This window comes from Metarhizium acridum (genome assembly GCF_019434415.1).
Source record: "Metarhizium acridum strain ARSEF 324 chromosome Unknown scaffold_574, whole genome shotgun sequence".
NCBI lineage: Eukaryota > Fungi > Ascomycota > Sordariomycetes > Hypocreales > Clavicipitaceae > Metarhizium > Metarhizium acridum.
This window is the reverse complement of record NW_027094044.1, coordinates 1,245,910-1,500,546: the sequence shown is the minus strand read 5'-3', so window position 1 is coordinate 1,500,546 and position 254,637 is coordinate 1,245,910. Positions and strand designations below refer to the sequence as shown.

General features: G+C 43.9%; 64 protein-coding genes and 1 non-coding gene across 74 annotated transcripts; 31 read left to right on the top strand and 34 right to left on the bottom strand.

The window, feature by feature from the left end:
* Positions 1 to 1,109: 1,109 nt before the first annotated feature.
* J3458_020850 (uncharacterized protein) lies at positions 1,110 to 2,465 on the bottom strand. Its single transcript, XM_007814824.2, has 2 exons — positions 2,016 to 2,465; positions 1,110 to 1,916 (listed from the first exon to the last, which is right to left on the bottom strand). Exons 1-2 carry the CDS (start codon positions 2,225 to 2,227, stop codon positions 1,466 to 1,468), a joined length of 663 nt encoding a protein of 220 aa, XP_007813015.2. The 5' UTR covers positions 2,228 to 2,465; the 3' UTR covers positions 1,110 to 1,465.
* Positions 2,466 to 41,090: 38,625 nt separating this feature from the next.
* On the top strand, positions 41,091 to 43,035 carry J3458_020849 (uncharacterized protein). Its single transcript, XM_066122276.1, has 2 exons — positions 41,091 to 41,692; positions 41,746 to 43,035. The coding sequence occupies exons 1-2, from the start codon at positions 41,360 to 41,362 to the stop codon at positions 42,958 to 42,960; spliced, it is 1,548 nt and encodes a 515-aa protein (XP_065972905.1). The 5' UTR covers positions 41,091 to 41,359; the 3' UTR covers positions 42,961 to 43,035.
* Positions 43,036 to 56,076: 13,041 nt separating this feature from the next.
* J3458_020848 (uncharacterized protein) lies at positions 56,077 to 56,409 on the top strand (the record flags this gene model as incomplete). The annotated part of the gene is made up of 1 exon (XM_066122275.1): positions 56,077 to 56,409. The coding sequence occupies one exon, from the start codon at positions 56,077 to 56,079 to the stop codon at positions 56,407 to 56,409; it is 333 nt and encodes a 110-aa protein (XP_065972904.1).
* Positions 56,410 to 56,568: 159 nt separating this feature from the next.
* Positions 56,569 to 57,578, bottom strand: J3458_020847 (uncharacterized protein; the record flags this gene model as incomplete). Its single annotated transcript, XM_066122274.1, has 2 exons — positions 56,569 to 56,729; positions 56,783 to 57,578. The coding sequence occupies 2 exons, from the start codon at positions 57,576 to 57,578 to the stop codon at positions 56,569 to 56,571; spliced, it is 957 nt and encodes a 318-aa protein (XP_065972903.1).
* A 364-nt stretch (positions 57,579 to 57,942) lies between these two features.
* J3458_020846 (uncharacterized protein) lies at positions 57,943 to 58,660 on the bottom strand (the record flags this gene model as incomplete). The annotated part of the gene is made up of 2 exons (XM_007817106.2): positions 57,943 to 58,434; positions 58,496 to 58,660. The coding sequence occupies 2 exons, from the start codon at positions 58,658 to 58,660 to the stop codon at positions 57,943 to 57,945; spliced, it is 657 nt and encodes a 218-aa protein (XP_007815297.2).
* Positions 58,661 to 60,403: 1,743 nt separating this feature from the next.
* On the bottom strand, positions 60,404 to 64,533 carry J3458_020845 (uncharacterized protein). 2 transcript variants are annotated; one of them, XM_066122272.1, is made up of 3 exons: positions 63,273 to 64,533; positions 61,527 to 63,213; positions 60,404 to 61,440 (listed from the first exon to the last, which is right to left on the bottom strand). In XM_066122272.1, exons 1-3 carry the CDS (start codon positions 63,634 to 63,636, stop codon positions 60,771 to 60,773), a joined length of 2,721 nt encoding a protein of 906 aa, XP_065972901.1. In that variant the 5' UTR covers positions 63,637 to 64,533; the 3' UTR covers positions 60,404 to 60,770. The 2 variants fall into 2 exon arrangements, with proteins under 2 accessions (XP_065972901.1, XP_065972902.1); XM_066122273.1 differs by having other exon boundaries at positions 61,527 to 64,533.
* A 1,239-nt stretch (positions 64,534 to 65,772) lies between these two features.
* Positions 65,773 to 69,308, top strand: J3458_020844 (uncharacterized protein). The gene is made up of 2 exons (XM_007817104.2): positions 65,773 to 65,852; positions 65,977 to 69,308. The coding sequence occupies exon 2, from the start codon at positions 67,334 to 67,336 to the stop codon at positions 69,053 to 69,055; it is 1,722 nt and encodes a 573-aa protein (XP_007815295.2). The 5' UTR covers positions 65,773 to 65,852; positions 65,977 to 67,333; the 3' UTR covers positions 69,056 to 69,308.
* Positions 69,309 to 69,615: 307 nt separating this feature from the next.
* CNA1_3 (3',5'-cyclic-nucleotide phosphodiesterase (PDEase) (3':5'-CNP)) lies at positions 69,616 to 73,349 on the bottom strand. 2 transcript variants are annotated; one of them, XM_066122271.1, is made up of 4 exons: positions 72,617 to 73,349; positions 71,908 to 72,497; positions 70,934 to 71,841; positions 69,616 to 70,834 (listed from the first exon to the last, which is right to left on the bottom strand). In XM_066122271.1, the coding sequence occupies exons 1-4, from the start codon at positions 72,780 to 72,782 to the stop codon at positions 70,810 to 70,812; spliced, it is 1,689 nt and encodes a 562-aa protein (XP_065972900.1). In that variant the 5' UTR covers positions 72,783 to 73,349; the 3' UTR covers positions 69,616 to 70,809. The 2 variants fall into 2 exon arrangements, with proteins under 2 accessions (XP_065972900.1, XP_007815293.1); XM_007817102.2 differs by having other exon boundaries at positions 69,616 to 71,841.
* Positions 69,959 to 70,306, top strand: J3458_020843 (uncharacterized protein; the record flags this gene model as incomplete). The annotated part of the gene is made up of 1 exon (XM_007817103.1): positions 69,959 to 70,306. One exon carries the CDS (start codon positions 69,959 to 69,961, stop codon positions 70,304 to 70,306), a length of 348 nt encoding a protein of 115 aa, XP_007815294.1.
* Positions 73,350 to 73,900: 551 nt separating the features above from the next.
* Positions 73,901 to 75,769, bottom strand: SOU1_2 (Sorbose reductase sou1). The gene is made up of 3 exons (XM_007817101.2): positions 75,106 to 75,769; positions 74,526 to 75,042; positions 73,901 to 74,462 (listed from the first exon to the last, which is right to left on the bottom strand). Exons 1-3 carry the CDS (start codon positions 75,350 to 75,352, stop codon positions 74,348 to 74,350), a joined length of 879 nt encoding a protein of 292 aa, XP_007815292.2. The 5' UTR covers positions 75,353 to 75,769; the 3' UTR covers positions 73,901 to 74,347.
* J3458_020840 (uncharacterized protein) lies at positions 75,762 to 78,055 on the bottom strand. The gene is made up of 10 exons (XM_066122270.1): positions 77,918 to 78,055; positions 77,714 to 77,860; positions 77,640 to 77,657; positions 77,517 to 77,583; positions 77,397 to 77,457; positions 77,254 to 77,341; positions 77,054 to 77,165; positions 76,404 to 77,007; positions 76,275 to 76,346; positions 75,762 to 76,222 (listed from the first exon to the last, which is right to left on the bottom strand). The coding sequence occupies exons 1-10, from the start codon at positions 77,953 to 77,955 to the stop codon at positions 76,137 to 76,139; spliced, it is 1,293 nt and encodes a 430-aa protein (XP_065972899.1). The 5' UTR covers positions 77,956 to 78,055; the 3' UTR covers positions 75,762 to 76,136.
* A 352-nt stretch (positions 78,056 to 78,407) lies between these two features.
* Positions 78,408 to 81,574, top strand: UBP1_2 (ubiquitin-specific protease ubp1). Its single transcript, XM_007817099.2, has one exon. It carries the CDS (start codon positions 78,604 to 78,606, stop codon positions 80,803 to 80,805), a length of 2,202 nt encoding a protein of 733 aa, XP_007815290.2. The 5' UTR covers positions 78,408 to 78,603; the 3' UTR covers positions 80,806 to 81,574.
* Positions 81,575 to 82,003: 429 nt separating this feature from the next.
* On the top strand, positions 82,004 to 84,256 carry J3458_020838 (uncharacterized protein). The gene is made up of 5 exons (XM_066122269.1): positions 82,004 to 82,717; positions 82,852 to 82,919; positions 82,982 to 82,987; positions 83,106 to 83,731; positions 83,803 to 84,256. The coding sequence occupies exons 1-5, from the start codon at positions 82,491 to 82,493 to the stop codon at positions 84,184 to 84,186; spliced, it is 1,311 nt and encodes a 436-aa protein (XP_065972898.1). The 5' UTR covers positions 82,004 to 82,490; the 3' UTR covers positions 84,187 to 84,256.
* Positions 84,257 to 84,420: 164 nt separating this feature from the next.
* Positions 84,421 to 87,280, bottom strand: J3458_020837 (uncharacterized protein; the record flags this gene model as incomplete). The annotated part of the gene is made up of 3 exons (XM_066122268.1): positions 86,816 to 87,280; positions 84,939 to 86,757; positions 84,421 to 84,881 (listed from the first exon to the last, which is right to left on the bottom strand). Exons 1-3 carry the CDS (start codon positions 87,011 to 87,013, stop codon positions 84,421 to 84,423), a joined length of 2,478 nt encoding a protein of 825 aa, XP_065972897.1. The 5' UTR covers positions 87,014 to 87,280.
* Positions 87,281 to 87,390: 110 nt separating this feature from the next.
* On the bottom strand, positions 87,391 to 89,843 carry J3458_020836 (uncharacterized protein). The gene is made up of 3 exons (XM_007817096.2): positions 89,367 to 89,843; positions 88,848 to 89,314; positions 87,391 to 88,797 (listed from the first exon to the last, which is right to left on the bottom strand). The coding sequence occupies exons 1-3, from the start codon at positions 89,763 to 89,765 to the stop codon at positions 88,197 to 88,199; spliced, it is 1,467 nt and encodes a 488-aa protein (XP_007815287.2). The 5' UTR covers positions 89,766 to 89,843; the 3' UTR covers positions 87,391 to 88,196.
* Positions 89,844 to 90,260: 417 nt separating this feature from the next.
* YAH1_3 (mitochondrial matrix iron-sulfur protein) lies at positions 90,261 to 90,906 on the top strand (the record flags this gene model as incomplete). Its single annotated transcript, XM_007817095.2, has 2 exons — positions 90,261 to 90,493; positions 90,564 to 90,906. 2 exons carry the CDS (start codon positions 90,261 to 90,263, stop codon positions 90,904 to 90,906), a joined length of 576 nt encoding a protein of 191 aa, XP_007815286.2.
* A 270-nt stretch (positions 90,907 to 91,176) lies between these two features.
* On the bottom strand, positions 91,177 to 92,088 carry RRP15_3 (pre-60S ribosomal particles component; the record flags this gene model as incomplete). Its single annotated transcript, XM_007817094.2, has 1 exon — positions 91,177 to 92,088. The coding sequence occupies one exon, from the start codon at positions 92,086 to 92,088 to the stop codon at positions 91,177 to 91,179; it is 912 nt and encodes a 303-aa protein (XP_007815285.2).
* Positions 92,089 to 92,798: 710 nt separating this feature from the next.
* Positions 92,799 to 94,811, bottom strand: J3458_020833 (uncharacterized protein; the record flags this gene model as incomplete). Its single annotated transcript, XM_066122267.1, has 4 exons — positions 92,799 to 92,985; positions 93,034 to 94,628; positions 94,679 to 94,684; positions 94,737 to 94,811. The coding sequence occupies 4 exons, from the start codon at positions 94,809 to 94,811 to the stop codon at positions 92,799 to 92,801; spliced, it is 1,863 nt and encodes a 620-aa protein (XP_065972896.1).
* A 447-nt stretch (positions 94,812 to 95,258) lies between these two features.
* Positions 95,259 to 96,547, top strand: J3458_020832 (uncharacterized protein). The gene is made up of 3 exons (XM_007817092.2): positions 95,259 to 95,523; positions 95,592 to 95,780; positions 95,842 to 96,547. Exons 1-3 carry the CDS (start codon positions 95,371 to 95,373, stop codon positions 96,133 to 96,135), a joined length of 636 nt encoding a protein of 211 aa, XP_007815283.1. The 5' UTR covers positions 95,259 to 95,370; the 3' UTR covers positions 96,136 to 96,547.
* A 692-nt stretch (positions 96,548 to 97,239) lies between these two features.
* On the top strand, positions 97,240 to 98,736 carry PRP45_3 (mRNA splicing protein; the record flags this gene model as incomplete). Its single annotated transcript, XM_066122266.1, has 2 exons — positions 97,240 to 98,508; positions 98,572 to 98,736. 2 exons carry the CDS (start codon positions 97,240 to 97,242, stop codon positions 98,734 to 98,736), a joined length of 1,434 nt encoding a protein of 477 aa, XP_065972895.1.
* Positions 98,737 to 99,233: 497 nt separating this feature from the next.
* Positions 99,234 to 99,773, top strand: J3458_020830 (uncharacterized protein; the record flags this gene model as incomplete). Its single annotated transcript, XM_007817090.2, has 1 exon — positions 99,234 to 99,773. The coding sequence occupies one exon, from the start codon at positions 99,234 to 99,236 to the stop codon at positions 99,771 to 99,773; it is 540 nt and encodes a 179-aa protein (XP_007815281.2).
* Positions 99,774 to 103,176: 3,403 nt separating this feature from the next.
* J3458_020829 (uncharacterized protein) lies at positions 103,177 to 105,303 on the top strand. 2 transcript variants are annotated; one of them, XM_007817089.2, is made up of 5 exons: positions 103,177 to 104,071; positions 104,134 to 104,187; positions 104,251 to 104,297; positions 104,356 to 105,025; positions 105,094 to 105,303. In XM_007817089.2, the coding sequence occupies exons 1-5, from the start codon at positions 103,774 to 103,776 to the stop codon at positions 105,189 to 105,191; spliced, it is 1,167 nt and encodes a 388-aa protein (XP_007815280.2). In that variant the 5' UTR covers positions 103,177 to 103,773; the 3' UTR covers positions 105,192 to 105,303. The 2 variants fall into 2 exon arrangements, with proteins under 2 accessions (XP_007815280.2, XP_065972894.1); XM_066122265.1 differs by having other exon boundaries at positions 103,514 to 104,071; positions 104,356 to 105,294.
* A 16-nt stretch (positions 105,304 to 105,319) lies between these two features.
* Positions 105,320 to 106,239, bottom strand: TIM22_2 (Mitochondrial import inner membrane translocase subunit tim22). The gene is made up of 3 exons (XM_007817088.2): positions 106,139 to 106,239; positions 105,990 to 106,085; positions 105,320 to 105,918 (listed from the first exon to the last, which is right to left on the bottom strand). The coding sequence occupies exons 1-3, from the start codon at positions 106,214 to 106,216 to the stop codon at positions 105,568 to 105,570; spliced, it is 525 nt and encodes a 174-aa protein (XP_007815279.2). The 5' UTR covers positions 106,217 to 106,239; the 3' UTR covers positions 105,320 to 105,567.
* A 369-nt stretch (positions 106,240 to 106,608) lies between these two features.
* On the bottom strand, positions 106,609 to 108,566 carry J3458_020827 (uncharacterized protein). The gene is made up of 3 exons (XM_007817087.2): positions 108,247 to 108,566; positions 107,856 to 108,194; positions 106,609 to 107,797 (listed from the first exon to the last, which is right to left on the bottom strand). The coding sequence occupies exons 1-3, from the start codon at positions 108,466 to 108,468 to the stop codon at positions 107,705 to 107,707; spliced, it is 654 nt and encodes a 217-aa protein (XP_007815278.2). The 5' UTR covers positions 108,469 to 108,566; the 3' UTR covers positions 106,609 to 107,704.
* Positions 108,567 to 108,800: 234 nt separating this feature from the next.
* ORC2_2 (Origin recognition complex subunit 2) lies at positions 108,801 to 110,570 on the top strand (the record flags this gene model as incomplete). Its single annotated transcript, XM_066122264.1, has 2 exons — positions 108,801 to 110,398; positions 110,456 to 110,570. 2 exons carry the CDS (start codon positions 108,801 to 108,803, stop codon positions 110,568 to 110,570), a joined length of 1,713 nt encoding a protein of 570 aa, XP_065972893.1.
* Positions 110,571 to 110,756: 186 nt separating this feature from the next.
* Positions 110,757 to 113,852, bottom strand: SEC59_2 (dolichol kinase; the record flags this gene model as incomplete). Its single annotated transcript, XM_066122263.1, has 2 exons — positions 112,876 to 113,852; positions 110,757 to 112,313 (listed from the first exon to the last, which is right to left on the bottom strand). The coding sequence occupies exons 1-2, from the start codon at positions 113,446 to 113,448 to the stop codon at positions 110,757 to 110,759; spliced, it is 2,130 nt and encodes a 709-aa protein (XP_065972892.1). The 5' UTR covers positions 113,449 to 113,852.
* A 3,836-nt stretch (positions 113,853 to 117,688) lies between these two features.
* On the top strand, positions 117,689 to 119,214 carry J3458_020824 (uncharacterized protein; the record flags this gene model as incomplete). The annotated part of the gene is made up of 4 exons (XM_066122262.1): positions 117,689 to 118,133; positions 118,198 to 118,461; positions 118,740 to 118,784; positions 118,928 to 119,214. The coding sequence occupies 4 exons, from the start codon at positions 117,689 to 117,691 to the stop codon at positions 119,212 to 119,214; spliced, it is 1,041 nt and encodes a 346-aa protein (XP_065972891.1).
* A 461-nt stretch (positions 119,215 to 119,675) lies between these two features.
* On the bottom strand, positions 119,676 to 120,133 carry J3458_020823 (uncharacterized protein; the record flags this gene model as incomplete). Its single annotated transcript, XM_007817083.2, has 2 exons — positions 119,676 to 119,810; positions 119,864 to 120,133. The coding sequence occupies 2 exons, from the start codon at positions 120,131 to 120,133 to the stop codon at positions 119,676 to 119,678; spliced, it is 405 nt and encodes a 134-aa protein (XP_007815274.2).
* Positions 120,134 to 120,755: 622 nt separating this feature from the next.
* J3458_020822 (uncharacterized protein) lies at positions 120,756 to 122,640 on the top strand (the record flags this gene model as incomplete). Its single annotated transcript, XM_007817082.2, has 2 exons — positions 120,756 to 121,760; positions 121,822 to 122,640. 2 exons carry the CDS (start codon positions 120,756 to 120,758, stop codon positions 122,638 to 122,640), a joined length of 1,824 nt encoding a protein of 607 aa, XP_007815273.2.
* A 594-nt stretch (positions 122,641 to 123,234) lies between these two features.
* Positions 123,235 to 124,509, top strand: J3458_020821 (uncharacterized protein; the record flags this gene model as incomplete). The annotated part of the gene is made up of 3 exons (XM_066122261.1): positions 123,235 to 123,462; positions 123,500 to 123,991; positions 124,048 to 124,509. 3 exons carry the CDS (start codon positions 123,235 to 123,237, stop codon positions 124,507 to 124,509), a joined length of 1,182 nt encoding a protein of 393 aa, XP_065972890.1.
* A 256-nt stretch (positions 124,510 to 124,765) lies between these two features.
* J3458_020820 (uncharacterized protein) lies at positions 124,766 to 126,101 on the top strand (the record flags this gene model as incomplete). Its single annotated transcript, XM_066122260.1, has 2 exons — positions 124,766 to 125,479; positions 125,547 to 126,101. 2 exons carry the CDS (start codon positions 124,766 to 124,768, stop codon positions 126,099 to 126,101), a joined length of 1,269 nt encoding a protein of 422 aa, XP_065972889.1.
* Positions 126,102 to 126,754: 653 nt separating this feature from the next.
* On the bottom strand, positions 126,755 to 129,265 carry FDH1_6 (formate dehydrogenase (NAD+)). Of its 3 annotated transcripts, XM_066122257.1 has the most exons (5): positions 128,555 to 129,265; positions 128,306 to 128,353; positions 127,880 to 128,034; positions 127,292 to 127,830; positions 126,755 to 127,233 (listed from the first exon to the last, which is right to left on the bottom strand). In XM_066122257.1, exons 1-5 carry the CDS (start codon positions 128,555 to 128,557, stop codon positions 126,884 to 126,886), a joined length of 1,095 nt encoding a protein of 364 aa, XP_065972886.1. In that variant the 5' UTR covers positions 128,558 to 129,265; the 3' UTR covers positions 126,755 to 126,883. The 3 variants fall into 3 exon arrangements, with proteins under 3 accessions (XP_065972886.1, XP_065972887.1, XP_065972888.1); XM_066122258.1 differs by having other exon boundaries at positions 128,306 to 129,265; XM_066122259.1 differs by having other exon boundaries at positions 126,755 to 127,830.
* Positions 129,266 to 131,298: 2,033 nt separating this feature from the next.
* On the top strand, positions 131,299 to 132,069 carry J3458_020818 (uncharacterized protein; the record flags this gene model as incomplete). The annotated part of the gene is made up of 1 exon (XM_007817080.2): positions 131,299 to 132,069. One exon carries the CDS (start codon positions 131,299 to 131,301, stop codon positions 132,067 to 132,069), a length of 771 nt encoding a protein of 256 aa, XP_007815271.2.
* Positions 132,070 to 132,683: 614 nt separating this feature from the next.
* AQY1_3 (Aquaporin-1) lies at positions 132,684 to 133,322 on the bottom strand (the record flags this gene model as incomplete). Its single annotated transcript, XM_007817079.2, has 1 exon — positions 132,684 to 133,322. The coding sequence occupies one exon, from the start codon at positions 133,320 to 133,322 to the stop codon at positions 132,684 to 132,686; it is 639 nt and encodes a 212-aa protein (XP_007815270.2).
* Positions 133,323 to 138,239: 4,917 nt separating this feature from the next.
* J3458_020816 (uncharacterized protein) lies at positions 138,240 to 138,851 on the top strand (the record flags this gene model as incomplete). Its single annotated transcript, XM_066122256.1, has 1 exon — positions 138,240 to 138,851. One exon carries the CDS (start codon positions 138,240 to 138,242, stop codon positions 138,849 to 138,851), a length of 612 nt encoding a protein of 203 aa, XP_065972885.1.
* A 300-nt stretch (positions 138,852 to 139,151) lies between these two features.
* J3458_020815 (uncharacterized protein) lies at positions 139,152 to 139,409 on the top strand (the record flags this gene model as incomplete). The annotated part of the gene is made up of 1 exon (XM_007809602.2): positions 139,152 to 139,409. The coding sequence occupies one exon, from the start codon at positions 139,152 to 139,154 to the stop codon at positions 139,407 to 139,409; it is 258 nt and encodes an 85-aa protein (XP_007807793.2).
* Positions 139,410 to 140,373: 964 nt separating this feature from the next.
* J3458_020814 (uncharacterized protein) lies at positions 140,374 to 141,893 on the bottom strand (the record flags this gene model as incomplete). Its single annotated transcript, XM_066122255.1, has 2 exons — positions 140,374 to 141,115; positions 141,172 to 141,893. 2 exons carry the CDS (start codon positions 141,891 to 141,893, stop codon positions 140,374 to 140,376), a joined length of 1,464 nt encoding a protein of 487 aa, XP_065972884.1.
* A 1,429-nt stretch (positions 141,894 to 143,322) lies between these two features.
* Positions 143,323 to 144,545, bottom strand: J3458_020813 (uncharacterized protein). Its single transcript, XM_066122254.1, has 3 exons — positions 144,136 to 144,545; positions 143,903 to 144,080; positions 143,323 to 143,849 (listed from the first exon to the last, which is right to left on the bottom strand). The coding sequence occupies exons 1-3, from the start codon at positions 144,202 to 144,204 to the stop codon at positions 143,599 to 143,601; spliced, it is 498 nt and encodes a 165-aa protein (XP_065972883.1). The 5' UTR covers positions 144,205 to 144,545; the 3' UTR covers positions 143,323 to 143,598.
* A 644-nt stretch (positions 144,546 to 145,189) lies between these two features.
* J3458_020812 (uncharacterized protein) lies at positions 145,190 to 148,598 on the bottom strand. The gene is made up of 3 exons (XM_066122253.1): positions 147,070 to 148,598; positions 146,533 to 146,995; positions 145,190 to 146,445 (listed from the first exon to the last, which is right to left on the bottom strand). Exons 1-3 carry the CDS (start codon positions 147,750 to 147,752, stop codon positions 146,071 to 146,073), a joined length of 1,521 nt encoding a protein of 506 aa, XP_065972882.1. The 5' UTR covers positions 147,753 to 148,598; the 3' UTR covers positions 145,190 to 146,070.
* A 4,808-nt stretch (positions 148,599 to 153,406) lies between these two features.
* On the top strand, positions 153,407 to 156,000 carry J3458_022579 (uncharacterized protein). The gene has a single exon (XM_066123076.1). The coding sequence runs from the start codon at positions 153,523 to 153,525 to the stop codon at positions 155,506 to 155,508; it is 1,986 nt and encodes a 661-aa protein (XP_065972881.1). The 5' UTR covers positions 153,407 to 153,522; the 3' UTR covers positions 155,509 to 156,000.
* Positions 156,001 to 165,219: 9,219 nt separating this feature from the next.
* Positions 165,220 to 166,292, bottom strand: J3458_020811 (uncharacterized protein). The gene is made up of 2 exons (XM_066122252.1): positions 166,249 to 166,292; positions 165,220 to 166,196 (listed from the first exon to the last, which is right to left on the bottom strand). The coding sequence occupies exon 2, from the start codon at positions 166,097 to 166,099 to the stop codon at positions 165,554 to 165,556; it is 546 nt and encodes a 181-aa protein (XP_065972880.1). The 5' UTR covers positions 166,100 to 166,196; positions 166,249 to 166,292; the 3' UTR covers positions 165,220 to 165,553.
* Positions 166,293 to 181,105: 14,813 nt separating this feature from the next.
* On the bottom strand, positions 181,106 to 182,571 carry J3458_022578 (uncharacterized protein). Its single transcript, XM_066123075.1, has one exon. The coding sequence runs from the start codon at positions 182,312 to 182,314 to the stop codon at positions 181,616 to 181,618; it is 699 nt and encodes a 232-aa protein (XP_065972879.1). The 5' UTR covers positions 182,315 to 182,571; the 3' UTR covers positions 181,106 to 181,615.
* Positions 182,572 to 186,233: 3,662 nt separating this feature from the next.
* Positions 186,234 to 186,307, bottom strand: J3458_020810. The gene has a single exon. It is a non-coding gene; the product is annotated as a tRNA-Val (tRNA).
* A 1,149-nt stretch (positions 186,308 to 187,456) lies between these two features.
* Positions 187,457 to 188,156, top strand: J3458_020809 (uncharacterized protein; the record flags this gene model as incomplete). The annotated part of the gene is made up of 2 exons (XM_066122251.1): positions 187,457 to 187,525; positions 187,563 to 188,156. The coding sequence occupies 2 exons, from the start codon at positions 187,457 to 187,459 to the stop codon at positions 188,154 to 188,156; spliced, it is 663 nt and encodes a 220-aa protein (XP_065972878.1).
* A 128-nt stretch (positions 188,157 to 188,284) lies between these two features.
* J3458_020808 (uncharacterized protein) lies at positions 188,285 to 190,818 on the bottom strand. 2 transcript variants are annotated; one of them, XM_066122250.1, is made up of 3 exons: positions 189,677 to 190,818; positions 188,695 to 189,616; positions 188,285 to 188,638 (listed from the first exon to the last, which is right to left on the bottom strand). In XM_066122250.1, exons 1-3 carry the CDS (start codon positions 189,942 to 189,944, stop codon positions 188,401 to 188,403), a joined length of 1,428 nt encoding a protein of 475 aa, XP_065972877.1. In that variant the 5' UTR covers positions 189,945 to 190,818; the 3' UTR covers positions 188,285 to 188,400. The 2 variants fall into 2 exon arrangements, with proteins under 2 accessions (XP_065972877.1, XP_065972876.1); XM_066122249.1 differs by having other exon boundaries at positions 188,285 to 189,616.
* J3458_020807 (uncharacterized protein) lies at positions 190,800 to 192,709 on the top strand. Its single transcript, XM_007813238.2, has 4 exons — positions 190,800 to 191,164; positions 191,222 to 191,708; positions 191,788 to 192,096; positions 192,154 to 192,709. Exons 1-4 carry the CDS (start codon positions 190,900 to 190,902, stop codon positions 192,365 to 192,367), a joined length of 1,275 nt encoding a protein of 424 aa, XP_007811429.2. The 5' UTR covers positions 190,800 to 190,899; the 3' UTR covers positions 192,368 to 192,709.
* Positions 192,710 to 193,032: 323 nt separating this feature from the next.
* On the bottom strand, positions 193,033 to 194,573 carry J3458_020806 (uncharacterized protein). The gene has a single exon (XM_007813237.2). It carries the CDS (start codon positions 194,268 to 194,270, stop codon positions 193,452 to 193,454), a length of 819 nt encoding a protein of 272 aa, XP_007811428.2. The 5' UTR covers positions 194,271 to 194,573; the 3' UTR covers positions 193,033 to 193,451.
* Positions 194,574 to 195,098: 525 nt separating this feature from the next.
* On the bottom strand, positions 195,099 to 198,263 carry J3458_020805 (uncharacterized protein). Of its 3 annotated transcripts, XM_066122247.1 has the most exons (9): positions 198,076 to 198,263; positions 197,722 to 198,017; positions 197,383 to 197,657; positions 197,117 to 197,322; positions 196,791 to 197,047; positions 196,385 to 196,732; positions 196,141 to 196,323; positions 195,505 to 196,083; positions 195,099 to 195,450 (listed from the first exon to the last, which is right to left on the bottom strand). In XM_066122247.1, exons 1-9 carry the CDS (start codon positions 198,158 to 198,160, stop codon positions 195,388 to 195,390), a joined length of 2,292 nt encoding a protein of 763 aa, XP_065972874.1. In that variant the 5' UTR covers positions 198,161 to 198,263; the 3' UTR covers positions 195,099 to 195,387. The 3 variants fall into 3 exon arrangements, with proteins under 3 accessions (XP_065972874.1, XP_065972875.1, XP_007811427.2); XM_066122248.1 differs by having other exon boundaries at positions 197,722 to 198,215; XM_007813236.2 differs by having other exon boundaries at positions 195,223 to 196,323; positions 197,722 to 198,215.
* A 2,605-nt stretch (positions 198,264 to 200,868) lies between these two features.
* On the top strand, positions 200,869 to 202,269 carry J3458_020804 (uncharacterized protein; the record flags this gene model as incomplete). Its single annotated transcript, XM_007813235.2, has 1 exon — positions 200,869 to 202,269. One exon carries the CDS (start codon positions 200,869 to 200,871, stop codon positions 202,267 to 202,269), a length of 1,401 nt encoding a protein of 466 aa, XP_007811426.2.
* A 632-nt stretch (positions 202,270 to 202,901) lies between these two features.
* LAP4_3 (vacuolar aminopeptidase 1) lies at positions 202,902 to 204,629 on the top strand (the record flags this gene model as incomplete). Its single annotated transcript, XM_007813234.2, has 2 exons — positions 202,902 to 203,288; positions 203,355 to 204,629. The coding sequence occupies 2 exons, from the start codon at positions 202,902 to 202,904 to the stop codon at positions 204,627 to 204,629; spliced, it is 1,662 nt and encodes a 553-aa protein (XP_007811425.2).
* On the bottom strand, positions 203,384 to 208,430 carry SYG1_5 (Signal transduction protein). The gene is made up of 5 exons (XM_066122246.1): positions 208,056 to 208,430; positions 206,054 to 207,861; positions 205,913 to 206,002; positions 205,569 to 205,863; positions 203,384 to 205,484 (listed from the first exon to the last, which is right to left on the bottom strand). The coding sequence occupies exons 1-5, from the start codon at positions 208,093 to 208,095 to the stop codon at positions 204,847 to 204,849; spliced, it is 2,871 nt and encodes a 956-aa protein (XP_065972873.1). The 5' UTR covers positions 208,096 to 208,430; the 3' UTR covers positions 203,384 to 204,846.
* Positions 208,431 to 212,838: 4,408 nt separating this feature from the next.
* Positions 212,839 to 213,345, bottom strand: J3458_020801 (uncharacterized protein; the record flags this gene model as incomplete). Its single annotated transcript, XM_066122245.1, has 1 exon — positions 212,839 to 213,345. The coding sequence occupies one exon, from the start codon at positions 213,343 to 213,345 to the stop codon at positions 212,839 to 212,841; it is 507 nt and encodes a 168-aa protein (XP_065972872.1).
* Positions 213,346 to 214,759: 1,414 nt separating this feature from the next.
* On the top strand, positions 214,760 to 217,337 carry J3458_020799 (uncharacterized protein). The gene has a single exon (XM_007813231.2). It carries the CDS (start codon positions 215,478 to 215,480, stop codon positions 216,531 to 216,533), a length of 1,056 nt encoding a protein of 351 aa, XP_007811422.1. The 5' UTR covers positions 214,760 to 215,477; the 3' UTR covers positions 216,534 to 217,337.
* Positions 214,783 to 215,082, bottom strand: J3458_020800 (uncharacterized protein; the record flags this gene model as incomplete). The annotated part of the gene is made up of 1 exon (XM_066122244.1): positions 214,783 to 215,082. One exon carries the CDS (start codon positions 215,080 to 215,082, stop codon positions 214,783 to 214,785), a length of 300 nt encoding a protein of 99 aa, XP_065972871.1.
* A 297-nt stretch (positions 217,338 to 217,634) lies between the features above and the next one.
* J3458_020798 (uncharacterized protein) lies at positions 217,635 to 220,848 on the top strand. The gene is made up of 3 exons (XM_066122243.1): positions 217,635 to 218,087; positions 218,148 to 219,467; positions 219,525 to 220,848. Exons 1-3 carry the CDS (start codon positions 217,931 to 217,933, stop codon positions 219,929 to 219,931), a joined length of 1,884 nt encoding a protein of 627 aa, XP_065972870.1. The 5' UTR covers positions 217,635 to 217,930; the 3' UTR covers positions 219,932 to 220,848.
* On the bottom strand, positions 220,153 to 222,151 carry J3458_020797 (uncharacterized protein). The gene is made up of 2 exons (XM_066122242.1): positions 220,828 to 222,151; positions 220,153 to 220,751 (listed from the first exon to the last, which is right to left on the bottom strand). Exons 1-2 carry the CDS (start codon positions 221,287 to 221,289, stop codon positions 220,392 to 220,394), a joined length of 822 nt encoding a protein of 273 aa, XP_065972869.1. The 5' UTR covers positions 221,290 to 222,151; the 3' UTR covers positions 220,153 to 220,391.
* Positions 222,152 to 222,254: 103 nt separating this feature from the next.
* On the bottom strand, positions 222,255 to 225,910 carry J3458_020796 (uncharacterized protein). Of its 2 annotated transcripts, XM_066122241.1 has the most exons (2): positions 224,229 to 225,910; positions 222,255 to 224,169 (listed from the first exon to the last, which is right to left on the bottom strand). In XM_066122241.1, the coding sequence occupies exons 1-2, from the start codon at positions 224,334 to 224,336 to the stop codon at positions 222,640 to 222,642; spliced, it is 1,638 nt and encodes a 545-aa protein (XP_065972868.1). In that variant the 5' UTR covers positions 224,337 to 225,910; the 3' UTR covers positions 222,255 to 222,639. The 2 variants fall into 2 exon arrangements, with proteins under 2 accessions (XP_065972868.1, XP_065972867.1); XM_066122240.1 differs by having other exon boundaries at positions 222,319 to 225,910.
* A 699-nt stretch (positions 225,911 to 226,609) lies between these two features.
* J3458_020795 (uncharacterized protein) lies at positions 226,610 to 227,496 on the top strand (the record flags this gene model as incomplete). Its single annotated transcript, XM_007813227.2, has 1 exon — positions 226,610 to 227,496. One exon carries the CDS (start codon positions 226,610 to 226,612, stop codon positions 227,402 to 227,404), a length of 795 nt encoding a protein of 264 aa, XP_007811418.2. The 3' UTR covers positions 227,405 to 227,496.
* Positions 227,497 to 230,366: 2,870 nt separating this feature from the next.
* Positions 230,367 to 233,915, top strand: J3458_020794 (uncharacterized protein). The gene is made up of 5 exons (XM_066122239.1): positions 230,367 to 231,073; positions 231,126 to 231,234; positions 231,291 to 231,359; positions 231,418 to 232,023; positions 232,081 to 233,915. Exons 1-5 carry the CDS (start codon positions 230,702 to 230,704, stop codon positions 232,503 to 232,505), a joined length of 1,581 nt encoding a protein of 526 aa, XP_065972866.1. The 5' UTR covers positions 230,367 to 230,701; the 3' UTR covers positions 232,506 to 233,915.
* J3458_020793 (uncharacterized protein) lies at positions 232,751 to 233,713 on the bottom strand (the record flags this gene model as incomplete). Its single annotated transcript, XM_007813224.2, has 1 exon — positions 232,751 to 233,713. One exon carries the CDS (start codon positions 233,711 to 233,713, stop codon positions 232,751 to 232,753), a length of 963 nt encoding a protein of 320 aa, XP_007811415.2.
* A 977-nt stretch (positions 233,916 to 234,892) lies between the features above and the next one.
* On the top strand, positions 234,893 to 236,391 carry J3458_020792 (uncharacterized protein; the record flags this gene model as incomplete). The annotated part of the gene is made up of 2 exons (XM_066122238.1): positions 234,893 to 235,149; positions 235,239 to 236,391. 2 exons carry the CDS (start codon positions 234,893 to 234,895, stop codon positions 236,389 to 236,391), a joined length of 1,410 nt encoding a protein of 469 aa, XP_065972865.1.
* Positions 236,392 to 238,196: 1,805 nt separating this feature from the next.
* J3458_020791 (uncharacterized protein) lies at positions 238,197 to 238,478 on the top strand (the record flags this gene model as incomplete). Its single annotated transcript, XM_007813222.2, has 1 exon — positions 238,197 to 238,478. One exon carries the CDS (start codon positions 238,197 to 238,199, stop codon positions 238,476 to 238,478), a length of 282 nt encoding a protein of 93 aa, XP_007811413.2.
* A 3,187-nt stretch (positions 238,479 to 241,665) lies between these two features.
* J3458_020790 (uncharacterized protein) lies at positions 241,666 to 242,834 on the top strand. The gene has a single exon (XM_066122237.1). The coding sequence runs from the start codon at positions 241,820 to 241,822 to the stop codon at positions 242,762 to 242,764; it is 945 nt and encodes a 314-aa protein (XP_065972864.1). The 5' UTR covers positions 241,666 to 241,819; the 3' UTR covers positions 242,765 to 242,834.
* Positions 242,835 to 243,093: 259 nt separating this feature from the next.
* Positions 243,094 to 243,363, bottom strand: J3458_020789 (uncharacterized protein; the record flags this gene model as incomplete). Its single annotated transcript, XM_066122236.1, has 1 exon — positions 243,094 to 243,363. One exon carries the CDS (start codon positions 243,361 to 243,363, stop codon positions 243,094 to 243,096), a length of 270 nt encoding a protein of 89 aa, XP_065972863.1.
* A 491-nt stretch (positions 243,364 to 243,854) lies between these two features.
* On the bottom strand, positions 243,855 to 244,367 carry J3458_020788 (uncharacterized protein; the record flags this gene model as incomplete). The annotated part of the gene is made up of 1 exon (XM_007813221.2): positions 243,855 to 244,367. The coding sequence occupies one exon, from the start codon at positions 244,365 to 244,367 to the stop codon at positions 243,855 to 243,857; it is 513 nt and encodes a 170-aa protein (XP_007811412.2).
* Between the last annotated feature and the right edge of the window lie 10,270 nt (positions 244,368 to 254,637).

The window sequence follows — 254,637 nt, the reverse complement described above, 5'->3', positions numbered from 1 at the left end:
TTATCACATGGGTTATTTAGAAGGCTGCTGGTAGCGGTGTTTTACATTGCATAACACCGCTTTTTATAAGTTTTGATCTGCTGGCATCAATGTTCAACATCTTCCGTCTCGGGAGCATAATATAACTTATATCCCCAGCGCCGGACGACGATGAACGCAGCCGCGGTAGCCCGTACAAGTACATAGAGCCAGTTGAATCGGAAGAAGCAGTAAAGCTAGGATACCCGTCGCTGAGTTTTCGATTCCTTATACTGGCCGACTGGGTGCTTGTCGTGATACTCATCATCTGGCTACTTTTTCTCAGTGGAGTAATTACGTCAACAGTGCTTCAGATGACTGATCCTAGTAGGCTGCATATCCGAGTCGAGTCCAATCATTACGCCGTCTGGCAGCCTCTGGTAAGAATAGTCGTATAATTTCGAATCAAGACGTCTTATCTATTTCTTTTGGTATTACGCCTATAGAGACTACAAGGTCTGTTGTCAATTAATGGCTTGTTTTCGTACTTGGAAGCAAGGTCATTCCTAAATAGGACGTGTCAAGAATCATTCCACAGAGTACTTGAATGGAGACGGTGCTTATCCAATAAAAGTGCTGTTTGGAGCACGCCGGTTCGTGGAAGAAGCAGCCATGCCAAATCCAGGAAGGACACCAGACCCTAAAATCAATAAATGCAGCCCAGCTTCACTGTTCAGCCCCTTCAGCCGGCGAGGCCACACCACATATATGATAATACAAGGTACCGTAACCCTAACCCGCTTCTACTGGATCTACTTACGTGTCACACTTAGAGTGGCATTAATTATTATAATAATATATATTAAAGTCTATGTTCTAGCTAATACCGACACACCTAACGTCCCTCAGCGGTCCAGTGATGATACGGATTATGGATGCTCAAAGCCAAATAAAAGTCGGCGACCGTGGGGCAGCATATGAGACTAAGCATGACACGGCGAAGCCTCACAGCGACCTTTTAGGCAAGACGGCCACGTTGTTGGTCAACATGATGCGACCAAACTCGGCGTGTTCGGTGCCGCTGCCGCCGCTGCTGGCAAACAATTCCGCGTCCTGGGCAAGTGGGCATTGGAATCCTCGCTCTATTGGTCTTCTGTCAACCTACACTGCCTATGCCCTCCTGCTTTACTGGCGCAGGTACCCACACATCGACAACCTCCCAGATGCCCTCAAAGTCCTCGGCGGAAGGGCGCTCTCAGCCATCGGCGCAGTCTTACTAGTATTCAACCTTGGCCTTGCATGCTCTTCTGCTACGTTGGCTATTAGCATCGCGCTCAACACGCTCACCCCTGATTCAGGGATTTGTCAACCAACATTATTTTGTGAGATGCACCCGTCGTAATAAGAAGAATTTGGATTTTAGCCTGCAGCATCCGCGCAAAATAACCTTACCCTAACAAGTATTTCTCGGAGTTCGGTAAAGTGTTTGCTCCTCAGACAAGTTATTTTACTGTCTAGCTAGGTCGTACCAAAATGAATCAACGTCACAATTGACCAAAGATCCAAGCTGGTTAGTAATCCCCTCGTCTCCAATCGACAGAAACATGTTCAGGTTATCATCGATCGAGGGCATGTCCAGAGTCTCCAAAGCATCGCTATTGAGAGTAACGCTTTGCGCCGCATCTTGACACATTTCCGTACTTGAAAACTTGAGCAGATGGCCCACGTATCGCTGGTTTGTTTTACTCTGATTTTGCGCCGCGGTTGCATGAGAGCTTTTGATTATGGCAGCGATATCTTCCAGAATCTGGTGATACTGTGCTGAGTATAAACTCGAGCCGGATTGTAGGTAGAAAGACTCTTTCGCGAGGTTAAACGCTGGCTGCGCCTTGAAACTTACCGAGGGACCAACAATCATGGAAATTGCCAATACGAGAGCTGCCGAGAAGAGCCGGGTTCTGTTAGAAATTAGAATACGCGCCCCGGAATGTATGCCACATGTGCCGAAACCACACCGCCCAAGGGGTAAGTTGGGGATAAGTGCATGGCTCACTCACTTAATAAAACAGGCGTTAAAGAAAACAGTACTAATCTTAGCTGCATTGGAGATCGTTTCGCTCATATAAATGGCAGAGTCCAGGGCAATGCTCTCGAGCTGCTCGTCCGGGCGTGGATCTTCAGCATGGGTTGAGAAAGTGCCAGATGCATAGCTGGCATTGTTTTCGGCTGAAGTGAGCCGCGAGACCAGAAATGGCCGCGAGACTAACATGACGGTGTAGTAATAGAGGCATGCAATGGATATACTTGCAGCATCAAGGTCCCGCTCATTCTGGGATAGATTACTAGCAAGTTTGATGTCTCGTTGAAGCTCATGGGGAAGCGAGTCTTTCCAATCAGCAAGACGCTTGAGGAATCGATAAGCTTCCTCTTGCTCCAATAATGTTGAGGAATATATTTTTTCAGGATTTCGCCAATGAATTCGGATGCCCTGAATGCGGCCTCAAAAGCCTTGGAATACATGTCGAAAGGCAGCTCCCCTCTAGAACCGGCGATCTGACTGCCAGGTTCTGTGGCTTCCACGGCAGGGGGGCGTCCCAGAATAGAGCACATCATGAGGTCAAGGACGCAGACACTTTTCCACAGCTGCAAGCTGGACATATGGATATTGACCGAATTAGCGGGGACAAATTCGGGAACGCCATCTCCGGCGTGGGCTGAAGACTTACCGCTGCAGTGCTTCTGCATCATTTCTAGAGCTGCATGAAGATTGATGGTGAAGACCCGATGCGTGCGCTGCCCGAACTGCACATGTACTCCCACAACTGTGTAGAGTCTCGCAGATCGACGATGTCTCCAACATGCTGCGGCAACAAGTCTGCGTCCGCCAGAGCCGTAGTCTCACCGTCTCGCTCCGCATACAGCGTTCCGGAGTGGTGGAGTAGTCTGCTGCGCACGACTTGCAGAAATGAGAGGGCGGCTGATGGCCCAACATGTACTTCATGTACGAATAAGGTATCAGCAACACTATCTGGCTCAAGAGAACATCAAAAGGGACTTGGTGTCTTGGACATGCGTTTCTCGCCGTGTGCACCCTCCATCATCCTCGTCACTGAATTTCCCGGCAGCGGCAATTGTCCTTCTACACTACTAGTACAATAATTTCCACAGGTACAAGGGTCTATAAATAGCATCAGCTACATTCAGATTGTAGCATGTCGCAAAAGTATGTGTGACGGAATTTCGTGCTCCCTGGTTGACGAAATTAAACGCTTCTGTGGCGTGGCGAGTTCAGCTGTGACTGCTGCTGCAAATGCTGCTGTGGCTGGGTATTGGACTCCTGCTGCGGCTAGATGTTGACTGCTGCTGTGGCGAGTTCTGCGGACCAACTTACAGCGACTATGGGTGGGATTGCTACTGCTGTGGTAAGTTCTGCTCTGCTAACCCCCGCACTGATAGTGTGGCACTGTATGTAGGCTGGACACTGCAAGAGATGTGCACTCTTTCGCCAAAGGGAGAAAACATCGATCAATTTTTTTCACGGCTTAAATTGAAAAAGAGAGTTCATTATTGTTCATTTGGCTATCCAGTCAAGAGACAATCTAAATTTTACAGGTTCAAACATGCGCCAGTACCTCGTGTAAGTGAGGCGAACTTGGATCGGAAACACTGCTGTATCGCCTAAGCCCCGCCGACAAGCGCGGATAGCTTCGCGTGAGATGTATTCTAAGGAGCTGACAGCTACAGAAAAGTCTCTCCTAGGTAACAAAAGGTTAGAGGCGACTCTGCTTTTTTGTATAGTACTTACACCTTTGTCTCAGCCAGATCAGAATAGGCAAATAGCAGGAATAATGAACCTCCATAAAGTTTTTAAGTGGCGCCTAGCCCATCGCATTCAAAGACGAACATCGTTGCGGGAACCTCGTCCCCCTAGAGCGCTAAAGTACGCATCGTGGAGAACAGTGGATACCTTGGGGTTCTGCCAACCCTCGCGTTGTTCCGTGCGCCTACCAGACGCTTTGTGAAGATCTGTTCAGCGCATGCGAGAACTCTTGCCAGTTGCTGATAAGCTAATCGGCGCTGCCAGTAGAGAAAAGCTTTGTCTGTAATTATCAGCCAACTTTCGAAGCGCACTCTCGACTTCAGACAGTGTTGGTTCGCCTAGAAACGACGTGTCTGGTGTTGTAGTGGACCAGAACCCAAGTATTTGTTCAAAGTTGTGTTGAAAGCTCGTCCATGCGTTCTTCCGGATGAGTGGTTCTAACAGAGAAACCTGTTCTGAGGTCAACTCATCTGAGGGAGTTGAAGAATTCATCATGGGTACGGCTTGCTGGCTGTCCATATTGGCTGACGTGTATTTTCAGCATACCGCATCAAGCGGAGCGGCCATCAGTGGATTTATACAGCATATACCTCATCAACGAAAATTAGTTCTAGGTCAAGTTGAACTTACACTTTGGCGGCTTAATTTAAATGCCCTAGATATAGTCCTGGGTTGCTTCAGATCTCTAATCCCCACCCCACCCCCAACAGACTGCTTGATCTCACTATCGGATTAATCAGTCTGTAAGCTCGGCTGGGCTTGGCGCAAGGCTGTAATGTCTGGTGCGATTCCGCCAAATTGGATGGCTTACGACGGGGAGCGACACCAGTGACTCTTTAGCTATTGGCTGCCTTTCACTATGGGCGTCTTTCACTACGATGAAACCACTCGGATATGACTACCTGTTGGCTATAATCAGATGTGAGCTCTCTTGGACGAACTTTCATGACTTTATGCTGCTCGATTAAAGGTTGCCTGATTCTTTATAATGAATACTCGCCTGGGAGCCGAACGCCGTAGGAGAGCTGTAGCGCTTTGCTCTCCCTGCGCGACCCACTTGCGCTGAACCAGCAACGCCGTCGCTAGATGACCTCTACTGCTGGTCATAGGCGAGGACTGCAATGTCGACAACAGATCAACGCTTCACCAGATGGCTTTCCACACCGCATCGCCGTAGTTCAGAAGCCTCTATAGCCCATCATGTGATCGCATCGCTCTCCTGAGCATTAATGTGCAAGCGACACTGTTTATTGTTGCCTGGATGGGGCTTGCGACGTGGCATTAGCTGGTTGGATGGAGGGGCTGACTGTATTCGTTGGCTGGATTTGGCGGATGTGCTCCTTTGGTGGATGTGCTCCGGTTGATGCGGACGCGGTTGGGCTCGATGAACACTGATGGATGGTTGCTGATGGATGGGCGCTTACGGATGATTGCTGATTGATGGTCACTGATGAAGAACTACATCGGTGCTTGTTGCTGCAGGTCTGCCGCTGCAGTTCCTTCCACTGCAAGCCTTTCACTGTATCGCTCTGTCACTGCCTGCCAGCCTCTCACTGTAGAAGTTCGTTCACTGTTCCTGCGCTAATCACCCTAGCCGCCGACCTCTGGATGGTCCACCAGCACTGTTACATGTCACTCCCATTGGTAGTTTTACTCGTGAATGGCGAATGCATCCATTACTTTCATTGGTGGGTGATGCCAATTTACCTACCAAATGCACGAATCATATCTGCAGATGCTTTCCAGTGGCTCCCGCTCCCGGACTTTCCCCTTAGTGCTTTCTTGACCCATCATCCGAGGCGCTGACCTTCACTCACTGGAGCAAGATTCATGCGTGGATGGTCAACGCATCCATTACTTCCATTGGTGAATGATGCCAGTCACTGACACGACCACCGATTATGTTTGCGGACGCTCTCAGGCAGTCTCTTTAGACTACCGATGGACATAGTCCCTGGCGTAATTCTACAAGCGTACACAGGACCTTTATTCACCTTGGTTTTAAAGAAGCATCGAGTTTTGATGCAGCATTATGCCTTTGCTTGTTCCAGTAGGTGTCGATGCATCGGCGCCTTATCGATGCTGTGAACAGCGGAGGAAATTTTTGCGAACTAATTAATGACACTTACTTAAATGTATCATCGCTATAAACCCGCAAAATGATTCAGGACAATTGCTTGTGACCGAAGGTATAGTGCGTGACAGTGACAGAGCTGGATTGCAGCAATTTCGTTGCCATGTTGGTGTAAGAAAGACTGTAGATTTCCGTGGTTAGCCTCAACAAAGAGTAGCCCAGTCGGAAACTCGGTGTGTGAGCCTAGCAGTCTAGAACCATCCGGTTAATACAACAACACAAGCCCAAAGGACGTGGACAACGAACCTGACGATCCTCGGATGTAACCGAGTCTGCTGAGAATTTGCTTTTCGACGCTGAAGTAGTGATATACGTTGTCTCGCTGTCGCAAAACCTGATCTTCTCCAACCTTAACAGGAGCTTTCAAGATCATCCCTGGCCGCAGACGAAAAAAAAGGGCGGTCGAACCCGGGAAAGATGCGACCGGTAGCTTGACCAGCTCAGCCGAGTTCGCAGCCAAGTGCGAAGAATCGCGGCGGAAGATATAGAGAATCAGTTTATACAGTTTCAGGTACAAGCCAGTGAAAAGTCGCCGCCATGTATTCCAGATTGATAACTGTCCTAAATACAGTAAACGTAGCATCATGGTTAGTGCTGGGTTGGGGTGAATAGGTGGCAACGTGAAGTATGACTGGAAGGGGAGGACGGTAAAGTCACGTGATTTTATTCCATAGCTCTTCCTTTAGCTACTCGTGCCCGCCCTACTATTTTAGGCGTCTCGTTTCACTCACCACCTAAAGGTGGTGCTAGATAGCAAGACGAGCCACTTACTAAGACGGGCTACCTTATATAAAATATATATATAATAAATAAAATAAAAATAAATAAAATATTTATAATATAATAATAAATTATATTAATTATATAAAATTATATTATATTATAAAATATTAAAATTATAATTTTATATATTATTATAAATTAAATATTTTCTTTTTTAAAAAATATAAAAATTTTAATATTTTTATCATACTATTACTCTACATCTACCATACTCTCTTTTTACACTCTATACTTCTTCTCTTCTTATCCTCTTCTCTTTCTCTTCTTTTTCCTCTCCTCTTCCCTTTCACCTCTTCCTCTTCTCTCTTTTTCCTTCCTTTCTCCCTCTTCGCCTCTCCTCTCCCCCCCTTCTTCCCCTTCCCTCTCTTTTCCTCTCCTCCTTTCCCCTCCCTCCTCTCCCTCTCCCTCCCCTCTTTCTCCTCCTCCTCTTCTTCTTTCTCTTCCCTTTCCCTCCCCCCCTTCTCCTCTTCCTTCCTCCCTTCTTCTCCCCGCTCTCCCCCCTCTCCTCCTTTCTCTCCCCTTCTCCCTTTCTCTTCTCTTTTCCTCTCCTCTTCTCCTTTTTCCCTCTTCTCTCCTTCCCTTGTCTCCTTTTTTCTCTTCTCTCCTCTTTTTTTCTTCTCTCTTTTCCTCTCCCCCTCTTCCCCTCCCCTTCCTTTCTCTTTCCTCTCCCCTCTCCCCCCCTCCCTCCCCCTTCCTTCCGCCCTCCCCTTCTCTTCTCTCTCTCTTCTCTTCCCTTCCCTTTTTTCCTCTCCCCCTCTGCTCTCCTTTCCTCTTCTCTTTCTCTCTTTCTCTCTCTTTTCTTCCCGTCCTTCCCCCCTCTTTTTCCCTTTCTTCTTCCCCCTCTTCCCTTTTTTCCTTTTCCTTCTCTTCTCTTTCTTTCTTCTTTCCGTCCCTTCCCGCTCTTCTCCGCTCTTCTCGTCCTTTTCCCTGTCGTTTCCGTCCGCCCCCCCTTTCTCTCCCCCGCCCCCCCCTCTTCCTTTTCTTTTCCCTTCTTCTCGCTTTCTTCTCCCCTCTCCTTCTCTAACGCGTATTTTAAATTATATAAGTTAAAGGTACTTATTAAGCTAGCTATTTTAATAGTAGTTTATTAAAGCGTGTATAATAAAGGTTTAAGTTAAGTTTAAGTTAGCTTTAATACGCTAATTAAGTAGCTATTTTAATATTTAAGTACTTAAGGCTATCACGTAATTATCTTTAAGCGTTATATTATATTATATTATTTTAGGCCTAATATAATACTATGTCTTAAATATTTCTAGTGTAATTAATATATTATAATAAACTTTACTTTATTCTTACTTTTAAAGCTACTTAATTAAGCTTAGCTAGCTATTACTAGCTATTTAAGGCCTATTATAGCCTTTATAAGAGCTTTAAATTAAGCTATTAATTTTCCTTTCTTTCTTTCTTCTTTAAACCCTTAATTTTCATACGTATAATCTCTTTTTATAGCCTTTTATATTAAGCTAGCTTTATAATAGCTTTTAGCTCTCTTTATAAGCTTATTAAAGCTATACCTATATTAGCTTATTTTCTAGGCGTTTTTTAGGTAAATTTAGCTAATATACGTTATTTTTTAAGCTTTTTCTCGTTTTTTATAGCTTTTATAAGCTTTTTTTTAATTTAAGGTAAGTTTTTATTTAATACTAGCTTAACGTTAAGTGTCTCTCTCTCTTATCTTATTATTATTTTTAATTATATATTAGTTTATTTTACTTTATACGTTTACTTAACTTTAACTTAATTTTAATATCTTTTTATTAATATCTTATAAAAGCTTATTATTTTTAAAATAATTATACTTAATATTACTCTTAAGGTATATTTTAATTAATTAATTAACTTTAATTTAATAATAATATTAACTTAATTATAAAAGAATAGCTCTTTTAAGGGTAAGATACTTACACTTACTTAAGAGAAAAAGGCTATTAAGTAAAAGGTTACTATAAGTACTCTTATTTTACTTTAACTTAACGTTATATTAATATTTATATAAGTTAATACTTAACGTTAAATTCTATATTTACCTTATATAACTTAAGTTACTATTAATATAAAGAAAAGCTAAGCTTATTTTTATTATATTATCTTTAATAAGATTATTCTTATACTTTAGCTTTAACTTAACTTTATTAACTTTTATAAGATTTAATATTATTACTTATTTTAATTATTAGGTTTATAATTATTTTTACTTAAAGGTAAGTTAAGTTTAACTTAACTTTAACTTATAATTTTATTATTTTTATACGTTAACTAATACTTTATAGGTTTCTATTAACGTTAAAACTTATTTAATTTTACCTTAACTTTAAAATAAGCTTATTAAGCTTATTAATACTTTTAAGCCTTAAGTATATACCCCTATTATACCTTTAACTTTAGCTTTAATTTAGTTCTAGTTTTTAGCTTAATTAAAGGCTAATATAGCTATTCTTTAAAAACTACGTAATAAGCTTAAGAGTAAGGTTACTATCAGAGCATTGACAAAAAAACTACACTACATGTAGTTTTTTAGTGTAGTTTTTAGTGTAGTGTAGTTTTTGTAGTTTTAGTGTAGTTTAACTACACTACAACTACATTTGTAGTGTAATGTGTAATTATAGAGAGAAATTTTTAATTATAAATATAACGTTAATTATAAGACTTATAAGGTTATAATTATTATACCTTAATAGAGCTAATTTAGCTTTTTATAATGCACTAATTTTTATACGTATAGCTTATAAATTAAGCGAGTTATAATAGGTTAAATCTTAGCTAAAAATTAAGATCCACTTTTTTCAAATAAGAGACTAAAAGCTTAATATCTCGCTTAATATCCACATTTTAAGGTTAATTTTTAAAGATTTAAAATCACGTGATTTTTAGCTTTATTTTAATATATAATATGCTTATATAAGCTTTTTTTTAGTAAAACTTTTTTATAATAAAATTTAAAAATAAAAAAGTTAAGTAAGAAATATAAAATCTATTATAATATAAGAAATAATATATATAAAAAGAAAGTATAAAATATTATTTTATATGAAAAATTTTAAGGTATTTCAATATATTATTTATAACTTTAATATATTTCTTATAACTTTAATATTTAATATTTTATATTTAAGTTATAGGGTAATATTATAAATATTATTATTTTATAAGATATTTATATATAAATAATAGAAATTTTTAAATTTATTACATTAAATATATTTTACTTATAATAATAATATAAAATAATACTTGCTTACTTAATATAATTCCCTTATAATTCCCTTTTATTTTATTTTTATTTTATTTTTATTAGTTTTTTAATCCCTGTTTTTAGCTTATTTAAGCTAGCTAATCCCTGCTTACTAATATTAATATTAGTAAGCAAATGTAGCTCTATTTTAGCTTACTAATTATATTAGCTAATAATAGCTTATAAATTAATTAACACTACACATTACACTAATTTTTAAAATGTAATGTAGTATAGTAAAACTACACTACACTACACTACACTAAAATTCACTAAAAACTACAAAACTACACTACTTTCAATGCTCTGGTTACTATTAGCTTAGCTTTAATTACTTATAATAGTAATAATTAAAAGAAGTTACTAGCTATTATAAAGTATATTATTAAGTTAATATTAGCTTTAAGTATTATTTAAAAGGAGATAAATAATTTATTATAATAATTACTTATTATTATAAAGAAGGCTATTATATCTAATAATAGTATTAACTTATCTTTAATACGTTTTCTTTATTATTTTCCTATATTATTATTTATAGCCTTATTAAAGTTAATACTTACTTAAGAATTATAGTTTAAGCGTAAGTAGTTTAATAAAAGCGCTAAGTAATAAGTAAAGTATTATTTACTTACCTTTAAGCTTAAATTCGTTATTTAAGGGAGAGAAAGCTTTAAATAAAAATAATATAATAGATTAGTATTATTAACTAGATTCTTTTATTATTACGCTATTAAGCTAGGTTTAGCTTTAAGCTATAATTCACTTTTATAATAAATTAGGTTTCTTTTATTTAATTATTTTTTATATATTAAATTTTAATATTACTTTAGCTTAAGTTTAGCTTTAGCTTACTCTTAGTATTATCTTTAACTTATATAACTTATCTTTTTACTAGTAATATAATAAGATAATAATAAAGAAGCTTACCTATATTTAATAGCTATTAAGTTAAGGTCAGAGCATTAACAAGAAAACTACATTTTCAATTTTCAAAAAAGCTTAAATAATTAATAATAAATCTAATAAAATACTTGAATTTTAATAATAAATACATAAATTAGCTAATATTATAACTAATTAGCTTATATAAAAAAGTGGGTCCTTTTAGCTAATTATAAGCTTAAAAACTAGATTATGTAATTTTCTAAAAACACACTACACTACACTACACTACACTATAAAAACTACAAAATGTAGTTTTTATAGTTCTAGGCTTATAAGAGCTTATAAGGACCCACTTTTTTATGTTAGCTTATAGTAGAAGATTTATACTATTTATCCGTAAAACTTATAGTCTTATAAGTATTTTATTAGATTTAATATAATTTTTTATATTCGAAACTATAAAAACTACAAAACTACCAGACCTTTAAATGTATTGTATTTTTTGTATTTTTTACTATACTGTATTGTATTGTATTGTAATGTAATATATTACAATACATTACAAGATTAGAATACCTATAAATGTATTATAAGGCTATAAAATATTTAATATTATAAATAAATGCTTATATAAGCATATTATATATTAAAATAAAGCTAAAAATCACGTGATTTTGAATCTTTCAAAATTAACCTTAAAATGTGGATATTAAGCGAGATATTAAGCTTTAAAATTATGTCTTAAAATAAAAAGTAAGTAAAGCGGGGGCGAATTTTCAATTGCTTATAACTTCTGAATGTAGTAACTTATAATAGTAAGAAGTGAGGCATTTTAAAGAGCTGATTTAGCTCTTTTAAATGATATAAAATTTTTTCTTATAACCCTTACAATTAGCCTTATAATTTTAAGTTAAATAAACAAGGGTCTTTTTTCCTTAAAATACATTTATAGGTATTTTACTAATGTAATGTAATGTATTTAAATATAATACACGAAAATACAATACAATACAAAATACAATACACAATACACTTGTATTTACTATATTCGTAAGAGCTCTGAAAACTACAAAACTACATGTAACGGTGGCTTAAGTTCTAAGGCACAGTAGGTCTATTTCTTAGGAAGTAAGTCAGGTTAAATGCTATAAAGTAGCTTTTAAGTAGTATTATAATAAAGCCGTTAAGAGTATAACTCTTAATAGTAAAACTATTACTTAAATTAATTAATAAAGATCTAAACTATCTAACTATAGGAATACCTCCTTCTTAAGTACTCGTCTATCTCTCTATTATAGTCTTAGATTAAATAAATCCTATTTAATCCCCCGTGCTAGATTAGGTTAATCCCCTCTAATCTATTAAGTTAAATTAGACTAATCCTATCTAATCCCCTCACGTAACCTATGATCCTATTAGGCCCTATTCTTGTTTGCATGCTAGCGGCCTATAACGCTAGCTAACTACTTTAGGTACCCTTAGTTTATAATATAATACTCCTCCCCTATTAGTCTTATCCTTAAGGCTATTTCGTTTCGTCTAATAAGTATTCTCTTTCTTCCTCTCTTTTCCCTTTTTTCTTTCTTCGTTATTCTTTTTATAATGTCTATTAACCGTATTTTAAAATAGCGATCTCGCCTTAACTAGAAGATTAATTATAAACGTCTTTTTAAGTTTATATCTGCCTTTAGCTTCGTTATGCCTTCCTGCGATTCGTATTAAAAAAACAATTAAGAGTGCATTATCGCTAAAGGGAAAGACAGGTGTAGCGAATATGCTTTACGTGGTTACACTAGCTATAATCTAAGCGAAACGTCTTTAAATGCTTATAATCGTGTCCTTCGCGAAAAGGATCGTCTTAACCAGAGTATTGACAAAAAAACTACACTACATGTAGTTTTTTAGTGTAGTTTTTAGTGTAGTGTAGTTTTTGTAGTTTTAGTGTAGTTTAACTACACTACAACTACATTTGTAGTGTAATATGTAATTATAAGGGCTTTAAAAGTAGACTTATAAGCTTATAAAAATAACCAAAAAATACTATAATTTTAGCTCATTATAATGCTATAAAAATATCCTTTATAAGTTAATTAATAAGTAAGATATTAAAGTTTAAAGAATTCTAAAAATAAAGATATTAACTTGATTTATTTTAAGTATTTAATAAGAAATAAATGCTTTTTAAATGTTATTTATATATATATAATATATGTAATTAATATAAAAATTTAAAATATATATTTTTTTTACCTTAATTATATGTAAATAATATTTTAAAATATTTTTAGTTTTTATTTATATTTTATTTAATTAAAATAAATCTATAAAAATAAGTAATAAGTATTTTTATATTCTATATAAGTTATCCTAATAGCTTATTAATATAAAACGTATAACTTTATCTAATATATATTTAATAAAATTTATATAAATTATTTTATATATAATTATATATGTTTTTTAATTTAATTAATATATATTATTTATATTAAAGTAAAATTATATATATTATTAATTTATATATTATAAAGTATTTTATAAGCTTAAATATATATTTAATATAATTAATTCTATATATATAAAGATTAATATAAATATTAAAAACTTTATTCTTAAGTTTTTTTTATTCTATATATTAAAACTATTATAACTTTATGAAAAAAAAGAGTTTAAAAACAAGAGTAGTATCATTTTAAAGCTTATAATCTTAGCTATTTAAAAATATTAACCCCACTTAATTTCACCCATTAATTATAAAGATAATAGCCGCGGTATTTAGTGGGGCAAGTTAACTAGGGTAAAACGCTATAGCGTTTTACCCCACTTTAATAAAAAACGCCACAATTTCTATTTCCTAATATCTCTACGAATACTTAACTAAAATTTATAAGCTTATAACTAATTAATAGCCCTTAAAAAGCCCTTTAATTTAATACTAGTTGCATAATTATAAGTCTAGTATTCTAGGAGTTATATTCGGTTAAAGTTTTAAGATACAAAGATTTCCTGTAAGCTGCATATGCATGTTTTAAGTGATAAAACAGCATATTATTACACAATATAACGCCTTTAATGTATTGTAAGCACACCAGCTTTTTCAACTGTTTCACTACAGTTACATTTTCTCGTAAAACTATTCTATTATTTTCCGCACGAATATGCATGTTTAAGGGGTAAGTTAGGCATTAAAAAAATGCCTAAATTTTAAGGTTTCTAAAACCGTTTGTATTATAAATTTATTCTATATATTAACTGTATTCTCCCACTTTAAAGTTTAGAACCTTTCTTTTCTACATTAATCTTCTTACCCTTATAACTCTACGAATACTTAACTTTTATCTAAACTTTTTTTATTATTAGATAGCCTTAAATTTAGGCTATCTTATAAGAACTTTTTATTATTTAAAACCTACCTTTATAATAGATTAAAATCCTCTTGGAATTACACCTCTTATTATTACGGATAATTCAAGCTTTTCTTAGCAAACTTTAACTAAAAAAGACTATATAAATGATGAAAGCTATTAATTTCGCATAAAATCATATATTATTTAACATAACCTTTTTTCTTATAAGGTTTTAGCAGTTAATTTAGAAAAACCACGAGAAATCACCTTTTTTTGCAGCTAACTAAGCTGTAACTTTACTTTTACCTGCCTAGCTAGCCGTTTTCAGTCCTCTAATGATTTAGCATATTATAGGAAAAAACATCCTACTATTATAGTATTAAAAGCCGAAGAAAACGATAAAATAACTAGTAAGTTACTTCTTTTATTATTTTATATCTTATTATATTATTATTTTATATCCTATTATATTATTAATTTATATATTTATAATATTATAAATTTATAATTTACTAATTTACTTATAAATAGTACCTGCTATTATAGAGTCACCTTTAATATCCGACTTTTCAACTAAATCTAGCTTTTCTAGCTTTTTAAGAAGCAATAAAAGACCTAGAAATAATACTATTACTAGTAGTAGTAATGGATTTTCTAAGGATACTGCTCTTATATTAGCTCTTGAATTTATGCTTTAAAATAACCTATCTTTTGCTACTATAACTAGTGAAAGCTTTAAAAAGCTTTTAAGTTATTATTACAAGTAAGTTTATATTATATTATTATATTATTTATATATAAGTTATATCTTATACTAATATTAAGTTATTTTAGCCATGATATAAGCTTTTTTCATTATAGAGGCCTTACATCTCACATGAAAATATTACATTCCGATATGAAAAAGAATATAATAAATAAAATTCAAAATCAAGTTAATAAAATGGGTTTTATATCTATTTAACTTGATATTTGGACTTCAATTAATTCTAAATCATATTTAGGGGTTATAGCTAATTGGTTAAACCCCTAATTTGACTTAGAATATTATTTAATTGGTAAGTATATTTATATTTATATTTATATTATTATTATTATTATTATTATTATAATTTAAAAGCTAATTATATATTAGGATTTAAATATTTACCTACTAGCTATACCGGCCATTTAATTAATTCAATTTTTAATGAATTATTAACTGAATATAATATAAACCCTAAAAAAATTACAAGGTTAGTAGTTTATAATTAATGATTATATATATAATAATATTAATTTACTAACTTTTTAATTATTATAGCTTTACTAGAGATAACAGCTCTAATAATAACACCTTTTTATCTTCTTTTTTAAACTTATATTTTAAAAGGCATAAAAAGCCTTTAGATATTCGTTATACAGCCTATTGTAACGGTGGCTTAGGTTCTAAGGCATAGTAGGTCTGTTTCTTAGGAAGTAAGTCAGGTTAAATGCTATAGAGTAGCTTTTTAAGCAGTATTATAATAAGGCCGTTAAGAGTATAACTCTTAATAGTAAGACTATTGCTTAGATTGATTAATAGAGATCTAGACTATCTGATTATGGGAATACCTCCTCCTTAAGTATCCGTCTATCTCCTTATTATAGACCCGAATTATTTGGATCGCCTAATAATCCTAATAATCCCGTCTCGTTGGATCATTTATATAATCTAATGAGCTATTACGTGACTTAATGTCCTTATTAGTTAGCAGTTATACCTACCCTTACTAGTACGGCCTAGCTTCCCGCGTCTCGTGTAGTAACGTTCGTAATATAATACCCCTCCTTTATTAGTCTTATTCTTAAGGCCATTAAAATAGGCCGGCTAGGGGCTTAGGTAATTTTCCCTTCTTTATTCTTCTCGTGTATTATTATGTTAGCTAATTATGTCTTAAGACCTTCCGTTTAATCCCGTAAACCTTCTCGTAAGATAAACGAGCGAAACGCTCTTCTTAAGTTAATAATTAGGAATCTAGTTGATATGCCCGCTTATTTCCTTTACCGAGATTAAGGCCTTTAGAATTGTAAGGCGTTTAACGTGGACTTATCCCGTTATTATAAGTGTATTCGTTTAAATAGGTCTTACTATAATATAAATCCTCTTACCTCGTAGTAGTTACGTTGTATTAGTATCTAATACTAGAAAGCTAAGTCCGAGTTAAAAGCTGCTAAGGAAGAACTTAAAAAGGCGAGCGCTAAGGTGCGTTGCTTGCGAAAATAAAAGAAATTATGGTTTAAGAAAATAATACGTGTGGTTACGCGTGGTATTAATAACGTTAAAGAGTTAGAACGTGTGAAACGTAAGGAAGCGAAATAGCTTTAAAAGGCTATAGGGGTTCTTCCTACTTCTTCTAAGGATTTAGATCCTACTTTAGTTTGTTTCTTGGATACTAAATTTAGTATTAAGTCGTTAGATAGTGCTTAAGAGATTAATTGGGATGCGTTTCTTAGAAATGAAACTATTTAAGTAACGTTAAGTAGTTCGTGAGATTTTTAGCTAGTTCTTAGGTGTTTTTAGAGTTTAAATATCCCTTTTATTTAATGAGATAATAACGATTCTTTGTATCTCCCCGTGCTTTAAGTATTCGTTTAACTTCGTATTCGTTAGTATCTTCCGTTATAATATTTATAGCGATTATAGATTTATTTAATGCTTTCTCTAGTAGCGATATATGAAATATGGGATAGATTCTTATTCTATTTGGTAATAATAGTTCGTAGTTGGTATTTAAGATTTTCCGTTTAATAAGGAATAGTCCGATCTTCTTTTAGTTAAGTTTATTGCTAGGTCGTTTAGTTTTAATGTTTTTGCGAATAAGGTATACTTTATGTCTCTTCTCTAGGATTAATGCTAGTAATCTCTTTTTATTCGCGTAGTGTTTCATTTGGTTCTGTAAAAATATTTATTCCTATTATAAGTGTTTTTATATTTTTATTATTATTACTATATACGCTGTAGCTACTAGTGCGTTTACATTTCGTGCCACGTGTATCTTAATAATAGGGTTAAATCTATAGTTTACCCTAAACGGTAACATCTTTATATTGTTAATCTTAGAGCTATTATAAGCCTATTATGCTAGTAGTAGCTATTCTACTTAATTATTTTATTAGTAGTTAATATAGCTTCGCAGATATTATTCGAGTATTTAGTTTAAGATTTTTATTTATCTATCTAATTGTAGGTGGAATGCTATTAATAAGCTTTATTTAATCTTTATAGTTTTTATAAGGCATTTCTAAAAGTTTAAGGTGAATAATTTATCGCAATCTAATATAAGCTTTATTAGTAATCTATGTTATGTAACGACTATTTTAAAGAACATATACGCTAAGTCCTTAGTATTACTTAATTCCTTATATGGAATGTAGTAGGCGTATTTTATGAGTTTATTTATAATAACTAGGATGCTATTATAAGCTACTCCTATTATGGGTTCTTTTAACTTTAATAGTTTAATGATAAAGTTTATTATAATAGTTTACTATGCTCTTTTAGGTGGTGGTATTAGTTGTAATTCTCCGTATAGTGCGTGTCGCGCTAATTTTACTTTATTATACGTGTTACATTTCTTAATAACTTCTTATACTATTTTTCTGCTTTCTAGGAAGTTATATAATCTTCTTAGCCTGCTAATTGTTTTCCCTATACCCTAATATTCGTGTAATAGGTGCTCGTGTATTTCCTTAATAAGCTATTCTTAAAGTGTACTGGGAATATACTATCGTTTATTATATAAGAAGGTCTTACCTTTCTTGGATAAATGCGTTTTTATTTTCTAATTATTCAGGTAGCTATTATTCTTAATGCATAATACGATCCGTTATATCTATGTTTTATCTGGCTTAACTTACTAGGTTATATTAATTTCTTGGGTGCCTAGTATAAGGTTCCTATTCTTAGTAGCGCGTAGTAAGGGTGCATTACTCACTTGCTCATTCGATTTTAAGTTCTCTCTTTAGCTAAGCGCGTCTACTCTTCCGTTTTTAGATCCTTTACGGTATATAATTTTAAAGTTATAATCCGTAAGGGTTTCATACCATTTAATCTGTCGTTTATTTAGATCCTTTGTGGTTAAGAATAATATAAGATTCTTATGGTTAGTATAGACCTTAATTTAATGCTTTGCTCCTATAAGATAATGTCTTTATTCTTTAAAGCACTTAATAATAGCTATAAGTTCTTTATCGTGGATCCTATAATTAAGTTTAGGTTCGTGGAGTTTCTTTAAGAAGAATACAACTAGGTATAATCTTCCTTAATTATCTTGTTATTTAAGCTATTCGCCTAGTGTAAAGTCTAAGGCATTCGTTTTAAGCTTATAAGGTTTATCCTAATTAAGTGCTTTTAACACAAGTTCTAACGTAATTAAATCTTTTATCTTCTAGAATGCCGTAGCTTCTAGTTCGTTCTATTAGAAGCTAACTTCTTTCTTTATTAGGTTTATAAGAGGTCGTGAAATGTCTTTATATTCGCTTAAGAACTTACGATAAAAGTTTATAAATACTATAAATTCTTTAACTTCTTTTAAATTCTTTAGTGTAGGCTATTCCTTAATAGTTTTAATCTTATCTAGGCTTATTCGTATTTCTTCGTATATAAGCACGTACCCTAGAAAGTGTATAGTATTCTAGTGGAACTAGCATTTTAAGGCTTTAATTAAGAGTTTATTATCCTGTAGAGTTTATAGTATCTTATATACATATCGTTTATATTCCTTAAGGGTATTTAAATAAATAAGAATATCGTTAAGGTATATAACTATAAACACTTCTAGTTGTTTCCGTAAGATTATATTAATTATTCTTTAAAAGGTTACTAGTATGTTAGTAAGCCTAAAAGGTATTACTAAATATTTATAGTATTCTTTACTAGTTTAAAATGCTATTATTTACTCGTAGCCTTCTTTTATTCGTATAAGGTTATAGGCTTCTTTTAAGTTAAGTATAGTAAACCATTTAACTTTTCTAACTTTATCTTTAATTTCCGTTATAAGCGGTAATAGGTATTAATTTTTAATTGTAATCTTATTTAAGTATTAGTAATTAATGCATAATTATAGTTTCCCGTTCTTCTTTAGTACCTATAAGATTAGGTATCTTACTAGGGACTCTAATAGTCGTATATATCCCTTTTATAGCATGTTCTCTAAATACTCCTTAAGCGCCTTATCTTGCTTAGGGTTCTAAGAATAAATCTTATTAAACGTTAGTTTAGTACCGGGCTAGAGTTTAATCTCGTGGTCCTAGCGTGAATGCTCTAGTAGTTCTATTTCTAGCTCTCCGTTAAATAGCTTGCTATACTTTAAGTATTTCTTAGGAATCTCTATTGTCTTAGCTTTTAGCTCTTAAGCGATTACATATATTCCTAGAGGCTTATTATAGTCCAAATGAGGTGCCCTTTATAGGCCGCTCTTAGCTTTATAATCGCATCCTAGTAAATCCTATTAAAGTTAGCCGGTTCTCCAATTAACTCGTGGATTGCTCGCTTGTAACCAAGGTATCCTTAATATAACATCGTGTTTTAAGATTATTGTGATATTTAGTGTAACTTAGTATTTCGTGCCTTATATATTAACTAAAAGCTACGTAACTTCCATGTTAATTACTTCTTAGCTATACTTCACCGCAGTTTCTTCTATAGTCGTGAGTTGGTAGGGCTTGTCTTTAAGTGTCTAAGGTAATTGTAATCTATTAATAAGATTTGGCGAGATAAAATTTCCTTATACTCCGCTATTAATTATTACCTAGATCCTTTATCCCATTATAGTTATATCGATTATAAGGTATGCTATACTACCGATATTTGCAGTACATAGAGACCTATTAGATCTCCGTCGAGGAATCGGTCTTAATTGTAATGATAGCTATTATTTCCCGATTTATTAATCCTGTCCTTATATCGTTCTCTAGCGCGTTATTCTAGGCGCTATTATTAGCGGTTATCTTTTAACGTATTATTAGAGCTTCCTTGGTAATCGCTTAATCTACCATTTGTGTTAATTGAACTTGGGCTAAGCGAGTTGCTCGTAGTTACACAGTTCCCTTTCTCCTTATATTGTAGGGTTATAGCTTAGGTAGTATATGCGTTATTCTTAGTATAGTATAACTTTTCGTTTAATATCTTTAAATCGGTTCGTCGTAATTTCGGTTGTATTATAAGGGTTGTTCTCCTTCCCTTTCGTTCTCGTGGAAACTATCCGCTACCTTACTTACTACTAAGGTGCGTGTAGTAATTATTATCGTAATAAAAGGTTTAATTAAGGAGTTTATATTTAATTTTAGGTTCGTCTTTCTTAGTTGAATGATTCTCTTCTTCTTAGATCCGTTCTAGTAAAGGTTCACTTTTTAGTAAGGGTGTCTAGTGTTCCTAAAAGTTATTAGGTATTAGTTAGGTTCCAAATTCCTAATCTTTATTTAAACTAATATTATTTATTAACGTGGGGCTTCCTTTATTACTTACTATACTAAGATTTCGCGTAGGTAAGTTTTCTTAGTTTATAGCATAAAGCTTTCTGCCTTTAAAAATTAGCTTTTATAGCTTCTTTAGGGCTTTACATTTATTCGCAAAGTGTTTAGTCTTACCACAATTATAACAAGTCTTCCCCTTTTCCTTATTCGCGGCGTTAAGTTCTATAAGTCTAGCGTGGTACCCGTATACTATTAATATTTAGCGTGGCTTACTACTATTAGGTTTATTAAACCTAGCATATAATCCGAATTTCCTGTGACTTTTTTCGTAACGTCGCTCGTATAAATAGTTATTTGCCTTAATAACCATTTTGACGAAGTTGTTAAATAACTTAGGATGATCTTCTTAATAAATGTTATCCTTTCCTTCTTCTTTAAGTCCTTAATAGAAGACTTCCATTTTAGGTTTAGTATTCTAGTTGAGTTTTACTATAATACGTTTAAACTCCCTAGCGTAATAAGCTATAGATCCGGTCTACTTAAGTTAAGTAAGCTATCGTGTAGCTTCTTTATGCTTATTAGGGTTTTTAAATGCAGTAAGAAGTCGTTCTTTAAAGGTTTCGTAATTAGAGAAGATGTGAATAACTTCCACTCCAGCTTTAGCACTGTGCTTAAGATGTGCGCGAAGAGTTAGCTCCTACTATTCCATTGCTTTCCTAGTTAAGAGGTTACTAATATAAAGAATCTATAACTTAGGTATCGTGTAGATTTTTTCGTTGACTCGTAGGTAAGCTTAGGCTTATATAAGAAAGTTCCTCACATCACCCTTATAACTATCGTATAATTTAGGCTTAAGGAATTTTAGCATATTATTATTATTAATAGAGAATACAGGTATAAGATTTTAAACTGCTATAAGTTCCTCTTCTTATACCTTAAGTTTCTCGTAAAGATTATTCTATCGGTTAAGAAGCTATTAATTCTGCTTCTTAAGCTTAGTAATCTTATTATAAAGGTACTTTATTATCTCCTTAAGGTTAGTAGTCTTTCCGCTTGAAGTAGACATCTTAGAAGTCGTTACTACTTAAAGTTTTAAGGTAACTTACTAAATAGAATTAATTAAAATGTAACGGTGGCTTAGGTTCTAAGGTATAGTAGGTTTATTTCTTAGGAAGTAAGTCAGGTTAAATGCTATAGAGTAGCTTTTTAAGCAGTATTATAATAAGGCCGTTAAGAGTATAACTCTTAATAGTAAGACTATTGCTTAGATTAATTAATAAAGATCTAGATTATCTAACTATAGGAATACCTCCTCCTTAAGTATCCGTCTATCTCTCTATTATAGACTTAAATCATTTGGATCGCCTAATGATCCTAATAATCCCGTCTCGTTAGATCATCTATATAATCCAATAAGCTATCACGTGACTTGATGTCCTTGTTAGTTAGCAGCTATGCCTACCCTTGCTAGTGCGGCCCAGCTTCCCGCGTCTCGTGCAGTGACGTTCGTAACACCTATATTTTAAATATAGTAGCTAAAGATATAATATCTATATTTATTAACGAAATAACAAATACCGAAAATATCGAAGATTATATAAATAGCGAATTTTTACATTATTCTACCGAAGAATTCAACGATTTATCTGCTGAAAAAAGAACAAAATTTAATAATTTAATTCCAGGTATTTATTATAATTTATAATACTTATTTTAAGTTATTTTATATAATTTAAGCTAATTATAAAATAGGAATTATTGGAAAAGTTAAAAGAATAGCTATTCTTATTAAAAATAACTAACAACTTTATTTATAATGGTTAGAAGCTTTAAAAGAAGCTAAAGATAAAGGATTTATTACTAGAAATAGTAATCTTACAAAAATACCATCAGAGCTCTTACGGATATAGTAAATACAAGTGTATTGTGTATTGTATTTTGTATTGTATTGTATTTTCGTGTATTGTATTTAAATACAATACATTACATTCTTAAAATACCTATAAATGTATTATTAGGGAAAAACGCTAGTAAATTTTTTACTTGTATATATAAGGCTAATTATAAGGCTTATAAGAAATATTTTTATATTGTTAAATAGAGCTATTTTAGTCCTTTAAAATGCATTAATTTATATTATTATAAGTTATATAATAAGAGAGTTATTTATATTTTTATTATTTAAAATATATTATTAAAAATTTAAAATATAAAGTTTAAACTTTAAATATATAAATTTTATAAAATTAAATACTTTAAAGCTATTAACGCGTTAATTAATTATATTACTTAATTATTATTATTTTTAAGTCCTTTTTTCTTAATTTATATAGTATTAAACTTAAATTTTTAAGCTTTATTATTTAATATCTTAATAATTATTAAAAATATAATAGTAAATAATATATTATTATAAACCTTGAAGTTATATTAATATAATACTATTTTTTATATAATTAATTCTTAATAATATATCTAAAAATATACTATAAAAAGACTTAAGAGTAAATGTTAAATTTAAAAAAATATAAATGCAAGTAACTTTTTAAATATATAACTTATAATATTAATATAAATATCTTTATAAAGCTAAAGTTCTTCTTATTATTATAAAATTCAAAAAAAATATTAAAAGCTTTATTTTATACTAATATAAAGCTATTATGCATCATAAATATCACTATCTTTCTCTTCTTCCTTATTTTTAGTACTATTTACAAATTTAACTTTAGAAATAGCTTTATTACTACCAGAAAAAGCTGAATTTTCATCTGATTCAGATTTTTCTAAATCTAAGCTAGAATAAGAGAATAAATTATAATATTTCTTTGTTTTAACTCGTTTTTCCTTATTTTTAGCCCAGTTTTTTAATAATAAAATTTTTCGAATATTAGAATGCATTAAAGAGGTTCTTCGCTTACTAATCACGTTACCTCCTTAGTTAAAATTCCCTTCTATAGCTCCTAAAGTAGCTGGAATAGCTAAATATTTTCGTGCTATTATTGAAAGAATCGGAAAAGCTTTAATAGAATTAGCCCACCAAATAAATATATCTTTCTATTAAAAGTTAGTGTTTATTTTTATATAATTAAGCTTATAAATGTTAAAAATACCTTATCATCTTCTAAATTAAGCTTATAATAACTAGAAATCTCGTTTTTTCTAGTTTCTTTAATAGCTTTATTTTTTTGCTTAGGAAATAAGTCATCAAATAAACTAGGCTTTAATTTAGGCCTAGAATCTTTATAAGATGTTAATTTCTTAGCTGGTTGTTATAAATCGATTATTACTCGATTATTTAAATTAGAACTAGAAGAAGAATCTTCTTCTATTTCTATATTTGGAATAAGCTTATTTTTAGGGTCTTTTATATATAATTCATATGTTCTAAGATATAATTAGTTATAAAATATTAAAAAAAAGGTTATTTTTAATAATTATTTATACTTACTCTTAATATTCTGTTTTTAAATCATTTAATAATAAATGTAAAGTAGTTGAATTTATATTAAATCGAGTTTTAACCGTTTCAATATTAAATCTAGGGTCTAATATAGCAGCAAATAAATAAGGCTTCCAAAAACTATAATTACTATTAATATCTTTTGGAAAATAGTAATTTAGTTTCTTTAAACCTATATTTAAAGCTGAAATAAAAGCTCTAGCTAACGGATTATAAGCGGTTTTCTATAAATAAGTTAGAATAGTTATTATTTTAATATAAAAAGTTTAAAAATATAAAAAACTTACGTTTTTAAGCTAACTTTCTTAATCTTTTAATATATTTTTAAGAAGAAAGTATATTTTAAAGATATAAAAAGATACTAAGCTTATAGTATTATAAGCCTAGCTTTGTAATTTCTTTATAGGCTCATTAAAAACCTCTAAAATGCTTGATAAAGTCTCTAAATCAAGCCATTCTTGCGTTGTTAAATTAGCATCTTTAAAAGCTACTATATTTGTAACGTTTTGTAATAATATAATAGCTTTTTTAAGTATAATAGTCGTATTTATCATTCTAAAAGTTGAATTCCATCTTATTGCGTTTGCTAAGTTAAGTAAAAATAGTTAGTAATAATTATTAATAGTTTTAAATAGATTTTTAAGGTTTTAATAGAAATAAAAGCTATTAAATATATTATATAACTTACCTAATAGTATTTTTGTAATATTATTATTTTTAGCTATAAAGCCCTTAGATTTAGCTTCTTTTAAAGCTTTAATCCATTGAGAATAAAGTTGTTGGTTATTTTTAAGAAGAATTGCTACTTTTTTAACTTTTCTAATAATTCCTATATAATAATTAGCTTAAAATATATATAAAAATAATGAAAAAAAAACTTAAAATACCTGGAAGTAAATTAGAAAATTGTTTTTGTTTTTCAGAAGATAATGGGTTAAATTCTTCTGTTAAAAAGTATAAAAGCTCGCTATTTTTGTATTTTTCGATATTTTCGGATGTTATTGATTCGGTAATAAACGTAGATATAATATCTTTAGCAATAATATTTAAAATATAAGCTGTACAACGAATATCGAAAGGTTTTAGTTTTTTTTCCGTATAAAAGTTTAAAAAAGAGGTAAGAAAAGTGTTATTATTAGAGCTGTTATCTCTAGTAAAACTATAATTTAAAATAAGTTAATAAAATATCATAAAATATCATAAAATATCATAAAATAACCTTATAATTAACTTACCTTAATATTTTTTCTGGTTTTATATTATATTTTAATAATAATTGATTAAAACAAAGATTAATAGAACTTCCAGTGTGAGTATTAGGTAAATATTTAAATCCTAAATATAATTAGTTTAAAAAGTTAAATAATAATATAATATATAATAAAAATAATAAACTAACCAATTAAATAGTATTCTAAATTAAATTCAGAGTTTAGCCAATTAGCTATAACTCCTAAATAAGATTTAGAATTAATAGAAGTCTAAATATTAAGTTAAATAGATATATAACCTAATTTATTAACTTGATTTTGAATTATATTAATTATATTCTTCTTCATTTTTAGATATAAAATATCTATATGAGAAAGTATATTTTAATAGTGAAAAAAGCTCGTATCTTAACTAAAATAAGTTAATATTATTAAATATATATTATATTATTAAATATATAATATAATATTATAAACTTACTTATTATAATAGCTTATTAGCTTTTTAAAGCTTTTACTAGTAATAGTAGTAAAAGATAGGTTATTTTAAAGCATAAACTCAATAGCTAGCATAAGAGTAGTATCCTTAGAAAATTCACTAATAATAGTATTATTTCTAGGTCTTTTATTACCTCTTTTACTGCTAGATATACTAGATTAAGCTGATATTTCGGATAATAAAGGTGATTCCGTAATAATAGGCACTATATATTAATAAATTAGTAATTAATATCTTTAAAATATTATAATATTATATTAATATGTTAAAAGAATAGTTTAAAGATAATAACTTACACGTTAATTTAGAAGTTTCTTCGTTTTTTAAGGTTATAATAGAAGGATGTTTTTTTTTATAGTGTGTAACACTATTAGAAGACTAAAAACGCTTTACTTTACTATAAAAAGTAAATAAACAGTCTAGTTGAGTGTAAAAACAATGAATTAGTCTTTCTTTATTAAAATTAATCTCTGATAATCGAAAATTAAAGAGATTATATTGAAAGATATATGATTTTGAACTAAATTGATAGCCCTCATCATTTTCAGGGTCATTTTGATATCGATTTAGCGTTGGAAGACTCGTAGTAGAGTTATTATTCGTAGATAAATCGGGTTCAGAATCAAAGGGATTTTCAGCTATTTTTAATGATAAATAAGATAGGATTTTAAGGTAAAAAAAGTAGTTACTATATACCCTAAAAGTAGGGTTATTTAGTGAAAAAAAAAGTTTTATTAAAAGTAAGATATTGGTTAAGTTATAGGTGTTTAAGTGTTAGTGTAAAAAAAGAGAATTCTAAACTTTAAAGAGGGATAACACAGTCAATATATAGAGTTTAAATACAATGAAAGATGTCATGAAAACCTTAAATTTCAGGCATTTTTTTAATGCCTAACTTACCCCTAAAACGTGCATATTCGTATAGAAATCGGTGAAAAATTTACAAGACAAAATACAACTATTGTGAAATAGTAGAATATACCGGTGTAATTACAATGCATAGAGGGCTTTCTATTGTGTTACGTTAAGGCGTTTTTTCACCTGAAACATACATATGTATACTACAAGAAGTATTTACATTTTTAAACTTTAAGTTAATATAACTTTAGGAATATTAGACGTATAAAGATGCACCTAGTATGTAAAGATAGAGCTTTTTAAGAGCTATTAATTAGTTCTATTTTTATCTATTTTAGTCTATTATTGGTAGAGATATTCTAGTTTATAGAATGTGGCGTTTTTCCTAAAGCGGGGTAACTTAAATACTCCACTTTCTTAACACTACTAGATACCGCATATAATATCTCTATAATTATTAATTAAAAGTAAATAAAAATAATATTTTTAAATAGCTAAGATTATAAGCTTTTAAATGATACTAATTTTATATTAAAATTCGTTTTTTTCGTAGAGTTATAATAGATGAAATATATAGTATAATAAAAGTCATAGAATTTATTTTTAATGTATATATATATATATATTATAATATATATAAGTATATGTAAATATTTTATAATTATAAAATATATGAATAAATATAAAAAAAGCTAAAGAATTCTATAATATATAATTTATATATAATTTATATTATATTAATAAAAATATTTAAAATATAAAGTATAATAAATAATTTAAATTAGTAATAAATAAGAGAAAAATAAAAAAAATATATATTATTAAGAATATATTATTATATAATTATCTTATATTATATATATATTTTTATTTATTATTTAATATTATTTTTAAAATAATTAATATATATTATATATTTTTTTAGTTTTTTATATATAATATAAGTAAAAAAATTATTTAAAAAATATTTACTTAATTTATATAATATAACGTCTTTATAAAGCTTAAAAAAAACCTTATTTTTTTATTTATTTTATATAAAAAGTTATATAATATTTTATATTTATTCTATTTTTAAAGTAAAATATTTCATTAATACGTAGACTTTTAAGTATAATTTCTATATTATTATAACGAGAAAAAAATCTATTATTATTATATATTTTTTAAAATTTATTATTATATATCCTAATAATACATTTATAGGTATTTCATTTATGTATTGTATTGTATTATATTACAATATAATACAATACAATACAGCATAGTAAAAAATACAAAAAATACAATACATTTAGAGGTCTGAATACCATTAGGTAAGTTATTAATTCTATATTATAAATATTATTTAAAGCTTTAAAAGCTTATAAATATTATTATTAATATTAATAAGTTATAATAACTAACTTTACTTATATTAGCAAACGTAATAAGATGGAATTCGACCTATAAAATGCTTTACACAGCTATTTTATTAGCAGAACCTATTAAAATATTACAAAAAAAAACGAATTTAGCAGCTTTTAAAGATGCTAGCTTAACTACGCAAGAATGGGCTAATTTAAATACTTTAACAAGTATTTTAGAGATTTTTAATCAGCCTACAACACAATTACAAAGCTAATCTTATAATACTATAAGTTTAGTATGTTTTTTTCTAATAAGAATTCATACTTTACTTTAAGATATATTAAAAGATCAAAAAAGTTGGCTTAAAAATGTAAGTTTTATAATATTTATAATATTTATAATTTTATTTTAAATTACTAACTATTTTATAATTAAATACTTATAATCCATTAGCTAAGGTCTTTATTTTAGCTTTAGAAAAAGGCTTACATAAATTAAATTACTATTTTCCTAAGGATATTAATAGTAATTATAATTTTTGAAAGCCTTATTTATTTACTGCTATATTAGACCCTAGGCTTAATTTACAATCAATTAAAAATCAATTAAGTATTAATTCTAATACTATTAATCAACTATTAAAAGACTTAAAAGCCGAATATAAAGAGTAAGTTATAATTTATTATATATATATTTTAAATCCCTTAATAACTATTAACTAATTATATAATAGAACTTATTAAGAATATATAAAAGACCCTAAAAATAAAGCAATTCCTTATATAGAATTAGAAGAAATTTCTTCTAATTCTAAAAAATCGACTAAAAATATAAATAATACTTGAATTAAAGTTAATTTACAACAACCAGCTAATTTAACTTCTTATAATAATACTAAGCTTTAACCTAGCTTATTTAATAACTTATTTCCAAAGCAAAAAACTAAAGCTATTGAAAAAACTAGAAAAAATGAGATTTCTAGTTATTTAAAGCTTGATTTTAAAGAAGATACGGTATTTTTTATCTTTATAATATTATTTATACATTTATAATTATAAGCTAACTTTTAATAGCAAGATATATTTATTTGGTGGGCTAATTCCACTAAATCTTTCCCAATTCTTTCTATAATAGTGTAACGGTGGCTTAGGTTCTAAGGCACAGTAGGTCTGTTTCTTAGGAAGTAAGTCAGGTTGAATGCTACAGAGTAGCTTTTTGAGCAGTATCCCAATAAGGCCGTTAAGAGTATAACTCTCAATAGTAAGACTATTGCTTAGATTGATCAATAGAGATCTAGACTATCTGACTATGGGAATACCTCCTCCTTAAGTACTCGTCTATCTCTCTATTGTAGTCCTGGATCGATTTGCTCGACCATCGATCTCTTCGAACCTTGATCGACTGGCTCGAGGTTCGGTCGGTTCGATCCTCCCTGGTCGATGTGTTCGAACATCGACCTCTTCGATCGCCTCTTGGGTCACGTGGCTGGTCACGTGCCCCTGCCTTCTTCTTGTGCCCACGGGTCGTGCCTGTCCTAGCCGGTGCGGTCCCGTCCCGTGTCTTGTGCAGTGTCGTTCGTAACAAATAGCTCGAAAATATTTAGCTATTCCAGCTACTTTAAGAGCTATAGAAGGGAATTTTAACTAGGGAACTAATATTACTACTAAGCGAAGAACTACTTTATTACATGAAAATATTCGAATTATTTTATTATTAAAAAACTGGGTTAAAAATAAGAATAAAAGGGTAGAAAATAAGAGATATTATAATTTATTTTCATATTCTAGTGGAAATTCAGAAGAAAAAGAAGAGGAAGAGGAAGAGGAAGAAGAAGAAGATTAGAATAAAGTTTTAACTAATTCTGATAAAAATAAGGATATTTCTAAGTCTAATTATATAGATATTAGTGAGGATATGGAAGAAGAAGAAGAGGAGGAAAATATTTATGATTCTGATACTTAATTTAATATTAAAAGGGTTTTTTTATTATTATTTTTTATTTTATATAAAAGAGTAAAATTTTAGCGTTATAAAAGTCTAAAAAGTAATATTTAAAGTTAATTATATAAAGAGTTATTTAAATTTATATTTTATATAAATTTATATATATAATATAACTAAAAGAATATAATCTCTTATATTTATAATAATAATTATATTACTTATAAGGCTAAAACTAATATATTTAATTAAGAATATTATTTATTACCTTAATATATTACTTATAAGCTTTATATTTAATATTTTTATATTTAAGTTATAGGGTAATAAGTTAAATCTCTTTTTTTATAAAATATTTATATATAAATAATAGGATTTTTTTCCTTTATTAAATTAAGTAAATTTTAATTATAATTATAATATAAAATAATACTTACTTACCTAATATAAATCCCTTAAATTTCTCTTATACTTTCTCTTATTTTTATATTTTTATTACGTCTTTAATCCCTGTTTTTAGCTTATCTAAGCTAGCTAATCCCTGCTTACTAATACTAATATTAGTAAGTAAATTTAGCCCTATTTTAGCTTACTAATTATATTAGCTAATAATAGCTTATAAATTTATTAATACTACATATTACACTAATTTTTAAAATGTAATGTAGTGTAGTAAAACTACACTACACTACACTACACTAAATTTCACTAAAAACTACAAAACTACACTACTTTCAATGCTCTGGTCTTAATAGAGAACGTGCTTTAGCTAAGGAGAATTTAAAGCGAGCGATAGCTCGTTTATAAAGGATTTATTGTTAGGAGAAATTTTTACGATAAAAGGCTACGGAGATAATTGCTCGTGGTATAAAGAGTCTAAACGAGTTAAAGGCCTAGAAGCGTTTAGAGTTAAAGTCTAATATGCTTAATTAAACACCCGAGTTTCTAGTAGACTTAGGTTTCCCTATTCTTAATAAGTTTTTATTCTCTAGTAGAACTATTTAAGCGATGTTAAGCAGTTCGTAAGATTCTTAGCTGGTTTCTAGGTGTTTTTAGAGTTTAAATATCCCTTTTATTTAACGAGATAATAACGATTCTTTATATCTCCCCGTGCTTTAAGTATTCGTTTAACTTTATATTCGTTAGTATCTTTTATTATAATATTTATAGCGATTATAAATTTATCTGGTACTTTCTCTAGTAGTAATATATAAAATATAGGATAAATTCTTATTCTATTTAGTAATAATAGTTTATAGTTAGTATTTAAGATTTTCCGTTTAATAAGAAATAATTTAATCTTTTTCTAGTTAAGTTTATTATTAGGTCGTTTAGTTTTAATGTTTTTATAAATAAGGTATACTTTATGTCCCTTCTTTAGGATTAGCGCTAGTAATCTCTTTCTATTCGCGTAGTATTTCATTCGGTTTTATAAAAATATCTATTCCTATTATAAGTGTTTTTATATTTCTATTATAATTACTATATACGCTATAGCTGCTAGCACGTTTACATTTTATATTACATGTGTCTTAATAATAGGGTTAAATCCGTAATTTACCCTAAATAATAACATCTTTATATTATTAATCTTAGAGCTATTATAAGCCTATTATACTAGTAGTAGCTATTCTACCTAATTATTCTATTAGTAGTTAATATAGCTTCACAGATATTATTTAAGTATTTAGTTTAAGATTTCTATTTATTTATTTAATTATAGGTGGAATACCGTTAATAAGCTTTATTTAATCTTTATAGTTTCTATAAGGAATTTCTAAAAGTTTAAGGTAAATAATTTATCGTAATCTAATATAAGCTTTATTAGTAATTTATATTATATAATAACTGTTTTAGAGAATATATACGCTAAGTCCTTAGTATTACTTAATTCCTTATATAGAATATAATAGGCGTATTTTATAAGTTTATCTATAATAACTAGAATACTATTATAAGCTACTCCTATTATAGGTTCTTTTAACTTTAATAGTTTAATAATAAAGTCTATTATAATAGTTTACTATGCTCTTTTAAGTAGTAATATTAGTTGTAATTCTTCGTATAGTGCGTGTCGCGCTAATTTTACTTTATTATACGTGTTGTATTTCTTAATAACTTCTTATACTATTTTTTTGCTTTTTAAGAAGTTATACGATCTTCTTAGCCTATTAATCGTTTTCCTTACACCTTAATATTCGTATAATAGGTACTCGTGTATTTTCTTAATAAGCTATTCTTAAAGTATACTAGAAATATACTACCGTTTATTATATAAGAAGGTTTTACCTTCCTTAAATAAATGCGTTTTCGTTTCCTAATTATCTAAATAACTATTATTATTAATATATAATATAATTTAATACATTTATATTTCATTTAGCTTAACTTACTATATTATATTAATTTCTTAGGTGCCTAATATAAGGTTCTTATCCTTAATAGCGCGTAATAAGGGTGTATTACTTACTTACTTATTCGATTTTAAGTTCTCTTTTTAGCTAAGCGCGTTTACTCTTTCGTTTTTAGATCCTTTATAGTATATAATCTTAAAGTTATAATTCGTAAGAGTTTTATACCATTTAATCTATTATTTATTTAAATCCTTTATAGTTAAGAATAATATAAGATTCTTATAATTAATATAAACCTTAATTTAATGCTTTACTTTTATAAGATAATATCTTTATTCTTTAAAGCACTTAATAATAGCTATAAGTTCTTTATTATAAATTCTATAATTAAGTTTAGGTTTATAGAGTTTCTTTAAGAAGAATGTAATTAGGTGTAATCTTTCTTAATTATCTTATTATTTAAGCTATTCGCCTAGTATAAAGTTTAAGGCGTTTATTTTAAGCTTATAAGGTTTATCCTAATTAAGTGCTTTTAAGATAGGTTTTAACGTAACTAAATCTTTTATCTTCTAGAATACTATAGCTTTTAATTTATTCTATTAAAAGTTAACTTCTTTCTTTATTAAGTTTATAAGAGGTTATAAAATGTCTTTATATTCGCTTAAAAACTTATAGTAAAAGTTTACGAATACTATAAATTCTTTAACTTCCTTTAAATTCTTTAATGTAAGCTATTTCTTAATAGTTTTAATCTTATTTAAGCTTATTCGTATTTCTCCGTGTATAAGCACGTACCCTAAAAAGTGTATAGTATTCTAGTAGAACTAGTATTTTAAGGCTTTAACTAAGAGTTTATTATCTTATAGAGTTTATAGTATCTTATATGTATATCGCTTATATTCCTTAAGGGTATTTAAGTAAATAAGAATGTTATTAAGGTATATAACTATAAATACTTTTAGTTATTTCCGTAAGATTATATTAATTATTCTTTAAAAGGTTATTAATACGTTAATAAGCTTAAAAGGTATTACTAGATATTCGTAGTGTCCTTTACTAGTTCGGAATGCTATTATTTACTTATAGCCTTCTTTTATTCGTATAAGGTTATAGGCTTCTTTTAAGTTAAGTGTGGTAAACCATTTAGCTTTTTTAACTTTATCTTTAATTTCCATTATAAGTAGTAATAGGTATTAATTCTTAATTATAATCTTATTTAAGTGTTAGTAATTAATATATAATTATAGTTTCCCGTTCTTCTTTAATACTTATAGGATTAGGTATTCTACTAAGAACTCTATTAATCGTATATATCCCTTTTATAGTATATTCTTCAAATACTCCTTAAGCGCTTTATTTTACTTAGAGTTCTAAGAATAAATTTTATTAAACGTTAGTTTAATACTAGGTTAAAGTCTAATCTTATAATTCTAGCATAAATACTCTAGTAGTTCTATTTCTAGCTCTTCGTTAAATAGCTTACTATACTATAAGTATTTCTTGGGAATCTTTATTATCTTAGCTTTTAGCTCTCTAGCAATTACATATATTTCTAAAGGCCTATTATAGTTTAAATAAGGTGCTTTTCGTAGGCTACTCTTTACTTTATAATCGTATTCTAGTAAATCCTATTAAAGTTAGCTGGTTCTCTAATTAACTCGTGGATTACTCGCTTATAACTAGGGTATCTTTAATATAATATCGTGTTTTAAGATTACTATAATATCTAGTGTAACTTAGTGTTTTATGCCTTATATATTAACTAAAAGCTACGTAACTTTTATATTAATTACTTCTTAGCTATACTTTACCGCAGTTTCTTCTATAATTATAAGTTAGTAGAACTTATCTTTAGGTATTTAAGGTAATTATAATTTATTAACGAGATTTAACGAGATAAAATTTCCTTATACTCCGCTATTAATTATTACCTGAATCTTTTATTCTATTATAATTATATTAATTATAAGGTATACTATACTATTAATATTTATAGTATATAAAGACCTGTTAAATCTCCGTTAAGAAATTAGTTTTAATTGTAATAATAGCTGTTATTTCCCGATTTATTAATTTTATTCTTATATCGTTCTTTAACGCGTTATTCTAAGCGCTATTATTAACAGTTATCTTTTAATATATTATTAGAGCTTTCTTAGTAATTACTTAACCTATTATTTGTGTTAATTAAACTTAAGCTAAGCGAGTTACTTATAGTTATATAGTTCCCTTTCTTCTTATATTATAAGGTTATAGCTTAGATAGTATATACGTTATTCTTAGTATAATATAACTTCTCGTTTAATATCTTTAAATTAGTTTATTATAATTTTAGTTATATTATAAGAGTTATTCTCCTTCCCTTTTATTCTTATAGAAACTATCTATTACCTTACTTACTATTAAGGTGTATATAGCAATTATTATTATAATAAAAGGTTTAATTAAGGAGTCTATATTTAATTTTAGGTTTATCTTTCTTAATTAAATAATTCTTTTCTTCTTAAATTCGTTCTAGTAAAGGTTCACTTTTTAGTAAGGGTATCTAGTATTCCTAAAAGTTATTAGGTATTAATTAGGTTTTAAATTCCTAATCTTTATTTAAACTAATATTATTTACTAATATAAGGCTTTCTTTATTACTTATTACACTAAGATTTCACGTGGGTAAGTCTTCTTAGTTTACGGTATAGAGCTTCTTACCTTTAGGAATTAGCTTTTATAGCTTCTTTAAGGCTCTATATTTATTCGTAAAGTATTTAGTCTTACTATAATTATAATAAGTCTTCCCCCTTTCCTTATTTATAGCGTTAAGTTTTATAGGTCTAGCGTGGTACTCGTATACTATTAATATTTAACGTAGCTTACTATTATTAGGTTTATTAAACCTAGTATATAATTCGAATTTCCTGTGACTTTTTTCGTAATATCGCTTATATAAATAATTATTTACCTTAATAACTATTTTAATAAAGTTATTAAATAACTTAAAATAATCTTCTTAATAAATGTTATTCTTTACTTCTTCTTTAAGTTCTTAATAAAAGACTTCTATTTTAGGTTTAATATTTTAGTTAAGTTTTACTATAATACGTTTAAATTCCCTAGCATAGTAAGCTATAAATTCGGTCTACTTAAGTTAAGTAAGTTATTGTATAGCTTTCTTATACTTATTAGGATTTTTAAATGTAATAAGAAGTCGTTTCTTAAAGGTTTTATAATTAAAGAAGATATAAATAACTTCTACTCTAGCTTTAATACTATACTTAAAATATACGCGAAGGGTTAGCTCCTATTATTTCATTGCTTTCCTAGTTAAGAGATTACTAATATAAAGAATTTATAACTTAAGTATCGTGTAGATTTTTTCGTTAACTCGTAGGTAAGCTTAAGCTTATATAAGAAAGTTTCTTATATTACCTTTATAACTATTATATGATTTAGGCTTAGGGAATTTTAGCATATTATTATTATTAATAGAGAATGTAAGTGTAAGATTTTAAACTACTATAAGTTTCTCTTCTTATACCTTAAGTTTTTTATAAAAATTATTCTATTAATTAAAAAGCTATTAATTCTACTTCTTAAGCTTAATAATCTTATTATAAAGGTACTTTATTATCTTCCTAGAGTTAATAGTCTTTCCGCTTAAAGTAAATATCTTAAAAGTTATTATTACTTAAAGTTTTAAGGTAACTTATTAAATAGGATTAATTAAAATGTAATAGTAGCTTAGGTTTTAAGGTATAGTAGGTTTATTTCTTAAAAAGTAAGTTAGGTTAAATGCTATAAAGTAGCTTTTAAGTAGTATTATAATAAGGTTATTAAGAGTATAACTCTTAATAGTAAAACTATTACTTAAATTAATTAATAGAGATCTAGACTATTTAACTATAAGAATACCTTCTCCTTAAGTACTCGTTTATCTCTTTATTATAGTCTTAAATTAAATAGATTCTATTTAATTCCCCGTGCTAAATCAGGTTAATTCCCTTTAATCTATTAAGTTAGATTAGACTAATCCCATCTAATCCCCTCACGTGACCTGCGATCTCGTCGGGCCCTATTCTTGTCTGCATGCTGGCGGCCTATAACGCCGGCCAACTGCTTCAGGTACCCTTGGTTCGTAACACTACACTACAGTTAATGCTCTGGTTAAGGTTTATATTAGGTTAGTATTTCTTAAAGCCTAGTAGAATTCCTTATAATTCTTAAGTTAATTCTATAATTAGCTATTATTATATAATAAGTATTTAATAATAACGTAATATATATTCTTTACGTTTATTTTATATTAATATAAAGGGGACTTTACCTTAAAGACACGCTACTTATAAAGAAATTTATTAAGACTTATATAGCTAATACGTAATTATATTAAGGTTATAGTTTCGTATTTTAATAGGTTTAAGTATATTCTCTTACCTTACTTAATAAGTTTAAGTTAAGGTACGTTCTTTACCGCCTTAATATTTCTTTATAAGTAATAATTTCTAGCCTTATAATATTAATAGTAGAATTTATATTACTAGTTTACCTATAATATCCTTCACGTAATACTATCTTAACCTTAGGTTTATAGCTATTATATAATTTTTTTATTAGGTTTTCTTTATAAGCTATACTTTTATTTAAGTACTTTTATTATAAATACATATACTATATAAATTTAACTTAATATTTTTAAGTTTTTAAGCTATTATTTAAAGCGCCTTTTTATATAATTTAAATAAAGGTTTAACGGTAAAATAATTACTTTTACCTTAAGTTAAGAGATTAAAATAGCTTTAAACGCTTTAATAATAGCTTAAAGATATTTTAATTATTTATTAGTAAGTTATTATATAATACCTCTTAGCTTATTATATATCTTTATTAGCTTATAATATACGCTTACTTTATAAGTAATAGTAAATTAAATTACTTAATTATATAAGTATTTAACTTCTTTATAAAAGTATTCTTAAGCGAATATTATAAGAGAGATAAAAGTAAGTTATTATTAGGTTAATTTATTCTTAATCTTTATTTAATATTTATTTTAAGTAAGCTTTTAATTAAGCTATATACTTAAGAAGTATACTTTTATAATTATTAATAATATCTCTATATTATTAAGGTAAACGCGTGTTATTATTAGCATTTATATACGATTAAAGTATATAAGCTTACTCTTTATTAGATTAAAGTAAACTTTAACGTTTATTACTTAATTTACGCACGTATTTTAGGTAGCTTTAAGGTGTTATTACATTTAATTTAATATCTTATTAAAGGCTAAAATATTTATATTATTAATAAAACTTATAATAAGAATACCTAATACTTTTTAAAGTCGCTTATAAAGTAAGGTAATATAAAGTAAAAATAGTATTAATAAGAGTAATAAGTCTTATAAAATACTTACTAGTATTTAATAAACCTAAAATATTTATTTATTAAAGTATAAGTAGCTTATTCTTAACTTAATTATAGCTTAAATAAACGTAATTATTTAATAAAAGAGCTTTACTTTTAAAAGCGTTTAAATAAGTTTAAGGTAATTAATTATATTAAAGGCGCTATTAATATTTAACTATAAGAGTAAAGTAATATTACGCTAGCTTTAAGCTATTTTAATTACTTTTATTATAATCTTAAGCGCGATTTTAATAAACCTATCTCTTTTATTTCTTATTTATAGGTTTAAAAGTATTACCTTTACCTAAATAACTCACGTAATTCATCTTATAATTATAGCCTTTATAACTTTATTTATTACGTTTAAAAGTAATATTAGCTTTTAATTACTTATTTACTTATAATTCTTTAGCTTTTTTATTAGCTTTTATAATATAATTACTTTAATAATATAAAATTAAGCTAAAAAGTAAGCGTATTTAAGTAAGCTATTAAGAAGATAAGTAATTACTTTAATAAGGGGTCTCTTATAAACCTTTAAAAGGCTAGCTAATATCTTATTATCTTTAAGAGCCTTTTAGCTTACTATAAATATTAAGGCTATTTTTATTTTAATAGAGTTAATATAGTCTTCTTTTAGAATATAAATAATATTAAGCTAAGAGAAGATTAAATTTAAAATAGTATTAAGATTAGCTATAAACTTAAGAAAGAATTTCTTAGTAAGAATATTAGCCTTTTTAATATATTTTATAGCTAATTATCTTAGAGGGTTATTTAAGTTACCTTAATATAATAATAAGAGGTTAGTTTACTTTAAGAGAGTATAACTTTAAAGTCTTATCTATCTTTTTAGTTTTTAAAGGCTTTTTTTAGCTAATAATACCTTTCTTAAAGCGTTTTATTACGTGCTTCTTTTTTCTTTAATTATAATTTAAGTTTAAGCCTTTTTTACCTTATAGTAAAGTTATTAATTTAGCTTTATATATCTTTTAATTTAAGCTCTCTTTACTTTACGCGTAGCTACTATTATCTTAGTTATATAACTAGTTTATTAGAATTTCCCTTTAAGTTTACTCTTTCTTTTCTTTAAAGCTATTAATTAAGTGATTTTTTATAATTACTTAATAAGCTAATTTATATATTTATTAATCTCTTAATAGTTTTAAATTAATATTAGAGCTATCTTTAAGTTAAAGTAATATTATACCTTTATAACTATTAGATTATCTTTTATCTTCTTTTATATATACCTTAATAATAAGATATTTAATATAAGCTTTTTCTTTTTAAGGTTAATATTAATTAATTATAAGATATAATTAAATTTAATTATATTAAGCGCGCTTAAATATATTACTTTAAGGCTTTTTATAGCTTATATTAAGTTTATAATACTATTCTTATAGCTATAATATTATTAAGTAGATTTCTTATATAATATAATAAGTATAAGTTATTATTACTTTATTATTTATAAAAGTCTCTTTACTTTATTAAATATTTTATTATAAGTATTTTATAATAGGTGTTTTTAGTTAAAATTATTAATAAAGACGCTTTAATTTAAGAGCTTTATTATTTTTAATTTTACTAATAGTATTTATTAATTAAGGCCTAATAGCTTTAAATAAAGTGAAAAAATATTAATACCTTTAAGCGTTACGTAGCTTTAATTCTTTTCTTTTTAGGCCTTTTACGTGTTAAGATTATATCTTTTATTAATATATATAGCGTTTCTTTCTTTATAGTATATTAGGTAATATTTATTAAGCCTTAAGCTAAGAAGTTAATTATACCTTATTATTTCTTATTCTTATATTATTATTAGGTTAATATTAAAGCTATATTATAATATTATATATATAAGTATATTCTTCTTATTAATATTTTAATAAAGGATTTTTATTATTATTAAATAAAGGGTTAAATAATTATAATTAATACTTTTATTAAAAGGGTATTAGCTAAAAGGTAATTAATATATTATAATATTTTATTTAATTAAAAGTTAATAGTATTATAATAATTATAGCTTTCTAGTAAATACTCTCTCTTCTTTATAGAAGATTAGTCTTTTACTAAGAATAAGTTACTTTTAGCTTTTAGTTTTAAGCGGTATTTATTATTATAATATAACTTAATAAATCTTATTAGGCGTTTTATATATACTTCTTTAACTTTATTTTAATATTTCTTTAATATAAAGTAAAGATAAGATTAAGTTAAGTATACCTTAAAGTAAAGAATACACTTTTCTTTAATATTTAATATAATAATAAAATAGCTTTCTTCTTTATCTTTATATTAAGTAATAGTATATTAATTATACCTTAGTATTACCTTATAGTATTTAATAATATAGCTTATTTTATAGTAATTATAGTATTAATATAAGTTAAGGGTTTTATTATAGGGTTTAATATTAAATATCTTAGCCTTATATATAAGTTTAATTTAATATAGCTTATTTACTTACTTTATCCCTTTAACTCTTAAAATTAAAACCGTTTATATTATAATATTACTTTAAAGGTAACGCGTTATAACCAGAGCATTGACAAGAAAACTACATTTTCATTTTTTAAAAAAGCTTAAATAATTAATAATAAATCTAATAAAATACTTGAATTATAATAATAAATACATAAAATAGCTAATATTATAGCCAATCAGCTTATTTAAAAAAGTGGGTCCCTTTAGCTTTTTGTAAGCTTAAAAACTAGATTATATAGTTTTCTAAAAACTTACTACACTACACTACACTACAAAAACTACAAAATGTAGTTTTTGAAGTTTTAGGCTTATAATAGTATATAAGGACCCACTTTTTTTATTATAAGCTTATAATTTTAGACTTATGCTAGTTATTCGTAAAACTTATAATTCTATAAGTATTTTATTAGATTTAATATAATTTTTTATATTCGAAACTACAAAAACTACAAAACTACAAAACTACACTACTTCCAATGCTCTGACCACGCCCTAATTTTAGTCTAGCGCCTTTAATTTTAAACCCTATAGTATATTTTTAGTTTAAATATATAGTAGTAAATACTCTTAATTAAATAATAAGATACTTATATAATTTACATGATTTTTTTAAGCTATTATACACTTTTAAGCTAGATTTTTTCTTTATAATATTTAAGAAGAAAAAACGCTATTACCCGCTAAAAAATTTATACGGCTATAGCTCTATTAAAAAATCCATTAATTTTTAATAAAGCTTTTTAGTGTTAAGTAAAGCTGCCATGTATTTATACTAAGAATGTTCTATAGGGTCTAGCAGCGGGGTTAATCGCAGAAAAATTGGGGCGTGAGCGCCCCGAGTAAAATGGATGAGCGCCCCGAGCAATTGACGACTTTGGGCCGCATCTTTCAGTCTACGCGCGGGGCCTCTGTGGGTTGGGCAATTTGGAGCATGTGACCGGAAGGCTAGGCCCATTTAACAGGCCGCACCCGTTTCAGAAGGGCAGGTGACTACTCGTCTCACAGGTCAGAATACTTTGGTGTGAAGGGAAGGGTATCCAGGCGCTCTGGAACGAGAAGGCGCAGACCAATCAGAACATGGCGGTGCGTCGCCATCTTTCTTCGCAAGCTCCCTTGCCTCAACTTCACAAAAATCCATAAATGGAGCGTTCCCATATGTTTATATTTGATGTTGCAAGCGCCCAACAATGCAACCGCTACGAAGTCCGCACCGTCAAGGCATTAATACTCAAGGTCATAAGCGCCGCGTCGAATCATCTTTAAGCGAAGTCGAAGACAATCGGCAGAATCATTCGTCGAAGAAACGGAAACTCGATCATCCGGACATTCCACCTCCAAGATTTTGGGACGATTTATCAAGAATTCCCCTTACTCGGAACGCGATACGAGAGCTTAACAGACGAAATCGCTTCAGCAGAGACTCCCAAAGATACATATCACCACAGAATACATCTGTAGCTGTTTCAACCGTTCAGCGCTTTGCAAGACAAGGTGGACCCGATCTGTCGAATATCAGAGGGGTATGTATGCACGACCGCCTTGCGCATGCGATATCATACTAACGATAAAGTAGTGTCGACTTCCGATTCAGTCTTACGACAGAATGAGCTCCAGTCAATCAAGCCTCGGACGCCGAAAGAGGGGATCCCAGTCCCCAATAAAAAGGGCCAGCCAGTTTCCATTAAAGAGCAATGCGACACCGAATACTACGAGCACGAGAAGTACAGGCCCTTATGACCGCGCTTTCCAACAGCATCTGGTTGATCACAGAATATTCCCAGACGGGTATGAGTATCCAGATGGCACCTTACCTCCGGAGCCTGAGAACATGGATGAGATACTTCTAGCCATGGCCCAGCCTAGACCATCTTTATCTCCATCTCAATTCTCGAACGATGACTTTCGAAGATTTAAGAGAGCAGATACTCACGCCTTTAAGAAGCGTGAAATTACAATAACTGTCATACCAATAATTGAGGGAACTGTACCTGATATAAAGTGTATTGCTGGAGAAATTCCCTTCACAAATCTTGACCATTTAACCGATGGCACACTTGTACCAGGCAATCCTGACCTCTACTATGGTGCGCGTCCAGAGCAGCTCGATCGCAGAATTCGCAGAGAGCTAAGCGGCCAGATTGTCCCCTCAACGCAAAGTGACTTGCCAATAGCGCCTAACTTTTTCCTTGAAGCCAAAGGGCCGGACGGAACACTATCAGTTGCTTGCCGACAGTCATATTACGATGGTGCTTTAGGGGCTAGAGGAATACATAGTCTACAGTCGCACGGCATTCCAGATCCACAATACGACAATAAGGCGTATACTATTTCATCAGTATACCACGGAGGCCAACTAAAGATGTACAGCAGCCATCCAATACCACCATGCTCTCCGGAAGACAAACCTGGCTGCGTTACAACACATATCAAATCGTGGGCTCTCACTGGCGACGCAGACTCATTTCGACAAGGTGCTACTGCTTATCGTAACGCCAGAGATTGGACAAAGCAAGCGAGAGATGAAGCCATCAAGCTGGCAAACCAAAGACTAGTCGGGAAGCAACACGTTTCATCTCCCAGTGGCGATCTGCATTCAATCCCGGCGAGCGAAGCGTCTGGCGAAGGCACTACCATTACCAGCCAGGAAACGATCCTGAAACCTAGCTCAAATGTGTCGCTGCCCTGTGATTCCGACACATCCGCCGATGAACTCGCGTTAGATGGCAGTTTTTGGCAGCCAGCCAAGCGTGCTAAGTCAAAATCACGATCTCCACGGAAGAAGAAATAGATGTTCAAAAATATATGCCCCGCATTATTGGCGTTGGATGGGGTTGTGCGAGTTAGATGCAATAATACATACCTGCTGCTGGCAGTTTTAATGTGATTTATTCAAATCAGTTAGCGAGTTGAGTGATCGGTGCTGAATGGCCTCAGTCATGCTCTGGGGTATCCTACCAGCTAGTTACTCCAAAGCTCATCTTGAGTCCAGAATAACCTGTGGCGTCGGAGGGCGACCGAACGATTGGGTTTCCAGTTCCGTTTCAAAAGCGTGGCTTTTTCTATTGGCCAACCAGCAATTGGCACAAGAGCAACCCCAGATGGTCTCCTGTGCCTGTCTCGAACCGACGCTGCTGGTAGGACGTTTAAGCCAACCGTTAACCACCCGCAAACTTCACCCATGTCAGATATCAAAAGGAGCAAGTTGTACGACTCGGATGTTCCTCTTCTTGACGCTCGGGTGGAGATTAAGACAGATAGGGTCCTCAAAGCGCCATAACAAGGATTTAAGCGCCCGAAGAGGAGCGTGTACTAATAATAATCTAGCATAGAGTCGCACACTATCCATATAATTTTTGGTTCCAAAACGAGCGTCTGTTAAGCCTCGTGTCCATTAATAGAGCCTGGGGCGTTGAAGAGGGGCCAACAAGTCCGTTGGGTTCCCAGGAGGCGGTACCTTACAAAGCTAAGCCACACTAACGAGTTTCCTCGCACAGTCCATTACACATTTACTGACTAAACGTCTGAGTTTGGAATAATGCGCCAAGATTGATAGGACGACATAAACAGCTGGCTCCTACATGTGAGGCCAGATCCATGCCGCCACACCCACTGCGCCTTCTGCACTAGCTTGGCTGAGAGCCATTCCTCGCGGAGTCATTGGGCATGTGACAACTCAGGTGTGTCCCAATCTGATCCGTGATTTTTCTACCAGGGCGAGCTGCGCTTGGAGTTGCTGAAAATTGCGACACACGATATTCACAGACCCCGCGGCTCGACTACAAGCCTGCTAACTGGAGGCAAAGACTTTCTTGGACAAAGTCGAAAGAGATGGACAGTAGTGCACTCTCCAGGGGTACCCTATACTCAAAACCGTCAAGTGGTTGGTCTCGAAGGTCATGTTATTATCATCAATATTGGCCATGAAAACGCATCACGTTCGATTACGTGAGGACATACTGAACGTGGCGGAGAAGCGTTTGTGCGGATCCGGTTCCCATACGGCAAATATGGTGCGGGTGTGGTACTTTCTTTGCTGCAGTCGTGGCTGTTGGGCGGAAGGTGAGGGTGCATCCCAGATTCGTAGATCAGCCACCAGGGCCGTCGAGCGGTCCGGTCCTAGCGTAATTTTGGGCAGTTCACGCCAACTGAGATCGTGGAATTTTTCAGCAAGGCCCACATGAGTTGGTGCACAAGGAGTGGGCTAACCGTCTCTAACCAGTTAGGCTGGGTTACAGAAACTCAAAAAGAGGGTTAGGTCAAAACCTATCTCCTTAAGGGCGGCTTTGCACCCTTGGTTCGTGCATGACCCGCCTTTTTGCTTGGGAGTACAGTACTTCGCCAATAACGCGTCGCTAAGAAATGTCTGGTCTTGCCTACCTGCTGCTTTTCGTGCTTTTTTTTTTGGAGGCATATTGTAATTACATCCGTGCCGTGCTTGTACGATGCCTCAACCAAAATCTTCTCGTACCGATGTGACATTCCTTCTGAATTCTAGCCAACCTGAGGATCTCGATGTCGCCGTAACACTTGAGCAAAACTCCGACTGCGTTAAGGCTGCGGGCGGCATTCAAACGGCGGTATTTTTAGTGGAGAGAGAGCCAACTCGCGAGTCGCCATGTTAATGGCGGCGACTAGTCACAAGGTTGGGAATTTGGAGCTAGTAGTACACAAATAGTTGGCTTATGAACCAGAATGCGAGCTAGACAGTGAATCCGACGATGGCGATGATCTATACCTGCCGCATTTCTCGCCGTTGGAGCTGATTCAATCTAACAAAGAAACCAACCTGTCGTGGGACCCTAAGGCTGTGATTCCCGGAATTAGGGTCAATCTTTTAACCTTAATTTTAACGCATAATTTAGTATAATATAAGCTGTCAACCGAAATCTAGATAACAAGGCCAGCTATCAACTAGTTGGGCCACACAGCGGGCTTCCAACAAGCCCAGCACCAAAAACCCCTGTATGTATAGTGGGCTGGGGACCCTATAACCAGAGCATTAACAAGAAAACTACATTTTCAATTTTTAAAAAAGCTTAAATATTTAATAATAAATTAAATAAAATACTTGAATTATAATAATAAATACATAAATTAGCTAATATTATAACCAATTAGCTTACGTAAAAAGTGGGCCCTTTTAACTTCTAATAAGCTATAAAATTAGATTATATAATTTTATGAAAAATCACTATATTACACTATACTATAAAAACTATATTTATAGTTTTTTAAGTTCTAGGCTTATAAGAGCTTATAGGGACCCACTTTTTATATTAGCTTATAGTATAAAATTCATACTATTTATCCGTAAAACTTATAATCTTATAAGTATTTTATTAGATTTAATATTATTTATTATATGAAAAACTACAAAAACTATAAAACTACAAAACTATACTACTTCTAAGTTCTAATGCTCTGGACAGGACTGAATATATAAAAAATGAAAAAGTATTTCATAATTTCTTGTGTAAATACTTAGAGAATACTTTACCTAATAATTTTAAAGACGTAGGATTATGTTAGGATAAACTCAGGATATAGGACGATTAGGTAAGGAATTAGGAAAGAACTCTATTCTTAGGCCTCCTAATAATATAAGACTAAAACTTGTCTGAATTATCTAATATTTAAACTAATTCTTTTATACTTATTTATTAAGGGTTTTAGCCCTAATTCGTGCCTACTTCTCACGTAATAATACTTATAGGATTTAAACTAGAATTAGTGGGGATTTATACCCTGTTTTAGAATATAAGCGGACCCGATTTAGTCCCTCTTTATAGGTGACTTCGTGTACGCGTTATAATTATCCCCCCCTTTTAGTATAATCGTCCTTAATTATCGTTAATATAGGTAGGCTTTAAAGGTGTATTATTCTCGTTAAAACCTAGTGGGAAAAAGAGTAATAATATTATTCTCTTTAGGTTCTTATAGTTTTATTCCTATTCTTATATTTTAAGGCGCTATTTTAGGGTCTTATGCCTTTATCTCGTTAGGTTATAATCGTTACCCTTAATTAATTAACTGTAACGTTTACCCTATTAATACGTGTTACTCTTACTCGTTTTTATTCTTAGTAGAGCTCTTAGTTAAGATCTAGTATTTTTAGGGAAGAGCTTTACGGGTTCTTTTCTTTATCTTAGTAGGCGTAATTACCTTAAGAGCTAACTCGTAGATTTAAGGTAAGGGTAATTGCGAGTCTATTCTAGTATAAATTTTTAGTTTTATCCCCTATTTTTCCCTTTCTTATTTTAGCCTTATCTCTCTTCTCTTTCTTTTCTAGTAGCTTTATTTCTTATTATTTAAGTATAAATCCTTTTTTTAGCTCTCGTTTATTTTACATTTTTATTATACTTAACTACCGCTTAATATTTACGCTTATAATTCGTATACGTTCCCTAGCTTATAGACTATAGTAATGCTTATTAGGCTTAAATTTCAAATATACACTTAGTGTAATACTCTATTTACATTTTCTTCTAGTATAGTAAAGCGCTAACGTTATAAGTTATGTTTTTAACTTAAAGTTATATTAACGTTATAGTTAACTAGTTGTTTTATTACTAGGTTAGTAATAGTTTATTTAAGTGCGTTAAACTAGAATATGTTTTTATTATAATTAGTAAAACTTTAACGCGGGATATAGGTATATATTTATTAATTTTAACCGTTTTTAGCTTAAATCTCACTATTATTATTATTAGGTTCCCTATATTAACTCTTATTACTTCTAGTTACGTTTTATCTTACCCTTTTAATTATTATATTTAAATACGGCTATTTTAATTTATATAACGCGGTATATTATTAGGGGCCTTCTTATAGCACCTTAACTTAGCTTCCTTCGCGCTCTTCTTTACCTTCTCTAATACGTACTTTTACATTTAACTTTTACTTTAAATTATAGCTAATTTAGGTGTAGGTTGCGTCTTTATACCCTTATGCTTAGGAAAGCACGTTTAGTTTAGTAGTAATACGTATTAATATTTCCCGCTTATTTCGTGGGTATATGTTTTCTAATAAGGCGAATTTAACCTAGTATTAGATTACCTTTTTAAATAGTTCTATTAAATAGGGTAAGTAGTTTATTATTATTCTCTTAGGTTTTAATTTTAACGTGATTTTCTAGAGAACGTTATAATTATTATTAATATTATACTATTCTTTAAGCTATTAACTATTATACTTATAGTTTTATTAGCTTAAACTCTAGCTTATAACCCCTTTAAAACTCTAACTAAACGTAAGGCCTTAAAGGGGAATATTATTAAAGTATTTAATATTAAATTAAAATAGGTTTCCGCTTAAAAGACTTTACGCTAACTTAACTTTATACCTATTAACGTTATTACCTAAGCCTAAGCGGTTTAAATAGTAAGAGGTAAGTCTAGCTCGCCTTATAAGAGTAATAGCGCGATATTAGAGATTTAAGCTCGCGTTAAAGCTTAATAGGAAGATTCTAATATACGTGGTAATAATTAATAGTATTACTATTATATAACCTAATACTTAAATGAGTATTTACCTAAAATTAACTTTAATTCTAACTTTACTCCCTTAACTAAGATTAAACTACGTTATATTTGCTTTATTAAGGGGGTTAAGAATAATTATAATTATTATACCTTTTAGGGAGGTCTTTATATTCGCGTAAGTATTAGATTTAATTTCTTCTTAATTTTATTATTAATTAAAGATAAATATTACGCGGTCTTATAGCTAGGGATTTATTTAACCTAATTTAAGTCTTAGAGTTTATTTAAGCTACCTTCTTAGAGAAACGGCTTATAAGTAATTTTAATTATAATTATAATATACGTACGAAGATCTTTACCCTTTTACTCTAGCTTATATTTAAGTTCCTATTAACTTAAAAGGCTTATTAGAGTAATTATAGCTTATCTTTAAGTAATAAGTTACGTAATACTATAGGTAATTCTTAGGTTTATACTTTCTTAAAGTTATTTTTAACTTAAATTATAGGGTCTTCTTATTTATATAAAGAAGGCTAATAAAATTAGGTTTAAATTAGAAAAGTAGTTTCTACTTTTAGCTAATATTATACGTGTAAGATTTAGATTTAATTTCTCTAGGATTTCCTTATTAACCTTTCTTATTTTAAAGTGCTAAGCGTCGTTTTAAATATACCCTTAAGCGTATTTCTTATCTTCTTTTTAAGAACATTTATTACTAACCTTAACGTATTACTCTAGTGGATTTTTATAATAGCTTATTTTTATACTTAAAGGGGTTTAAAGGTGCTAAAAAGGCTTAGTAGGTTATAAAAACGTTCCTAATTAAGCTAGGATAAAATAGTATTACTAAGGGTTCTAAGAAGAGAAAGGCTTATAAGAGCGCTAGTTCTAATATTAAGGCCTAGTTATTTAGTACCTAGTTTCTCTATTTTAAGTCTAATATAACCTAAAATATTTAGCTTATTTTAGAGGGAGATAAGCTTTAATATTACACTTTTTACTTATATTATTTAGTTAATTTAATTAACATTTATTTCTTATGCTTTTTTAAGCTAACCTCTCTTTTAAGGTTCTTACGTGATTTCGTTTCTTTTTATAACTAGAAGTAACACGATATAATTACGTATAATATTAAGCGTATTTATAAGGTCTTTACTATTAAGCTATTAGTTATACTCGTATAGCTATCCCTTTTACTTTATAAGGTAATATAATTAGGCTCTCTTTTAAATATAGTTTTTAATGCTTTTTACCTTTTATTTATTTTTATTATCTTTTAGCTCTAGTATTAGGAGTGTTTTTAACTTATTTATAGTACCCTTACGTTAATACTACTATTCTAGTAGGCTTATATAAAAAACGTTATAGAGTTTCTCGTATTAAGTTAAGAGTGCTAGATAATATACTTACTATTTAACTTAATTAAGAATTTAAAAAGAGCTAATATACTTTAAGATTAGTTTATTCTTTTTATACTTAAATCTTATATTCTTAGTTTAAAGTAATACTAGACTTTCGTTTTAAAATTATATTAGTTTATATTTATTATTATAATATTTTACCTAAAATACTACCACTTACTTCTAATATTCTTCTATTTTTTATCTTACTTAAAGTATTTTTTTAACTTAATTTCTTGCTTTTAACACTCTCTCTCCTATAATATCGTCCCTAATATTATAGTATATATAAGGCTTAAACCCTATTAGAAGTTAATTTAGTAAGGTATTAGTTATTAAATTAATAGTATTATTATACGTGAATTATACCGTAGGTAATAAAAGTAGCTAATATAATTAGTTCTCTATTATAAAAGCTTAAAGATAATATTCTAGTATTTAGTTAGCGCGTTTCGTTTATTCGTTTATTTAAGGGTAATACGCGATAAAGAGTTATCTTTAAATCTTTGCTAGATAATATAAATCTAACTAAAAACAACTAGTAAATAAAGATCCTTTATTAGACACGATTTTAGTAAGGATACTATAGGTGTATTTAACCCGTTTATAGAATAGTATTACTAGTTTGCTAGCTATAATTATATCTAATATTAGGTAAAATAGTAAGTACTGTATATAACGGTCTACTATTACTAGAATAGTATTAACGTTTTATTTATAATATTAGGTCTCTAGTAATCCTATTATAAAGTCTATTAATAATTTAGCCTATAGGCCTTAAGAAATTAATAGTAATTCTAATTTATTATAAGGCTAGTGCTTTCGCGCTATAATTCTTTAGTATATTATATAAGACTTTACGTAGTCTTTTACATTTACATTTATATATATTTAATAGAACTTCCTTTTTAATAGCTTAGCTATTTTTTTTATACTAAAGTGCCTAATTAATAGGTTATTATAATATAGCCTAAGTAATTCTTAAATAATAGCCTTATTTAGTGGAACCTATACACGTTATTAATGCATTAAGATTCCCTAATTATTTAGGTATTATTTATTAGCTGAATTTTAATTAAAATAAATCCTTATATATTTAGCTTTTATTTAAGAATCTCTTTTTTACGTATTTAAGATTATATCTCTTAGAGGCGTATTTACGTTCATTTTATAAGGGTTTTCTCGTCTTATAGTATCCTAGATTTTCTCCTAAAGTAAGAGTAATTATAACCTATCTCTTAATTTTAGGTTAAATTAGCGGCTTAAGGGGAGTAAATCCCCTTATAAAGGTATCTTACTACGCCTACTAGATTTTATAAAGACTCACGGACTTTCTTTTAGTAAAGGCTTTTCGCTATATCTCTCTTAATTAGGTACTTTATTTAAAAATAATAAATTGTATTTTCGTACCTAAATAGATCTAATAAGCGCTTTATTTACCTGCGCTATCTTTACACGAATTTCTTTAAGAATTATAGGATCTTTATACGGTCTCTTCATGTAGTTTAGCTATCTTAATAGTATATTAATAGGGTTTCTTTTCCCTGCTTAATACTTAATTATAAAGTTAAAAGGGGTTAAGTATAAACACTATTAAGATTATCTCTTATTTAACTGCTTATTACTTATAAACGTTTATAGGTTATAATAGTCTATTAAGACCTTAATTAGCTCTATTACACCGTTTATATAATATCGCTAATATTTAAATGCGTCCTTAATTACTAGTATCTTCTAATTAAGCGTGCTATAACGGGTCTTTATATCTTATAATTTTCACGACTAGAAGGTAATAGAGTGCTATTTCTTATTATCTTTAAATTATAATAGAATCGCTGTAATTATAAAGATTAATACATTCGTTTTAATTTAGGTTTACTAATTAGAATTAAAATATTATAATAATAGGGCTTTTATAAAGGCGTTCTTTAAGGCGTAAAACGCTTTAATTTCCTTTTAATTAAGTTTTATACTCCCTGGTTTTCGCCTGTTTTTACTCCCTTTTAGTAAAGCTATTAGTAGGGCTATTACGTGAGAGTATACTTTAATAAAGCGTTAATAGAAGTTATAAAACCCTAAGAATACTTATATATTATAGTAACTTTTAGGTTTTAGCTAAGACGTAATAGTTTTAATTTAAGCGGGATTTATAGAGATCCCTTCTATTAATAAGATAAACCCTAGAAATTCCACTTAGGGTTAAAAGAATTCGCACTTAAATAATTTAGTGTATAACCTTACGTTTCTTATTTATTTTAATACTTATATTAGGTGTTTTTTATATTTCTCCTTTATCTTAGAGAATACTAAGATATTATTAAGGTATATAATATAAATAATATTATTTAAGCCTTATAGCGCTTAATTTATATAACTTTAAAATATAGTAGGTGCGTTAATTAACTTAAAAGGTATTACTAAGTATTTAAAATACCTATATTATATTTAAAAAGCGGTTTTTTATTTGTTCTCTTTCTTAATTTTAATCTAATAATAAGCTTCCTTAATATCTAGTTTTAAGAATATCTTAGCTCCTTATATTTAATCTAGTATCTTAGTAATTAAGGGAAGTAAATATTAGTTCTTAATATTAACTTTATTTAATCCCTAATAGTTTACGTAAAGGTAAAGTGTCCCGTTCTTTTTTAATATAAATAAAATTAATGCCTCTACTAGGCTTTTAAAGTGTTAAATTCAGCCTACCTTTAGGTTTTTATTTAAATAGTCTCGTAACGTTATTAGCTTCTTTAGTAAGAGTAAGTATATAGGTTTATATAAAGGTAATTCTTCTTTTACTAGGTTAATTATATAATTAATTAAGTAGTGTAATAGTAATTCTCTCGCCTTCTTATCTTTAAAAACGTTAGTATATTTCTATAATATTAGTAGTAAAGGCGTTACTTTTAGAAAGGGTTTAATGCTATTTCCTTATAGTAATACTACCTCTTTTACTTTAAATATAATAAAGACGTATACGCGATTCTATGCTTCCCTTTTAAACTTATATATTAAGATTACCTTATATTCGCTCTTCTTTATATTATACTATTATTATTATAACCTTACGTTTATAGTAATATTCTTATTCTTAAGAGCTAGTATTCTAAGTAAAAGAAGATTCTTACCTGTATTTAATACTATATAGTAGATTCGAGTGAACTTTCTTCGTTTCCCTTATAAATTTATAAGAGCTAGGGGTACCTTTTATACTCTTAGCTTTTATAAATAGATATTACTAGGTACCCTAAGGCTTAGTAGAATCTTATTTAAGTAATATAATTCTACACGCTATACTAGGGTAATACTAATTAAGTTTGCTTTAGCCCTAGTATTTAGGGTTACTTTAATAAGTATTAATTTTTATTCTTAAATTATAGCTTATATTATAAGGCTAGCTTTTACTTAAATATAATCTTTATTAGTTATAAACCGGGTATTATTTATAATTAGTTCTTTTTTTTTATAGTATTCTTCTTATTTTCCCCCTTTTTATCTTAAGTTTTTATATTATTAATCTTTCCCCTCTTAGAGCATTTATTTTAAAGATATTTATTACTATTATACTTCTAGTAGGTAAAATTCTTTTTCTCTTTACTATTAGCCTCCTTTTTATCTTTATTTTAGGATAAGTTTTAGCGTAAGAAACGCCTTTAATTAGGTTCTAAGAACCTTTCTTAGTTACTTTCTCTTTTAGGGGAAGAGTCCCTAGGGTTTCTTTAAGGTACCTTAAAGGGTCTTTTATTTAGGTTCTTATTTTAGGGCCGCTTATTATTTCGCTTGCCTTTTATACCGTTTTAGAAATAGGTGGTAAGAGCTACGATTTTCTTTTAAGTTTCTAGTATACTTAATACATGTATTTTAATATAGTTTTAAAGGTAAGAGTAGAGTTTTATAAAGAAGCTAAGTGCTTATTACGCCTTTAAGATATAAGGGAAGTGCTTTTTTAATAAGTTTAGGTATACGTGAAAGTCTTAAAGAGATTAGTCTTCCCTTTAGCGTATACCTTTTAACTATTATATTATAATTGCATTTTAATTAACGGAATCTTAGATAAGATTTAAGGTTTATACTTTAAATTTTTTCTAGTTAATATTTACGTTTAAATTACGTGCCTTTACTTCCTTAATATATTAATTCTATTAGAAATAACATTCGTTTTCTATTTACGTAATTATATATAAGATTTAAAAGTAATTCTTCTTAAACTTTCTTAAGGCACTCTTAAAAGTACGTTAAAGATTATTTAATTAATTATCTCTCTTTCTTTAGTTTATATTAAGGGATAACTTAAAGAGGTTTTTAATTTAAATCTTTAAACCCTAATCTTCTTTTAAGAAGAAGAAGTCTTATTATTTTAAGAATCTTCTCTTATTATTTAAGGATAAGTCTTAGAGTAACTCTTACTCTTAAGCTTTAAGTTCTTAAATTCGCTTAAGTTTACGTAAGTGCTCCTTTAGTTACGCCTCTCGTGTAATTATAGTAGAGTACTTAGTAAGAGTTAAGAGGGTAAATAATTTACGTATAGGGGATATAATAGGTGTCTCTTCTTCTAGTATATTATTATATAACGCACGGCTTTATTCTTAAGTTCTTACTATCTTTTTAAAGGTAATTATATAAAGAAGTTTTAGGAATTATTAGAATAAACCTAAGATATAAGACGATTAGGTAAGAAATTAGAAAAGAACTTTATTCTTAAGCCTTTTAATAATATAAGACTAAAACTTATTTAAATTATTTAATATTTAGACTAATTCTTTTATACTTATTTATTAAGGGTTTTAGCCTTAATTTATGCTCGCTTCTCACGTGATAATACTTATAGGATTCGAACTAGAATTGGTGGGGATTCGTACCCCGTTTTGGGATACAAGCGGACCCGATTCGGTCCCTCTTCACAGGTGACTCCGTGTGCGCGTTACAGATTAATTCTTAATGAATATAAAAAATTAAAAGTTAATATAGACTTAAATTCATTAAAAATTAATAAAAAAAAATAAACCTATAATAGTAAGAGGAGAAAATTTTAAGAAAGAATTTAAAAGTATTCTTAATATAATTAAATACTTTAATACTCTAAACATTAAGTTAGATAGAAAATTTTTATATCTTCGTTTAAAAGATAGTAAAATTTATAAAAATTCAGAGCGGGGTAAAGTGAATAAAGGTTCTTTTTATCTACTTACAAAAGACATCTTTTTATTTCCTCGTTCTAGTTAGTTATACGATTGCAATCTTGTGGTTGGTTCCACTTTCCAGCTGCTGTTGTGGTTTCTGAAGGTGCTAGTAGCTGACTACCCCTAGTTGCTAGTACAATTTAGCGGCTGAAGGCAGGCGGCAGGTTCAAGACCTGCAATGCCTCTTTGTGTCAATTGCTGGCTCGCCCCATAAACGGCCCGACATATGGTAATGGGTATCCTATCATTTGGCGCTCGGTGTTTTGTTTTTCCATAACCTGGTTTTCCCGCCAAACAGTCGGTTACGGTGATGCCACAGCGGCCAACACGATTTAGTTGGAACTTGGCGCTTGTTGCCTTGTCGAGGCGCTTAACAGCATCCAATTCCAATCTGAGCACGCCGGCAAGTACACGTTGCCAGGAACGTGGAATCCAGATGACCGGATGTGTCTGAGCAGCACCAAATTCGGGTGGCAGATTGTGAGGGTCGGCTGGAGGGATGCCGGTCATTTTCGAGGCTTTGCTGTGCCTCCGGACTAGAGTATGGGCCTCCAAGCCGGGCTTGATGAATTGGCTTAGACCTCTTGGCTAATTGAATGGCACGGGGACCTGGGAGACGGTAAAGTCGGCTTCTTTCGACGAAGTCGGAGGGGATCGTTCTAGTCTTCACCGCGCCTACGAATCTCGTCTTCTGCAACGTTGGTCAATGGACTGTCTGGAAAATCACAAAGGCTGTCGTCGAGGGACTGGTTTCCTCCCAACTCGCCTTGTTGATGTGGGAACAGAGGCTGAGCCAAGGCTTGTTTTGGTGCTGAGTGCTGGAATCAGGTCCGCAGACAAGCTGCCCCGTACCTTTCAGGATTTCGTCCAAAACACGCGACGTCTTGGTGTGCCGTATGTTTGGATCGATTCGCTCTGTATTATTCAAGATTCACGGGACGACTGGGAGAGAGAGGCGGCTTAGATGGCTGATGTTTACTCCAACGCACATCTCACCATGGCTGCGTCGGGCTCTGCAGATGGTCGGGGAGGATGCCAAGTCGTGGACCATGTGCGATCGTACGGCCCTGTCGACATTGAGTGTCCAGTCAATATCGACAGCACCTCCTCATAGGGATTGGCAGAAGATTCGACGACAACCCTCCGACTTTGGAGCCGGGATACGTATCCCGTCGGACAGATTCCGAGGATTGACCCATTGACACAGCGAGGATGGACTCTCCAGGAGCGTCGCTGCGGGTTTGCTCACTACTGTAGAGACACTATCCGGTGGGAATGTTGTGAATCCAGAGCAACGCTTGAGTACCCGTGGTGTAATGGAGCTCCTTTCGACGTCGGACGCCTGTTCGGCGGGGGATTGTTCACCGGACCGATACTTATTGGCGTACCGAATATTAGCTCGAAACCAATCGATTCTGACACAAAACAAAGGCTCTATCGGTTCGAGCTCGTCGACCGCTACACCAGGTCGTTCCCTGACTAACCAGACAAACATACTTCCCGCCTTCTCCGGCATTGCCAGATCGTTCGCCGCAACCACCTCTGACGAATACTATGCTGGGCTCTGTAGGTCCTACTTTGGGCATTGTCTTCTGTGGGTGAGTAATTGGCACGTTGGTCGTGGATTCAGACAGCACAGTCTTCCTGCCTACTATATCGCACCACATTGTTCGTTTGCCTCTGTCAAAGGCCCAATCCATTGCCTGTCCTGGATCAATGGCTACTGGCACAGCTTCAACGCCGATCCAGACCCGGCGTACGCACCGCAATTTGTCGACGTCTCGTTGCCAGCGTCTTCCGATCTGTACAGTGCTCTGAAAGCGGCGACGCTCAGAACCAAGAGCGTATGGCCATTTGCGAACGGGAGGCTTACGCGGCACCAAAGGATCATCTAAATGTTACTTTTACTGCCGGTCATCAAGATCGGCAAAATCTTCTGAAAATGAAGGGGGTGGTGCTTGACAAGGTCGGCGAGATTCGTTACCACGTCCCTCTCTGCCCCGATTGCTCGCCAATTGGAAAATTCACATTGCTGTGGCTGCTATGCTGCCTGAATAGTGAGAAGACTGCAGTGGGAAGACGACAACATTTGCAATCGCTCTCCGGGGTGGTGAGGACGTTGAAGGAGAGACGCGCATGTCTTCTATCGTTCCGAAGCGCTTTCGAAGAGTCGGGATAGCATTGGGAATTGACCCTTCATTCTGGGACAAGGCGGTAACTATCACTTTAACGATGGTGTAATGATTTGCAAAGGGACATGCGTTCAATTTGTCCCGTTAAAGTATACAATACAAAATCGCTCGAGTCCCAATCGGCGACAGGGGGAGGGTATCAAAAGTTAAGGCATTTTCTTGTCCTTCAACCCAGGTCTGTGAGGGACAGAACCAAGGTACTGAGTGTGCATTGAGATAATACAAGTTTCAACCGTTGCATACAGCCACACCAAAAGGTTTATCGGCCCAAAAATCGACATTGGTAAAATTGATACAGCAAGATGGCCTAGATTCCGTTCAGCGCTTGACCTTGTCAAAAGCAGTATATTCGGGACGTACCAAAGATAATCGGCCGACGTGTGATTGTCTGCCAGAATTCGTCAGATGTGAGCAATTCGCAAGCACCATCCCACTTCCACGGTCCTTTGAGGCGGAACTTGGTATTAAGATGGGCGCCCAAAATCCAAATAATCAGCAGTTTCCACCATGACATGGCCCGCCGCCATGAGAATAACCCCATGATGTCGATCATCCCGGGTGCCGAGTCCAGATCAAGCGCCAGCTGGTACGCGTAGCTTTCATGGTCGACCCCATACTTGATTCTAGCCCCAGGAAGGGATCGAAGTTTATAGTGATGCTCGTCTTCAGGGAGCAGGGTCCGCGGAATACATCGAGGGGACAAGAGATTCGTAATCCAGAGCTGAGTTTGCATCTCTGCTAGGGGCGGAATGGCACCGAGCGAAGGGCGTACGAAGCCTATGAATCCGACGGTTGGGTCGTCTCGCTTCCATACCTGACGGACATCAGCACAGTCAGGGGTCGGGTATGGGATGTCATTGGCTTTGTTTGACTTTTTGAGAAACGGGAAGCTCTGTTTGTATCCTGTACACATGACTACCATGTCTGGTTGGATTCGCTGTCCTTTCATACGCTCATACTCGGGACGTCCATTGTTGATGAACTCGACGGTTCCATTTCTGTCGAAACGCAGAGGGAACGGCGCAAGGTCTACGCATCTGCCGTGGGTGTCGGGGATTGGTGTTTGCACAAAGAACGAACGCAGGGAGTAGAGCCACAGAGCAGGTCCGGGGAATTTGGGCCTGTATGGCTCGCTTATATAAGGGCATACCTTCATGGATTTGTTGAAGAAGACTGCAACGTGGACATTAGTAAATTCCAGGCTGGGGGGGCAAAACGGACGGTCGTACTCCTTGATGGGTGGTCTCTCTCACGGCCAACACCACCGATCCATTGGTCCATGCCTAGTGTAGTGCCTGAGGATATGAAAAGGAGGGCCTTGATATAGATGTGGTAATACTCCCAAAGCAGCGTGTCGTTTCGCCGAAGCTTTTTGTGGACATATGTGGTGTCAAACATGTTTGCCCGACTGATATCAATGGGGATGCCTGGTTCTTTGGGGTTTGGCGTGCGAAGACACGGCAATATGACTGGGCCAGGGTTTCTCTGCTCCGCGAGTTAGCCCTGATTCGTTGCAGAACTCACATAAAACAGACCTTTGGGGCAAAGTGAAATCCATCCCTGTGACACAAGATGACCCTCTCGACGCTTGGGGTGGTCACGGCAAGATACGCAATATCGGCTCCCGTCTCGCCAGAGCCAACAATCATGACGGTCTTGCTAGAGCTAAACTGCTTTCGAGCCTTGAATTCCGACGAGTGTATCACTCGCGGCACGTTCTGGAGCCCCTTGATGTCGGGCACGTTAGGCTCGACGTGCAAGCCCGAACAGACGGCGACGGCATCACAATCCCACTCCACACGGTGACCATTTTTCGTCTCATATACGACGGTATGGCCCTTGCAGCGACGCTTGACAGCCAGGACGCGAGTATCAAGACGTATACAAGGCCACAGGTTGAAATGTGTGCAGTAGCCCTCCAGGTAGTCGACATAATCGGTGGCACTGAGGAAGTCGGGTCCGTCTGGCCGCCGAAAGTCAGAAAATGTGGTCAGTTGCTTCGAAGACACCAGCTGTTTGGCAAAGGTTAGGATATCATGGTTCCTCTCGGCGGTCCGTGGAAACCACTCTCACCTCGGCATCCTCGTAGACTCTCGCAGAAAACGTCCCCCCGACTCGAGGCTGGTACTCAAAGAGACGGGCCTCGACTGCCTCACAGCCAAGAAACTCGTGTGCTTGGGCGAGATACTTGAGAGTCACGAGTCCTGAAGGGCCCCCTCCAATGACAGCAACCTTCATGACAGCGTGTCGTTACTCCAGATCCGGTGATATTTTTTATTTTTATTTTATTTATTTCTTTTGCGGGCTGTCCGGCCTGGACGTCAAGCATATATAGAGAGGGATTCCCTGGACGGACCATTGGGTTTTGCCCAACTCGGTTTCCCACCTCTGCCTCTCTTTACATTTCGTCTCTGCAACAAGCGGTTTAGGTCAAATAATGGCCCTTTTGTTAGTCACCGAACTGACCACTCCTTGGCTTGGACAAAACACACCTTTCATTATCCCAATGTAGAAGGATGCGGGCGCCATGATCCAAACGCCCATCGGTACAAAACAACTTCACGCGTTGGATGTAGACCATGTCTCAGAGGACAAGTTCCCACCAGACTTGGGCCTCGTTGTAATACACGTCACACGCCTAGATCTTGTCATATATCCCCGATGCTGCAGCCCCCGCGGTCTTAATCCCGCTCCCCGGCAGGGTGAGTCTTTTGGGGGTAAGACATGGCAGCAGCACTATAAGAAGATGGTGCAGCATCTGTCAAATGTCGCGTTGTGCAACTGAATCACCCGAACTCCTTTGTCTGCAGCTCAGCCGCCTGCGTATGGGGTGGGTGAGAGTCCGTAAGACCGTGTGCCCCCTAGGCCAATAAATGCCTCAGACTGTCCTTTTCTTCTTCTTCTTCTTCTTCTTATTGTTCGAGTTCCCGGTGGTTTGGGTCACTATTGTTCGTGATATACTTGCCAAGCGGCGAACTACTAGGGACATGGAACACCTTGGAGCCATGACCACCAAAATGTGGGCTTGTAAGAGACCGGACCACATGATTAGCAGAGCACGGAAGTCGTAGTCGTATTTAAAGGCTAAAGAGGAACCCAGGGGTCAGGGGGCCGAGGGGGGTTGAAGAAACAGGCGCTGATCATTTGTTGAAAGGTGACTGTTCTGTCATCCATGTCATTTACATGTCGTCGAGGTGGCTGATGGGCGAACCGCGGCCTTCCAAGTCACAGGATTATATAATTCTTTTTATGAATTTTTTTTCTCTGGTTTAAAGCCCAAGACTGGAAGCACTCCCCAATTGATGAGACTTGATGGCTGTAGGATAAAAAAAGAAGAGAGAAAGAAAAGGAACAGTCGACGCTCTCTGGTCTCTGGCCGGTTCGTTGTCAATGCTCAATGTTCCCACGTAAGCCCGCTTGGCGTTGTAGTCCAAACATTCATTTGCTAGATGTGGACACTTATTGCTGCATGTACTGTGAAATTTTGCGCTTCCGAAAAAAAATCGGTGTAGATTTGTGTATACGGAGTACCAGAACTCTTCTTGGCTCATCAGCCTTGGGACCCCAACCCGGGCATCAACGAATATGAGCAGTCCAGGCCCTTTACACCAACCACGAATAGTAATGCTTGTTTTTTTTTCATAATCAGTGTTTTATCGAGCCTCGGCACGGCGAAGCAGACTGGAGTCGCACATTATTCAAGCTAAATCGAGTTGAGCCAAGGCACAAGGCGAAACACTTGAGCAACAATACTTGGCGCCGGTGTTGGCAAAAGCAACTACCAGACCGTCTTTGCTCCCAAGTCACGAGTTGGACCCGAGTTTGATAGTAGCGCGCTTGGCACAATGGCGCGCCAAGCAATGCCGGCAGGGCAGGATGGGATCCATGTCCCGCATTATGCGAACCTCGTAAAGCCCAAGACTCCACCGGAGCAAGACGACATCCGGACATCTGGACCCTGATGCTCCCATCCCACAACAAGTCGATCACCGCGAGAACCTGTGACATGGCTGCGTCCGGAGCAACACGCTCTATGCTGCGCCTGCTGTGCAACTCGCTGCCTGTGCGCGGTGCCATGGCACTGGGATTGCTCGCCCGCCCGAGCTGCGCAACCGCGCGTGCCAGGAATTTGGAATCCGGGCCCCTTGTCGCCCCCTCGAGCCCGTGTGCAACGAAACTCATTCACGTTCGAGATGGTGGCGAGCAAGCTCCTCTTGTGTGGCTGATGAGTGTGTACAATTACTATGAGAAGAAAGACGTACGGTCGTTACGTAAGAGTTTGCTAATTATTTACAAGAATATTCCCAAGATGAAAAAAAAAAAAAAGAGACAACAAGAAATTGGTCAATCATGGCTTCAGTGCCAAGGGATGGCACCTGGAGACCTCGCCTCCCGTCACCGAGTACATCACGTCCCTTCTCTGCAGCGTCTCGGGGCCGGCGGTTGGGTCGTTTACCACAAAGAGCTTGGACTCAGTCTCGCCGGCAAAGTCGCAGACGATGGGGAACAAGACCTGCTCCGTCTGGTCTACCACGACGTAAAAGTCGTCACCGTCGGGGTTTCGGAAGGGCAGCAGTGCCACCGTGACGGCGGTTCGTGGCACCTGAGCAGCGTCGCTGGCCCGGAGACGCGAGACGCCGAGCCTGGACATTGTCTCGCCGTAGTAGTGGAGGGATCGGTGGACGCCGTCGTAGACGACTTCTGATTGACTCGTCGTGTCCCATAGCCCGAAGCAGTACTCGCTGTCCTGGCCGTCGTTTTGGACCGCGTGGAGGTTGCCGTTGGCGCACGAGACGATCCTTGTTGAGCCAGTCGGGTTCACGAGCGGCAAGAGCCTGTGGTTGAGAGTCTTGTTGTACAGCTCGGTAGGGACGCTTTCCACGTTATACGTCAGGGATTTTGATCCGGTGCTGGGCCGCGCCGTCTTGTCCGTGGCCTGGACACCGGGCACATCCCGCATGATGCGCATGGGACGGCGTCCGTCGAGGAGCTCCCGTCGTGCTGGCCTGTTGTCCTTGCTGCAAAGGAGTCACTTTGTTAGTGAGGGTTGCTGCTGCGGAGGGGGGGAAGGGGGGGAAGAGACTAGATGAGGAACCAGACTCACCCAATGCATTTCCGGAAAAGGGCTCTGTCCTTGGTGTCCAACACGGGAGCATCGCCGCGTTCGACCAGTCCTGCCCAAAGCCTGTTGCGCCAGCTGATTTGCGTGAGGATCCCGTCGCAGCCGTCGCTGTCCCCAAAGGCGGCCACGATGTTGCCGGCGTCGGTCAGGTTGACAGACCCAGACACCTTGGCGGTGCCCTTGATGGAGGGCTCGTCGAGAACGCCGACAGCCTTCTCCCAGGACGAGATCTTCAGCCCGCACTTGAGTCCGACGGGCAGACCGAGCTCGGCAGAGAGCGCAACCTCGCCGGACGCCTCGAACACGGGCTTGAAGTACGGGTCCCAGCCGCTGTTCTTGTTGTCGCGCGGGTTGACGAGGTCTATGACAATCAACGAGTCCTGCATGCCCATCTCGGCGCCCACCAGGACCTTGCCCCGTGCCGCCGCCTCGAGGCCAACGCGGGCGCCAACAGAGACGTAGGGCCCGATGGTGACGACTCCAAACGACAGCGCCGGGAGCCCGTAGTTGAAGAGGTCGTAGTCAAAGTTTTGGCGGAGCGAAATCTCGGCGTCAATGCCGAGCTTGAGGACAAACTGCATGTTGGCTTGCAACTCAAGTCGGCCCTCCTGGAGCCCTGCGAGCGGCGACCATTGTGCCCGGCCGGCAACTCTCGCGTGGCCAGAGGCGCCACACCCGACGCAGTACACGTTCATGTATTCCAGAGTGCCGTCGTCGCCGACGGCGCCGGGAGATCCCAGCGACTTGAGGAGAATGGCCTCGCCCCATGGCGACTGCGTCTGCGTCAGGTCTCCGAGAAGCGTCTTTGCCCACGTGTTGGAGGACTCTGGATCGGGCACCTTGAAGGAGAAGTCGCGGTCAATGGACCCTCCAAGGCTGATGACACTCGCTACAGCATTGTAGACGGCCGTGAAGGCCCTTTTGAAGAAGTTCCAGACGCTTGACCAGAAGCCCCGTTGCGCAAGGGACCGGCGGCGCATGCGCTGGGCACGACCAGACAGAGTCGAGTTTGCCGGGCCAGTAACGTTGGATCCCGACGAAAGGCTGTCCAGGAACTGCTTGGCCTCTGGGCTCAGCTCCGTGTATCCCAGCTGCTTGTCCAGAAGCTGGTCGAAGTTGCTTCCCAGGCACGCGGTGGGCAGCCCGTGAGCATCGTCAGCCGGGGCGGTGCACTCGAGCTGTCCCAGGGGCTTTTTGGAGCCAGACGAGGCGCCAGTGGGAGACGAAGGGGAAGCAGACGCGGTCGATGTGCCCCATGCAAAGGCATCGCCAGACTCGGACGCAGAGCCATCATGGGCCTTGCCCTTGTTGGCATTCCACCAGCCCCATTCCGTCTCGCCCAAGTTGGTGACCTGGTCGGGGTGCATCGAGTCTCCCTTTGCCACAATGACCAACTGGGCGTGCTTGTACTCCATGGCAGTCACGTTGAAGTAGCATCGTTCTCCCTTGGCGTAGTCGCCGCATCCTGGGATATACGCAATCAAGAGCAGACCATTGGTCATGGTCCACGTGTCCAATGCGTGCTTGAAAGCCTCTTTGTTATTGAAGGACACCGTCATGCCGTTCTCCTCGTGGTACTCGGCCGCCAGATGGTCAGTATGGTCAATATTGACGGCTGGAGACTTGAAGAAGTAGGTGACAAAGGCATAGTAGCCCGACTTGGACGGGTCTGTGGGGTGTAAGTCGTGAGCCCAGTCCCTTTGGAGTGTGCGGGATGGGTAGTCTTACCGGAGACACCATAGTAAAGCTCACAACCCTTGTTTGGCTCAACCGGTATCACATTCTCCATGGCCTTTGTGTCGTACGACCAGTGCACATTCGGAGACAGCGTCGCTGCGGGTGCGCTGTTGACAAAGGTGGCCGTTGGCGATTCGGTTGGCGTTGGCTCGGGGCTCAGAGCATAGTTGGCCGGGCATCCTGCACCGGCGGTCTGCGTCACGATTTGCGTCACCGTCGTCCATACTACTACTGGCGCAGCTTGGGTTTCAGTGGCATTGGTAGTTGCGTTTCTCAAAGGGAAATGCGGCCTGTCTGCCGCGACTGGGTGTGCTGCTCCCAGAAAGAGAGCGGCTGCAAATGCTACCGGGAGCATCTTGCAAAGAGAAAGGGGAAAGCAGAAGGAAAAAAGGGGGGGGGGGCAAGTCTTTAACAAGGAAAAGGTGAATGGAAAGTGAACCGCGTCAAGGAGCGTGACTGATGATTTCAAGCATACTATCAAGGGAGGGAACGCGAGACATTTATCTCACTGCAAGACGCCCGCGTTTCTACAGAACTGACAGTGTTGACAATAGTCACGGCGAGATTCATCTCACGAATTATTTCCTGTACTCGACCATGGACGCCTCGCCTGTAACCGAAGTGGATTGTACTGCGTTGTAAAGAGGATTCACCGTAGTCATGTTGCGTTGTACTCCCGGTCTATATCGTACACCCCAGCAATACACCAGGCCGGAGGTCATCTCCAAACGGCAAATAGGCCCTCCTCCACTATTGACAGTAGGCAATAGTCCCCTGTTTTCAGTATACGGGAATGAGTATGCATGCATCACATGATTCCTGTTTGAGAAGGTGGCGAGGACGGTGTCCTGGCTGCAAGTGTCACAACTTGAAGGCCTCACATTGCTCTGCATCCTTTGGGCCGGTATGAAGTCGTCTCCATCGGCTGTCGCTCATGTCCAAACAGCCCAAACACACAACCCCTATCGAGAACCCAAGACAGGGTCGGGAGCCGGAGCCGGACCGGGGTTGGGGCCAATAAGTCCACAAAATCTACAGACAGTCGACATGGATACTACTCAATCTGGGCTGGTGCGGACGGTGACGGGACGAAAACGAGTCAGTCACGTTATCAGATGAACGGGTCGGCAGTGCTTGGACTCTTGGAGGAACCCCATGGACACCATGGTATCAAGGAATATCATCATGTAGATGCGCAAACCGTTGAGGACGGGAGGCGGCGCCGCGCCACTTTACTCGCCTGACGTCCCCGGGGCGCGATAGCCGAGTTCGGCAGACGACTATCCTGTTGCCCAATACGTAATGTTTTCAGGGCCCTTTTTCTTCTTGGGTTATGTGACGCTTGTGTCCGTGCCCAGTGCGGCCTAAGTCCGACGCTGCAGATTACAATGACACCAGACTCAACTCGCGGCGGCGCCCCCCTGGACACCACCAAGAGCTGCAGCAGCTCACGCGGGACAATAGTACTGCAAGGTACGGGATGCAAGATGCGACATGCAGGTTCCAAGGTACCAGTTGACACACATACGAGGACTCGCTCGTGATTCCGTATCCCCCACCCTCACAACGGGCCACGGCCACCACCAGTCGTTCTACCATGCGGTAGAGTCTGGTTGTGGTGTTGACAATTTGCGCCCTGAGCCCTTTTTGCCCGAGACTCACCACTCAATTGTCGGCCATTTCGCTTCCGGTGATTCAGCGGACTGAATGATGGAACGATACCGTCTCCGCCAGATACGATATCCATGCAGGCTGTGCGGCGAACACCAACATGGCACCCTACCAAAAGGCCCACGGCGGGTTTTGGATATACGACTGCTTTGCTTGCTCGCTCTTTTGCCCACCGCGCTCTCTCCACTGCCAATACAACCATCTTGTGGGGGTTTGCTCGGGTAAGTTGCATTTTGCGGGTATCGTCCGGTTTGGAGATGGGAGGCCGGGGTGCGATATGTTGTCATATAACTTAACAGGCCCGTGCCATCGGGAGACTGGACACATCGACACATCGCAGCTCAGGGGATCCGCCGAGGACCGCAATTCCTCGCCCAGGGCGGATTGCTTGATTCGCCGCCTCGCCTATATCAGCACGTCAGTATAATAAGGCTCAGCCCCTGGTGGCGACGGTGAGCAATAAATGCAACCCACGGCCACCCGGAAGTCGGAGGATAGGGAGGAGACATACATATGTACGTGACCATTGCCCATACCTCTTTTGTTCCCGCAATCGCCTTCTTGGCAATCCCTTCAACAAGTGAATCGACGTGTCTGCTGATCTCTTTCCCCGCGCGCCGGCAACACGGATGGCGAATAGAGTTGGCACGAAGGATTTCCCCAGGAATAGCAAACAGCTCTATTCCTGTTGAACGAGGCTATGATGCAAACGCACGCCCGGGTGACTCCATTCCTGCCCTCCCTCTGAGCAGTTGTGTTCGTATTATGTATTCGATACGACGTGTTTCGGCAATCGCAGCCAAGGGCTCGCAAGGGGAAAGAGCAGATAAGAACAAAAGGACATGACATCGCGGGCCTCACTTGGCCCCATTTTGATTAAGAAACTAGAGTCATAATAAGGTATTTTCGTCGGGGCTCAAAATGGAGCCCAAGCTGTGTCTGGCTCATCTTGTCCTCTTGCAGTAGACTCGGAGAACAGGGTGAAAGTCGCTCTCTCTATGCAAACTTCTGACACCGCAAGTAGACTCGAGACTCATGGTCCGCAAAATGGCTAGCCCCGACATCACCATTTTCCACCCACTCAACCCCGTGTGGCATTCGCCTGCCGTCTTCACTCGGCCCATGCATTTGACCAGATCAGTCTGGATGGAACTAGTAGTTATGTGGTCTGCGCCGGAATGACATGTCGGTTGAGCGTCGAGCCTGTGTCGGACAACAACACCGTCCCTCAACCCCTTGCCCGTTTTTAAAATTGCATCTCGGGAACGACACAGGTGATTGGCCTCGGCGCCCCCAGCGTCATGAGAGCAGCCCCTGCATTTTGACACCCGTCGGAAATGTCTCAGCAGAGCCTCGTCGTCGTTGGATGGGTGGATGGCTGCACAGGGCTGAGTCCTGACAGCGGCGGCCCATTCGTTTTGACTCTGGCATCCGGCAGCGTTGGAGCCAAGTCTCTCGCCATTGTCAACGCCTCACCCGTGGCTTTTCCGCATCGGGGCAATCTCCACATCATTTTCCAGCCGCTTGACGTCTGGTTCTGTTTGCCGGCTTGGGTCGGGGTTGCCCCGTTGTCTTGGAACGCGGGAAAGGCGCAGGCAGGCGCATGGATATGCCAGCCGATCGTGCGAATAGCCTCAACCACGTCCATCCGACAAACCAAGGAGATGGCTCCTACCGTATACAGGCCGGAATGGGAGTGCTACAGCGCATGAACTGCGTTTGGGGGCACAAAATATCACCATGCCTTGGGCGCAGCCACGCTGCTTCCCACACCGGACATATATAATGAATGACACCTAGCGAACACTTTAGCAAATATAGGGAACCGTAACTAACCAAGCGACACACCATGAGTACACGCACCGCGATGCGTCAGACACACTAGCCGAATTGGTGATTCATCACCTCGCGCCGGCAAACGCTACACCAGACATATATACGAGTAGTACGAGCAAGGCGGAAGAACATGCGGCCTACGCCATGTGGCATGGATGGCATCACGTCTGGTCGTTCAAGCCGGACAAGATGCTTACAGCGCCCCTTATACACGCAGGCATTTGACAGACCACAAAATCATCCCCTGTGAACACAGCGGCAAGGCATTCCTGACGACGCGTCGAGTGAGATGGCACTAATATTAGTTCCATTCGGCGCAAGGTTGTGAGGCCCTTGGTGATGATATATACCCAACATGATGATCCTGCTGATTCTCTCTCTTTTTTTTTTATTATCGTCGTTCTCTTTCGGTCGGAATCACGGTTAACAAAAGTTCTTCGTTCAGTTCCTAATAGTATACTTATATTTCCTTCGCATTCTTGGGCGTCTTCAGTCATTCTTTCACGCCAACTAGTTGAGGAGAGACAGCGAAACAAGCCTTCACTATGCGTTGCACTCTTTTCGCCCTCGGTGCCTTGCCACTTGCGGCGCGGGCCATGAACTCTGCTGTCAACCGTGCAGTTGAACCTGCAGGTGTTCTCAAATTCCCCATCAAGGGTGTTCAGGGCTCGTCCGGGCTCTCCAGGCGACAACACGGCCAAAGTCTCCCTTCCCAGCAGCATGGCCTGTTCTACACCATTGGGCTCGACATTGGCAGCCCCGGAAACACGGTTGATGTGCAGTTCGATACCGGTTCCAGTGCGCTTTGGGTCAACCCCGTCTGCTCCAAGGCCCATGTGCCGGCCAACTGTGCCAAGTTCGGACGCCTCCAACGCTCATTCACCTTGAAGCAGCTCGGCCAGTCGCACAACATCACGTATGGAAAGGGCTACGCCCACGTCGAGTACGTCTGCGACGTTGTGCAGGTCGGATCTGCCAAGCTGGCCAACCAGGTCTTTGGTGTCGCCAGGGACAGCGGCTTCGTGACCACGGGCATCCTGGGTCTTGGCCCTTCCCAGAAAGGCATCAACAACAAGGACGGTTTTGTCGTCAACTCCCTCCACAACCAAGGCTTCACCAAGAGCATTGCCTTTGGTGTCGATCTCCAGGGTGTCGACTCTGCCCGCGGCAGCGTCGTCTTTGGCGGTGCCGACTTGAAGAAGTTCCGCGGTGCCCTGCACGCCACTCCCGTTCTCGACGCTGCGGCTTCTCCCGACGGCGCTGCTCGCTACTGGATCAACCTCGATGGCATTTCGCAGACAGCCGGTGGCAAGTCGGTTACTCTTGTCGGCCGGCGTCTTCCCGTCTTCTTGGATACCGGCTCTACCTTGTCGTACTTGCCCCCTTCTGTTGTGCAGCAGCTCCTCAAGGGATTCCCTGGCGCCAAGCGTGATGGGTATGCCAATTACCTTGTCGACTGCTCTTTGAGGAGGCAGGACGCCTCTGTCGACTTCAAGTTTGGCGGCACTGTTATCCGCGCTGCGTACAAGGACTTCATCTACCCCTATGACGCAAACACCTGTTCCCTGGGCTTCACCGAGGCCAAGGACAAGTCCTATCTCCTGGGCGACAGTTTCCTCCGATCCGCCTACGTCGTCTTCGACCAGACCAACAGGCAGCTTGCCCTTGCTCAGGCCGATGACTGCGGTACTCATCTTGTCGCTATTGGTCCTGGCCCTGCCGGTCCTCTTGTGGGCGAATGTGGAGGGCCTCCTGTCACCGGCAGCACTACTTCTCGAACCTCTACCAAACCTACATCAACTAAGACGACCACGAGCACCGACACCACTGAAGCTGCCATCAAGGCTCACCCGAAGTCACATGCAAAGTCTCACTCCGTCACCAGCTCAACTGGGACTGCTAGCACGTCTACTGTCACTTCCAGCACCCACTGGGGCAACACCTCGACCTTCACCACCGAGATGGTCACCTGGCTCACCACCTGGTGCTCCGGGGGCGAGAAATGCCCTCCCGCAAACACCTCTGAGGCTGCTTCCGCACCAACAAGTGAGCCTTGCCCTGGCTGCAACCATTCTACCGGCGGTGTTGCCAGCCCAACTGGCGGTTTGACTACCGTTTCTGTTCCCACTGGGAGCGTCCTTGGTGGACTTCCCACAGCTCCCGTCACCGCTGGTGCTTCCCGCATGGGCGCCGGCGCTTTTGCCTTTATTATTGCCGCCGCTTTCCGTGCTGTAAGCCGGCCACTGGCCAATTTCAGGTCGGAATAGAGCTTTAAGTTTTGACGGATTCATGGGTAATGGCCTCTTCTCATTCCTGTCGGTGGGGGTTTGTTCCTGAATATTGTTATGTATGTACTTTACTTGGTATGTATACTATTTAGACTTGATAAAAAAAACGGGTGTTTCAAAGGGATTAGCTATGGAACAGCCCTCCGGCTAGGGTAGTTGTGACGGTGGTGGTCTCACGGACAAAGACGTTTAAACGACTCGCTTTATATAAGCCACGCGTTGGGCAAAGAGCCGACAGCATAATGCGTCCCTGAACGAAATCCCGTATCCCCTTTTTGTACATCTCGGCGCACCTGGGCGGTTTGATCATGACTCTGGCGCCGACACCATCCACCGACTCGGCGCCCATCGAGGGGAAGACGCCAAACTCGCCCACTTTCTGTGTTGCGGTCCAGAGTTACAATGCCAAGGAACGTGTGATGCTGTGGCTGTTGTCTTGCCGGCACGTCCCGCAGCCCGTCTTGGCGACGCAGCTCACCAGACTCCATCTTCCTGTCGTGGCTGGCGCTGGCAACGGGCATTGGCCTCGCCTCATGCTCTTGGGGGAACAGCGCACCACCAAAGCAGCATCACCTCTTCGGTGGCGTTCGCACAGCTAGTCCCCAAGTGCGACCCCAAGACGACAGAAAAAGCTCGGTGGCTTCAGATCCGTAAATAAACAAGGCCGTTGGACCCTGAAGCGCAAGCAGTCAAGACCGCCAGCGCCAAGGCAAGCAAGCTCCCGTGCAAGTCCCGAATCGAACAGGGCATCGAACACGGAAATACGACGCGATAGAGGGGAAAAAAATCAGACACGCATAGACCCCTGGACAGAGTTCCCTCGGAAACATACAACATGCCGTCAATACCCTGGTGGTTCATCCCCTCAACTACAGCTAGGCCATGACCAACGCCCAGGTTGTCCGTCTACAACACCGCCAACCACGTCACAATCACCACCATCTCCTCGTCGCCCTCCAAGGCCCTCCGCCCCCATCTGAGCCCGATTTCGGCCTCGACTCCCTTCCCGGCCTGCTGTTCACCTTGGCCGGCACCCCGCTGTACCTGTACGCGGCGCTCGGGGGCAAGTTCAAGGCATGGCACGACGTCCTCGACGACGTCCCCACGCCGCTCCTCCTCGGGGCCCACGGCGGCCGCGGCATAAAGGACGTTCGTGTTTCGCTTTTGGGCGTCGGCATCATGTACGGGATTCTGCCGTGTCAGTTGTTGACTGCCACGAAGCCTCACTGAACATGTTTGGCGTGTGCGTGTTGAGCAACGGTGGGTTTTTGGACTGGGAAACCTACTTCACGTGGTCTTTATGTTTGCTAATTTGAACATACCCAGAAAAGAATTTCCTCTTTTATAGCCGAATAACCCAGCATGTGACTCGGAGTTGCAGCGTTGCGAAGCATGGCAAATCGCACCTTCATCACCCATCCACCCATCAGTCCGACGACCACGAAACACCCGGATACAATCATTCATGTATTGAATACTCATTAGTGCTACCAACACCAGTCTAGACTCGTGTCCAACGTCCATCCCGTGTCTTCATCCTCTACACCACAATGCTATATGCTAACCGTTTTTGCATGGCTTTACCGGCCCTTGTAGTCACAAGCCCTATCCAGAAGAAAAAGTCACCCGCAAATTTCACATGCGGCCCGTGGAATCCATCACGCCGCTTGCGGTCCGTTCAATCATTTACCCGGTCTTGCCGGCGTCGTTCATTGTCCAGCATGACAATTTCTTTATGATGATCGGTTCTTACGGTCACTACAAAACAGTAAGTAAATTTATCACCCGAAAAAAAAAAATAATAAAAGAGAGAGAGAGAGAGAGAGAGAGAGAGAGAGACAGAACAAAGACACTTACGTGCTAAGTCTCCGAGAAAGCTGGTGCAGCTTCTTATCATTATCAGCCTCCTGGGCCGCCTTTTGCAGAGCAGTAGCCCGCTCCTCCTCCTGGTGCTTCACGACTTCTTCGTGACTGGGGGGCAGACGTTCATTTTGCAAATCCACTTTTCGCGCATCCTCAAACGAGCTTATCGCATTCTTAATACCTTCAGCGCCAAGCATGAGCGTGCCTGCAGGCAGCCTGCCTCCGGAGACAGTCTTGAGCTCGGTAACCTTCTCGGACTCCTCTCGAAGCACCTGGAAGACGCGTGACATGCGACCAATAGCCAGAATCTTGTTCTTGATCGCTCTCCGCTTAAACTCGATCGAATTGGGGTCGTCGCCTACTTGGGAAGTGGTTGGCGAGTGTGGGCTGGTCGAAGATGGCGTCTCCTCCTTGAGCTCCTCTTCAGAGCAGGTGCTGAGAATGGCAATCAACATATCCGTAATCTTCTCACCTACGAATGGCAGAGACCACGTGAAGACGTCCATAAAGTTGGGCAACCAGTATGGATGAGGCGTGCAGTTGAACTGCCGGATGTTCATGACGTTATTTTCGTATTTGAGCACCGCGGCCTTGTTGTTGTACACGTCAAGATAGTTGGGAGCAGAAAAGATGGTCATGACGCTGGGGAAACCGGTAGTACGCGTCTTTCGATACATGCGGTACCCAGCATCTTGAGCCTCGTGTGCCCGGATGATAGATAGGAGGTTATTTTTCTCGAGGAACGCGCAAGCGGCATGGTATGAAAAGAAGTACGAGCAGCCGCGCACGTGGTTGTGCAAGAAGAAGTCGGTCGTCTTTTCCTGGCCAAAGTCTTCTAGAGGGTCTGCCCAGAGAATATCGCACATGAGACCTTGTGTAGGAGGCTCTCGGAACCGGTCAATCTGTCAGAGGTTAGCTTTCCTTTTTTTTCCCCTCTCCCAAGAAGCCCTCATATGCAATATACGCACATTTCTCAAGTCGTCAAGTGTATGTAATTCAGGGCTGAGACCACCATGGATACACAAAAACTGTTTGTTCATCACAGCTGCCAATGGCAAGCTGCAGAAAGACTCCATGCAGGCATCGTAGACAGCCTCCGAGTACTTGTGCTTGCATTCAAGCTTGAAGGTGAAGTAGTCGGTCAAGTGACGGCACTCGTGGTTTCCTCGCAGCAACCATAGAGTGTTGGGGTAGTGAATCTTCAGCGACCACAGATACAAAACGCATTCGATACTGAAATATCCTCGGTCAACGTAATCGCCCAGGAACAGGTAGCGGGTCTCGGCTGGGTCGCCACCGACTTCAAATAGCTTCATCAAATCGTAGTACTGGCCGTGAACATCGCCACAAACGGTGATGGGGGCGTCCATCTCGAGGAGGTTGGGCTCGTTCTGCAAGATTTCGGTACCCTTGCGAAGAATCCAGAGTGCTTGTTCCTCCGTCAGACGACCCTCGCGATAGAAGTGCTGCTTGAGAAAGGCGATGTCAGGTTTGGAGTGAGTGTCGTCTTGGAAAAACTGTTCTTCGGTAGGCTTGGTCATGGCGGGCGCTTGAACATCTGCATCATGGCAAATAGTGATTAGTCTCGGTGTGGTGCTGTATTTTGGCCTCGGCATGTGCCTCGTGTGGCCGAAAGAAGGCGTGTCCAACGTGTCGCGGGGAAAGAGACCAACGAACCTTTGCACACTCTCTCCAACGTGCTCACTTGCGTGCCATCTTCCATGGTGTGGATGGTGAAGTCAATCTCGGGGACGGGCTTCTTCTCTCGAATGGCGCGAATGGCATTGTCGACTTGCTGGTTGCGACGCACGTCGGCGTGGGGAGGCTTGCTGTCCTGCTCCATAGCGAAAGAATACAGCAGGGAATGGCAAGAAATAAAAATGCAATTGTAGACAAGCAATCTCGGTATGCAAGGAGGCGTGGAGTATCTAGCCCGACAAGACACCCCAAGGTCCTCGAGGTCGAGACAGCGTCAATCAGGTCAAATGTGGTGGCGGTGAGGGGTCGGTCAGTGTCGCAGAACAGCTCGCGCGGAGAGAAGACGTAAGCGGCGCGACAGGAAGGAGCTCACGGCCAGCGAGAGGATCAGTCGGCGACTTGGAGGGAGTCTGTCTTGTGCGAGAAAGCGACAAGGACAAAGGCAGCCAGATGCTGGGGAGGACGTGACGATACAAAAAGTAGGGCTGACAAGGGCAAAGGAGGTTGCTGAGCGGTTGGGGACATGGAATGCGGTGCGGAAGAGGGATGCACCCACCTTGACGAAGCTGGCGGGCTCGTGGCGGGCTGCCGACGGCAGATGTTAATGGCCTACAATGCTCACATGCCCATGGGCCTAGCCGTGCTCTCTCAGCTATCAGACCAGACGGTCTACCAGGCGCCTCTAGTGTTTCAGCAGATCAGTTCAGATCGGTCCAGTCCGTCAATGCAACGGGGCAACATGCATGTCTTGGTGCATCTGGAGCTTTTCAACCACCAGCAGTCTGGTGTGCCAATAAATCTAATAATATCGACAAGAATAAAAACATCATCCACTGCCGTTTCAGGCGGCGCGAATAGGAATAATATGAGCAGGTGCGCAAACAGGGCGGTGCGGTTGCCCAGGCACCTAGGTACCTAGGTATTCACTCGGAACACGAGCTACGTACCAGTTGACTGACCACTGGGCTTGTGCAGGTAATCAGGGGTCAGCACCGCAAGCACCGCAGATGTTATTTGCTCCCTTCGGTCTTCCAATGTTTCTTGGCTCGGCGGCTGGGAGGGACACAATCTTACCCCGCCAGACCAAGTCTAATCTAATATTACCCCACTTTCTCCCACAGTCCTGGAGGCCGCTCGTTCGCCAGCCAGGCCGGTTGATGTCATCTGCTTCAAATGCCACTCACTAGTCGCTCACGTTTGTCTCAATTTGGCAACCGGTCGCCAACAAACCACTAAGCCAACCACACAATCTTTCAACGGCCAGTTCCGCTCCATGATGCATCCCTTTGATTGTGTTAAGGCTCCAGTGAGGTCACGAGCCCCATAATGCCTATGCTGATAGCGGATGACCGTAAGGCGACCCGTTAATCACGTTAAGGCGGTATTGAGTTAGATGTAGTGACTTGTAGAGCATTATCTTATGAATACTCTTATTATCACTTGATTTATTAGTAAATAAATGTACTACCTTTTTGAATTTAGCTTCCTATTCCCTGCAGATACCCGACTGGAGCCTTAACACAACCAAAGGGATACATACATGCAAGTGTTTTTTCTTCTTCTTTTGTCAATAGCGTAGTTGTGCAGATCGGTTTCAAATCAATCCTTCTAGAAGGTATCCAATATGCTCTAGAGAACATCCGTCTGTCATTATCACGACTCACAACATCAAGACTGTCATGCGCATTTTCGCCCGTCACCGCGAAAGATCTATAGCAGGGTGTATCCCCCATCCACAATCATATCCAAGCCGGTGGTATAAGACGCCGCATCACTCGCAAGGTACAAATACGAACCCTTGAGCTCGCTTACTTGCCCCTCGCGTCTACAAACACACAGTCAATCAGCAACAGCACAAGGCCAAAACACTTGGACCAGGCATACTTACCCCATGGGAGTCTTATTCTTCCACTGCTCCATCGTCTCGGCTTCAGCAAAGCTCAAAATCTCTGTCTTAATGTATCCCGGCGAAACAGTATTGACACGCGCAAACCCTGTCCACTCCACCGCAAGACTCCTGCAAAAGTGAATGACGGCAGCCTTGGACCCGTTGTACACAGCCTGCAGCTGTGGCACATTCACGATACTTCCGCTCATCGACGCCGTCGCTATGAAGCTACCGCAGATATAGTTCTCCAGGGGCTTGCCGTCAATCGTCTTGCCCTCTTTCTTCTGTCGTCGGAAGTGAGTGCCCGCGCTCTTGGCGCACCACATGACTCCGTCGACGTTGACGGCCATGACCTTTTTGGCAGTTTCAATGCTTCCGTCAAGGAATGGTCCGCCTTCCCAGGCGATGCCCGAGTTGGCCACGAATATGTCGAGGCGGCCATTGAATTCGCGGATGATTTCGCCGACGGCTTTGTCGACAGCGTCGGCCGAGATGACGTCTACTTGGTACGCTTTACCTACATGACCGCCATGTCAGTGGTCTTGCACATCCTGGACCGTCGTGTTTTGGGAACACGCACACTTGACGCCGTACGTTTTTTGGATCTTCTCTGCTTCCGTGACGGCCTGCTTGTTGCTGTTGTACCAGATGGCCACGTTGGCGCCGGCCTCAGCAAATGCCTGGGCCACTCCAAGGCCAATGCCTGCTCCCGCACCAGACACAATTGCTGTCCGGCCCTTGAGTGAAAACATGGGCAGGACACGGTCTCCCTTGGGGATATCCATGTTGTCGTGCTCGAAAGCACCGTGCTTCATATCCGTTGCCATCTTGTAGCGTCTGCGTTCGAAATGTTCCGTTGACCTGAGTGAGTATGGTTCAAGGACTCATGTCCGAGGTGGGAATCACAAATTACCCCGACACCCTCCACAGCTCGGGGCAGACGACTCGTCTTATTTGCGTTTCCTACCCGTCGTACTCATGTACATACATGAGACATTTACTGCGCGGCCCCGTACATGACCCATCACAGTGCCTCCCCAACTTGTCTGCCCAACTGTCTACAACTCTCCATCAAACAATGATGCGTGTTGACACAACCTGTGGGCCCTATAACTACTTGTTTGATAGTTCGCTAAATATTCCCTGGACGCTTCTGACTCGTGGGCCTATCAAAGATGCGCTGCAGGACTGCTGTCACCACGGACAAGCAGCCGGTGCAGCCAAGCGCTGCGGTTGCCCCTCCCCTCTACAAAAGTCGTTCAGCAGCGCCTCTGACCGCAAATTGCCGGACAGGGTCTGGGTTTGAATGTCGGCTTGCCTGAAATCTCTCGTTGGTGAATGTGTGGGGATGCAATGGCGGGGTATCCATATAGATGCTCCGAATTCGACTGGAAAGAACTCGACACACAAGAAAAAAACAGGAGGATGGCAAGTTGGAGGATAAATTCGGGAGGCGTGGGGTGCTAACGGGTAACACGTGAAGATGCGCGGATAAATACGTTGCTCATTGATGTCTAGAGGATGGTATCTAGCTACAAAACTCGTTGGTCTATATATCTGGGTATCAGTTGTCAATGTCCCGAGTAAGCAATTGCCGAACCTGGCTCAGAGCTATTTCAGCTGCATATTTGCCGCAATAACTTCACTTCTGGGGAAGTTGGAGGTTTTCCACCTAGAGATAAAGTCGTCGCGGTTGACTGGGGTATCATTAGCGATGGAAAAAACATTCGTGAGTCGGCCATCACTTACTATACCCGCCACATATCCGGCGCAGTCCCTCGAAAGCGCTCCGGCCGTGGAGAACCCGCCAGTTATCAAAGACTGTAGCGGTCAGCAAACGCACATTCGTAACATGCAAGGTAGTTGAGTTCAGCATACTCAGAACTCGACCCGGTTCGAGCTGGAACCGGTATTCGTTCCGTTTTCGCCTCAGAATGCTATCCCATCTCCGAGCTGCACTGTACCACTTGTCCACATCCACATTTAAGGGAACGACTCCTCTGTCGTCATTGTTCCAGCGCACTCGATGGAATTTATGAGGGGACGCTTCAATCACTGGGTAAGCTCTGTCGGGCACAATGGCTACGCGGTCGTTTCCGCTTGCATGCCAGGGGAGTCTGACCTCTCGGAGAGTCTCATATGCCTCGGGGAATTTTTTCTTCAACCTATAGGCAGCATAAAATCCGTCCACAAGAAGAGACTGACCGCCCAGACTGCCGTCGTCATTTGCCTTATTGGGTGGCGGTGTGTGGGACAGCATGTGGAAAGCTTGTAGGCCGGCCGGTTCAGTAAAGTACGTCGTGTCAGTATGCGCAGCAAGAGCCAAGTTGGTGTAAGCCGTATCAGCCTTGGCCAAATCTGGGACGAAGTCGTAGAAGCCTCCATAGTGGGTGTTTCGAATGGGGCCAATGGCCTCTAGAAGTTCATTCGTAGCCTCGGGTGTTTTGGGTGTGTTGGTGACAAAACACATACCATAGCCACGCTGTTTACGTTAGCATAAGACCATTTTGACAGAGGGTACGACTCACAATCTTTTCAGTTAAATCCGCCATCCCAGAGATGTCGCCCTTTGCCATGACACTGTCAAATGACACTTCTGGGGGGTTGGATGCTATGGAAGCGTTCCAGAGGGTCTGGTCACTACAAGAGGTGAGTACTTACTTGCGGAAATATTATTATTTTTCCCTTTTTTTTTTGGTAAACCTTGCAATGATGGAAAAGGACTCACCCCAAGGTTTTCAACTTTTTGTTTTCGACGCCGTATATTGCGGACCGCAACCACGACCATGAGTAGCTACTTTGGTGAGAGTCAGACCCTTTCGGCCAGTGGTCAGCGTGGAGGAAGCCAGAAATCCTATCGACAGATCCTACATGTAATTTCAACTCCATCTTCGTTTTGATGAATGGCTTTGGCGGCAATCTTGTCTGATATCTTTTTGTAGTCAGTATGACGAGGCGCACCTGGACAAGGGCTAGAAAAGAGCGGCATACCTCGAACGTGTTGAAACTTCTCTGCATAGTGTCTTGATTAACACATTTTGCACAACGACAGTTGTCGCTGTAGTAAGTCAGTTTGAGCTGTCCGCTTGTACGACGTTTCTTGCTCAAACATACCGGAGCCAAAATTGTGACCTTGACGGCGTGTTAGTGTTAGCTCAATACGCCACGACGAGATTGAATATGCTTACAATCGCTTCGGGCTCGATTTTGCACCCTCGCTGACCTTCAGGATCAAGCCCTGGCGGTTGGATTCCAAGGTCGTGGCGTAACTGCGGAAATCATGTCGTACTCGCGGAGCTAGTCTCGCCATTCTCAGGCCTCGGCTTCCAAAGAGCCTTCAGCACGTCAGTCAGAACAAACAATGCCCTCCTGGGAATGCGATGCATGCCTACCTCAAGGCTCCTATGACAGGACAAGATGGGAGAGCCATGTTCTGCTATTTACTCTACAGCCCGCCCGTTACACTGATATTTTGGACGTGATAATGTAAGTCGTTGGTGGGCGAAAACTCTATGGGTAATAAAAAGCCGGGGTCCGTACGGGGTAAGTTGGTAACTTCAATGTTGGTCAATTAATCAATGTCTTCTTATGTGATCCATCGCCCCAGCATGTCCCCACGCGGGTTGCAAAAAAGGCCGCACACCCCGCACCCACAACCACACACACAGGTGTGCGGCCTTTTTTGCAACCCGCGTGGTCCCATGGTCAAGTGCCAATGGCATGCAGGTAGACTGGCGGCACCTGCCTGCAGAGCACGTGAAATCCTCCGAAGAGAACAACAACACAGCACTGAGGGCCCACCACGGCCAGACGGCTGGAGCGGGCATGCATGACATAAGCGCATTGATTGCTTCTGAACAGACTCCAGACACACAAACTTGCGAGAGCTCCGTCCAGCCGTTGTCACCCACCTCTTAAAACGCAAAATTAGTGTCGCTTTGCTTCATATGATTCCGAATGGCCAATCTCTCAGACGACTCGCTTTAGCCGACGCACAATTATCATCTCCCTTCACATCCACTGGCCATGTCAACCCCTTGAATCGCTGCAGAATCTCCAATGAGCATTGCACCTTCCCATGGTCGGATTCCGACAGCTCTTACCACCAACTTCTAGCAGCATGAATTCACGGCAGCCTCATTTCAATAATTTTTATGACGATCGGGTGGGGGCTCATCGCCACGTTCAGTCTCAAGAGCGCATCTTGGATCGCTTCAACGAGCCAACCATTATCATAACTGCGGTTGTGCTCTTGGTCGCATGCGTGGCCAAGGCCTACAATTTAGAGCTGTCTCTAGACGTCATTTTTTACACTACAACAACATATTTGTGGGACTTTGTCGTTTTTATTGTACCAACTCCATTAATCGTTGTACTCGACAACTGGCTGAACCCGAGTTCAATGTCAGAATCGCCGCCAGGTACACATGCCGCCAAAAGTGAGGTCATGAGGAGGGTTATGGGTCTGGACCGCTCAGGCGGCATGATGGAATCAGTCTTTCAAGCTAGAAGCAGGGCCTTGTCTGTCACAGGTTGTGTTCTGGGCTTGAAGTTGGATTCTGAGCGGCCGGCTGGTTTGGGTAACCGCGATAATTCTTGTTATCAAAACAGCATCCTGCAGGGGCTCGCGTCGCTTCCCTCGTTCCCCGAGTATCTTTCAACGTGCGTACGAGCTATTGACACGCATCGACCGACCAACGACGTAGCCCATACGCTGCGGTCCCTTATTGCCGATTTAAACGACACATCAAATAATGGAAGAACGATATGGACTCCTAGTTTACTCAAATCTATGAGTACCTGGACTCAGCAAGATGCTCAGGAATACTTTTCGAAAGTCCTCGATGACATTGACAAAAGCGTGGCCAGAGCCGTCAAATCCATGCGCCGATATTCAGGGCTAGAAGCGGACTGCAACAAGGACGACTCTTCCACAAGCGGGCACAGTGATGACAGCGGATACCAAAGCCTTGCTTCGAGTTCGGATTTGGCGGCAAAGAAGACGTTGCGAAACCCACTAGAGGGGCTATTAGCACAGCGTGTGGCCTGCGTTCAATGCGGTCATTCCGAGGGCTTGTCCATGATTCCATTCAACTGTCTGACCCTCAGCCTGGGCGTGGATAAAAATCAACATGACCTCTATGAGAGACTTGATTCATATAGCAAAGTCGAGGCGATTGAGGGAGTCGAATGCCCCAAGTGTACCCTGCTTAAAGCGCAGAGGCTCCTTAGTAAACTGATTGAGAAACTGAAGGAAAATGGTTCCACTTCGGAGCAAATGGAGGAGCCTCTTCGCAGGCTCGAGGCAGTTGAGCTAGCTCTAGAGGAAGATGATTTCGACGATAAGACGGTTACCGAAAAGTGCAAAATTTCGGCCCAGGGAAAAGTCACCACGACCAAGACGAAGCAAATAGTCATTGCGCGTCCGCCGCAAAGCCTAGCAATTCATGTCAACCGATCCGTGTTTGATCCACGAACGTTTGACATGATCAAAAACTCAGCACCCGTTTCCTTTCCACTGACGCTGGATTTAGGACCGTGGTGCTTGGGTAGCGCAGAAGATGTCGAGGAAAAGCTAGCCAGTCATGACGAATCCAGCGAGGAACAGTGGTTGTTGGACCCCAAATCATCCATGATCGCTGGAGATTTGAGCCCGTCCAGGTTGACCGGACCCATATACGAATTGCGAGCTGCGGTGACGCATTACGGACGTCATGAGAACGGCCACTATATCTGTTATAGAAAGTATCCTGATTCGGAGCTCTCCCAAGACAAAGACTCGTCCTCCGCTGATGTTCACGACACTCATGACCGGGATAAAGCGGTTGGCGATGCTGATCAAAAGAAGGGCTCGACACCACCTCATCGACATAATTCGGGCTGGTGGCGGCTGAGCGACCATAATGTGAGCAAAGTCGACGAAGACGTCATCATGTCCCTGTCGCCGGGTGTCTTTATGTTATTTTATGAATGCGTGGATCCTAGTATGATTCTGCAAAGCGAAACGGACAAAATGGAGGACGCTCAGGGAGTCTCAACACCAATCTCGGAGTCTCTCGAGACGGCGAACAGAGCTGATATTGAGAATCATAAAAGCATCAGCGAAGCGCAAGTACTGCCTGTTATTGAAGAAAGTGTTGAAGAAAGAGCAGCTTCAGAACTGCGCTTTATCCCGAGCCCAGCAAGCGGTACATTAACGCCGGAGAGTATCAACACCAGCGCGGACACGATGGATGAACCGACGATGACTGAGTCTATAAGATCAGGCATGTCTAACTAGACGCTTGACGAGGACGAAGCTTACAGGAAGAACAGGGTCAAGGAGTGAGATTAGGGAATAGCGAGAGTTGGTTTCTGGTTCTACATCACTCATCAATGGAGGAAGCCGCTCATGTTAGGGAATTGCATAGCGATGGAGTTCAAATGGCATTCATTTCATTCACTCGAATTGCGCGGTGTTACTGTATATTATACTAGGCGACATGGAGGTGAGGTGTCTCGGGTGAGCGTCGTTTATTGTTTGACGTAGTGGTGAGGGGAGGTTGAGAAAGAAGGGATTGGCGCAGCATACCACTACTCCGTACATACCTAGGTATGTAGGTAAATTAGACAGAATGCAGCGGACCCAATCATGACTACTCATGACATGGCACTGTCAAGGTTTATCAAGCTTATCTCTTGGCACACGACTCGCGGACATTGTGATGAAGACGACACAGACTCGTAAGGCTAAACATGTGTATACCGCAGACAGGAGGGGGTTGGAGAGAGGTGTCGGGCCTGACTAGTCAAGACCAGACATGGAGCGGTTTCCCCCCTGACTAGGCTCTCCAACACGAGATTTCAGGTGACGGGCGAATGGTGCGGCCCTCGTAGCACAAAACACCCGATGGCCAGATGATTTCTGGGGCAGCGATCTCTCTTGGACTGACAGCCATTCACAACCACCACGTGGGCTGCGACTTGGGAGACGCGGCTCCATCGACCGGCAATGGCAGATTCCTGTGAATATGGCGGCTTCGCGGTATCAAATGCTTCATGGAGGCGAGGTGATGAGAATCGGAACGGACCCCAAGCCAACAAAAGTTTGTTGCTGGCGCTGGTGGTTGGCTGTGATGGCTGGTGCGAGATGCAGCCACGGACAGACGCTCGACGAAGCCGGAATGCGCCCCCAGGTATCTTGGGTGGTCACTGGTAACAGCCCACTGAGCCCAGGCCTACATCTAGGAACTTACCTAGCACGCGGGTTGCAAAAAAGGCCGCACACCTCGCACCCACAACCACACACACAGGTGTGCGGCCTTTTTTGCAACCCGCGTGCCTAGGTATGTAGTATGTAGGGCAGGGCGGGGCGGGCAGGCACGATTAAACCCAGTTCGTCTCGTCGGGGGATTGCCTGTCACTTGGTGGAGCCGAGTACCAACTTGGGAACTTATGACTCGGACTCGATTCAATCTCAAGTTCGTCGCGGTTCGTCTGTCGCTCCGGACAGCACAATTACGCCGTAGATGCTGAAAAGGGGCCCCGTCCAAGTTCAATGTTCCTTATCAAGGTGCGATAATAGCAGTCGGCGGTTTCAATAGTCGCGTCCAGCAAAGCTTGTGCAACATTGCATCTACTCTGACATTGAAGTGCGCCATCTTCTTCAGCCCGACGCCAGCGCCCTCGACGCTGTCGGTCGCAGCTGTCGGCGCCACGCTTTGACCCAAACTTTGCATTCAATCTTCTCCTGACACGGCGACAAGAAGCCCGCTTTCAATCATTGCCTTCAACACCATCCACGCCATCCACTGGTCGTCTCGTGTCTCGTGTCTCGTGTCTCGTCGGCAGCCGGCATCGTCGTCCTTCCTCTGCAGCTAGGCACTCTGGGCCGAATTTGCTGTCCGCCTACTCTCTGCTACCTACATGTGTGCGTCCCGCGCACGCACGGCAAACAACAATTCATAACGAGTTGAGCGTCCTCGCATGGCCGGCCAAGTTGCCATCGCTCGCTGCCGTTCCATGTCGCCCCGCCGACTGGCAATGTCCTCCTCTTCCTACTCTTCGAGCGCCAGCACCCCGACCACCACAATGTCGGCCTTGAGCCCGCCCAAGTCGTCCTTTGAGATGGACGACGACATTCCTCCTCGCCTCGCCGCCGAAAAGATAGAGCCACCTCTCAAGAAGACGCTACACACTGCCGTGTATATTTCGTACGTTTTTTTTTTTTATAAATTTGCGGCTTCAAACAAGCGGTGATCCCGGATCGACATGCCCGCGACCCTAGATGGCTATCATTGTCTGCTCTGTTTGGGGAAGGCCGCTAACCTGCAGCTCGCCAATGTAGATTATGGATTTTCATTTCCAACCTTACCATTTTGTTCAACAAGTGGTTAATAGACACGCAGGGATTTCGTGAGTACTCCTTGATGATAATCCTGCTACTCTTGGAACCAGACTGCTAACCAAAGTCCCAGGCTTCCGTAAGTTCGGTGCTCGAGCAGAGGCCCCGTGACACATCCAAAAAAAAAAAAAAAAAAAAAAAAGAAAAGAAAAAAAACCTATATACATGCCAGACAACAAAACTGACCGCGACGACAGCAATTCTTCTCACATGTTGGCATCTGGTTTTTGCTACCATTGCTACCCAAGTCCTCGCTCGAACCACGACGCTCCTCGACTCCCGCAAGAAGCTGCCCCTGACTCCTCGCCTCTATGCTCGAACAATCCTTCCCATTGGTATCTTTTACTCCGGCTCCCTCGTCTGCTCCAATGTCGTCTACCTCTACCTCTCTGTCCCCTTTATTCAGATGCTCAAGGCCGCTGCGCCCGTCGCAGTCCTCTTCACCTCGTGGGCATGGCGCGTTGCCGAACCCAACCTGGCATCCTTCCTAAACGTCCTATGGATTGTTGCCGGTGTGGCTCTGGCTTCCGTGGGAGAGATTCATTTCTCCTTGATCGGCTTCATGTACCAAATGGGCGGTATTGTCTTTGAGGCTATCCGTATCATCATGATCCAAGTCTTACTTAGTGGCGATGGCATGAAGATGGACCCCCTTGTCGGACTCTACTATTTTGCTCCAGTCTGCGCCGTCATGAACTTCCTCGTCGCGATGCCAAGCGAGCTCCCCACCTTCACTTGGGCTGCCGTATCCAAGGTCGGCGTGGGCATGTTGTTCCTCAACGCGTCCATTGCATTTTTGCTCAACGTCACCAGCGTCTTCCTGGTATGTTGCCTTCACACTCCACTTTACATAACATAAAGGGAGTAATATCTCAAATAAGCTAACGACTTCAGATTGGACGTACATCGGGTCTAGTCATGACCCTCACCGGCATCTTCAAAAACATCCTCCTCATCCTCGTGTCCATTGTCATCTGGCACACCAAGATCAGCTTCATGCAAACCATTGGCTATGCCATTGCCCTCGCCGGCTTGACGTACTACTCCCTCGGCTACGAACAGCTGTCGAAGCTGTTTCAATCCTCTGCAGCATGGGCATCCGGTGTGTGGGGGGCAACGGCTGCGGCGTCCCGAAGCTCGGGATCGTCCGCCTCGAGGAGGTGTGTCCTCGTCTCCTTCTTCATCTTTGGCGGCTTGTTTGTTTTTGTTGCCGCGCTGCAACACTACGACCCTTCGACCAAGGCGCTGAAGTTGCCGGCTTGGTTTGGCACTGAATAAAATCACGTATTTGTAATAAAGAACCCATTATATAATATAATAGAAGTGTAGCCATTTTTAGCGTTCCCCCAAAAAGCAATGAATACAAAACAAACTCGCCCTGGCTGTGTGGTGTCTTCCTAAAGTACTAAGTATGCGTAGTCTACAGAGCTGATTGGGCGCCGTCATGTGCAACTGAGCACACGGGGTCCCTCGTACATGCCCGGGTATCATGGTCATTAATACATCCTCCGATCAGCGGCTCCTGCTTCGTCGACGCCGACTAGTCGAGCGGCTGCGCCTCCGTTCTCGTCGAGGAGAGAGACTGCGATCTCGTCTGCGTCTATCGTCCCTGTCCCTATCCCTATCCCTATCCCTATCCCTATCCCTATCCCTATTCCTATCTCTGTCCCTGTCTCTGTCTCTGTCCCTGTCTCTGTCTCTGTCCCTGTCGCGGTCCCTGTCTCTATCTCTGTCTCTGTCTCTATCTCTGTCCCTGTCGCGGTCTCTGTCGCGCCGGTCCCGCTCCCGCTCACGACTCCTCTCTCTGTCTCTGTCCCTATCCCTTCCTCTATCCCTATCCCTATCCCTATCCCTATCGCGGCCACGATCACGGTCGTGGTCACGGTCGCGGTCGCGGTCACGGTCGCGGTCGCGGTATCTGGTCCTATCGCGACTGTGGCTCCTCGATCTGCTTCTGCGCCGGTCGTCACGGGCTGAAACGGGAAAAGAGTTAGAGTTGCGGTTGGTACATATGCATGCAGCGCACTCACCAGTCTTCTTGTCGTCTACACCGGGGATGGGGAGACCCTTGGCTTTGGCGTCCTTCTGAGCCGCCAGGTAAGCCTTGGCTTCCTTCTCCCGTTTCCGCACCTCTTCTAGTTTCCACTCTTCGTGTTCTTCGCGGGCGGCGGAGGCTGTGCGGACGACAGATGTGCCGGGGCGGGAGCGGGAGCGGCTCCTTCTGTCACGATCACGGTCTCGGGGTTTGTCCCGGTCCGCGTCTCTATCGCGGTCCCTGTCCCTGTCACGAGCTCGCTCCCCGCTGCGCCGTCGCGGAGAGCGGGCTGACGCCCGAGGATCATAGTGATCGTATCGATCTGCTACGCCGCGGCGACTGTCCCTTGACCGACTCCGCTCGCGTCTTCGAGACCGACTCCTGCGCCTTTCTGTGCGGACTGGCGTGCGGGATCGGTCTCGCTCACGGCTTCGGTCCCTACGGTCTGTCCTTGTGCGGGACCGACTCCGCTCACGTCGTTCAGATCGTGCGGGGGATCGGGTGCGTTCTCTTCGTCGCGACCGACTCCTACGCCGATCGGCACGGTCCCGTGAGCGACTTCGCTCACGACGCTCGTCTCTCCTCGGCCGAGACCGGGTCCTATCCCGTCGCAGTTTTGATCGACTTCTCTCGCGCCTGTCCCGGTCACGAGATCGGCTTCTTTCTCGCCTGGGGGATTGGGAACGTCTGTCCCGTCGGCGACTATCCTCACGCTGACGACTCTTCTCCCTGTGCTTCTCACGATCCCTGTCCCCAGCCCGAGACGCGCTGCGGCTTGATCTCTTTTCGTCACGTGAACTGGTCAACTTTGAATCTCCAGCTGTTCGAGAGTCTCGTCTCTCGCTTCTAGAACCATTTTCACTGGTCTTGCGAGCGTCGCGCTTTATGGGATTGATTGCGGATGCAGGGGCGCTCTTTCGAGGGGGCGGTGCTAGCGCGGCATCAACTTCAAGCTCAGGCTTTGCGTGGTCAGATCGGGAGCTTTCCCGTAAAAGGTCTGCTAGCGCCTCCTGTTCCAGCCTTTCGTTGTCTTCCTTGGACATCTTTTGATCTGGTGCTGTTTCTTTGGTCTTGGACCTATCGCGCCGGCGATCCCTCGACCGATCCCGTCCTCTGTCCTTGTCCCTATCTTGATCCCTGGAACGGTCTCTGGAACGGTCTCTGGATCGGTCTCTGGATCTGTCTCTGGATCGGTCTCTTGACCGGTTTCGGGATCGGTGCCGGGATCGATCCCCAGAGCGCTCGCGATCTCGTTGCTCTCTCTCCTTCTCACGAAGCTCACGCTCCTTGTGCCTCTTTTCTCGCTCCAAATCTCGAAGCCGTTCTCTCTCGGCTCGTTCCTCTTCTCGCTTTCTGCGGCGCTCGTCTCTTTCTGCCTGGCGCTTGAGTTCAGCTTGTGCCCGTTCCCGCTCCTCCTTCTTCTGTTCCTCCTGCTTAATGCGGCGCTTCTCTTCTTCAATGGCGGCCTCTTTGAGGCGCAATTCTTCACGCACTCGTTCACGTTCTGCCTGCCGTGCCACTGTATCCGCAGCGTACTCTTCGTCGGTTTTTGCGCCACGGATGCGCTCTGCCTCGGCAGCCTCTTCGCCAATCTCAGCTCGTCGAATCTCGCGAATGCGCTCCTCGATGGCGTCGACGTCGATCAGTTTAGCAATGATGCCTTCAGCCTTTTGGTAGACACCAGATCGTTCCAGCGCACCATCGATCAGGGCGCTCGCCTTTCGTGGATCAAGGGTTAGGAGTTGCTGCGGATTGCGGTCGACCTCCTTCTCCGCTACCTCGAGGATCGCCTGTTTGACTATGGCCTCGCAATCCTGTAAATTATGTGAGCATGTCTTCCAGCACTCTAGCTAGGCTCGTAGTAGGTCATACACTGGCTCCGAATTTATCCCAGACTTGCTTTCGGATGGAGTCGTAGGCACCGCCCTTCTTGAAACTGTGTTTCAGAGACTCTATTGCAGCTCGCGTTGCCGAAGACAGCGGAAGATCAGATGCTTTGAATTTTCGTGGCGCCAAATGACTTGCAATAGCATCCCCAGTTTTGGTAGGCTTCTCAGCAGAGGTTGCCATATTTTTTGTTCGGTCGCGGTAGATCAGGGTCTATATACGCGAATACGCATCTCGCTCACAGACCTTGGTCAGCGCTTTTTTCCGTGCATCTGCAATAAGCAGACACGCAGTTGCTGCCCTGTTGAAATTGCTGTGCAGCAAGATGAACTGATTCGCTCACGTCCTTTCGTTTCGATTAGCATCTGACTAAAGACAGAACGCCAGTCCACGTGACGGACGGGTCAACAGCGATGTGGCCCAGGGTCTGAGGACCTACCCGGGAACAACTCCAAAGTTTGACGTGGACCAAAACCACCACTAATAAATCATCCCATGGTTTTCATGGTGGAAAACTAGAAAATATGGCGTCCTCTTCGTTATCTCACGGCTTCTTTATTCTTAGTAGAAATTTTTAAAACCAAATGGTCATACTACTGCCTAAGTACAATAATACCTAGTAATACCTATCCTGGTTGTGTGCCTAGTAGGTTGAGAGTAGGTTGAGCAAGGCACACAGATCATCAACTTGAATAAGCGCCACGACCCTCACTCATACCACAGACCCAAAGGTATTCAATGTTGAGGGCAAGCTACAAGCCCCTCGCGTATAAGCCACAATCTTTGAAGAAATCATAAGCCTCTTTCTCTCAAGTGCTACCATTAACAAGCATATCGATGCGAAGCCCTTATCTTCATGTGCGCACAGTGAAAACGCACATGGACTCGACCTGATGCGCTGAAACTACCTAGGTACCTAGTAGGTAGCCACCTAAGTCACTCGAGGAAAAGCCGTGGCAGCACATGCAGTGACTAATTACACTCTCACCAAGTGGTGCTGGGATTGTAAGAGCCAGTACAACATCACTTCACCTGACTCTCACAAACCAACCAAAAGGATGCACACACCCCTTGTCGTTTCTACAATGCCAAGGTCTGCCGGTCCGATTTCTCGTATCACTAATTTCCTCATATAACAGGCATTGCTTTCTGACAAGGCAAGGTTCACAATTCTGTCGAGTCAGCCAGCCGAGCGAGTATTGGTAATACACATTATTGCTTTTGTACATTGAACTAAATGGATGTGGATATCATAGAGGCCCGTCAAAAAGTCGTAGAGGAGATTCATCGCCCGCAACACGCAACGCGCAACGCCATGCCTGAAAATGCTGCGCTTCTAGGCGCATAAAGATAATACATTGGAAGTCTAGAATTCGCCCTCGCCGCCGTTACCCACCACGTTTGCTGTCCAGAGACCAACAAGTCCCCACCAGTTCACTTTCCAGCCTCGCCAGAGACCTTCCAGGCCTTGTCCCTTGATGCGGGCAGGTTGGAAAGACTTGGTCTTGGCTTTTCCCTTCTTAGCGGCAGGGTTGGATATGGCCGGGTTCTCGCGAGTGCCCTCTTCTGAAGCGATGTGGTACATAGTACCAATGGTGCCGTTATATCGGCCAATAGGCACGATGGTGTCGAGCTTCTGTTCTGTACCTCCAAGAGCTTTGATATAATCTGGGCTAGAGAGAACGGCCATCTGGCCGCGCCGCAGTGTAGTTTCAATAGGCAATTTGATAAGAATAGCAGCTGAAGAAGCAAAGAATTTGGCCACAGAGAAAGTCATTGGTGATACCTGACTGTCAATCAGGAAGCGGGTTCGGAGCACCAGTGGCGTCGACAGTGTTAGGAGGGGGTGTATGAGAGAGTTCAGAACAGTCGGGATTGCAATTGCCGACGGGCAAAGGTAGGAAGGGAGAGCTCGAAGGTTAGCAAGTGTTCGGCGCTGTCCCTTGGAAATTGGGCTCATGATGAGTCTGTCATGGTAAGCGGCGTCTCGATATATAAAAATTTGTCGAAGACCAACCTTGTGCGGATGATATCCAGTGGAGACAAGAGCACGCCAGTCGCAACCGCAGCAGTAGCAGCTACAAACAGCGAGGCCCAAGGGTATGGTGACGCAATGTCAATCAGCCGATCGATATCTTCCTTGACACCCAGATCGGGAACGTTGAAAATGGCGCTGAGAAAGCTTCTCGACCAGTTTTCAAGCAAAGATTGAAGCACAGTATACAGAAAAGTGGCATTTGAGCCCTTCCAAACACCCCACGCGCCATCTTTTTGCCAAAGTTGCCCGATGACGTCAAGAATCGAGTCTGGTCTACGGATAGTAATGTAATGCTCGGGAATCATAGGCCGCTTGGGGCCCTGTGACTGCAGCGGCGATTGGGCACGACGACTGCCTAAGCTCCTGTTGTACGAAGGGGTGGGCGTGCCGGGCGTATTAGAGGTGAAAAACGCGGCCTCATCACCTTCGGAGTCGGAGTCATTATACTGTGCAGGTCAGCCATGCACTTGAGAGTCTGTGGGCGGAGTCCATTCTCACGTCGTATAATGAGCCCGCCTGGCTAGAACTTTGCCTCTTCAACCCCCCTGGCTCTGTAGTTGCCCAGACAGCATTCTCATCCTGATCACGAGCTTGCAAAATAGTCTTTGCCACCTCGAAAGGCTGGGCCATCAACACGGACGTGTACTTCCATATCAGCTCTTCTACCAGCTCCTTGGCATTCTGTATCACCGACGGCGACGAGTCGTTCAAATAGTCCTTGTAATCGATATCGGCAAGTACATCGCGCGCCTTGGACGCGTAGCGGGCAGTCCCCGTCGTATTGCCCACAGCGAAGGGGATTGCGCTTGATGGCGACGCGGGATCCGCCGTCTCGCCTATGACAGGCGCCCTATAGTAGGGCCGTAGCGGATTCACGCCGTCTCTCTGCGTGGTCATGGTTGGTGTTGAGGGAGAAGAATCATTTGGAATGCGCCCGTTGAAAGGTGCCGGATGTCCCGTGGCGTTGGAAGCTTGCTGTAGCTGCGACGAGGAATGAAATCATCATCTGGGAGCTCGGAGATAATAGGGACCGCGGCGGCTGACGGCGAATGGATTTCCCGGGTGCGAGTCGGCGCTGGATGGACCTGCGACTTCCCTGTCCAAATGGCCACAGCGCTTCGACAACGCGCCACTGATCGGAGCTGCATTTGCAAGCCGTTTTTCCTTGCTCGGAACTGCGAGCGCTTTTGATTTCGATCCTGCGTGGCCATCCTCCGACGACATCCGTATTTCGCGTCGCCCTGCACCATGCACTGAGGGTCAATTGGGACTACGAGAGTCGATTTATAGTGCACTGGCTTTTTGCGATCCAACAAGCGACGAGAGACGATACCTTGAGCAACTTGGGGACGCATCTCCGGGGCCCATACCAGTCACATCGCCAAGAAAAAAATGTCATCGGCTGCAAGGACGCTCGCATGTCGTCTTGTGACGGTGCCTGCCACGGCCTGTCGACGAGTGCGAAAAGCACGCGCGATTCGAATGGTATCCTTCACATCGAAATTCTCAACACAGAGTCGGAGTGCGCCCCGAGTAATCCCTTTGTCCGTGTCCGCGCATCGATCATTCTCAGCCACCACACCAACCCGCCACGGCCATATTGACCCCCCGAAGCCTGGTGAAGAGTGAGTGCAGCCATACCCACAAGCGATAACAATATCATGAAAAAATTGAACAAACTACTGATTATCCTAGACTTTACGTTACCTTTGTTGAAAAAGATGGCGAGGAACACAAGTTCGCAGTCTCCGAAGGCGACAACCTTCTAGATATCGCTCAAGCCAACGATCTCGAAATGGAGGGTGCATGCGGCGGCTCATGTGCCTGCTCAACGTGCCACGTCATTGTCACCAACGAGGAGTTTTACGATAAGATGCCCGAGCCGGAGGATGACGAAAACGACATGCTGGATCTGGCATTCGGCCTGACCGAAACGAGCCGACTGGGCTGTCAGGTGAAGATGACAAAGGAGCTGGACGGATTAGTTGTCAAGCTGCCGTCGATGACGCGGAATCTACAGGCCAGCGATTTCCAATGAGACCATGACAATGTAACAGTAGCTGCTGGGACATACCCCTTTTAAAACACCTTGTACAATATGTGTGGATAGAAGGACGATTTCCCACCGTCCAGAGTCGAAGAACGCGGGGGGACATACTGGAGGGTATCGTTGACTGCATTTTCAGGCGATTAAAAAAGTACTACATATACCTGCTTAACTCCTCTTACCAAACAAGAATCACGAACCAGCGCCTGTTTATTACTTCCTAAGGTTCGTCTGAACCCACGAGGAAACAAACCGACACACTTAAGCCTCCTCCAAAGCGCCCTTTTTCAAACCTCCGCCCCCGGAGCTAATAAGATCCAAAAATCCCTTCTTACTCATCTCGTTCACCTTTTCCTTGCGGTTATTAATACCTATGACGCCCTGCTTCCTCGCGTCCTTCTCCGCCTCTGCGGCCTTGACTTGCGCAGCTCTTACGGCATTAAATAGCTTAACCACACCTCTTTGTGCAACCTTGCGCAGCTTCCGCTCCGCCTCTAGAATCTCCGCTGTTGACGACTCAACCTCGCCGGTGGTGTCGTCCCGGCTGGCTACGAGGACATCCTTGACGCGGCCCTTTTCTAAAGCCTTCTTCTTTTGGTCACGCAGGTGTCGCTTTGCCCTAGCTTCTAAGGCGCTGTCGACGGCTGCTTTCGAGGCTTCGTGTGCGGCCGCGCTTCTCGAGAGGACAGGGTCGGAGCGTTTTGACGATGACAATTTTGTGGAAAGAATTTTGGAGATGGATGTGGCGAAGGCGCTGGGGTCATTGCGCTTTGATTTGCGGCGGCTTGTGGCATTGTCCGAGTCAAGGTCATATTCATCAACGCCTGATTCTTCGTCGTCATCGTTGTCGTCGTCTTCATTTTCCTCCTCGGCAGACTCGGCGCCGTCTTTGTGCGCCGTCTTGGCGGGTTTTGGGGACTTCTTCGCTTTCTTGACTTTGGGTTGCTCGTCTTCAGAACTTGACGAGTCGGCGTCATCTGACTTAGCCGCATCGTCAACGGTTGCATTGTGAATATCATCATCTGAGTCGAGCAAGTTCACTGCATCAAAATCCTGGTCCTCGTCGCCGTCGCCGCCCGAGCCGCTGTCATATTGTTGTGTTTGTTGTCGTTTTTGTTTCTTGGATGGACGCTGGTTCTTGGCGTCAAATGCGCGTTTCTTTGGACCTCCCATTGTGTAATCGTGTACAGTATTGCGTGTCGGGTTGGCGAGAACCGTGTATTAGATGAAGCAAGCTTGAAGAAAAGTTGGGATTCTGCCGGGTAATTTTTCTGGATGGGAGGGGCTCTGGGCAGGCGGTGTGGCGAGGGCCAGTTCAACGTGGGGCAGAGAGTCGTTCGCTAGACGAAAGCCAAGTTTAGCGGCTTTGGACGACTGTGGAAATGTGGCATGCATGGTTGTCGGCGACTATGACTAGAAAGTTTCATTTGGAACGGCATGATGGGTGTGGAATGCACATCGTAATTAATTCTTGCAAATAAGAATGTGGCAGCGGACGGAAAAAGGAATGCGATATTGAACTATGCAAGCTGCAGTGACGACTAGGTAGTTACTGAGCATTACGCCCAGTTACCAACTTAACCCAGTCGGCAGGTCCAAACTCTGCGGTAGTTTCGGACGTCCGAACATCAAATTGGCAGAGGCCATTGTTCATGTCTCTCGGCACTAGTTGCAATGGCACAATGCTAAATGTTGACCTGACTGCTGGGAGACTCTGGATGAATAAAGGCATCAGTACAAATTACACGTCAAACAGCCTGGAAATTTGCCATTCTATTGAACTAACAAGCGGCCAGCCGAGGGTATCAAGCAGCAATATAAGTCACACCACCTCTGTTAACGCTCCGTAACCAACGCCAGAAAAGTGGAATTAGACCGAGCCATTAAACGAACTTGAACCGGTCCCAGAACGAACCGCTCGTCTTTGCAGCTTCTTCAACTATGGGCGCGGAGAGCTGAGTGGTCCACCGCTCCTCACCATCAATATATAAGGTATATTGCAATACGCTCTGGCCATTGATATTTTCAATTGTAAACGAGCCAAATTTGGAACTTCCGGAAGGGATATAGCTACCTTCTATTAGCACGATGCGCACCAAGTAGAATCAGATAACTTACTGCAACTTGACATCCTCGCTATCAACTTGCTTATATGTTGGAAATGGTGACGCAAATTGATTCAGAGGACTCGTGGAGAATTCGTGCGCCGCAGCCGATTCGGGCCATTTCGACTCGGGAGGCGGTGGGAATTTGGTCGCGGCAAATTCATGACGGTCTCCAGAGAGAATTACGACAGATGTACCGCGAGCCCCAGCATCCCACATGGCTTCGAGAATCTTCCGCCGTTCAAACAGAAAGCCGCCCCAAGTGTCCTTGACATTCACTGGCCAATTCTTGGTGAACGGGACGGACGAAGCCACAAACTTCCACTTGACTCCCTCGGGTTCCGGACGGTCCAACCAGGCCAAAAAGTCCGCCAACTGATCTTGGCCGAGCATGGTTTTACTCTCTTCTTCGAATGGAGCGTTGTTGCTGGAGCGGTAGCTTCTGGTGTCTAGCATGAAGAAACTGACGGGCCCTTGGACGAACTCGTACCAAGTGGCATCCTGACGACGTGTGCTTTTAGTACCGGCCTGAACAGCTTTTGGAGGGTTAACGCTGGCTTGGTAGGTGTGCCACGGGCCAACGGCAGCGCTGTAAATTCCGGTAGTGTTGGAGGACCAGTCGTTGGAGATTTCGTGGTCATCAAGTACATGAATCCAGCTCAAGTTTTGCGCGACAGGTGCCCAGTCAGGGGATGCGTAGACTTGTCGGTATTGCATACGATATTCCTCGGCTGACTTGCCGAAGCGTTCCGGAACATCCACGTAGATGAAGTCACCTAAAAAGAGCATGAATTGGGCACCTAAGTCGGGAAGCTTCCTGGCTAGATGACGGAGTCCAGGAATAGCTAATGCATGGTCCATTGGGTTGTAAGGGAAACGGGGGAGAATGCAGGAAGTTGAGAGAAATGTGAACTTCCCATTATTGACCGTCGGCATGCTTCCGGGCTTAGGAGGGCTGAGGAATTCGCCGGAATGGTTGTTTGACGTTCTCCAATCATACCATCGTTGCTCAGAGTACGTCAAAGAGACAGTAATAGCCTGTGTGAAGTCGGTTTCATTGGTTGTGAGCTGTATGTCGGCGGCATTAGACCAGGCTGGCGCATCGACAGATGTCTCGGATGTCTTGGCTCGTATTTGCAAGGTGACAGGCAGCTTGGCTTGGTCTGGCTCGCGGATGAGGAAGTTGGCTTCACTGGGCGAAACGTATCCCAGACGAACGAACGAGAGGTCTTCAGAAGAGTAATACCAACGGGCGCGGAATAGTGCATCAGCAGTCAATAGCGCAAGAACAACGTTGATGAGAAGGGTGATAATAGACAATTTTGGTTGAGTAGCACTGGGGTGTCCGTAAAGCAGCACCTTCCAGGGCGGTTCTCTTTTCTCGCCGAGTACGATTGTCTCCTGAACCTCGACTTCCTGGGCTACCTCTGGTTCCGGCGGTTGGCCAGTTTCGGAGAGCAAGGGTGTTTCTGATGTAATCGTTGTCTGCTTCACAGTAACGTCGACTTCATCATCAACGATTTCAAGAGCCGGACCAGTTCTATAGCTAGCGAAATAAGCGGGAATGTAGATTACAAAAAGCGCAAAGGTAATGGAGGGAAAGTGGGCCTGGGAGCTGTCAGAGTTGTCACAAATGGGCTTCAAGCATCATTTCATACTGGGAACTATCCAATCTTGTTAGCCAAATGTCGATGATGACTTTAGGACGAGACGCACAAATCTGAAGAATAATATGGCGGATATTCTCAAGGCGACCGAAGTCACCTTGGCAATGGTCGTCTGAACAGGCATGATGTTGTTAAGCAGAAAGTGGGATGGAGTGATGCCTAGGTAAGTGGTCGGATGATTGAAAAAAATTTAGGTGAAGCTCATGGCTATTTGCCTGTTAATGAGAGAATGTAGAGGAAGTCAGCGTTGTGATGTGACGGAACACAGCACAGCATTGCGCAAAGAGAGTGAGAAGAGTGGCAAGGAGGGACTGATGATGCTAGTCATAGGTTCTGAGGCGCTGCGGGAGAAGAGCTTCATTAAAAGCTCCTGATTCGACGTCATCTAATTGGCAGACGCGCGGTGATTTGTGGCGCGTGGGGACGAAGTAAAGCGTCTACGGGTCGAGGTCGACTGGCAAGTGGGTCCAGATGTCCTGGCGGAGGTCGGGTACCTTCAGGGGTCGGTCCTTGTGAAAATCCGCGCCCGAAGCGACGTCGTGGCCCCTTTGCTCTACACGGTGCATTTCATCACCACAGCAGGGCTAGGAACGTGCTACAATTTACAAGACAAACCCTCGCCCCTTGTTGCGATTCGACTTGCCCTCTCGGTTGGACGCGACAATCCCGAATCCGACGCCATCATGAGATTGTCGACACTAGGAGCAGGCCTTATTGCCTGCCTGGCGACCAATGTTGCCGCCACGGCTCTGACCTACAAGCTCGACGCCAACGAAAAAGCATGCTTCTATACGGAGACCAAAAAGGATAACGAAAAAATTGCATTCTACTTTGCGGTATGACCCCTGTCACACCCGCCGTGCGACGCTGCCACAAGAGTGTGCGCTTACTGTATACCACGCAGGTCCAATCTGGCGGCTCATTCGATGTCGACTACATTGTCGAGGGTCCCAATGCCAAGATGATTTTGCAAGGCGAAAAGGAGCGACAGGGCGATTTCGTCTTCACCGCTCAACACGCTGGCGAATACTCTTTCTGCTTCAACAACGAGATGAGCACCTTTGCCGAGAAATACGTCGATTTCGAGATTTCGGTACGGACCCATATGAAGCCAAGCGCTGTCCAAGGTAGACTAACAACACAACACAACACAGGTTGAAAATGAAGCCCGAACTGCTCAGCTGCCTTCCAAGCAAGGCACATCCCCCGAACAGACCTCTGTCCTCGAGGACTCCATCTTCAAGATATCCAGCCAGCTGTCCACCATTTCACGAAACCAAAAATACTTCCGCACCCGTGAGAACCGCAACTTTTCTACTGTTAGCAGTACAGAGAAGCGAATTGTCAACTTTAGCGTCATTCAAATTGGCCTAATTGTTTGCATGGGCGCTTTGCAGGTGTTCGTCGTTAGGTTCTTCTTCCAGGGCGCGCGTAAGGGCTACGTTTAATTTGATTTTATTTATCTTGGTTAGCATGTCACGAGGGCGCACGTGGGCAAAAGGGAAAAGGGAACGGGTGGCCGACATTGGTACGATATGTATAGTAATGAGCATAGAACCTGGCGGTCATTGTGAAAACCAGCGGAGTAGAAATGGTCAAACATTTAAATTGACCGAATTGCGGCGAACATTGCATGACTGCATTATTCGACCTTTGGCTGGCATGTATCGTAAATGCATATTCTTCATTCCACCATAACACAAGGTCCTAGCTAACAAGCATCCTTTGTGGCTGGGGCTCATCACCTGTGTTACGAGCCGGCTTTGACGTGTGTCGGAACTGACGGGGTGAGCGGAACGGCAACTGCATGAGTGTGTTATAAACTGCATGACAAGTGCGAGAAATAGCAATCAATGTAAGCTGTGTAATAACAATAAATATTGAATCTATCCCCTTGTCTGCTAGTTTTCCCGTTTTATGAGCTGCTTGTTACCAAGTGAGTATGACCCAATCTGGGTTGTGATAAGCTATATCATCATACGAGTGAACGTTGGGATTCCGACCTGCAATCGAGGAAGGGGGCAAACAGGCAAGCAGATGTTTCGCGACTCGCACGTGTCATGAACTACGCAAATATATAGAAAGTAAGTGATATGAATTTTTTATATTCAATCAAAAATAAGTTCATTTACTTATTATATTTGCCATTTAATAAGCCCATTCTTATCATATGATTAATCCCGACCTAATTTACAGCAGCGGTAAAAGGGTACGGAGTATATGTGCTCGAATTGAACAGCGACTTCGTTCAAAAGAAGGTCGGGCTTCGGTCCAAACCATCGCATTATTGAAGAAAAATTTATTTAAAATAGGATAAGAATATACTGATAACTTTTTTCTTTCTTTCTTTTTTTTTGTAATAACTGAAACTATCTAGGTACCTCGGTAGACATTAAGAGATGGTAGGGAGCCATGCAAGACTGGAACAACGTTATTGCGACGCCACTGATTTCAGTACGGAGTACAAAACGACAAAACACCAACACCTCACCACACGGCCCACGCCGCAACAACCCAACAACAATCCACACATCGCACATGACAACACAACAATGGACGCCCTTGTAAAATACAAATCCAAATCCGATGCGATCGCCCGACGAGGACACAGCCATGATCGAATTATCCACACGTCGTTCAAGGACTTGATTCCTTTAAGACAGCGTGTTGATGCCGAGAAGATTGATCTGTCCCGCCCCGACAAGGAGTCTGTTGCAGCCACGACCGAGAGGACCAAGAATGCGCTCGCAGCCCTCATCAGTGGCGCTGTTGCGGCACAGAGACCCAAGAACATAAATGTTGGGAACAGAAACGACCCGACCTTTGTACGATATACACCTGCCAGTCAGATGGGAGACGACTCGCAGAAAGAAACCCGAATCATGAAGATTGTAGAGCGACAGCGAGACCCGATGGAACCTCCCAAGTTCAAGCATAAAAAGATTCCTCGTGGACCACCGTCACCACCCCCGCCCGTCATGCATTCACCACCTCGAAAACTCACAGCCCAGGACCAGGAAATGTGGAAGATTCCCCCCGCAGTCTCCAACTGGAAGAACCCAAAGGGCTTCACAGTGCCCCTAGATAAGCGCCTGGCTGCGGATGGCCGTGGCTTGCAGGACATTAGCATCAATGACAAACACGCTCAATTTGCGGAGGCAGTAAAGATGGCTGAAAGACATGCACGAGAAGAGGTTCAACAGCGTGCGCTGATGCAACAGAGGCTGGCGGAAAAGGAGAAGGCACAAAAGGACGAAAATCTGCGGGCGCTGGCCCAAAAGGCTCGAGAGGAGCGTGCGGGCGGTGCGGGCGGTCGCAGGCATTCACCCGATTCAAGAGACTCCAGGTCACGATCGGGAAGTTACAGCAGAACCGACTCGGCATCCGACAGCGAGGATTCTGAGATACGGGAGCGAGAGAAGGCTCGACGAGAGAAGCGGAAGGAAGAAGAGAGGAAGCTGCGACAGAACCGCATGGGTGCTGAACGGCGTATCCAGGTCATGGCAAGGGAACAAAACCGAGATATTTCAGAAAAGATTGCTCTGGGGTTGGCCAAGCCGACGCAGTCCAAGGAGACAATGTACGACTCGCGACTATTTAATCAGTCGAGCGGATTTGATAGCGGATTTAACGAGGATAATCACTACGACAAGCCACTGTTTGCAGCCCAGGATGCAATCAGCAGCATCTACCGACCGCGGGCAAACATGGACGATGACGATCCTGAAGCGGGCGATAAGGAGATGGCCAAGATTCAAAAGACTAGTCGATTTGGAGAGGCACTTGGCAAGGGCACCTTTAAGGGAGCGGCTGATGTAGAGGTAGGCAGGCTTTTGCCGTCAAGCTGGAGCTCTCGTGGTGACACCAGGCTAACAAATACGCAGGCCCGTGAAGGACCAGTGCAATTCGAAAAAGAAACTGCCGACCCATTCAACGTGGACAAGTTTCTGTCCGAGGTTGACCAGAATTCGTCGTCAAAGAGGGGATACGGGTTAAATGACGAAGAGCGGCAGTCAAAGCGGCCGAGGGTCGAGGACGAGGATGATTAAGCGCCATGCTGCGTTGGCGTTGACGGCGTTGTGGATGTATTGTACATTGTGGAATTGCATAATGGCCAGGCGGTCCAAGTGGGAATCAAGAGCGGTGCAAGGTTTTAAAGAGATATCAATAATAAGTCTGGTTGTTTTCTCGGGCAATAATGCGTTGTGCTTTGTTGCTGTTTTCATACGTACAAGAGATACGCATGCTGTTGACCTGGGTGACGGGAGTGGGGCGACGGTTATCCCTACAGAGAGCCCTTGTTTGGACCCTGATCCTGACTGTCGCTTTTGCTTCCGCTCCCCACTTCGGCCGCCGCCTCTTTGGCTCAAGCTCATGGCCTGATCATCTATCTGATGGCATTCTGTGCAAACTTGCAAACCTCAGGCGACGTTAGTCCTCGGCTCAGCTTCAACATCTCTTGACTATATCAAAAACAGCCAGGCCTCCTTTACTTCTCACACTCTCGGTGCTTCTCATCATCCTCATCCGGGTGCCATTAGCCAGCATGGCATCGGGAGCATTCTTCAACCCGCAAAAGGCGCTGCTCCTCGCCCCTTTCGTCTCATCCACATGCTCCCTCCTCTTCGCCTGGGACCAAAATGCCTTCTTGAGCATCTTCACCAGCCCGGAAGTCAGTGACCGCATCAACACCATTCTCCCCAGCTACTGGCGCGTGTTGTTCCCCCGGGGTCTCACACAAGTCGCTTCCCTCCTGGGCGTAACGACATGGACTTCCATCGGGGCCGTCGTCTATCACAAGACGCTGCTGCAGAAGAAGGGTGCGTGGCCCTGGTATGTGGCCACGGCAGCATTGGCCGTCGGCCACTTGGTCTATGTGCCGTTTGTGGCGCCGGCCATCAAGTACATACTCGACGATGAGGGAGGCAGGTCCAAGGAGAGAAAGTTCGCGGAGCCGGGGAACCGGAACGTGGATATGCAGAAGCAGTGGCTGTGGTACAACATGGTGAGACTGTTGACGACGGATCTGGGCGCCTGGGTTTGCTGCGCTGTGGGTGTAATGAAGACGTTTGATGTGGTTGAGTAGCATCTTGGTGCGGGGGATGGACGGCTTGTAAGATATTCGTGACTGTAATTTTATGGAAACCTTGCGTTCGGCGTTTCATTCCTTGTGGTAAGTAGTTCTGCTTCTCGCCTTTTGAGGTGCCGCCGTTTTCTTGATGTGCAATGCGGTAAATTCTCCTTGAGAGGGCTTCACGGTTGAGGTGTTTGCTATATCTGCCACGGCCACAACTAGACCTTCCGGTGAACAGGTGGAATGCTGCATGTAACTAAGTGCGGTGTTACACACGTAATGACGGATACACGATAGCCTCTGTTTCACCTTGGAACCATGCACGTAATGCGTGACTGCTTGCACTCTGCCCTGACGGGATGAAGCACCGGGGCCACGATGCTAAATTCTGACACGATCGGTGACGGTTCCATCAACCATGGGGTCTTTCTGCACTCCGCTTTGCCCAGGCATGCGATTGATGGATTTTATAGACAACCTGCTGGCTGGCCTGCAGCTAATTCTCATCCATTCAATGTTCCACGGTCCTTTCCGCTGCCGTCGCCAGGAGCCGACAGACGGTAGGTCCAGGACAAAAGTTCCGGCTAAATATATATAAAGAGTTTCATTTTCAAACGACGGAACAATTATTGCTACTGCTAAATTACTTGAGTATCCCAGTTAAATATAGTCCTAAACGTCATCCAGAACTATGAAGGTATGTAGACCAACAAGAAGACTACTCTTGACGCGCCAATAAAATATTATTTCCAGCTCCAAAATCTTGCCGTCTACGCCTTCTACGGAGTCGCAACAGCGAGCTCGGTCAGTTTTGAAGAGTGGCTGCGGCCAGGTTGTCCCGGGCGAGCATTCTTAACGGCCACGGCGACACGTGGCTACTGCGTCAACCTGGGGGAATACCCCGGAAAGAGCATCAGATTAAGCGAAAAGATTGCCTGCTCGCAGGGTCAGGCTGCCTTGGTTGAGGTTTCGAGCAAGGAATGCGCTGCTTTTCAAGTTGACGGGGAGTATCGTGCGGATGGGCGATGTCAGGACGTTGGGTTTGAACCGCTTGCTATTCGAACGTCTTGTCGTTAACATGTTGGGGCTTTTTGGATGAGTCCAGAAGATGATTTCGTGTAATTACGCTTTCATATGGTGCCAAAACCTGGCTAGGTTGAATAGTCTTTGCAACGTCAGCACAGCTGCATCGCTGTAACGCAGCTCGCAGGAGGACAAACACACTTCTGCAAGTACGCTATGTAACGGCTGCGAGGCCACTTACCAGCGTCGATCGTGCGCGCGCACAAGCATACCTTGACGCGATGAAAAAAAAAAGCCATGAGCGACATCAAGGAATTTGACCGTCAGAGAGGTTTGCGTTGCGGTCATGAAGGCCTATCCTATCGACGAGTCTCTTCTCGAGGGGTGTTCCGCCGAGCTGGAGAGCAAGATGTCTCTGCAGTTGAGTTCGATCAAGGATGCACAAAGTTGCGAGTTCCTTAAGTCTATTACGCCTTGGGGTCTGGCTGTGTACCGCGTTTCGTACGACGAGAATGCAGCATGGAGCGTATACTCTCCCTGATTAGCGAGGATGTAAAAGAATCCCTTGCTAGAACGGAAAACGAGGAGCATCTGCATATGCCACGCCGGCTGGTGGTGATGAATGGCCAGTCGCAGTTTGACAGCGCAATCCCTGATTAGGTCCACGACCTTTTAACATTTGGGCGGTGGAGAAGCTGCGGCGTGATTTACTCCAGGGACAACATGCTCCAGATAGGAGTTTATTGGATTTGATGCAGGAGGTGGAAATAATCACCTATACCACGGGGGCGCGCAATATCACTTTTGCTTCTTGGTGGATGATGTTTGTCTAGAGTCACTGGACAAGATGTCGGGTCCAGTGGTGAAAATCGTCAATAGACGCTGGGTCCCTAATATGAAAGATTTAGAAGCTGTAGAAAAAGGATTGAACAGAGCTTGGACGGGGGAATGACACAGTGAGTTTGAGGACGTTAGCTGGATGAACATGCCTGCCCACGAGTACTTGAATATTCAGAACAACTTGTATAAGGGAGATAATTGAGCCGATGAATATATGTGGCGCCTCTCATGCGTTTACAGAGTGAGTTTGTGAATGCACCGGGGGTTTTGGCTCAGAGTTGTCAAGTCTTTTACGTAGGTATAAGAAGTTGTTACCACGGGTCTTTCCGTCTCGCGGAACCTACCTGACATGTCCGGTAGCCTTTTCTTCTTGAACAGCCAGTGTCTCACAGTGGTCGTAGGAGCTTTACCATATTGACCAAATGTCGGCACGCGGAGAGTGTTGATGTTACGTACTGATGATGTTGGGTCGAATGAGCAATGAACTGGTGCTCATTGGGTCTTTCGGCGTACGCAAACTCCCCATAAAAATAAAAACCTCTTGTTGTAGACTACTCTTTAAAGTCTTCATCGTCGTCTGCGTTTTGTTTCGTAGTGCAAAGATGTGCCCCTTTTGGGATGTGCCGATGTGCCCAGATGATGAAAGCGCACAAACAAAAGCCCAGGGTTTGTACAGATTTCAACTGGTCCTATCATGGTATATTTGACTGGCCAGCTGGCAGCTTAGTTATTTGGCAGACGGCACTCGTAACTTCCAGGTGCCAACACTTCGCATTTGCTCCAGCTCATGGGACGTATTGCAAAGCATTTCCATGACTTCTCTCTAGAGCTTCGCTCTTCCTCTCAACTAATCCCAGAGCGTTTGCAAAACCAAGCCCAGCCATGATGCCAGTCAATAAGAGGCCATAACAACGAGAAGATGAGATTATGCACTTGCAAATCCGAGCCGAGGTCGCAGCAGACACGACAGACGGTGATTCTTGGTCATGTTCCCTGGTTTGATGGAAGCCTTTGTTGACCGGCCCATAGTTAGTTACCTATCCGCAGGGTAGACGGCCCATTTAATCAATGGGAGGGCAAAGGCAGTCGCCAGCTTGCATCTACCAGCATTGTCCACAAAGACGGCTTAGATGGAACCGACGGAATCAGGGGGGAATCAACATTCACACACACAAATACGAGACCCAAAGCCACAAGCCACTCTAGATTCCCCCTGGCCAATTGCACTCGTTCCCCCTCCCGCTCACCGTCAACGGTCCGACACAAACGCCACCAACAGCTCGATCCCACATGGTTTCGATCCGCCGACACATCCGCTCACAAGGGCATAACTGATAGATGCTAATTGAAACCAACAAGCTTCTGATCATCAGGGGGGCCCCAGTGGTCCGAACGAGGCGCAGGGCTCGAAATGGTGTGCCGCCATCCCGTGTTGTGCCCTTTCTCAGCCTTTTTTAGTTCCCTCGCTCCACCAACGATGGTGCTAATCCGGACACTCACACATGTTGTTGGTGAAAGAGTGGAAACATTGGGTTTGTCCAAATGCAGGGTGACAAGATTGACGTGCCTTTGTCGTTCGGGCTATGCGACGCGCGTTCCGTCCGGTACTTACCACTTGGGCACTGGCAATGTCTGAAGATCAATCCCTTTTCTTGCAAGTCTCGCACATCTTGTCCAAACTTGCCGTGTTGGAGATAGTGTCGACTAGTATCTACCATCACGCCTACACTGTGTCTGGAACCGGGCTGTATGTTTCGAGGGGGAAGCATTCTATTGTAATAACACCTGATGTATGTTTTCAAGGTGCTCGTAAATATGTGCCTGTCCCCAACACATGCTTGCATCCCATGATCCGCTCCCGGCTATTTCCTCGTTGGAACACAACCGCAAGACGTGTGGTCGACAGGTACCTCTAATTCGCCAGCAGGGATTCCTTTCTGTGACCCCCCCTCTTAATTTCACACCTGTTTTTGATAAAAAAAGAGAGGGAAAATAAGTCGGCTTTACTATTGCTGCGCCACTTCCAACCTTTGTTGTACACTTACACCCCCGTCTTGTGCCTGGGCCAAAACGAAAAAAAGAAGCCGTACATCTCACCGCCAGGTTCCAAAAAGATTGCAGTTTGAAGCCAAAGCAATTCGACCCGGCGATGAATTCTACAAAATACCACGAGAGGGTGACGTCTGGGGAAATCGCCCCACAGTACGAAGATATCCGCTTCACAAGGAACAACGGTCTTGGCCACCCCGTGGCAACGAGTCGGCCGTGGTGGAACCCGCGATACTGGACGCGAAAGATTTGGAGATACTGGACGCGAAAGATTTGGATAGCCGTCGTCGCGGTTGTGGTGATAATCGTGGTCGTTATTATTGCCGTTGCCGTTACCTTGACCAAGAAGAATGCCTACCCGGATTATTCACCGCTCACGTATAATTTGCAAGATACCTGTGAGTGGTATTTATTGTCCTGGAGGTGAAGTGGAGCGGGTGGTTGAGCTGACGGTATTCAGATGGCGGCCAGAGCTTCTTTGACCAGTTTAATTACTTTAGTGGCTATGACCCGGGTAAGTTTCTCTTCATCATACAGCTTGACTTACTATCAATCAGCCGGTGCTAAACTCCCACAGCCCACGGCTTGGTACACTACGTCCCGCGAGCAGATGCCGTCAACCGTGTAAGTCGCCCTCGGCTCCCGACACCAACCATCACCACCACTACTAACTATTCCTCAGAACCTCACCTATGCCACGCAGAACTCGGCCGTGCTCCGCGTCGACACCGCCGTAGGACCCGGCTCCAACCCCGACGCCTCAACCGGCCGCTTCTCCGTGCGCCTCGAGTCCAAGAAGACGTACAACAGCGGCCTCTTCATCTTCGACATCAAGCACACCCCCTACGCCTGCGGCGCCTGGCCGGCCCTCTGGCTCACCGACCCGTCAAACTGGCCCGACCACGGCGAAATCGACATCATGGAGGCCATCAACCAGGGGACCGCCGGAAACGCCATGACGCTCCACACCACGGGCGGCTGCTCCATGGGCGTGAAGCGCAAGCAGACGGGCGAGACGGACCAGGAAAACTGCGACCACAGCGCCAACAGTAACGCCGGCTGTGCTGTCAAGGAGAGCCCTTCTACCTTTGGGCCCAAGCTCAACGATGCCGGCGGCACCGTCATGGCCGTCGAATGGAGGAGCGCTGGCATTCGCATGTGGCAGTTTGCTAGGAGCGCCGTCCCGAGTGATATTTCGGGCAAGAAGCCCAATCCTTCGACTTGGGGGACTGCCGCTGCGGATTTTCCGAGCACGGATTGCGACATCGGGTCTCATTTTAAGAATAATTCCATTATTGTGAACATTGACCTATGTGGAGATTTGGTCTATGGAAGCTGGGACAAAGCTGGATGTTGGTGGTCACTGCTCCTTTTTTTAACCTTTAAAAGATACCGCAAGGCTAATGAATCGCATATCTAGGCCCTGGTACCTGCAAGGAGGTCGTTGCCAACAAGCCCGACTCATTCAAGACGGCGTTTTGGGAGTTTGGCTCGTTCGAAGTCTATCAGTCGACGTGAGTCTGTTCTTGGATGGAAGTTGTAAATGAGATGAAGGTGGGATAAAAGGACGGCGCTGTGGAGATCTGAGATTCGTATAAATGGTAATCAGTAATTAGCTGACATGTTGTCTACGTCCAAATATGACTGTGATTGTGACTGCGGTCTATGGCTGCCCTGGCAGCGGGTATTATACAAGTATATACAAAACCATCTGGCTAACTCCGAACAGCAACTAGAATGTTTGTCGAGTACCGGGGTACTCAAAAGCGGAGATGAGCCTCCAAAATCAACGCCGTGTATGCTCTAACCGGGATCCAAGCAATATTCCCACCCGTTCTCGTACACAAAGCACCATTCGATCATCTCTGCCCACGAGCCATTTTGCTCTGAGGGCTTACTCCTCCTTTGGCTGTCTCATCCAAGCATCAATGGCGGCGCTAAATGCCGCAAACGCAACGCACCCGCCAGCCATGGCCTGCGGACCAGCATTCTTGGCCAGAATACCGCCCGTCAAGCAGCCTGCCGCGACGCCATTCGCAAGATCGTTCTTAGCCCGCAGACCCTCGATGCCGCATTCTATTCCGGAAAAAAGCGCGCCGACCTTGCCGAAGTTCTTGGCCATCGAGAAGGAGCGGGTGCCCATGTCTTTGAAGCCGTGCTTGAGTTGTTGGCGGAGGGGCAGAGAAGAGATGTTTTGGCCGGCGCTGTTGGTGACGGGTGTGCCGAACGGCGTGTCGTAGGACATCTATCGAAGGTCAGGAGGAGGTTGGGGGGGGGGGGGATCGAGGGTACGGGGGGAAACAAAGAGCGACATACAGAGGCCATGAACATGCCGAAAAGACCACCCATGCCGAATCCCATGACTCCTGACATGATGGATTTGCCGTAGCATGATTCCATAGCGGATTGAACCTGTCGAGGTTAGCGGAGAGGTCGCAAGGAGTCTGGGGTGAGAGAATGCGTACGGCTTTGACGCCCGGGTCTTGAGGGCCAAAACCGGGCGTGGGTGCGCCGGCGCCAGATGAGCCTCCTGGGAAATTCATGGTGATGTATGACAAGTATTCACTCTGCCGCAAACAAGCCCGATGTGGTGGATTCGTAGCGGCTCCTAGTCGCAAGGATGCAGAAATATTTCTGCCTGTTCCTACCGCCTTCGGCGATGGATCGGCCCCGCCGACCGAGATGCGGCGCTACATATCGCCTGCGAAGCTATACAGAAACAGCAGGGCGGCAACACCACAGCTCATAGTAGCCCCCTTGACGAAATTTATTTGGCAGGTATAAATTGCTATACGACTGCGCCCAACCGCTGCTACTCCATTTTCCAAGTACGACCACCAGAAATGTAACCAAGGTAGGGTCTGACAAACGCAGCATTAGAATCAACGCTTTGCTAGCCAAGGTATTAATCGTTGCTGTCGAAATATAAAAATGAGTTTCAAATTCATTGAAGGATAGCTGATTTTGATCTGCGCTCTGGTAATAACATTATAATTTGTCGACCTTTTTTATGCCGTCACCTAGTAATATGACCTCGATCGTAACACCCAACTCACTCCACCCCTAACTGTTAGCCTAAATCCTGAATCCTGATCTGGCGGCCAAAATCGCCCATGACGTATAATCTCTTGAATGGCAAATAAATGCTCATGGTCACATCTGAAACCGTACTCCAATGTAAACCTGTTCTTGTATTGCCCGATATCAGATATCTAGGCTTCAAGCATCCGCATACAAGGAGCCCACTATCCTCGTCCCCGGGGCCGCGAATCCGGCAACGGTCTCCTTGCCCGGCGTCGTATCTCTTCTCGGCGTTCCTTTGCCTCGCGTTGTTGTTCGTCTGCTCAGCGTTGCATATTTTAGTCCTATACGTTTAATTTTTTTTTTTTTTGTCTTCCCCCCCCCCCCCAAAAACTTTTTCGGCTAATTCTTCCTCGCCGTATGACCCGTTATATTGCGCCTTCACATCATGCCAATGGCATGCTATATTCCACATTTGCAGGCATAACATAAAATAGGACCAGCAATACATACTTATGCAACGTTCAGTGTAAGTTCGGTATTCATTCCCAAACTCTTGTATCATTTCTTCCAAACATCGTTCCCAAGTCATTACCCTCTGAGGAGGGCCAGAGCCACGATACATCATCGGTATGAGCACCGCCCTGAAGAAGAATTCTTCTTCAAATGCCCAGGGTCTCTGGAGGCCCATGTTGTGGAGAAATTTGGATGAAGTAGCTAATAATCTCAGGGATCGGGAACATCAACGCCGGTCTTATGGTTGCGACAACAGAGACATGGGAAGGAAGATGGGCCGTCCACGAGGGTTATATACTCCTAGCCAAAAACGAACACGATGGCAAATTCGATCGCACAATGATTGAACAATCCAGGTCTCGCTTAGGTGTCATTGCATTAATTTGGGAGAGAACCTGTCTTGCGAAGACGATGCCCAAAAAGAACCCTGGAGCCAAGTTGAACATCCAACGTCCGAATCTTATTCACTTTGAACATGAGTTAAACGTTCAACTTTAGAGTCCACCGACCCCGCCGTGAGGTCGTGGAGGCTGAAGACCTCTATAATCAGCAAGGAACACGGCAAGGTTGCGTTCCATTCTGGAAAACTGTGCAGTGGAAACATTAGCAAGCTTTGTGAAAGCAGACACAAGTAGGGACACCTACAATGCTCTTTTGTTGCATAGGCACTACGCCATCCTTTATCCAGAAGCCCCAGCTACCCATCATATTCGCCAGCATCATGTCTGTTGTCAATCTATCTCCAACGACGGCAATATGCGAGGGGTCCGTCACCCCGGTTTCTGGGTGCTGCCTAAAGTATTCCAGGATCTCGGATCCGCATCCCGGCTTCTTCACAGCGTGGGGTAGTACGTGAACGCCGGTGCCCCTTTCAACCTCGGCAGCTTGCTTCAGGTCTTTGTCCCAACTGGTGGCGCCGGAGGTGTTGGATACCACCAAAAGCTGGCGGCCTGGATATGCCTCTTTGAGGGAGTCAAAGCGCTTCTGTGATGGTTTAAACAATGGCACGACAGCTTGGCAATGTTGGGTGAGTTACCTTGTATGGTTCATAGACCTCCTTGGCATCTGGATAAGCAAAGCAGTCATCTTTGTCGAGAACTACAGCTCTGATGTCGGACTTGTAGCCATTGCTTCTCAATCCCTTGTCTAGAGGGATCGGCAGATCGTTGAATGTTGAAACGGTGTGGTGTGGCAGGCATATGCTAGGCTTGAATAGCAGCCGTGTGGCGTTGAGTGAAGCTGAAAGATTCAGGTTCATCCCGGCGGCAACTTTGAGCAAATGACCGAGCCTGAGCAGGCTGTGAACGCGACACAGTCCCTGTTGGTATTTTTTGAGAGGTGGAAAGCTGCATCCAAGTGAGGCGGCTCACTCAGGACATTGAATGCAGGGGGGATTCCATGCATGTGGACCGATGTGGTGGCCCCACCACAGCAGAGTACATACTGAACGGCACATGCAGGGGAGCTTCACTGGGCCAAAGCTAATTAAGCTTGACGCGTTCTAGATCGGCTTTGCGACGATAGGTCCCGAGTCCCGAGCTATCGCATCTGCATCCATGTTCGCGCCTCGCTGGAGCAGACGTCGTCGTCATGCCTAGGAGTCAATCCGTGGCCGAGGATTCTCCTCTAGGAAGCGAGAAACATTCCATACGAAAGCGATCTGTCAGCACTATGGACCTCGACGGGAAGGCTACACCTTCGAAACGAGGACGAGTCTCGACCCAGGAAATTCTCAACGTCAAGTCATCATCTGTAGACGACAGCGAAACAGAAGATTTTGACGAGGAAACTCAAGTCGGCGCCACAGATAAAGCCTCCCCGTCAATAGATGTCGCCGAGGTTCCCAAGGCGACTCCGAAACGCAGAGGACGCCCCCCCAAGTCACAATCGCAAGCCAGCACACCGTCCAAGACACCCGCCAAGTCAATCTTTGCAACGCCCGTGAAGAATCGTGAAACTGAATCGGCAACACCTGGAAGACAAGCGGCTGATCGATCAGCACGAAAGAAGAGTGCCAGGGCCCTCATAGAGAACGTTTTTGGTGATGACGATGACGATGACGAAGAGGACGACGACGAAGTTCTCGTGCGAGAGATATATGAAGACAGCGACGCTGAGGACCCTGGTGACCACGCCGATTTTTTGACTGGTGGATTGAACGACGACAATTCAGGAAATGTCACGCCGTCAAAAACCCGAAGGACCAGACGCAAGAGAGTAAAGTCTCCCACACCACCACGAGATCTACCCCCCCACGAGCTCTACTTTGTACATAATAAACCCGGACGGCCAAAAACATCCGATAATACATTGGGATCACTCTCACTACTCTCACACGACGAATACTTCAACGTGCTGCACCAACACAAGGACCGTCACGCCGACGACATCAAGTATCTGGAAAACCTTCATGTCGAATCCTTCCCGCAGTGGGCATTCGAACTCTCCCAAGGCTATAGCATATGCCTATACGGATTCGGATCGAAAAGAGCACTGCTACAAAAACTCGCCAAATACTTGCACGCTAATCACCGCGGCAAAAAAGCTCGACAAATCGTCATCGTCAACGGCTACGCGCACACAACCACCATGCGAGAAGTCCTAACATGCATAGGCTCAGCCATCGACCCTTCACAAAAGATACCCACTTCTACACCAGCCGCCACAGTCCAAATCATTTCATCCCAGTTATCCAACACCAATCTCATACTCACCGTCTTGGTCAACTCCATCGACGCAGCGCCCCTCCGCAAACCAGGCACACAAGCCATCCTATCCCAGCTGGCCGCCCATCCCCAAATCAATCTCGTTTGTTCCGCAGACACGCCCGACTTCTCTCTTCTCTGGGACATTGGCGTCCGCTCCGCATTCAACTTTGTCTTCCACGACTGCACCACCTTTGCGCCATTCACGGTAGAACTAGACGTCATTGACGAGGTTCACGAACTCCTAGGTCGCAAGGCCCGTCGCGTCAACGGCAGAGAAGGCGTGGCATTCGTGTTGAAGAGCTTGCCGGAGAATGCGAAGAACCTGTTCCAACTACTCGTTGGCGAGGTGCTTATTGCGATGGAGGAGGAGGGGAATATGGTGGACGAAGCAGCGGGCGTGGAGTATAGAATGGTGTATAATAAGGCGGTGGAGGAGTTTATTTGCAGTTCGGAAATGGCATTCCGGACGTTGTTGAAAGAGTGGGTTGTTTCCTTGGTCCTCATCTGGATTTGTTTGTGGCTGCTAATGGGTTATAGATTCCATGACCATCAAATGATTACGAGTCGGAAGGATGCGCTGGGCACGGAACTGCTAAGTGTACCCTTTCAAAAGGATGAGCTTGAGGCAATCTTGGAGGATTTGATGTCATGATGGGACGTATTGCAGTTGCATGTCATGAAACCTACAACAGGCGATAAAATTCAAATTACATCAACTGGATGTCATTTACAATGTTGAACGTGAGTCGTGTCATCGTCAATTATATGTACTATCCCCATCACGAGGACATGGCCATCTAGCTAAGTCTATGATGTATTCTTTTCTTTTTCAATGCTTTCATATGCCAAGACTTTTTACGCATGTCCACAGAACAACCGGCACAATCACATTATCATTACCCCCCGTCAAAACCGCCTCAGTGAGACTCCCCATCGTCGCACAGATACCCGCATTCCTCACACTGACATACCACCCAACCGGTTCGTCTGTCATCGGCCATCCTCCAACACGTAGCCACACCCCTGCTGCCGCTAGACCTGCAAACACGGCAACGGCGAAAGCAAGGCTCCCTTCGAGACTCTTTCCCCCACCCCAGAGCCACTTACGGTGTCCATAACGACGACCAATAAGTGAAGCTGCGGCATCACCGAGACCAACGCATACAACACCGGATACCATGCTGACATCTCGGCTTGGTACTTCCCAGCCTGATAAGCAGCCTGATCCCGTGCGGGAGAGTGAAGCCAGCGCCAGCCAAAGGGGGATTGCGCAACCGATGAGGAGGAAGATATGAGAGATAACAACGGGACCACGGAAGTCTCTGCCGTCGACGTAAGGTGCCAGAAATGAAGCAATGGGTTTGGATAGCGGCGGAAGTTGACTAGCGCGGAGGAGATCGAGGATCAAGAATATGGCGAGGATAATGGATAATGCGAGACCAGCATATGCTGGGTCGACGTATACGGCTGGGAGAAACATCCCCACCATCATAAAATGAAACACCTTGCGCCTGGTATCGACTTCGTAGGTCTCCTTGAGTTTGAATACAATAACTAGGCCAAAGACGAGAATGGTAAGCCAATAGGCGCTCAGGATGAGGCGAGTATTGGCCTCGCCAAAAGCATCATGACGAAGATGTTGGACCCAACCGGAATGACATTCTTTGGCCCCGGAGATCGCTGGGAGGCAGACCCATCGCTCAAGATTAGCACTAACAACTTGGAATCTGAACCAGGGTAAATTTCCAAACATGTACCCCAGAGCCCAGCCTATTGGTTCGTACCCATTCAGCGCAAACTGCTCGACATAGGTTCGCACGCCGACTAATATGATTCCGATAATGGATGTGTACACATAGGCTGCATAAGCCCATTTACGTACGAGAGCTTGCCCTTGTGTCAGTTTGATATAGGGCCGAAGTGAAAGCGATATAGCCCGCTTTCGTCTCCCAGAAGGAGTATGTGCAGCGCTCTTCCGTAACTTATCAGGATGTGGCATGGTATGTCGTCGTGAGATGCCGCCGCTGATGTCGTTAGATGAGGTGACGCCAGAAGTGCCAACAGATTGTGCTGTGTTCCTGATATCGAGATTGGGTCCAAGGGTTTGGACTCGTAGTGGGCCTCGGAAAATTGGAATATCATCCTCCTCATCGGCCGATGATGTCGTCTCGGAGGGGCTATCTTCGCATACAGACCTTACCATATCATTTTTAATCCGGTGCCAAGACAAGAGCCTGCGAAACTCTTTCCAGAGCCGATGCTTTTGTGAACTTGACAGTCGTCTAAATCGCCATTCGGGCACTCGCGCCAGCGCAATGCCCCATCTAATGACAGGTCCGCAAAATACAAGCACAGCGAGACCGCCGCCCCATAAAAGTCCCTTGAGAATCTTCGCCTGAGGTGATGCAGACAAAATAAGCACATTGATTAATGCGATAGATAGTAGCTGAAGTTCGGCGGTCAAGAGGCTAGTTGTTGTTAGGTAGTGCAAGACAATGCACAGCGTCTGGTGAACAGGATATAATAAGACAAGTGCTTCTCCAGACAAGAATGCGTATGTTGGGTCAAATCTGGATGAATCCAATGCAGGTCCCCAGACCAGAGGCAGGCATGACAATGCCCAATGAAGGGTGTCGTATGATGTGTCAATGTCAAGCTTCGGTATCAGGGCCTGTGGTAAGGAGCTGATGCTTAAGATCATACTAGGTAAAATTGTCCCCGGATTGTTTCGAGCAACCAGTAAACAAACAAAGGTGGTTATTGCAGGAGGGTATAGTAAGGGGGCAGGATCAAAATTGGTTGGTATTCGGAGTGGGATCCATTTCGATTGTCGCCTTGTTCGAATGCCCCATGCCAGAACCCTTAAGGGATATAAACCCAACAAGGTGAGGTACAATAGACTCAATAATTCAAAATCTGTGGGTTGTTAATCAAAATCGCCAATATAGGAAGCGTACATGCGTACCTTTTCTCCAGACGCGAAATAATGGCGAGACGTGGCTACTCGTCATAACCATGAGTCCCAGCAATGCAACAATGCTCACCTCAGTAAGCCTTCGCACCAGAGCCCTATTTCGTCGCAAAACGTCGAGCCAGCGCTTCTTACGCTGTCCCACCTTCGGACGTAATTTCTGCGCTATGGCCTGGATATTGTCGTCATCCAGGGCAGCCGGGGACGGTGCAGGTGTCGCAAAACCTGATGTGGGCTCGTCATAGTCTCTTAGTCCTTTGTGCAGCTTGGACTTTGGTGCCGGAAGACCCTTGAGGAAGTGTTCGTCATCGGCTTCGGTGCCGCTGTCACTTCCAGGCGAAGATTCTTTCAAGAAGGCCAGAAGACTCGTCGGCGATGGGCGTGTCCCGTCGTTACCACCACCACGAGACACATCGTGCGTTGCAAAGCGCTCCGATGGATGCGGCAGCTCCGAGCTCTGGTGGTGATATGGATGGGGAGAGCGGTTCAGTGCGCGCAGCGCGTCATGCTGCTCTGGATCAAAAGGCGCCAGCGAAGCCGAGTTGAAGTTCTGTGACATTTGACAAGGTCGGCAAATCGAGTCGCTCGAGGGAAATCATTGATCGCGGCTGGAGAGCTGACCCAACAATTAGGGTTTCGAGCGACAGACGACCTGCCTATGCAGGTAGCTAGGGATGATACGAATCAAGGCCGAGGATGATGGGGCTCAACAAGAAACAGTCTCCTTCATCGGGGTCGCTTCAGATTGTCGAAGGCCAAACAACATGGGACGAGATTTAAATGTTGTTTTGGTGAAGCTGGGTTGGGGGAATAGAGCATTGCAGTCACATGCAATCTGCCAAGCTGTGCGCTTTCGTACCTGGGCACTCCATAAATGAGATGGCTCGACGTGGAAGTGTGGAACTTTGGGACTTGAGGAACTGCGGTCAGTCAGTCTTGACAGACCATGCCCCTCACTCGCTGAGCATCACGTGAGAGCGACCGACAAATAATACCGGAAGTAGTGCAGCAGATTATGTAAATATTTAAACAATCTCGGATTGCACCAACATTGGTTTATTTTTCTGTATTCATGCAAAGACATGATAGATACAGAGTAACCCTTGGCACCACCACATTGTGTCGAGGGTACAAGGTCTAGGGTAGCCTGGCTGTCTCGAGTTGGTCACACCAGATTCAGAGTCTGCGTGTCGTAGCAGTAATATGATCGCTGCCTTATTGTGGTAGGTACGTCAGTATGTGCCGCTTCGATAGAAATAACGCATGCACAAATTCCAAACCAGCGGAAGACTTACGAGGTCACTGTACAGAACAGCATCCACGAGCACCCGCCCAGGTGGTCAAGTGGGTTGGTATCTGCTATGTGCCTTGGTGGGTAGTTACATCACAACCAGGAAGGACCCGGGATCGCACCTTCCCAACTTCTTTTGAAGCCTGCTTTAAAGATACTTTACACTTCATTAAAAAAAGACCCAAAGTTTCTTCTCTTGTCTGTCATACCTACCTAGGTAGGTAGTTTGGAACCTCTCGCGCTATGAAGTAGGGTAAGATTTCCATCAAATTGCCTGGTTAAGGCTTCATATCACCAGACGCCCCCCGAGGGGGAGTTCCTTGAAAGCCACATCAGAAGCCACTTTTGCGCGGCAGTACTCCGTATCTAAAAATAAGATTCTGACGCAGAATCATGCTAACTAACCGTCCTGACTATAGACAGACTTCGCAGGAGGTCCCGGCTTCCGATGTTCTAGGCTGACGCGTTGCAGAAATTCTTTCTCCTCACGCGTGGGTACGAGCGGGAGGCGGCCAACCTCCACCTCGAAGAACCCGCCACTCCGGCTCCCGATTCAGCACATTTGTACGGAGTAGTACTAGTAATATGTACATAGATGCCGTTACTCAGCTTTAGGCCTGCAGGATGGATCGAGGCATACGGAGTTCACCCTCGTCAATTCCCCAGCCTCCCTATACGTACGGATTTTGCAGTGGAAACTATTACTCCGTACCTCGCTTAGGAGATATCGGGTTGGTGAGAAGTACGAGAAATACAATATGAACAAATACCCATCAGAACGAGAGGCTAAAAAGGGTAAATCGTATGCGAGACCTCAAGTCACTGATACTCGTATACTAGGGATATTCCACAAGTCGAAGCATCCGTTGCTAGGTGAACTCAGTCAATGGCACACATCAAACTCGAGGATAAATATGGAGGGCACGAGATCTGACCGCACACGGTCAGAATATGCCTCTGATGGGATATCAGCTTTGGTAGTTCTGTTTTACGAGCAAGTAAGCCCTCTCTTGTGGGAACCAACTTATTGACAGGTCTCACAATCAAGGCGGGCTCGGAAGGGAATCCGGTGGGGGAACCAGTCGTTTACTACACTCCAACACCATCGCTGGAGGCTGAATGCCGGTATTTGCCCTTTTTGACAAGGGAGTAGGCGCATATTACGGCAATACGAATACTATTATCGAGATGACCTTGGCAGCAGGAGACCTGGTGCGAGTACTCCCGGTAGTATGTGGACCAAAAGTCTTTTGTATGACCAGATATCATTGCGACTAGTTCAGCAGGGAGCGACTACAAGGAAAAAGAGACAAACGAGAGTAATCAAAAGTGTTGCATTCGTTGGTGCGAGTTTTCCCATAAACAGCAGATCAAGACCGCGTCTAATGTCGGCGACGCTCGGGGGTGAAACAAGACCAGACAATTGATGCATTTTGGTGCTCAGGGCCATTGGGTGAAGACGGAGGCGGCAGTGCAGCCAAACACTCAGACACCGACAAGCTGTTTTGGCTTTCTTAGCCGGTTCGTCATGGTTGACTGTTCGTATCTGCGTATCACCAGTGCGGGACACAATACGAGTTTCGGCCCCCGTTTGCAAGGCGAGAGGCCCAGCCTGGCCTGTTGCTGAGAAGTCTTCTCCGAAGCATGCATGGGTGCAAGCCCAGCCATATGCTTGGCGGTGATGTCACTGGGAAGCCTGGAGGACAGAAGTGGCCAATCTCGACATCAAGTTCAGTCCATTGCTGCGAAAGAACGACTTCAAATGTTGTCGATACCGCGATGGTTGTCTGCCGACTGCTGATGGATGACAAAACTACGTCTCGTCCGACATGGAAGAAGCTGTGGTGAAGCCAACATTACCACTGGATGCCAGCCAAGATTTCCAGCCCTCGCAATTTTGAGGCTTCCAAAAAGCAGCACCCATGCACGAGAGGGGACCTGAAGGACCACCCAGGGCAAGCTTCGTGTGCCCCGTCCAACGAGCCATGCGAACGGCGTCTGCACCAATTGGGTGGCGTCTTGCCCGAACGCTGCCCCTGTCCGTAGGACCTGTGGACCTGAATGTGCGATCCGCCAGCCAAGCCAATTGCTATCTCGAGTGGAGGCAAAGAAAGAACAAGGGCACAGCCGCTAGCGCATGAGCCGTGCCAGCACAATCCAAGCTACGTATCAATTGACATATCCCTGCTATGGGCTGCTGAGCCGCGCCAGCACGATGGACTAGACTCGAGAGGAGAGCCTGTCCCGAGTGCGTATCTGCACCGTCCACTCCGGGGTGGCGGGCGTGCAGGGGCGTGCAGCACTGTGACTGTGTGTCAGAGTTAGGCGCGGATGGCCGGCCAAGTCGTTGGGAAGACGACGATGCCGAACCATATTCAGCTGCCATGTGTAGTTTATTTATCCAGGATTTCCTGCTATAGTCCCTGACCACCAACCATCATCTCTCGTGCCTCGTGCTCTCAACTGCCCGCTGTGGGAAACTTCCGTTTTGGCTTAGGGCCTTTTACTCTATCGGCGCCGTGTTAGGCCGAGTATTCATCCGTTTTGTATGACTAGTCTGGACTATCACTGACTGGAACAAGTCCGAACGACAACACGCAACTTGCACACCCTCCCCTCCATCTCGGTCTGCCGTGGCGGGAGCCGGCTTCGACATCCCGTTGCCTCTTGATCATTCTTTCAATATTATCACGGCCGCACTGCCCCCAAAGGCCGAAAGGCTGATGTCGCTCTGATCTCCTGTGTGTCACCGGGAATTCATCACACGCCGTACAATAATACAACTCTCATACTGACAAGCTCCACTGGATGTGTTCTGCATGAAGCGCATGTAGGCCATTCTGCCTCCACTCTGCCAGATCACTATTTCGTCATTCTTACTTGCTGGTCTTGGACCACGGGAGACTGGAGACTGGAGCGGAAACGGATGCAAGATACTACAAACTCGACGCGGGTTTGGCTCGATATTTCTGCTCCGCTTGAGAAAAAGCCCAGATTGCATAATCATCACATCACATCGACACAAAATACTCTCCACTGCCTCTCTTGCTGTCTGGCGGCTGGATCGCACTGGCTTGCTTCCTTTTGAGTTCCTCTCTCTACCCGAGTAGCATTAGCTCTGCATACAGTGGCGAGGTCAGCCGAACTGCTTGTTTCATCGGTCCTCGTCGACAAGTATACACCGGATTCCTCAGCCTTCAAAGAATTTTCGGGGCGGTCCCAGTTTACGATTTCACACCCCATCAGATCTCCGCTTATATTTCTACCACCGGATACCAGGAGGGGTGTAAACATAGCTCCGTTGTTGTACATTGAACGCCGCCTCCCCCATCCAATCACTCTACTTGGCACTATTCTTTTTACTCTTGTTGGTTTCAAAGGAAGTGTGCGTTGCTTTTTACGGAAGCCGGGTGTACCTTGCTGTCTCTGGAACTCTATTTCTTCTCCAGATGGTACATGTAGTGCATCGACTACATAACATCCTTTAGTCCCAAATCTTTTTCTCCCAATGGCTCCTATGTGTTTGAAAGAATATGGCGACGCCCAACTAGAGACAGGACTACTGAGGACACACGAACAGGAGAAGATTCCATTCATCCCAACTGGACTCGAACAGTCTCGGACCGGACCAACATATTGTCAACCGGAACCCAACGAGTCCCGAAAGATGTCCTCACATAGGCGGATGGTTATCATCGTGATGCTGAGCGTGCTCCTTGGATTTGGGGTAGCTCTGGCTAAAGACCCCTCCTTTCCTTCATCTTGTATGGGATGGACCCGTGCCAACGAGAATATTCACACGAAAGCCGCTCGTTCCTTCCTGGAAAAGCGTGCTGATGCTTCTGTCACCAATGCGACTACACCTGGAGCACCGACGGAGAAGAGCGAATCTGGCACTGGACAAGAACAGCCGACGACACCCACCACATCTGCAACCCCAATTTCTTCTAGCCGTAAGTACAGTTCTTTCGACACATGAGTAAGGGGGATATTTCAGACTAATAACGGGAATTTTAGACGAATCTACGACACCCGCCCCTTCGTCGACCATTAGTCACTCCTCCATCCCGTCTCCTACCAGCACTCCCGATACATCAACTCCTTCTCCATCCATAACATCACCGGCCAGTCCGACAAGCTCTACTTTCCCGAGTCCAACTCCCGCAAGCACTTCAACTACCTCCCAAGCGCCTGAATCCACTCCCTCCGGTACGTCCTCCACGAGACATGAGACTGTCTCCGAATCTTCTTCCTCTAGTGCAACTCCAGTGTCCTCTTCCAGTAGGTTGCCGAAAGATGATCTCTCCTCTTTCTCTTCCTCTTTCTCTTCCTCTTTCTCTTCCACCAGCTCGTCCATAGCATTATCCACCGTGTCGTCCAGCAGGTTTACCGGTCATTCTTCCAGTGGGTTATGCTACCAGCACTGTCCTTTAGTCCCCAATCTCGTCCACCAGGTCAAATTTACAAAGCTCCCATTCCCCTAATCACGCCTCACATTTGTATATCAGTTACCGAAAATTGAGTGAATAGTTCCAGTGTCTAACTGTCGGTGCCTCCAGCTCCACGGGAGACTCCCAAGTCTTCAGTGCCTGCTATATCTACGGGTGGGTGTCCATGCAAATAGCCCATGATTTTTTTAGCCATCCACAAATCACCACATCTTTCAACGCTCGCAGACCAGGATACCTACTTTTTGATTTGATTCACTTGCGTTGAGTTGCTGTAAAGTTGCTGACCGTTTGATCAGAAGCATCATCTTCTTCGGAAGCTGCCTCTACTTCGAGCAAGATCCAGAAGACTATCACGACTGGCCGAGTCGCCACAACCAGCCCTGTACGACAAACCTATACTACTACCTTACCCGACGGTGGTGCTCTCACCGTAACATCTACTTCTTGGGTGGCCATTGTGCCTACGGATAAGTCTACTTCCAACGGCGGGCCCCAGTTGCAGAATCATGCGCCCAAAGCTCATGGTCATTTCACGCCCGTCATTGCTGCTGGGGCGCTCGCAGTTGGCATGTTACTGATTTAAACATTTGTTTTTTTCCACATCTGTTTACTGATCGTATTTTGAATTGTGCGAATGATTTATTAAAGCATGGCGATATGCATTGCGTCGGTGGATTAGGTCTTTATGATTTAACGACTCTCCTTAATTGTTTGATTGAAAAAAAATTAGACCATAGGCATGGCATTGCCTCGTTATATAGATTGCAAAAGGAGGAGTAGAATGGCCAATGAGATGAATTTCAAGGATGCGACTGATTGTGACAACTAATGGTACAAGGCATATTGGGTCATGGTGTCGCGAGTATACAGATTATTAGAAAAAGGGCATCTTTTGGAATCCTCTCACATGGACACATGAACGCCAGTATTATCAATATTGTGTTTATTTTGACAGTTCTAATCGTGGGTATATGCAAAGCGCCGCAACTCCATGACCCATTTTCGTAGCCCGTTCCTTTCCAAAATCACCCACCACACACGGCCTTAACCGGGTCCTATCTTGGGCATGTCGTGATGTTCACTAAGTTTTGATAGGTAAGTGTTGAGTTCCTCGACCCGTTCCTTGTGTGTTTTCAGTAATTCTGGTCGAGAACTCGACGACTCAGCCATCTTCTGCAGCTGTACCGAAGTTAGCGACTGCCTTTGTCGTTGTTTGGCCCTTATGTACATACCCTCTTCTTTCTGACCTCGTCATATTTCCTCTCGGATTCAGTCTTTCGTGCTACTGCGCCATCGTCGTCGCGCTGATGGCCCTTGCTGTCAGGGTGATCCGGTTGCTTGTCGGCTGCGGGAGCATCGTCACTCTTGGCTAATGCGCCATCGCCCGCGGACAAATTCCTTTCCAAATCGGTCTTGCCCTTCTTCTTCTTCTTTTTCTGAACCTTGGCGCCCTTGAGCTTGAGGGCGCCTCCCCCAACAGCGGTGTAGTCGCCAGAGGGCATGGTGATGTCGTTGCAATGTAGCACAGCCGCCTACGGATGTCTTGGACTGAAGTCCCTCGGATGGAGGGACAGACGGCTCGGTGCTTAGTCACCACAGACAAAGACAGGGGGCCAAGGCTTTTCAATGCCGAAACTCCATCTTGGCGGCAGCCAATGAAAGCATCATTTCTCCATCATGTTTCAATGCCTTTGCTCGAGCCGCTACTAGCTTCTGTGGGCTCTTTGTCTCCTATTGACAGAACCAAAGCGCCTCCCCTTACACTCCTTGCTATTCACGATAAGCGCATTAGACGAAGAGCATCCATACGATTTCAGTTCTGCTTTTAATCCCGCCGCTGTCGCGCAGACATTTCGAGGAAACATTGCTTGCATCGCTCCTACCATTTTCGCACATCCCTGCAGTGCCACAGGCCCAAAAGGCCCTCTGTTGTTGGTCCAACGCCATCCTACGTTCTTGGTTGACGGATGTGCCTTTTGCGTGCACTTTGCACTTTTTGAACATGAGCTATTCCTGCTAGCCTTTTTGTATTTTTCGCATACAGTATTGCTTTGCTTTACCGACGATCGAACGTACAGAATAGAAGCTCTCGAGGCCGGAGCTTGTTTCTCCAGGGAGCTCGCGATGTCCCCTTATGCGGTGCAATCGCAGTCGCGAGACTCCTTAGAACTTGCGTCTCTGGCGAGCTCGAGCATGATAGATGGCGGTGTAGTATCAGAAGTGTCCTCCAGACCAAGCGTTTCGTCATCACGGAGGCTGTCATTGGTGCAAGAAGAGGATCCCCTCGACGATAGCAACCCGGCCGGAAGGTTAGGACGGTCATATTCGGTATCTTCGACGTTTGATTTCGCCGCGAACCTGTTCCCTTTGAGCTCAACTACTGGGGTGGGAGGGTATGCGCCGATTGGAGCACCGACTTCTGGCGCGCGATCGGGCGGTGCGCTGGGAGGAGGATCGTTGGAGAAGCACAAGACGCTGACTTACCTGAACGGGCTGTCGCTTATCATTGGCTTAATCATTGGATCGGGAATATTTTCGTCACCAAGCCAAATCAGCTCCAAGGTCGGCTCACCTGGGGCGGCTATAGTAGTGTGGATGGTTGCCGGAATCCTGGCTTGGACTGGCGCGGCGTCATATGCTGAACTAGGAGGCGCAATACCTCTGAATGGCGGGTCGCAGGTTTATCTCTCCAAGACGTATGGTGAGCTCGCTGGATTCTTGTTCACTTGGACGGCCGTGTTGGTGTTGAAGCCTGGAAGCGCTGCCATCATTGCTATCATCATGGGGGAGTACTTCGCGCGAGCCATCATCGGGGCCGACGCAGAAGATGTAAACCCGTGGGTGAGCAAGTCGGTGGCATTGTTGGGAATTTTCACAGTCACGTGTTTCAACTGCATTTCTACGCGGATGGGTACGCGCATTAACGACATGCTTATGATTTTAAAGTTTGTGGCATTGCTATTCGTTACAGTGGTGGGTATCGTGGTTGCTGTGAAGGGATATACGTTCAACGGAGAGAAGGATAATGCCTGGAAGCCACAGGACTGGTTCAAGGATACTTCATTCGACCTGTCAGACTGGGCTATTGCATTGTATGGCGGCCTGTGGGCATACGACGGGTGGGACAACGTGAGTTTTGTTTCTTCATTTCGCCGTGCTGGTGGCTTCTTATCTACTAACCATCTTGCAGACGAACTATGTCGTTGGGGAGTTTCGAAATCCTAGCAGGGATCTTCCGCGGGTTATTCACTCAGGCATGCCGCTGGTTATTGTGAGCTACGTGCTTGCCAATGTAGCATACTTTCTCGTATTACCCGTCGAGCAGGTCAACGGTTCTAATACCGTGGCGGTCATGTTCGGCTCCAAGGTATTTGGCCCTATCGGCGCCGTCATCATTGCTCTGATGGTCAGCGCAAGTTGCCTTGGTGCTCTCAACTCTTCCACCTTTACGGCAGGCCGACTAGTCTACGTTGCCGGCAAGGAGGGCTACATCCCAAGCATATTTGGCAAAATTGGCGTGCACAGCCAGGACCACAGCCTGACGACTCAACGAACCCGAAATTGGTTCTCCAAGAAGATCCACGGCTTCGTTGGAGACGACGAAATGGGCCTCTTCTTCACGCCCATATACGCTTTAATCCTTAACGGCTTCATCACCGCTGGCTACTGCGTCATCGGCGAATTTCCCACGCTCCTTACCTTTTACGGCGTTGCTGGATACACGTTCTACTTTTGCACTGTCCTTGGTCTCATCATCCTCCGCGTCAGAGAACCCCAACTTGAGCGCCCATACAAGACATGGATCACAACCCCGATCATATTCTGCTGCGTCAGTCTCTTCCTTCTCAGCAGAGCTGTCTTTGCGCGACCAGTCCAAACCGTCGCCGTAGTAGGCTTCGTTGTGGCAGGAATCCCTGTGTACTTTTGGCGTATCCGGGGTAGGGACAGGCTTCGGAAACCAGGCGACGATGGGGAACATCAGCCATGGTGGCGTTTTTGGAAACATTGAAAACTGAACAAGCATCAGCCGGCGCAGTGTTTTTCTGAATACATTTCATTGGGGATGGATGCGTACAATTGGAAGCAGAACATACGAATCTTGTCTTTTTTTGCCCCCCTCAGGATGGAAGAGCCTTTTTTCTTATTTTATTTTGGCTAACACTAAGAGGTACATTTATGACCCCAGCACAGGATAAGCTGGTAATGATGAGACGGCGGGTTGGCTTATGCAGTTGATGTATCGTGAAACGGTACATACGCAGGTAAAACAATACATAATGCATGAAGATGGATTTAAACGCCCATATGCACTGTTCAGACCAGCTTGCATATGCGATCGTGGTGGTGATTGGCGGGTGGGTTGCGGTGGGCGGCTACGAATCGGCCCCCGGCTGGCCGTTTGGCAAGGCCGTTGCGTTGGGCGGAGTTTTTCAACTTTTCGCCTGTCGTGCGCCATTTCGTGTCGATCGGCTCGTGACGATGGTTGTGGACGTCGCGCTATGTAAGGAATCTTGGCATATATGTGTATCGCCGTGCCCTTTTGTATACCGCTGAGCTATCCAGACTTTGTGTGTGTTTTTTCTTTTTTGCATAGAAGGAAGCTATGAATGGCCTGCCTGTTCTCTTCCTACTCGCGGGTCGAGCTGTCGCGGCAGACGATGACTTGTTCGACTTCACGAACAATGTGGCGCAGGATCTCGGGCCGTTGCTGGCGCTGTTTGGCGAAGCCGTGACGAAGCAGTATCTTAGCGAGAGCACCGCCTTCCTCGACTACTTCACGTTTGCCATGAACCCGCTGGGCATCATCACGGCCGTGGTGTCGGTCATCCGGGTCTGCGGGCACCCGTCCCTCCGGGCTTCATCGGGAGGTCGCAGGAGGGCGAGGCGGCCGTCGAGGCGGAGCTGTGCGCCTCGACGAGCCGCGACGTGTGCGAGCTGTTCCACAGGGGCGGCATTGCCCGCGTCCTGGGGAGGCAGCCCGATGTCCTGGAGTTGGTGGCCATATCGTCGCCCGGCGGCCGGAGAACTTCCAGGAGCACATCCGCGACGCGGACGAGACCGCGTACTGGAGGCGCAGTCGGGGGTCCGTCTTCAGCCCCGACGACAAGTCTGGCCGCTACCAGATGTCGCCGACGCCCAACCTGTCGCTCAACATTGGCATCAAGAGGCCCAAGCCGTGGGTGGTTTCGCTGGCCGCGCTCAACGGGCTTGTGCTGCAGGCCGGCATCATCATCCCGGCCGGGTTCGGGGCGTGGCGGCTCGGCTGGAACAAGTACCATCCTGACAACGCCACGGCCCGCGACTACGCGTCGAGGAAGTTCATCGCCGGCAGCCTGCTCCTGTACTGGGGATGGGGGGGTGTGCCGCGCTCATCGGCCAGGCCACGCAGGAGGTGAGGCTCAGGCGCGACAAGCAGGCCTCTGGGCAAAAGACGCGGCTCATCTGGCTCCAGCCCGGGCTGCAGCTCGTTGGGAAGCAGAGCTTCGACCCGAGCTCCTTCTTTGAAAGCGAGAAGCAGCCGCTTGAGTACTGGGTTTCGTCGCGGAAGCGAAAGGGGTCCGAGAGGCTGTTCGAGGTCCTGACCTTCTTGGCGGTGCTTGCGTCTGTGGTTGGGTACGTACTTCAGTTTATTGGCCTGCGAGGCATGAATGCGTGGCTGTCGCTGGCGCAGCTGGGCGTCACGCTGTACATGAGCATGCTGCGAGGGGCGCTCTGGATACAACGGCTCCAAAACCATGGGAACAAATTATCGAAGATCCCGGACCTGGTGGCCGGCCACGAACTCGACTGGCTGGCGTGTGAGCTGGCCTTTAACGACCCCCCCCCCCCATGCAAGCGACGGGGCAGCCGCAAAAGGGAGCCAACTGGCATATTGTGAGTGGCAAAATGCCGAGCGATGATAAACCCATGACGGTTTGCAGCGGTGGCTCTTTCGGGACCAGTGGTGCTTCCGTGTCTAGTCGACGCAACTCTTGCGACAAGAAGTCGTCGCGGGACTTCATCGGCTCTCAGGGGTCCAGCGACTTGTATCATGAGTTGTTGACCTTCGCGTCCAGCTGTCTGGGTTAACGGGGAATCAGGGCGTGGCGAGTCTGGCAACAGGTTCTGGCGGTGGGAGGCCGTGGAAGTCGGACATGGTCGCCGTTCGCAAGTCTGCCGTCAAGCTTGCTGAAGCACTTGGCGACATAGCAACTGCGCTTTTTCCCGGGGAGAATCGTGCAAAGAGGAGCGATTTGACGATTCCTGTGGAGGCTCTTGCTCATACGGATTCTGAACCCTGTTCCAGCACGTTGACGCAAGTAGTTGGTGTTGAGATGAAGGCGCCTGAACCAACTCAGCCAAAATGGAGAGTCAACTCGGCTCATATAGAAGCCATTCTTGGCCTTTGGACTTGGTCGCTGGTGTCTTCCCAGGACGTAGTCGGAGACGGTGAATCTCCAAACACATCTGCCAGCTCAAAGGATAGAGCGAGCGTCTCGCACCAAATTCTGGCGGCTGGCTTGAATAATGATAATTGGAACAGCGAGGTCGATATCGGGGTCGATCTGAACTTTTGGTTCGGCCCAGATACACATCTCCTTTCCAGGGAAAGCCTCCGCCTAGATAAGGGCATGAAATGTGACAACTTCAGCACGCTGTGTCGTCAATTGACTGGTTCCGGCGGCTGGGAGAAGCTGCCGAAACCGACGGAGTCGTCGTCTTCCCTGCTGAGCTGCAGCAAAACCCCCATCTTCCAGCTGCGGCTGTTCGGATGGAATATTTTATGTGAGTCCTTGGCAATCAGTGGCACGGATGCCGTTGGGACCTCGGATATTGTCAAATTGCAGAGTTCCGAAGAAGACAGCTACGTACGTTTCTATTGGTGTGCAATACCTGCGGCCAGAGCGTAGTATTATTGATCTGTGTACCCAACAGCTCCTTATGACCCTGGTGAAGAACCTCATCAGTCTGGCGGCACTGCCGATTCCTGAATCCACCGTCTCGGAGAAGGAAGGCTTCATTCAGCTGCAGAATCCGTTGGTCGCGACGTTTGAAAAGGCATTCGTCGACGGCGAAATCGGCTCCCGAACGGACGCAATCACCACCATTATCCCCCAACCGAGACGGCAGCTCCTCCCCAGTGACGAGAACCTGATATCGAGTCTTGTCCAGTCAGCAAACACATTCAGGCAAAAGGGGGAATGGGCTCGTGCGTCCGTATTGTTGAAATGGGGGTGTCGGCACTTTTCTCCGGAGCATATGCGCAACCGACATGCCGATCGAGCACTGCGATGGCAGTTTTTCGAAAGGATCCTGATGGTGGCGGCTGGGTTTTACCGCTACTCAGCTACGTTGAAGAACGCCAAAATGGGCATCTCGTACGCGCGGGATGGGCTGAGAGAAATGAGGGACACGTGCCAGTTCGTGTCTCCTTCATCCGAGGAGGACAGCGTCGAGCGGCCGCGCCAGCAGAACATCACCTCCATTTGAAATTCTCAAAATGGGAGCTGTCGTCGACCAGGTTGACCAGTTTGGACATACTCCTTTATGCCTTGCGGCCGACAATGGACAAGCTGTCATTATTGAGGAGCTGTTGAGCCGAGGCGCAGATGTGAACCATGCTGATAAGTTCGGGAAACCCCCTTTATATACTTGCGGCCAGGAACGATGGGACTGCAATCGCGGAAAGACTGCTAGAAGCTGGGGCTGATGTACACCTGCTGCTCGAGCGCGGTGCGGTAGATGTTCCAAGGAAAGACGGGCAAACGGCCCTCTCGATAGCTTGATCCAGTCGTTTCTGGGCCACTGAAAAACTTTGCTGCAGTTTGGCAACTACCAAGATCTTGAAGGCCAAGATTCATAGTCTATGGTATAATACGTTTGCCTATTTATTAGAAAGTGCATTTGATATACTGCAGTATGTCATACCTTAGAGCGTGATAACTTGGTATTTAATTTGGTTGAAAGTTTTTGCCTCCCACTGTATTTTGGTATGGAAAAGAATCCGCATGTCAGGCATTAGAAGGTACACTTGCACAGAGATAGCTGTTTATCGTGGCCAAAATAGTACCCTGTGATTGATATGGAGCAATGTGTCTTCCGATACAAACAAGAGACTGTAGTTCTCACAAACGGGATAGCATGCTTATCAGCAAAAAAGGCTTTGTCATTGCATTAAATCAACTCTCCTAGATATCCTTCATGTACAAACACTGCATCACTCATCAGCCGTGAGGTGAGAACCCGGGATTAATAGCCTTCACATTGTTTCTTCAAGATGTTTTCTTGTCTTCACCATAGGCCCTGGTGGCGTAGCTGCCCTTGTGAACAATCAAGTCCTCTGGACGGTAGTCATGCTTGCCGCTCAAGTAGCTTTCAAGAATAGCCTTGGTACCTTCGGCATAGCGCTTCTGAGCATCAAGCGAAGTTCCAGACATGTGGGGGACCATGGCGTTGCCACCTCCGAATGGGTTCTTGGCGGTTCGCAGTGGGTGGTCTGGTTCAGCGGGCTGGGGGTACCAGACATCACCGCCGTAACCGGCTAGGTGGCCAGACTCCAGGGCCTCAGCGACGTGTTCTTTCACAACAATGGCGCCACGAGCAGTGTTGATGAGGTATGAGCCTATAATTATCAGGTTAGCATACGTAGATGGCCTCGGGCAAACATTTGGACGACTTGCCAGGCTTCATCAGGGCAATGTTGTCCTTGTGAAACAACCCTTCTGTCTCCGCATGCAAAGGGCAGTTGATGGTGATAATGTCGCACTGTTTTAGCAAATCCTCGAATGCCACACGCTCACAGCCGATTTCTTTCTGCGTCTCAGGACTCAGAGGCTGGTAGTCGGTGTACAGGAGCTTGCAGTTAAACGGCTTGAGTCGTCGCAAAACACGCTCACCGATACGACCGACACCAACTGTACCAACGACCTTGTTCTCAAGGTCATATTCCTGCTTGGCGACGGCCGCAACATTCCAGTCACCCCGCTCCACCTGCTCGTGGGCGGGAACAAAGTTCCGAATCAATACCAAGATGGTCATAACAACGTGCTCAGCAACGGAGACGACATTACTGCCAGTGACTTCGGCGACCGTAATACCACCATTAGTCTTGTTGGCAAGGTCGAGGTCAATGTGGTCTGAGCCGATACCCGCGGTGATAGCGAGCTTCAGCTTCTTAGCCTTGGAAAGGCGCTTCTCCTTCAGGTAGCCAGGGTGAAAGCTGTGCCATTGTCAGCGCATTGACTAGAACTGAGATTTAGGAACCTTACGGAGTGGTAATGATGACTTCGGCATCTACAAGTTCTTGGTCGAACTTGGAATTGTCACCCTCCTTGTCTGATGTGGTGACGAGAGTGTGGCCCTGGTCCTCCAGCCATTTCCTAAGGCCAAGTTCATTCTCAGTCGTACCGAGCAGTTCAGGAACCTAGAAATTGATATGCCTGCGTTAGCGTTGCACTAGAAGGGATAGGTAAGTACCAGCTCTGTGTTCCCCGCAGTTCCATACGACGTCCCCGCGTTTTGGGCTGAAAAGGGCTAAAACGGAAACAGTGGAAACTCGGGACAGAAGATGTGGACCGCTGCGACTATCAAGTACGCAACCATTGACCCGGCCAATTGCTTCACAACATGAAATGCTGTCCCATTTCAGGCGCGAGAGCCAAAGGATACACAAAACGCAAAAGAAATAAACTTACATCCTTGGCGTGCTGGCCACCGTCGTAGGTACAGAGGAGAACTTTGACCTTTTCACGCGCGGTTGTCAGCGCACGCATCGATGACGGCAGGAAGCGTGGCTTCGCAGAAGACAGAGGTGACGTAGACAGCTTGTTGGCGAAGCCGGCAGCTCGAAGCGAAGCAGGACGAGCTGAGGCAGCGGAACAAGTTGAAAAGAGGGCAGCTCGGGAAGCGAGAGGGAGAGAACGGGACAAGGGGCGTAAAGATACCATTTTGACGTGTTTCGTGTATTATCTGTTTCCTTGTGGTGTTTGAGACGCCCGACGTCAATTGATTCTAGAATCGCTCGTGAATCCTAGAGAACAGAGTCCTGGGACGGAGGGAGAGAGGAAAGTCAGAGGAGGTGGTGCGACAGCGCGAGGCTACCTTGTTATTATACGTGTGGTAGGTGAGAACGGACACTCCCCGTTCGTGTTAAGCTCAGACTGGCAGGATTGACAAAAGAATTCGTGTGTCATTGGTTTCCTCCAAGATGCCGAGATGGCGAGCGGCTGGTCCGTATTTATGTTAGGAAGCTGAGCTGTCCCTCATACAGATCGTCACCCCTGAAGCTCCCTTCATGATTTCATCCCGTGCATCCCGTCCCGCGCGTTGTCTAACCCCTCTCCGGCTTACGTCTCGGCGTGATCGTTTGCTACCGTCGTATGTACGAAGGACATGTACAAGCTCTCCGATTGCTCATCACGATTACTGCCCCGTCCGTCTGGTGATGTCTACTCCACAGTTGTCTGGACGTGTCTCGCAGAAAGCTCGGCATTGTGAGACCGGTTCAAAGTTCATATGACTTCATTGGTGACATGAAGCTTTGTTGTGGGGTAATAGAGCAACTCATTTGGCGTAGAGAACACGGCAGCAAAAGCTCCCGTGGTTACGTGGCCGGCCTGTTTCGCTGCCCAGCTAGCCCAACGGACGAAGTGCTGGTGGTGGGAGGTATCTCGGGGTTCGGGATTTGATGGCTTGATGGATGGAACGTGAGGAGAAAGACGCCCGCAAAGTGCATATAAGTGGGACTGTCAGGCTGGCATTGGCCCTGTTTGGATTGGACAACCGGTGTGAGAAGCGGGGTCAATGAAGCTTGGAGGGCAGAGGGGATCAGGAAGGTACGACTACGATACTCATCACACGACACTTGGCATGGCGTGTTCACAGAGACAATGGGTCAGTCACTGGCCGGAAGGGTACGGGCCATGACTTGGTGACTTGAGCAAATCAATTGACGGCCCTCGGCGTTGTCGCGAATGAGCTCAATTCTGGCTTGAAGTTTTTTTCTTGACGGGCTGTTTGCGGTTTCTTTATGGCTCTTCCTGTCACCACATGCAACCGCCCGGTTAGGCTGGTTGCTTCCTTGGATCTGGGCCGAAGCTAACAAAAGCCACTTGGCTCGGGGAGTCAATCGTCTGCTTCGCTGCCCCTGATGACTGCTGGAGGCGCTGCAAAGAGAGTCAAGTGAGAACCGGCATCAAATGGACCGGAGCATATGCCGCCGCGTTGTCCCATTCCTAATCATATATACGAGGCTGCTATCGTCGTCAATATCAGCGTCGAGAAAATCGCACCGCGAGGACAAACGTGGTGGTCTCTGGGGATTGAGTACTCAGAATGATTGCTGAGATCAGCGCAATCAACTGTCAAGCCCTTCTTTTCGGGTTCATTGGGCCCAAAGGGCATGGTTTTTCAAGACAAGGAACAGGCTGAATTGCATCAAAAAAAGTTTCCGCAACAACTTCTCCTTGCGGAATATTTTCTGCGGCCCGCCCTACGCTCCGACGGCCAATTTCACCATGTTGTCATGCTATGCGTGATACTACCAAGGGACTCACGACAAGATGGCCCGTTTATCCGACATGGCCATTCAGCTGCTTATAATCGTCTCGTTTGCCCCTCTTTGGGCGTTATCGACTCTCGCCGCCACCACGCCGCTCACCTTTGGAACGCCAATTGATTCCCATGTTTCCCTTGACAGGGCCTCTCATTGGGTGCTAAGCCTGATCGAGAATCTCGTGCAGCCCTGAGGGTCCTGGCTTGCATCAACGCATATGTCAGTTTTTGAGACGATCGACGCCCGTGACAGGTGATTAGTGTCGGACAGTCGACGCCTAGCGAATACCCGTGGCGTTGCTAACGATTTGACGCATTCCATGGTTTTTTTTCGTTAGGGATGGGTATAACAGGGACATGGTATGCATGCAAGACTGTTCGTCTTGTGCCTGGATAGATTCAAAAGATGCAGCCGAGGACACCAGGTGTTACACAGATCGACCAAGCTTCAACAAGGGTCCGAGTAATATACACTGAAAGTGGCAGCGGAAGCGGGCACGGCACGGATATCGTGATAAGCACAATGGCAGTTCCCCTGATTCTGGCCAATTGCAATTTGTTACGAGCCATGGATACATGGGATCCCGGTCCTGTCAATCCTCTGCCAGAAAGCCACGATGAGGGGTATCGAAGGCCATATTCCCTAAGCGGTTGAGACGTGGCTGGCCGTTTTGCGCACCATCTGCCAAACTAGAAGACTTTTCCTCTTCTCTGGATATCTGTGGAACGGGTTGCTGTTGGCTGCCATGGCATGAAGCGGGGTCATGCGAGAGGGGTTCTTTCGTGTCGAGAATTAGGCCGACGGGCAAAGACGATTTTATCCAAACTAGCAACGTCGCCATGATTTTCTGGCGCCATGTTGTCCCATTTCTCAGGAATCCTGGCTGGAGAGGAAACTACCGCCGTTATTTATGAAGATGGAGGTCCATGTTGCCTAGCAGGGCTGATTCTGTAGTTGTTCCAACCCTTCACCACCTTGCTATACACCGATAAGCGCTATATATCTACCCGTGAGAGAGCATATGTATACGGGGTCTCGTTGAAACAGCGTTTTGTGCCCAAGTTTACACTCATTTCCTTCTGCCATCCTTTATTCATTTTCCAGGCATTCCCCAGCGGGCGTTTTTTTTTCACCATGGAGTCTATTTGCACTGAGCATCAACCAAAGCACTTCTTTATGGGGGCTGTCCATTACCCGTTCTGGGAGCAAGGGGAACCGTGGGAGGGATATACTATTGAGCCACGCCAACCCGAATCTTCCAATCCTTTTGAAGACGCATCTCCTGGATCTTCCTTCGATGGCGCCATGGCCTGGGCCGATACCTGTGAGCAGCTGTGCTACATGCGAGGCTCCGTGTCGCCCACGGCTCCCTCGCCTCCTGTGACAGCAACCGAGTTGTTCAACCCGAAAACAACTGAAACGATTCAGACTCAACCACCAGAGACCCCAACCGTGGCTATAAACCCAAGCACAAGCACAAAGAGGAAGCGAAGAGAGCCTCGAAGCATTGCAAAATCAGCCCATGCTGGCGACTCAAGACCGAAGCGGCGTTGTCTCTCCCGCTCAACGTCCTTCTCCCCGTCCAACGTCAACCCCCCTTCCCAGGGTAAGGAAGACAAGGCTAAGGATAAAGAGGAAATCTACATAGAGCGCAGCCGTGTTGCATCCAACAAGTTTCGAGAACGCAGGCGCAACGAAATCGCCCAGCTTGAGTCAGAGGAATACACTATAGAAGACGCAAACCGTCAGCTGCGCAGCATTCTTGACGCACTGACGAGCGAGATCCTCTCCCTCAAGATGCAGCTGCTTCAGCATACAAACTGCAATTGCAAACTGATTCAAGCCTACATTAATAAGGAAGCACATCACTTTGTCAAGAGTATGCAGGGAGTTGCCAAGGGGTAGAGGAGCGTCGAGGGTGTGGCGAGACTAACGTTTTGTATTGTTGCTCGCCCATCTTTCCAGCACTCATAGCAGCTGACCAGCGCAACGGGGCGTACGATATAAAGTGTATATTGATGTATTTTACCGACAAATGTAAAACTCAAGAAACAAAACACACACAAAAAGGCAGAATTATGGCCAGATTTGCAAGAATCGTCAGAAAGGAGGTTTTAAAGAACACCAAGACAACCAGCCTCGCGGCAGGATAGCCTCACGGCAGAAGGACGCAACGAGAGCAGAGGCTAGGACGGGCCATGGATTCGCCGTATATTCAGCTACGAAGCGAAATTATCAGTCCTATCTGTATTCATGGTACAATTTACAAAAGCTGGTTCGATGCTATCATTTTGATTAAGCACTGTTCTCGTTCTTCCAACCCCTCCATGCTGGACATTACGAACGAGTTCCCCATGTGGCTCGTCCTCCCCATGTGATCCATGCGGGTTGTTCCGTATCAAGACCCCACAAGTATTACATTATTAATGGCAGCCATTAGTGAAGAGGCTCCCGACTGCGTCCCGGGCAAGATGCATATCGGACACGTCGGCTCCATCAGAAACCTACCGTCCCTTCACTCACGCGGAAACGGGTGGCATAGGATCGTGCCTGTGGTCCTTGGCTCCAGTAGCCGGCAGAGTACCGTCGCTCGCCTCACTGTTTGTGCTGCGGTGGCTGGGCTTTTGGTGCTGCTGCTGAGTAAACGTCGTGGCGCCAACGGGGGGGAGTCCCCTCTCCACGTCGTCGTCGTCCTGGCCCGGGTTGGCGCTCTGGTACTCGAGCCACTTCAAGACCCAGTAGACGGCAAACGCGAGGAGGGAGCCCATCAGCGGGCCGACCCAGTAGATGTAGTGGTAGCCGACGAAGCCCTGGATGCAGGCGGGGCCGAAGGACCGCGCCGGGTTGATGGAAGTGCCGGTGTAGTTGGTGCCGACGATGTGGGCGATGAAGACGGCGATGCCAATGCCAATGGGGGCAAGGTAGGTGGCCTTGTGCTTCTCCACGGCGAGGAAGTACACCGTCAACACCAGCTGCGCCGTGAGGAACATCTCCAGGAAGACACCCTGGACCTTGGAGGTTCCATTGCTGAGAGAGTTGGCCACGGTAAGCGGTCCCGGGAGCAGTCCGTCGACGACGGCGGCGGCAGCTATGGCCGCAACAAGCTGAGTAGGGATGATGAGCAGGCCCCGGAGCGGCTTGACGGAACCAACCAGCATCAAACCGAGAGTGACCTATGAAACAATGAGTACACACGATCGCGGCCGAGTACATTGTGGACAGGAAACACGAGTGTCCCAAAGGCGGGCAGGGTTGATGATGACTTACAGCAGGGTTAAACATGCCGCCGGTCACGCGGTAAAACACCCACACGTTGACGGCAATCGCCGCACCGAAAGCACAAGCAATGTAGAAGAGAGTAGCAGGGGCCAGGACACCGTGGGGCGTATCCAGCTGGTTGTTGTTGATGGCTGTCTGCGCCCCGGCAAACGACAACATGAGAAACATGAAGGTGCCGCAAAACTCTCCAAACACCACAATCAACAGGTTGCGGACCGAGTCTCCGAGCATGTGCCTGCGAGATCCCGGCTCATGGGAGCTGCTCCCTCGGTCTGTGAAGACGTTGCGCATCGGCATGGCGGGAGATCAAGAAGATGTTGTTGAGAGCGAAACGTCGGGGTTGAAACGGGTGCCGATGCCGATACTTACACAGCAGTCAAGGGCAAGGGAGACTTTGACAGAAAGCTTCGAGGGGCAAGTTTCTGACCTGTCTGCGTATTTATGTTTTCGAAGAGCCTTTGCGCGGCGACAGAGGGTGGGTATGATTCCCGTCCGGGTAGCACCAGGATGATCACGGATTCAGGAAGAGTCATGTAAATCGCCGTACGAGTTACATGTCGCTCCGCGTTCAGCAGCAATGAATTTTTTTCCTTGATATGCTCTCTAGTCCGTGGGTCAAACTTTCTTCCCGAGGGTGAGGAGAAGTGCGGCTAGTCAGCGGCAAGGGAAAAAGAGGCTTGTTGCAACTCGCCAATGATGAAGAGCGGAGTCCTGCAAAGAGAATCCCGTTCCTCTCCTCACTTGCAAGCAGTCTTGGAGGACACGACGGCACTAATGTGATTTACAGATGCAGATGTTGTGCGACTATCATGGCCCCCGATGTGCATAGCATCGTGGGGAAGCGAGAAAGATGTTGCTCGACAAACGATTCAGTTTGCCACACTCGCTTTTCTTTCAACGGATCATCGTCTTTATATGAATAAAATGTATATACACGCAGGGTCGACTCTCCCGCGGTTGTTTTGCACAAACCGTGGGAGATAACAACAGCCAACGTCGGAAAGTCCGGACAGGAGGGCTTGGTTGTAGGTCCATTTCTCTGCTAGTCAACGGAGAGGAAGAGCATCGAACCAAGAAGAAGAGATGAAAAATAAAAATAAAAGAGACATTTTCAGGCGTTTGTGGCAGCAAACTTTTCATGAGGCCGAGTGGCTTCCGCGGGAAAGACGAGGAGGCGTTGGATTGGTTTCGTTCCGCACACACGTATAGTAGGCGGCGAGAAAAACCCACCATCTTCAACATACATATCTAGGCACATATACCGCAACGTCTGTTCGTTTTCGGCCAAGCCCTTGTAAGTGCGGATTATGCCATGCGGCCCCGCAAAGGGTCCCCCCTATGCAAGAAACACATGCTGCCAAGGTCTCATGGGTGCCATGCTGTGCTGAAAAAGTTGTCAGATGGTTGTGGGAAACGCAGACGGGTCCAGACCGTTGAAAGTCCGTCTCGACCAATCAGCGAGTCAGCTTTTGCCTCGCCTTCAGCTCCCTACGTAAGTGGACTGAAACTAACAGACTCGTACAGCCACATGGGATGGGGTGAGCAGAGGGATGCTGGGCCAATCAGACGGTGGATGGTCTCAGAGTTGGCGAGGGAAGACGGCGAGGCCAATTGGATGACAAGCCGACGAGCTTTGCATCGTTTGATGGCGCGAGTTGAGCTCCATCGGATCGGACTTGTGGCTTGTTGTTTTTTCTTGCCTTTGCCTCATTCGGCGGCAAGTCGTCGGCGCCGGAACCCGTGGACCCTGCCATTCCAGCGGGCTCCAAGGAAGCAATTCAGTCGTTGCTGCGAGACTGCGGACTGTACTGCGACACCGTGGTTCGTTGGTGGTGAGCCTATTGCCATGTGCCTGTGGGTGTGCGGTGCCCGAGGCAATAGCCTCACGAGGCCGTCGGCTTATATTACACCACCAGCAGCCACCAAGCACTTAGTCACCACATTTCATCGAGATCACGACACGGAGTACTCCGTACCCAGGATTCGAACACAGAAACGGTCATGGTATGCAGATCGTCGCCGTGCTGATAACCACGCGTTACCCAAGGTTGGACGGTATGTATGCAAGCTTCAAGCCACAAACTCGGCAGCAAACGGAGCCGCCGCTGGAATTTAAAGCCGCTTCCAGTTGCCGGTAGAGGCGGGAAGCATTTGGTATTGTACTCGGTATTAAGGGGGCGAGTCAATCAAGTTTTGAGATGCCGCACGGAGCTGCTTGAAGAGAAAGGAAGGGGGAGGGGGGGTTGGTCTGGTGAAGCCAGTGAAGTCAAATCTTGAAAGATACGGGAAGAGAGGTCTGTGGTTCCAATCCAAGTCTATCAAGCACCGCCTTGTTTTGTGGCACAGAAACCACCAAAATGCCGGCCTCATTCATAGTCATGACCAGGGGCCCTGCAGCCGATATAATCTCCCCCCCCCCGGCCTGTAGCCTTGCGCGATGTGTTTCAGACACGAAATTTACTCCTTGTCAGCATGTAGTTTTATATGCAGGACTTTATCCCCCGTGCGTCCGCGCCTCTACGAGTCTTGCTGTGCGAAGCTATTCGCGCAGCAGAATGAGCATCACACTACATGTCTGGGCGCGACACATCGAGTATCAATTACGACTGGATGCAGACGCAGAAGAGGTGCATGTTCACTGCTTTGACACCGGTCGAGAGACCTCATATGCCAAGAGTTGCGGATGGGCCCTATATGCTGGCATAGCAGGATATATTGGGCCACGTTTCCATTGAAGCTGCGCAGCCGCCGTAATTTGCCATCCAAAATGTTGAGTTGCACGACAGCATCGAATTCGACCCGGTCAACTTGTTAATGCCTCAAAGTGAGACTGCGGCCAGGCTCCGATGCATGTCTTGTTGAGACGCACCTTGAACGTAGCCAGCAAACTTCATAACGGTGCACCGCGGGACTTGCAGAATGGGGTGTCACAAGGACCTCCATTCTCTGTTTCTTCAAGTAAGAAATTGGTATAATGGACCAATTTTTAAACGTCCTTGACTTTCCAACACGGCCACGCGGTCTTTATCCTGAAATATTAGGCTGGTGTTGGGGAGAGGATACTCTTAATCTACGGGGTAGGTCGCACCGAGTACAAACAATGAGAAAAGCTTAATGGCCTTTTTTGCAGCCCAAAAGGCTGCAATGGGAAGCACGAATACCGGCATTGGTATCCCGAGCCAGCAGCACCCTCGGAGGTTTTTCCTGCCGGCAGTTTTCGCCTAGTATGCCGTGCAACTACCCCATAACCAACTCACCTGCTGTAGCACATGATGGAGTACGAGGAGGGACATCTCTGAGACATTTTCGCAGTTTAAACCGGATTTCTCGTGTGAAATTTGTCTTGTCACACCCCCGCAAGCCGGGGGGCGGCTATGGCTGACGAGCTGACGAGCTCTACAAATTGAGGTATGCCGAGGTTAAGGGAAGGACTCCTTGTGTGGGGGCTGGATTTGACATGAATCAAATCGCACTTATTTGGCTTTTAGGGGTGGCCCTTGCTTTTACATAGTTTGAGTCCTGGGTGATTTGTCGGGCTGTCTGCGTGGCTGTTCTAAGACACCGGGCCCTCGTGCTGTTGGAGACGCTGAACGCGGAGGCATTGATGGGTGGTGAGTAAATGTATCGATTGTGAAGGCGAGCAGCCACGTTGCGCTGGAGACTCTGTATGACATGGTTGTCGATATAGTCGCGGACTATATACAACAAGGTCAAGTGGCCGACTGCCAATGGTTCCGTATTTGCCTAGTGGCGGCGATTTCTCGTAAAGCATCATGTCGAAAAGTCAAGCGACATTTTATAATACCGATTATTCGAGATGTTGGTCGTCGACTTCGGCTAGCACTATTTAAGCCACTCTGACTGCTAGAGAAAGGACCAGCTTGTTACTTGATCGTATTATATTATAGAAGATAAGTACCCCTCTCCATAAGCCTGTGGCTTGCGTGAGCGTAATGAGAAAAAAAAAAAAATCACCATCATCAGATGGGAGACTTGGGCTTTGCCGTCCAAACGTCTACCACTTACAGACACACAAATTTCATTTCGCGATCGAGCTGTGTATTAGATATGCGTACCTTAAGGAATACGGGCGCTTACTATAGGTTCTACCCTATCCGATTCGACTCATAAACTATTTTCGTCTCTAATGCTGCCGAATGAACGGGCCACAAACTGAACCCAGTAGACACACAAGGCAAACCGGGGTCTATGCGCTCATGTAAAGCGTGACCGCCGCAGATTTTTAGTTTTCTTCGACGCCATTTATGATATCTTTCCCATTGTGCTGACTTGGCTCTTACTAATAAGACGGTTTTGCAGACAAATCGCGCTCTTCAGACGTAATGTGGGAGGGCGCTGGGAAATGCCAAACTCAATGCCAACCAGAATTGCACCTCACCATGGTCGACTGAGGAATCACGGCCTACCCCCAAAGTGAAATACCGAGAGATTGTTGGCCTTGCTCTCCCGGCCCGCCAGCCCATACAGCATTAACTGCACATGAAAAAGCCAAGGGCTGTGAGATGAGTGAAGCCCGCCACAAATTTGGCTGGTTATTCAACGACGCCACCATCATCTCTTATTGCTCAGTCTCCAGGACAACTTCACACAAATGGCTTCGTGGCGTACTGGACTGCCATGATCAATAGAACAGCAATAAACATCGTGAACTAGACTGATGGCAACAGTTTATTGTGAGTCTCGCCAAGGCCTGTCACGTCGCCGTCTTTCATAATGAAGTCAAGATTGTTCCACGTCAGCCACAATGGTGCTGCATTTTTCTAGCAGAGATGTAGATGTGTGTTTATAAGCGACTAGGCCCCTCGGCCTTCGCCAGTATTTCCCAAGCTCTTGTGCTTGATGATATTGTGTCTTGCCGCCATCACCAGCACCACGACATACTGGGTATGAACAAAATCATCGGACGAAACATGTGGTCTGAGACGTCCGAGTATGAGCGTCTCAAATCGCTTGAAAGAGAAGATGATGACCTCGAAGAGTCTAGCGAGTTGATACACCGCTCCACCGTCAGGCTGCCGAGAAAGATGCTCATGACGCTCCTGGCCTGCAACATGCTTCTGTTCATCGCATCGGTATACATTCTTTGGGCTGGCACCCTGGGAAGATGCGCGCCTTCAGAGTGGGAGTGTGCGAAAACCGTCTCGCCTTGGTGTGAGTACATGTTCGCAGCGCGAGCATCTTCGCTGCACCTTTTGCTGACCAGGGGAGCAGCTCCGTTATGGGAGGCCGTAGAATTCTGGGAAGGCAATTTCGACAACGACTTTGCCCACCCTTCCAAGTATCGCGGTCCGCCAACGCTTGAGCTGCAACAAACCTGGAATGATCTTTGGGGCGGTGAGCACAACTCCATGTGCGCGCCAGAAAAGCGTATTTACGGGCACCACTAACACAATTCCAGTTCGCGGGGTCGGAGTGGGCAAAGACGATTTGCAAAAGCTTAACAAGAGTGACGTTGATCAATACATTCAGATCCAAGGAAGCGACCCCAACAATCCAACGTACGGCGCTGCGGTAGAGGCTTTGCACCAGCTCCATTGTCTTGTAGGTTACCTCACTTTCCTGGGGTTCGGTCAGAGAATGATCACCCTCAGATATGGCCGCCGGCTTCCAAGGCGCACAACCGGGGATGGGCTAACCGTGACTACTGCCGATAGAACGTGATACGCCAGTACACCTGGCCGCTCGAGATGTATGACAAGTCGTGGGGAAAACTGTACCCGTCAGACTTGGAAGACACGGCTACAGCGCGGGTACATGTCGACCACTGCATAGAAACCCTTCGACTGAGCTTGATGTGCTATGCCGACGTTACACCCGTGCTGCTGATGTACGACGAAGCAGCTGGTGGCCGACGAACCGACTTTAATACCCACCACAAGTGCCGAAATTTCCAAAAGATTATGGATTATATAGACGAACATGGAGTGCAGGTTGATCCTTCTTGAAAGCCGACCCCTCATGCCAGTGTTCTTTTGCTGTATACCAAGAAAACCAGAACGATGGATTAGCTGGTGAAGAGCTGCTTCACGCGATTTCAAGTTGGCGCAAGTATCTTGGGTTCTGTGTCGGGTATTGATACAACTGCCGCTTTGATTCAAGTGAAGGTCTTCGTTTACAATCCACGAGCCCTTGTAACGACAACATGGTCATGATGCGAGATACAAGCGGTCCTTCCGCGAGTGGTAGCTGCTAGGAGCGGTGTCATGGGCAGCCCATTAATCAGGCCATGTCATGATATGTAACGAAACACCGGTTGTCACGTGCTATTCAATACCAAGGCATCTTTGAGAAACTCTCTGCTCCAACTCAGACTAGTTGACTAATTGGCACAGAGTACGTCTCAAATGGAGTATTTTGCAGTGAGAAGTCCCTTTCGGCCTATTTTGCGGGAAGTCCAGGGGGTGAGAAGAAATGGCTGAGCCAGATGTAGTTATTCGCATGTTTCTCGACAAGAAGCCTTGGAACTGCGTTTTGAAGAACCCTACAGTCAGCTGTCAGTTCTAGCAGAACTCTAAATAATTGTGGCAGGTTGAACCTGACAGCCCATATGACACACCCGTTTGTAACGACGATACCCTGAATCCATATCGCTGGGCGGGCTTTGTTAAAGACATGAATACAGCTTCCCTCTGAGCACAAGGTTTTCTACAAATGGAAATCTTACGAACTGGGTCTAGTGAGGATTTCCTTGGCAATGAGACAATGCAGATAACCAACATTTGCTTGAATCAGTGCAACATCGCCGCCTACAGTCCGATGAAGCTCAAACATGACGTCTACGCAGACGCAGATTTCAACAAAAATAAGCTTTCCTTTTGAGGACCTAGTCTCGAGGGAAATCTATCGCCAGGGGCAACCAGATTTGTCCCTTCAAATACCCAACAATAGTTGAGTCGGTGCTGTAGCCATTCAACTAAGAATCTCTCTTCTCCTAATTCTGAATGGTATGGCGCCCTTGACAGCCATTGTGCCCAATCCAAACCCACGCATGTCCATTTTCAATGAGTCAACATCCACGAGGGGTTCAATGTCAAAGTACGTCACCATGACTGCGGCGGTGTAAATAATATCGCGCTTAGCGAAATGGCGACCAGGGCATTGTCTCTGTCCGCCGCCGTAGGGGATCCAAGCTCCGTCCACATCCTTGATTCCATACGAGACATTGCCCCTTGGTGCTGGGCAAGCCGGTGGTCCTCCACCCACGCTTCGTGCTGGACATGAACTGCCGGCATCGTTGCTGGCCGTCCTCCTTGGCCCGCTGCCCGGAACGCCGTCGTACTTTAGAAACCTCTCTGCCCAAAACGTATCGAGAGGGTGCTGGCCGTTTTCACCAGTGTTCCAGACAGCAGGGTCCATGTGCGCGACGGTCGTGCTCATGAGGAGGAGATCGCCGCGAGGGACCATCCAGTCCTTCACGTGTAGGTTGTCAAAGATGGGGACCCTTATTATGAGCATGTGTACTCGCAGACGAAGAACCTCGGCATAGATGGACTGCAGCAGCGGGCTCTCCAATAGCAGGGCAATGTTGAGCCCTGTCGGCGACGAGTCTCGACATTTCGCGACCTCGCGCCGTACATTACGCAGGATTTCACTGTCGCTAATGATTTCCAGCACTGCCCAAAGACTGGCGACGACCGAGTTGCGAGTTGACCTGCGCTTCAGTTATTGAGCCGCTCATGAAGGGTCTGCGTCGTGGCACCAACTTACGCCCAGATGACTCCAAAGTCTTCGGAGGCCATGGCATCGGAGTCCATGTGGTCCATCTCGGAGAACAGTCCGTGACGTTCTCGAAACACTCGGCTGCCCCAGAACGGATCATCGCCATTTTCGTCGACGGAATCCCCTCGGAAGTTGAGCTGGGCATGGCTCCGCCAGTCCTTGACGCAGGCCAGGAGCCGATCCCGGCGGGCATATACCCGGGGTGCGAATATGCGCGGGGTGCTCCGGAAGAAACAATCCAGATGGCAATCCAGCTTCCACAGCTCCTCGAGGAAATCCGGATGGCGCTGCAGCAAGTAGGGGCCACAAAGAGCATCCGTGTTGGCGGCAGAGACTTCAACCTCGAATACTCGGGTCAGGTCAGGCATCTCGGTCCACCCAGCGCCGACTGGGAGATGCTGGAGCTTCTGCGTCAGGTGCGTCTCGTATCGGTTCCAGAAGGCCTTCATTCCCGGGCCCGATAGAAATTTGATCATTGGCCCGTATGTGAGGTAGTCGATGCGATTGCGAGGCTCGATGGCCGTGCCCGCCATGGGCTTGTGTCGATAACCAGACTTGTCCAAGTCGTACAGCCGAAGTGCTTCTCCCGACATCCCAAAGACATTTCCAAGCACAAATCTGTGCAGTGCGGCCATTGTGCAGGTCCAAGAGTTCTTGAACACTGCCTTGACCATATCGGGGCCCTGTGTGAGACACATGTCGGTATTCATGACGCGAACACGTACTGGGTGCTCATGTTGGAACAAACTATATACAAGGTCAGATGGCGTTGAAACCAAGAATAAATCGGGAATCTAAATGCTTGCCTGGAAGACAGTATCCAGCTCACGGGGTCTCGAGACATGGCAAACGACAACGTTGTCACGACGGGCCCAATACTTGGAAACGTATAAGGCCAATAAGGGGGCACTTTGGGACCGCCATATTGCGTTTTTGCCGACTTGAATATCCAAAAGGTTTTCATCCAGCTCGTGAGCAAGCATAATGCGACAATGGCAGGGACCGAGTAGACCAAGTCACATTGGGCCAGCACTCCGACGAGCACATGCAGAGCCACAAGAGGGCTTTCAACGACAGATGTATGCGTCACGGCAGATGACATCTTGTTCAAGACTTGTTCCAAAGTGACACTTTTCTACTTGGCCTATACAGCAGCTTTGGCGCAGTGGGAGAGTCGGTCGTTTATCTAGGCCACTATTCGTTCCCAAAGCAGTCGAGTGCCGAGCCCATGGCCCAAATCTACAAAGCTGCGGTACGTTTCAGATCATCCCATGCATATCACCCTCCGGCACATGGAAGCCAGCCCATGCAGCTACCCTGGTCATTAGGCGGCATGTGATCCCTTGGTCGACCACGCCTCGTCACTTACAATGGGACTGGCTTCTGTTTGGAACTCTGGTTCGACAATATGCATTGTACCCCGGCCTACGAGTGGTATGTAACGATACGAGATGATACGGAGACACGAAATCGCGGCAAGGGAGGAAAGCCATCAACGCCCACGTCTAGAAATCCGTCTCGTGAGGCTGAACACGGCCTCGGATCCAGAAACTCTATCAAATTCCCAACTTTGAACTCGGAACCACTTTTTACCCCGCGCCGTCACCACTCTGAGAAGGCTAGCAAACGTGGACAATATGAGATCTGACGCTTGGAATGAACCAAGTGACACATCAGCACCCTCATACACCAATACCCCCGATTCGGGATGGCTCTGATAACCTATAAGAACCACCCGCACGTTTGATGGCGCTTCGTGGCGTGCGCTGAAGATGCTGCCAGGTCGACTGTCGCTCTTATATATATGCGGATATGCCGAAACGTCAGCAAACGACGTCCGCTGCCTCTGTTTGATGCGTGTCAACTTGTTGATGTATGTCTTCTTATCCAGAAAGAAGGGCATCGAACTTCCAAACATCTTTGGTTCGAACTTTTGTCTTTTGCTTATACCCGCTTGTGGTAAAAAAAAAGAAAAATCATCTATACATAGGCCGCAAGGGCACGGGGATACAAGGACATGCCCACAGTTGGGCTTGACCGTGGCGCCCAACATTTTCATCCAACCATTTTTGGTCATCAAATCGCGGGACTTGTCCAGATGTTGCGCCGAGAGAGGAACGGTACCGGACACAACCGCGCATCGAATGCCTTGTACGGCCCTCTGTGGTACGACATGGGGCGTTCTGACCGACTTCACGCAGCGGAAATACATGTTTAGCTTGCCCTCTGGGAACTTGATATGATGCGTAACGTAAACTGTACAGGACCGGTCAAGGAAACAATACATGTGTCGACCGCACCTTGTCCCCTTTCGAAACCACCACATGTCGCATGGCATATGTTATACATGTACAGAGGCAGCCCCAATCTGCTCTTGCTCTACTTCTCGCCCCCCAATCTCTCCATTCATGCGTTCTACCAGAAGCGGACAGCATCAGGGCAAATGCTCTCGCCACCAGACAAAGTCCAGATCTTCTGGTCTCGAACGGGAACGCCGGTGTGAGCGGCATTGACCATCCAGCCTGGCCTGGTAGAGATGCCGACATGGACGACGCCAGTCTTGCAGTTGCCCCCCCTGCCCCAGAAGAGCAGGTCGCCAGCTTTGGCCTGGGCACGAGGAATGTGCTTGCCCAGCTTGGAGGTGTACTGAGTCTGGGCAGTTCGGGCTGACCGTATCCGTTAGCTCAAGTTTGGCTTCACCGAGTACAATGCGACGTACGAATCTCCGTCTTCTGGGCCTGGTAGACGGAGTACTGTGTAAGACCAGAGCAGTCAAAGCCGCCGTTGGTGGGACCGTGGATGTCACCACCACCCCAGACGTAAGGCTTGCCCTTCATCTTCTCAGCTGCGGCGACGATACCGGGTCCAGTGCGCTTCTCGAGGCCAGCGTCCTCGGCCTGGAAGGGTGGTGGTTAGTGATTTCACCGATTAGAGGCTGCGTTGGGTATATACCTCGGCAGTTGTGGGCATGGCATAAGCGCCAGCGGCGAGGAAAACAGTGAAGAGGGAGGAAGACTTCATTTTGTGGATTTGGTGCTGTAGGCTGTGAATTTGTCTTGTCAAGTGTTTTTGTTTGTTATAAGATGCTGGGTTGAGCTATTCGAAACTTCCAATGCTGAGCGGGCAAGCGGTCCCATTTGTAGGTTCGTTGTGATCCCTGGACTCATGGTTTATGCATCTGTCTTTGAGTGTTGTTTTTAGCTAGATGGGAAATCTTGGGCCAAAGGATCCGTCATGTTGGGGAGAAACATGCAGCTGAAATGCACAGTTCGACGATCGATGCTACCTCAGCCGCACAGCAGCTCCATTAGCATCTGCCTCGCAAGTGCAGACCTAGGGCAAATATTCTATTTTTATTCACGGGCCAGCGTTGTGCTCAGGCAGGATTGCTCTTTGGTCCCTGACTAGAAGCTGGATTCGCCCAATGGCACCCGACTTATTCAAGATGCCGGGCTGGCCCAGCATCGTAATTATAGCTCAAATGATCCATGTATCCTTGGCGAAATGCTGGCCGCCAATCTGGTCACAGCCTCGGCCAAATTTTGACATTTGGCCTCTATTCGACAGCCAGGTACCTGTCAAGTCTTGGGTGACAGTCTCCACACGCGGCGGATCAAGTTTGAAAGGAGGACAGTCATCGGGCTATCGCGCTGTCTTGTGGCATCATCAGTTTATGCCACTCCCCGAGAGCTGCTGGTTCCCGTCCTAGGACAGACTCTGTACATGAGCAACTCTGCCCGATGGCCATGTACACGGATCGAGTCGTCCACCAAGCTCGGCAAGACTTCCGACCTTCGTACCACATCTTGTATTTATTCGCAATGTTCGATGCTGCTTCAACTGTTCTCTCATCCCCACACGACGCCCGTGGAGGCGGCCGAGGCGCTCGGCTTGTCGGGCCACTTCCGTGGCGGGGGAGTCTTGCAGTTGACATGTCTCCAAGGTCCGATAGGGACCAGAATAATTACCGTCTCGTCATTATACGGTGGCTAGAAACACAATGGCACTATTTTATGACAATATAATCATGTCATAGCTTCAATTATCAAAATGATCTCGAGTCGCTTGCGTATTGAACCACAACACAAACTATCAAGGGCAATTCCGCGGTTCTATTTATGGGAACATCCGACAACCGGAACCAGGGTTCTCTAGTAACGATGTGCCGAAATAGGGTAAAATTCCAGCCTTGGCCCTTTAGTAGCTAAAGTAAGCTACTTGTCAGACACAGTCAGTTGCAGGGCTTAGACAAGAGAGGCTTCAGCTGAACCCAACCCATGTTAGCCCTACGACAACAACTTGCCAAATGAACCTATCGATGTGGTGATTACTCCGTACATGGCGCTCATTTCGGACACCAGTGCGGGACTCGGGACAGCCTTGTGCCCCTTTCAAACAGGACAAGCGAAGCTAGTACTGACAAGAGATGGGCTTTATCCCGGGTAATCAGTTACGAAAGCAAGTAACCTTATTGTCCCGGCTTTATCATTACTTCATCTCTTCTTCTCGAAAGTACTATCTTGCTCTTGAAACTGCCGGTCTGAAAGGGCTTCTGTCCTGAAAGCAGGGCCTTTCGCGTGCCCAATCACATACGGTATATTCTGGCTTCAATCCACCTCATGTTGTGCGTTTAGACAAAACTCCAAGTATCATGATTGCGCCCCTACTATGCTCAATAGTTGGTTAATATGCAGCTCTATTACTGGGTATCAGGCGCCTCTTTAGCGCTTACCATCAGCCCAGATCATCCAACTTCTCCTGTAGACGGAGGATCAATGCCTCTAACCGAAGAGCCCTCTATTCTCGACCATGCCAATGTTCCCATTTTTCTTTTTTCTTTCACCCTCTTTCACCCCCAGTGCAAACCATCATGGCGGGCCGGGTCCCTCAAAATATCCGCTTCAGGCTGGGACCAACCCAACTGGCCGTTTCGCATTTCCTGCTCAAACGCCACTGATTGATTCTCTCCGTCTCCCAACCGGACTTGTAATCGGTCCACTTCCCTTCAACCTCGTGCGCTTCCTGCGGTCCCCCGTAGTGAATGGCGTGCATGAGGTGACAGGTGTTTTGGTCTCGTCCTTTCCAAACCCACTGCATACACTTCTCATCAGCGCGGCACAGTGTCTGACAAGCTTGGGACGAGTCTGCTTGGTGCTCCCCGGAGGGCTTGAAACTACCACGGGCTTCATTGTTCCAGTTGTCGCGGGTTGACTGCTGGCCCGGGCGGTAAAAGTGCCACAGGTCCGAGTACATGAGCGGTTGCTGTGCCCGGGGGATCAGTTTGTCAGTATCCAGCTACATTTTCTCGCGGCAGGTTATATTCCCCTGTATTTGGCGTGGGCGACTTACCCCGTGTTTTCTGTGTTCAAACTCCCACCTCCATAGCCTGACCATGTCTTGCGTCGCGACCTTGTGCATCGTCACCAGGGGATGGCACCAGTGGTCGTCGTCGAACGGGAGAGCCGTCAGCAGGTACGGCGTGAACAGCGGATAGAAGCCCTGCAAGACAATACCCAGCTCCCACGCCGCAAAGCCGAGAATACTGTCGCCGCAGCATTCGCCGTCGTGGGCAAGATATCTGAACCTCTCGCTGAATGGCGGGTCGATGTACGCGCCGTTGGGCCCGACGCGACGGTCAAGAAGCTTCTTCATGGCTCCCCGACTGAGGACGTATCCAGGGCCGCCGTTGGCAAACAACGTCCCTTGGAGGCGTCTCCCGTCCCGGCGTCCGGGAGACGCCGACCCCATGTACAAGGGCGTGTCGGGATCCAGTGTGTCGAGAAAGCGAAACATGTTGTCCCAAATAATATATCTGAGAATGAGTTGTCAAGTCAGTGTCATTGCAGTCGGGGCAAACTTGTCAACGCCCTACAGCGTCGCACTTACGTGTCCGTCTCGTAAAAGACGTAAAATTCCTTGTTCGGCTTCATCGTCCACGCTTGCTCGACCCCCGGCAAGAACTTGAACTTATCCAACGCCCAGCCATCAATCTTTTTCGCGGCCTCTTTATCCGTTTCCAATGTCCTGTTTGCCCTCATCTCCTTTTGCAGCAGATACTGCTGGAACTTGGAGGTATCCGGACCCTTTCGATATGTATCCGGCAGATGAGCCAAGATGTCGATGACTTTGTGGCCGCGCAGAGTCTCCTCCATGTCTGAAAAGATCAACAAGTCATCTGCGGAAAAGCAGGCGCTCACACTGTCCAACTGCGACTCAATCTTGTCCCGGTTTTCGCTGTATCCCATCTTCAGAACAGGCTGGATCCGCGACAGCTTGTGTTTGGGGAAACTGGCGCATAGTTCCTGGGTGGTTCTGTTGCCGGGGCTCAGTGACACGGGCTGGAAGTCGCTCGTGGATGGAAAGCTGTACGTCTTGTTGATTTCGTCGGGTTCCAGCCACAACTTGTTGGGAGCAAGTTCCGGCACCGATGCTGGTTTACGGCGGCTCCACAGAAAGAGGCCTGTTAGGAGGAACAAAGCTGCCGTCAGCAGGATGTTGCGATTGAGGCGCTTGTTGGTCAGAGGCGACAGGCGCGACTTGTCCGGCTGATTGAAGGGTTTCATGGCCATGACGTCTATTCAAGACGCCGCAGTGGCGACACGAAGCCGGCTTTGACGATTTGATGTTGTGGCTGCAGTAGATGAAGGTCAAGCCGCGTCATTTCGTGTGCTGTCACTAATAAACACCAGATTTTCGGGGGCTTGGAGGAGGGAAGAAGAGAGAAGGCTCCAGACCCAGACAGAGGGCTGGCTCCATGGTTGTGCAAACCGAACCCGAATCTGCTGAATAAAGGATACACACACAGAACGGTCCTCATTTCCCTTGGGCAACAAAGCTCACCCACTTTAGCCTTGTGGGTATCCGAGCTGACCTGGAGGCCAGGACTGACGTATGACACTCGTTTGCTTGCGGAGCAGATGGGCCGAAAGTCAGTAAAATCTCCGATCGTTGACAGCCACCCGGGGTACCACCAAAGGTCCGTGTCCTGTTGTCAAGATATTTAACCCGCCCGCGGCTCCACCTTGTACGTTTCTCAACACGTTGACCAAGACAGCCAGCCAGTTGCTTCGAGGCTAGACTCAGTCTATGACTCGGTCATTTCTTCCAGTTACATTGCGTCTTACGTTGTCATCTTGGCATCTTGGCATTCGCCCAATCCACCCACGAATTTCGAGACGAGTGACCAAGGGTTTGTCTGGCCAACGCCCCGCCGCTTCCGGCCACAGATTTGTGGCTGTCGCACATTAGCCAAACTCCGCAAAACACCAGTCTGCTGAATCAATTTTATAAAAATCGTAAATTTACTAAAAGAGATGAAAAGGTCTTAAAAATAAATAAATAATTTATAATTTCACAGCATTCGCTCAAGACCGTAAGTCGGGGCCGCTGCTCCAGTCTGTGAGCATGAGTTTTCTTCCACCGTTGACCCTTCAAATCCGCGCCAGTCTTCGTCAGTCATCTCACAAGCCCCATCGTTCAAAAGAAAGTTTTTGTGAGTGTAATCAGTCTGCCTATTCGAATTGCCCTTTGTTTCGCTGCAAGACTACATGGCGCAGGCTATTGAGAGTCCCAGACCTCTAAATGTATTGTATTTTTTGTAGTTTTTACTATACTGTATTGTATTGTATTGTATTGTAATATATTATAATACATTACAGGATACGAATACCTATAAATGTATTATAAGGCTATAAAATATCTAATATTATAAATAAATGCTTATATAAGCATATTATATATTAAAATAAAGCTAAAAATCACGTGATTTTAGATCTTTAAAAATTAACCTTAAAATGTGGACATTAAGCGAGATATTAAGCTTTAAAGTTATGTCTTAAAATAAAAAGTAAGTAAAGCGGGGCGAATTTTCAATTGCTTATAACTTTTTAAGATAATAACTTATAGTAATAAAAAGTGGGTCATTTTAAAGAGCTAATTTAGCTCTTTTTAATGATATAAAATTTTCCCTTATAACCCTTATAATTAGCCTTGTAATCTTTAGTTTAAGAAAACAGGGGTTTTTTTTACTTATAATACATTTATAGGTATTTTAGTTATGTAATGTAATGTATTTAAATACAATACACGAAAATACAATACAATATAAAATACAATACACAATACACTTGTATTTACTATATTTGTAAGAGCTCTGATTGAGATAGACTGTTGTCGGTATTAACACAAAGCGGAACTAAAGTGGCGCAAACAGCTGTCTTCCCAAAATGTCAATGTTGAAACACTGCATGGCTGGCCAGCATAGTTGCGGGGCGACGGAGGCGGAGCGACACTAAACTTTGATTAGCTGCCAAGTATAGAACATTGGCTAGATGTTCGCCCAGCATACGAGGACTTACCGTACCCAGCTCTCCTCAGTTTGCCTGTAGCATGTTTTTTGTTCGATTTCCACAACTAATTACAGTCACTTTAGCTGGATTGGTAGGTGGGGTATATATTAGGGCTCGTACCGCCTATAATGTGTACTAGTGTAACTTATACTTTTTATTTTATATAATAGAATAATATATATAATTATAATAGGTTATAAGCTTAATAGCTTTAAAGCTTTTATTATTACTTTAAACTCCTTTTAAGTTTATAAAAAGCTCTTTTAATAAGTATCTTAAAGATTAAACCTTTTTCTTTAAATATAATTCTCTTTCTTTTATATTAAATATATTTATTATATAATAAATATTACTTTATTAAATCTATTATTATTTATTATAAGTAAAGTGTTACGAACGACACTGCACAAGACACGGGACGGGACCGCACCGGCTAGGACAGGCACGACCCGTGGGCACAAGAAGAAGGCAGGGGCACGTGACCAGCCACGTGACCCAAGAGGCGATCGAAGAGGTCGATGTTCGAACACATCGACCAGGGAGGATCGAACCGACCGAACCTCGAGCCAGTCGATCAAGGTTCGAAGAGATCGATGGTCGAGCAAATCGATCCAGGACTACAATAGAGAGATAGACGAGTACTTAAGGAGGAGGTATTCCCATAGTCAGATAGTCTAGATCTCTATTGATCAATCTAAGCAATAGTCTTACTATTGAGAGTTATACTCTTAACGGCCTTATTGGGATACTGCTCAAAAAGCTACTCTGTAGCATTCAACCTGACTTACTTCCTAAGAAACAGACCTACTGTGCCTTAGAACCTAAGCCACCGTTACATTTTGATCAATCCTGTTCAGTAAGTTACCTTGAAACTTTGAGCAGTAACAACTTCCAAGATGTCTACTTCAAGCGGAAAGACCACCAACCCCGGGGAGATGATGAAGTACCTTCATGACAAGATCACCGAGCTCGAGAAGCAGAATCGACAGCTTCTCGACCGACAGAATGATCTCTACGAAAAACTTGAGGCACGAGAAGAGGAACTTGCAGCAGTTCAAAATCTCACACCTGCATCCTCTATCAACAATAACAACATGCCAAAATTCCCCAAGCCTGAATCATACGATGGTTACAAAGGTGATGTGAGGAACTTTCTCACACAAGCCCAAGCTTACCTACGAGTCAACGAAAAAATCTACACGACACCTGAGTCACAGATTCTTTGCATTGGCAACCTCTTGACTGGGAAAGCAATGGAATGGTGGGAGCCAACCCTCCGCGCACATCTTAAGCACGGTGCCGAAGCCGGAGCGGAAGTTGTCCACATCTTCTCTGATTACGAAACCTTCGAAGAACGACTTCTCGCTGCATTTGGAAATCCCGATGAGCATAAGGAAGCTACACGACAACTTACTCGACTCAAGCAGACCGGATCTGCAGCTCATTACGCTAGGGAATTCAAACGCATCGCAGCAAAACTCAACTGGAATACCGAACCCAAAATGGAAGTCTTCTATCAAGGACTCAAAGAAGAAGTGAAGGATGACATTTATCGAGAAGATCGTCCTGAGTTATTTGACGACTTCGTCGAAATGGTCATCAAGGCAGACAACCGTCTATACGAGCGACGTCACGAAAAAAGTCACAGGAAATTCGGAACATATGCTAGGTTCAATAAACCTAATAGTAGCAAGCCACGCCGAACATCGACAGCATACGGGTACCACGCCGGACCTATGGAACTTGACGCCGCAAATAAGGAAAGGGGGAAGACTTGTTACAATTGTGGCAAGACTGGACACTTTGCGAATAAATGCAGAGCCCCGAAAAAGCCATGGAAGCCAATTCCTGAAGGCAGGAAGCTCCATGCCGCAAACCGAGAAGACTTACCCACGCGAAATCTCAGTGTGGCAAGCAATGAAGGAAGCCCCACGTTAGCAAACAACATCAGTTCGGATGAAGATTGGGAATTCGGAACCCAACCAGTACCCGACGACTTTTGGGAACACTGGACACCCTCACCAAAAAGTGAACCTTCACTGGAACAGATCCAAGAAGAAGAGAATCATCCAACTGAGAAAGACGAACCTGAAATCGAACACAGACTCCTTAATTGGACCTTCTGTTACGATGACAATTGCTACACGCACCTTAGCAGCAAGCAAGGTAGCGGATGGTTTCCACGAGAACGAAAGGGAAGGAGAACAACCCTTACGATACAACCGAAATTACGACGAACCGATTCAAAGATATTGAACGGAAAGTTATACTGTGCTAAGGATAACGCACACACTACCCAAGCCATAACCCCACAATGCAAGGAGGAAGGGAACTGTGTGACTGTGAGCAACTCGCTTAGCCCGAGTTCGATTAACACAGATGGTAGATCAAGCGATCACCAAGGAAGCTCCAACAATGCGTCGGAAGACAACCGCCGACGACAGCGCCTAGAACAACGCGCTAGAGAACGACATGAGGACAGGACCAACAAATCGGGAAACGACAGCCGTCGTCGCAATTAAGACCGATTCCTCGACGGAGATCTGACAGGTCTCTATGTACTGCAAACATCGGCAGCACAGCACATCTCATGATCGACATGACTATAATGGGACAAAGGATCCAGGCAATGATTGATAGCGGAGCACAAGGAAATTTTATCTCGCCGAATCTCGTCAACAGATTACGATTGCCTTGGACACCCAAAGACGAGCCCTACCGACTCACGACTGTGGAAGGAACTGCGGTGAAGTATAGCCAAGGAGTAGTCGACATGGAAGTAGCGCAACTTCTCGTCGACATACAAGGCACGAAACACCGGGTTACATTGGATATCACAGTGATCTCAAAACACGATGTTATATTAGGGATACCCTGGTTGCGAGCGAGCAATCCTCGAGTCAATTGGAGAACCGGCCAACTTCAATGGGATTTACCAGGATGCGGTTACGAAGCAGAGAGCGGCCTACGAAGGGCACCTCATTCGGACTACGACAGGCCTCTAGGAATATATGTGATCGCCAGAGAGCCAAAAGCTGAGACAACGGAGATTCCCGAGGAATACTCACAGTACAGCAAGCTGTTCAGCGGAGAGCTAGAAACAGGACTACCGGAGCATTCACGCTGGGACCACGAGATCAGACTCCAGCCCGGTACTGAACCAACGTTCAACAAAATTTATCCTCAGAACCCTGAGCAAGACAAGGCGCTCAAGGAGTATCTGGAGGACATGCTACAAAAGGGATACATACGACCATCAGAGTCCCCAGCAGGATACCCAATCCTGTGGGTACCAAAGAAGAACGGGAAACTACGACCATGCATCGATTACCGACACTTGAATAAGATCACAATCAAGAATCGATACCCGTTACCGCTTATGACGGAAATCAGAGACAAAGTTGGAAAAGCCAAATGGTTCACCACACTCGACTTAAAAGGAGCATATAACCTCATACGGATGAAAGAAGGCCACGAGTGGATGACAGCATTCCGAACCAGCAGAGGACACTACGAATATCTAGTGATGCCTTTCGGGCTTACCAACGCACCAGCAACCTTTCAAAGAATGATCGATACGATCTTACGGAAACAACTAGGAGTGTTTGTGGTTGTATACCTCGACGATATCCTCATCTATTCAGATACCCTTGAGGAACACAAACGACATGTACATGAGGTACTACAAACTCTACAGGACAACAAACTCTTAGTCGAAGCCTCGAAATGCCAGTTCCACCAGAACACTGTGCACTTTCTAGGGTACGTGCTCACACACGGAGAAATACGAATGAGCCCGGATAAGATCAAAACCATCAAGGAATGGCCTACACCAAAGAATCTAAAAGAAGTCAGAGGATTCACAGCATTCGTGAACTTCTACCGCAAGTTCTTGAGCGGATATGGAGACATTTCACGACCTCTCACAAACCTAACAAAGAAAGAAGTCGGCTTCCAGTGGAACGAACCAGAAGCCACGGCATTCCAGAAGATGAAAGATTTAGTTACGTCAGAACCTGTGTTGAAAGCACCTGATCAGGACAAAACTTATGAGCTTGAAACGGACGCCTCAGACTTTGCACTAGGCGGACAGCTTGGACAACGAGATGATCAAGGAAGATTGCACCCAGTTGCATTCTTCTCGAAGAAACTCCACGGACCCGAACTCAATTATGGGATCCACGACAAAGAACTCATGGCTATCATTGAGTGCTTCAAAGAATGGAGACACTATCTCATAGGAGCAAAGCATCAAATCAAGGTCTATACTGACCACAAGAATCTCACATCGTTCTTGACCACAAAGGATCTGAACAAACGACAGATCAGATGGTATGAAACCCTCACGGATTATGACTTCGAGATCATATACCGTAAAGGATCCGAAAACGGAAGGGCCGACGCGCTCAGCCGAAGAGAGGATTTGAAATCGGATGAGCAAGTGAGTAATGCACCCTTGCTACGCGCCACCAAGGATGGGAACCTTGTGCTAGGCACCCGAGAAATCAACATGACCTGGCAAGTCAAGCCAGATGAAACATGGATGCATCGGATCGCATCATGCATTAATAATGACAGCTATCTGGACAATTGGGAAACGAAAACGCATCTGTCCAAGGAAGGCAAGACCTTCTTGTACAATGAACGGCAGTATGTTCCCAGTACACTTCAAGAACAGCTTGTCAAGGAAATACACGAGCACCCACTACACGGACATCAGGGTGTAGGGAAAACGATCAGCAGGCTAAGAAGATCGTACGACTTCCCAGAAAGCAGAAAAATGGTACAAGAAGTCATCAAGAAATGCGACACGTGCAACAAAGCAAAATCAGCGCGACACGCACCATACGGAGAATTACAACCGATATCACCACCTGAAAGAGCATGGCAAACTGTTACAATGGACTTCATCGTCAAACTACCGAAGTCAAAAGAACCCATGACAGGAGTAGCTTACGACAGCATCCTAGTTATTGTGGACAAACTCACAAAATACGCCTACTACATTCCATACAAGGAATCGAGCAACACCAAGGACTTGGCGTATATGTTCTTCAAAACAGTTATCGCACAGCACGGATTACCGACAAAACTTATATCGGATCGCGACAAATTGTTCACCTCAAACTTTTGGAAATGCCTCATGGAGACCATGAAGATCAAACAAAGCTTATCAACGGCATTCCACCCACAATCAGATGGGCAAACAGAAATCTTGAACCAAATACTCGAACAATATCTGCGAAGCTATGTCAACTACCAACAGAATGATTGGGTAGAATGGCTACCACTAGCACAATGGGCTTACAATAGCTCTGAGATTGACAACATGAAGATGTCACCATTCAGGGCAAATTACGGATTTGACCCTATCATCGAGACACATGCGACACAGAATGTGAACGCGCCAGCAGCTACAACGCATGCAGCAACCATGACAGAAATACAGAAACACTTGCAACAGGAATGGATATTTTTGCAGAACCGAATGAAACACTACGCGGACAGAAAGAGATTGCCAGCGCCAATCCTAGAGGAGGGACATAAAGTATACCTCATTCGCAAAAACATCAAAACTAAGCGACCCAGCGACAAACTCGACTGGAAGAAGATCGGACCATTCCTTATCAAACGGAAAATCTCGAATACCAACTACGAACTATCATTACCAGATGGAATGAGAATCCATCCCATATTTCATATATCGCTACTAGAGAAAGCACCAGATGAATCTACAATCGCTACCAACATCACAACGGAAGATACCAACGAATACGAAGTCGAACGAATACTCAAAGCACGAGGGAACATAAAGAATCGTCATTATCTCGTTAAATGGAAGGGATATCCAAACTCCGAAAACACCTGGGAACCAGCCGGAAACCTCACGAACTGCTCGACGTTGCTTGAACAGTTTCATTCCCAAGGAACGCATCCCAATCAATCTCCTGAGCACCGTCCAACGACTCGATACTGAATTCGGCATCCAAGGAACGAACCAAAACAGGATCCAGATCCTCGGAAGGAGTAGGAAGGACCCCTGTGGTCTTTTGAAGCTGTTCCGCTTCCTCACGTTCCACACGTTCCAACTCTTCGACGTTGTCGATACCACGCGCAACCGCACGCATCATTTTCTCAAACCACAATTTCTTTTGTTTCCGCAAACGCAAGACCTTTTGATTCTCGGCTAAGGCACGCTCCTCAGCTTCTTCAAGCTCCCTCTCGAGCTTGTAATGTTGATCCGCGATGCTGCGAAGCTGTTGAGGGGTCACCCCCGCAATATCACAATTCCCTTGCTTGTCCACCACACACTTCACACAACGACTCGAATCGGAAACGGAGGCTTCACATTGGGGAAGTCCCATACGGGCGCAGCGAGCGCAAGCCTTCATAAAGGACAAAGACGGATTGTTGATTATCGCAGAAAGAAGGTTATCCCGGCGAAGGGAAGAAGCAGACGAAGCTTTAGACCGCTGTTTTGAGACACGGTTAGTCGACATGATGGCACATGATGATGGAAGGAAGAAAACGCACGACACTCAAGCCGGCCTGTTTCGATGGCCTTGAGGACAAGACCAACAGAGGAGGGGCATAATGTTACGAACGACACTGCACAAGACACGGGACGGGACCGCACCGGCTAGGACAGGCACGACCCGTGGGCACAAGAAGAAGGCAGGGGCACGTGACCAGCCACGTGACCCAAGAGGCGATCGAAGAGGTCGATGTTCGAACACATCGACCAGGGAGGATCGAACCGACCGAACCTCGAGCCAGTCGATCAAGGTTCGAAGAGATCGATGGTCGAGCAAATCGATCCAGGACTACAATAGAGAGATAGACGAGTACTTAAGGAGGAGGTATTCCCATAGTCAGATAGTCTAGATCTCTATTGATCAATCTAAGCAATAGTCTTACTATTGAGAGTTATACTCTTAACGGCCTTATTGGGATACTGCTCAAAAAGCTACTCTGTAGCATTCAACCTGACTTACTTCCTAAGAAACAGACCTACTGTGCCTTAGAACCTAAGCCACCGTTACATAAAGGTAAGTTTAAGGTAAGGTAATTATAAATTTTAAATTAAAATAACGTTAAATTTATTATTATTAATACTATTATTATTATTATAAAAACTTAATATAACTTTAAGAATTTAAATTAATAGGTAAGTAACTTATTATTTATTTTAAATAAAAAGTATAATAAGCTTATTAATATTTTAATAATTAATATTAACTTTAAACTTAAGTAAGTTATACGTAAAGAAAGTATTAATATAAGTAATTATTAATACTAATAAACGCCTTTTAATATAATTAAGAGAAGTAATATTTTAAGCGCGAGTAATTTTTACTTAATAATACCTTTTAGGTAAAAGTTAAAGGTAAACTAATATATTTAAGCCTTTAAAGATATTTCTTTAATAAGTATTAATTTTAAATTAAAATTTTTACCTATAACTTATACGTAAGATTAATAAAATACCTTTATTAATAGGTATTTTATCTTTAAAAGTAAGCTTTAAGTAATATATTAAGGTATTCTCTCTTTTAATTTAAAAGAGATTAAAAGTAAAACTTATATCTTATAAGTATATATAATTACTTAAAATATTTAATATCTTTTAAATACTTAAATAAATTAAAAACCTAGCTATATTAAATAATTTAATAACTTTTAAGCTTTTAGGTTATTATTAGCTTTTATTCTCTTAAAATATTAATATATATTAAAACTATTAAGTTAATACTCTAGTAATATATTATATATAATAGCTTTTTAATAATATAATAATATTATACTCTTTAAACTAATATTAAATAAAGAACTTAAAGTTAATGTTAATAACTTTAACGTATAAAACTTAATAGTTAAAGCTATTAATAATAATAATAATTACTTAGCTATACTTAAACTTAAGAACTTTATTAATTAGGTTAAGTAAGATAAAGTATTAAAGAATATTATTATAATTAAATTTATTACGCTTATTCTTTAAGAACTCTTATAAGTTATAATTTACTTCTTTAATAAAGCTTTATTTAAATAAAATCTAAAATAAGTACGTATAATAACTTATATTTTAAAAATAACGTAATTATAATTTAATTATAGGTATTTATAAGTTATACTTTACTTATATAATAGAAAAGATTAAAGCTAAAATAAACGCGTATAAGGCTTACTTAATATTATAAAAACTTAATTAATAAGGTAAAGCTAATATTCTTAATAAAGTTATTATTAAACTTATTATTAATACCTTATAAAAATATAATAATATATAAGAATTTACTTAAGTATTTAAGAAAAGGCTATATAAACTTAAACGTATATAATTAAATTAAATAATATTTAAGAAGCTTTATTAGTTATAGTTTCTTATTAATTTAAGAGATACCTTTAGTATTTTTTATTTATAAGTCTATTAATAATATTAAGTAACTAGTATTAATAATAATATAAATATTACCTTAAACTTACTAATAAACCTTACTTAAAATAAGTATTAATACTTAAAGATAAAAAAGAAGCTTATTAATTAAAGTAATAAAGGCCTTATTAATCCCTTTACCTATTATACTAATAATAGTATTAATAATAAGTATAAGAGAGATATAATAGAGTTAAATTAGCTCTTATAAAAGCGAATAAAAGCCTTAAAGCTTAATAATTATTAAGAGCTCTTTTAAAAGGTTTATAGTATATATAAATAATTAAATACTTTAGGTAATTATAATAATAATAAGTGTATAATTTAAAATAAATAACGCGCTAATAAGAATACTATAAATAAACGCCTAACAATATATAATATAAACGCTAATATACCTTAAGATATAAAAGCATTTTTAGCGTAATTATAAGACTTAAGTAACTTTTTTATAGTAATAATTAATAAGAATAAGGTTACTACTATAATAATTAAAGGTTATAAAGTAAATATAAGAAGCTTTAATTAAATATTTAATAATACTATAAAGTATTACATTTATTATAATTAATATATATTTAATAATTATAAGGTATTTAATAAATTAATCCCTATAAATAAAGTAAGTAATAATACTTAAGCACTTAATAGTAGTATAATTTCCCTAATAATTTAAAGGGTTAATAATATTAAGCTTATTAAGCTTTAATAAGTATTATATATCTTAATATTACTAGTAAATTTATTAGCTTTAAAAGCGTTTATTAAAAAGTGTTACGAATGACACTGCACAAGATACGAGACGGGACCGCACTAGCTAGGACAGGCATAACTGTTACGACCCAGCCGCAGGCTGCGGTGTAGGTCACAAAAGTGGGCCGAACTGCATGAGCTGCCGCGCAGCACAGGCAGGAGGGACCACGGAACAATGGTCGGCACGAGCTACCAGTAAGAAGGTGCTCACCATGCACGAAGTGAGCAGTGTAAGTGATCACGACAAAAGCAACGTGAGCAACGCTGTTGCTCACGTCTAGGATGGGTGATTATCATAGTATATAGGGACCCCTAGGTTCGCTTCATAGATAGACTCTAGCTCCTTAGCTTTCAACACAGATCATTATATTGACCTAAGCTTCGCTTACAACTCTTTGACTCTGATCACTTGGTTACGGTCTACGACCTATTACCAACGTAACACCCAACTGCTCAGATTGACTGCCCTAGTGGCTCTGCCAACATAAACTACGACCTAGTTTATCCCTTGGGAACCTAGCGTTACACGTCGAAGACTCCTATTGGACCTTCCGTGCAACAGTCGTTACACGTTGAAAGCTCTTATTCAGACTACTACTGCGTCACTCTGAGCAATATCTGATAACTGTCAAACATGGCACCACGCGAAACTACTACCGCATCTGGATTGAATGAAACTCGGGAGGGACCACCAACCGTCTCTGCACACGAGATGCTTGCTGAGATTATACGCCTCCGCGAACGGGTTCAACAGATGGAAGAAGAACGACAGGAATAAGCCACGGCCGCTGCCACAAATGGAAAAGATCTAGGAGAGATCCTTAAACCCAGGACGCTAGGACCGTACGACGGATCCCTAGGTGCTCTCCAAGGCTTCCTCACTTAACTCAGGGCCTACCATAGACAATTCCTAAACAAAATGCAAGAATCCTCTGCTAAGGTACTTCATGCGGGAGGATGTATGACGGGAGTAGCACTAGCATGGTTTAAACCTATTATGAGGAACTACCTTAACAAAGAAAAAGACGACCGCGAAAACGAAACCAACACCATTTTCGAAAGTTACGATGAGTTCGAAAAAGCCATTAAGAAAGCCTTTGGTACTGTTGACGAAGCTAGAGCTGCTGAGTACCATATCGACGGACTCAAGCAGAAAGGATCGGCATCCGACTATGCCGCTCGCTTTAGACAACTCGCATCTCAGCTTGACTGGGAGGACGAACCTCTTATGTCAGCCTTTTATAAGGGACTTAAGGAAGAAGTTAAGGATGAACTCTACAGAGAAAACAGACCAGATAACTTATCGGACTACATCGCTATGGCGGTACGAATTGACGATAGATAGTATTAGCGACGCATATAGAAGAAACAGGGTAAAGGAACCTGGAACCCTACTAAAGGAAAGAGTTACCAAGCTAATCAACGCAGGAAGCGTGACGAACCTATTGCCTATGGTCACACTCTTAATCCTGGACGAATGGAGCTTGACGCTACCAAAAAAGATGACAAAAAGGAAAAGAAGTGTTATAATTGCGGAAAACCAGGACATTTCGCCAATAAATGCAAGAAACCCAAGAAAGAATGGAAGCTAGTACTAGAAGGAGGTAAGAAACAGCTTAATGCTACTAACCAATAGAAGCTCGAAATCTCCGAACCAAAGGTAGAGCACAAAAACCTAAGCTGGACCTTCTGCTACGATGACAACTGCTATATCCACCTCAGTAGTAAACAAGGAACCGGATGGTTTCCGAAAGAACCCAAGAAGCCGAAGAAAACATAAAGACAGATAAACCGGGCATTGGGAATCACGACACCACCCCCACGCAAACCAGGATACGAAAAGCTACAAAGGATACCAACGCCAGAGCTTGAGGAAATACGCGCAGGAATCCAAGCAGCGCGACAAGCGGCATAAGAGGACCTGGACGAACAATTAATGGAAAAGAAAACTCTTGCAATGATAGGACGAAAAGAACTCCATGAACCAAAATCGCCAGAATATTTGGACGAAGACTCGCACTAAGAAATCCTCGATTGGGTGCGACAACAAGCAGAAGCAAGGAAGATTCGAAGGGAACAACAATATAGGGAGGAACAAGACGCGCAAATCCTCACCACCCTCGATGAACCGGAAGACAGAGTAAAGGAAATGAGCGTCGACGACGACTGCGCAATCCTAGATACTCTAGAAGCGTCTGAAGACGAATAAAGCGAGGAAGAAACGCCTGCAAGGCTAACAGCCACACAAGAACAAGCTGTACAACGACATCTTCCCGCACTAATAGGAAAGCATTTCGCAATTCCTATTATTGCAGTGGACACTACCATAATGTTAAGAAGTCCGACACTATAGTACCTAGAGAGGGAAGAAGGGGACGACCCCAGACTCTCACCAAGACATAAGGACCATACACGATTAGCATGGGCATTATACATATTTATGATGTGCCAGGCACATTTTACAACCAAGGCACGACTGGATGCATTTCCGATCAGGATAAGAGGATATCCGATTAAAGCACTATACTTCAGATGGGAACTCCTAGAATGGAGAGTGAAGATAATCAACGACGATCAAACGATGATCTTGGAACCCAATTCAAACACACCTATCAAATGCCGAGCTCATACAGATCCTACGGATGTATGTGAATCAGACACATGCTAGTTGCACGTGTATACGAAGAACAGGTAATGGTATTAGTATGTGTATGAGGGAAAAATCCCAACACATAGAAGAGAGTTGTTACTTAAGTCACCTCGGTGTGAAACGAAAGACCACATGGTATGTCCACTACCCAATTGTTCGGAACATATGGTAGATAAGGCCAGGGAATGGCACAAGTGGCAATGTGGCACACCAGCAGCATATAAACGGGCATAACGAGCATTAGATATACTCGAACAAAAAGACCCTAGGGGAACCATAGAATTGACATACTATAACGAACGACAGCTGGATAAGTGGTACAATAAACAGAAGTTCAACCCCAGGTGCAACAAGAAATATGCGGTAAACTGCAACAATCCAAGATGCGAGAAGCATGGAGAAATGAAAGACCAGATTTACAACCGCCTATGTTAAATGTTTAACGATGGATTTTGCTTTAAACACCCACAGAATGAAACTGGACCTACGGAATGGTACCAGGAAATGAAGCGACAAATCGCAGAAGAATCTATTCCGGAAAACTTAAAAAACGAGGCACGCCATCTGTAAAAGGGCTACAGGCTAGCATGAAAAGAAAGACGCTAATGACCCTTAACGCAACCTAGAACGGACGAAGCGATAAGATGGTATTAGACGCTGAAGTCATGGGACATCGCGTTCGCATACTTGTGGATAGTGGCGCGATAGGCAACTATATCTCACCTAGAGTTGTGAATCGTTACCAACTACCGTGGAAACACAAAGAGGCACCATACAAGTTAACTGATATCGAAGGAAAACCTTTTAACTATAATGACGGGATCATTAACCGAGAGACTAATCATCTCGAAGTACAGATTCAAGATCATTCAGAAGTAATTCAACTCGATGTTATAGACGTATCGGAACACGACCTAGTGTTAGGGTACCCATGGTTATAGGAGAGTAACCCACTAATCAACTGGAGGACAGGCCAACTGAAGTGGAACGAGACTTCAGGCCAACAGATTCAGCAGATTTCGGAAGAAAGAACGAAATTTCGTCATAACTTAGCTCACGAACAGAGTTCTGAAGAAAAGGAACCTTCAAGCAAGTTATCCAAGGACCAACGACAATAAAAGAACAGTACAGAAACAACGAATACAGAGAAACGAACGATTGGATCCACCGTAACGACCCCGACGGCGCTACAAACCGGAATACGAACAACAATAAATAATAAAAAAACAAGAGCCAAGATCCGAAAGGTTATTACCGCCTTACGAAAAGACCTCGCAAACACAAATAAGAAGCTCGAAGGAGAAAAGAACAAAAACGATAAAGATGACAAAAGCCCAATAACGAAAGAAGAAAGACTCAAAAATATCCCCAAGGAATACCGGAAATACGAGAAATTATTTGCAGAAGAATTAGACACCGGATTACCAGAACACAGTCAATGGGATCATCAAATCGAATTGGTAAATGGAAAGTTAACAACATTCTATAAGATTTACAACCTGAACGCGAAAGAACTTGAAACGCTACGGGAATATATTAACGAGATGTTAGCGAAAGGCTACATTAGAGCATCCACATTAAAAGCTGGATACCTAGTTATGTTTGTTCCAAAGAAGAACGGGAAATTGCGGTTAGTAGTGGACTATCGGCGATTGAACGCGATTACCATGAAAGATCGAACACCGTTGCCGCTTATCTCCGAATTAAGAGATCGACTGCACGGTATGAATTGGTTCACCGCTTTGGACCTGAAGGGAGCATACAATTTAATTCGAATAAAGAAAGGCCATGAATGGAAGACAGCCTTTAGAACGAAATTCGGACTATTCGAATACTTGGTAATGCTATTTGGGCTTACCAATGCACCAGCGACATTCCAGAGAATAATTAACAGCGTACTACGAGAATATTTGGACAACTTTGTGGTGGTATATCTGAATGATATACTCATCTTCTCGAAAACCCTAGAAGACCACAAGACGCACGTACACAAGGTACTATAAGCGCTACAAAACGCAAAACTATTAGTTGAACCAGCAAAAAGCAAGTTCCATACACAGGAAGTAGACTTCCTAGGACACACAATACGACCAAACGAGATAAGAATGGAAAAAACAAAAATCGAGGCAGTAAGAAACTGGCTAACACCGAAGAATGTCAAGGACATACAAAGCTTTAGAGGCTTTGCGAACTACTACAGGAGATTCATCAAGAGCTACGGCGAAATCGCAGCACCCTTAGATGAACTCACCAAGAAGGATAAGCAGTGGAATTGGAACGATGAGGCGCAATGTGCCTTTGACAAGATCAAAGAACTCATCACATTCGAACCTGTTTTGAGAACCTTTGACCCAGAAAAGGAAACGGAATTAGAAACCGATTCATTAGACTTTGCTCTAGGAGCACAAGTTGGACAAAGAGACGATGACGGAAAACTACACCCTATTGCGTTCTACTCAAAGAAACTTCATGGAGTAGAACTCAACTACCCCATCTACGACAAAGAATTCCTAGCAATCATCAATGCTTTCAAGGAATTTAGACACTATCTTATAGGAAGCAAACACAAAGTTAAGGTGTACACTGATTATAAAAACATCTCTCACTTTGCGACGACACAACAATTGAATGGACGACAAATTCGATGGGCCGAATATCTTTCGGAATTCGACTATGAAATTATCCATCGAAAAGGATCCGAAAACGGGAGAGCAGACGCTCTAAGTCGAAGAAGCGACTACGACACAGGAGTACCTACAGCGACAGGACAACTCCTTGAGATCAATAAGAATGGCAATTATCAGCAAAGACAGCTCAACGCCATTATGAAAGTACAGCAAGAAGACCTAGTATACAACAAAGTACACCAATGGGCAAGAGACAACATACAACACATTGGAGACGTACCGATGGGATGCGTATGCTACCCAGGAGGAGTACCAATGTATGGAGAAAAGATCTGGATACCACCAGAGCTACGAGAAGAATGCATTAGGGAAATGCATGAACACCCAGTTTACGGACACCAAGGAATCCGCAAAACACTGGATAGGATACGACGACAATACGATTTCTTAGGAATCAAGAAAATGGTCGAAAAGGTTGTTAACGAATGCATATAATGCGGAAAGAGTAAGGCTTCTTGACATAAGCTATACGGAGAGTTACAACCATTACCAGTACCAACACGACCATGGGAATCGATAGCTTTCGATCATATTACGAAGCTACCAATGTCGAAAGAACCGATGACTAATGTGGAATATAACAGCATATTCGTGGTCACGGACAGACTCACAAAGTACGGATACTTTCTACCGTACAGAGAGGCAAGCAATGCAGAAGAACTTGCATATGTGTTCTTACGGACAATAGCAAGCAATCATGGGCTGCCAGAGGAAATCATATCGGATAGAGGAAGTACATTTACCTCAAAGTTTTGGCAAGCACTTATAGCACAACTTGGGACAAACCACAAGTTAAGCACTGCATACCATCCACAGACAGATGGACAGACAGAAAGGTTGAACCAGACGCTTGAACAGTATCTGCGATGCTACATTAATTATCAGCAGAATGATTGGGTAAAATGGTTATCTACAGCGCAATTGGCTTACAATAGCTCGATATCGGAATCGACAAAGCAAACACTAGCCTACGCCAATTACGGATTCAATCCCAAAGTATTCCAAACACAGCGCGAAGGACCACAAGCAGAACGAGCAATGCTGCAAGCAGAGGAATTAAAGAAATTGCATGAAGAAATGCGATACGAATTGGAATTCATACGAAACAGAATGGCACAATACCATAATCGGAAAAGATTGAAGGGACCAATCTTTGGGGAGGGAGACATGGTCTACCTACTCCGACGAAACATCAAAACAACGCGACCAAGCGACAAATTGGACTACAAGAAATTAGGACCATTCGCTATCAAAAAACGAATATCGACGAACAACTACGAACTTTCATTACCAAAAACTATGAGAAATCATCCTATAGTACATATTTCACTTCTTGAAAAAGCACCAGACAATGCACCAGCAGAAGAGGACATCGAAGTCATGAACGAAACGGAATATGAAGTAGAACGGATCTTAGACATGAGGACAAGAAACAAAACACGCCAATATCTCATTAAATGGAAAAACTATGGAGACGAGGAAAACACATGGGAACCTACGGAGCATTTGAAGAATTGCCAGCACCTACTACGGCAGTATCACCAGCAGCATTCAACAAGGCATCCCCAAACACAGCGTTCCAATCCAACACGTCAATAGCGCCTAACGATTGCGCATCGATAACAGCCTCGGATTCGCGACGCTCCTCCTCATCCAACTCATCCAACGACTGCAAACCCAAACGAGTCATCTCATTCCCTTTCGAGAGCAATTGACGCTTTTGCTTGCGCAATCGCTCCAAACGATTCAAGGATTCGTCCAAATCAGCTTGCGCCTGACGCAACGCTTCACGACGAGAGGCGAGGAGTTCTTCAGCAGACTCCTCTTCCCGGTTCAAACGTTTCGACTCAGAAATAATTCGACCAACTAAAAGACATTCATTAGCAAGAAGCAGTGACACACAGGGAAGATACCTACGCGAATTGATCGCGACGCCAGAGGCATCACAAGAACGCCCCCGCCGCACGCACTCTCCACATTTCAAAGAACGCTCAATCATCTTGCAGCGAAAACCACGGGCGGAACAAAACGAACACGGCATGATGTTAAAACCACAAGAATCTATGTATGCAGCTAGGGTATCTCGACGACGCGCGGAATCCGACCTCGGTTTCGATTTTTGGACTCTGGGAGGATAACTGGACATGGCGTCAGAAGGACATCACGGAAGATGGAAGAAGGAAAACTTACCAACGGAAGAAACAAGACACAAGGCTATTTATGAAACAAACTTGGGTCTTGAGGACAAGACCGTGGGAGAGGGGACATCGTGTTACGACCCAGCCGCAGGCTGCGGTGTAGGTCACAAAAGTGGGCCGAACTGCATGAGCTGCCGCGCAGCACAGGCAGGAGGGACCACGGAACAATGGTCAGCACGAGCTACCAGTAAGAAGGTGCTCACCATGCACGAAGTGAGCAGTGTAAGTGATCACGACAAAAGCAACGTGAGCAACGCTGTTGCTCACGTCTAGGATGGGTGATCATCATAGTATATAGGGACCCCCAGGTTCGCTTCATAGATAGACTCTAGCTCCTTAGCTTTCAACACAGATCATTACATTGACCTAAGCTTCGCTTACAACTCTTTGACTCTGATCACTTGGTTACGGTCTACGACCTATTACCAACGTAACACCCAACTGCTCAGATTGACTGCCCTAGTGGCTCTGCCAACATAAACTACGACCTAGTTTATCCCTTGGGAACCTAGCGTTACACGTCGAAGACTCCTATTGGACCTTCCGTGCAACAGTCGTTACAATAACCCGTAGGCATAAGAAGAAGGTAAGGGCACGTGACTAGCCACGTGACCCTAGAGGCGATTAAATAGGTTAATGTTTAAATATATTAATTAAAGAGGATTAAACTAACTAAACCTTAAGCTAATTAATTAAGGTTTAAAGGGATTAATAATTAAGCTAATTAATCTAGAATTATAATAGAGAGATAAACGAGTACTTAAAAAGAAGGTATTCTTATAGTTAAATAGTCTAGATCTTTATTAATTAATTTAAGTAATAGTTTTACTATTAAGAGTTATACTCTTAATAGCCTTATTATAATACTACTTAAAAGCTACTTTATAGCATTTAACCTAACTTACTTTTTAAGAAATAAACCTATTATACCTTAAAACCTAAGCTATTATTATATTTTGATTAAATTTTATTTAATAAGTTACCTTAAAACTTTAAGTAATAATAACTTCTAAGATATTTACTTTAAGTAAAAAGACTATTAATCTTAAGGAGATAATAAAGTATCTTTATAATAAGATTATTAAAATAGAGAAGTAAAATTAATAGCTTCTTAAATAATAAAATAACCTTTACGAAAAGATTAATAAGTAAGAAGAGAAACTTATAATAGTTTATAAAACTACACGTATAACCCTTATAAACACTTATAGTATATTAAAATTTCTTAAACTAGAACTATATAATAGTTATAAGGGGGATATAAGAAACTTTCTTATATAAGCTTAAGCTTACCTTTAAGTTAATAAGAAAATCTATAAGACACTTAAATCGTAGATTCTTTATATTAGTAATCTCTTAACTAAAAAGGTAATAGAATAATAGGAGCTAACCCTTCGCATATATTTTAAGTATAGCGTTAAAGCTAAAGTAAAAGTTATTTATATCTTCTTTAATTATAAAACCTTTAAAGAATAACTTCTTATTATATTTAAAAACTCTAATAAGTATAAAAAAGCTATATAATAGCTTACTTAACTTAAGTAAACTAGATTTATAGCTTATTATATTAGGGAGTTTAAACGTATTATAATAAAACTTAACTAAAATACTAAACTTAAAATAAAAGTCTTTTATTAAGGACTTAAAGAAGAAGTAAAGGATAATATTTATTAAGAAGATTATTTTAAGTTATTTAATAACTTTATTAAAATAATTATTAAGGTAAATAATTATTTATATAAGTAATATTACGAAAAAAGTTATAGGAAATTTAAATTATACGCTAGGTTTAATAAACCTAATAGTAATAAGCTACGCTAAATATTAATAGTATACGAGTACCACATTAAATCTATAGAACTTAACGCTATAAATAAGGAAAAGGGGAAGACTTATTATAATTATAGTAAGACTAGATACTTTATAAATAAATATAAAGCCCTAAAAAAGCTATAAAAGCTAATTCTTAAAGGTAAAAAGCTTTATACTATAAATTAAAAAGACTTACTTACGTGAAATCTTAGTGTAATAAGTAATAAAGAAAGCTTTATATTAATAAATAATATTAGTTTAAATAAAGATTAGGAATTTAAAACCTAATTAATACCTAATAACTTTTAAAAATATTAAATACCCTTATTAAAAAGTAAACCTTTACTAGAACTAATTTAAAAAGAAGAAAATTATTTAATTAAGAAAGATAAACTTAAAGTTAAATATAAACTCCTTAATTAAACCTTTTATTATAATAATAATTACTACACGTACCTTAATAATAAGTAAGGTAATAAATAGTTTCTACGAGAATAAAAGGGAAGGAGAATAACTCTTATAATATAACTAAAATTATAATAAACTAATTTTAAGATATTAAACGAAAAATTATATTATACTAAGAATAACGCATATATTACCTAAACTATAACCTTATAATATAAGAATAAAGGGAATTATATAACTATAAGTAACTCACTTAGCTTAAGTTTAATTAATATAAATAATAGATTAAGTAATTACTAAGAAAGCTCTAATAATACGTTAAAGAATAATCGCTAATAATAGCGCTTAAAGATACGCGCTAAATAATAAGAGAAGAGAATTAATAAATTAGAAAACGATAGCTATTATTATAATTAAGACCGATTTCTTAACGAAGATCTAATAGGTCTTTATATACTATAAATATTAGTAGTATAGTATACCTTATAATTAATATAATTATAATAGAACGAAAGATTTAAGTAATAATTAATAGCAGAGTATAAGGAAATTTTATCTCGTTAAATCTTATTAATAGATTATAATTACCTTAAATACTTAAAGATAAGCTCTATTAACTTATAATTATAAAAGAAACTACGGTAAAGTATAGCTAAAAAGTAATTAATATAAAAGTTATATAGCTTTTAGTTAATATATAAGGCACGAAACATTAAGTTACATTAAATATTATAGTAATCTTAAAATATAATATTATATTAGGGATACTCTAATTATAAGCGAGTAATTTACGAGTTAATTAAAGAACTAGTTAACTTTAATAGGATTTACTAGAATACAATTATAAAGCTAAGAGTAGCCTACGAAAAGCATCTTATTTAAACTATAATAAGCCTCTAGAAATATATATAATTACTAGAGAGCTAAAAGCTAAGATAATAAAGATTTCTAAGAAATACTTAAAGTATAATAAGCTATTTAATAGAGAGCTAAAAATAGAACTACTAGAGTATTTACGCTAAGATTATAAGATTAAACTTTAGCTTAATATTAAATTAACGTTTAATAAAATTTATTCTTAAAACCTTAAGTAAGATAAAGCACTTAAAAAGTATTTAAAGAATATATTATAAAAGGGATATATAAGACTATTAAAGTCTCTAATAAGATACCTAATCCTATAAGTATTAAAGAAGAATAAAAAACTATAATTATATATTAATTACTAATACTTAAATAAGATTATAATTAAGAATTAATACCTATTATTACTTATAATAGAAATTAAAGATAAAGTTAAAAAAGCTAAATAGTTTATTACACTTAACTTAAAAGAAGCCTATAACCTTATACGAATAAAAGAAAGCTACAAGTAAATAATAGTATTTTAAACTAATAAAGGATATTATAAATATCTAGTAATACCTTTTAAGCTTACTAACGTATTAGTAACCTTTTAAAGAATAATTAATATAATCTTATAAAAACAATTAAGAGTATTTATAATTATATACCTTAATAATATTCTTATTTACTTAAATACCCTTAAGGAATATAAATAACATATATATAAGGTACTATAAACTCTATAGAATAATAAACTCTTAATTAAAGCCTTAAAATACTAGTTCTATTAGAATACTATACACTTTTTAGAGTATATACTTATATATAAAGAAATATAAATAAGCCTAAATAAAATTAAAACTATTAAGAAATAGCCTATATTAAAGAATTTAAAGAAAGTTAAAGAATTTATAGTATTTGTAAACTTTTACCGTAAATTCTTAAGCGAATATAAAGATATCTTATAACCTCTTATAAACCTAATAAAGAAAGAAGTTAGCTTTTAATAAAATAAACTAAAAGCTATAGCATTTTAAAAGATAAAAGATTTAATTACGTTAGAATTTATGTTAAAAGCACTTAATTAAAATAAATCTTATAAGCTTAAAATAAACGCCTTAAACTTTATACTAGGCGAATAGCTTAAATAATAAGATAATTAAGAAAGATTATATTTAATTATATTCTTCTTAAAGAAACTCTATAAATTTAAACTTAATTATAGGATTTATAATAAAGAACTTATAACTATTATTAAGTGCTTTAAAGAATAAAGATATTATCTTATAAAAGTAAAGTATTAAATTAAGGTTTATATTAACTATAAGAATCTTATATTATTCTTAACTATAAAGGATTTAAATAAACGATAGATTAAATGGTATAAAACCCTTATAAATTATAACTTTAAGATTATATATTATAAAGAATTTAAAAATAAAAGGGCTAACGCGCTTAGCTAAAGAGAGAATTTAAAATTAAATAAGTAAGTAAGTAATATACCCTTATTACATGCTATTAAGAATAAAAACCTTATATTAGGTACCTAAGAAATTAATATAATATAGTAAGTTAAGCTAAATAAAACATAAATATATTAGATCGTATTATACATTAATAATAACAGCTATTTAAATAATTAAGAAACGAAAATGCATTTATTTAAGAAAGGTAAAACCTTCTTATATAATAAATAATAGTATATTCCTAGTATACTTTAAGAATAGCTTATTAAGGAAATATATAAGCATCTATTACACGAATATTAGGAAATAAGGAAAAAGATTAATAGGCTAAGAAAATTATATAACTTTCTAGAAAGTAAAAAAATAGTATAAGAAGTTATTAAGAAATATAACACGTATAATAAAGTAAAATTAGCGCGATACGTATTATACGAAGAATTATAACTAATATTACCACTTAAAAGAGTATAGTAAGCTATTATAATAAACTTTATTATTAAACTATTAAGGTTAAAAGAACTTATAATAAAAGTAGCTTATAATAGCATTTTAATTATTATAAATAAACTTATAAAATACGCCTATTATATTCTATATAAGAAATTAAGTAATACTAAGAACTTAACGTATATATTCTTTAAAATAATTATTATATAATATAAATTACTAATAAAGCTTATATTAAATTATAATAAATTATTTACCTTAAACTTTTAAAAATACCTTATAAAAACTATAAAGATTAAATAAAGCTTATTAATAGTATTTTACTTATAATTAGATAAATAAATAGAAATCTTAAACTAAATACTTAAATAATATCTGTAAAGCTATATTAACTACTAATAGAATAATTAGGTAGAATAGCTATTACTAGTATAATAGGCTTATAATAGCTTTAAGATTAATAATATAAAGATATTACTATTTAAGGTAAATTATAGATTTAACTCTATTATTAAGATATATATAATATAGAATATAAACGCGCTAGTAGCTATAGCGTATATAATAATTATAATAGAAATATAAAAATACTTATAATAGGAATAAATATTTTTATAAAACTAAATAAAATACTACGCGAATAAAAAAAGATTACTAGTACTAATTCTAAAGGAGAGATATAAAGTATACCTTATTCGTAAAAACATTAAAACTAAGTAACCTAATAATAAACTTAACTAAAAGAAGATTAAATTATTTCTTATTAAATAAAAAATCTTAAATACTAACTATAAACTATTATTATTAAATAAAATAAGAATTTATTCTATATTTTATATATTACTATTAAAGAAAGTATTAAATAAATTTATAATTACGATAAATATTATAATAGAAGATACTAATAAATATAAAGTTAAACGAATACTTAAAGTATAAAAAGATATAAAGAATTATTATTATCTCATTAAATAAAAGGGATATTTAAACTTTAAAAACACCTAAAAACCAGCTAAAAATCTTATGAATTACTTAATATTACTTAAATAGTTTTATTTTTAAGAAACGTATTTTAATTAATCTTTTAAGTATTATTTAATAACTTAATATTAAATTTAATATTTAAGAAATAAATTAAAATAGGATTTAAATTCTTAAAAGAAGTAAGAAAAACCCTTATAATCTTTTAAAGCTATTTTACTTTCTTACGTTTTATACGTTTTAACTCTTTAACGTTATTAATATTACGCGTAACTACACGTATTATTTTCTTAAACTATAATTTCTTTTATTTTTATAAATGTAAGACCTTTTAATTCTTAATTAAAGTACGCTTTTTAGCTTCTTTAAGCTCTCTCTTAAGCTTATAATATTAATTTATAATACTATAAAGCTATTAAGGGGTTACTCTTATAATATTATAATTCTTTTACTTATTTATTACACACTTTATATAATAACTTAAATTAAAAACGAAGGCTTTATATTAGGGAAGTCTTATACGAGTATAATAAGCGTAAGCCTTTATAAAGAATAAAAACGAATTATTAATTATTATAAAAAGAAGGTTATTCTAGTAAAGAAAAGAAGTAAATAAAGCTTTAAACCACTATTTTAAGATATAGTTAATTAATATAATAGTATATAATAATAAAAGAAAGAAAACGTATAACACTTAAGCCGGCCTATTTTAATAGCCTTAAGAATAAGACTAATAAAGAAGGGGTATAATATTATAAATAATACTATATAAGACATAAGACGAGACTATATTAGCTAAGATAAGTATAACTTATAGGTATAAGAAGAAGGTAAGAGCACGTAACTAGCCACGTAACCCTAAAGGCGATTAAATAGGTTAATATTTAAATACATTAATTAAAGAGAATTAAACTAACTAAACCTTAAGCTAGTTAATTAAGGTTTAAAGGGATTAATAGTTAAGTTAATTAATCTAAAACTATAATAGAGAGATAAACGAGTACTTAAAAAGAAGGTATTTCTATAATTAAATAGTTTAAATCTCTATTAATTAATTTAAGTAATAGTTTTACTATTAAGAGTTATACTCTTAATAGCCTTATTATAATACTACTTAAAAGCTACTCTATAGCATTTAACTTAACTTACTTCCTAAGAAACAAACCTACTATGCCTTAGAACCTAAGCCACCGTTACAAAAAGCCGCGCTTTAAGTATATATAAAATTATTATAAAGAGCGTATAATATATAATAAGAAATATCTTATTATTTAAAGTATAACGTATAAATAGTTTAATTACTTAAATTACTTATACACATAAATTATAAAGCATTAAAATACTCTTAAAGTTATTAATAATTTAATAGCTTTCTTTATAAATAATATCTTATAGTTTATCTCTTTATAGGTACTATAGCTTAAAATAAGCTATTTTAATTACGTAAACTATATTAAGTTAATAATAGATTTAGGTATTTAAGTAATAAATAAGGGTATAAGGCCTTATAAAGCTTATATTATAAGAAAAGGTAAGGCTAAGAACGCTTAAAGCGTAACTTATAAGACACTTAATTAAAGCTAAAGATAAATAGCTAATCTTAGAGGTTTTATTAGCCTATTAATAGAGCTCTTACGAATATAGTAAATACAAGTGTATTGTGTATTGTATTTTATATTGTATTGTATTTTCGTGTATTATATTTAAATACATTACATTACATTACGAAAATACTTATAAATGTATTTTAAGTAAAAAAGACCCTTGTTTTTTTAACTTAGGATTATAAGGCTAATTATAAGGGTTATAAGGGAAAATTTTATATCATTAAAAAGAGCTAAATTAGCTCTTTAAAATAACCCACTTTCTACTATTATAAGTTATCATATCAAAAAGTTATAAGCAATTGAAAATTCGCCCCACTTTACTTACTTTTTATCTTAAGACATAACTTTAAAGCTTAATATCTCGCTTAATATCCACATTTTAAAGTTAATTGTTAAAGATATAAAATCACGTGATTTTTAGCTTTATTTTAATATATAATATGCTTATGTAAGCATTTATTTCTATTATTAGATATTTTATAGCCTTATAATACATTTATAGGTATTCTTATCTTGTAATGTATTGTAATATATTATAATACAATACATTACAATACAGTATAGTAAAAAATACAAAAAATACAATACATTTAGAGGTCTAGATATTTCTAAGTCTAATTATATAGATATTAGTAAGGTTATAAAAGAAGAAGAAGAGAAGGAAAATATTTATGATTTTAATACTTAATTTAATATTAAAAGGGTTTTTTTATTATTATTTTTTATTTTATATAAAAGAGTGAAATTTTAGCTTTATAAAAGTTTAAAAAGTAATATTTAAAGTTAATTATATAAAGAGTTATTTAAATTTATATTTTATATAAATTTATATTTAATATTTTTATATTTAAGTTATAGGGTAATAAGTTAAATCTCTTTTTTTATAAAATATTTATATATAAATAATAGGATTTTTTTCCTTTATTAAATTAAATAAATTATAATTATAATTATAATATAAAATAATACCTACTTACCTAATATAAATCCCTTAAATTTCCCTTATACTTTCTCTTATTTTTATATTTTTATTAGTTTTTTAATCCCTGTTTTTAGCTTATTTAAGCTAGCTAATCCCTGCTTACTAATACTAATATTAGTAAGTAAATTTAGCTCTATTTTAGCTTATTAATTATATTAGCTAATAATAGCTTATAAATTAATTAATACTACATATTACACTAATTTTTAAAATGTAATATAGTATAGTAAAACTACACTATACTACACTACACTAAAATTCACTAAAAACTATAAAACTACACTACTTCTAATACTCTGCACGTATTAACTAATAAGTAGGTGTTTAAAGCTAAGCTAGGTTTAATTAATAAGATTAAATGCTATAAGGCCTAATACGTGGTTTAAGGCTTTAAATAAAAGTATAATATCAATTATAATAAAACCTTTATCTTAATAGTTTAATAAAAGACTTATTACTTATTATTCGCTTTAATTATACTTTTAAATTAAAAGATTAAATAAATAAACGTAAAGATAGCCTTTTTATATAATTACGTAAATAAAATAATTTACGTTAAACTTTTAAATAGCTTTAAGAAATCTAATAAGATCTAGTAATTAAAGAAAGTATTATATAGCTTAAAATAAGCCCTTAAAGTATAATTTAAGATACTCTTTATTAAATTAATTTCTTATAAATTTAAATAATTTAAATATAATAAAGCTATATTTATTAAGAATAATATTATTATTAATATTTACGTGAATAATTTATTATTCTTTAGCTTAAATAAAAAAGCTATTATAAAAGTAAAGGGTAAGTTATTAAATAAGTTTAAGATAATTAACTTAAGTATAATAATATTCTTTTTGAGTATAATTATAATAAGGGATTATAAGAAGAGAACTCTCTTATTATTATAATAATTTTACCTAAAAAGATTACTTAAGTAACTAAAAATAAATAATATAAAGCTTTAATATATATTTATAAACGTCTTTAAAGTATTAAAACCCTATAAAGAGAGTAAAAAATATAATAAGAATAATAAGTAACTTTTTTAATATATTTTTAAAACACTAATATTTATAATAATTAATACTTATATTAATTTAATTTACTTAATAATAAAGCTTAATAGGTTTATAATAAACTTATTAATAAAATACTTATTTATAATAAAGTAAGTATTATATTATATTAAATATACACTTAATCTATTATTATAATTTAATAATAATAATAATTAATAAATTATAAGCTACTTTAATATTAAGTAAGTATAAGATAAAAGTAACTTAAGATTTATAAACTATTATATCTTTTTATTAATTAATACTATTATTAATTAAAAGAGTAAGAAATAAATGTTACGAACCAAGGGTACCTGAAGCAGTTGGCCGGCGTCATGGGCCGCCAGCATGCAGACAAGAATGGGGCCCGACGGGATCGCAGGTCACGTGAGGGGATCAGATGGGATCAGTCTGATCCAACTCAATGGATCAGAGGGGATCAACCTGATCCAGCACGGGGGATCAGATGGGATCTATCTGATCCAGGACTACAATAGAGAGATAGACGAGTACTTAAGGAGGAGGTATTCCCATAGTCAGATAGTCTAGATCTCTATTGATCAATCTAAGCAATAGTTTTACTATTGAGAGTTATACTCTTAACGGCCTTATTGTGATACTGCTCAAAAGCTACTCTGTAGCATTCAACCTGACTTACTTCCTAAGAAACAGACCTACTGTGCCTTAGAACCTAAGCCACCGTTACATTTTGATCAATCCTGTTCAGTAAGTTACCTTGAAACTTTGAGCAGTAACGACTTCCAAGATGTCTACTTCAAGCGGAAAGACCACCAACCCCGGGGAGATGATGAAGTACCTTCATGACAAAATCACCGAGCTCGAGAAGCAGAATCGACAGCTTCTCGACCGACAGAATGATCTCTACGAAAAACTTGAGGCACGAGAAGAGGAACTTGCAGCAGTTCAAAATCTCACACCTGCATCCTCTATCAACAACAACAACATGCCAAAATTCCCCAAGCCTGAATCATACGATGGTTACAAAGGTGATGTGAGGAACTTTCTCACACAAGCCCAAGCTTACCTACGAGTCAACGAAAAAATCTACACGACACCTGAGTCACAGATTCTTTGCATTGGCAACCTCTTGACTGGGAAAGCAATGGAATGGTGGGAGCCAACCCTCCGCGCACATCTTAAGCACGGTGCCGAAGCCGGAGCGGAAGTTGTCCACATCTTCTCTGATTACGAAACCTTCGAAGAACGACTTCTCGCTGCATTTGGAAATCCCGATGAGCATAAGGAAGCTACACGACAACTTACTCGACTCAAGCAGACCGGATCTGCAGCTCATTACGCTAGGGAATTCAAACGCATCGCAGCAAAACTCAACTGGAATACCGAACCCAAAATGGAAGTCTTCTATCAAGGACTCAAAGAAGAAGTGAAGGATGACATTTATCGAGAAGATCGTCCTGAGTTATTTGACGACTTCGTCGAAATGGTCATCAAGGCAGACAACCGTCTATACGAGCGACGTCACGAAAAAAGTCACAGGAAATTCGGAACATATGCTAGGTTCAATAAACCTAATAGTAGCAAGCCACGCCGAACATCGACAGCATACGGGTACCACGCCGGACCTATGGAACTTGACGCCGCGAATAAGGAAAAGGGGAAGACTTGTTACAATTGTGGCAAGACTGGACACTTTGCGAATAAATGCAGAGCCCCGAAAAAGCCATGGAAGCCAATCCCTGAAGGCAAGAAGCTCCATGCCGCAAATCGAGAAGACTTGCCCACGCGAAATCTTAGTATGGCAAGCAATGAAGGAAACCACACGTCAGCAAACAACACCAGTTCGGATGAAGATTGGGAATTCGGAACCCAACCAGTACCCGACGACTTTTGGGAACACTGGACACCCTCACCAAAAAGTGAACCTTCACTGGAACAGATCCAAGAAGAAGAGAATCATCCAACTGAGAAAGACGAACCTGAAATCGAACACAGACTCCTTAATTGGACCTTCTGTTACGATGACAATTGCTACACGCACCTTAGCAGCAAGCAAGGTAGCGGATGGTTTCCACGAGAACGAAAGGGAAGGAGAACAACCCTTACGATACAACCGAAATTACGACGAACCGATTCAAAGATATTGAACGGAAAGTTATACTGTGCTAAGGATAACGCACACACTACCCAAGCCATAACCCCACAATGCAAGGAGGAAGGGAACTGTGTGACTGCGAGCAACTCGCTTAGCCCGAGTTCGATTAACACAGATGGTAGATCAAGCGATCACCAAGGAAGCTCCAACAATACGTCGGAAGACAACCGCCGACGACAGCGCCTAGAACAACGCGCTAGAGAACGACATGAGGACAGGATCAACAAATCGGGAAACGACAGCCGTCGTCGCAATTAAGACCGATTCCTCGACGGAGATCCGACAGGTCTCTATGTACTGCAAACATCGGCAGCACAGCACACCTCATGATCGACATGACTATAATGGGACGAAAGATCCAGGCAATGATTGATAGCGGAGCACAAGGAAATTTTATCTCGCCGAATCTCGTCAACAGATTACGATTGCCTTGGACACCCAAAGACGAGCCCTACCGACTCACGACTGTGGAAGGAACTGCGGTGAAGTATAGCCAAGGAGTAGTCGACATGGAAGTTGCGCAGCTTCTAGTCGACATACAAGGCACGAAACACCGAGTTACACTAGATATCACAGTGATCTCAAAACACGATGTTATATTAGGGATACCCTGGTTGCGAGCGAGCAATCCACGAGTCAATTGGAGAACCGGCCAACTTCAATGGGATTTACCAGGATGCGGTTACGAAGCAGAGAGCGGCCTACGAAGGGCACCTCATTCGAACTACGACAGGCCTCTAGGAATATATGTGATCGCCAGAGAGCCAAAAGCTGAGACAACGGAGATTCCCGAGGAATACTCACAGTACAGCAAGCTGTTCAGCGGAGAGCTAGAAACAGGACTACCGGAGCATTCACGCTGGGACCACGAGATCAGACTCCAGCCCGGTACTGAACCAACGTTCAACAAAATTTATCCTCAGAACCCTGAGCAGGACAAGGCACTCAAGGAGTATCTGGAGGACATGCTACAAAAAGGATACATACGACCATCAGAGTCCCCAGCAGGATACCCAATCCTGTGGGTACCAAAGAAGAACGGGAAACTACGACCATGCATCGATTACCGACACTTGAATAAGATCACAATCAAGAATCGATACCCGTTACCGCTTATGACGGAAATCAGAGACAAAGTTGGAAAAGCCAAATGGTTCACCACACTCGACTTAAAAGGAGCCTATAACCTTATACGGATGAAAGAAGGCCACGAGTGGATGACAGCATTTCGAACCAGCAGAGGACACTACGAATATCTAGTGATGCCTTTCGGGCTTACCAACGCACCAGCAACCTTTCAAAGAATGATCGATACAATCTTACGGAAACAACTAGGAGTGTTTGTGGTTGTATACCTCGACGATATCCTCATTTATTCAGATACCCTTGAGGAACACAAACGACATGTACATGAGGTACTACAAACTCTACAGGACAACAAACTCTTAGTCGAAGCCTCGAAATGCCAGTTCCACCAGAACACTGTGCACTTTCTAGGGTACGTGCTCACATACGGAGAAATACGAATGAGCCCGGATAAGATCAAAACCATCAAGGAATGGCCTACACCAAAGAATCTAAAGGAAGTTAGAGGATTCACAGCATTCGTGAACTTCTACCGCAAATTCTTGAGCGGATATGGAGACATCTCACGACCTCTTACAAACCTAACAAAGAAAGAAGTCGGCTTCCAATGGAACGAACCAGAAGTCACGGCATTCCAGAAAATGAAAGATTTAGTTACGTCAGAACCTGTGTTGAAAGCACCTGATCAGGACAAACCTTATGAGCTTGAAACGGACGCCTCAGACTTTGCACTAGGCGGACAGCTTGGACAACGAGATGATCAAGGAAGATTGCACCCAGTTGCATTCTTCTCGAAGAAACTCCACGGACCCGAACTCAACTATGGGATCCACGACAAAGAACTCATGGCTATCATTGAGTGCTTCAAAGAATGGAGACACTATCTCATAGGAGCAAAGCATCAAATCAAGGTCTATACCGATCACAAGAATCTCACATCGTTCTTGACCACAAAGGATCTGAACAAACGACAGATCAGATGGTATGAAACCCTCACGGATTATGACTTCGAAATCATATACCGTAAAGGATCCGAAAACGGAAGAGCAGACGCGCTCAGCCGAAGAGAGGATTTGAAATCGGATGAGCAAGTGAGTAATGCACCCTTGCTACGCGCCACCAAGGATGGGAACCTTGTGCTAGGCACCCGAGAAATCAACATGACATGGCAAGTCAAGCCAGATGAAACATGGATGCATCGGATCGCATCATGCATTAAGAATGACAGCTATCTGGACAATTGGGAAACGAAAACGCATCTGTCCAAGGAAGGCAAGACCTTCTTGTACAATGAACGGCAGTATGTTCCCAGTACACTTCAAGAACAGCTTGTCAAGGAAATACACGAGCACCCACTACACGGACATCAGGGTGTAGGGAAAACGATCAGCAGGCTAAGAAGATCGTACGACTTCCCAGAAAGCAGAAAAATGGTACAAGAAGTCATCAAGAAATGCGACACGTGCAACAAAGCAAAATCAGCGCGACACGCACCATACGGAGAATTACAACCGATATCGCCACCTGAAAGAGCATGGCAAACTGTTACAATGGACTTCATCGTCAAACTACCGAAGTCAAAAGAACCCATGACAGGAGTAGCTTACGACAGCATCCTAGTTATTGTGGACAAACTCACAAAATACGCCTACTACATTCCATACAAGGAATCGAGCAACACCAAGGACTTAGCGTATATGTTCTTCAAAACAGTCATTGCACAACATGGATTACCAACAAAGCTTATATCGGATCGCGACAAATTGTTCACCTCAAACTTTTGGAAATGCCTCATGGAAACCATGAAGATCAAACAAAGCTTATCAACGGCATTCCACCCACAATCAGATGGACAAACAGAAATCTTGAACCAAATACTCGAACAATATCTGCGAAGCTATGTCAACTACCAACAGAATGATTGGGTAGAATGGCTACCACTAGCACAATGGGCTTACAATAGCTCCGAAATTGACAACATGAAGATGTCACCGTTCAGGGCAAATTACGGATTTGACCCTATCATCGAGACACATGCGACACAGAATGTGAACGCGCCAGCAGCTACAACGCATGCAGCAACCATGACAGAAATACAGAAACACTTGCAACAGGAATGGATATTTTTGCAGAACCGAATGAAACACTACGCGGACAGAAAGAGATTGCCAGCGCCAATCCTAGAGGAGGGACATAAAGTATACCTCATTCGCAAAAACATCAAAACTAAGCGACCCAGCGACAAACTCGACTGGAAGAAGATCGGACCATTCCTTATCAAACGGAAAATCTCGAATACCAACTACGAACTATCATTACCAGATGGAATGAAAATCCATCCCATATTTCATATATCGCTACTAGAGAAAGCACCAGATGAATCTACAATCGCTACCAACATCACAACGGAAGATACCAACGAATACGAAGTCGAACGGATACTCAAAGCACGGGGAGATACAAAGAATCGTCATTATCTCGTTAAATGGAAGGGATATCCAAACTCCGAAAACACCTGGGAACCAGCCAAGAATCTCACGAACTGCTCGACGTCGCTTGAACAGTTCCACCAGAGAATAAAAACTCATCAGGAATAGGGAAACCCAAGTCTGCTAGAAACTCGGGTGTCTGATTGAGCATGTTGGACTCCAACTCCAGACGCTCCTGGGCCTCTAACTCGTCCAGACTCTCCACACCACGAGCAATCATCTCCGCAGCCTTTTGTCGCAAAAATTTCTCCTGACGACGAATCCTTTGCAAACGAGCCATCGCCCGCTCCAAATCCTCCTCGGCCGAAGCACGTTCTCTGTCGAGACGATCCTTTTCGCGAAGGACACGATTATAAGCATCCGAAGACGTTCCGCCCGGATTGCAGCTGGTGTAACCACGCAAAGCACATTCGCTGCACCTGTCTTTCCCTTCAGCGACAATGCACTCTCGATTGTTTTTTCGACACGAATCGCAGGAAGGCATGACGAAGCCAAAGGCAGATATGAACTCGGAAAGACGTTTGCGATCAATCTTCTGGTTAGGGCGAGATCGCTGTTTCGAAACACGGTCAGAAGACATTGTGAAAAGAATGACGAAGAAAGAAAAAAGGGAAAGAGGGGAAGGAAGAGAATACTTACCGGACGAAACGAAATGGCCTTGAGGACAAGACCAATGGGGGAGGAGTATTATGTTACGAACCAAGGGTACCTGAAGCAGTTGGCCGGCGTCATGGGCCGCCAGCATGCAGACAAGAATGGGGCCCGACGGGATCGCAGGTCACGTGAGGGGATCAGATGGGATCAGTCTGATCCAACTCAATGGATCAGAGGGGATCAACCTGATCCAGCACGGGGGATCAGATGGGATCTATCTGATCCAGGACTACAATAGAGAGATAGACGAGTACTTAAGGAGGAGGTATTCCCATAGTCAGATAGTCTAGATCTCTATTGATCAATCTAAGCAATAGTTTTACTATTGAGAGTTATACTCTTAACGGCCTTATTGTGATACTGCTCAAAAGCTACTCTGTAGCATTCAACCTGACTTACTTCCTAAGAAACAGACCTACTGTGCCTTAGAACCTAAGCCACCGTTACAATAAAGTATAGTAATTACGTTAAGCATTAAATTTAAGTATATTAAGCTCTTTAATATAAGATTAAAAGCTATATATTTAAAAGGCTTAATAAAGGAGATATATAAAGAGTAAATACTATTATAATTATTTATTAATAATAATAATATTATAATAATCTTTAATAATATTAAATTTTATAAATAAATTAAGTATATTTAAATTTAATATTATAAGATATAAGAGCTTATATAAAAAGATATAATAAAGGTTAATTAAACTTTTAAGAAGAAAAACCTAATAAATTTAAGAATAAAGGTACTATTATAATTAAAGTTAAAGAAGTAAGTTAAGTTTATTAACTTAAGGTAAAAGAAAGAGAAGAAGAAGACTATTACTTAAAAGAATAATATTAGTAAAGAATATTACGTTAATAGTTATTAATTATTACTCTTTTTCTTATAAGGTTTTAATAAGAGTAATAAAATATTTAAACTAACTTTTAATAAATAAGCCTTTATAATTATAATAAGGAGAGGTATTTAATTTCTATAATTAATTATAATTACTTTAATTAAATTAATAGGTAAGGTGTATATTAGAGCTCGTACCGCCTATAATGTGTACCGGTGTAACTTGTACTTTTCATCCCACATAACGGGACAATACATACAGTTGCAACATTTTTCATCATTACTAGTTTCTACCCCGGCCGCGTCTTTTCAAGGCTCAGAAATCCCTGATTGCAGAATTGTTGAATGACACAAGTCTCCTTTCTCACGGTCGGTTCGGAAGCCAAGATATCAAGAAAATCACCTCTTGTGAAAACCATGTTCGTTTGAAGTGGCGGGGCAGGGTCATACAGAGCTGGGGTATCCCGGGTGCGCACATTCCCCGATGGCAGCTGTGTGAGCTTTCTGGCACCAAATTTTCCGTCCAGAATGTTGTGTCATGTTGTGCAAGACGAGAAATACCTTTGACTTTCGGTTGGAGCTTGTAAAAAGAAGTCCCTGTTACGAGCGTCTGTTAGTCCACGATCCACGACAGCATGGTCTTGTGAGTCCCCCTCCTTGTTGGATGGAGCGAGTGCCGTGACTACGAGCCAACTCCAATGGTATTGGCCCATGGTCAAGTACATGTACAATGCATCTGATTCGTCGCAGCATGAGCTCAGTTACGCTCAATGTCCTGTGGACTCCTTTCACGCACTACGCGGTATTTATATCAAGTTGGTGACCTTTTCATGTTCACCACGAACTGGTGCTATTAACAATACCTCGAGTTTGTGATTTTCTGATTAGCTAGCAACCTGCAGGTCATGATAGACCAAGCAGCCCGCTCCAAGTTCCATTTGCTCTGCCTCTGTTGCAGGCCCCAGGCTCAACCACACGCGCTTCTCAGGGACTTGGCTACCAGAGGCCATCAAGTCACGGCTAACAGGGAGCAGGAGCTTTACATATATGCATGGCTTGGGCCGTACCGTCCTGTCTTCTTGAGAACAAGGTTGTGAGCCATCATCGACCACAGCCTTTGGACTTGCGTCTCATATGAGCGACAATGTGCTCCTAAAGCGCCCTGAGAATTCTGCCCGAGCCCCGAGCCTCGCTGGGATTCATGGCACCCGTCAGTAGTGTTGACACTACGCACAGTGCTAACAGCGGGAAGAATCACTCGAGAATTCGGGCCGTGAACTATTATTGCAACAGAATGATGGACGTGAGCATCATAACATGATGGTATGGCTCGACTGTAATAGTCCCCTTCATCGTGTGACGAGTCCAGACTGCTGCTCCGAGGTCTGGCTGTGTCGACACCACCAGATAACCACACCAGCCACGTCTGAAGCGTGTATGCCCTCTCTGTAAGCGAGAAACCGCCCCTGCCGACACAAGAGGTTCAGCGTTGTGATTGGCGACCAGACTAATTTATCCAGGCACCATTTGTAACGGGCTGCTGCGAGTAAGGACCGCCGCAGGTCACGCCGACGTTTGCTTTGAACCAACTATTTCCGTAGTATTGGTCCATAGCCTGCTGCCACTCCATGGCAGTATCCCAGACCACGTTGTGTTCAAGATCGAGTGCAGAGCAGGGGGCTCGCTCTACGCGTATGATTTTATGACGGTCGAGTGTAAGGAAGCGGGCGAGTCGTGGACCTCGGCATTTGAGCAGTGTATTAGACACTGCGAGAACACGCACAACGAGAGTGGACAGGTCTGCGTTATGATTCAGGTGCGCATGGACGTCCAATTTTATCATTGGGGAAACGCAACGTTGACTCCACGGAGCAATACCTTGCACCTGCGGAGTGATGTGCAAGAAGTCGTGGAGTGGGCAGACTATGTTAAGGCACACCCCTTCCCAGTCGTTAATTGATGTCCCATGCTGCATGAGTGGTCAACAAGTCCTCAAGTTCAGAGATGGTTCAGCGTCAGATTTGCACATCGTTTGGACATAATACACCTCCGCTCATACACTTCAAGCCACTCGGGTGCTCTACGTCAACCAAGAATAGAATATGGAGTTCGCATGTCATGTGTGCTTGGTACCCTCGCTCTGGCTTGTAGGACAAGCCGCTCATCACCCCATTAAAAACGATTTGAGATTCTATAGGGCAAGTTTCAAACCGGTGCCTTTTAACCTCTTCAATGCTCATCTTCACACCTCCATCTTTCCACGAGAAAAGTGACCCCAGGCCAAGTTCACAGCCTAATTTAGCCGACGCAACGAAATTGGCTGTTGCATAACAGAGAATTTTATCCTGAGTCTCGATAGGAAGGCTGTTGATTGAACTTGGTTGTGGCTTAGTGCCGGTTGTATTGGTTGCCCAGAGAATCATGTCGTTAGCAGCATCGGATGCAGGAGTGTCGCCAAATAGTGTCTCGGATCTCGTCCACACTAGCTCATTACCGTCGGCCTTGCAAAGAATGACTTCCCGAAGAGTCAAGATTGCATACGTCACCACGCTAGTCGTAGAGTCTCCGAGCGATGGACGACTGTTCATATGTTGTAGTTATCATCTCCAGGCCTTCTCGGTATTCACGCGCGAGGGCAGACCATAGTTGCCAACAGGTAATGGTGTCCCGCGACCACCTCTTTCAAGGCCATCTGCATTCCATCTCTACTCTCTGTATATGCGATGCCGGGCAGCGCCAATGCGAGCCACTGAGAAAGTAATATTGAAAAATGAGGTGCGGCGATCTTCTGGAGCCAAGCAAAGATATAAGGGTACATAGAAGATGGCGAGGTTTTGTATGTTCTCCGCAAAGGGGTATTAGTATTAACAATACCGCAGGGCCCGCTGGGACCCATATCGGCAACTCTGCACGCAAGGTACAGTAGATCTATTGAGATCTGTTGCGTAAATGACAGTACGGAAAGAAGTCTTGTCCTAGTCGAAATCGCTTTAGTATTGGTTAAGCGCTGTTTAACTCCTCGACGAGCCCCTTCAGTTTGGCCAGGTCGGCATCTGCTAGTTTGTCTTTCTTCTCACCGTTCAAGTACGCTTGGAACGTGGGCACAGCGGAACGCCGGCCTTCTTGGAAACGCGGTGTAGCAACTAAACTGTAAAAGTGCCAAACAAAAACGTGGTTTCGCCCGGGCTCGAACCGGGGACCTTCTCGGTGTTAGCGAGAAATCATGACCAACTAGACCACGAAACCAGTTATTCTGAATGCATGGTGACAAGGGACAAAATACAAGCTAAGAACTTTGCAAGCTGAGTTGAGCCGAGTTGCCGTCGGGTGATTTTACAGGCAAAATGTCAACTCAGGTATAATGAATGTATTGATGAGGAATTTTTTCCATGTAGTGAAATGTTGCTGAATATGTCCACTCCGCAATATAGCGACCGCCCGGGAACTCTCTCTTGGATTCATCAAAGATCAGATTGTATTTGTCGTCTTCAAGCTACACGGCTCTAGTTGGTGCAGTTGCTCCCATGTCATTTATGAGCCAACGGAAATGATCTTCACGACGCCGCATCTGTGTTGGGCATAATTATTTCAATAATGCCAAAGGATGGAGATCCGGTTCCATTATGATTGACGGATTTAGGCGTCTCTTATGGCGCTGCAGATAACGGTTGAGCGGGCTCCTTGCCACGCAGTGGCTTGATTCCGGGTAGGGTTACATTTGCGACGTCAATATGGCGAGACATGGTCACCCCGTTGCTGAAAATGGGCACATGTTGCGAAGCCTCACTGGACGGAAGGACGTTGAACGTATAATTGCCCTTTGAACACCGTCATGTGGGCTTGAATTCGATGATAAACGGCTTCAGAAGATGGCCGCACCCTCACCTCACCAGGTGCAAAAGTTGTCTGGGGAAGAGACAAGAGACGACGAGGTATGACGACATGTCGGTCGTATCTTGTCCCCACGTAACCCACCCGAGCGCACGAGGGTTCTTGGCACACGACTCTGGCCTTTCTTTTCAATCGAGAATGGATCTGTCATCCGCACGCCAAAGGGGTGGACGAACCTCACATGGGGGATCTGACGATGCAAATTCGGCCGGCGCGCAAGTCTGTGCTACCGTGTCATTCGCTTCGGCTCTATCGGCACTGGAAGCTGTCAACTGGTCCTCGACGAGAGGCTCGTCGACGCGGCCTTGTCGTTAATCCACCAGTCACAATGGAGCTGCATTTGCTTGTGCCTCCTCGAGGTTGATTAAGGTCCGACGAGACTGTCAGCTTCGATTCCTATATAAACCAGCCCAGTATCGACATTGTTTGCCACATCGGCCATCTGGTATACAAACACACAACTCAACTCCATCCTCATCTCGCGCAAGAAAACATCTCAAAAAGATGCTCATCTCCGTCGCCGCCCTCAGCCTCATCGGCCTCACCGCCGCCTCTCCCCTCGGCGAGCGACAAGTCGTCCCCAACTACCCGTCAAAATCTACCTCCAAAGGCTGTCACCGACCCTTCCAAGGACTTCCAGCCTCCCGTCCACAACACCTACGTCTCCAGCATCCACGTCGGAGCCGGCCTTGCCCACGTCGGCCAGAGCGCAGGCACTGGATCCGGCCGCATTTTCTACCAGAATGGCACCGTGGCTGAGCAGAGGTACAGCCAGTCCAACGTCCTCTCCGACGGCGGCGCTCCTCTCTTCCCTTCGGGCCTCAAGCTGGTCAAGGACCCCAACTCTCAGACTGTTTCGACGGCTCACCTGGACGCTGGTCCTGGACTGGCCGGCATTGGCATTACTCGCTTTCCCGTGCCATACGCCTTCCTGTACCCCGAGACGTGGGTTGCCTGCAACGAGAGCCTGCCCTACTACCGGGATACGTACTTTGTTATCCTCAAGCAGGCCGAGGCGACCATTGGTAACGATGGTTTGATTCACCGAAACATTCCTGACGGCTGCGCTCCTGTGCGCCTGGTTCCCGAATGCACTCAGCTAAACGACCTACCTGCTGGTTCCATCTCCAGCCACGAGTACGCTCTCGACAGCGAGTGCTACCCTGACGTGAAGTCTCTGGATTGGACACAGTACGGACCGTAGACGGGTCGGTGATTGACAGGAAAGAGCCGGCGAGGCATTGTATAATATGCTACTTGCATTGGCGGATATCAAAGCGATGTATGTAGTACCTTGGATTTATAACTTAATATGCTAATTTGACACCAAGAATATTGACAAAATCGATATTTTGTAATGGTACCACGTGGTTGGACGTGCTGCTGTCTCATCATTCGTGTCTTTGGTACTAGGATAAAACCACTAAACACTGTAAACCATGGCGACGTCACACAGCAAATCCCTCACTTTTTTCATCTCTGACGGTGACTCGCCTCGCCCTCAGCTTGCCAGACTCATCATGCTCGGCATCCCATTGACCTATCTCGGCAAGCGGCACTTTGACAAGTCTATGTGAGAGAACGCTATCGTCTTCAGCATGCGTAACCTCGGTCCGAACGCGATATCCCCTCCACTTGGGGATGACATACATCCACGCCACATAGTACAATCCACATAAAATGATGCTGTAACAAAGTTAGACATGCCCGGATATTCTCTTCTCGGGTCGACAAAAACTTACACGCCAATGCCGACTACGCAGTACGTAGCGTACCAAAAGCTCACATCGCCAGCATACGGTCCTCCGTTGGGCGGCCACCAGGGCATCACCAGGAGGAACGCCTGGACCAAGTTGTAAAACACCAAGAGCACGTCCCAAACTCGAAACTGCGATTTTGGCAGCTTGTTGCGGCTTCGACGCCGTCGAATAACAAAGACACCCAGGGCCATTGCCAAACCAAACACGGCATCGGGGTACGTCTTCAAACTGACAACAAACTGAAACGCGTCGCCAGCGGGCGGCGCCACAATCATGACAAACGTCATGAGCCATTTGAGCAGATACGGGCCAATTGGTGTCCCGAAAGGCTTCGTCGCCACCCAGAAGCTGGTAAATGGCAGCACGCCCTGGCGACCGATTTCGCGGATCATGCGAGACTGGCCAACCAAGACGGCCAAGAGGTTGCCAAAGGCGCTCAGCATAACGAGCACATTGAGCGCCGTTTCAGCAGCCCCCGTGCCGAAAACCGTCGTGAAAAACACACCGGCCGCGATTTCCTTGGACTTTGCGAATTGGGCCTTGTCCACGGCGGCAAAGTAGGCAACGTTGCAGAGTATATACAATATCGCCACAATCAAGACGGAGGCAAAGCCGTGCTTTTTGATGGACGGGATAGGGTTCTTGATTTCGTTGACCACGTTGAAGGCGTTGGAGTAGCCGCTATATGCGAAGACGATGCTGACCAGCGCGGTGGACAAGTCGTTTCCGTTGGTGGTGGTACCTTGGAATGCGTTGTCAAAGTTGGCGCCGGGGTTCGGCACTCGGGACACGTTGCCGCCGAGGACGACCAGGCCGGTGATGCTAATGAAGACGAGGGTGATTATCTTCAGGATGCCCAGTATATTGACGGCCCACAGGGAATACTTGTTGTGCGCAACGACACCTGCTGAATGTTAGCAGTGTGGCGTGCAAAGCGTTGTCAAGGCAGCCTTTGCAGACGTACAAATGACGGCGAGGGAATATGCCGCGATGGCAACCCCCTTCATTTGCCAATCAGACGGTGTTGTCCCGGCAATCCGCCAGACATATCGCGACAGCACGATGGCGTTGCTGCTGCTGAAGGACAGTATGACCGACTGGACGGCGAACGCAATGGGGAAGAAGTATTTCGGCCGGGGATATGCTTGCTCAAGGTAAACTACTTCAGATCCACTGCGGTTGGGGAAATAGCTGGCCAGTTCGAGGTAGGTTCCGAAGCCGGCAAAGGCCATGATGGCGCCAATGGTCCAGTATATCAAGGCCAGCCCGACGGAGCCAGTGGCCTTGAGAATGCTTCCAGCTGCGGCGCGTTAGTGTGGTTTTGACCAAAGAGATGGCGGGTTCAACGGGGCGACTGACGCGTTGAGAAGATTCCAGTGCCAATCATCTGATTAACATTGAGAAAGATGATGGTCGCCCATCCCACATGGTATCCTAGGGGGGAGTCTCTCTCGACCGGAGCACCAGCAGCTTCTTGGTAGGTGGCCTCGGAGCCGTTCCCTCCTTTTACGCGCGTAAATGCAAGGTCTCCGTCATACACAATGTCCGATGAGCTATCGGATGCGTATGCGCCGCCGGCAGCCTCACCCGGCGGCGGGACCGGCGTCGAGCTGGACGTCTCCCAGAACCGGAGGCCCATGGTGTTTTGCGCTTTCAAGAGACCGTCCGGGACAATATGCAGAGCAGAAGAGTGTAATGTATAAAACGCGCCCTTTGATAGACATCGTCTGAGACAAAATTAAGCTCAACTCCCTCCCTTTTAGCCTTTGCTACCTCCCCCCGCGGCGCTTTTCCTCATCGTTTCTCGTAATCACGCAAGAGCACCCTTGCACTGGCACCTCGTAGTGGTTGCAAATACACGTGGCATACTTAGGTAGACTGCATGATAACAGCATACATAGGTTGCATTGTCGAATGCTAGGCGATTGCCCGTTTGGAATACGTAGCCAGCCATTGGTGGATGCTGTCACGAAAACACATGGACTATCCGACTATCGGTTGCGACATTGCACCACCGCATCTCGCCATTGGAGGAGTGTGGATGGGCAGACATGCGCGGCATGATGATCCGTACACTAATAAGTTCCGTCCGTCCCCAACAAGCGCGAAACATGTAAATATTGTCTTTGTGAGCTGCAAATAATCGCCGCGGGCTAAGTCACCACAGTAAAATACTCATTGCGGGAAATGGCGGCGACGACAGCCAGCAGAACAGGTCCTCTGGGACAACCTGACATTGCGTACACGCCCAACTGGGACACGTACCAAGAGCGCATCAAGAGACGCCAAGAGACTGAGAAAATCGATCGCACTCTTCCTGACGGGTTTCCGCAAAAGCTAGAGTCCAGCTTGGCATGGACCGGGGCCACAGTCACAGACGAGTACGACTGGTCCTACGAGTTGAACCAGTCTGAACTCAAAGAGATTCAAGAAGCCCTAGATTACTTCAAAAGTAAGAGTTAAAATGGTCTGAAAGCAGAAACCGTGTGCGTCCTCTGACGCAAAGCAGGTCTGAACAAGCCGCTCGGCGAGATCAGCCAACTCACCTTCCCCCTGCCCAAACTCCATCCTCGCCTGCGATCCATTTCCGCCGACGTGCACAACGGCCACGGATTCAAAGTCATTCGTGGCATTCCCATCGACAAGTACACCAGAGAGGAAAACATCATCATTTACGCAGGCATCGCCTCTCATGTGGCCAACATTCGAGGGCGGCAGGACCACGAGTACAATGGCCGCCCGGCCGATGTCGTTCTCGCGCACGTCAAGGACCTGTCTACCCACGCCGACGCCAAGAGCATCGGGTCCCCCGCGTACACAACTGAGAAGCAGGTCTTCCATACGGACGCAGGCGATGTGATTGCCCTGTTTGCCCTGGCTGCGGCGGCCGAAGGCGGCGAGAGCTTTCTGTCCAGCAGTTGGACCGTGTACAACGAGTTGGCAGCCACAAGGCCAGATTTGATCCGAACGCTGGCCGAGCCCTGGGATGTCGATGGGTAAGTTCCTCCCCTGCCCTACTGTGGAAATATCGGGGGTGAATCCTCAGGAAGAGTCTGGTTTCTCATGTGATTGCAGATTTGGCAAGACTGGCCCGCCGGGATATCTGTCTCGACCGCTCTTGTACTACCAGCCTGCTGAGAACAACCACCCCGAGCGCGTCGTTATTCAGTATGCTCGACGGTCATTCACAGGCTACTGGGGCCTGCCGCGCAGTGCCAACATCCCGGCCATCACGGAGGCGCAGGCCGAGGCCCTTGATGCGGTGCACTTCACGGCGGAGAAGCACGCACTGGCTCTCGAGTTTCGCCCCGGCGACATTCAGTTTGTCAATAACTTGAGTATTTTTCATGCCAGGGGAGGGTTCCGCGACTCTCCGGAAAAACAGTAAGCGTCCCGTATTCTCACTGGAAAAGCTTGAATTCGCCTCTGACTCCTATGCAGACGCCACCTTATCCGCCTGTGGTTGAGAGACGAGGAGTTGCATTGGGACACGCCTGCTGCCCTGCAGAGTACCTGGGATAGGGTATATGGGAATGTAACTGCTGAGAATCAAGTGTTCCCTCTGGAGCCGTCAATTCGGTCTGCTTCTTACGGTACAAAGGCGAAGCAAGAAGCGCCTCCATTGTCATCTGCGGCCGTCGCCGTCAGCGCTTAATTAGCCGTGCTTTTAGTATTACATGTGATAATGCTACCACCTCATTACATCATTCTGTTTATTTAATTATCTCACATTCCTGATGGAATGTAGTATTACCTGCGGGTTTGGCCAAGTATGTTGAATGGACTGTCTGTGATTAGACGTCTAGAATTCTCCCTAGTAGACTGGATAATGTTCGCGCTGATGGATGGTGGTCATAAATCATTTCCCAGTAGACAGACGGTCTCATGGTAAACGTGCAATAATGAAAGCAATCTATAGGACCTATGCACAAATCCCAAGGACTGATTATCATCAACCACAAGCGGGTCTCGGTGTCCGGTTTAGTCCAAACCTCGCTACCGGGCATGGCCGGTATCTAAACGTAGGTATGAAACTGAGCTTATACCTTCGAGTTCATGTCTGACACTCGACTTGGCCATGTGCAGATCTGGGCATGTCGTAGCTGTTTGGTATCCCTACCCGGTGTAGATGTTGGGTTTCTCGGGGTTTACGGATAAAGTACTTCGTAGGCTGGTAGGACTCGGTGTGTGTACAACAGTCTGAAAAGCTGTACGCGACAGCTTCGAATCCATTGTGATTACGCACATTCAGCAGAGGACGGTATGCTTGGTAAATAATGTATGATTGCATACTCAGACGAGTTGCATATATTATGTGCCAACAAACTCCTCAGCGTACTCCGTGTTATTACCCAGATCCACACAGGGCTAGTCACGCCGGGACGAGAACCATTGATTGGATGTGTTTAAATTGAAGTCAAAATGTTAGGCGTGCCTGGTGGTACGAGTATTCGTTACTGGAATTTTTAACATTACAATTCCGGCCAAACTTATTCGCAAATAAGGTCCTTAGCAACCAGTTGTCGCGGGGAATTTGTGTAAATCCAAGGAATCGGTCGCACCTACGCGTACTGCGCAGTTTCCCTGTCACTCCATTCCCAGAGTCGTCTAGGTGCAGACTTGTCATTAGTTGCAGACTCCTCAATTGCCTCTCGCAAATCGTTTCGTAGAATATCGTTGCCCCTTCTACCCCACGGGATTACAAACATGCCACCATCCTCCATCTTGATATCGGGGCTTCAACCGGCATATAGCTCTGTGTAAGCACCGAGCCGAGATGGGTAGCTAATCAGCTTGGCAGTCAATAAGTCAACTGGTCCAAGATGGCGGGAGAGCTCGGTGGCGAGGTTGCCTGGGTTGAAGGCGACGCTCAAAATACCATCACCTCCATGCCGCCTACTAAACTCGGCGGCGTAAAAGTTATTGGCTGCTTTGGTTTGGCCGTAATTCGTGGACTGCGACGAAGTAGTCTGCGGTGCATCGTCCTCACCAAGCCTGACGCCCCCGGCGGGTGACAGCAGATTGGCGGTGATGGAGCTGGCCCAAATGACGCGCACTGAGCCTGGTGGGCTAACGAGAGCCGTCTCTTTCAAGACGGGAACGAGACCCTTGGTGAAGAGAAATGGTCCTAAGCAGTTGGTAGCTAGTTGAAGCTCGTGGCCCTGCTTCCCCTTAGCATCCTTGGGGCACATCATGACTCCAGCGTTGTTGACTAGTACGTCGAGTCGCTTCTCCCGTGCAGAGAATTCCTCCAAGGCTGGCTTGATAGTGGTCAAGTCCGAGAGATCTAATGATAAAAATTCAAGTCTGCCCTGAGAGTCTGGGTGTTGCGCCTTAATTTCTTCAATGGCAGTCGCTGCCTTTTTCTCATTTCTTCCAGCAATATAAACGACAGCATTATGTTGATAAAGGATAGTGCTCAGCTCCTTCCCAATGCCAGCATACCCTCCAGTTACTATATGTACCTTTCCACTTTGGTCCGGCAGATTATCTTCTGTAAGAACTGGCTTCGGGATGAAGAACGACTGGGCAAAGGCACCCCGGAACATTTGGACCATGGCTGTGCGTGAGTGGTTCGTGGTGATGAGGACTTAATATGGTCGTTCAGAAAGATTTGCATTGACCACAATGCAAGATCGTGATCTGGAAATGGATGCTGGACTGGGGCTGTTTGAATAATTGCAGTCACGCCGTTGCTGGGACTATAAACAGTCGCACCAGAGCTCAACAGTGCGATGAGACACAAACATAGACTGTTGGACAGGATGCTGAGCTGATGATCCAAGGCTTGGGACGATAGCAAGGATTTTGGATGCTGTGGTTTTCTTTGTTCGTGCAATGGTGTTACCGCGTGAAATTGGTTGGCAAATCGCAGAAAAAAACACCATCAAGGTTGGAGCTGCCTGTGCGGGCCCCGCGGCAAGGGCTCTGGGTCAGTTCTTTCCTATTGTAGACATGACAATAGACTAGACTTCACATGACAATGGTCTCGGACGATGCGTAAAAGTACCTCGGTACCTACACGTATTCACCTGGTCATGTCTTCAACCTGCCATCACTCTGGGGCTTGTTCACCTGGCAATTCTCATCACACCGGATAGTTCCTCCATCATCAATTCTCTACAGTCTACCGAATACACCCCTGACTTCGTACGACGAAGTACAAGCAAGGTCAGCGTTGGCCGGGCCGTGCCGGGCCGCTTCCCCCCTGCCGCGTCCACACAGACCAGAATGCACCACTTGATCTCTACAGTGGGTGTGAACAAGACTCGCTTCGAGTTGCCAGGCTATACCGACTCCCGAGTGGCTGTTGGCGATTCAGCTGTAACATGATCATCCAAAATACGCGGGAAAAAAAGAACCAATCACGGAGCTCAAGCGCGTGTGATGATGTCTATGATGCGGAGCAGTCTCGATCGGTAGTTGTCTCAACGAAGCATGAGACGGTCCACGCCAGGCATGTCATGGTATTCTTGCACCATCAGTCCCAGAGGCAGCTGAGCAAGCAAGCGCAATCAAGGTCACCTGGCAGTGTTTTATTATGACAGTCCTAATACTAATATCACTAGCTCTGGCGAATCCCAGCACTTTACTCGAAAGTCTCAAATTCCGCCGCACTTGTCTCAACACTTGATTACTTTCCTGGTCATCTTATTAAGCTACCTGCCACCGATCTCACGGCATTTTGGCCCCCTTGGCAAGCTTCAAGTATCGACATGCCTTCCAGTCACACGTGTTCTTGCGTTTGGTCAGCATCAAAACTTCGAGTCCAAATTCCAGGGGTCGCCTTACCGTATGCACCGTCGTACCCCACCATGAGAAGTCTTTCGATGCCCCTGTATATATCACGGCAAAGAAGATCAAGATGCCTGCAATGGCCGTCGAGCAGTCCAGCGCTGCACTAAGAACAAAGTTGTATTTATTCCACCAGGTCTTGTAGTTCCTCTTTACCAAGAGGCCGAAAAGGAGTCCCACGACAACCCAAGCACCATAGTTCGTGCCTGAGGCTGGGGGAATGTATCCCATCCCGCCGAGGAATAACGGCACATGTACGCGGCGCAACCATTTAGCATTCGGAAATACGCGTCGTAGGCCGTATACAGCAATTGGTAGAAGAAATCCAAGCAGGAAGAACCAGAGAAGAGGCCGATACGACGCTCCAGGGGCAAAAAACTTGCGAGGCCCAACGGCCCCCCATACCATACTGGTGTTGAAATGAGTGCGAGAAAATGGGCAAGTGAACCCATTAGCCGCTTTGAAGGTGCAAATGTTGGGTATATGGTTAAGAGCCCAGTTTATCACCGCGACTTGAGAAACAGTACCAACAACCAAGCCCACCGCCTGTACGAGGAACAAGTGGCGGGGGGGGATCTGCCCTTTCTGTCAGCTGCTTCGCTCAAGAATCGAACGAGATATAGTGATACTTGCATTGCAGTAAATTCCGAGCTTAAGATCTTGCGCAAAGGCAAGACCTTTGGTAGTGGATATAGATCCGAGGGAGAAAAACCAGATGTTAGCAAGGACTTTCCCTTCCCAAAGATATCCAGCAACCAGGCGGCAGAAGAGCTCAATGCTAATTCTTGTATTTGTGGTTGCGAATACCCAAGCAATCTGTTTTCTTTTGTTAGATTTGAGTCCCAGAAATGCATTTCAATACAATCGATTCACGCACCGGGATGAAGAAAACAGCGGATATTACAAATGCTAGAATTGCGCCGTACCACCGCAGTTGTACGGCGTAGTATTCACAAGAAAACATGGCAAAGAACAATCCGAGAAGAGTGGCAGCGCCGTACCACCACAAAGGTGCTTGTGGATAACGCGAAGACCAGTCTTGCCGAGCACTTTTTTCTCCATGTGTATCAGAGGCTCGATTCGGCCACAATTTTGTTTCTCGGACTTGCCGCACAAGGCCGCCAAGCTCCCGTCGCTTTTCGAGAAACAACCATGTGAAAAGGGACGCAAATGTTGCAAAAGCGAGGCCGAACTTGTTCAACGCATATGTTACGGGCAATCGGATCTACATGTGGTGTAAGTCAGTTCAGCTTTGATATAAGTGAAGGCAGCACAGAACATACGTCCGAGTAAGCAGCAAACTTGGCCTCATCAAAGGTGAACCCATTCTTGGCATTTATCACCCTTGACACATTGTACACCTTGGCGCTATTGTCAAATATTGAGTTGCTTTGCAAAGGGAGGTAAGCTGACAGCCACGTGTTGGAGTAATATAATGCCGGCGTTATGATCCATATCCAAAAAACGACAGCCGCAAGGATATTGAAGATGACCCAGGTTGGAACAATGAGGGGCGAGCCGATGTACGATATTTGACTCCCTATTTCAGCATGTTAGTACCCTTGATGGAGCTCTACCATGGACTAAGGGTCCAAACGTCAGTGCTTACAGTCAAAGGTAAATGGGAGCAGCCCCATTCCACTCTTCATGCCAAAAACTTGGTTGACGACTGCGTTCTTTGGCGCAATCCAGCAAATCCAAGTGAAATAGCCAAGAGCAGGAAAGATCAGGTCGGGAAACCAGTACCAGACAAACCCGGCAGTAAAGGTCCACAGAAAGAACTTGTATCGCGTCGACCTCCAAGTACAGGCGTGACTAGACGACACGGACTATAAGTCGGGGATTTATGGTATTAACTTACGTTAGACGACTTACCTCGAAACGTTTTGTTTGCTATTCCCTCCATGCAGGGCGGAGTTGAGAGCAGTATTGCCTAAAACCCCAGGCCAGACCAACTCAGGCGGCTCTACGACGAGGGAACGGGCGAGACCAGCAAAGCCAAAGCCAAACAGAATGGTGGCCAGTGTGATCATCAACTCAAAGCCCCAACCTGCCTCGAGTCCGTAAAAGACTCGTTGTTCCGTCAAAACATCGGCACTAAGACGCGTCATGTAGCTCAAGTTGGCAAGAATATAGATCAAGATGTTCTCCTAGAATACTTGCTCAGCGGGTCTTGTACTGTCTATCGTACCGTATACATTATCGAGCGCTTACCTTGTGGTTGAACCGACACGGGTTCAAGCTGTGGCGTGTGCCGAATACTGTGATGCCCCAGTCTGGCACCACGAGCTCCCAGGCTTTGCCTACCGGATAGGCCAAGAACTGGATCGCCGATTGAGACAAGGAGACGGATGGGAACCGAAAGGTGTAGAGGGTATTTACTCCGCTTCCGATGATGCAAAAGCCTATACCGATAAACCACATCCTCAGAGTGAGACAAGGTAGATTCGGGTCGTCGCCGCTCATGTCGACGCCGGCGGCCGAGAGAACATCGCTATCCGATGCACGGTCTTTTGAAACAAGTCAGTACCCTTGCGTCAGAAGGAACAAGAACAGCTGCCCACTTGCCGTCGAGTTGCTTGGAGTTGTTCTCGGCGTCTTTGTTATTTTGTGATGCATCGACGGTCAAAGTATCGATGGCTTTGGGATCCATGTTGAGGTCTGGTATGGCGATGCCGCACAAGAATGTCGCTCTTCCAACGTGCCCAAGATGGCAATCTGATGATCAGATAAGATGAGATTTTCCATCTTTTATCACAGAAGAAACAACTGCAGAGTAAGCATATGCCTCGTTCCACTCCGGCTGGCAGGGTGGACACTGCAGGTGGACCAAGAAAGCGTAGCCCCCCTTGGGAACGAAATTGCAGCATGGTGTTGTATTCTTTCTGCTGCCGATTAGCCGTGAACGGTGGAGAAGATTTCCATAACCAAACAAGGAAGAAGATGCAGAATGAAATGTAATTGGTGATTCGGGACGAGCGTCACGAAACTCGAAAACGCCAAGAGATGATGGTCCTGATCCGGATGCTGGATATCCTCGGGGGATGCCAAAACTGGCAAATAGTGCGGGAACAAGTTGGAAATACCACCTTGACCAAATCTTATCAGATGATTCCATGCCTATGAGGAGCGAATGGAGGTAGGTGGTTGTCCCCGTTGCAAAGAAAATGCTGTTGTACACCGTGTATCCTGAATATTTGGTGTAGAAATGTCCACTTATCTACAGGCATCAGGGCCAAAAGACGCAAGCGAAGTCTTCTATCGTCTCCGTAGACCATCAGGGATTTTTTGTGCGGTCATAGTTCACCCCGCAATGTGCGGACTGTCTTTGGCTAATGGAGTTTTCTTCCATGTGTGTGGTGCATTTCGCTCCGATGAGGAAAGAACCTCTCGGCAAGTTTCCGAGACAGCAGTATGCAGCACCGCACGGTTCAGGACAAAGCTGACCAGACAGCATAGTACTTTCGGGACCGAGCGGCTGAGTGGGCAGATTGGGCAATCTACCCGGCGTTAAGTCGGCTTTCACGACGATTTGTACGTTCGGGAAGCCCAACCCGGAGTTGAGCTGAGTTGCTGCGTAAAGCTCCAACTGCAGGTCCGCTGTCGTGGAAACGCATGAATGGCAAGGACAGGCGGTTGTTAGTTGCGGCGACAGTCAAGCTTAATTCAGTTTTATTTAATGCTTGGACCGGGAGGGGCTTAACTGAAGCAATGGCGAGTTCCGCAGGTGCAAGAAGACGTCGTCTGTGTCCCAGCGCGGGAAGGCCCCAGATGTCGTCCAAGTGTGCGAATAAAACAAGCGGTAGGCTCAGCATGACTTTTTCAAAGTACCACACATTGTGGTCTTGCTGGCTCTCAGTTGCATATATCACTTGTCCATCCAAATGGCTTGACTATGAGTAATGGCGGAGGGAATTGACCATCCTGCTTCATCTTTCCTCGCCATTGACTGTGCCGGGCGAGAGAACTGGACGCCCTTTGCAATGAATGGCGATATTCGAAAATAACCAAGAATGGGCTGTTGACTTTCCAGCATCGGCGCGCCCTCAACTTCAGCCTCGGAAATGAACGACCTCAATGTGCAATCATGCTCAAGGTCTCCCTACGCCATCTCTTTTCCCCCGAACCAACATCATTGTCCGTATCCTCCAACAACAGGCGACACAGGATGCTCGCAAAACGGCCACCTCTATACCCGTAACCAAATCTGCAGTCATCGCCCTCCGAAAATAAAAGACAGGCCTTATGGCCCTCCCGTCCCCTACTACTCTGAGGGCGCATGGGCGCGGGGCATCTACACCGAAGACACGTACGTCGAATTTCTCATCACGTCCATCTGGGGCCCGGAAGAATGACACCAGACTTTATGGCGCTTTATAATTGCTCACTGAGTCACTGCCATCAGGGAATGGGTTTGGGTCACGGGCGATACAGCTGGCCATTGAGCATGTGAAGACAAATCACCCGCAGGCGAAGCTGGTAAGACTCGGGCCTTGAGGCGCCGAGTTCTCCGATGAGTTTTACTGGAGGTTAGGGTTAACGGGCCTTGGGGCATCCCGATGGGAAGGGGGAGATTGAGGTGGGATTAGACCTGCATCACAGCGCATGTCCATGCTAGCGTGGTGAGCATACGATGAAACGACTACATTGTCCTGTCTAACCATACGGCAGGAAGAGCATCATGTGTCTCACCATTCCCCCGCCTCGGCTGCCGACACTCTCCAAGATTTCTTCCCCAGGGTTTCGTCCCCGGATTTGCTTGCCCAGCTTCTTCTTCCCAGGCCGTTCCTGGTTCCACCTGTCGCTCAGACACACCAGTCTCTTCCTAGACTAGTCGACTAGTCAACTGGTGGGTTGCAAAACGGGATAGAAGCACACCAAAGCTGCAGTAGCGGATCAAGGGGATAACCATGTATTATCAGCTACACAGTGATTTTCCAGCGCCGGCGTTGGTCGACGTCGTCCAACGCCTGCTTGTCCTAGACAACTTGCCACGTAGGGTTGTACTGTTCAAAACTTTAGGCTGGCACCAGCTCTCGGGTTGACTAGAGATGTAACCATGGTGTCTAGGTACGAGAATAGCAGTGGCATTTCAGATGCGACAGAGCAGAGCTTCGCAAGTATCCGAGTGAGGAGGAGCCAAGACCGTAATGGATGACACCCAGGCAAGCGACGCTTTATACGGAGAGCGGGGAGTTATATATACATGTATAGATATATTAATGTTGTGTCCTCTTTGGAATGTCTTGATTCATGGCCTGCTCCCATGGACCCCAAATAACGTCTTGTTCTTTCAAACCTTGTATCTCAGACGAACCTTGACTGGGGTTCTGATCATCCCTCTCAGCAGCCACCGTCACCATGTCCCGCATCCTCTTGATTTCGCTGTTGCGCTTCCTCGGCCTAGTCGCCGTCAGCCTCCCTCTCGTCTCAAGTCGGGCGTTGAACCAGCCACGAGCTCTTCCCCCAAGCATAGATCCCTTCTATAAGCCGCCTACGGGCTTCGAATCCAAAGCGCCCGGCACCATTCTACGCCAACGCCTTGTTATATCGTCCTTTTTCGGACTCATCCCAGACCCGGTGGAAACATGGCAACTCCTCTATCGCACAACAGCCATCGACGGCTCGCCCATTGCCACAGTGACGACAATCTTTAAGCCTCTCTTCCCCAAGACGGACCGCTTCGTCTCGTTCCACACGGCATACGACAGCTCGGCCTCCATTTGCAACCCCAGCTACAGCTACCAACTGGGTGCCCTGCGGGTTGACCTGATTTCGTCAGCCGAGTTTCTCCTGTTGCAGACCTACCTGCTCTCCGGCTACATCGTGGCGTCACCAGACTATGAAGGGCCCGATACGGCCTTCAGCCCCGGCCGACTCGAGGGCATGGGCGTCCTAGACGGCATGCGAGCAGTGGTGAATTTCGAAAACACGCTGCACTTCTCCACGTCCACCCCCATGATTGTCGGCGTCGGGTACTCTGGCGGCGCCATCGCGACCGGCTGGGCGGCCTCCCTGCAACCGACGTATGCCCCAGAGCTGACAGTGAAGGGCTGGGTGCAAGGCGGCACGCCGGCCAACCTAACGGGCATCCTGACATTCATCGACAACACCCTGTTCAGCGGCTTCCTGCCCGGCGCCATCAACGGCCTGACGAAACCAAGCGCGTACGGCGCGCAGCTGGGCGCCCTCGTCGAAAGCATCGTCACGCCGCGCGGCCGAGACGTGCTCAAGTTCGCCAACGCCAACTGCGCCGTCGCCAACCTCATCGCCTTCCCGGAGCAGTCGGTGCTGTCCACCGGCATCCAGAGCCTCGGCCCCGGCCTCCTGCACCACCCGGACGTCGTGGCGGTTCTGCAGCAAAACACCATGGGCGTCCACAAAAACGAGACGCCCAGCGCGCCCGTGTTCGTCTACCACGCCAGCAATGACGAGGTTGTCCCATACGCAAATGCCTCTGCCCTGGTTGACACGTGGTGCGGCTACGGCGCCAACGTCAAGTTCACCACGTTTGCCAACGGCGGACACGTCACCACCGAGGTCGTCGCCATCCTCGACACCCTCCAGTTCGTCAAGGATGCCTTTGCCGGCGCGGTCCCCGGCGGCTGCTCGCGGAATACGCAGCTCAGCAGCACGCTGAGCCCCGTTGCCCTCGGCGTGGCGCTCGAGCCGTTGCTGACAGCGCTGGTCGGGGTGCTGGCGACCGCGGGCAAGAATGACGCCAATATCTTGAAAGACCTCAAGATGCTGGGCAAGCACTGAGCCTAGCACTGGGCAAGGTGGCCGGACTCTAAGGATGAACGAATTGCACGCATCTGCTGTGTCGAATGTGCAGTGTTGTATATAATGGCCCTAGTTTGATGAAATTGCTTCACGGGGCTGCAGTGCCCACTAACTTGCGCACATCGCTCACAAATAGTGTCTGATGTCTCAGCAAATGATGCTGTTGCGTTTTGTAGAAGCTTCGGTATTCCGTAGGGTGGAATGGTGGTTCAATGTTGACATTGTTTCTCGTAGGGCTTCAGGGGTCGTCCCCGCGTTCATGCTACGTACCTTGAGGACCCTTGGGCTTGATAGACAAGGAGCAGATCCTGGATTGGTTCAATACCTCTATGGAGTCGCGACTTCACACGGCCATGGCGACTCGGTGCTCCGTAGTTGACCAGAGTCTGGGCGCCAACATTGAACCGCTTCGTACAGGCCAGTCTCACTCAGTCACATTGACTCGGACCCACCTCGTCACATTGCCGTCCATCGCCGTCACTGTCGGCCTCTTCCTCTCCCAACTCCCTTCCCCTTCTTTTTTCGCATCACTCGCCGCTGACCAGACTCTGCTGTCCCGACTCCCACCACGTCCATTCCACCCTCCCGCCATTGCACACAAGTAGCGAACAATGACGAGACGGACGCCCATGCCCAGCCACCAGCCTTCTGTGCTGCCGATGCGTCAGCCTCCAGCGTCAGCTCCAGTTCCCGTCACCACCACCACCACCACAACCGCATCCCCCAAATCAAAGAACTTCATCCTCGCCGACATGGACGGCCGCACACCCCGCGAGAATCGCGCTTGCGCAAGCTGCATCTCCAAGCTGACGTCCAGCGAAATCGGCCAGGTCAACTGGCATCTCGCACAAGACCAGGCCTGCCGCCTCTGCCAAGTCGCACAATGCAAACCCGAGGCCTTCACCAAGCCATTCTGCGACTTCCTGCAGGAGAATCCCACCGTGTTCCACACCGTCGACTACTTCAAGCGCAAGTTGAGTGACAGCGGCTTTGAGGAGGTACGCCAGACACAAACAAACTCCAAAGTTGATTGGCATCATCAAAACAGTACTAACGCATCGCAGCTCTCCGCGCGAGACTCTTGGAATGGAAAACTTCACCCCGGAGGCAAGTATTGGGTCACCCGCAACGGCAGCACCATCATCGCCTTCACCGTCGGCGCCGCCTACAAGCCCGGCAGCGGCGTGGCCATGATCGGCGGACACATCGATGCCCTCACCGCGCGCCTCAAGCCCATCAGCAACCGGCCCAGCAAAGCAGGCTACGTGCAGCTCGGCGTGGCCCAGTACGCCGGCGGTCTCAACCAGACCTGGTGGGATCGCGACCTCAGCATCGGCGGCCGCGTCGTGGTCCGCGACCCCGAGACCGGCAAGACGTCCACCAAGCTCGTCAAGCTCGACTGGCCGATTGCCAAGATCCCCACGCTCGCGCCTCACTTTGGCGTCGGCATGTTTGGCAACAACAACAAGGAGACGCAGGCCGTCCCCGTCATCGGTCTCCAGAGCTCGTCCCAGCAGGACGCCGAGCCTCTCGGCCCCGAGGGCGCCTTTGTCAACACCCAGCCGCCCAGGCTCGTGCAGCTCATCGCCAAGCAGCTCGGCATCACGAGCTACGCCTCCATCCTCAACTGGGAGCTCGAGCTGTACGACAGCCAGCCCGCGCAAACAATGGGCATGGACAGGGAGTTCATCACGGCCGGCCGGATCGACGACAAGCTCTGCTCCTGGGCCGCCCTGACAGGTCTCCTTGCCGCCGACACCAACCCCGACGACAGCTACATCAAGCTCGTCGCGCTCTTCGACGACGAGGAAATCGGCTCCTTGCTTCGGCAGGGCGCCCGCAGCAACTTCCTCCCCATTGTCGTTGAGCGCACCGTCGAGGCCCTCAACCCATCCACCTACGGGCCCGGCCTCCTCGGCCAAACGTACGCCAAGTCGTTCCTCCTCTCCGCGGACGTCACCCACGCCGGCAACCCCAACTTCCTCGAGACATATCTGGACGGCCACGTGCCGCAGCTGAACGTTGGCATAGCCATCTGCGGCGACTCAAACGGCCACATGACCACAGACGCCGTGTCGACCGCCATACTGCGAAGGGTAGGTGAGATTATCGGTGCCAAGACCCAGGATTTCCAGATCCGCAACGATTCGAGGAGCGGTGGCACAATCGGTCCTTCCTTGTCAAGCGCCATGGGCTGCAAGGCCGCAGACGCCGGGCTGGCGCAGTTGAGCATGCATTCTGTTCGCGCGACGACGGGTGCCCTGGACCCTGGCTTGGGCGTCAAGTATTTCAAGGGATTCTTGGACTTGTGGGAGCAAATAGACGGGGAGTGGTCCTGAAGCGGCGTCTTTATTTTTTTCACCATTGTGCATCTAGACGTTGGTATCATGGATGAGGAGTTCCAAGAGAGCATTTCTTGTAATGAAGATGGCGGATCACGCACACCATAGAGTATAAACCTAGACATACGATCTAGAATATAAAACTTGCAAATATTGCATGCGCGCTTTTTCATGCTACGGAAAAAATGACACCCACATGACGGCCCTCGCTTCGTCAACCTCTAGCCTCACCGGCCTCCAACAAGCTTGCTGCCTCGGCCTCATCTTCCTCGTCGTCCTCGTCGTCGCTCTGCTCAACGGCTTCGCCCTCCGCTGCTTCACCTGGCTTGCGCCTCTTCACGAAATCCTGTTTGTGCGCCTCGGCAAGGATCTTGGAAAACGACCGCGCGCTAATCGTATCCGCGCGCCGGCGCAACGCGCCCAGTGTCGACGCCACGGCCGTAGAGCCGCCCGTCGACTGCGCCAACTCGTGCCTGGGCTCGTCGCTCGTCAACACAGGAGACGTTTCTTCACTGGCGCGGTCCATGAGCGGTTCAATGCGATACGGGAGCGGGACGTCGCGGGACGCCTTGTACTGGGAGACGTTGGCGCAGTGTTCATTTTCAACGCGGAAAAGAGCCCACAGTCCGCGGCGGACAATCTCGACAAAGGACACGACAAAGGCGACTAGGGTTGAGTGCTGAAGGTCGTGGGTGAAGATGGCGTAGAAGATCCACGCGAAACGGAGCAAGGGGTCGACAACCATGATGAAGTAGTACGGCCAGCGGCGTTTGAAGGCCAGGATGTCGCGCAACGCAAAGTGCCGTGCGTCAGTTTGCAGGAGAGAAAAGTCCATGAAGAGATCCCATATAGCTTTGCTGGGTTCAGTACAAAAAGCCTTGGCGGAGAAAGAAAAAAAAAGGGGGCCCGGGGGGGGGACCCAAGATTGTTACTTACAGACGTATATACCGTTAATGGTGGAAAATGCTACGTAGAGGGCTAGGTTGGAGCGGGTGCCGTTGATACGGTACAGGGAGAGCATCACGGTAGATATAATGGTCATTATGTACTTGCCGCCGTTGACAAGATGGGGAAACACATTGCAAGTGTCCTTGTATCTGCGGATACATTGGAATAAGCGCCAGATGGGCGGCAGCGCCATGAAGAAGCCTAAGAGCCGGGAATGATTCGAGTTACATTGCGGTGGGTTGTCCCATTTGTTGGCGTATAGACAGAAGAATAGTTCGATATTCTGCGCTTGTTAGCGGAATTATTACCAAGATAGCAGCGGGGGTGCGTACGGCCATAGAGTATGTCAGTGAACAATACATGTCTCCGAGAAAGAAATCCCGGAATTCGACGGGGTAAAAGCCAGCTAGCAAAAGCCGCCACTGCCACGAGTCAGCTTGGTATTGCATCGCTCTGGATGCTGCGCAACTTACATGAGCATAGACAAACCATGAGCGGCTCTTGTGAGACAGCGTCGGTCCAGGGAAGAGTATAATGGCGGCGGTGATGGAAATCAAAAACACAGGATAATAAGTATAGAGCCAATCCGGACCGTATCGGCTAAAGTTCATCCACATAAAAATACCGAATAGTAGTAAAAAGAAGCTCGGGAACTCTGCAAGTCGTCGCCAATCAAGCACGCTTCGCTGGTCAAACTCGAAAATAAACCGGTAGTTGATCTTGTTTTTGGTCCATATAAAACAATTGATGCAAAAGAAGGAGAACATGAAGAGCATGAGGAAGTATCCCGCGTATAACTGCAGTAGGTAGCTGGTTTGGATTCGAAGATCGGCATCGCTGTCGAAAAGCAGCTGTGAGCCGGATACCAAGCCCTCGACAGTGAAAATAAGGCCGCAACCAATGAGAAATCCGTTGATAAATGAACTTCCGGATTCACTTCTTGAGCGCTTCGAAAGACTTCTGAGCTTGCCGGCCGCAAGTTTGTGATTGCCACGTTCAAAGTACCGGGCGTACAGATCTTCCACTGCTTTGATGTGCCCATCGAGAGTGTCACTATTCACAAACCAGGCCGTGTTGACCTTTTCATTCATGTAGCGCAACGCCGGCCGGGCATTAACAGCCTTGTCAAACTTCTTGTTGAGCTTGTGAAACGCAGTCCGATTCAGAAGTGCATACGACTTGAGAAGTTCCAGCCCACGGTAGAATTCCTGCAAAGCCAATTTCAGCTTGCGCTTGGCCGTTCGATACGACACGTCCTCCTTTTGCCGTCGCCTGCTATAGTCTCTCGTTGCATCACCGGCTGATGCGCTTGCTGGAAGGTATGGTGTGTTGGGCATGTTCCGAAGCGCCTTGGTGTTGGGTCCCGGCGGGAAGATCTTAGCCTTGAGCGGTTGAACCCATCCATTGAGGTTGTCCTTGGAGTTCTCGGCGTCGGTGTAGTGGCCATTGTCAGGGTCATTGTCATGATTCGAGGCTATTTCGCGAATGCGTCGGTTTCGCATTTCATGAAGCTGTTCTCGTAACAGAGCGAGTCGTTGCCCAGCTTGGTCCTCCTTGAGCTTGTAAAAGGACTCGACTTTTTCCAGTTCCGAGTCTAAAAATGCATAGAATTCTCTTTCCCTCTCTCGCACCAGGTCAAGTTCATTGATCCCACCATCCATCCACGGCATATCTCGTTTCATTGGGCCATATGCATTTGAAAGAATTCGCCGTAATTGTGATGGCGACTCTGCCAAGGCACCTCCAGTTATTGACCGTCGTCGTGCCGCAGGAGACTGTTCGACTGTGTCATTCCCAGCAGTCACAGATTCGGCCGTTGAAGCCCGTCGTTGTGTGGGAACTGTGCTGCGACTCTTCATCGTTGTGGTCGGTCTCAAAAGTCCCGAGGCGTCGGAGGCACTGATGGCGGGTGCCGGCAATGCAAAGTCATGACTGACCTTGTCCTCGCTTTGCCTCAATGGGCTATGATTTGGCGGCGTCGGCACAAAGCTCCCATAGTGCAGGTCGTTGCCGTCGCCTCTCAATGCTTCGTCCTCGTCTGCTTGGGCAGCAATTGGGATGGGATTTGATCCAGGAGTAGCAGATCCATTGCTTCGATTTGGAGCCCGGGGAGCTGGGCCAGACGTTGAGGTGGGCAAGATTGAAGTTCGGCCATGGTTGCTCGATCGAAACAAGGACTGAGTACGGTTTGCAGATGCCCTCGGTGTTCTATTGAGTGCTCGTGAGACGGCTTTAACGTACTTCTTGCCAGCCTTATAGTTGAGGTACTTGATGCGCCATTCTAGAAAAGAGAACAAGGGGAAAAGGGAGGAGAAAGTCAGCGACAACAGCTTCGTTCTTCTATACAGACAATGTCCCAAATTTTGCCAGCATCAATTGATGACACGGCAGACACAGCGTCTCCTCGCAAAACCAAGGCACGCGTGCAAGCAATGTAAAAGAAGATTTCAGTCTTGGCAGAGGAGGAAGTCTTACCTGGGACGGCATCTCTCTCGAGCTCCTTGGCAAACTTCATGGCCGGCGGTTCAGCTGCAGCGCAGCCTTCAACTGATGCAGGTGCATGTGCGAGAGCTCAAGTTGAAGAATCAGGACCGAAGTGGCCAAATCTTGGGGAATTACGGGATGGAGAATGGCGCTATTGTACTCCTTCCTCGGTAGATATCTGAGCGAGCGACAAGTGAACACGCTGGCAAGACGTGTGAAGTTGGTGAAGTTGTGAATGGTAATCGAAATTTGGCCACGGACTGGCATGTCAATGTTGAAGAGCAAATGGAACAAGGTGGAACAAGACCTCTCAGAGGCGATATTTGCACAACGTGCCCTGACCATCTCAGACACCGACCCACCAATTTGGACCTGGAGTCTCTGTTGAAAAGCTCAAGTGGCTAATCAGATTGCACCTGAGTGGCTAAAATGGTCATGCTGGTGGTTGCAGGTGGATATAATCGGGGGGTGGGGGGTCGTCTTGGATGTGCGCCGCCACCGATCCATGAGCCAAATGTGGCTCAAGCCGCTGCGCATCGAGCAGATTCATCATGTTGAACGTCGGTAGTAAATACGGGCCAGTCGTCGGGGATTGGGCATACATGTAATGACAGCCCTCTACGATAAGTTCTACTATGTCAACTGGTCCAAATTACCCTTGGCATTCAGGGATTTGGTCCTCACCTCGAGCACCGTCCGCCAGTCGCCTCCGTCGCATATATAATAATCCATGATGCGTCGCGATGCCCTTCTTTTGCCTCATCATCAGCCACTCGTTGCCTGGCCCGTTTCCCACCCGCTCTAACCGTCCCAACGTGGTGCTCGCCTTGTTTTTGGCCTGCCACACCGCTCGGCATGCTAATACATATAGAGAGATCGTGTGGCGAGAGATGGGTCGCGTGAGGCACTACTATCAAGTTTTACCAGCCTTTCTCACCATGTCGGACGGGCCAATTGGAGCCGTGCCGCACGTAGCAACATCCGAAGCATTGGAGACCCGTTTAGTGACGTATTATTATTCCGGGCATAACCACCTCTTTTTTTTTTTTTTCTTTTTCCGTTCCCCTAGTTAAAAATCCACCACCATGCCATCAGCACCAACCAACAGCGCTCATTTTCATAATTTTCAACTAGTAATATCAGAGGCCTAATTATTGCAAACCCGATCAAGGCTTTATCATAGTGCTAGTACTATGTTCATCAGGTGCACGTCCACCATCTTTGCTCAAGGCTAGGCCGGCTTGGCCACCAAGCAGTCAATATATCTCATTCTTTCCCTGTCATCTTTAAAAGCGCATGTCTTTTTTGGTCGCCTAGTGTTATCAATTTCTCATCGTGTACCGTGCAAGTTCCGTCTTCATGACCCTGTCTGACACTTTTTACCAAGTTGCTCATTTTTTTTGATGCCCGATGTACGTCATGATATTGAAAGTGGACCTCTCAGCCTAACAAGTGTCTACATTACCGGCACCTGGGGCCCAGCTCAATAGAGTGAGGTGAAAATTGTACTCCGAATAGACTAACCAGAGAAACCACCGGCATTGAAAAAGACTAGAAGCTGATTGGGGTGAGACTTGTGAGACTTGTGAGACTTGTCCTGCGGGTTCGTCTCAATATTTCGGACTCTGGTCAGTCAACCGTAGACTGCAGAGCCATGTTTCAGACATTACCCTACATGCGGATGAAAAGCTTTTTCTTTCTTTCTTTTTTTTTGGAATTATCAATCAAAGCAGCTAACTGAACCCAAGTTTTACCGGGACATTGTTGAAACTAGTCACCAAGAGCATGTACTTGGTTGGAAGGGCGCAGCCTAGTCGTTGATGGCGTATCTCTTTCCATTTATCAACAATCAAAGTCGGCGACTGTACTGCCCTGACACGGCGGCACATAACTGGCAAACTGCCTGATCTGTTGATGCCAACGCCGCAAAATTTAACTTCAACCCTGCCCAGAGACTAGGGCATCTGGAAATCCAGCCATCAGCCTTAAATCATGCATCAAGTCTTGCGCGGTGGCACATAATGACTGCAGGCTCTCCACAAACCTCTATCAACGCATCGCAGCTGGTGCCGACGTCCACTGCCGAAATGATGTGAGCCCGACGGTAGTCCATATGTAGTAGGTAGAGGATATTTAAGAGTTCCCAAGATTCTTGTTGGGGTGCAACGGCCGATTAAGATGCCACGGACAATGTATCCATCCTCACACCTCTGTGCCTAACCACCATCAACGGTCAGGTCCACATCACCCAGCATCTTATCTACTCTTGTGATAAAGATCTCCGCCAGCAGAAGCCGCTAACAGTAGCAGCCCGAGTCTGACTACCCCAAGACAGTCGAAACCTCGCTGGCAGAGTCAAAGTCATTGTCAGCTAACCAGACGTCATGGGCAACTCATCGCCTCTTTAAGCCTGCGCGTCTAAACACCCACTAATTTTAAAGCTCTAAATCGCCAAGGTAGCGTCTAACTTGAACTTTAGAAATAGTAGGAAAGTTTCTTCTCACACATAGGCTGCTATTGACTTCTACACTGAAGTACTCCTTGTGTAAGACGACGTCCTGGATGTCGACCAGATGTGCAGCTCACCTCTTAACATTGCTGCCAGAAAGTGAGATGCCAACGCCGTACCAACACTCTCAGAGACGGGAGAGGTGGATATTGAATGCAGAGGGGGACGAAGATCAACGACACGCTGTTTGCTGTGTGCCGCACGACACGGCCACGAAATTGGCCCAGTTGCTCCTCCGAGCGCAAGGCGTAGAAGTCGATACCAGGCGAACTAGCACATCGCGCACCACTCATGTGGATGGGAGGACAAGGAAACACTCCATATCCAATATGCTTCGCAATGCTGGCAACGTCGATCCGATACTCGGCTGGGCCATAAACACGGGCCGCTACAAAATCGTCAACAAGCTCTTGCAACCCAATCAAATACCAGCTCTCACTACCGCAGAACGGGACCCAATGCTTCGGGAAGCAGTCCAATCCAGATGCGATTTTTTATTTTTATTTCTATTTTCATTATGTTTTTTTTTAATAGTTGTTGTTGTTGACAACCAGGGAAAGAGAGGCACGAACTCAAGAGCAACATTGGACGGCAATAATGTAAGCGACGCGGTTAAAAAAAGAATACTGACAATTCTCCTCAGACCTCGTTCCCGAAAATGAAAGCGACATGTTTTTAGCCCAAAATGCAAGTCCATGAAGGCTAAGGTGGCCTATACTAGAATAGCAAACAACCCCCGAGGACACGCAACCCATCATAGCATGTCGGGTCAACTTCTCCAAGGGCTGGAGACTACGTCAGTTCATTATCCCAAGGATGAATACAAAGTACATACTACAGGCCTTTATTACTCTTCACATCCATATCAACGGGAGGGGGGCCGACCACAGTGTTGTGTCTTACATGCGGCCTGATTTTCTGTGCACACTTCCAGTTCACTTTTGCGAGGGCAACCTGCCATTCTGACGAAGGTTGACTCGGAGCACCCTTGCACATCTTACAGCGCTCGTTGCAGGACATGACATGGCAGATCAGCATGACAGGGATAATGTGCAGTGCCGTGCGATATGAGGCTACACACCCCGCGTAGCACAAGAGCAAAGAGTGTCAACACTGGAAATTGATCCTGATTGCGCCGTGGTACAGCCAGGTGAAAGACACATCAGTGACATCGTAATGGTTACTTCCGGTGGACATGGGCAAGTCGACTATCGAACATACGGCCTTGCTTGTTCCTGCCTGTCGGCCGCCATCCGCCTTCATGCCGGTGTCTGGCTCTTGTACAGTTGTATCATGTATATCGCTAAAAGAGATAAGCGACCACATGACAAGGATGTGCTTCGACTTTTTCGGCAACCGAAGTTGGAATTGTTCGGGTTGTACCGCATTATCCCCGTAAGCTGCTGGCCGCTATTTGCATGATGGGGAGGAAAGCCCTCTGGCTGATTGCAGAGCGCTTGAGGGCAGGTTCACTGCAAGTGATGCTGATAGACAGATCCCTCACAATTTGTGTCTTAGAGTTGGCTTGGCCCGCGACAATGGTTCTCAGGTCGGACGTTGAAATGTTTAATTTATGGGGGCGAGCCGTGGGGGTAGGACATTATGCTTTTCGGGAACTCTGGATACCGTCATTCCTGACATCAATGTGGAAGAGTTTTGGCGCGAACCGCCAACTCTGAATGTTCTCCCACCCTTTAGACCTGACGAGGTGAGATGTCGATCGGAAGGATACTTTGCAAATGCAAAGAGAGATTCCGTAAGCGCCGTGGCAGGCAACACCCTGTTTGTTTCTGTATTGGGGAGCTAATCCTTGTCCAATATTGCCTGAGTGAGGCAACTCGGTGGACATCAGTTCATTTTGTTGTCCTGTCCCTTGTACGCCTTGTAGTAATGACAGCTTGATAAGCGGGGATTGTTTTCCTTTACGCCCGACAAGGTTCTAGAGAGGGTTGGTTCCACTTTGGTGTTTCTCATTACCAAAAGCTGAGGCTATAGCTTTCACCACTCGCAGCCAATTACCGGCGTTTCTCACTACAAGAGCCGCTATTCTGGTTCGGCAGTTTGCTACACATGCTGAGTTGGATGACGTCGTAACAGTCGGGGTTGGGATTGTGCTCTGCTTCCGTCATAATCGTCGGAATTTTGAACAATGCTAAAATGAGCAGCAGTACTCTCCGCAAGAACTCAACGCTTCTGTCAAATCGCCTTTGACGAGCCTACGTCAAGAACCACATCTTGCGGTTACCAGAAAGCATATCTCGTCTCTCAGCTCTCGCAATGACCCCATACAAACAAGCAATAACAGTCGTTTGACTGAACCACCACACTGTCGGCCGGCAAATCTCTGTCTCTTGACAATGCCAGACTTGTTCCGATAATCAACAACAACATCACCACACAATGGTTCAAGGCAGGTTTCGTGGAGAAAGTGTTGCCTGTATCGGATGATATGCAAAGCGGACTAAGCAAAAACGTCGCATAGCCGGATCTTTCCTGGAGGGACGGCGAAGACGGTGAGATTCGGTACTCGTAGAGACCTTTTGCACTCTCTTTGGCGGAACGATGCCTAGACCCACCGATTTGGTGTACTCTTTCTTGCATATTATAAGTGAAGTGTGTGACACAAGCGTCGTTCCTGGTAGATGTATCAATTGAGGTGCGAGGTGATTCGAATGACCTTCTTGCTGAAGAAACCAAATCAAACCAAACCAAGTGCGACTCGGCTTCCGGCCGCCCCGAGATTTGAAGGATGCCGGTCAATAATATGTACATGGGCTATCGCCATGCTGGACGCCCTATGGCGGCGCCAGTGCCGTCGTAGGTTGTCTACCAGCGCTAGTGGAGAGCAACTCTGATAGATTGAACACACTTTATTGATGTTTGCCAGAGAAAGCCTTATTTGAAGCGAGGAATCGTCATCTGGTTGTGATGTATTGTCTAAGATTGCTTATAGTAGGGCCACGGCGTCGCTTTGATGGATATCGTAGCTTCCTATTCTTGACCAGTATGCGATCTTTGCACCATTCAATGTTGCCTTGGTCGAGGCACACTGATGGAATGTCCAGTCAACTAATTGCTAGGAAGACGGTTATGGACTACGGGTCATACAACCTATGCTTTGTCATCAACGGGGCACTAGCTTGATGTTTGAGAGCGGTGGATTGAAGTGCGAGTGAGTGCAAATGTAAATATCTGCCGATGACGCTGCGAGTCAAGGACAAGAACAAATGTCAAGTGTGTGTGTGTGTTCCAAGTTCGAACCAGACCTCTTCCGCACATGGCTATGATGCCATCTGGAGCGCCTGCAGGCCCTGGGCTAGCGCTAGTAAATTTTCGTGCCGGGGGATTGGAGCGAGCCTACGTTGGGAGTATCGTGATTGTATTACTAGTAGTAACTACCATGTCCCTGCCACCCATTATCGCGATTGATAATAAGCAATTGATTGGCGTGGTTCCGCCTCATACCGGCGTTAGGCCTGAACAGTCCCCGCCCGCCACACATGGTCGGACCGTTCAGCTGGGGAGGGGAGCAGCCTGGATGCAAAAGGAGGGTCAGTACGGAGCAGAAATGGCGACGGAGTAATGGATACCGAGTGCCCAGCTAGGTACTTAGAGCCCGGAGTCGGATGCAGTAGGACATCGCAGCCGCGCACCAGAGTGGCTTTGGATGTATGCTGTGAGTCGCGAGTTGTGCAGCAGGGAGCTGTCGGCATCTCCATGTTGCAGGTGGAAGGTGTGCCTGGTGCTTATGGGCCAGTACTTGGGAACATGTGCTGTCACTGCAGTCCAAAGCTCGCCGCAACATCCAAGACGGCTCGTGAGCCTGTCAGCCCAAACGGCCCAGCTGCGGTCATGATATGAACGATAGTGTATGGAGCAGCGGGAATCCCACAACTCTCGCGCCAGTGCCATTGATGGCCCCCCCCCAAATGCTGCCAGCCCAATGCAGGCCCCGACGGCAGCCCCAGCGTCCAGTGGACGGTGTCCACATTGCAGCAGTTGAGCTGCGTTGGGCCAAGGTTGACGCCAGAGTCCCAGATGTCGGCGCCAGCATTCAACCGCCAACCGCCAACCGGCCAACCGGCTGTCCCACCAGCTGGCTGGCTCGGTCCCATCGACTGCTTCTCCCCGGCCCAAGCGTGGCCGCCATGTCCTATCTCACTGGCCGTCACTGGCCATCAATCCACCCCCGATGCCTCCCATGTAATCTCACCAGTTGACCTCAGTTCGCCTTGGGCCCTGCCTTTTAGCCCAGCCGCGCCCAGGACCATCTCTTCCGCGCATGGCCGCATGGCTACGTCGGACCAATTGGCCGCCCATCCACTCAACCTGGTCAAAGTCTCGGGCCTCCCATGCAGAGAGCAGTTGTTGACGAGGTCGAGTCTGCCAGCCAGCACTGAGACCTGTTGACGCAAAACCAAAACCACAGCATTGAGTACACACAGCCATGATTGACGACTCCACCGCCGCCTTCTCGTAAAGCACGCTAATTAGCTTTCGAGTTTTCATCTTCCTTTCTGCGTGGGCGCCTCATTCCTCGGCCGGGACCTCTCTTTCCCGCCTGCACCAAGCTTCACCACCATTTGTACTGTGCGCTCGCTTTGTGCACGGGGCGTTCACTCTGAACATTATCTCTTGCGTCTTCGTCTACCGACTGTACGCTGTTCTCCTGCCTCGAGGCAGTCGCTCGGTAGTTTCAGGCTGATAGGACTGAGACACTGTCGCTCCTCGCCGTGCCTTTTTTCGTCGCTTGACACAAACAATCTTCTGGGTTCTTTCATCCCATTCTTGCTTCTGCAGACTCGCAGGGAAGGTTCCCCTCGGTCCATCGCATAACAAAGAGACAACTCGACTTCCACTGGACTCGGCGTGGCCCATCCCGCCGCAGCAACTTGTCGACCACCATGCTAGAACCGCATGCGATATCCAGACCGATGGATCAAACCAACGCTTACGGCCACTCGCGGTCACGAACGACCTCCTCCAACATATTTCCCATCCAGCAGCAGCCACCACAGCAACAGCCCGCTTCTCAATATCCGCAGGCAATGCCTCCACATGTGCAGAACACGCGTCGGTCCCCGTCTGTCAACACATTTAGCACAACATCCAGTATGCAACCGCCCGCTGCATATCGGACTTCCTCATCGACAGACCTCCGCCGTTCCATCTCCAGCCGCTCTGGTGGAACAACCGCGCCGCCGTCCAGCTATGTTGCTCTTCTGCGCCGGCAAAAGGCGACAGTCTGGTGCGATCGGGCTCAGTATGAAGACCCTCGAGTGGCAGCTCAACAAAAGGCAGCCAAGATGCGCGCAAACCTTGAAGTGGTTGGCGGCGGGCGAGGTACTGTCACTGCCAGCCGAACCAACACGGGAATCAGCGCGACTGGCAAAGTTGCTGCCAAGATCAGGCATCATGGCAAGACACCTGTTGTTGGGTATGCTCCAGGCGATACGAACCACGTCGGTGTTGGTGGCGTGCCTCTGAGACTTAGTGCCACAGAAGTGGAAGGAGAAAGTAGTGATGACGATGATACTCGGGCAGCATCTCGCGCACACCACCGCCGAACAGGAAGCAGTGGCCGAAGCAGCATCGGGAGCGGTCGGCGAGGTCTGCAATATCGAGCCTCTGGCAGCTCCGTTACGATTGGAGGCCAACGACGAAGCCCCGGTGGCACTCCGGAGCGTACTGGTAGTCTGATTGAGCGACCGGAACGGACTATCGATGACTCGGCGTCAGGACGGTCGCAAAGCTCACGGAGTGCCAGCAGCGGCGAACGAGCCGACAACGTTGGTGAATTGGGTAGCAATCCTAAATTGGCAATCAATTCCCAGAGGCTCTCGGTTCTTGCCAGAGAGAAGAGCGTCAAGAGCGCTGACGAGCTTAAGCGACGAGGCAGCGTCGACGAGCGGACCGCAACACTCACATCCGGCCGCCTTTTCATTGCCAACCCTGATTAATCGACCACAACGTGTGAATATAGCATATCGGCATATGTCCCGCTTGGCAGCAGTACTCAAAACAGTGACACTTTATTGGAATGCTCAGGAAGTAATTTTCATTACAGTGTGGATATTTCCTAAACTATGGATTTCCTGGCCACTCGCTTTGCTCAGCCCAATGCATATCTCAGTCGTTTTGCGTCATCCCCGGTTGCATTTCAGGCGTTTGGGGACATTGATCATAATCACTCGCTACTGTTAAAGGTTTCGCAGGCTTTCGATACCTTTCAATTCCTTTGTTCTCTGTCATGTTTTACTACTTTCACTGATGTCCCTTGATTATCGTTGTGCTGGGCTGGCTAAGGGATTCCGTGATTCGTTTTGTTTTCCCTCTCTGCGCATGGCGAGACAAAAGCGTGTGTTTAATGAAATGACAGACTAGTGTTGTCAATGGCCGGGACGTGTATATATAAATATATATATATATATCAGTAATGGGAGAAAAATGGTTGCTGTAGGGCCATCATACTATGAATGACTGGGATGTTTTCAGTCTTGCTCAATTCTATGTAAATCCTGGTGACGCAGTCATTGCCAGTTGGTAGGGTGGGCAGGACGTTATCGCAAGCCCTCCAACCGCCTCTCAGCCTTCCAATTGATTAGTCCAGGCTACTGGGTTCACAATCGGCTTCGGGAGGAGTCTTGTTGAGTTTTTTTCTCGTCAAGTCCAATTGTGTGCTAATCCAATGGGACTTTTGTCTCGGTGATGCCATTCCTCTCTCGTGTGAGGGTCCAAACCTTGATAAGACTGGAACCCAATTGCATCATTGCCCCTTCATCAATTTTTGTGACGGCGGCCAAGCCTCTACTTATCCGTGAGCGACTTAGTGCGGGGCTGTAAATTGTGGCTAGTGGATAAGTGAAAGCAGCTCGGGCACCAGCCACAAATCTGGCCACGACCCTTGGGCCGTCGGGGGCAACACGTGAGGACGACAAAGTACGGAGTGCTCCGGACCGGGTGTCTTGACGCGTCCCGGGGTGAGTGCGGGAGCAACTAAGTGGCAAGGCAGCGCCAAATTCACGCGGAGCGCGTTCAAAGCTCCTGACTTCCCAACCAACCACACCAACTCGATGTGCTCTTTCCACATAAATTGATACCGCTGATTTCTTTATTCTTTACTACAGACTGAAGCGTGATCTGTTTATATGTGAACGTTTTTTAAAATCATTGTCCGGCACTTGTTCTAGGACTGACTTGGCTTTTTGCGGTCCCTTGTCTGTTTTCTCGTCCGCCACCGACTCGAATTCCAAGCAGACATATCCGTCTCGCATCGAATGATCCTTCTGACCTCTTGTCTAGTGGATAGGACCATTGACAAACTAGCTATTGCTGCTATTTGCGCGATATCATTTCGATGCCGTTATTCGAAATGTCACCCAATGTACAGGAGACGAAAGCCGGCGGGCGAAAGAGGTGCCACGGTGAATTCGCTGCTGACATGATGAAGGTTGACGACGAGGGGCACACGAAGACACCACAGTCTACTTCTATCAGGCCATCTGGAGACAGCTGTGAGCACCTGTACCATCTGTAACAGCTCCCCCGTGCACAACGTGACTAACTTCGCCTAGTGCTCCCCCCTCGGGCGCGAACAGAACTTCATACTTCACCAGAAAGGTCATCGCCACTTACCGAGGATGGAAGCAGCACTCCCGCCCGTAACTCTCCATCTCCCACTACACCAACAGAGACAACCCTCGACGACAACTCTGATGATCGAAAAAATCTAGACACGATGGTGGCTTCTAGCAAAGGTGCGGCATCAAAGCGGAAACGTCTCACGGCTGAGGAAAAAGTCGCCAAAGACAAGGAACAGGCTGAGAAGAAAAAGGAGCGTGAGGAACAAGCCGCCAAGAGAGCCGCCGAAAAGGCTAAGCAAGAAGAAGAAAAAGCTGCCCGCGCCAAAGAACGGGAGGAGAAACGCAAACAAAGGGAAGAGGAGGATCGCCTCAAAGCTGAGCAACGGGACGAAAGGAAACGGAAGAAGGAGGAAGAACAACGCCGCATCCAGGAAGAAAAGGACAGAAAGGCACGGAGTCAGCCAAAACTCAATGCGTTTTTCAAGATTCCTAATACGCCAAAGAAGTCTGCCAACGGCAGCAACTCTGCTGTCGGAAGCCCTACCATGGCCACGGGTAGTGATGCGCCTGCCAAGCAAATGGAGACAGAGTATGAAAGACTGTTCAAGCCCTTTTTTGTGCGGGAAAATACTCGCCTAGCCCCTTCAGCAACGCAGATGGATGAGGAAACTAGAGAGGCCAAGTCTCGAACCCTCGACAAGTTTGTTGCCAGCCAACGGGACACGGACAACCAAGAGCTCCCACGATTTGACCCTGTAGAGGCACTGCGTCTCCCGGCAAGACCTCCTAGACGCGGTCGCATTCATCATCCTGTTAAGCACATAATGGAGACAGCTTATAGGGAGGCTGATAACTCGAACATTGTTGGCGCTGCTGGTGCAACCAGCATATTTCAGGAGGCTCGGCAGAAGCTGGCCAGCATTCCTCAAAAAGTGATTGCATTTTCCCACGATGTCCGGCCTCCTTACTATGGTACAATTACATTGAAGTCTTATGCCTTGGGGCGGGATGCAATGACTAAACTTGCTCGCAAGCCTACCAGGCGACGACTGCCACTAGACTATGACTATGATTCAGAAGCTGAATGGCAAGAGGAAGAGGGCGAAGACATTGACATGGACGACGATGAAGAAGAGCTTGATGATGAGGATGATATGGATGGGTTTCTGGATGATGCCGATGATGCCGGACTCTCCAGGCGTGTATTTGGAAACACGATGGAGCCCGAATGTACGGGCGTTTGTTACGAGAATTACCATCGCCTTAGCCCCAACCCAACAGTATATGAACACAAGATGGAATTCATTCATGGTAAGGGCTGCTTTTATTATCCTAGCTTGATGTCCAATACTGACAGCGAGCGAACAGAAGGACTGGAACAAACGTGGGGCATCGATCCTTTCTCATCCCAATATTGGGAACCAGAGGTAAAAGCACAGCCAGCCAAGGTTTCACTGTCAGCACCTGAAAGCACCGCGAAGATGCCACCACCCCCTGCGCCAACAAATGCTTTCGCCGCGCTTGATGGCGGCACCGCAAACGTAGCGGCTCCCACGAAACTAGTGAAGGCAGAGCTACTCAATGATTTCAAAAGAGCCATACTGGATAACAAGGCATTATCAAAGGTTGGAATTATTGACTTCATATTCCATCAGTTCCGCAACAGCGTCTCCCGCGCCGAAGTGAAAAATACCCTGGAGCACGTGGCTGAGAAGAAAGGAGCTGGTCGATCAAAGGAATGGGACCTAAAGCCTGGGCATGAGATTGTGCTGTGAGCATGGCACCCAACTGTGTTTAGCGCAACGTTTCCTTTAGTACCATGATTATGGAATGGATTTAGCGAGGAGCAACTTGGCTGGCATTTAACATTCATACTTATCCAGGCGTCACTAGCGCGCGCCTGTAACCACCTTGCTAGAGTGGCTTGTGCCGCAAATTTGTGTCTTAATGAGAAACACCTGGAACTTGACGCTCGTCATCAACCACTACTTGTTTTATTGTCAAGAGTGTATATGCAGTGTATTTCCTGGGGATGACTGAGCAAGACGTGGGCTGAAGGGAGGTTACACTAAGACGTGTGTTCTATTAACATTATGTGTACCTGTTTATATATATCTATGATAGATATGCGATCATTAACACGGTACACATTTCTAGAGCCTAGGGACTCTGAGAATCCTGTATTACCGGAGGCTCTTACATCAAACCCCCCATGCCCAGCATGCTAGCAGAAAGCTAGGCAGTCGAATTGGACGAGGGCGCAACGCTGTACAGCGTCTGGCCGCCCTTCTGGAAGTTTCTGACGACGCTCTGTCCCTTGCTGCTGACCAGCCACCTGGCAAAAGCCCGGGCCATGTCTGGGTTCGACGCCTTGGTGCCGATCAACAAGTGTGCAGGATTCAACAGGGGGTCGTCGGCGCCATCGGTGCCAGCTTTGTAAATGACTGTTTCGTTGCGAAGTCTGGCATCCAGCGACAGGATAGTCCCGCGGTCGGTGATGGTGTACTCCTGCAGCAGGATGGCCGCAGTGAGGGCCTGCAAGGGGAAGGCGATGTATTGGTGGTACCAGGCTGAGTAGGCGGTTGCCCATGGAACCTTGACGTCGTCAGCAAACATTGCCAACTTCACTCGGTCTCGCTCATCCAAAAGGGGGAGGGGGGAGGGAACACACCTGCCCGATGCTGGCCCACAGCAGATTCTCCTTGATGTTTGTGGCGGACTTGTCGTACCTGCTGAGGAAGCGCACCGGCGGATCCGTCTTGTTGTTCTCGGCCACGTCGAATATCTTGGAGAACATGGTCTGGACGTCGTCGGACTCGAGGAGGTTGGCGGGGTTGGACCTGGGCCCGACGAGGAGGAAGTGGTCCCGGAAGGCGTAGTAGCTGGGGGACAGGGCGATGCCTTGGCGGATGGCGATGTCTTCCGCAGACGGCGTGTAGGTGATGCCGACGTCGACGTCGCCCGTGGAGAGGTACTTGATGGAGTAGGTGGTGTCGCTGGTGTACCAGGCTACTCTGAACGGGGGGGAGCCGTTGGCGACGGTGTCTTTGATGAAGGCGTCCGACAAGGCTGGTAGGGGGGTGAGAGGGAGAGTTAGGCTCATGCGGTCAAGGAGAGAAGGGCCTGCGTGCATTTCTCATTGTGAAGCTGGAGGAAGGGATGGCATACCCTTGATGAGACCGCTTTGTCCGGCACCCCCATTGCCGATGCGCAGCTCAACCTTGGAGGCGGCATTGCTGAAGCCTCCGTCGTACACTGCCGCAGGATTAATCGCCGAGCAGGAGGCTGCGAAGCCGCCGACGAGGAGGTTCTTGGTGCTGATCATGATGTTCTCTTGGTGGACTGACTGTCAAGACTAGTTCGGATTGCTACAGAGATGGCTCTCTACTTGATCGTGACTTGATCGTGACTTGATCGTGAACGGGAGGGCAGAGAGGAGGAAGGCGAGACAGATATCTTATGGGAAGAAAACCATAATGTCCGTGAAACCCCGTGAGATGTGCTTTTGCTGTCTTTTTCCCTCCCAACAGCTAAGCTGGAAGGGACGTACCCTCGGCATCCTTGGACAGCCAAGTCGCTTCCAAGAGAAGTCCACAGCCATGAGGAAGCACTCGGCGGTGTCATGTAACCAATGAGGGGATCTTGGACAGTCAGCTTTTGCTGTACAAAATGAGGGCCCGCCATCCACTTTTTTGGCGATGTTTAAGCCTTGTGACGGCGGTAGCCTACGGAGAAACCCGTAGATTGGCATGTGTCAGTTGACAACCTCCACCGGCCGTGGGTTGGCGATACTTGGGACTCCAGATCTGCGCGGGCGTTGGCTTCTTTGGGGGCTTGCTGCCGCCGACCACCCTTGTTCATAATAGCCACGGTGGGTTGGGAAGGATTACCAGTTTGACGTAGTACTATCGTCCGGCACTTGGGATGCCGTTGTGGGAACACTTATTACTCCGTACTTGGACAGGGAATACTACTGCAGTATTATTTATCCTGTGTGTGACTCTTTTTAGTCGATCATCCATCTGGGAGGGCTGAAGTGGATAATGGAGCAGCTCGTGTTTACGAGGACCTGGCCCGTGTTTGACTCATATTTTTGCTGTTTGATTATACTTTTCAATATTTGGACTTGGTTTACTGCGAGATTGTTTTTGGCAATTTGGGAGGGCACGAGTAAGTCAGGGTGGAACTCAATTTTCAATATTGCGGTGAGAGCGCTGACGCGAGTGGCCTCATCAAGGATTCCGCTCTTGGGGGTCCGGAATCCGCGAGGCTTGCCTAAGCTGCCAGCGGGAGACAAGTATGGCGCGGTTTCCGCGGCGTTTATGCCAAGGATTATTCGTCTTATTGTCACTGGTTATTACAAGAGGGGGAGCCGCTTGTCCTGGACGATGGCATAAGCATTTATAGTTCGTCGTAATTTGCGCTTGATGCTACGTTGCGATGAGTCAAACTGGAGACATGCCGAGACAGAGTCGCTCGGCTTCTAGTTACTACAATGCTCTGCCAGCTTCCTTTTGACGTTATACATGCTCTCCGGCCACCATCTCCCTCCTGGCTCCGCTCGTGCCTGGGCCGAGGCGAGTATCCGTCCCAACTCCCATTCTCCGATGCCGCCGATCCACCATACGCCGTCGAGGAGCATGACGAGGACGAGCCAGTGCGCAAAAATGTCCACTGCTATTCGATGCGCAGAGGTCATTGTCATTGGTGTTGAGTCGTCCCAATGGACGTGATTCGGATGGCCGGGTACCGGGATGCCGTCAAGCGTCGACTGGACCAGGTGCAGATACTCGACCGGCACGCGGTTCAAAAATGCCATGACGGTGCTTCGCAGCGGCTTGGACGGCGTAGACGACGTTACGCGTCCGAGGTAGCTTGTTAGCCATGGCGATATGACCTCGGACTGGTGAGGCGCAAGGGTCTCCTTGTCTATGAAGACTGCGCTGAAGACATGCTCCAGAATTGCATGTGATGCAAGACACGCTCCAAGGTTGCGCGCACAATCACGAGGACACCGTGTCTGCAATGATTGCACCTTTCCGGCGAGCTGATTGAGCGCCGGCCTGTATGTTGCCCAAACAGCCGGGAGCAGAAAAAGCTTGGTGCCTTCAGAAGGTCCATCTTCGGCGAGATGTACATTGTCAAATGACAATCCTGGTGTTGGAACGGCAGAAGTCTCGTCGACTGAGAGATATCGACTGCCAAACACGGTATTTGTATTCTCATTCTGCACGTTCAACAAGCCTGTAAAGGCCGCATGCGCTGCTCGAATCAACATCATCCACTGCGACTGCGTGGGCAACAACTCATGCTGCAGCGTAATACCACGCCTGTTCGCCATTTGCGCCAGAGACACACGAAGGCAATGGCTTGACGAGCCATACAACACCATGAGCGCGGCATTAGCCCAGATGCAGTCATGCTGTTGCACGTCACGTACAGCGGCCTGGATATGGTGCAGCGACGTCCTGTGGTGCATGTCTGCAAGGGAAAGCAGTCCTCGCACCTCATCTAGCCTCTCCAACGGCTCAAGCGAATGCTTCACAATATCGTGACTCTTACAAGCCGCCGAGAGAGCTAGTACCGATGCCATGAGGGGTTCGTTGCCAAGCGCAAGATTGGGAATTCCCACGTGGAGCGCATACAAGTCCCCTTGGTCAAAGGGGATGATGCCACTCGTGTGCGTGATGTAGTGGCTTAGAAGCTCGAGCTCCTGCGAGCTCAAGACACCGGGCACGCGAGCCTCGTCGCCTTCTTCAAACATGTAGGCCAAGGCATACGGGGACAATGAGCTCGTGGTCGAGTCGGTGGCGTAGACATTGTCCGGCCACATCGAGGAACCACTGGGACCAAGGTCGGGGATTCCCAGCATCATCGACTGCGACGTGACAGTCTCTTCTTCGACGGCTTCTTGTGCGGATGCGCCCCCGGAGTCTCGTTTCGCGTCGTCGTGATAGCGACACCAGTGGTTGCGCTTGTTGCAGCGGGAGGAAATGGGCTTGGCTTCATCGCACTGCAGGACGTGGTTTAGCAACAATGCTGCGTTTGTGTCACCGTTGGATTGTGTGCTACCTTTTTTCTTTGCTGCTTGCATCTGACGCACCCGTTTCTTGATTTTTCATGCGATCTGCGCGGGCGGAATTCCGAAGCAGCCTTTTTGGTGACGGTGATGGTTGGCATCGTGGTCTGAACTTGGCGTGTGAGCACTGAGCAGGAAACAAAATACGCGGCAGCGCATAATCCATCCGGAAGGTATACATCCTATATTGCGTTTTCTAAAGGCTCTTTTTAAAAAACCATTCCATTCACACAGCAACCCGCAAATACAGACTGCAGTCTGGCAAGATTGTCATCAGCGGCTCAGCCACACCACACTGCGCCCGAAAAGGTATCCGGAAGTCATTTGATGATTTGGAATGAAGAGCTCAGACTGGGAAAGCACGTTGCTGTTAGCTTGCCAAGACCAGCGTCATCCAATCGACGTGTGATGCGACACTGAAAAGGGCATGGTTGCCGCAGCTGTCAGAGATACATAAGTACAAGGCATGGAAGAACATCGAAGCTGACCCGCCGCCACTTCAGTCTGCGGCCTAAATGTCAACTTACTCCCCGTGTGCCGCCTCGCAAATCCATCTCGACTGCACTGCCTCCACAGAACCCATTGATCCCAAACCTACAAATGGAGCAACTTTCCTCCTCCGGGGGGATTGACAAACCCGCCTCGTTCCGAATAAGAAAGCACGACGACGCGATCTCATCCCTCATCTACGCACTTGGCACGGGAGGATTGCCGCGTGGCCGGAGAGTGCGCCACCCGAGACCAGCTCGCATGCTGAAGCAGCCTGCTTAATTGCTTCAACATGATCGCAAAAGCTCCAGCTCAAGAGGCCTCTTTCGGTCAATGCACATCGGGCGGTGTATCGTGGTGGACGCGTAATCGTAGCCACTGTGCAAGCCAAACTCATTCAACATCTTCGACCAATCTGGCTTTTGAGGAGCAAGTCGGTCGAAGGCAATGCTTCTCGCGCGCCTACAGTAAGAGAAGGTTAATGATGCCTGCCAAGGGACGTCTAATATGAATGATACTTTACTTGCTTTTACTTTCCTAGGATTTATACTTGCAAGGTGGCTGATCGACGGACTACACAGTCTTCTGGATGAGCCTATATTGACAGAGCTTGTAATGATAAAGCCTAATTAGCAATCAGCTGAGAGTTTCAGAGCACCTGTGACGACTGAAATCTTACTCACGGTAATTTAGTGATTGGATCTGTAAAATATTTGGCCTTGCGTCAATGTGAGGAGGCATGATGGGTACTGGCCCCAATGTCGTGAGCAGGAATACTGCCTTCCGTGAGACACCATGCGTTGGGCTCAGGCCGTGTATAAGTCACCCACCTATCTGCAGCATCAATGATACCACCAATCTGAGGCACTTCGTGTACATGCAAGTGTTGGAAGAGGCCGTGGCTTGGAGATCCGAGTCGACGCCTATGGTGGCTGGGCTGGTGAAGCTCTCGTAGGTTTCAAGAGATGGACTAGGGCAGCGGCTGCTCCAAGAATGAGGACCATTGCGCTTAGCGTCGAATATAGTTCTGAGGTTTGCAAGAGGAGGCTTGACCTATGTGAAGTGAAAATTTGAGGAATTGGCATTTACTCGGATGCCCTCTGTGATTGTTGTGAGTAGCAGATGTCTCTATTATAGTTAGTGAGAGTGAGATTTGTATTCCACTGCGTCTCCAATAACACCCCCGAAGCAGTACCCGGTGCTAGTTCTGCGCGTATCGTTGATGAGACTGTAGATGTGGTTTTTTCAAGGAGCAGAATACGACCAAAGGGCCATGGTTGCGATATGGGCCTTTCCACACCACTGCTGGGTTCGAGTCCTGCCTGTTCTCAGCGCAGTAGTGCAAAAGAAACATGTTTAGTTCATTCTCGGAGGGTATTGGTGAAACTCACTTGGATGGACTGCGAAGCTCTGGTAGCATGTACAACCGCCCTAGTAGAGTTATACGACCGCAAGACGTATTCGCTCCCTCTGGTCCATATACTACAGAGTGCTCGTAATGTAAATTATAATGTACACAAAGCCAGCCAAGGTGACTGGATAGGTACCCGTGGTTCCTAAATGGACAAGTGTCCGTCTACCTTTTGGCGCTGAACAATGTATGCACGCGGCAACTCTAATCGACAATAACCTTTACAATGCCATTTAATACTGAAGTCTATAGCTTCATCGTGGCCTATTCGAAGCTGCATCTTCATGCAGTAGAGTTTTTCGATTCTTGTATTAAAGACACGACATCACCCAACCCATTTGTGTTGCCAGATTCGTCTCCCCCTTTACCATCATCAGCATCCTTTGCAATCTCCTCCAAATTCTGGCAATTTTGCAACAACTTCTCTTCAGAATCTGATTACTTTGAAGACAATTTCAACTCATCACCACCACAATGTCCGTCATCAAGTCTGAAGCAGACAGCACCAAGATGGAAGTCTGTCTCGACAAGGTGGTAGAAGCCTGTCTCTCCAAGAACGATACAACAGACAGCCTCAACAAGCGCATCATCACCGAGCTCTACCTCGCCAAGCTCTGCCTCACCAAGTTCTGCTGCGTCAAGGATCAGACCAGCTTCGACACCACCCACTTCGTCGTCTCCGACAAGATTGCCAACAAGGACCCTCTCATCAAAGGGACCTTGCTTCGCATGCCGCCAGAAATCACCCTTCACATCATCGAGGAGATGGACAATGACGTCGACCGCCTGTGCCTCGGCCTCAGCTGCCGCCGCCTCCTGCACTTTGTCCAGGACCGCAACATCCGGGTCCCCTGCATGAAGGCCAGCCGCGAGGCCCGCTTCATGCACAAGGACAACAAGCTCGCCTTCTCCATGATGAAGCGCGTATACCCCCTCAACGCCAGCGGCGGCCCGCGACCCGACGCCGCGCTGTGCCAGTCCTGCTTCAAGTGGATCAACGTGAACCACTTCGCCACAACCACCCTCGGCCAGGGCAGCAAGACTGTCCTCTCGCAGGTCGTCCCGTGCCCGGACAAGACCTACAACCTGGCCGGCCTCCTTTTCGAATGCGCCCAGTGCGTGGCGCGCGACTCGACGCCCGAGCAAGAGAGGGATCGACGCCAGAACATCTACAGGATCTCGGCTGTCTCAGAGCCCACCCGGTTTTGCTCCGTCGCGGTTTGGACCAGCCGTGTGAATATGCACAATGGGAGTGAGGTGGATCCATAGGAAATCTGTGTGCTGGGTAGACTTTGGCCTGAGCTGGGAGAGGGATGTGGGAAAAAACTGTATTTTGATACTGTACACGATTTGGGATTTGGGATTCGGGATTTGCATTCTGGAGTATTCTTGGGTTTTGGCGCACTTCCATGGCTTTCCTTGTTGGAAGAAATATGTGATATTTTGACAGCTACGGTAATAATCTCGTAGGCGTCTACAATTTTTGCCCTCTGGCTTAATTGGAATTTTTCTAATATTCTTCACATGTGCTCCTGTACGCGTATACGTGTGCATTCAGTACTTGGGCTGGGGGCAATGTCTGATGTACGGGACACCAACCATGTATCAAATATCATCGTGTTGGTCGTCAATTTGATGTCCTTGCTGCGAAGCACAGTCCTAAGTTTTCAGGCACTATGGCTTGGAGGCTATATGCTCTTGTTTTCTTGTTGACTTGCTGTTCTTAGACATGCAGTTATGAGACGGTTTTGGAGAAGAATGGGAGCAAAAACGACAATGAGGAGAATATATGCAAGTATGGCGACTATCCATCTACAAGTATTTTTGTATTCACACGAATACTGCGCGTATATATGTGTACAGCCTCCTGTAGCTGTTTATGACTGGAGCGTATCTGAACATGTTTCGTTTACACCAACTTCTCATCGTACACATCTCCTTGTGCCGCATCAACCATAATCGAGGAGAACTTTTCATGCCCTATTTTGCTTCAAATGCCCTCCCCTGAGATGAATAGCCCACATGATAGAAGCCATACGAGTTCAATTCGGCGGTATGTTTCTCGTGCACTGGGCATCGCCGCTCCTAAAAGCAAAGCTCCAGCAAAATGAACCCTGGTGTCAGTTCAGCGAGGACAGCGACTTCAACTACCATGCCGCTGGGAACCGCCAGGTTTTCAGCTATCGCAGAGTCTATCGTAGCGCGCAAACTGTACAAAAAGATGGGCATTATTCCATCTCAATGGCTCATGGACGGTGGAATACCGAGCGCGGAAGAAAAGAGTGTAGCGCGCATTGCACCACGTGAGAATAATCCATTGCCATATCTAACGTCTGGTCAGCATATGGTCACCTATCTAGCCGTGCTAAAGCAACCGACAAATCCTCCGCGAAGGGAGCAAAATTCTCGTTTAGGCCAGATCAAGGCTTAGTTTAATAGGGCGCATGTCTAACAGAATAAGAAGATTTACGGGTGCTAAAGCGTTCTACTCTGGATTCCACATGCGTCACCGAGTTTGGTTGCCACTCTAACAAGTTTTCGATAAAGGGATAGTCGATCATACTGCCTTCATACAATGTGATTGGGGACTGATAGCGGCCCTTTTCTCGGGGTTGAACGAGGCTTTGCATGGGACAGAGTAGAGCCGGTCAATTGCTTCCGTGCCAAGTAGCGTGGCTGGGCACTGTTGTAAGGTCAGGGGGCAAAGAGGTCAACGGTAGGTATGTGACCTACTGAAGTAGCGGCAGCCTTTCACATACTATATTTTATATACTATCATACCCGGATCAACGGCTAGGGAGAGACAAATACATGCCTTTCACAGACGATAGACTGCTTATTTTTCGGTTGTCGCGCTATGTCGTGGTAGTGCGAACGCCGAGTTGCATCGTTCGATAGTACCAAAACCAGAGGAATCGATGACAAATTTTCAGTACATGTCGTGGGGAGACAGGTGAGGCCCATTGTGCACCGGAGATGCAGTTTGCGTCTCACAGCATTTGTGTGACTTTGACGGCCTGATATTCGGCTTTCAAGCAAGCCAGTCCGCGAACGACCCAACGGGGGATTAGCCGAAAGCATGTCCGTTTGACGGACTAGGTTTGTCGTGACTCGTTGGGAGGACCATGCACGGCGTGTAGGGCCGCGCAGGTTAGAGGCGTTTTGTGAAACCAACATTGTTGGACGTAGCAACGAGCCATGTTTGTCACGTTGCCGTCTCTGGCTTGCAGTGGCTGGCGATGCGACCAACGCACGGCTGCAGGCTCGGCCGTGTTCCTGGTGACTCGGCCGAGTGTTGGCTGTGTGCACCATGCGAACATGTCTCGGCCAGTTCCTAAATCGTAAATGTCGTCGGTATTTGCATGGTCCCAGCGCATCGTTGATGATGGATGCCGGATTCGACACTGCCGATGAAGTACATACGTCGCCTGCCAGGTAGCCACCCCAGGAGACAGAGAGGCTTTCACACAACGGGCATAGTGCGCCCAACTCGACGGCGCGTCATGTTCGAGGTCAGAACGTTGACCAGTTGACGTTTTAGTCTGTGCGACAGACGAGCCAGAACAGGCGAAAAAGCGAGGCAAGTGCAAATGACTGGTCCCCGCTTGCCGTCCCACAGACTGGTTCCACCAACCCACAGAGTGCTGAGGAGCTGAGAGTGGTGATGTACCAGGTACGGAGCAGCCACTCTGTGGCCGGGGATTCTGCAGCGGACTCGCTAGTATTCGTTTAAGTCGACTCAATGGTCTGGTACGGAGTACTTCCTGCGGATATTCAATGTTTCCATTGCCACCACAGGATGCCTCGGGTTTGCGGACAAAGGTGAGCGGAGTGACCTCTCTGGCTCGACCCATGGTCTTGGATCTTGGGTTCTGGACTATGAGCCGCGTCCCCATGCTCAATGTTTCATTCTCTGAGACTCTGCCACGCGAGATTGCATTTGGCCAGGCACCAGATGACATGAAACTCCATCAGCCACTAGCATGGCATGGCATGGCATGGCATCTTGCATCACGTTGCATCGTGTCACACCGCATAGACTCCCACCATGGTTGACGTCACACCGCAGCGCATAAGGCCTCTCGGCGTATTTACCATGTTCCCGGGCCGGCGCCTGTGGAATAGCTACAATGGTCAATCGTTCAACTGGTAGTTACGGAGTACATATATAAGTACATATGTATGTGCTACCAGACTGCACAAGCGTGAACGGGTCTGGTGGAGGGGATGGGGAGTTGCGGCCGTGGGCAGCTGGGAAAAAGACGGCTTTCAAACTATGTCGAGTCCAGTCCGTCCAGTCCCAAGTTTGAAAGCATGTGGGTGGCTTTTTCAAAGACCCTGCCTGCCCATCCTTCAAGCACACATGCGCCGTCCAGCACTTGGAACAGCCGGCCTAGTTTGCCTGCCAAGATGCCATCGCCCTTTGAGCCTTCGTCGCCTTGAGCATCTCGGCGCTTCCGCTCACACTCTCGTGTCTTCAAAAACCCACCTTCTGCAACTCTGCGCTTCTGCACTTTGGCACCATGGGACACTGACCGCCACGCAGGCCCTGCTCGCGTCCCTACAATGGCCTTTCAATCCCTCCTGGGGTCGGTTGACCCTGTATCTGAACCATCGTCCTATCATCTTCACTGTGCTCGGCTGTGGGCTTATGTCCTGTTAGCACTCGTCGCTCTCTACTTCCGCATGTCGAGGCGCGCGCAACAAAATGCCGACTTCACCCTTGCGAATCCGCCAAAGTGGTACGAGTTGAAAATCGTCAAGCAGATCCAGTTCTTGTTCAACGGCATCAACGAACTGGACAAGGCTAGGGAAAAGGCTAAGGGAAAACCATTCCGGCTCCTCACAAACTCGCGTGAGATTATTGTCCTGCCGCCGTCCTACGCTGAAGTCCTCAACGCCGAAGATAGATTGAGTTTTGCAAAGTATTTCGCCGACGTACGTTTTTTTCGCCGCATGCCGCCAATGAATATTGGCTGACAAGATGTAGGAATTCGATGGCGATGGCAAAACTCCTGGTTTGGAGCCGTATACTCTCATTGCGGACCCCTGCAAAAGAGTTCCGAAGTTGGTCACCAAGCGATTAACAAGATCATTGAGTAAGAGATTTCCAGCACACTCCCTCAGGAACTCTCCGACTGACCAGCCGCCAAAGACACGATCCCAATCAAGATGTCATCCGAAGCTAGCTTCGCCATTGAATACAATTTTGGCGGTAGTGTCAGTACGTGCATTACAATGCGGCCATACAAAGCCGGAGCCCCCCAACTAATAGTCCGCAGACTGGCAAGAAGTGACTATACATCAGCATCTTCTCGACGTAATTGCACGCATGGTTTCTCGTCTTTTTTGGGATGGTGACGAAGTATGTCGGGATGAACGATGGCTTCAGATTATGAAAGAATGGTCAGTCAACAGCGTCATCGCCGCCTTCATGATCAATATGGCGCCTAGCTTTGCTCGACCGCTTATCCGCCGATTCTCTCCTATTGTCAGACGAGCTCGCGACGACTACCAAGCTGCGCGTCGGTTTATCGAGCCGTTGATTAATGTGCGCCGCCAGGCCCGCGAAAAGGCCCGCGAGTCTGGAGAGAGGGTTCTCGCGTTCGACGATATTGTGGACTGGATTGACTCCGAGAACGAAGAATTGACCTGTGATCCTGTTGCTCTGCAAATGGTACTCAATGTTGCCGCTGTTCATACCACGGCGGCGCTGCTCACCAATACTATCTCGTTCCTGGCCAGCGACCCGTCCACTTTGGAGCCCCTTCGGCAAGAATTGGTGGCTGAGCTTCGAAGCAACGGGTGTCAGACCGCAGCCTTGCACAATCTCAAGTTACTGGATAGTGCCATCAAAGAATCACTACGCTTGAAGCCCCCCGGTGTTTGTATGTTAACAGGTATACTTATCATTTTATTGCTAGCATAACTAACCCATCAAATAGTTGGCATGCATCGCGCCGCCTTGCAGGATATGCGACTACCCAACGGCATGCACATTCACAAAGGCGATCGTGTCTTTGTAGATATTTCCCATATGCGCGACCCTGATATCTACGAATCCCCAGACACCTACGACGTGTACCGTTTCTATCGCATGCGCTGCCAGCCGGATCAAGCACTAAAGGCACCTCTAGTTCAGACAAGTCCAGAGCACTTGGCCTTTGGACATGGAGCCCAGGCGTGTCCAGGGAGATTCTTTGCTGCCATTCTTAGCAAAGTTGTGTTGTCTCATCTTTTGCTCAAGTACGACTGGAAACTCGCCCCAGACAGCGATTTGACATCTCTGGCGATTGGATTGACAAAGCGGATCAACCCGAAGTTGAAGTTACTGTTCAGACGGCGCGACGAAGAGTTTGAGTTGAGATGAGCTTCCACTCTTGGCATTCCGTCACCATACGTATTTGGATACACTGCGGCCATCACCCTCTCCATAACGGCTCTTAAAACAAAACACTCAAGTTTCATGCATTGAATGTTCATCATGAATTTTATTGCCTTCTCTTTAGACTTATAGATGGCTTGTGTGTGGGATTGGGTTCTGGTATTGCATATGACGGGAGAGGTGTGAAACATATCATCGAGTAAGAATTTGTCTTCTGCTAGCATCATACATTATACAATGCAAAGTGGTGTATTGTGGCATGGCTGTTGAAAAATGGTGGTCGTGCTTATTGTTCTGTTCATCGACGTGAAATAGTGTGCCCAGCTCAGCAAATGACAGACTACTGAGACACATTCTACAATCATGTTCTCCTCCAACGCAATCGACTTCAAGGCAGCCACGATGTCATCTTCATTGCACTCGACGACCTCGTCCACCACAGACAAAGCCAGTGGAAGTGTGATGGAGTCCTCATCCATGCCGCCGGCCACGGCCTCGGCCAACGTATCCAGATGCTCCGTTTCCACCACCTTGCCCGCCTTCATCGACTCCGCAAGGGCCATGGAGTTGATTGCCGAAACGCCGTATATCTTGGTCTGGGGATGGAACGCCTTGCAGACGGACCCAATGCCGCTGATGAGACCCCCGCCGCCCATGGATATGAAAATGTTGTCCACCTGTGGACACTGCTCCAGGATCTCAAGCCCAATGCTTCCCTGGCCGGCGACGATGTCGGGGTCATTGTAAGGCGAGATGTAGGTATATTCCCCCGAGGCGGCGAGCTTCTGGGCGTGTTGCTCGGCGAGACCCGTCTCGGCACCGTGAAGAACCACTTGCACGCCGTACGACTGGATCTTGCGCAGCTTCGCGGGGACCACCGCCTCCGGAAGCACAACGGTGAGCTTCTTGAAGAGCGCGTGTGCCGCACACGCGGCCCCGATGCCGTGGTTGCCCGAGGATGCGGTGATGAGACGCTGGCTGTGGCCGGACGGCTGGGCCGACATTTTGGACATGGCGCCCCTGAGCTTGAAGGAGCCGGTGTATTGGAAGTTTTCCGCCTTGAAGAAGAGCTTCGTTCCGCTGCTGTCGCTGTTCTTGCGGGATGGGATCACGGGCGTTTGGTAGATGTGGCCGCGGATGCGGTTCCGTGCTTGGACCGCCTGGGCGGCTGTTTCTGCAAAGGTAGGCTGCATGGCGGCGCTTGGATGGCGTGTCGTTGTGCGAGGTTATGGTTTTTGGTGGGCTTTTATGTACGATGCCCCTTTTCATTCTGTTGACGCTTGAGTTGGATGGGAGTTTGCGGCCATGCAGCCTGCAATGTAGGGCGCGCCCTGGGCGGAGATGTAGAGATGAGGTTGTGGGGTCGGTTGAGTCTGGAGTTTCCGTCGGTTTAGCTAGAGCTTCTACGAGGACATCGCGTGGGTTGTTCCATTTTGATGATTTATTACGGTCATCATGGCGAACGACCCTGCCATAGGGTATGCAATCCCCTGGGCAACCCTCCAGGTCATCTATGGTCGCACATTAGCCCCATGTCTGTAAAGGGCTGCCAAGTCGCAAAGTGCACCATGAGGCGGGGAACGACATAAGTTGCTACGCTCACAATTCGCACGACTTATACTAAAAAATCTATGTTTTAAAAAAATCAAAATTCATGGAGGCGCACAATTGCAGTCTACTATTTTTGACACATTCTCTATGGTTGAAGCTGTTAGTTGCCTCATATGTACGATACTTCTCAGCAGATGTGTATACAAGCACATTTCAGGGTTAGGGTTGGTTTCTATACATTCGTGCGTGAAGAAAGCTACTCGTTGGCAACAACGGGGGTTATTACTCACTGACGGGTAATACATCTAGGTCGTGTAACCCTGTCAATTCTTCCTTGGTGATATTTCATTCATCTACAACATTGTAAATCAAGAACATGGTAATTCGCTGCCCCTAATGAATTTCCTTGCATGTGATTGTTCAAGGAACGACTGATTAGCATGTCAGACAACCAATAGCTGGCAAGTCAATGTTTGTCATTAGGCGGTGATGGGATCATGGCATCGTCCTTCACACCTGAACCCCGACGGAAGCATGAGAGGCGGGATTCATAGACTACTAGACACCCTTGCAGAACTCCGGGGTGCGTTTCAACTCGCACACACACGCAACGCACGGGGCCGGAGCCGGGGCCGAACATGAGGCGCCGTTCCCGCCCCGGTCCCCGAAGCCCCGCCCCGCAGACAACACCGTATTTCCATTTTCGTGCGTGCCTACATCTAGCATCGTTTGCACGGCTGGTATTTGCATTCTCACGGCACTGCACCTCCCAGTCTGACACTGACCGGCACTTGCATGCTTTGCCAAGAGGCGTACCCAACATGACAGGTATACGGCACAATCTGCTCAAGTACATGGTTGGCATCAGCCTCGTTGGCTGTGCCGTACCAAAATTACTGCACTTATATGAGCGCAATGGCCAGCCTCTGCAAGTCTTCTTTGCCCTCTACTTTGGGCAAATAACCATGTTTCTGTTTTACGTCGTCCTGATCTACCCGTTCTTCCTGTCACCCCTTCGCAGCCTGCCGAGAGTAAAGGGCGGATTGCCTCTAGTTGGCCATGGCATCGAACTTAGAAGGTACGGCCCAGGCTACTTAGCAAAGAAATGGTAAGAGGACTCATTCTTTCGAAGTTGATGTATACGATGCTAAAAGAGAAGGTATGTAGAATCACAGAGAATCCCAACAACGGCATGCTCCGCGTCTTGTGGCATGACAATCAGGAAATGGTCATTGTGAATTCACCACAGGCCTTATCCGAGATTCTCGTCACAAAGTGCTACAGCTTCGAGAATCCTAAATTTTCTCGCAGATTTCTCGCCTTCATCACCGGCTGGGGCTTGCTGATTGTCGAAGGAGACGAGCACAAGAAGCAGCGCCGGGACATGCTGCCGGCCTTTTCGTTCCGCCACATCAAGGACTTGTATCCTCCCTTTTGGTCAAAGTCCCGGGAGGCAGTGCAGGCAATGGCGGCCGAATGCGATGAAAAGGGTCTTTCAGAGATGGACATTTCCTCCTGGACTGCCCGCTGCGCATCGGATATCATCGGCCTCGCAGGCGTTCGAGTAGACTTTGGCTCCATCAAGGATCCAAACAGCCCGCTAGCCAGGAGCAACGAGTTCCTGCAGCCGTCTCCTGCGGATATGCCTCTCATCGGACTCACCGCATTCCTCCCCGACCTGATCATGCACAATCTTCCTCTGAGTCGAGTCAGGAACGCCAACAAGGCCTCGGCACACATCCGCGCCGTGTCCCGCGACTTGATCCGCAAGAAGAGAGGCCTGCTGGCCAACAAGCAAGATGCCGGGCTCGACATTCTCACCGTTGCACTCAGGAGCCAGCTCTTCTCTGAGGACACGCTGGTCGACCAAATGATGACGTTTCTCTCCGCGGGACACGAGACGACCGCATCGTCGCTGATCTGGGCGACGTACTCTATGGCAAAGTACCCCGACATGCAGGAGCGTCTCCGAAAGGAGATTCGCGAAGGCCTGCTCTCTGCTGATAGCGATACCGACATCGCAAGCACCGATATCGACAACCTGCCGTACCTGAATGCCGTGTGCAGTGAAGTCCTGCGGATCCATAGCCCCGTGGCACAGACTGTCCGCGTGTCAACCTGTGACATCATGATCCAGCACCACTTCATCTCCCGAGACACCGTCCTGGTGCTGGTTCCGTGGGCGACCAACACTGATCCCACGCTCTGGGGACCCGATGCGTACGAGTTCAAGCCTGAGCGCTGGCTGAGCCCGGAGCAGGGCGGAACGAGTGCAACTAATGCCGCGAGCGGCGGAGCGACCAGAACTATGCCTTTATGACGTTCCTTCATGGACCACATAGTCGTATCGGTGGTAGCTTTGCGAAATCCGAACTTGCCCGTCTGGTGGCCGCCTGGATTAGAAGGTCCTCGTTCGAATTGAACGACAAGTCTTTGTTGGACGAGAGGAATATCAAATTGATCCTATGCGGTGGCAAAGCCCAATGGCGGAATGCACATGCTGGTACGAGTTGTTCAGGGCTGGTGAGAAGAAAAAGATCGTGTGTGCTTTCGGAAACGTGGACGGGACAGGCACCAAAGATTACACTTATTGGGTATAGCAACGAATTCTTATTTATGCTGTCTTTTCAAATATGGCTTTACAAAGATTTGTGTAAACGACCTTGAGGTGAGGCAGTCCAAGCGGTAGTGTCAAGTTCTGTTCCGGCCCAGAAAACCAGCAACTGCCGAACATGGACTGCCTTGGAAGAGACTTGGCAATGCTTTTATAAGAGAGTCTTTAGTTTATTCTGCCTGACAAAGCTCACTCTAAGCCCAGATTCGGCTCGAAGTTCCTGTATAATTGCAGCTTTATTATCTCGGGTGTTGGAAACGCCAGCATCATGTTGCCTGCACCACAGATCGGTCTGCGTGTCCGCACTTTCACCAACCTAGACTTCAAAATAGATTAGAATAGTCGGCCATAGAGATGAAACGTGTATTTCAAAAAGCTCCTGTTAAGGTGGCAAAAGTCTGGAAGCCAAAACTTCTTGTTGATGACATTCTGCTAATACATGCAACTTTCACGGCCGGATTTCAGTGCAAAATCAAGGAGTAGTGCTCTCATTCCACGGCGATATCATTCCGTCCGCTGCCTCCACTTGTGTCCGACTCTCACACCATAAGCGCATCAAAGGAGACACCTCTTCCTGCAATGCCGTTGGGGGGTTATGGGCCGTGATGTTTCATTTTGTGACCAACTTTCTTGTCTGTAAGCAGCGAGCTACCTTCGGGGCTAAATTAGCTCCATAAATTAAGCATTACTAATGCTTCATCTACGCCCCCTTTTTCCTGGTGACCAACATTCTTGCAGTATTGAGGGCGTCAGCTGCAACACGATATTTCTTCGTTCTCCAGCAGAAGCCAGATCCGATGAAGTAATGCGGGGGAATGTGAGAATAAATAGGCTTCACATGCTCATCTTTTTGATCGAACTTAGACAAGCAGTTTCACCTACATGACTTCTTGCCCTGCAATAATCCTCGACTTTGCTTTCCAACCCTAAGCTCATGATGGCTGCCGACCTGCCGCCAACCTTTAAAGGGCTGCAGTTCAGGTCCGCAACCGAGCCGGCTTCAATAGCTGACCTCCCGACTCCTCAACCAGTAGCTGGCCTCTTCCTCCTGAAAGTTCTAAACGCAAACATTGTCCTACGCGAAGGGGGTGGTTTTGCAATGAAAACCCGATGTCCTACAACTATTCGCTCCCCATCGTTCCCGGCACCAACGCCATCCTTCGCGTTGCAGCCTCGTCCCCAGACGCGCGCTTCTTAAAACTCGGCATGCTCATGTACACGAGAGGCGTCATCTGCCGTGGGACAGCACCATCGCTCTCCTCCTCCTCCAAGGAATCCATACGGGAAACACCCCGGAGAGCAAGGCACTAATAAGCGAGCGAATGGCGAAATGGCACCTGGGCCGAACTGATCAAGGTGCCGGCCAAAAACGTCCACGTGTTAAATGAAGACCTTCTAACAGGGCGGCTGGGCTACAAGCTCCAAGACCTGGGATATATCAGTACTCTCGCGGTGCGGTTCTGTACGGCGGACTCAATAATGTTGGCCTTCGCCCGGGAGAAACCGTTATTATGGCTCCGTCGTCGGGCAACTTTGGCAGCACAGCGACCCTCGTGGCATTGGCCATGGGCGCGGCAAAGGTGATTGCCATGGGACGCAGTGCCGACAAGCTCAAGCGCGTGCTTGAGGGGGCCGGAGACCGCGTGGCAATGGTGACAATGTCGGGAGATGTGGAAACCGAGACGAGGGCACTTCTGGAACATGGCCCGGCAGATGTGTATTTCGACATGTTCTCTCAATCTGCGGTTTTGGCAGGCCTTTTCAATACCAAGGAGATTATTTCTGCTGCATGAAAAACTCGTAGCCCCCGAAGTTAAAGGCTCCTTGAACGAAATATCCAGTGAAGGTCGGGCCAATGCCTGTCAAGGAGCACCAGCACCCTCGTCTTGGATGACTTGTCGAAACCCACCCATCATTCCACGGTTGTGGGTGGCAGGGTCAAGCTGGATCCTCGTTTCAACGCTGAGGGGAAATGGTCAGTGCTTCGCAGATAGTCGATAGTCGTAACAGATTGTGATGGGACATAGACATCATCCGGCGTAAAGGCGCCGTGGGTGAGGGAACAACAGTACCAGCAAAGGCGAAGCGAGAGTAGAGGGCAAGTCCTTCGAGCTCCTTCTCAGTGGCGACCTGCGCCAAGAAAGTGGTAGAAGTAGCCATTGCGACGGCGATGAATGACTCCCGACGAAAAAATCGGAGCTGTTGATGTCTGGCGGAAAGGTGGTAGAAAAGTCGTCGAGCGCAACGGGGAGGTAATTTGCTGCTCTGTTGACCCGACCTGGCTCTCCTAGTTCAGGTCAGAATGGCAAAGAGTAAGCAAGCGTCGGCGATATTATTCCTCCGCTGCCCCGGATTTCTGCTCCTTCCCATGTTTCAATCGTGCAACCGCATTCCCTTTCGCATAGTCGCATAGTTTTGACTTTATTTGAGTGACTTCTTCTGTGGTCACAGCCATCTGCTCTGCGCGAAATTCTCTGCAGACCAGTCGAGGGCTTTAAAGCGAAGGCAAAGTCATTGATGGTCGCTGGATTTGACGTCCAGGTCGAATCCCGATGCAAAAGACTTCATTTTGACCTACGACAGGAAGCATACGAAGTAATAATGGCGACATGTCTCGAAAAGAGCCAAGACCGCCCCATGGTCATGGGCCATGGCGCACGGCTGTGGCTGCCGCTGGTCCCATTCCGTCGATAGCCCTGAATATGCCTGTTGGGCACGTATGACTATCCTGGATGTCTATCTAATTGGAGCACATGGTAATCGTATGGACAGTACGGATACATCCTACAACCGGGGCATACGCATTGAACACCAAGATTAATCATGCAGCCAGGGAAGAGAGGCGTGAACAGAGCGACAGTGCAGGGATGTTCCAAATCCGCCGAAAGTCCCGCATGCCCATGCTTCCCGGACCTTGACAGAAGCGCCAGTCTACAATCGTCGCATTGGAAACACGACCGCAACAAGCCATGCGTTGACGTCTTGGCCTTGATGCACCTCGATCCCGGCAACATCTTTCACCATACGTCATATAATTGCTGTTTTTGACACGCTACTCCTTGCCCACGATGGGCTAGCCAAGAAGGGTTGGAAAAGCATGGTGCGTGGGCCGACTTGCTCGGCAGTCGGGAGTCAGACGGCTACGGGGCCGACTCCAGTGGCTTCAGAATTGAGCACGATGCTGATAGTGGCTGTTGCAGACGGGACGTGGGTTGGTCGTCCTCGGTGGCGTGCCTGAAAGTGTTGGCTGACTTTGGCAACATTTTGTACATGTCGTTTTATTGCTGCCTCGCTCCGTTCACATGGGCGCTTTGCACGCCAGCCAAGGCGCGCCTCGAGACGACTTGTTCTCAGCTCATCGGCCCCCGAGCCTTACTCGAATAGTACTGGAGCTGAGAGGAGGGCGCTCAAGTTAGAAGCAGCTCGCCAAGATTCGTCGCTGTGTCACACCACCCGGCGTGGCTACGCAGCGTTGCATCACACCACTGTTGTCTCCACTCCGGAGCAAGCCGCAAACCATCCTCGTGTGCAGCGGACTCAACGGGCTCCGGCCGGAATCCTCAGGGTTGCATTCAGATATAAGTATTTCGACGATTACAGGTTCCAGAATGCATCTTTTCTCTGCATGCAGTAACTTTAGACTCAAAGACTACTCAAAGATTCCTCTTTCTTTACAGCGTAATCCACATCTGGAAACGACCCTTTTTTTGTCACATACGCCGAGCTCATCAGACATATTCACCCTAATACACCGTTATATAACATTCAAGCCTCAATATGTCTGCTCCAGTTAGAGCCGTCGCCACCACCCGTTTCCGCAAACCATTGCTGGGACTCATGTTTGGCACTTCAGGTTGGCCTCCTCTGCGTCCTCCCGCATCACCATCTCGATAACGGGCTATTTACTAACGTATATGGTGTGTTAGCGCTTGGCGTCGCCACCTATGTTCGGTCTCAGCTCGTCACCAACTCCAACACAATGGACCGCTTCTTCGCTACATATAATACACCGGAGAGTGAAGCTTCCAGACAGAAAACATTCAAAGGCCACCCTGACCCAAGGACAAACATATTAAATTTCTTGAGTTGGAAATAAGCTCGTCTTCATTGTATATAATATGTCTGGCGTTTTCATCATAAAAAAACACGTGTGAAGAGGAAGGAGTGCTAGAAGATGAATACCAGGAGTTGGGATTTCATATTACCTCTGAATATACTTTTTGCTTCGTCGTCTTTTCGTCGGAGTTTCCCGTTCATCGCTTGTAGAAGACATCGGACAGTTCTAGGAGAAATGTGCTACGTAACAGTGCCATCGCAATCGTAGCCGCCATTTCGGCCTGTACAGTGGGAGGCATGAAGCATTATCTGTCCCACCTCCGTGTCATTATACGCCACCGAGTGGGCAAATACTGATTGCCTATAATTGTACGTGGTGGACATGTAAAGAGGCTTCAGGATAGGAAATGATAACTGAAGCATGCTTTTCTGACAATAGCCCCCTTGGTGATTCCTTGGCACCCGAAGCCATGCTAAAGGACGAGTAAGCACGGTGCAGGGTTAACCCAGAAGAGTGTAAGCTCTCAAATGAGACGCTTCGACAACGTCCAACGAGTCTCGAATATCTACTTCCAGGTGAGACGCCAGGATTGTCTGCTTCTTAGTGTCGGCATCTATAGATATTGGGGCAAGGCAAATCGGCTTGCAGAGCCTTGCACATGGGGTTGAGAAGATGCAGTGGTAGAGGTGTGTAAACTCTGGGGCAGAGTCTGGAACTTGGTTAAAGTTCTGGACCCGGACGCCACATAGTCTGGAGTAATAGGTCTACCTGTGAGTGGTGGTCCATGTGAAAAAGTCGAACCACCGGGCTTTTTTTTTCGACCTTTAGCACGTCGGGAACCAGCGGGTAGTTGCGTCTGGGTCCGCCCCGGCATCAATCAAGTTCGTCCTGATGTTGGCCGAGTATCGCCACTTACATTAGCGTTGAAATATAAATGATTGCGAAACTCTCCGCCATTGCAGAGACAGCTCGACCGCAAAATATAATGATATCTGGTACGATACTCGAGCTGTGAAGTCGAGTTCCAGGATATTCGTCTGCGCCGGCAAAGACACCGACCAAACACTCCCATGCCAAATGATGGATGTGGATTGGATAGACAATGAAGCTGGCCTCACTTGGCTGGGAAACATGGGTGAATGCAATACCTCGTCGGTAAGACAGTCGGACCCTGTCCATAAGTATTTTGCCTGGGGCACCCATGTTTACGTCTCACACCAGGACGAGTATCCATATCAACACAACGAGGCATTTGGTTCCACGCCAGTCTCCTATTCAAACCCGTTCAACGCCGGCAAGGAGAGTGTCAGCCCATGCGTAAAGGGATCCGGCTCGGAGTTCAGCCAAGAGACGGACGAATTTCCTAGCCTACCATACCCTTACCTGGTGCCTGATCTGCCTTTAGATCACTGTCAGCCCGCACCAGTATTGGAGCCCTCTACTTGTTCCAACTCCAACGATGCCTCACCTCATGAAGAGGCACTGCTGCTCAAACCAAGGCAAGAGCCTTGTGATCAAAGTGATCTGAGACAATCTTCTCATAATCAGAGGTCTGGCTCCATGTCCACAGCTATGGATTCCACCGAGGTACATCTTACGAAAGACAGACGGCCAAGAAAACGTCGCAAGAGAGCAGCTTGCAACACAAATTTGGATGACGATGACGGATGTTCCAATAACAGTCCTGCCGCTGATGAAAAAAATCATCGAAATGATCGGCTGGGGGGTTGTCACAACCAAGTGGAGAAGAATTATCGCAGCAGGTTGAATAACGAGTTTCAACTGCTGCTCGATGCGCTTGCAGATTGTACAAGCGAGAAAGATATGATGTCCGCAGGTTTCGCAGGCTGTGGCGCCAAGAGCCAGAGCAAAGGATCGACTTTACGACTTGCTAGGCGTAGGCTATTGGCGCTGCATACTGAAAATTGCCTTCTAAGTAGTGAGTTGAGGGCTATGAGACATGCATGGACGGAATGGCAAATGGCATGGAGCGGCAACAACCCCGTCACGTACGAATACTGAGGTCCGGTAACCAAGTTGTATACAGAAAAAGCAGTGAGCTATACTGGATAAATATAGAGGAGCTGCCTATAAACTTCCACTGTTTCTAACGCCATAAGCACGTCAATACGCCACTATACACCTGTTTTATTCTCGTGATAATGTTGATAAGAAAAACATGTCTTTATTTATAGCCTATTCTTCCTCTGCAAACTACACACCGGGTAGTGGTCTCTGGTTCTAGATTCAACCGCCGTCTCCCAATATACCCATTATACAATATCCACCCGCCGATCATTTTGATGTGAAAATCACAAAGTATAAGTAATGACTTGCCTAGAAAGGAGAGTTCAAGAATGTTGTAGGTTAAATCCCGCATCAATGACTGCCTTCCGCCCACCATCAAGATTTACTACGTTGAATCCTTTCTGGCTAAGAATTCGGTAGTATCCGCGATAACAGACGTAGTAGTACACAAGTACTGGAATTGACTTATTCAGGGTGGCTACACGATCCCTCAAAGTATCGAGGGCGAAGTTGACTGCGTTCCGAAGGTGCCCCGTCGAGAATTCTTCGGCAGATCGAACATCTATGACTTGCCAATCGCTCAACTTCTTCATGTTGAGATCTTCCGGCGTGTACGACTCGGTAGTCTTCACGCATCACGTTGGATGCTACAAACCCAACCATATTGACTGGATCTTTGGCCGAGCTGTATGGTGGCGCATACCCAGGTTCAAGATGTTCCAAGTCGAAGACCGTCATTCTAACTTGTATGGCCGTCGCCAATACATCAATACGCATATCCACGCCTGCTCTCCCCACTGCTTGTACTCCCCAAACTCGCCCCGTGTTCTTAAAGACTGCCTTGATCGTGCCGATATTGCCTCGATAGTGCACCAACTTGCCGGATATGTCGTCAGCTGCGAGTTGTCCTTGCCGATCTGCTGGTCCACCCAAAGCAACGATGCTAGGCTATTTCAAGATCATATGCTCCGTCTCAGCCATATTCCCCACGGCGTATATATCTTCGTCGGAAGTTTGCATATGTATATCAACCTTGACACCACGCGTTCCGACTTCCAAACAAGTCTGCTTTGCTAGCAATGTTCTAGCCCTCACCCCGACCGCGAGAATAACCAACTCGGCCGGGATCTCTCCCGTTGCTAGCTAGGACCACGTGAGACCTCTCGATTCTCCCTACGCCATCATGAAGGAATAAGTCTGCCCCGTGGCGCTTGAGCTCGGCGTGGAGAATCTCTGCGATATCTGCATCCGCAGGAGGCAAGGCATGTGGCAATTGTTCAAATATTGAAACTTCAAAGTTCACCTTTTGCAGGTTTTCGGCAGCTTCAAGGCCAATGAACCCACCGCCGATGATGCATACATTGCAGATGTCTCTGTTCAACATCAGACCTCTAACTTCTTGGAGGTCCTCGGGGGTCCATAGAGTTACCACATGACTTTGGGCTTCTCCATCAATCGGAGGCCGAACTGCCTGAGAGCCTTGAGATAGTATAAGCTTGTCGTAGTCGAACTGACGAATCTCGTCCTCCGACAGTTCTTGTGCTAATTCTTTCGTTTGTGCGGTCAATTTCAGTGACTTCAGTGTTGAGGTAAACATCAATGTTAAAACGCTCCTTGAAATACTTTCGGCTGTGCAGAATGAGTGAACCGTCCTCCTTGATAACGTTTCCGAGAGCGTAAGGGATACCACAGTTTGCGTAGCTAGCATAAGGGCCTTTTTCGAACACCGTAATAACCGCTGATTCATCGAGACGACGCAGCCGGGTGGCTGCTGACATGCCCCCAGCGACGCCACCGTCTATGATGACTTTTTTTTGACATGTTTAAATATTTTGTTTCACAAGATTGAGAAATGGCTACAACTAATATGGCGAATAGCAATGTTACAAAACGCATCACAGATCCCTATATATATATATATATATGTGTGTGTGTGTGTGTGTGTGTGTGTGTGTGTATGTGTATGTATGAAGCCAAGACTCGCGTCGAAATGGTCAGGTCATATCAGCGTGGTGTTATGCCTGGCAATATACATTTTTTATGCCTCCAAATGGCGTTTCATCATGCGCTTTATGTCTAATGGCGCACGAAGCTAGGTGCGTGAGGAGGTTGCCGCCACTAGATGCTGAGTGCGAAAACGTACAGCCACCGGTTCACGTCGTCGGAGCAGACGTGGGATCGTACTACACCGAATCGAGCTACTCTACTCGCAAAAATAGTATCAAAAACAAACAACATAAGTGTCATCTTAATAAAAGTCATGTTTCAGTATAAGTCGCAGTGATCATCTGTTATGGGCCGCCGTGCTGTTAAGCTGTAGGGAAAAGGGGATATGCTGAAAATCGCAATTCTTACGACAATTGTCAACGAACTGAAAGCTACTTCGCACGGAACCGTAACACGGACTTGGTAGACGCGGTAATAATGACCCAAGCCAAGAAGCACCATTTTCCAGATTAGGGACAGTTGATTCAATGATCTCCTGGGAACAGTAGCATCCAAGTTCAAGAATCTGGCTTGAGCTGGTACACGGGGCCGAATGCTTGTTTTGTCTGCTTGGTAGCCCGATGATTGTTTAGAATGAATTAGGACGAGGGAAACTTGTTCAGAAAAAAAGGGTTGATTTTCAGGAAAGTAAGAATATGCATCTTAGGGCAGGTTAACATCCGCTGAGGTCAATGCATAGAATACGCCGATACTTGGTAGATATAGTACCAGAATCGCAGATTTAACCGAGTTTATAAATGTTAGTGACCCACGTAAGAATCTCGTATGAACGAAGACCGGAGAGCTACTCAAGTAGCTGGTCAGGCGGCCATATGTAACATTTCTAGGAACCTAGAATACTGTCTTTGTCTGTTACACGGAAAAGGCCCAACAGATCGCGAAGCCCAACAAAGGGGCTTCGCCAATATAGGACATGATGGTTACACAGCTGGAACACGTGCCCGGGCTAGAGCCCTAGGCCCGGCCGTTCCCCTCATGTATATATAGAGGTCACCTTTCCCTTCCTTCCTTGAGGGAACTCAGGACCTTTGATATCCTACGAGATTATTATTGAATTGAGCCCCTTTTGCTCCAAGCCCTCTATCGAGCCCTTCAAAGATTTCCTCACCTAAAATACCACCCATGACTGAGCTGATCACCTGTGACAAGGGCAGGGTGACTGGGCCCGGAACATTTAGTTTAATTTAATGTTTAATAAACGACTTTAGGGTATTAAAGATCCTTGGTTTTCCAAGAGGCCTTGAGGGACCAAAGGTCTCTATATATATAAGAAGTCAGTGAGCCCTAGTAGCCTGAGGCAGCCCTTGCCAAGGTCCGACAACGGTCTCTCGTGATACCTTTCTTTGTTGTTGTGTAACATTTGATATCCGATACCTTTGTCCAGGCCTTGGTGGTGTGACATCAACCTCTGGTCGTAGTTGCCCGGAGTTTATGTGTCACAAGTTCGGTTGTTAAGTTAGCGCTGAAACTTCTACCCTCTCCAAAATCAAATTCAATTCCAAATCCTTGTGGCGTCTCCGTCATCGGGACGGGCGGACATGCGCTGTTTGCGCCCCTGGGCCTGACCACGGCGGCCTTTTCGGACCGGATCGTCTTGAGCACCTTGCCGTTCTCCGCAATACGATTGGAGAAGTACTCTGATCCATCTGCCGCCCACGCATCGAACTACATGACCGAGTGCGGTCGCAGGTGAGTATAGCCCGCAGGAGGAGATAAGGGAGACGAGCAAGTTTGTCTAAGAATCTCCCCTCCATACCGCACACTTGTCAGACCCCAAGGCGACTCTTCTGACTATGCAAAAGATCTTGTCGAAGAGCTCCCCTTGCATATCAGGCAAGAGATCCCACAAACCAATGTGATGGAGTTTCTCGGAAATCTGCCGAAAGACCATGCAATTCTTCAACAGCTTACGGAGGTCTCCAAAGCCAAGTTCACTAAGGCTGTCGGGGCGCAGGCTTCTCGTGCAGTGCCAGAATAGATGGAAGATGGGATCTGAGTCCCAAACCACTCCCCACAATATCGTTGACAGAACTTAGCAGAATGAAGCAAGGATGCGGTCTGCAACATTCTTTTCTCAAGAAGGACTAACTTTGTGTTTCCCTTCTGCCTGCCACCTGAAAAACTCAAGTTGATATCTATTGTAGCTATTATCACCTCATCTCTATAAACGTAAAGCTATGAGCGCGTGCGTAGATCACTAGGCAACTTGATTACTACCGAATCTGTAAACGCCAGAGAATAATTAACCGCAGCAAGAAATCAGAGTAGGACAGTTCGTTAAGCTCATCTCGCTTGTTGCAAGTCTCTGCCCAGGTGTAACACAATTACATGAGGGCTACGATCACGAGACCCAGGGCATGAGGCTCACCGACTTCTTGTATACATAGAGCTTTTAGGGTTATCTAGGCGTTGAAGAAACTAAGGACTTCTAATACTAAAGACTGTTATAGATGGATTGAGTTATTACTCCAAGCCCTCACTAAGCCCTTGTCATATCAGGCCAGAGCACAAGCCGAGCCAGCTCGGCATAGCTCTCTACATCCTACGGACTAGTAATGTTTACAATTGTCCAATGTCAAGCCTGCTATGCGTGGCAACAGGTTTACAAAAGAAAACGTATGTAAAGACAGGTGTAAGGTGTGGTTGTCGCCTATAGGCGTTCTAGTGACATGGAGGTCACGTAGCAATGTAGGCACGGGCCGTAACTTGAACCTGACGATAGTTACACAAGGGCTCGAGATCTAGATGAGGCCCTAGGCCCCTAGGCTCGCTTGCTCACCGCTGTTTTTGTATAAACAAGAGGCTTGCGTGTAACCCTGGCTTAGGTACGGCTAAAACATAGTGTTACTAGACGTGTTACATGATCATCTGGCTTAATTTTTTCATTACTTAATTAACTTAATGCAAGAGCTGAAATACACGTAACAAGAATCTATAGTAAAAGCTAGCTACCAAAGATGTGATGAAGGATGAAGATTCTAGAAAAGTAGTGGAGACTAGAGTGTAAAAGGTCCACGGGTACCCGTGTAGGTTGCTTACTCGTAGGCTTTAAGTAGGTATAAGTAAAAAAAAAAAGACTTAAATAAATTTATAAGAGAAAATAAGATACTTATAATTATTTATTAAAAATATTAAATGTTTTTAAATACTTAAATAAAACTTATATAACTTACTTTCTTTATATTAAACTATAATAATTATTATTATTAATTAAGTATTAAAGTATTATACTTTACTTTATATAATACTTATATAAGTATAACTTAAAATCTTTATTATTATTAATTAATACTTTATAAGAGTTTATTAAGTTATATCTTATTTTCTTATTTAAATATATTAATTCTTATATTATTTACGTTAAGTATATTATTATTTAATATAAAATATATAAGAATATTTAACTTACTTATTACTTTAATTTTTTAAGATAAATATAATTAATTTAAGAGTATATTTAAGTATATTTATTAAGTTTTATCTTATCTTTTTATTTTAAGATATTAATCTTTATATTATTTACGTTAAGCGTATTATTATTTAATTTAAAAATACTTAAATTACTTATTACCTTTAAAGTAAATATAATTACTTTAAAAGTATATTTATTAAGTTATATAATAATTAATTATAATAATTATTTTATTATATTTCTCTTTATTATAATAACTCTCTTTTAATTAATTAAATATTTCTTTTAACTTATATATATAATATAATAAATATTAAATACTTTATATATTATCTCTTTTATATATAAGTATTTTAAGCTAATATTAAATTAATTAAGTAAGGTTTCTTTAATATAAAACTTATTAAAATTAAACTTAAACTTAATAATTAAGCTTTAATTTAATCTTTTAAGCGTATAATAATAATTAATATATTAAGCGTATTAAAAGAAGTATTATTTTTATCTTATACTTTAAGGTTTATACTTTAATTAATTTCTTAATACTTAACTTTACTTATTAAATTAAAAGGCTTTAAGGTATCTTTAGAAGATAATAATATTTTATTATATATAATTAATAAAAAAGAAAAGCTATATAATATTTAACTCAAAATATTAAAGCTTTTTATTTATTATATATATAACTTACTCTCTTTAAGTTAATTTACGTGTTAAGTAAGTAATTTCTTATTTATATTATAATTAGCTTAATTTAAGTAATAAATATAAGATAAATACTTATATTAATATTATACTTATTTAATAAAAAATAACTTATATTATTAGGCTTATTTAATATATTTAAGTCTCTAAGTATCTTTTATAACTTATATAAGCGTTATTATTATATTATTATTAGAATATTAATATTTAAGAAGTAATCTAATAATAATAATAGCTATTAATTAATTTTATAATTATAAATTAATATAAAAAAATAATTTATTAGTATCTTAATTAATAAATAATATTAATTATAATAATTAATATTATAATAAATACTTTAAGAGTACTTTAATAATATAATACTTAATTAAATAATAAGATAATTTTAGGTTATTTTTAAGATATTTTAATATAAAAGTTACTTTAAAATTTATTATTAAAAGCTATAAATATCTTTTAATATATTCAAATATTTATAAAAAAAAGTCTAATAAATAATATAAGAATACTTAAGATTTATTAGTCTTATTTATAAAATATAATATTATTAATAAAAATAATTATTAAAAATAATTTATAAAATAATTATATCTTTTAAAAGTTAAAGTTAAAGACTTTAATAAATAACTTACTTATAATATATAACTATTAATAAGTTTTATTATAACTTTAATAATATATTTTTATATACTTTTACGTAAATACCTTTTAATTAATATAACTTAATTATATTACTTAATTATTTAAGAAATAATAGGCTTAAATACGCTTAATAGTATTAATTTATATACTTAATATTAATTAAAGTAAGTAAAGCTATAATAATATATATATCTTTATCTTTATATAAAAGAGTATTATACTTATTAGCCTTCTTTTTTATATTATTAATTATTTATTATAAGATTATATATAAGACTTTAAATAAGCTAAGATTCTATATATTAAGTTAACTTTATATAACCTCTTAAATAATATTAAAATATTAATATATAAATTATATTATATTTTAAGAGTTTAAAAGTATTAAACTAATATTATAACTTATAAAATTTATAAGCTATAAAAAATTATATTAATATTAATAAGATAATTAACTTATTTTTAATTCTTATTATTAAATTTACTCTCTTAAAAAGTTATATTAATATTAAGAAAAGTATTAATTAATTAATAAAGCTTATAAGCTTATAATAATATTAAAGTAATGAAATTCTATTAAGTAATAATATTATATTATTAATTATAATAAAGTATACTTTAAGTATTAGTTATCTTATATATTTATAAAGGTTACTTATATCTTATTACTTTAAAAAAAATATAAGATAAGATTTTAAATTTATAAAAGTATTAATAAAAATAATTAATAAAAATACTAGATTTATAATAATAAGATATATAAAAGTATAAATAAATATCTTATACCTTAAGAATAATAATTAATATTAAATTTATATGTATTTTACTTATACTTTTAATAATATTTTAAAGATAACTCTTAAGATTATTATTAAGCTTAATAATTTCCTTTATTTTAAGCTTATAAGTATTATTTTAATAATTTATACTCTTTTTAATTATTATTATCTTAATAGTATAAATAACCTTTTTAATAATAAAATTTAAAATATATATAATATAATAAATAAAGTAAATCTTAGATTATTATTATTTAAAAGAAATGTACTATAAAATAGCTTTATAAAGGCGCTTTAACTTAAGATAAAAGCTATTATTATTAATAATAAATTTCACTTTCTTTAATAAATAATATAATTATAAATTATTTTATTAAAGATAATAAATAATCTCTTAATTTTACCTTTCTTTAAATATATTCTTAAATATATTAATTAAATTAAAAGTAATTATTTAAAGATTTTACTTTATATTAATAAAGTAATATAATATATTAAGTATTATTTAAGTTTAAATATTTTTAATTTAATTATTAATTATTAATAATATTTATAATTCTTTTATAATATATTATAAAAGAGATTATTATATTAATACAATATAATTATAAATATATTTTATTATTAATAAAGTATTAAAAATTATAATACTTAAGTAAAGAAATTTAAGAATATTATTAAAAGTAAAATTTAAAATAATATTTATAATTAAGTATATTTAAGTAATAAAAACTAATAACTTCTTTAGTATTTACTAGTATTATTTTAATATTTTAACCTATAAATTAATTAATAAAATTAATATATATAAATAATATATTACTTACCTGAAATTCTTATTTTATATCTTTAAAAGAGTTTAATAAGCGATTAATTTTATAAAACCTAACTTTAATAAAATATTTTAATATAATAAATATATTATTATTAATTTAAGAAGTAAATAAGTAAGTAAGTATAATATAATAATAATTATATATAACTTTTAATATATTATTTAATTATTACACGTCTTATATAAAGAACTTTTATATATAAGACTAATAAAAGAATTAAAATATTCTTCTTATAATTAAGCTTAATAATAAAGTTATTAAATAAGTAATTATTTATTATTAATAAAATTTAATTATTAATTATTAAGTTATAAAGTTTAATTATTAAGTAAAGTCTCTTATATTATATAAAAGATAATTAATATTTATAATTCTCTTTAAATTAATATTTAATAGGTAAATTATTAATAATAAAGAAGAGAAAAATAAATGCTTTTAAATATTATTATTAAAATTAAAATTTATAATAAAAAGAAATAATAAAAAAGGTTTAATTTTAAAGCTTTAATAAAAAGGTAATAAGTAAAAATAACATATAAAATTTCTATTAAGTAAAAATAAGTATATAACTTACAATAATTTTATATCAAATTTTCTTATTATAAAACCATATATTTTTATTTTTTATCTCTTTTTACTTTTAAGTTTTTATTTATTAAATATAAAATAATAATCTTACTTATATAAGTATTAATTAACTTAAGTAATATATAGGTAAGTATTATATATTATATTTTTTATTCTTTTAATTATTTAAAATAAGTTTAATTATAAAGTAAAAGATTAAAATATATTATTATATAATAAAATTTAAGTTAATATTAAACTATAAGACTTATTAATAGTACTTAAAAGGTAAGTGAAATATTATATATAAGTTTATCTTATATATTTATTTAATAAATAAATATTAATATTTCTCTTTTTAATAAAACCTATAATAAATCTTCTTAAAAAAGCGTATTAAAAGACTAGTATTATAATTAAGTTTATTTTAATATATTATTAAAAGAATTATATACTTAATTAATTTTATAATAAAGTTTTTTATAATAATAATATATATAATTTAGAATATATTAAAATTATATAATATAATAATTATTACTTATATAATTAAGTTAAATCTTTAATAATAAATAGCTTAAAAAGAGAAAAAAGTTATTTATATTACGTATAATATTTTATATTACCTATAAGCTATAACCTTATAAAATAATATAAGCTAAGAGTTATTAGATTTATATTACTAGAAAGTTAAGCTAATAATTAATTATTAAAATTAATTAATGAAAATATACTTATAATTTATTTATTATTCTTAATATTTTTATTTTATAATATTATTAAGAATTTTTTAAATCTTTAACTTTAAATTAATATTTAAAATAACTTTCTTATTTTATTTTTTAAGTATTTAATACTTTATATTCTTTAATTCTTTTAAAAGTTACTTAAAGCTTTTAATTACTTTAATAATTTAATTATTAAATATAATAAATTAAAAATAAGTTAAATTAAGTAAATTCTCTTACTTTAAAAACGTAAAGAGTTAAGTTACGTTAAAGTTATATATATAACTTTAATTATAAATATTATAAATTATATTAATTTTACTTAACTATTAATATAAATAATATAAGCAGTTAATTTATACGTATTATTTAATTAAGAACTTTTAATAAATTTTATAATATTATTTATTTATTTATTTAAGTATACTAGAGCTTTTAAAGCTATTCTAATATATTAACTCGTATTTTAAGTAGAAAAACTCTTAGAGAAAGAAAAACCTACTTATATTTATAAAGCTTTTCTTACCTTATACCACGTTATAATATAAGGCGTATTTCTTCTTATATAAGTTACAGGTATTAATTATTTACTTTCGCTTATTCTTAACCTATTATCTTAATTTTTCTATAGTATATTATATTATAGCTATAATACGTGCTAGCTTAATTTTCCTTTACCTTAAAGCTTTAGGCCTATTAGCTAATTTTTAAGGTAAGCTTAGCTTAATTTCACCCCTAAAACTCACGTGTTTAGGCATAGGTTAACCCCTTTTCCAGGTAATTAAGCCGAAAAATTAAAGGTACCTTTAACCGGGTTTAAACCGGCTTCTTATTAGGGCTAAGGCAGGGCTTTATAGCGTTTAACTACTACGCTACGAAGGCAATTTTATAATATTACTTAAAAATAATTAATAAAAATAATTATAATAATTAATTACTAAAGGTAAGTATTTTATTATACTTAATATTATTAACTTAACTTATATAATATTTTTTTATAATATAAGTAAGTAATAAAGTATTAAATTAATAACTTTATTAAATTAAATACCTTTAAAGTATTAAGCTATAAAAGGTATATAAAATTAATAATATTAAATATTTATTATAATATTTAATATAAAGAAAAACTCACGTAATATTAAATTATTTATACTTTAAAATAATAATCTCTCTCTTATAATTAAGTAAGTATATATAAAATTATTAAGTTTTAAATTAAATTATCTTTAATATCTTAATAATTATATTATATATAAGCTTAAATATAATATAATTATTATTTTAAATTAATATTAATAATATAAATAAAATAATAGCAATAAAACTTACCTTAATTTTTTTAATTTAAATATTTTAAAAGCTTATTTTTATCTCTTAAATATTTACTTTTAAAATACCTTTATTAAAATTTCTTATTATATTTATATAATTTATAATATTATTATTAATATTCTTTTAATTTAAATTCTTATTATCTTTATTTTATATTAATTTAATAAGTATTATATTATAGCTTTAATTTAAATATAATTACTTTTTTATATTAAATTAATTAATATAAATAATTATTATAATTAAATAATATATATTATTTTACTTAAACGCGTTACTTAATTTCTTTTTTAAGAGTATTATATATTATTTTTAATACTTTCTTATACTTTATAATATTACGTAATTTTTTTAATTTATAACGTTACTTAATATATATAATATTTTACTTATTTTCTTATTTATACTTAATAAAGGTTAATTATAATTAATATTCTTTTACTCGCTTTATATATTTATATATATATTTTATAAAAGCTTAAACTTAACTTTATACTTTTTATTACTTAAATTAAAAGGTTAACTTAATAAGTAAAAATAATTAATATAATTATATATATATTATTATAAAAAATATTAAAATGAATTATAATTATAGTATTAAATTAATATAATATTACGTTAAAATAAAACTTTTAAAAAAAAGAATTTATATAATTATAAGTATAACTATTAAAAATAATTAATAAAATTTATATTTTATAATAAAAATAATATAAAAAGATATATTAAAAGTAATAAAATAATATATAAAAAGTTAAAATATATAAAATCTAATAATAAAGTAAATATAAGAGTAAAATAAATTATATACTTAAAGACTTTACTTTTAATATAGCTTTTATTAACTATT

Bases quoted from the DNA above. Each gene is read 5' to 3' on its own strand.
- J3458_020799 (XM_007813231.2), top strand. From the start codon at position 215,478: ATGCTAGAACCGCATGCGATATCCAGACCGATGGATCAAACCAACGCT.
- J3458_020850 (XM_007814824.2), bottom strand. From the start codon at position 2,227: ATGTTAGTCTCGCGGCCATTTCTGGTCTCGCGGCTCACTTCAGCCGAA. The intron at 1,917-2,015 runs GTGAGTGAGCCA...AATTTCTAACAG, and splicing joins TTTAACGCCTGTTTTATTAA to AACCCGGCTCTTCTCGGCAG.
- J3458_020806 (XM_007813237.2), bottom strand. From the start codon at position 194,270: ATGGTCCAAATGTTCCGGGGTGCCTTTGCCCAGTCGTTCTTCATCCCG.
- J3458_020845 (XM_066122272.1), bottom strand. From the start codon at position 63,636: ATGCTCCCGGTAGCATTTGCAGCCGCTCTCTTTCTGGGAGCAGCACAC. The intron at 63,214-63,272 runs GTAAGACTACCC...TACACCCCACAG, and splicing joins GCTTTACTATGGTGTCTCCG to ACCCGTCCAAGTCGGGCTAC. The intron at 61,441-61,526 runs GTGAGTCTGGTT...ACTCCTTTGCAG, and splicing joins CTTTTCCGGAAATGCATTGG to CAAGGACAACAGGCCAGCAC.
- J3458_020807 (XM_007813238.2), top strand. From the start codon at position 190,900: ATGGCGGCGACGACAGCCAGCAGAACAGGTCCTCTGGGACAACCTGAC. The intron at 191,709-191,787 runs GTAAGTTCCTCC...ATGTGATTGCAG, and splicing joins GAGCCCTGGGATGTCGATGG to ATTTGGCAAGACTGGCCCGC. The intron at 192,097-192,153 runs GTAAGCGTCCCG...ACTCCTATGCAG, and splicing joins CGCGACTCTCCGGAAAAACA to ACGCCACCTTATCCGCCTGT.
- J3458_020812 (XM_066122253.1), bottom strand. From the start codon at position 147,752: ATGGCCATGAAACCCTTCAATCAGCCGGACAAGTCGCGCCTGTCGCCT. The intron at 146,996-147,069 runs GTAAGTGCGACG...ACTCATTCTCAG, and splicing joins GTCTTTTACGAGACGGACAC to ATATATTATTTGGGACAACA. The intron at 146,446-146,532 runs GTAAGTCGCCCA...CCCCGGGCACAG, and splicing joins TTGAACACAGAAAACACGGG to CAACCGCTCATGTACTCGGA.
- J3458_020827 (XM_007817087.2), bottom strand. From the start codon at position 108,468: ATGAACCTGAATCTTTCAGCTTCACTCAACGCCACACGGCTGCTATTC. The intron at 108,195-108,246 runs GTAACTCACCCA...AAACCATCACAG, and splicing joins AGGTCTATGAACCATACAAG to AAGCGCTTTGACTCCCTCAA. The intron at 107,798-107,855 runs GTAGGTGTCCCT...TCCACTGCACAG, and splicing joins CTATGCAACAAAAGAGCATT to TTTTCCAGAATGGAACGCAA.
- J3458_020798 (XM_066122243.1), top strand. From the start codon at position 217,931: ATGCCGTTATTCGAAATGTCACCCAATGTACAGGAGACGAAAGCCGGC. The intron at 218,088-218,147 runs GTGAGCACCTGT...AACTTCGCCTAG, and splicing joins CAGGCCATCTGGAGACAGCT to TGCTCCCCCCTCGGGCGCGA. The intron at 219,468-219,524 runs GTAAGGGCTGCT...GCGAGCGAACAG, and splicing joins CAAGATGGAATTCATTCATG to AAGGACTGGAACAAACGTGG.
- J3458_022578 (XM_066123075.1), bottom strand. From the start codon at position 182,314: ATGCTGGCGGCCCATGACGCCGGCCAACTGCTTCAGGTACCCTTGGTT.
- J3458_020796 (XM_066122241.1), bottom strand. From the start codon at position 224,336: ATGCCAACCATCACCGTCACCAAAAAGGCTGCTTCGGAATTCCGCCCG. The intron at 224,170-224,228 runs GTAGCACACAAT...CACGTCCTGCAG, and splicing joins GCAAGCAGCAAAGAAAAAAG to TGCGATGAAGCCAAGCCCAT.
- J3458_020794 (XM_066122239.1), top strand. From the start codon at position 230,702: ATGGCCTTTCAATCCCTCCTGGGGTCGGTTGACCCTGTATCTGAACCA. The intron at 231,074-231,125 runs GTACGTTTTTTT...GACAAGATGTAG, and splicing joins TTGCAAAGTATTTCGCCGAC to GAATTCGATGGCGATGGCAA. The intron at 231,360-231,417 runs GTACGTGCATTA...AATAGTCCGCAG, and splicing joins CAATTTTGGCGGTAGTGTCA to ACTGGCAAGAAGTGACTATA.
- CNA1_3 (XM_066122271.1), bottom strand. From the start codon at position 72,782: ATGGAGCAGGACAGCAAGCCTCCCCACGCCGACGTGCGTCGCAACCAG. The intron at 72,498-72,616 runs GTTCGTTGGTCT...GCCATGATGCAG, and splicing joins GTTGGAGAGAGTGTGCAAAG to ATGTTCAAGCGCCCGCCATG. The intron at 70,835-70,933 runs GTAAGTGTCTTT...ACTGTTTTGTAG, and splicing joins CTTTCTCGGAGACTTAGCAC to TGACCGTAAGAACCGATCAT.
- UBP1_2 (XM_007817099.2), top strand. From the start codon at position 78,604: ATGGTCGGATTCCGACAGCTCTTACCACCAACTTCTAGCAGCATGAAT.
- J3458_022579 (XM_066123076.1), top strand. From the start codon at position 153,523: ATGAAAGATTTAGTTACGTCAGAACCTGTGTTGAAAGCACCTGATCAG.
- TIM22_2 (XM_007817088.2), bottom strand. From the start codon at position 106,216: ATGAATTTCCCAGGAGGCTCATCTGGCGCCGGCGCACCCACGCCCGGT. The intron at 106,086-106,138 runs GTACGCATTCTC...TAACCTCGACAG, and splicing joins AAGACCCGGGCGTCAAAGCC to GTTCAATCCGCTATGGAATC. The intron at 105,919-105,989 runs GTATGTCGCTCT...GACCTTCGATAG, and splicing joins TCGGCATGTTCATGGCCTCT to ATGTCCTACGACACGCCGTT.
- J3458_020797 (XM_066122242.1), bottom strand. From the start codon at position 221,289: ATGCACGCAGGCCCTTCTCTCCTTGACCGCATGAGCCTAACTCTCCCT. The intron at 220,752-220,827 runs GTGTGTTCCCTC...GACGACGTCAAG, and splicing joins TGTGGGCCAGCATCGGGCAG to GTTCCATGGGCAACCGCCTA.
- J3458_020805 (XM_066122247.1), bottom strand. From the start codon at position 198,160: ATGGATCCCAAAGCCATCGATACTTTGACCGTCGATGCATCACAAAAT. The intron at 197,048-197,116 runs GTAAGCACTGAC...ATGCTGAAATAG, and splicing joins GCTCCCATTTACCTTTGACT to GGAGTCAAATATCGTACATC. The intron at 196,084-196,140 runs GCAAGTATCACT...CAGAAAGGGCAG, and splicing joins AGCTCGGAATTTACTGCAAT to ATCCCCCCCCGCCACTTGTT.
- J3458_020838 (XM_066122269.1), top strand. From the start codon at position 82,491: ATGGCCGGCCAAGTTGCCATCGCTCGCTGCCGTTCCATGTCGCCCCGC. The intron at 82,718-82,851 runs GTACGTTTTTTT...TCGCCAATGTAG, and splicing joins CACACTGCCGTGTATATTTC to ATTATGGATTTTCATTTCCA. The intron at 83,732-83,802 runs GTATGTTGCCTT...TAACGACTTCAG, and splicing joins ACGTCACCAGCGTCTTCCTG to ATTGGACGTACATCGGGTCT.
- J3458_020829 (XM_007817089.2), top strand. From the start codon at position 103,774: ATGAATTCTACAAAATACCACGAGAGGGTGACGTCTGGGGAAATCGCC. The intron at 104,298-104,355 runs GTAAGTCGCCCT...ACTATTCCTCAG, and splicing joins GAGCAGATGCCGTCAACCGT to AACCTCACCTATGCCACGCA. The intron at 105,026-105,093 runs GTTGGTGGTCAC...TCGCATATCTAG, and splicing joins AAGCTGGGACAAAGCTGGAT to GCCCTGGTACCTGCAAGGAG.
- SYG1_5 (XM_066122246.1), bottom strand. From the start codon at position 208,095: ATGAAGTTTGCCAAGGAGCTCGAGAGAGATGCCGTCCCAG. The intron at 207,862-208,055 runs GTAAGACTTCCT...TCTCTTTTCTAG, and splicing joins CGAGAGAGATGCCGTCCCAG to AATGGCGCATCAAGTACCTC. The intron at 205,864-205,912 runs GTACGCACCCCC...TAACAAGCGCAG, and splicing joins CACTGACATACTCTATGGCC to AATATCGAACTATTCTTCTG.
- J3458_020790 (XM_066122237.1), top strand. From the start codon at position 241,820: ATGATGGATGTGGATTGGATAGACAATGAAGCTGGCCTCACTTGGCTG.
- SOU1_2 (XM_007817101.2), bottom strand. From the start codon at position 75,352: ATGGCAACGGATATGAAGCACGGTGCTTTCGAGCACGACAACATGGAT. The intron at 75,043-75,105 runs GTGCGTGTTCCC...GCGGTCATGTAG, and splicing joins AAAAACGTACGGCGTCAAGT to GTAAAGCGTACCAAGTAGAC. The intron at 74,463-74,525 runs GTAAGTATGCCT...GTGTGTTTGTAG, and splicing joins AAGAATAAGACTCCCATGGG to ACGCGAGGGGCAAGTAAGCG.
- J3458_020808 (XM_066122250.1), bottom strand. From the start codon at position 189,944: ATGGCCTTTGCCGGCTTCGGAACCTACCTCGAACTGGCCAGCTATTTC. The intron at 189,617-189,676 runs GTACGTCTGCAA...AACATTCAGCAG, and splicing joins ATATTCCCTCGCCGTCATTT to GTGTCGTTGCGCACAACAAG. The intron at 188,639-188,694 runs GTAAGTTTTTGT...ACTTTGTTACAG, and splicing joins TGCGTAGTCGGCATTGGCGT to CATCATTTTATGTGGATTGT.
- J3458_020844 (XM_007817104.2), top strand. From the start codon at position 67,334: ATGCGTTGCACTCTTTTCGCCCTCGGTGCCTTGCCACTTGCGGCGCGG.
- J3458_020836 (XM_007817096.2), bottom strand. From the start codon at position 89,765: ATGACCACGCAGAGAGACGGCGTGAATCCGCTACGGCCCTACTATAGG. The intron at 89,315-89,366 runs GTGAGAATGGAC...TGACCTGCACAG, and splicing joins AGGCGGGCTCATTATACGAC to TATAATGACTCCGACTCCGA. The intron at 88,798-88,847 runs GTTGGTCTTCGA...TTACCATGACAG, and splicing joins CTGGATATCATCCGCACAAG to ACTCATCATGAGCCCAATTT.
- J3458_020840 (XM_066122270.1), bottom strand. From the start codon at position 77,955: ATGGCTCTCCCATCTTGTCCTGTCATAGGAGCCTTGAG. The intron at 77,861-77,917 runs GTAGGCATGCAT...GACGTGCTGAAG, and splicing joins CCTGTCATAGGAGCCTTGAG to GCTCTTTGGAAGCCGAGGCC. The intron at 77,458-77,516 runs GTATGCCGCTCT...GACTACAAAAAG, and splicing joins GAAGTTTCAACACGTTCGAG to ATATCAGACAAGATTGCCGC.
- J3458_020832 (XM_007817092.2), top strand. From the start codon at position 95,371: ATGAGATTGTCGACACTAGGAGCAGGCCTTATTGCCTGCCTGGCGACC. The intron at 95,524-95,591 runs GTATGACCCCTG...TATACCACGCAG, and splicing joins AAATTGCATTCTACTTTGCG to GTCCAATCTGGCGGCTCATT. The intron at 95,781-95,841 runs GTACGGACCCAT...AACACAACACAG, and splicing joins ACGTCGATTTCGAGATTTCG to GTTGAAAATGAAGCCCGAAC.
- J3458_020813 (XM_066122254.1), bottom strand. From the start codon at position 144,204: ATGAAGTCTTCCTCCCTCTTCACTGTTTTCCTCGCCGCTGGCGCTTAT. The intron at 144,081-144,135 runs GTATATACCCAA...CCACCCTTCCAG, and splicing joins CCATGCCCACAACTGCCGAG to GCCGAGGACGCTGGCCTCGA. The intron at 143,850-143,902 runs GTACGTCGCATT...GGATACGGTCAG, and splicing joins GGCCCAGAAGACGGAGATTC to CCCGAACTGCCCAGACTCAG.
- FDH1_6 (XM_066122258.1), bottom strand. From the start codon at position 128,557: ATGGTATCTTTACGCCCCTTGTCCCGTTCTCTCCCTCTCGCTTCCCGA. The intron at 128,035-128,305 runs GTAAGTTTATTT...ATCAATTTCTAG, and splicing joins GTGGCCAGCACGCCAAGGAT to GTTCCTGAACTGCTCGGTAC. The intron at 127,234-127,291 runs GCAAGTCGTCCA...TGATAATTATAG, and splicing joins CATTGCCCTGATGAAGCCTG to GCTCATACCTCATCAACACT.
- J3458_020811 (XM_066122252.1), bottom strand. From the start codon at position 166,099: ATGCCGTGTTCGTTTTGTTCCGCCCGTGGTTTTCGCTGCAAGATGATT.
- J3458_020849 (XM_066122276.1), top strand. From the start codon at position 41,360: ATGCAACCGCTACGAAGTCCGCACCGTCAAGGCATTAATACTCAAGGT. The intron at 41,693-41,745 runs GTATGTATGCAC...ACGATAAAGTAG, and splicing joins ATCTGTCGAATATCAGAGGG to TGTCGACTTCCGATTCAGTC.